General features: G+C 37.4%; 1 long non-coding RNA gene across 8 annotated transcripts; it reads left to right on the top strand.

The window, feature by feature from the left end:
- Window positions 1–61,060: 61,060 nt before the first annotated feature.
- On the top strand, window positions 61,061–287,611 carry LOC129621184 (uncharacterized). Of its 8 annotated transcripts, XR_008699078.1 has the most exons (9): window positions 61,284–61,422; window positions 94,166–94,293; window positions 96,590–96,709; window positions 102,801–102,911; window positions 210,968–211,070; window positions 237,135–237,260; window positions 272,389–272,497; window positions 283,176–283,253; window positions 284,831–287,611. It is a non-coding gene; the product is annotated as an uncharacterized LOC129621184 (long non-coding RNA). The 8 variants fall into 8 exon arrangements; XR_008699082.1 differs by lacking the exon at window positions 237,135–237,260; XR_008699079.1 differs by lacking the exon at window positions 272,389–272,497.
- The last annotated feature ends 747 nt before the right edge of the window (window positions 287,612–288,358 follow it).

The following is a 288,358-nucleotide window of genomic DNA, read 5'->3' as shown; positions in this document are numbered from 1 at the left end:
CACATTCAGGTGAAAAACAATTTAAATTCTTAAACTCTAAAGGCTATGTTACCATGTGTTTGGAGAATTCTTAAGAACCCCAAAGCAGAACTTTGGCAATGGAATAGGTATTATTTGCCAGCCTGAGCAAATCTAAAGGATCTTAGGCTCTTTAAAAATGCCCTCAAATGATATCAAGAATCTCTTGGTTTTTACTTATCTTTCCATTGTTTTCATTGACCCCTGTACTTTATGTTCTGTTAAAACAAACCTTTGCTGAGCTCTCAGTCTGGAAGGTTGCAGCTCTGTCCTTTCTGCATTTGCCCCTCGGTCTCATGCTCTGTGACACGTGTAGAATGAAAGGTCCTGCACTGTTCTGTGGATTTCAAATTCAAACCCTGTTTAATACTTTTCCAGCCTTGTTAACACTGGGGAAGCCAAAGTTAGAATGCTGTGTGGATCTGCTTAGAAAGGAGGTGTTGGAGCCACGTAGCAAACATCTAGGTTTCTTGACATTTGCCACCACTGACTACAGTAGCCTTTTGGAAACTCCCTCTTTCTTGTGCTTCCATGACATCCCCTTCTGGCTCTTGACTTCCCTGGGCTGACCTTTCTTTCTTAGGTTCCAATATTAACTCTCATTCCTCTTTCCTAGTTTTGTATGTAGGGGCTTTTAGGGCTTTGTCCCTGGTCATCTTCCATATCTTTATCATTTCACCTACACTACCATACTTTTATTCTGAGCTGTAGTAGGATATAATACAGCTGGGATGAGGTAGTTAGATAGCCTCACAACTCAATGGACATGAACTTGAGGGAACTCTGGGAGATAGTGGAGGACAGGGAAGCCTGGTGTGCTGCACTCCATGGGGTCATAAAGAGTTGGACACAACTTAGTGACTGAACATGAAGGGTATAATTTATACACAGAAAGTGTGTTGTGTGTGGTGAGAAGTCTTAAGATCTACCCGTAAGAAACTCAAAGTATACAATAAAATATTGACTATAATCACCATGCTATACATCAAATCTCCAGAGCTTATTCATCTTGTATAACTGAATCTTTGTACCTTTTAACCAGCATGTCCCCATTCCCCCTCCCCTCCTCCTGCATACTCGATAGCCCAAAGTAAATGACTGAACAGCGCGAAGGAGTGGTGTGGCAGGTACTACTGCATGCTCTACTGAAGACCCTTGCCGTATTTCTAAAGCAAACTGTATTATAGCATCATATCTTGAAGAAATAGTAGTATTCTCTCTATATAAACTCAGGAAGAACATCTATTCTGGACTCTTATTAGGCCTGTTTTTCAAACTTCAAGTTGGAGAGGTGTGTTTCTTTTTTACCTATGTATGTGTTTCTTAATATTGAACAATGATTAGCTTGATTTTTTCCCAAGAGAATTTAGCCATTACTGAGAAGATTCAGGTACATATGATATAAAACTCTCTAACCACTTCTCAGTAGATAAATTATCAGCCTTTACCTCCGCTAGTCCTTAGATATATGTAAGGGCTGAGGCCATTCATCTCTTAGCTCAGTCTCCCTCAATCCCTGGGCTCAAATCTTGAGAGTGGGGAATTTTGCCTTGCCAGGGAATGGGATCTAGAATTAGTCTTGCTTAGATAAACTCTCTAAGACATGCTGTTCTAAGATTAGTTCTGGTACTCATGTATCCCCTATGATAGAGGCTTCCCTTCATCTTTCTGTGGATTTTCAGGGAGTACAAATAAACATTTTCTTGGGTTTTCAATTAAGCGTCCCAAGACCCTGAAGAAGTTAGTTTTCTGCTCTGCATCCAGAAACACAGACTGAGACACCTTGCCTACCTTTTGCCAGCCCCCGTTTCCAGCAGTTAGACCTTGTCTGGCTCCTCAAGCTCCCAGATGGCATCCTGATCCTCAAATAGACTGAGACTCAAAAATGTGGCTCTGCCACACACTTTACAGATCACAAGGGTCTGGGCACTCCAGTGCTGATCCCGGTGGTCAGATGGTCTCCTGGGAACACAAATGCTGATCTGCGCTGTTGGCTATTTCTCTCAGCCCCCAGAGCTACCGCTGGGTCAGCTTCCCAGCTTCAGTATCAGCCTCCTTCCTCCCTTTTGCTCACCAACCTCTGAAGTCCTGATTTTCTTCATAGACCAGGCTACACAGATTTGACAATTTTCACTGGTTTCAACAGGTTGAATTAGACTTAATTAGACAAAATCATGAATTATTAAAAGGATGTCTATTGGAGAAGGAAGTGGCAACCCACTCCAGTATTCTTGCCTGGAGAATCCCATGGACAGAGGAGCCTGGCGGGCTACAGTCCATGGGGTCGCAAAGAGTCGGACACGACTGAAGTGACTTAGCACAGCACACACATGGGTTATATTATTATTCCCTCCAAAATAATGCTTATCGAACATCTGAAAGATACTGTCTCATTCAGTGTGAGGAGACAGAGAATTTTAAGACGGTACTTCTGTCCTTAAAATGCTTACATTCTAATTGGATAGACATTCATATTTTCATGTGCACAAATGCACACACACACACACACACACACTCAAACACTATAGCAATACAAATGCTATCAGAATAAAACCAACCAGCAGTATCAGAGGAGTTCAGATAAGAGAGAGATGACTCTGGTGTTGAGTGAATCAGGAAGACATTATGCAGGAGATGGGACTCAGCGTACTGAAGAAAGAAGCAGAGACAGATATGGAGGGAGAAAGGGAAAGGGTAGCAAAGGTTGGAGAGACAGCCAACGTGCCCTGCTACTGGCACTAATCGAACCCCAAAGGTGATGCCTGCAATTTAGTCTATGATTCTATAAAGGCAAAGACTGGCCCTTTCCCACTTCTATTCATACCTCCAGGCTTCTGTGGGGGACTTCTCTTCTCCCAACAGGCTATCCTTGTATACTGCAATTGCATTTTTATGTACTCTGTAGAAATGTGGGAGGAATGGGTAAAGGAGTTTGTCTTGGGTATGGTATCTGTTCTTTTTCCTCTAAGTAAGGTTAATCTTGATTCAGCTGGGTTTGCCTAGTACTATGAGAATTATGAAACTGGATTTTGGAAATAGCCAAGAGCAGGCGCTCTGGACCTATGGTGTCATGAGCATGCTTAGAGAACTAGATAACATGTGAAGAGGTAAAGATTTCTATACCCTCCCATCTCAGTTCTACACCCGTTTCCTACTTGTCTTCTGCTCATTATCCCTCCCTCAGCTACTCAAGACTCTGTGGTAATATCTCACACATGTCTGCACTTTCCAAAAGAGTTCTCTAAGTCAAATGTCCCCTTTTCATCTACCCTATCCACAACTTCTATCATTTCAAAATCTCTTCTAATATATGCCATTTGTTGTATGTATAATATGTACCCAGCACATGCATTGTTTCATTTAGTAATTACCCTGTCATAGGGATAATGAAAGTGAAAGTCGCTCAGTTGTGTCCAACTCTTTGTGACCCCATGAACTATACAGTCCATGGAATTCTGTAGGCCAGAATACTGGAGTGGTAGCCTTTCCCTTCTTCAGGGGATCTTCCCAACCCAAGGACTGAACCCAGATCTCCTCTCCCGCTTTTGCTGGTGGAATCTTTACCAACTGGGCTACCAGGGAAACCCTCTCACACGGAAGCATCAGTGATTAAAATATGAATGTGAAGTAATCAGTAATCGAACTTCTGTCACCGTTAGTTTAGTCACCTTTATAAAAAAGGTAAGCAGTGACCTTATATGTCAGTTTTGAGACTGATGAGGAAACTGAGGCTCAGAAACGTACACTTGGCAACATACAGTGAAAATATGCTAAACCAGGGTTCAAACACATGGGATCTGATAAAACTATGTGCGATCTCATGCCAGGGTGCTGCAGCATGAGAATTTCAGACTCCAGCTGAGAGGTGAGAGCTATGAGATTTTCTCAGTACCTAGGTTTGCCAGATAAAACGCAGGATGCCCATTAATTGGAATTGAAAATGAACAATACATCATTTTTCAGTATAAATACTGAAAGTGTATATACATACCAAATATTATATGGGACATGCTTATACTTTATAATTCACTGTTTATCTGAAATTAAAATTATACTGAAATTTAATGGAATATTCTGTACTTTTTCCCCTAAATCTGGGAATCCTGCTAATACTCCATAAATCACATCATATAGACAACTGCTGAAGGGTAAGGAATGTGTTCCTTGAGGCTAAAAGGAAGTAAACTTTTATTATTAAGCCCTCTATGGGGTCGCACAGAGTCGGTCACGACTGAAGTGACTTAGCAGCAGCAGCAGCAGCCTGTCAGAACTGGAAAGGAGCTTAAAGGTCAATGGTCCTCATTTTACCAATGAGCGAACTAGAGACCATGGTAGGGAAATGACTTGCACAAAATCATAGTGCTTACAAAGAGGTGAGATTTGAAGTCAGAGTTCCCTTGGCCTTGTTAAATGTTGAACCCACCACCCTTAGAGCGCTGAAAGTTTAGAATTAACCCCAGGTTTTCTAGTGAAAGAAACATGGCTATCTTACATTTTAGGGGCTTAATAAATATTTTGGCAAAAATAATGATCTGATGCTGATCTGGTTCTTGGGATAACACTTTATGTGGAATAGGTACACTCAAAGCTTGTTGATAATGATATGTATCACACACATATACACTAGTAGAACCATAAATATACACACATATATTTATTCTTAGGACCTGAGAGACTATGTTGATATCTCCCAAGTGGATTATTAGATGCCTTGGTAAATATGACAGTAACTCAGACAACCAATTTTTGATATTCTTGAAGTCTGCGGTAGTTAACAGAGAAACTAGGGCAGCATAACATCCAAATTAGGGGAAAGAATGAACCTCAGAGGTACGCGATTAAAAACAGTTCTCACTAGCTTCATGCGACTATTGGGCAGGTGCAAGGTGGCTAGTCTTAACTGAGATGTGCTGTCAGTATAAATTACACACTAGACTGCAAAGATTTAATATAAAACAGAGTATAAAATAGTATAAATATCACAATAATTTTTATTTTAGTTGCATTTTTAAACATTTTAATATATTGAGCTAAATAAAAGATATTAAAATAAATTTCACCCCTTTTTTCATTTTTTTGACTAAAGATACTAGAGTATTTAAAATTATATATCTGATTATATTTCTATTGGATAACACTGTTCCAGAGGAGTCACTATGTATTTAAATAGGAAAAGGAAAAATAGAGGTTAGGACCCAGATACATCTTGCCATCTTTTTATTATGGTGTTTAACTCCCTTATTAGCTTCATTGAAAATTTATGAAATTGCTTTGGAAAATGCAAATCATTATAGAAATATAAAATATCTTCATAATTGTTAAGAAAGAAAAGAACTGGTTATTGCAGTTTCTTTTCAGAATTCTGCACACATTTGCTGATCTCAGGCTGCTTACTTCTTTGGGGCAAGTCATTTAAGCTCAGGGCTTCCCTGGAGTCTGTAAAGAATCTGCCTGCAATGCAGGAGACACAGGCTTGACCCCTGGGTCTGGAAGATGCCCTGGAGGAGGAAATGGCGACCCACTTCTGTATTCTTACTGGAAAAATCCCATGGATAGAAGAGCCTGGCAGGCTACAGTCCACATGGTTGCAAAGAGTTGGAGCTGACTGAGCGTATACACACACACATTTATGCTTAGTTTACTTAAATGCCTCAGTCTCCTCATCTACAACAGAGATCTCAGAGATCTCTGAAGGAGAGGCCTGTTCCCAACGCCCACAGAGCACAGGACTTTCAGAACAATGAATAATGTGGTCCCACTGTTGTTGACAGATGGCAATCATTCACTTCTTAGTGCATGTTTTCTAAAATGCTTTTGAGTTCACGCCTCCTTTGCACTAATGCCATGGTTGTATGCTTTATGTTGCTAGCTAGCCTCCTGCCCCTTACTCTGTCTTCCCAGAAAAGAGAAAGCCTTGCTGCAAACTTCACAGTTGCAAAAATATTTTACTAGTCCATGCCTCTGTAGTCTTTTCTTGTATTTCCCATTAAACTTGGGTAATTCATAGATACAGATAACAAAAGCTATCAGATGTATAGGGGGTGGTCTAATCTGATTCCACTTCATTAGAAAGTACCCTAAGAAAGTCTCCTATGTTGAGAGCATCCTGAAATCCTCTCTTGTTCTGGCAATTGTAAGTTTTAAGATCTTGCTTTTGGCACGGAGGCTATTTTGCAGTTTTGGTTAGTGGCAAAAACCAAACTGACCCCTCCTTGTGTTGCCAACTTAATGACTAAAAGATGAAAAGGTAAATATTTTGCAGAATTTTTTTTTTTTTTGGCCATTTCAACCTCATCTTTGTTAGTGCATCTGCACTCCACCTGACCTTTCTTGGTTCTGTTTTTAATTCTCCTCGTATACCAGCTTTTAGTAGAGACTGTGTGCTTTAAGTAACGAAGGTCAAATTTCTGAGCCCTTGTATGCTCACCCAATGATTTCTAGCCGTCTTTAATCCTTCCCTACACCAACTGCTGCAGTAATGAGGGGCAAGGGCCGGCTGAGGATTGAGGTCATGAGCTTTCAGTTTGTAGTCATATATTTCTCTGGTGCTTACATGGAGCAGCTCCTCTTAGTTTCTCAGAGGTGAGTTAAAAAAAAAGGAAAGGAACCACTGAATCCTATTACTATGTACTGATATGACTTGTGTGGGTCTTTTTCTACCCATTGAGCCTCCTTATCAGGTAAGGGGAAACTCTTGAAGTCATATGAAAGAAGGCATCTGAGTGTACACAGTGAATGCTACCTCTCGGCCATCCAGAAGAAGCTGTGGTCTCTTGCCTAGAAATGTCAAATGCAGGGGAGTTTCCTACTCACTAAAGAATCACTGAGCTTCCTGTTTCCTTAAGGCATATCTTCTGCCTATCACCTCTCAAGACATTCATGTCGTTCACTAAAAGTACCCTATCTTGAAATCTTTGCAAGTATATATAAAGACAGAATTCTAAAGATCAGTTCAGTCACACAGTCGTGTCCGACTTTTTGTGACCCCATGGACTGCCACACGCCAGGCTTCCTTGTCCATCACCAACTCCCGGAGCTTGCTCAAACTCATGTCCGTGGAGTCGGTGATGCCATCCAACCATCTCATCCTCTGTTGTCCCTTCTGCCTTCAATCTTCTCAGGATGTTCACATTGTTCACTAAAAATACCCTATCTTTAAATATCAGCAAGTGTGTATAAAGACAGAATTCTAAAGATATTGAATTATTAATCCAGGGCTCATTAAACATATTTGCAGTTATTCTACAGCTTTTATTATAAAATGGAACACATTTTAACTGTAAGCTGTGTGCAAGTTAAGTTGCTTCAGTCATGTCAGACTCTCTGCGACTCTATGGACTATAGTCTGCCAGACTCCTCTGTCCATGGGGATTATCCAGGCAAGAATACTGGAGTGGGTTGTCATGCCCTCCTCCAGGGAATCTTCCCGACCCAGGGATCAAACTCAAGTCTCTTATTGTCTCCTGCATCAGCAGGTGGGTTCTTTACCACTAGCGCCACCTGGGAAACCCTTAAACTGTAAGAGTCAGTCCTAAAAATCTTAATGAAAACTAGATGTTGAAATACAGATGCTATATAATGCTGTTGTTATAGTTTTAGATTATGATAATGAAGACTGCTGTTTTTGATGAAATACCAAGGAGGGATAGTAACATTATTCATGAGATACTATAATAAACATTTTTAATCCTAGGGGACAAATGGGAGAAAGAGAGGAGAAAAAAATCACTTATTTGTTCTTATGCTTGTTTTTTTTCCCCCCTGTTGATTTATTCATATGCATTCAACAAGTATTTATTGAGAAATTACTATAGGCAGGTACTCTATTGCTCATTGAAGATGCTCTGCCTACTGACAACTACATATTAATATAAGGAGTTGAGCAGTTATTCAAATGCTTCAAGCACTATTTTCATTAGGTTAAAATTTTTTTAATTCCTTCTTGGTGTATGATAAGCAGTCTACTTGGTTTCATGGCAGATTGGTACCAATCTTTAAGGAGTTTATATTTTATTAAGGGGTTATGAGACATACATGGAGATCTATTTTACAAGAACACATGTGGCAAATGTCACAGAGGCACAAAGAAACTGAAATGGAGGTACAGTGATAGCAAAAATATAGAAAAGGCACCTCAAAGGATACCAGGGGAAAATCACCAGAGAAAACCACATTTAAGACAGAACTTCAGAGATCCTAATACATGGAGAGTAGCGGAGAGTGGCAAAGAGATTCTAAGAGGAGAGGCTATTAAAAAGATATTGCCAAGTCTGTTTGGGATATACGGTATATGACATCAGGGAGCAAGACACAAAATTCCGTAGCTGAAGAGCTTTGAACATAAGGTCCAAAGATTTCCATCACACTTTGTAGCATTGTCAGAGATAATGTGACAAAACAGTGGGTCTCTGCCTTCAAGTGTTGAAGAATTTTGCAATCTCTGGGGATTACATGGTGTTTGAGACGAGGTGAGGGGAAAAATAGGCTTGCATCAGAAAATACATATCCAAGGCTTTGCAGTCCTGCTTTGCTTCTCAGTTTGCTCATTTCTTTTTCTTTTTTGATGTCAAGCCCTTTTCCATACTATTATGATTTTGAGTTTTATAGCATAGTGCTAAAATCCTGTTGAAGTGTCAGTGATAATGACTGAATGATAGCAAAGCATCATTTTTAAATAAACTTACCTAAAGCAAACAGTTGTGCTTGCTTTACACCAAAGCCTGCACTGGTACATTTCAGACAGAGAATCTTCAAGCATGTGGGACATAGCTCTAAACTAAGAGGATTCTGTAGAGTAGGTGATACTGAAATCAGCTAGCGTTCCTACTGAGGGGTTCTGTGAGGACACCAGGTGCCTCCTGCAGCTCTGTTATGAGAACAAGACTTCTCCAAATTTCTGGCACAGATACTTAACAGGAGGAAATGAAAATAGTAAGGTAGGAGTAGAGGATGAGTGTGATGAGAAAAACTTCTAGATTGTAAAATCCCATCCTGGGAAAACTTCCAGATCATGTTCTGAAGAGCTATCAGATGAAGATATTTGGGAAATGTGTGTGTGTGTGTGTGTGTGTGTTGGGGATGGAGGTGTTTAATAACACATCATTGTTCTAAATATTTATCTTGCACCTATATTACTTTCAAAAGTTCTTTATAGGACATGAACACCTTTTTGTAAAAATTCGGTTAATGCCAGGTAACAAGTGGGAGTCCTCCTTCCTGCCCTGAGAGTCTCACCCTAAAACCTTTTCTACTCTTCTTAGAGTTCTTCATCACTGTCGGTTCTTAGATTCTTCCAGCTGTTTTTCCACACACACACACACACACACACACACCCATAAATAGTATTTTAACACACACTCCTACAGTACACATTACCTACAACTTGCTTTTTGAGAACATTCCACATAACACATATGAATTTACCTTTTTTTCTTTTTAATTGATTCATCAATTCAGTTCAGTTCAGTTGCTCGATCGTGTCCAACTCTTTGCGACCCCATGAACCGCAGCACGTCAGGCCTCCCTGTCCATCACCAACTCCCAGAGTTTACCCAAACTCATGTCCATTGAGTTGGTGATGCCATCCAACCATCTCATCCTCTGTCATCCCCTTCTCCTCCCTCCCTCAATCTTTCCCAGCATCAGGGTCTTTTCAAATGGGTCAGCTCTTTGCATCAGGTGGCCAAAGTATGGGAGTTTCAGCTTCAACATCAGTCTTTCCAATGAACACCCAAGACTGATCTCCTCTAGGATGGACTGGTTGGATCTCCTTGCAGTCCTAGGGACTCTAAAGAGTCTTCTCCAACACCACAGTTCAAAAGCGTCAATTCTTCGGCGCTCAGCTTTCTTCACAGTCCAACTCTCACATCCATACATGACTACTGGAAAAAACCATAGCCTTGACTAGATGGATCTTTGTTGGCAAACTAATGTCTCTGCTTTTTAATATGCTGTCTAGGTTGGTCATAACTTTCCTTCCAAGGAGTAAGCGTCTTTTAATTTCATGGCTGCAGTCACCATCTATAGTGATTTTGGAGCCCCCCAAAATAAAGTCAGCCACTGTTTCCACTGTTTCCCCATCTATTTGCCATGAAGTGATGGGACCAGATGCCGAGATCTTAGTTTTCTGAATGTTGAGTTTTAAGCCAACTTTTTCACTCTCCTCTTTCACTTTCATCAAGAGGCTCTTTAGTTCTTCATCACTTTCTGCCATAAAGGTGGTGTTCTCTGCATATTGCTTCATAGGACTATGGATTCCTTTGGTTCATTAACCATTTCTTTATTGAGCGTTTAGGATGTTTCTATTTCTTTAACTATTAAAGACTATGCTATAATAACCATCTTTCTGATTCCATTTCTGTGCAAGTGTGAGAGTATTTCTCACACTTAGAGTCATATACTTAGAAGTGGAATTGGTGGGTCAAAGAGCGGCTAGAGAGAAAAGACAATAATACACTAATTATCAATGCATTTATGAAATATTTAAAAAATATTCTCTAGCATAGATCTGAATCCAGTTGAAATCCTAAATCCAAGTGCCTATCAAAATCATTCCCAAGGTCTTGATCTGTTTCAGATAAAGTACAAAACCCACTCTAGAAGCAAAATGCTGTTTGTGATGAGACATGCCTATCACATGTATTTAGATTTACATGCTGCCACTCCTCTTGCCAGTGCTGTGCACTAAAGAAGGCTTTGCAAGGCTCAGTATACCTTCAGCAGATCAAATCACCGTGGACTTAATAAAGTAAAGCATAGACTTCAAAGGCCTATTAGACAATTAGTTAGGTAGACTTTTGTCTTTGGGTAACCAGATTATTCCAACAAATTTGGAAAACTCAACAGTGGCCACAGGACTGGAAAAGGTCAGTTTTCCAAAGAAAGGCAATGCCAAAGAATGCTCAAACTACCTCACAATTGCATTCATCTCACACACTAGCAAAGTAATGCTCAAAATTCTCCAAGCCAGGCTTCAACAGTAAGTGAACCATGAATTTCCAGATGTTCAAGCTGCATTTAGAAAAGGCAGAGGAACCAGAGATCAAATTGCCAACATCCGTTGGATCCACTGAAAAGGTGAGAAAGTTCCAGAAAAACATCTACTTCTGCTTTATTGACGTTGCCAAAGCCTTTGACTGTGTGGATCACAACAAACTGTGGAAAATTCATAGAGATGGCATACCAGACCACCTGACCTGCATCCTCCTGAGAAATCTGTATGCAGGTCAGGAAGCAACAGTTTGAACTGGACACAGAACAACAGACTGGTTCCAAATTGGGAAAGGGGTACGTCAAGGCTGTATATTGTCACCCTGCTTAGTTAACTTATATGCAGAGTACATCATGAGAAACACTGGTCTGGATGAAGCCCCAGCTGGAATCAAGATTGCCAGGAGAAATATCAATAACCTCAGATATGCAGATGACACCACACTTATGGCAGAAAATGAAGTAGAACTAAAGAGCCTCTTGATGAAAATGAAAGAGGAGAGTGAAAAAGTTGGCTTAAAGCTCAACATTCAGAAAACTAAGATTATGGCATCCGGTCCCATCACTTCATGGCAAATAGATGGGGAAACAATGGAAACAGTGAAAGACTATTTTTGGGGGCTCCAAAATCACTGCAGATGGTGACTGCAGCCATGAAATTAAAAGATGCTTACTCCTTGGAAGAAAAGCTATGACCAACTTAGACCGCATATTGAAAAGCAGAGACATTACTTTGCGAACAAAGGTTCATCTAGTCAAAGCTTTGGTTTTTCCAGTAGTCATGTATAGATGTGAGAATTGGACTATAAAGAAAGCTGAGCTCAGAAGAATTGATGCTTTTGAACTGTGGTGTTGGAGAAGACTCTTGAGAGTATTTTGGACGGCAAGGAGATCCAACCAGTCCATCCTAAAGGAAATCAGTCCTGAATATTCATTGAAAGGACTGATGCTGAGGCTGAAACTCCAATACTTTGACCACCTTTAGGTGAAAAGAACTGACTCATTTGAAAAGACCCTGATGCTGGGAAAGATTGAAGGCAGGAGGAAAAGGGGATGACAGGATGAGTTGGTGGGATGGCATCACTGACTCTATGGACATCAGTTTGAGTAAGCTCTGGGAGTTGGTGATGGACAGGGAGGCCTGGCGTGCTGTAAGCAAAGAGTTGGAGATGATGAGTAACTGAACTGAACTGAACTGAATCATGTTATTCAGAGATCCGGTAGAGTGACAGAAAAGCTTAAAATCAAAGTCCTTATTTTGAATTTCCATTACTGGTTTTTCATAGGCATAGTTGTTAACAATGATGTTTTATATTTTCTCTTTCTCAAATGATCCAAACACACTGCATTAAATAGATATGCAAATAATAGGAAAACCAGATATTTACAAATTCATTTTTTTTAGCTCTCACAGAATAAATTATTCAGAGTGCCTGGCATTCCTTAGAGTGCAAATTTTCATATAATAGGTTGTATGATCTTTAAATAAGCTACCTTGAGTGTTTGAGGAAAATAATCCACAAGCCCTGACCAAGTTCGGGGATTCAACCTGGTGGAAACATTCTTCCAAACTCAGCTTGAGTGAAGTGTCTCCCTGTTCTCTTGCTCAGCAGCCTTTATGATGTGGACATGGGAAAGAGTGAGTTGGGCATCTGGGCCTTGCAGGTGGAAACAATTAAGATTCAAAATGGATTTTGAAAACTGATTTGCTTTTCTCTTTATTCGCCACATGAAAAGTAGTTCTAGGTTCCTAAAATCTCTCAACCACTCATTAAGTAAATGTATTCTTAGAACATTTGGTGTTTTATTGCTTATGATTTTCAAATCTACCTTATTTAATGTATGGAATATGCATATATATGTCTATAACCACACATATATGGTCAAATCTGTGTTTCCCATCAAACATCTACTGTATGTTTCACGAGGGAGACAAGACCCATGTGTTTTGCAGAAGCTTTTAAAGCTGTTTCATTTATTTTATTAGCCTTTAATGAATGTAATTAGAACCCAAGTAATTAAATGCAATTGTGCTCAGTATGTTCCTGTTGTAAATTGCCCTAAACAATGTGCATCGTGTGAACAAATTTGTGGGATTAATCGAGGATAGATAATGTTTTTGGATAGTATTTCACACTAAACGGCCGCAGAGAGAAACAAAGAAGCTGGCGCAGTGTCATTAATCTTAGTCAACTGGCAGCTCTGTTGTAATTTGCATGACTTAGGCAGTGACACAGGATGAGGCTTGCTTGGGATGGGTGTTAGATCACTATGATACTTGTGCATTTATTCCCCTTTAGTCTCCTGATTTATAAGCAGAAAGAAGTTTGAATGTGGAAATGGATAAAAACAACAATGTTAATGGAAGGAGTTGTAGATACCCTGAATATTACTGGCAATATACATGTTCCTTTGTTTTCATATTGAGTATTTCTGTTTTACAGTTGTTAAAAAGACATCTGTGAATCCCTGTCAAGATTGAAAAAAAGGAGATGTATTGTGGCTGGATAGTGAGATATCGGTGGAAGAAGTTTGGCTTTTTTTTTTTTTTTACCTTCTCCTGTATCTAATGTATCTTGATTCATTGCTTCAGGAACCCACCCCTTTGGAAGAGGCTCTTTTGAATTGCATTACAGAAAACCTTCAAACTCCACTTATGAAAATATCATGTGAAAATCAGTGCTTGGAAACATGGATAGCAAATGTAAATGCTTTCTTTTTTCATCATAAGATACAGAATACAATTCTGAATTATAGAAACAATTAGATAAGACATTCTAAAGAAAGCATACAAATTGAGCTTCAAATGTCATAACAGATGACAAATAAAAGGTAAGTGAATTTGGGGAGTTTTGAACTGAAATGACCATGCCCTCATGACCTGAAAGACATGCTAATCTCAACTTGCACAAGTGTATCTGACATTTATGAGCACTTGGCCCAGGCCATTGTATCCTTTTTCTTCTGATTGAGGTGAAGTTGCTATCCAACTTACCTATAAAGCAGCCAAAAAATTTTGAGGGCAGCATATAAAACTATATTGTCTTTGCAAATGCAGTGATTACACACAAGCTATATTTAAATATTTGAGGGGAAACCTTATGTGCAAATAAAGAGATGTATCAGCTCAAAGTAAGAAAAGAATATTCATTGACCAAAGAACTGCATTTAACAATACATCTTAAGTTAAACTTTATACAGATTTTTTTCCTTCCATACACATCTGTTTTATTTTGATAGCAATTTCTTCTATTTTTTTTCAAAAATTATATATCTCATCCTTCTGAAGTTCAATTAAAACCAGAAAATTCAGTGAATTTTACCCTCACCAAAAAAGACTTTTCTTTCTTTGGTGAATATATAGATTTGAACAAACTTCCTGAATCATGGAAATTTGATCTCTCTCTCAGATCTTTCTAGGCATTGTGGAATGTGTGTCAGTGTGTGAAAATATCCCACTTTATGTTCTTATTTCAGAAACATTTAAAACAACAAAAATAATTAACAATTCATGAGCATAGCTGACTTCTATTAATATGCCATTGACCTGCACACCCTGTTCAACATTTAAAGACCTAGGACAGCAGGGTCTATTATGAGGTCAGCCCTATCGATATAGCATTAAAATGAGTCATATTTAATGCAGTGTCTAGAAATGATCAGTTAATGCAAAAAGTAGCATGGCAGTACAGCTATAGTGAAAATGATAGCAGACATTATGAAGTTAAAATATTATCCAGACCACTGAGAATGAGAAGAAACACAAAACAATTTAATGTTGAAGCTGTGCGTATTGCTCTAGATTGGTTAGACACTGGGATAATGGGGAAGAATGAGTTTTGTATGTAGTCAACTCTACTTTCTACTGATGTTATAGTCACTTGAGAACCGTTTGGTTCAGGAGATCAAAAGGCTGTCTTTCCAACTCTGGCAGAAGAATTATTCTAAAAAGGATGTAAACTAGTACTTCTTAGCCGGGCATCATAACTGATGATCACACGATTCAGTTGATGTGTTGCCTGAGTGATTACCACCATTTCCATGTATCTTCTTGTCCACATCAAAAATACGCGTGTGGCAGAAGAAATTTGTCCAGAGTGCTTAGTAGAATTTCTACTCAGTTGTGCCAAGTAAATGAAAGAAATTTACTGAATGTCTTTGCCTGGTATTACTTTGGTATGTAGTCCAACCATGATTGGAAGCACCTATATGTGTCAGGAATGCCATTAATTGCTATGTCAAGTTGTCAGTGGAATCATGAGTGATACTGTAAGTTTGCTGAATCTGACATCCCTTGGAGTAGTCAGTATTTTTCTGTATGTATTGCAATATTTAACTTATAGTTTTTACAGCATTGTATCTATTATTGACTTAGATATTACTCATGGATTATATCTTTACAACATCTGAGATGCTTCTTAAATTAAACCCCTAAAGGCTTACACATAGAATATAGACACTTGGAAGGAAAAAGTTATTTTTAAAAATCTGAGTTGTATCTATGTTAAGATTCTTATTATGGAGACTTAAAAATATAGACACTATTTAATCTATTGACATATAAGCACTATAAAGCTTCTGTTAAGATACTGACTGAAAGAGATAAGCCTCTAGGAGTTCATGCATTATAAATAAGTGGTTTTGTAAGAGAAATCACCTTTTTAGAAGAAATCTAGAAAATAATTCCTCTGAAATCTACCTTTTATTACTGGTGTTTTCTGTATAAGTAAGGGTTGGGTACACATGTTAACCTCATTAACTATTCAGTTCAGTTCAGTTCAGTCGCTCAGTTGTGTCTGACTCCTTGTGACCCCATGAACTGCAGCACGCCAGGCCTCCCTGTCCATCACCAACTCCAGGAGTTCACACAAACTCATGTCCATTGAGTTGGTGATGCCATCCAGCCATCTCATCCTCTGTCGTCCCCTTCTCCTCCTGCCCCTAATCCCTCCCAGTATCAGAGTCTTTTCCAATGAGTCAACTCTTCGCATGAGGTGGCCAAAGTATTGGAGTTTCAGCTTCAGCATCAGTCCTTCCAATGAACACCCAGGACTGATCTCCTTTAGGATGGACTGGTTGGATCTCCTTGCAGTAGTAACTGCAAAATATAAAACTTTAAGAAATTATTTGCAATAGTGTTCTTTTAATGACATGAGATTTCTAAAGTGCAATAAAGCTATATTCCATAATCTGTGGGGTGTATATATATGTGTGTGTGTGTTACAGTACAGAAAACTGTATAAAGTTAGTTCTCAATTTATACATGAGCTCTGTGCCAAGTCTGTTCTTGGCATAGCCAGAGGATGAGGGATAATAAAGACTGGCACACAGGACATGCTCACAAATAACAACTCTCTTTTATTGAGCAGTTATTGTACACAAATCATTTTAGGTATGCTCATTCATGTATGCCTCAAAGAAACCTGATGAAGTGGGTATAAGAAGTTCCATTTTACAGATGACAAAATGGGCTGTCATAGTCCGTGACTGCACATGGTGCTAGAGCTATGAAACAGCAGAGCTTATAACTGCTATGTGATGTGGGTTGTTGAATGAATATTGACACTTATGAGGCCAAGACTGGTGCCCAGAGAGGCAGACTGAGGCTGGCAGATGTTGTAGGGCTCCCTTGGTGAGTGATTAAGTCCAATGGAATAACCTAGGCCAGTGTGAATAACCTAGCCAAGCGGGCAATATGAAATAGGAGACAAGTCATTGGAGTGAAATCCAGGCATCAACACAGCAAAATAATTAACCTGTCTTGGGTCTCATGTCCTCCTTCATAAAATGGAGCTTATAAGACTTCCTTGGTGGTCAAGTGGTTAAGAATCCATCTGCCAATGAAGGGGACATGGGTTTGATCCCTGGTCTGGGAAAATTGCACATGTCATGGAGCAACTAAGCTGTGCACCACAATGACTGAGCCCACCGTCTAGAGCCTGTGAGCTTCAACTACTGAAGCCCATGCACCCTAGAGCCCATGTCTGCAACAAGAGAAGCCACCATAATGAGAAGCCTATGCACAGCAAGTAAGACCCAGCGTAGCCAAAAATAAATAAATTAAAAAATTTTTAAATGGGGCTTATAAAACTACCTCACTCTTAAGGATATTGTGGAAGTTAAATGAATTTTAAGATAGTACCTTGCACTTTGGAGAATAAGGATTAATATTTAGTAAATCATCTTTAAGTTGCCTTCAAATTCTATAATTTTTGAATGTAACACTCTGAAGAATTTACAGTGAAGTTTGAGTTTGAATGGGGAGTAGCAGGCAGGCATCATCAAAGCTACATCCTAGGATGATTCTGCTTCAGGTGGAACAAAGACAAGTTGGGTGGCAATGGGGTGGTGGTGGGCATGATGGTTGCCCAGTGCTGCTGACCAGAGACAGAAATAGTGAATTAGGGTCCCATTAAGTTGGATTCCTGGCAGAAGATTTGCACAGAGAAGTAGGAGCAAAGATCGGATCAAACAAACAAGACAGGGTCATGGAATTCTCTAGAACAGAATACTGGAGTGGGTAGCCTTTCCCTTCTCCAGGGGATCTTCGAGCCCAGGTCTCCTGCATTGTAGGCGGATTCTTTACCAGCTGAGCCATGAGGGAAGCCCTCTCTGGTTAGGTCCACCCTTAAAACACAAATTTTTAGTTGTTCAAGTGCCTAGGTCTGTTAAAGTTTCTGATCCAAGAAGAAGAAAACTGCATTTTCATTAACTTAGAAACACTTAAGACGTGTCTGAAATCAAGGCCACATTTACTCCATGGCCTTAAGCTTAGACGGCATTTGAATGTCCATCCTAAGACTCTGTGAGAAACAACTACTGTATTTTCTTTACTCCAGTATCTTCCCAAAGCATGAACAGGGGGTCCTTGCATCACAAACATAGACAAACAAACATTGCTTTCTCTCTTCATCATTTTATTTTCTTTGGAGCACATGGGCTGACCTGGGCTCAGAGATATTAATACTAAATGGAAAAAGGATCAGAGGCTTATGAGAGAATTTGCCCCAAGTGAAGGCAAATTTAGAACACATTTATTTTTAAGGGAGGAAAGGATTTAAATGGTGGTTTCAGTCCCAGCTGATCCAGATAAAACCTTTTTCACCTATAATCCAGTTTAATGATCCTTTCTTATAATGTTTCTGTCCTGAGTTCTAGAAAATAGCGCTGGTTGTGGGGAGGCATTTTTTTCTCGCCTCAATTTTTCTGACGTTAAAGAAGTTTCTTCTCCCACTCTCTCCCACCTGTAAAGGAGAGGCAGTAAAAGGGACAGCCCCTGACAATTCTGTTGCAGCCATTGCTCAGTAAGGGACCAGGAGTTCCTATTTGCAGGTCAACCTAAACTTTTCCACAATGTGATCGCAAAGAGTCGGACACGACTGAGCGACTGAACTGAACTGAACTGAGGCCTGCCCTTAGCATTGTTAGCGAAAGTGCTTCACTGTTCAAAAGTCAATAAAGAGGCCAGGTTGGTGGAAGGGAAAATTTGTTTTATTTGGGATGTTGGCAACTGGGGTGGAGGGCAGACACCTATCCAAAGGCCCACTACTCTCAACCAATAATCAGTGGGCAAGAACTTTTACAGGCTGAGGGAGGGGGCTACATGCAGAAACAGCACAGTCTGCTCTGACAGTCATCTTGAAACTGGTCATTGGTGGTCTGACCAGCACCATCTTGATTATTTTATGAACAGTTAGCTTTCAGTTCCAGGGTCAATTTGTTCCTATTTGCTTGATGGCAGTTCTCGGAACTTGGGCAGTTTATGTCATGACCACAGTCTGGTCATCATATAGTTCACTTCTTCCACCTGGTGGGGGTTTCAGTCTCTATAAGACACAGGTTGTGCTTCAGAATATTATCTATAGCCCGTGAGAAGGAACAAAAAGTCCTTGACTGTGCTTAATGACATTGTTATTATTTGTTCTCCTTTGACTGTTTTCCTCTGTTTCTGTATGTTCTCACTTCTCTGATTAAATTTTATTCTTCGGCTAAAGTTTTGCCACAGACAGAAGGCAGGCAGAGGACATGGAGGGCAAGGACTATAAGGTCTTGCTCCGTTTCCACATAAGACTAAGGCACTCCTGTTAATTTAAGGAAATATGTTAGTGCCATGAAGAAATAATTTTCTGTTGCTTGGGTAGGGGACGCATTTTGAAGGGTTGGTTCTTCTGAGTTTGCAGAAGCTTGTGGGTAAAGGAAGGTTACTTCATGTTCAGCACTCTTCTCTCTTACAACTTTCTTTTCACAGGACCTCCATAACCCACAATCCTAATTTTCCTCTTAACACATAGGACATTCTATCCTGGATTTTTTTCAAGCATATGCTCTTCTTACTGGCTATTAGATTTTTGAAGTTCCCCCATGCCGGCTCTAAAATTGCCCTTCTCTTTTCTATATTCTTTCTTGGTGATCTTGTCTACTCCCATGGCACCAAATGCTTTGCTATATAATCAAATGTCTTCCATGTTTATAGTTCCAGTTTAGGCCTCTCTACTGGGTTCAATATCTATATATCAAGCTGCCTACTCTGCTTTCTTAAGCGGAAGTATCAAAAGCACTACAGACACAAGACTTTCAAGGCAATTCAGACCCAAGCCTCCTCCTGGAGCTGCTATTTGTACAGGTTCCCATTTCAGTGAACCGCTAATCTGTGGACTCAAAAAACAAGAGTTTGCCCTTCACACCTCAATTTCCCTGGCCTTCTCATCCAATCCATTCCTGAGTTCTGTTAATGTGACCTCCTAATATTTCTCAGATCTCTCACATCTTTTCCTCTCTATTGTCAACCTCTTCTGATAGCACAGGTATAAACTCTGCCAGTTTGCTTTCTCAAATTTTACATGTAAAAATATTTATTTTTCCACATTATAGCCAGGGTGGCCTTTTTGGAGGACACACCTTCTTAAGACTCCACTCTGCTCAAAACTGGTCCATGGCTTTTTAATGCTCTTAAGATAAAGACTAAGGTCCTTAACAGAGTGGATAAGACCCTGTGTGATCTGGTGACAGCCCCTTCTTCCAGTCTATTCTTGTAGCACTTGTTTCCTTTCTTGTTACACACAACACCCACTGTCTTTTCTATATCTTAGACATTCTATTCTTCTACCTACCTTTTAGAATGTTCTTGAACATAGAATTTTCTTTGCTTCTGACTTACTCTTTGCTAAATATCTCCTACTCTGTCTTAGTACCCCTGTTTAAAGAATACTTTTCCATAGAAGTCTTTGTAAAGATACCCTGGTCTAGATACAGTTTCTTGACAGTGTACATTCTTTGATGACAAACACCATATCTATGTGGCTCATGTATTTCAAGTCTGGGAAGGATGGAGTCATACGACTGGCATATAATAGTTGCTTGATAAATACTCACTGAAAGAGTGAAAGAGCTTTGCCCAGGATCATCTTTGCTGGTCATAGTTGTTTCAATCTTACAAGTAAAATGGATGATTTTATCTTAAAAAGATTTACCTCTTCTACTTATTTTCTCCCCTGGAAGCATCTTTCTTATATATATTTTTCTATATCTTAGCAATTTTTTTTCTAAATGAGACTTAAGGGTTTAAACAGGAAATGTCAGAACTTTCTTTCTGTTGACATACGAATATGAATGTACCTTAGTGTCTTTATTCAGTTTTGTCTCTTAAATTTTAGCTGTCTCACCAAGGCTTTCCCCATCAGGTATTGTTTCACAGTTTTCTAAAACATCTTCCAACAGAAATTCTGTCTGAGACAAAATCACAAAACACAACTGCCATCGTCTTTCACCTGACAGTACACTTCTTAAATTCATTTAACTGCTGCTAACACATTTACTCCTACCACAAGCTGTGTAGGTTTATCAGAGATAGTCACTTGAGCAAATATATTTATGACTAGTCATTTTGTTCCCAACACCTTGAATAACTGGATGCCGCTTTTGTTGAAAGGCTGAGGCATGTGGTGTTTGGTGAGAGAATTTTCAGTTTTATGTTAGACCATACCAGGCAGCAGATGGCATGGGTCATCATCAAATTTATCTTTGATTCTGTTTTATTGTTTGCTAATATCACCATCATATTTGTGAAATGGTTCACCATTATGCTCATTTTTCTGTTGCTTTATTTTAAAACCTGTAAAGTCCTATGATGCTAATACAGAGCAACAATTCTTTCCCGTGTTTTCATTGGTACAATTAGTGCTCTATCTTTTTCTTTTTCCTCTCTTCCTATCAAGGTATTGGAGAGCAGAAATTCCAAGAAATTACCTTGTAATAGATGAATGACTGTCTACCTGTAGATTAATTGAGCTGTTTATTTACCTATGTATTGATTGATCTATCATTTGTTATCTCTTCGGCCTTCTTTTCCCTTGACATTCATTTAGGGTCACCCCATCTTCTTGTTTCTCATTTCATGTGGTTTGCCTGGGATTGGACCTGTGCTCATTTCTAAGAGTGGGTGCATGGGTCTAAAGGAATTAGTCAATGGGTTTCATACCATCGACCACAGGACTGGTTTAAGCCAGTTCAGTTCAGTTCAGTTCAGTCGCTCAGTCATGTCCGACCCTTTGCGACCCTATGAATCGCAGTACACCAGGCCTCCCTGTCCATCACCAACTCCCAGAATTTACCCAAACTCATGTCCATCGAGTCGGTGATGCCATCCAGCCATCTCATCCTCTGTCGTCCCCTTCTCCTCCTGCCCCCAATCCCTCCCAGCATCAGGGTCTTTTCCAATGAGTCAACTCTTCGCATCAGGTGGCCAAAGGATTGGAGTTTCAGCTTTAGCATTAGTCCTTCCAATGAACACCCAGGACTGATCTCCTTTAGGATGGACTGGTTGGATCTCCTTTAAGTCCAAGGGACTCTCAAGAGTCTTCTCCAACACCACAGTTCAAAAGCATCAATTCTTCTGTGTTCAGCTTTCTTCACAGTCCAACTCTCACATCCATACATGACTACTGGAAAAACCATAGCCTTGATTAGATGGACCTTTGTTGGCAAAGTAATATCTCTGCTTTTGAATATGCTATCTAGGTTGTTCATAACTTTCCTTCCAAGGAGTAAGCGTCTTTTAATTTGATGGCTGCGGTCACCATCTGCAGTGATTTTGGAGCCCAGAAAAATAAAGTCTGACACTGTTTCCTCATCTATTTTCCATAAAGTGATGGGACCAGATGCCATGATCTTAGTTTTCTGAATGTTGAGCTTTAAGCCAACTTTTTCACTCTCCACTTTCACTTTCATCAAGAGGCTTTTAGTTCCTCTTCACTTTCTGCCATAAGGGTAGCGTCATCTGCTATCTGAGGTGATTGATATTTCTTCTGGCAATCTTGATTCCAGCTTGGGCTTCTTCTAGCCCAGCATTTCTCATGATGTACTCTGCATATAAGTTAAATAAGCAGGGTGACAATATACAGCCTTGATGAACTCCTTTTCCTATTTGGAACCAGTCTGTTGTTCCATGTCCAGTTCTAACTGTTGCTTCCTGACCTGCATATAGGTTTCTCAAGAGGCAGGTCAGGTGGTCTGGTATTCCTATCTCTTTCAGAATTTTCCACAGTTTATTGTGATCCACACAGTCAACGGCTTTGGCATAGTCAATAAAGCAGAAATAGATGTTTTCACAAAGCTCAATTTAAGCAACAATGGTCAGGCCTAGATTTTTCATTGTTTAAAACTTTAGGGGAAAAACGCTGAGTATATGAGTATATGTGTGTTTGTGTGTGTATTTTCATAGGATTGAAAGAGGAGAGAATTGAGGCTTAGGACCTCCTAAGGCCATCTTGCCACCACAGTTGCAAAGCCAAAATGAAAGAGGAAGAAAGCGCCAAGTAATCCTGTGAACTCCAATCCTGACTTTATCTTTTATGGTCTTGGATCCAGTTGCACCTAAGCCAGCTTTATATCTTCTTTGTGTTTGCTTTTTCATTAAGCTGGATTGAATCCTGTCTGCCTCCCCACTCGCACTCCATCCCCACCATGATAACCCAGAGTCCTGGCTAATGTATTCCTTTTTTAATCAAGCTAAGGTAGTTGCTCCCCTAAGAATACTGAGAGAGAAAATACATTATAGCTGTCAACTTTGCCATAGAAGGTAGCAAATTTTCTAGAAGATTGTCTAGACTTGGCATTTGTTTGACAGTAATGCTGACCCTTGGAAGGCAAGCATCCGATCAACTGCCATACCAGATGGCCCTTTTAGCTTCTATCAATTCCTGAAAATCTATGATACCAGGGGTTAGACTGTCATGTTCTTATATATTAGAATGAAGCATCTAGATGACTGGTTTTTAATATTTTTACAGAGTAAATACCCAGAGTTTATGGTGTCTAACACGTCCCTGGAGTTATGAACTTGTCTCCCTCAGTTTCATGTCAACAGTAGTGAAGCTTGTCTTTTGGTATCCTTCTCCCTTTTTGTCTGGGGAACTCAAGGCATCACAGTCTTATCAAGTTGTGGACTCTTACTACTCTTGGGCTTTCTGGTATGGGTGGTAGAGCTGAATCCATGAAGAGCTCATGGATTTTGTAACACACTGCTTATACAGTCACATTTTCTCAAAAGGACTTTTAGATCTTGAAAAGTATTAGAACTTAGAATTAGAAAACATTAGAACATTATGGCACTCTTATTTGACATTCAAAAGGCATCTTTTTGTTCTGATTTTAAAAGTTGTATATACCCAGTGATAAGGCATTTTCTTCAAAAATTAAGACTAAATATTTATAATAATAGAGATACCCACTATTAATTTTTTGCAATTTAAATAGAAGCCTTGTTTTCTCTGAGTAGGAAAGCATATGTGTTTTACTGAACATGGAGCTTTTCCTGCTCTTTTCACTTAACATTTTATTATAAATATTTTCCCAAGTCACTACCAGCTATTCAGAATTTTAATGACTGTGCAGTTTTCCCTTCTTTGTGTGTTCCACATGTTTTTGGCCATTACCCTATTGTATTCCGTTAGCTCTCACAAGTTTTCTTTAGGAAGTGGTTGTCCACCTTAAGTTTATAATTACTGCTTTCAAGACATTAAATTTGTGCTCAGAATTTTTAAAAAGATATGAGTATTTTACAAGGATTGCTTTCCTAAGCATTCATTTGGTATTGATTTGTTTATTCATATTTTTTGAGTGTCCACTATAGCTACAGCATCATGTTCCTCGACATATTTCACAGACCAAGAAAATTGTGCTTTAGAACATTTGTATAATGATAGCTAAATTTCACACTTGCAAAATTACAAAAAGCTGTGTAAAGATTCAAGTTTCTTTGAAGGCATCTTTGGTTCCACTTACTTGTCATTATTTAATCAGAAAAGAGCCTTATTGGGACACATATGGTGTAAATAGTTCAAAAGATATTTGGATGTCTTCATAACAGGGTTTTCTTACATGTCAACCCTTAAAATGTATTTTATTTTCCACAACTATGCACTTTTTTTGGAAGGTGGAATGTCATTTTTTAAAAAAAAGAAATTAGCCATATTTTTTTCCTCTTTCCAAGGAAAATTTTTGTTTTATGTGGAATTCTTCTTGCAGTGATGTGCATGTTTGTAAAGGCAATATTCATGGTTTTAAAGGTTTCATCACATATAAGAGAACTTGTCTCTTCTACTGATTTGAATGGAATTAAACTTTTAAAGAACAGGTCCATACTACACAACCTGGGAATCTTAAAAAACAGAAGTCCTGTTTAATCTATGAATTGTTTGCTGAAGAGGTTCAACTGGGGAATGAAAGACAATGACAAGAAACATTTGAGTTCAGTTAAATACTACTGAGTTGTCCTGCATTTATGAGAGGTAAGTGAAACCCAGTTGATTTCATTCCATGCGGGATTTATTACCTCTTTACTTAGGAGCATAAATTACTCTGGATTTTAATTTCAACTCTGGGGTTTGATATTTTCTCGGACTAAAATCAATATTTTCTCTTTCCTAAAAAGTCTTTTTTGCATTCTATTTGGGTAATCATGCAATTACAGATGTAAAACTGAAAAATAAAAGGTGAGACAAAACTCCTCAATACCCCAAGAGACTTTTTGACTACTTTGAGATTTTACTGTAAAGAACTTGCTTCTTTTCATCTGGTACCACTGAAATAAAAACGTGCACAAAAAACCTAACTGCATTGCTGCTAAATTAACATTTGTTAGTAGTCTGGCAAGATATATTTTCTCACCTCCCTTCTTTCTTTCATCCTTTTAAACTTCTCCTCTTGGATCTATGATGATGGAACCTCTTACAATCTCATGTGGGGCCTTTATAAAATGCTGTTCTCAAATCCAAAGTCGTTTTTATTCCCAGCAGCACTCACCTGGCCTCTATTTGAAGATAATAAGACCTCTCTATATATTCATTTAGAAGCTGAATTTTGCCCTTGATGTTACATTTTATATTGATTATCAATTAACTTTTAAGTTGCAGTTAAGCTTAAGTACTTTTTACACATAGGGAATACAGCACACGCTGAATTTTTTAATAGAAGCTTCCCTGAGGGCAACATTTCTATTCCGTTGCAGTATATCACACTAGCCCTTTACTGCATCTTCAGTTTGTGGACAAGTATATTCAATATGATTTGCCCCGCTTTATTTATTATGCTGTAAAGTTTACTTTCCACATTTAAAATACTCTTCTTGATATTTAGGTATTTAATAATGATATCATACTATCACCAAAGAATCAAAACTATGGAACAAGAATTAGTTCTGGGGTCTATTTTGACATTTGTATACTTTCACCACTGGGCTGGCTTTATGACTTTGTTCAAATCAATTAATCACATTGTATCTAATATTATTTGAACATGAAACAAAATTGTTTTGTCTTTATAGAGACCTCAAATCTTTCCACAGGATCATAACTGCCTTTATAGATTCTCACTGATGCCTGCCCCAATTTCATGCCTACTGTAAGTTTTCAAAATTTTAGCTGATGGAGTACTCTCATTTCACAATCTAAAATTAGTGGCAATTCAATTTGAGAACATTTTTCATCTACTGACTGTGCTTCTTAACAGTGATATAAATATTAACTAATAAATAATGAAATATAGGTAACTTATCCAAGCCACACTGTTCTAAATCAGGAAGTCAGGATTCAGATACCAACTATTGGACTCCAGAGTCCAGGGTTTTTAAAAAATTTTTATAGGAGTATAATTGATTTACAATGCTGTGTTAGTTCTAGGTAAACAGCAAAGGGAATCAGTTATCCATATACATATATCCACTCTTTTTCAGATTGTTTTCCCATATAGGCCACTACAGAGCATTGAGTAGAGCTCCCTGTACTGCACATAGGTCCTTATGCTAAGTCACTTCAGTTGTGTCCGACTCTGTACGACCCCATAGACGGCAGCCCACCAGGCTCCCCCGTCCCTGGGATTCTCCAGACAAGAACACTGGAGTGGGCTGCCATTTCCTTCTCCAATGCATGCAAGTGAAAAGTGAAAGTGAAGTCACTCAGTCGTGTCCGACTCTTAAGCGACCCCATGGACTGCAGCCTACCAGGCTCCTCCGTCCATGGGATTTTCCAGGCAAGAGTACTGGAGTGGGGTGCCATTGCCTTCTCCGACATAGGTCCTTATTAGTTATCTGTTTTACATGTAGCAGTGTGTATATGTCAGTGCCAATCTCCCAACTTACCTCCCTCTTGTCTCCAAGTCCTATATCTATGGTCTGTAACTACTCATACGTCAAGTATAGCATACAACTTTTAAAGTAGTTTTACTTCACTGTTTCAAAAAAGGATTTGATGCAGCACAGATGTGATGCAGTTTAACATCAAACATTAAAACACAAGCCAGTTAAAAATTAGGATGAAACAAGGGGTCATAAACATAGAAAAGTGGAGGTGAAATTTCTATAATTAAAAAAAAAAAACCTAAACTTGTGCTCAACTGATTCCTGTAGCATAACAGTAAATTTAGGAATGGTCCCCACAGGCGAGGCAAAAAAGGAAAATGTGATGAGTTATCTGGCTGTCATGGAATAAAAAGAAATATTTACATATTCCTCAGTAGGAACAAACTAACAAACTTTATTTTGATCAACTAAATTCCAATAGTTTATGACAAGGCTCTTTCCTTCCCCTTTTAGTTACTCATTCAACAACTATTTATTGAATGTCTTATATGGCCTTTGTATCATGCTAGTCACTGGGGACTCAGTGGTGCTTCCAGTACAGTGGTGGAGAAATATCAATGAATGCTTATATTAGTTTGTAATCACAAAGTGATTACAAAGGAGATCATTGCTGTGTGTAAAGGAGCACCGTTCTATGACAGCACATAACAAAATCATATGAACTAGACTTGGAATTAAGAAGACTTTTCTAAAGAAGGGATGACAGAGCTGAAATCTTTTAATCAAAAAAAAATTGTATAGGGATATATTTGCTTTACAATGTTGTATTGGTTTCTGTTGTACAGCAAAATGAATCAGTTATACATATACAGATATCTCTTCTTTTTTGGATTTCCTTCCCGTTTAGGTGGTCACCACAGAGCACTGAGTCGAGTTGCCTGTGCTATTGAGTAGGTTCTCGTTAGATATCTGTTTTAGGAATTGGGTCATTTGTAGAGACATGGATGGACCTAGAGACTGTCATATGGAGTGAAGTCAGTCAGAAAGAGAAAAACAAATATCATATATTAACGCATATATGTGAAATCTGAAAAAATTGGTATAGATGATCTTATTTGCAATGCAGAAATAGAGACACAGATATAGACAATAAACATATGGATACCAAGGGGGATGGGAGTGGGATGGGATGAATTGGGAGATTGGGGTTGACATATAAACACTATTGATACTACGTATAAAAGCGAGCTGAAATCTTAAGGATAAGCAGAAGCTATTTAAGTCCTTGTTTTCAGAGTTCTGCCCATAGGCCAACAGCACCAGCACCAGCTAGGAGCTTCTTAGAGATGCATAATCTTAGGCTCCAGCTTGTACCTACTGAATGGGAGTCTGCTTCTGTTTTAACAAGGCACACAGGTAATTCTTATGAACGTTAAACTTCAAGAGGCAGGGATTATGGAGAAAGGGTGGGAGGGGACAAAGGAAACAGTGTGGTCAAAGGCTCTGTAGCACAAAGAAGCACGGAGGAATTCTATTTCAGGCAACGTGGCTGGTATTTTTGTCATAAGGGAAGGCAGAATTCTGCATGAGCAGGTAATGGAGATCTTCACACACTGGGTCACTGAAGCAGGCCTTTGAAGGCCTAAAAAACTCAGGGATCTTTGAAGATTTTTAAGCAGAGAAAGAGGATAATCAGATTTGTATTTGGAAAACATCACTCTGCAGTGCAGAGAGCAGAGAATATTCAGGGCGGAAGCTGCAGGCAATTTCAAGGGCCATTGTGGTAAAGGATGATAGTGTGAAAGATGATAGTGTGGAGATGGTGAGAAGAGAGGTTTGAGAGGTATTTAGGGGGTTAAATTAATTGGCTTTGGTAACAGATTAAATATGTGGGTGATGGAGAGTGAGAGGTCAAGGATTACTCTTAGGGTTTCAAACTTGCCCCTTTTGGATGGATGGAGGTGTTGAGACAGGGACTCCCTGAAAGGAAACCAGATTTGGGGGAGAAATGATCAGTTGAGAATTCTAAATATTGAATTTCAGGTGCCTTTGAGGCAGTGGAGACATCAGAGGTTGTTAGAAAAGTAGATTCTGACTGGTCTGGATTAGAGATATAAATTTGTGAGTGAAATGGGTAACATGTTGGATAATTTATTTAGGAAAGATGAACAAAATTTTTTCATTGTACTATCTTTCATATTGAATTTCAATAATACTTGCTAATTTAATAAAAAGTGTTTTTACAGAGTGCCAAATTAATACAGCTCAGGTCCATTGGCTTCTTTTTTTTTAAAGTAGATTCTGTAATAGATTTTAGAGAATCAGAGAGAAATTGTGAATATTTTTTAAACTTTGTCTAATACAGGTTGTCTTGACCATGCTTTGGCAGAAGTTGGATGGAACTCATTTAAAAGTTGAATTCTGTGCACCTTAAGCATGGATATTATAGGTTGTCAATTGCCTAGTCCATAATAAACCCACAGTAATATTTAAATAACTGATTATTGAAGTGAGAGCTGTATATTTTAGGTATCAGACTTCCAGGTGGTAAAGCTGGCATTCTATTATGAAAATTAATGAGCCTGATAAAACTTCTCATTCTAACACAGTGTCTTCTATGCAGAGAAGGACTGCAGAGGTGCTTCTGAGCTGTGCTAAAGCTGCTGCTGCTGCTGCTAAGTCGCTTCAGTCGTGTCCGACTCTGTGCGACCCCATAGACATCAGCCCATCTGGCTCCCCTGTCCCTGGGATTCTCCAGGCAAGAACACTGGAGTGGGTTGCCATTTCCTTCTCCAATGCATGAAAGTGAAAAGGGAAAGTGAAGTCGCTTAGTCGTGTCCGACTCTTAGAGACCCCATGGACTGCAGCCTACCAGGCTCCTCCATCCATGGGATTTTCTAGGCAAGAGTACTGGAGTGGGGTGCCGTTGCCTTCTCTGGTGCTAAAGCTAATCTTTAAAATATCTTTGATTCTACCTAGTTGCATGGACACATAAAAATAGTGTGGAAGATATAATTTGAGTAGAAAATGTAAGCATAGATTTTATCAATCAACTGACTTAGCTATGAAAATATAAATGTGGCTTTTATAGAATAAGTTTACCATCTGCAAAATACATGCTCAAGAGGGTTAACAAATTAATCCATTGGGTGAAAGAGAAGCTGGCATCAGGAGTTATTACAAAAATATTTAATAATTGATATGGTAATAGCACAAACCAATAAGACATCAGTCATTTTGCTGAGGGTGCTGGAGAACCTGTTGCTATAAAGGCATTACTTGAATTAGCTTGAGGTAGGTATTCTGGGGATGAGAAATCAGGCTGCTAAGAGCATGGTCAGTCTTTGGGAGATAAAAGCAGTTATTGGTTTGTGACTATGGATAATAATATTTCATTACTTAAGCAACCAACATGACCCCTTCTATTACCCACTGGCTAAATACTAGCCCCACCTACAATTATACATGTGAACAACAGGGAATGATGAAACCAGTAATCTTTGACTTGAAGATGGTTAATATTTTGTTATTATTTTTGGCAGTGATCTGCTTTTTAAGGCCATACACAATAAACCATGTCATTAATAACAGAAGAAATGACTCATCTTCATTGTCTGGTTGGAGGGTAATAATGTGACACATCCTGATGGAATTTCTTATTTACAAGTAAGGAAGGGGGGAAGGAGTGAAATACAGACCAGTCGTACTACATTACACTTGGAATATGGTATTTCAAACGACTCTTCCAACCTCCTTTGATTCTGAGAAGGGTTTTATGATACATGCTTTAAGAAAACATTGAATCAGGGCTCTGAGCTGAGATTATATGATTTGGAGGATGAAGCAATACAGCTTGAAACGATCCTGCCATTGATGGCTTACTTTCCTGACCACCCAACCCTCCTGGGGCTAAAAGAACCAGAGTCAAAAAAGCAAGAAAGAACCATCAGCTAAATCCAGGTACTTGAGGAAGCCCAGATTTCTCTTCACTGATGCTAATGTCCTGCTTAGAAGCAACCTTTCCCACCTTCTATGTCCATCTTTCTGTGTTCTGTATTTTTGACTGTGTTTCTTTCCTTATACTGTGAATTCACTTCAGTTTTTGAACTGCACTTTATCTTTAGTAACTAAAATAGTCTCTGATTATTTCCTCTATGTGGTGGTTAAAGCTTGGGTCCATTATTTATAAAACTTGCCTTGGCCTTGATCAATCTGAATATATCAAACAAGCCACTTTTCCTAGCCTCCATCTTCATTACGACTTAGCTACTTCTCCCACCTTTGGAGTAATATCTATTATAAATGATTCTGTGACATTTTGCACTACCCTTTATACATTAGTTTAATGCCAGACTTTAAAGATTATGTTTGTATGAATTGTGGTCTCTTCTCTAAAATGGCCAGATTCATTCACTCTGAAAATTTGACTTGACTGGCTTATAAACAAAATTACACTAAATCATGATTTCCAGAAGCATATTATTGGTGAATGGAATAGCATATGATTAGCACATCAATTACAGTTCAGCGTTTTTCTTTTGTTTGTTTGATGAGTGGTATGCATTCCATGAAGGAGAATAATCTCAGGATAGAGGTTTATGAAAAATAAGATGTTATTCTACTTGTTGCATTGACAAAGATTTATTATAAGGCTTTGGCTATATTTTTTCTTCAGTCCATCTTATTCTCAATAATAGATAATGATGGTCATACTTATTGAGTACTTATATGTACTTTTATCATAATTCCCAATTAATTAATGTTTCAATGTTAAAGTCATCAATATTGAAATAACCTTATAACTTCAATTTCAGATTTCAATGTTTTATATTTATTGTGATTAAGACTTTTGGTATCCCAAGATAATGAAATCTTAAGTGAAGAAACATTACTGTTTCTTGAGAACCAAGAGATAAAATGAGAATAATTTCATATGTACGTACATGTAAAAACTTAAGCTTAGACGGATTATTCCATTTGAATAGCTTATAGTGGGAAATTACGGCCTTCAGATAATTTCAAAATTGGCTTAAATTTCACCCTCATTCACAAAAGAATAGGAACAGTCCTAAAAATTCTCGTTTAATAAATACCTATGAGTCACGGGTCTCATGGAGATTTGGCTTTAAAAAAGCTAAATAGTTTGGTGTAGTTTTTGAGGAAAAAAAGATCTGATTGTGTCCAAGGTGTCATAGTGTTAAAAGTATAACTACCTTTATTAGGACATTATGCATTATTTCTCTTACTGTTGGAAACATTTGAGATATAGGCTAATTTATTGAATCCTTAACTCTTGTCAGCTTTATAAAATCCTGTTGTGTCACTTTCCATATAGTTTTTCCTTGTGAAACGTTCTGTCTTTTGTCTCCTAATAAATATGCCCTTTCTAAATCCTTTTTCTTTTAAAATGAAAAGATTAAAAGGACTACTTCTGTAATTAAAAGTCATTTTAAAATAACCTCAGAAGATTGTTTCTAGATATCAAAACATCTTTATGGTCCCATTTCTATGGCAAGAAAGACAACGACTGGGATCCTGTACATTTTACTGTAGTCTACATTAATTACCTTCCATTAAAAAATGACAAAGACCTTTTTGAAAGGGAATCTGGCATTCTCTCCAAGAAATGATGGCAGACACCCTACTTTGCTGATTTCTTGACACTTCTAATTACCTGTATTCATTTGAAATCATTTCCTTTGTAGAGAGTTATTGGCATGATTTTCTGAGAACAAGAGGAAAATGGAAAACATTTTAGCAAGTTAAGAGGAAAAAAAATCAACAGTGTCATTGTTTGCCGCTTTTGTTGAAACTACCTACACGAGTCATTTGAGGGACATGAAGGTAAATGAAAGGTTATACTTTGCCCTACACGTTGTTGCTGGTATTTGTAATGTCAATAACTGTAGAAGGTTGTCAGGAAACTGGAGAGATAAAGGTCAATAGCAATGACAAATATATCGTTGTATGTGTTTGAATATGCAATATCAGCCTAATCTGCCAGTGGAGGCTTTCACTCCCTGGAAATATCAATCAGGTGCTATGTGAAACCCACCGATTGTTCTCTACTCTCTTAGAGTGTGATAAGGGGATCCAAAGATGGAAAACTCATCAGAGCTTTTTGGGGGAGTGGGTGGGTTGGAATCATTGCTGAATATACATATAAATGCTCATTGTTTCTTTCAAAGGTGGGATTAAAAAAAAACACACCTAAAGTTACCCAGTTTCTCAGATTGCTTCATCTGTGGGAAGTTTAAATATTTTTGCTTTTCACCAAGAGGAAGACACAGTGTATTCTGCTTTGTATATCATGACAATGAGGTATATGCCAGAACCTTTCAGTGTTATAAACTAAATTAAATATTAACTATGCCTTGCATACAATCTGGACAAAAATGTAGTTGGCTAATAGTGAACCCTTATACCAAACCCTGCCTCCTGTTGATTTTGACACGTTGGAATGTGTGGCCATTTGTATTCAATAATAAATTATTTACAAATGAAATGCACAGTAGGTTACTTAAACTGTGTCTCTACTAAGAATAGACTTGTTAAGATACATTTTGTTGGAGCCAAACCAAAGTATTCAGATTCAGTAGACAAATGCATCTATCTTCCTTTTAGTAAACTGTGCTGAAGAAATCACTTAAAACCTTTTGGGAAATGAAAAGTAAAATAAAATAGCGAGAGATCTTTTAAATGAATGCGCTTCAACTTGGTCTTGAAGAACACCTGCAGGATATAAAGACAGTGTGTTTGAAACACAGAGGGATCATATTTTATGGATATTACTTTTAAAGTTTTGCATCTGCCAGTACTCTCCATTAAAATAAAATATTTTGAAAAATCTACTCTTTCTGAGACATTTTGCATTTCCTTGGGTATTATGATCCCCTTGCCTAACGCTGGCCTAAGGCATAAGTCGTCCTTCCCAAATGCATGTATAACTATATGGGAAGAGAGGTAAAAAAAGAGATCTGCTCTTGATGAGTGTCCAGAGTGACAGGAAAAAGAGCAGTGAATTCAGCTGCACCTTGAGGTTACAGAATAAGAGAAAATGTTGTGGGGCACAGGGAGACTCTAAGGAGAAAGAGACAGAAAGGAAGACAGAAATTATTTAGGAAGGGGGAAATAAAGATGGGACGTTACCCAGGTAAGATATCAATAGAATTTAACACAATAAATGTAACTGTTACACAGCAAAAGTGAGTTGCCAATCCTAAACGGAGACAAAAACGGTAGACTATATACAGAGGTTGAGCGAGAAAGAAATAATGTTCCCTTTCTAGGAAGAGAAAATCCTAGGCAGAAAGAAAGGAAACAGAAAGAGCAAAGATTTCCTGATGTTTACCAGGGAAGGCGTCTGTCCATTCAGGGGACAACAGATGAATCACAGGCTCCATGTGCCTCTCCTCTGCCCATGCCGCACCTAGACAAACCTGTTAGAAAGCTCTGTGCCCCATTCATGGCTGCAGATCTGCATGTGCTCATATATTTCCTTTGACTTTAAATATTCTGTAGAGTTCATTATGGAGATTTTTACATTACGATTTTTTTTTCTAAAGCTCTAATTATTTCAGATAAATAATAGTTGTATAAGCTCTCAAACAACAAACCATAAATGGTATAATTGGAGATGAATTCATTCTCCTTTCACTGGTTTCCCTTTGTATTTAGTTGGGTTTTGATTGCATTTCTGACCTTCAGATAAGACCCTTTTGTAAGTCAACAGTCTGGTTATATTCTCAGTGTGTCAGATGACAGCTATCGTACTGTCCCGAACGCTTTGCTAATTTTACTTTTAAGTAAAAATAAATAATTTTTCAATCGAAATTATATAAACAGAGGGGAAACTTTACTTTTGTCTTCTTATTTGAAGATAGTATTATCTTCACAAAGGTAGCTCAAGGGTTTAAGAAACAATAAAAGGGCTTGTATGCACTAGACATATGTTAAATGGAATTAACTTTTCTTTGCAATTTCAGCAACTTTAAAGCAGGTGCTGGAAACAATAGAGTCCTGGACTGTCTATGTTGGGGAACCTTCTTTTTATAGACTAACATCTGGGTGAGAATAAAATTTTGAAGGTTATATTTTTTCATTTTATTTATTTCCCTCCCTCTCCTCCTTTCTTGGGTAAAGGTTAGTTTGGAGATGAATGGGTAATACAAAGCAAGTCATTTTCTATTTCTTGTAATCTCTTTTATAAAAAGTTTGTGATTTAGCACAAATAAAAAAATGATTGTTTTGCAAAAATAACTTTGTTCTTTTATGTTAGAAGACTGAATTGAAAATTATCTTACAAAGTCATATTTCTATTAAACCTACAAAGTTTTGTAATTTTTTCTTTCTTTTCACAGCATAATAACAGAATTGCATAGTAATTTTTTACCTTTTCCTCTCATTTGTTCATTGTTATTACTGAACATTTTAATCATCAGTGGTCCACAATGGAAACTACGCAGAAATTGCAGAATTCTTCCTCAGCTTGTTCTCTCCAGACTAAAAACTGAATATAATTTCTAAGTGTTATAACCTACTCTGCAAGATGAACGTCCTAAAAGATAATTGTAATTCATAAGTGTTAGGGATGGGAGAGATTAGATATAATTTTATTCATATCTATCTTCTCTATCTCTCTTTGTAGACAGATAAAGTATTAGACATGACAGAGTGTGCACTTGTGAGGGAAATCACAAACCTCAGTGTCTTTTCTGAGGTAAGAAAGAAGTAAAGGGCAAATGCTTCCAGTGTTCTAGAAGTTAACTTATGCTTTTTCATACACACAAACACCCTCTCTTCTCTCTTTCTTTTACATTTGCTGCATTAACCAAGTCTTCCTGTTTGAAAGGAACAATTATCTAGCTTTTAGTGTAATGTTAATCTCTTCCAGATATTGTTCCTTCTACAAAACTCACTTATTTATTAAAAGTCAGCTTAAGGAAATCAAATACATAAAGAATTATTTCAATTAATTTTGCATTCTAAATAAACGGTTGAGAAACTGATAGCTATGCAAGATATTGTGATTTGAGTTTAAACAAGAGACAACAACCAAAGTAAGAAAGAATAGTTAAGAAGCAAAAAAACAGAGTGCGGGTCATTGGTAAAAAGTAAAGTTAGTCAGTGGAGAGAAAAAAAAAACCATAAGCTTCAAGTATAAAAAAGGAGAGTTTTGTTCAATCATAAGTAAGAAAAAAGGTACAGGAGGCCATAGTGGACCTCAAACCAATTACAGGTTAAAAACAGAGCCTTGTTTTTTATACACAGAATACTGATGGATAGTCACAAAACAATTCAGGGAATTTAGGGAACATCTACATCATATGCATTATTAATCAGTTCCTTGTTATCACACTGTGTCCTTTAGGTTCCTACCACTTAAGCTGAATGTGCAGAATTTGGAGAAGGTCCAGAGGAAGCAGCAAAATAACTAAAGGCTTGGGAAACAGTCCCAATGAAACAGGGTAAAGGAACTGGCCTTGTTTAGTCTGGAGAAGAAAAGACTTGGAGGGAATTAATAGCAGTCTTCAAGTTCATGAAGGAACACAGTCCCTTGCAGGTAGAGGTGAACAGCTGGTCTCGGTTTCCTCTGAGGATAGTACAAGACAGCAGGGTCTTAAATGCAGGAGACGGGATTTAGGCAAGATGTTAGGAAGATCTTCTCTACCTTGAGTGGCGCGCAGAGGTAGGCTCCTCTGGATTTAGAATATGTTGAGGGAATTATTATAACTACTTTTTGGAGTCAGTTCAAATTGCAGAATAAAAAGAGAGAATGTTCTCTATAACATAGGAACCCATGGGGAAAAGGAGACCTTAAAGAAGGAATACTTGTGATCTAGGGATAAAGGCCCTCTGGGATAAAAGAAATACTAAATTCTAGAAGTGCGTAAGAGTCAGGATACTTGACCAGAAGGGAAAGTACATTACGGAAAGAAGGAGGAGATTAAACAGGTAAACAGATTCATCTTTAAAACATTGTTTTAAAGATAAAACAATGAAAACTCATGGGTATGGCATGTATTTGGAAGAAAATGTATAATTTTAATCAAAATTTTGTTTTGGTGGTGGGAAAAAAGTTCTAAGTATTTGTGTGTACAATATATACCAGTTATTAGTAATAAAAAATTCCATGCTTGACATATCTGAATATTAAAGCTAGGACCAACAAACGTTTGCCATATTTAATGAACAATTTTTAAAGGAAAAAAAAAAAAACAAAAAATAACAGGGAAATGAATTAGATGACTTCTCAAATTGTTTTCAGCCTTTTGATCATATGACATATGAGAAAATTGTGATTGTGCGGTAAAAAATGGTATACATATACCACACAAAACAAGAATAAAGGATAGAATTCAAGAAGCAATACTAGAATCCAAAAAAATGATTGTAAAATTTATCAGCATCCTTATCACAGGATATGTTAACTGAGCATTCAGTGATCCAAGTTTTAAGCAAATCAAACAAAGGAATGTGATCCATGAATTTAAGATATTAGAGTCTAAGGTTGGTCATCATTTGCTTTACAGGTTAAGTCACCTGGGATTGTAGAACCTATTGCACTTAAAATGATGCTTAAGTATATAAATATAGAAGTATAAATTACCATTTCAGTGAGTTGAATTGTTAAAGAATGTGCATTAGCTTTTAAAATAATTGCAGAGGTTAAAATTTCCGGTCCCCTGGAACTGTGATTACAACTCAAACCAATAGTGAAAATTGTGCTTAAAGATTACAAATATATTGTGGGTGAGTGTAAATACCTTGATTTATAGGATATTTGGTTAGTTTGATCAATTTTCTAGTTAGTTTTATTTCTTCAGATAGTCACTCGTTGAAAACAGAATGGATTCAGTGTATGTTTAGCTTTGTTTAAAAAATTTTCAGTATTTCACAGCTGCATTTTGTCATTGATAGTTTCAGTCTAATGTGTTTTGCAACTCACATTTTTTTTCCTCTGATGTTTCAAACTTTCCCTTACTCTCAACTGCAGAAAACAGAATAGTCCATATTTGAATTTATTTAGCCAAGATGATAGTTATGTATATTTTATAACATTCTGGTACACAGATCTTAGCAATCTAAAAATAGATCTTTGCAAATATTTTTTACTGCTTTTTAAAAAATACAGTTACAAACACTTCACTTGTAAAAGATTTTGGTTTGGAAATGCATCTTAGTGTCTCTCTCTCTCTCTCCCACTCTCGACAAAGAAAAGCCTTTTGTTCTGGTCTCTCTGGCACTACCTCATTCTGTGACTTTCTGCTGTCCCCTAGTGGCATGTTAATCTTCTTGACTACTGTGTGATCGCCTCTGGACCCAGTTCTCTTCTCTTCTGAGCTTTTTTTGTGACTCTTATTAGCAGACATTTAAAATACTATTAAACAATCCATGAGCTGCCTTTTAGAAGCAATAACCGTGGTGTTTAGTCCAAACAGTTTTCCATTTATGAATTCTTACCAAAGTAAACATGGACAGGGAATGCATGCTATCTAGATTCATTGGGTTACCTCACCACAATAAACATTTCAGGTTTTCAGAATTTAACACAAAACTGATGAAAGCAAAATGTTATCAGTTTTGACGGGTCTATACATAACATACGGTAGCTGAAAGGTAATTTGTGACAGGTCAGACTATTTATGTCAATAGGTTTACAAACAAAAATTGTACTATTCCTTTTCCTTTGCTTTTAAGGTCCTGGTTGGTTACTATCATTTTAATATTTGCTAATTTCACAGTGACATTTTTTGATGAACTATTTAGAAAGGTACAATAAAACTATGTATTTGAAGCATTGGATGTATCACTTATGGAAAAGATTTTACATCAACATATACCATGATGATTAAAACATGTTCTTATAATTTTTCTGGATGTTAACTTTTACAGGAATCAGAATTATTTTGAAGATGTAAAGATGGTTGGGTTATTTTATCTTCCTTCTATGTTTTATGTGCTTGAGATATACTGTTCAGCTGTGATAAGGGGGCAGTAAATTTTTCAATGCAGCGTTTTGGTCTTCTGCATTAGCATGCCAAAATATATATAATGGGAGTGGAACGTAAAAATTTGTTAAAAACAGTATTTCAGGTTTTTAAATATTTAACTTTAACTCGTGCAGAATCACTATAAGCCTGGCTTACACAATTCTGGCTAAAAACAAACCAAGAAGAATTTACAAGGGAAAAAAAAAAAAAAAAACTGGTGAAATCTGGCCCATTAACTGAACATTACAGAAATCCGAGACGTACACTGAACTAATGATTTCTTGGCACTGCCTTCTTTGGCACTTATTATGGTTTTGACAATTATCACATGAATAGCAACACTTTTTTCTTTCTGAACTTGGGGTGGTGGGGGGAAGTATTCTTGGCGGTGGGGCAGAAGACCCAAAGCCCTGGAAACTCCAGTTTCTTAGTAATTCAGTGTACAGCTTGGCTGTGTGGAAGAAAAAGAACTGAAATGTAAGGCTCTGTTAAATGAAAATATTCTTGTTTCTTTAAAGAAAAGTTGGTGTAGTTTTTGAACTACCTCTCTTCTGAAAGGTCAGATTGATGCCCAATTTAGTCATTTTGTCTGTTTATACATGTCTCCATTGGGATAAGATATCCAACAACAAAGCCTTAGATTGCAATCAATCTTGGCTTAAGTGCAAAGCCATCCAACCAATCTAAGAAATCCTATTGACTATCATGTGGAAAGAGAAAGGAAGAGTTTAAACTCTGAAACTTTTTCTCAAGAGAAAAGATGAGCTGCATTTTTAAAACTTCCTTAATGTATAAGAGAACTCACGTTCCCTTCTTCAGTGTTACCCCACCACCCAACAGGGTCTCAAGTGTCGGGCGCAACTTAACGACTAAACCACCACCACCCAATACCTCAAATTCTAATTATATATTTTCTTAAAATACATCTTCCATCAAACACTGTAAATTACAATAGCTATTTTTCACAGAGAAATGTCTGATTTTCTTTTTATTTTTAGTTGTCTATTCAGCTTGTAAATGTTCTAAAAATGTTCTCCTGGAGTTATTTTTTAAAACTCATGGTATGTTAGGATAATAAATATTGTTACTCTGTCATTGGAAACACTGGAAACATCGTATTTAACAGGCTACTAGGAATGAGAATTCCATTAGAAATTTTAATTAATTTCATTTTACATGAATGTGATTCTTTCAAAATTTTAGTTCTGATGACTAAATGGGCAAATTTCTTTGCCACCTTAGCTTCCATTTAGTTACCTTGTAGAATATTTGGAAAATAAGGGTAGGGAAACATTTCCTTTTTGGAAAAAATTAAATCTAGAGACGGTCTTAAATCTTCTCTAATGTAATACAGCATTATCAGTGGCCTATTCTCTACAGAATTAGTTTTTCCAAAACAAATAATAAAGCCGAGCAGTCCTACTTTTTACAGCTCTGGAGACTATCTAAACAAAATGAACAGATTTATAGGGCTATTTTTAGTGTGTGTCACTTGCATTACAGTTTACATTTGCTTTCAAACCTTATTTGACATTCTTGGTAGAAACATACAAGCAGAACACTCATTAAGAGTCTTAATAAAGGACAGTCTCCATAGGGCAGTTACCGAAACCCCAAAGTTGAGGCATGTATAAGAATATTCTCTGGACTTGACTTTCTGTTGTGCTCCTTCATTTTCAGTTGTCTAAAAAAGGGAAGCCCTTAACCAAAATGAAGATTTAAGGTTCTGTTTATAAAAATCTTTAGGCGTTGGGATTGCCTACTAATAATAACTGTGGTAAAAGCACATTTTCAAGGGTAGGAATTTTCACACAGCAACAGGTAAGTGCTGCTCTGCCTAAATAACTATTATTTTTCCATAAATGGTATATTCAGCATTAAAGTGAAAATTAACTTGCCGGAGATGTATAGTACAATGTTGTGACTTTCTGCAAATGGTTCTTCCATGAATAAAAATGCATGGAAAACCTTGTGTAATGTTATGAAATATGTCATCACATATAGATTTATGGAAAATACCATGTTATATTTCAAAATATAGATTCGAGTATTAAATATTTGCATTTCGTCTACACCACGTTTCTCTAGCAGTTTGTTCCATGTGAGAAAGGCCAGTGCCTTCCACAGGGAAAGGAACACCATTTCACTTGCATATACAAATAAGGAATGAAGACTTCATCTCCTTTTGTTTACTCTGAAAAGATATTCTATCAAGAGGAAAATAATAGAAAGATAAAATCAGATACATAGTTAACCACTTTGTCACGTCTTTTCCTCCTATGTAAAGGGGAACGTTTTGATAAGGTTAGCCTGTACAGGAAACCTAAATTGACACCCTGCTCCATGCCTCGTGGTGCTTTCTCATTAATCGTGTTCATGTAAAACTCCCTAGTAAGGAAATTCCTTAGCTATAGACATCATTCAGCTGAGCCTTATAAATAGAGCTCAAATTCAAAGGTAAGAAAACAGACAAGAATTTTACACCAACCACCCTGATAAGATATGTTTTCAAAGTGAAATCACATCTACAAAGTCTCGTGGGTTGGAAATGTCTGATTAAACACTTAAGAAAACATGCTTTCCCACACAGCAGCCTCTTTCTTTGCATGAAATAATTTCTTAGAACAACAACAAAAAAGTAACTTGGCACAACTATTGGGGCTTATTTAAATGCAGTGTACCACATTTAAACCTGAAAAACAGATTTCTATAAAATTAGAGCTTGACAGATTGTTCCCTATGAACCTAAATAAAAATGAAAAGTGAAAATGATACATTTGTACTAATAGTAATACTTATTGTAACTGCATAAAAAAATACAAATGAAGGCACTTTGAGAGGTTTCAAACATTTTGTTTCAGAGGACTCATCTATGAAAGTATTTTTATAGCTTGATGAGTGTTTTTAACTAGTTAAAGATGTTACTGCAGCTACCTTAAAACCATGTTGTAAACAATGCCTCTGATTAAAAGATTGTCACCAATTTTTTTTTTTAATTTGAAGCTTTCAATCATCCCATGCCTTAGGCTTTGCAGTGTAAAGGAATTGTATTTCTATAATAAATTTATCAATTACTAATTAGTTTGGTGGTGAGTGCCTAATTTGGGTTTCTATATAATATAGGGCCAGTTTTTTCTAGCCCTGGTTTATCCCAACCTATTTAACATATGAATTAAGCCCAAATCTCTTTCAAAATTCAGTTCTGTACTTATTCCTGCCAAAATAATAAAAAATAATTTATTATTGTAATCTCGATTTACAGTTTAGTTAGGTTGACTAAAAATATGACTTCTATAGGAATCCCCATTGTCCCTTAAATTCCAGTTTGCTTTCCATTGGGTTTGTGTGCTGGTGAAAGTTGGTGCAACTAATACTTAACATGTCCATTTAAAAACAAGATGCTTTTGACTTTAAAATAATGTTTAAACAACAGAAAAAGAAAAATCTGAGGCTCTTCTGAAATATTATTTTGTAACTTTAAATAATCAAAAAAAGATAAACCAAGTCATATGATAAATATATTGCAAGCAGGGAAAGACAAGACATTTTTCAAAATTAAACTGCTATGACAAGCAGTTGTAAGGCAGTCTGCTTTCTTTCTTTTTTTTAGAGGGGGGTGGGGATTAGGAGCATTATAATTGAATATGTATACCCATAGAAACTAAAATTACCTTTTAAGATATTCAAATTCCTTTATTTTAAAAATGAAATACATACACAATTTTTAAAAATAATTTTTGTGATCTTTACTTTCTGATTTTGGTGGACTTATTTCAAATTTTACAACATCACTTTATGCATTATATACTTTTGTCATGAAGGCATTCTCCAAATGGCAGTTGTTTATGTGAAAAATCAAAAAAAGCCATGATAGTATGGCTTTTCTCCCTATTCCATTATTGAAATGAAATATAATCATTAGCCAGGGCTATGGTTTACTATATTTTGAAAAACAGACTAAATAGATAGATGTCAAACTAACCAAGAAAGAGCTATTATAATTATTTTCAGAAAACACTATACCATTAAATATTTTCAGCTATTAATAATTGTCACGAAGAAAATAGGTTGCATCTTTAAAAATTAGCATACTGTACCTCTTTAGAGTGTTAAAGAGATTCAGTACTCAACTTGGATTTGTGAAAAATCGTGATTAAGGAACTGTTCATGATCATAATAAAGTCATATGATTAACCCTGAATTTAGAAGTTGATGATGCAGCAATAGACAATACTGTGACTAAGTATAGTGTCTGTCTCTTTCATAATCTGAAAAAAGTGTTTCTAAATCAGCCTCCTCACCTGTGACAAAGGTGCCTCATTTTTGCAGCAAAGAAGTTTGCTTTATCCAAATTCCTTTCAGTGCTTTCACTTTGTTAACTCAAGTCAGAGACAAAGAACATTTTCTCAGGCATTAATTTTTTTTTTTTTTTACTTTCTTGTGGTTAGTAAGAATGTATCATTTAGAGGTCTTGCAGGTTGAAATGCATATAAAAACCAGTTTTGATTTTCAAAAACCATCTACAGTGAGAGCAGAAGGAATTTTAATCATTTTATCATGTGCTTCATATCATCTAGGTATACTTTTAATTAAACACTGCTCCATAAATAAGCAAATAATAGAAGTTAGCAGAGAAGCAGTGATCTAAATCATGACAGTTGCTCATTTATCTTTGTCCTAACTGGACAATAGGAAATGACACTACGCTGTTGTTTTCTATGCATTAAGATTTCCTTCTTAAACAAATGCAATTGAGGCGGTTTGTTTTCCGACAGCCCAGCATACACTGCCAGTGGCCACAGTTTTGTCTCGTCTTCATCCAGAGGAGGATTAATCTTGGTGATGGTGCAAACAAAATGTATGTCTGGGGTCAAAGTGCAGACTGCCTTTTGGGATCTGCATTATATTAATGTCATTTTTGGGTTCCTGACGTTAATCAAAACCAACACCATAAAGCGTCACTTAGCTAATTTGTGTATTATTGTCAATGTTACCATTAATTATGCGTTTGTGAGGAAAAAGAGGATTAATGAGATGTCACAGGTAATTTACAATGATCAGGCTCCCCAGGACATTAAGAAAACACTAGCTGGGTAAGATTACCATGCAATCATAATAGTATTCAAGAAGCAAAAGTCTTTGTGGAGGGACCACACTAATAGTCCATCATTATCAAAATCTCTCTTCACTAGAATAATACCCAGGATTTATAAATACCTTGCTTGAATTAAATGTTTAGTTAGACTCTAATATATTAACCGTGAGAATTACGTTGAGGTGTGTCTCTCTCCAAGTTCTGAGGATAGGCTAGTGTTTCTATTGAAAGGTAGGCAAGTCACAGAGGATTAATTCTTTAGTGTGCCCCATGAACTTGAATTCACATGTGATAGGAAACCATTTTAGGTGGTTTGTGTAACTGTATTTAATCAGGCTGAAAAAGAGACCTCTTAAATCACATCATTTTCTCTAGCCTAGTCCTCACTCACAGCTATGTAAATAAATGGCTTCAGCTTTCTGCCATTCCATTTCGGGAGTTCCCTCAGTGAGGAGAGACACAATAACTTAAGGGAAGAATTGTATCAGCACAATATACCTGGGGACAGGAGCACTGAAGTGCAGTCCCACATTGAAGTCTGAAAGGCCACAGAGTACCCTGGGTCTTGGGCCTCGGCTTCGCTCTGTTGCCCACTCTTAGTGTGGTGGGGTAACCTGTGTGGGGGGGGTTTCTGCTCAGAGAACAATCTGGAGCTCCCAGGGAGGCATAAGAGAATGGGTTTTACAGCCTGTGAGTGAAGGATCAAGCCTAATACAGGTGCTTACTAGGAGCCCGAGGGTCTAGTAGGCAGGCTCTGAGAGTTGAAGTTAAGGAAGGAGGCAGAGTTAGGAACCAGGATGTACCCTGAAGGAATCAGCAGACAGGAAGGTGGGACTTTTTTTGGGAAAAGTGAAGTGTTAGTTGATCGGTTGTGTCGGACATTTTGCAATCCCTTGGTCTGTAGCCTGCCAGGCTCCTCTGTCCATGGAATTCTCCAGGCAAAAATACTGGAGTGGGTAGCCATTCCCCCCAGGGATTGACCTAGGTGCCCTGCATTGCAGGCAGATTCTTTACTGTCTGAGCCACCAAGAGAGCCCTCTTTCTGGTGATGTTTATTTATTTAATAGATATGTGTTGATGCCTCATCATGCCCTAAGCACCATGACAGGGATGGGGAAAGACTGAGAAGCAAGATCCCAGGGAAGGCAGAGCGCAGGACCTGGGTAACTCAAGAAGCTCTTTTATTGAAATGATGTTTGCTGTAGGGTGGAGAGTAGATTGGGGAGGGTCAGAATAGTTTCTAGTAGACCCTGCAGAAGGAGACTGTTTGGGAGTTTATGTGCTATTTTAGTTATTTTAGTTTTGTCTTAGCCTTATTTTTATTTATTTGAAGAATTAGATAATAAAAATATACAATCACATATTTGCTTTCATACACATATATACAATTTAGGTTTAAATTCCAGTTCTGGGAGACCTTGAACAAGTTATTTAACCCCTTTATGTGTCAGTATCTTCTTCTGTGAAATGGAAATAATTAAACTTACCCAATGGAGTTATGAGGATTCAATGAGTTGAGGAATATAAATCACTTAGCTCAAGACTTAGCACACAGAAAGCATTTAATAAGGAGTTTTTAACCTTAAATTTGTGTCAGCAACAACTAAAACTAAAAAACAATAGTGTCCTGGGCCATCTTATATAGGTCCTGGGCCAATATATCAAATCTGAATATCTGAGTACTATCTTGGTATATAGCACAGATGAAAATTATTGCAATAAAATTCAATATTTATCACTGATTATTATCAGTTACTATTAACATTAATATATGCGGTGAAACAAAACACTTGTATCTGATTAGCCTTAGTCTAGAGGCTACGTATGTGGGATAATGCATTTTTTCAAGCATTTTTATGTGTAATTGTAATGTTTGGGGCTATATGATTTGAATTGTGGTGTATAAAAATCTATGAAATAATGTTGTATTGCAATGGCTATTTGTGTGCATACACGTGTATGTGTATATTTCCCTGGGGTGAATGCAGAAGTTTGAGATGGCTGGTGTTATATGAAAGCTGTATTTAAGAAAAATTGTTCATGTACTAGAATAAGGTCAAACCACAAGTGAGCTGAACTTCACCATCTATTAACAAACGAAAATAAAACATTTATTACATTGTCCACTCCTGCTTTTTTTATATTTATGGTATATTCCAAGGAGATTTCCCTGTTGGGATAAAATTTCAGAAGCAGAGAGGGGAAAGCAGGGTGAAGTTTAAATAAAAAATGTTTTATTATTGATTTGGTTGTTGCTGGAGATGACCATATAGATTGTGGAAATAATATAGTTTATTTTTTTCTTTTTTTATTGGCTCTACAAAGTAATAGCTTAGCATAGCTATTAGTTTATCCTGTAACTAACCTTTGAACTACTTTCTGAGTTGGTTGTTTTCCAGAAAGTACTATATTCGATAGAATAAACAATGAATGCTTTAAAAATAACGTTAAGTGCATTGAAGGAGAAGATCCTAAAGAAAAGAACTGCTTTTCCTCTGGTCTATGACATTTTATGGATTTGAAATTTTTTACTTTATTATTGTAGTCCTTGTAGTAACAAAATCCTCACTCTGACTAAAATTAGATATCTATCCATACATAGAGTTTATATTCTCAAATGGGTGGAGTGTTTTGTTTATTCATCATAATGGCAAAGAATGAAGAAAAAGCTTGATCAAAACAAAGTTTACAAAGGGATTAAATGTAATATGTAAAAGACTAGCCATTTTTCTTTTTGTTTCTAATGTGAATTATGACATGTGGGACTGTGGATAAGATCCATTGAAATTAATTAAGACCACAGAAATGTGTATATGTTCATAGTCATATATTTTATATAAATGCATTATCAGATCAGATCAGATCAGTTGCTCAGTTGTGTCCGACTCTTTGCGACCCCATGAATCACAGCACGCCAGGCCTCCCTGTCCATCACCAACTCCCGGAGTTCACTCAGACTCACGTCCATCGAGTCAGTGATGCCATCCAGCCATCTCATCCTCTGTCGTCCCCTTCTCCTCCTGCCCCCAATCCCTCCCAGCATCAGAGTCTTTTCCAATGAGTCAACTCTTCGTATCAGGTGGCTAAAGTACTGGAGTTTCAGCTTTAGCATCATTCCTTCCAAAGAAATCCCAGGGCTGATCTCCTTCAGAATGGACTGATTGGATCTCCTTGCAGTCCAAGGGACTCTCAAGAGTCTTCTCCAACACCACAGTTCAAAAGCATCAATTCTTTGGCATTATAGAGATAAGATAACTTGATAATAGGATTGCTAAGATATCCAACTAAGGACTAGAAAATGTTCCTCAAGTGACCACAGAAACTCTTCTTCAACTTAATTATGAACATACGTCTTAGGATTGAGAAGTTGCCTTTTTCAGGTCAAAGAAAGTTGATTAAGTAACTGTCACAGCATTTCTATCTTCCCTACTGCTGGTCAAAATATGGTAACCTTTTGGATCATTCAGTTCAGTTCAGTCGCTCAGTCGTGTCCGACTCTTTGTGACCCCATGAATCACAGCACGCCAGGCCTCCCTGTCCATCACCAACTCCTGGAGTTCACTCAGACTCACATCCATCGAGTCAGTGATGCCATCCAGCCATCTCATCCTCTGTCGTCCCCTTCTCCTCCTGTCCCCAATCCCTCCCAGCATCAGAGTCTTTTCCAATGAGTCAACTCTTCGTATGAGGTGGCCAAAGTACTGGAGTTTCAGCTTTAGCATCATTCCTTCCAAAGAAATCCCAGGGCTGATCTCCTTCAGAATGGACTGGTTGGATCTCCTTGCAGTCCAAGGGACTCTCAAGAGTCTTCTCCAACACCACAGTTCAAAAGCATCAATTCTTCGGCGCTCAGCCTTCTTCACAGTCCAACTCTCACATCCATACATGACCACAGGAAAAACCATAGCCTTGACTAGACGGACCTTTGTTGGCAAAGTGATGTCTCTGCTTTTGAATATACTATCTAGGTTGGTCATAACTTTCCTTCCAAGGAGTAAGCGTCTTTTAATTTGATGGCTGCAGTCACCATCCGCAGTGATTTTGGAGCCCAGAAAAATAAAGTCTGACACTGTTTCCACGGTTTCTCCATCTATTTCCCATGAAGTGATGGGACTGGATGCCATGATCTTTGTTTTCTGAATGTTGAGCTTTAAGCTAACTTTTTCACTCTCCACTTTCACTTTCATCAAGACGCTTTTGAGTTCCTCTTCACTTTCTGCCATAAGGGTGGTGTCATCTGCATATCTGAGGTGATTGATATTTCTCCCGGCAATCTTGATTCCAGCTTGTGCTTCTTCCAGTCCAGCGTTTCTCATGATGTACTCTGCATATAAGTTAAATAAGCAGGGTGACAATATACAGCCTTGATGTACTCCTTTTCCTATTTGGAACCAGTCTGTTGTTCCATGTCCAATTCTAACTGTTGCTTCCTGACATTAGCGACCAATATTGTCAATCAAGCATCATCAAACCCATAATGTGCTTATGGAGTATAAAGTCCCACATGATTAACATTTCCAAAACAAGTTTTCCTTTAATACCAGTCCAAAAAAGGGAAGATGCTCTTACATTCAATACCTTTGGAAAATAATGCATCTGTATTTTCCTCTTTGAGATTTACAATGTTTTTTGATTTATTAAAAGCTCTTCTTGTAAATAAAAATTAAAAAATTTGAAATTGTTGAAAATAATTTATTCCAAGTAAAATATTAACATCACTCAAAATTTCTGCTACATAGAACATATTCTGGTTCCTATGGAGCAAAATAATTACAGTGGCTCATGATATACACATAAGAAAAGGTATTTTATGGCTCCACCAGCTGGGCTAAGACGAGCTCACCAGGAGATGGGAATTTTTAGGAAGTGTGTGCAATCAAGTCATCTTGATATAGAAGAACCAGAGAAAACCCAGGGCTATAGCTGATTCATTGGTGCTGAGTGTCAGGCCTTCAGGGCTAGGTGAAGGTCACAATGGGACAGTCAAGAATGTGGGAAAACTTAGGAGTATTGAAGAGGTGGTGGTGGTGGCAGTTTAGTCACTAAGTTGTCTTCAACTCTCGCGACCCCATGGACTGTAGCCCACCAGGCTCCTCTGTGGATTTCCCAGGCAAGCATACTGGAGTGGACTGCCATTTCCTTCTCCAGGGGATCTTCCTGACCCAGGGATTGAACCTGTGTCTCCTGTATTGCAGGCAGTTTCTTTACCATTGAGCCACCAGGGAAGCCACAAGACTTAAATGTGGGAAACAGGAGTTGGTCAATTTTTAACAAGAAAAATCTCACTGCAAGAGTGCTAGAAGTCCTTTTTGATGTGATGTCTATTACAGAGTTTAGAAATGGCCTGGATAAAATCTTTAGGACTTAGCTGATAGACCCTTACTTCACAAAGATTGAAGAAAATCATAGGAAATAAGTGTTGCGATCTGTACACCCATGTCAACACCTCTAGTATTTCACATTTTCAGCAGACAGGGGCTATGGTAGCTGCCGTGTAAGTTAGATGACCCTAAGAAGTTCTCCAACACCTTTTGATGGCATGATTAGGAATCAAAATTGGTGGTGCTTCTGTTGGGATTTCCAAAGAATAAATAATATGACTGAAGTTAGTCAATAGGTCTACAGAGTTATACTAGGAGACAGATAGGGTTGTGGAAGACTTTTGCAAAGTATGCCAACCAGAAAACTTTCAATAGAGCAAGGAACAGCAATGAAAATAATCTAAATGGCAATCCATGAACTTCTATATAGTAGAAACAATGTTCTGAAGTATACATGCCAGGGTTACTGGAGATTTTCAACTGCTTTAACCAAGGGCAAAACTTCGTTGATGTTGGTATATGAAGAATGGCTCTGAAACAATAACTTGGTGATTATTTTCACTTTTGGGAAATGGTCTGGACTTAAGGATATGATCTAAGTTCAGTTTATCTTTGCAGTCTCAGAATGTAACACTCCTAGCACGTAATAGGCATAATCTAACGCCAGTATGTGTTTATGTGGATTAATGTTCAATTTATAAGGTTATCTGAAGTAATGCAATTATGAGCAGGAAAGGTAAAATATTGATGTGTGTTAGAATACCCTGACATGTGTTTTAAACCTTATAACAAGACTGTGATTACTAAACAGTTCAGTTTGATAGATTTGTTGTATGCTTGTCAAAAACTTGTAGAGTTTTTGGACAACTGGCCTTGTTTCTAAGATCCTATACATATATGTATCCTATATAAGATCCTATAAATAGTGACTATACAAAAATTGAAGAGCAACCATAATGAGTTCACAATGTAATAAGACCGTTTTTAACCTTTTGATCTTTTCTATATATATATATAAATTGGATAGTTCCTTCTTTGAAAATGTAATACAGCAATAAAGCAAATATATCCATAGCTTTCATGCATTAAGATGGCCTTTATGTAAATGGGGATGAAAAGTCAGACTTTCAAATGTATGCATTCCCTTTTTAACTGTATAGTCTCCTCCATTCAGAAATCTCTTTCTGTATCTTGGAACTCTATGAATAAACAGATGGCCTGGGTTGGAAGGATTTTACCTGTGAACCACACTCATATGGAGACACCACCATAAATATAAAAAGCTGATGCAGACAAGTATGTGTAAGGCCTTCAGGCATTCCCTGAACTTTGGTGGGGCTGGACTCCCTGGGCACTCATTGTCCTATGCAACTTTTCCTTTTATCACTTGTCTTTTTTTGTTTCCTTGTTCTTGATCCTGGCCAGTCTTCATGTTCATTTTGGTTTTTCTTGTTTTTAATGTCAATCAGGAGTTTTGATTTTGATTTCTAATAGATCTCTTATTGGATAGTTTGGTTTTATATTATTGACCATGAATTGGACTCAAATTTGATTGATAACTTTTTACCATGAAAATCTTTAATGCCTTTCGCTGAAAAGATTTCCTCACCCACCTGTAGAGTGTCTCTCAGGAGCAAATATGGAGGAATTCATCCTTTTATTTCTCTCTGTTGTCACTTCTTCCCATCATGGTGTTCTGTCTTTCCCCCTTTCTCTTTCTCTTCCTTCTTACCCCTTGCTTCTTCCTCTCATTCTTCAAATCACTGGGGCTCCAAACTCATTACATTTTCAGTTTTTTATACTGAAGTGAATAAATTTGTTCTAAAATTAGTAGCCTCAGTTAACAGATAAAGGAACAAAAGATGTATACAAGGAATAAAAAGTGGTAGCAGAGAAATAGATGGAGTTCTGAACATCATTCTATTTCTCTGCCTTTTTCTACATTAAACTCTTTCTTCCTGCATCTGGACCCTCACCCAGGCATAGCTAGCCACACTATTCTTCAAGTAATGCTTTAAAAGTCATTTCTTCAGAGACATTTCCCCTTACCTTCTAGACTTCGACTTTTATATGACTGAATTATACCCTATAGACTGAATGTCTCAAATTTAATTAATAGTCTAGATGTATTGATAGAGAAAACAGTGGGCTCAAATGCCATTCTTCCAGAAATTTTGGGCAGTTCCCAGGCAATCAGAAATGTGTGACAAGTTCCTTCAGTACAGAAGATGCTGTGGTAGGCAGCCTGTAAATTGGCTTCTAAGATCCCCGCCTTGTGGAATTTGTGCCCCCACAAGCCTTGTGTGTGGGCTAGACATCGTGACTCACTTCTAAAGAATAGGATTGGGAGGGGGGGATGATTTGGGAGGATGGCATTAAAACATGTATAATATCATAAAAAAAAGAGAAAGAAAAAAAAAAGAATAGGATTCAGCAAAAGTGATGAGGTGTCTCTTCTGAAATTAGGTTACACAAAGACTGTGACTTTCATCTTACTGGTTCTCTCATGGTCTTCCTCTCATTATCTCTCTCTCTGAGCCCTCGCCTTGAGGGAAGCCAGATGCCATGCTGTGAGTGCCCTGTGGAAAGGGTGCATGACAGGAATTGATGTTTGTAGCCAACAGCTAGCAGTATCTTGAGGCTTACTGCCAGTCAGGTGAGTGGGCTTGAGAGACCTTCCCTTGGTTCATCCTTGAGATGTAACTCTGAGAATCTTGAGCCATGGGACTCAGCTAAGCCAAGCCTGGATTTCTTAACCACAGAATCACTGAGATAATAAGTGTTTATTGTTTTAAGTCATGAAGTTTTGAGTTTGGGGATAAATTCTTACACAGCTGTAGATAAACAATATAGATTTTTCTGGAAGTGGGTTGAAGCTGGAAGGATATTGAGAAGCAGGTTAGAGAAAGCCTAAGTTCCTTGAACACCCAGGACAATTTCATCTGTATCCTACAAATTACATCTAACAAGAAAGCATTAACAATAACCTCTATTAAATGTAACAAAGGACATTTGATAGTGTTTTCACACACACAAAAATGCTGATATTAAGGTACCTTAAGTACTGTGGATATTCAAGCTAGTGAATATCTGTTATTTCACATAGTGGTAGCCTTTTATATATGTAATTTCATCCTTCTCAGACCATATAATGTACACCTCACATGACGGATGTGTATGGTGATTTGATGTAGGGCAGGATGCTCTTCTATAGCTTTTTATGAGGTTCTGAATCTTCCCATTAACTTTTTATGGATATATCTGGCTCAAATCTGTGCCTGTGAATAAATGATCATATTTTCTTTTCTCTCTAATGGAGGCAATGCAACTCACTTCAAATCTTGATTCTGTTTACTAAACAATTTCCATTATAAATAAACACATTAGGTTATGCATAATGTTCTTGACAGTTTGACTATCTGATCATAGTACAAAGGTATATACCTTTTGCAAAGTCTTGAACTAAATCCATTTAGTGTTTTTTCTTTACTTTAGTGGGGGAGAAAATTGTTACTTATCCTGAAGGAATTCTTACTCATGGGTAAGGGAGAAAAGGATATTCATTGTTTAAGTGACTAAAGACATTTGAGTGGAGATATAATGTGTTATTTTATAGATGGCATTCCTTTGGAAGTAAGCATAATTAAATCTTTTAATGTATCATCAGGTAATGTATATATGTGTATATGTACATTATCTCTCTTTTTCTCTGTTCCTCTCTCTCACATATATCGTAATATAATGCTGCTGCTGCTGCTAAGTCGCTCAGTCGTGTCCGACTCTGTGCGACCCCATAGACGGCAGCCCACTAGGCTCCTCTGACCCTGGGATTCTCCAGGCAAGAATACCGGAGTGGGTTGCCATTTCCTTCTCCAATGCACGAAAGTGAAAAGTGAAAGTGAAGTCTAGTGGGACAAAAAGGTAAATATGAGGAAATGCTCTTGGTTCTACTGGCATGTGATTATTTAGTAGAATGTCAGTAACTTGGTAGCAACATGGTTCAACTTTCCAGCATCAATCATTTCTGCTTCCATCACCACCAAGGACTTATATGTATACTTTAAAAATTACCTTTATAAAGGAAAATTACATACATAAACAATCTGAGCAGTAGGTAAGGTAGAGTGCTATTTAGGTGATGTACTTTGAATAAAAGTCTCTGATCAGAAATATCTTCCTCTATGAATGCCACTAGTCCTAAATTTAAAAATTTCACATAAACTTAAGTATCTTTCAAGAAGCTGTATGTTTCAACTAGGTTAAGCTATCACTCTAAAGGGAGTTATCCAACAATTAGCTTGTTGAAAGAGAACGTGAAAGTGAAGTCACTCAGTCGTGTCTGACTCTTTGTGACCCCATGGACTGTAGCCTACCAGGTTCTTCTGTCCATGGCATTTTCCAGGCAAGAGTACTGGAGTGGGTTGCCATTTCCTTCTCCAGGGGATCTTCCCGACCCAGGGATCGAACCTGGGTCTCCTGCATTGCAGGCAGATGCTTTACTGTCTGAGCCACCAGGGAAGCCCAGTTAGCTTGTTAGCAGGAATTAGCTAGTTTATGGGAATAATTGCTACTCATCGTTATTCTGTAGAAAAAGGACACAGACTGTCAAGTTTGATGGCAGTGGTTAGAACCAAGGAATTGTATTTAGGGTTACTGAGTCTTGTAACCCAGCTACCCCTGTTCTCCATTGCTCAGGGCCCTGGAAAGCTAGGAAGAGGACAAGAAAGAGCAAGGTGGTACTAAAAAAGTGGCATAGCATGTTTTAAAGACACATTATCTTTTTATCAATCTTGTTTAGAGCTGAAATTTGTTACATTTTTCCTTTGTGGTTAAATATAAACAACTTATAGATAAAGCCTGTATGAGGAAAGCCCCCGTAAGGAAAGACCCTATTGCCTTAATAACTTAATTATAATGAAGAACTCATTTTTCAGATTGATTCTGATCATTTTCAAGTGCATATTACATGGTTTCACTACTACTTTTAATGGTTTAGTAGACATCAGGTGCAAAAAGGGTTTCCCAGGTGGCTCAGTGGTAAAGAATCCACTTGCCAATGCAGGTGACAGAGGAGATGCAGTTTTGATCCCTGGGTCAAGATCACCTGGAGGAGGAAATGACAACCCACTCCAGTGTTCTTGCCTGGAGAATTCCATGGGCAGAGGAGCCTGGTGGGCTACAGTCCATGGGGTAGCAAAGAACTGGATATGACCAAGTGACCGAGCACACGCGTGCTCACACACATACACACAGGTGCATAAAACTGGATTATCCATAATCTTTGGTCACTGTTAGTCCATTCATGACTTCTTCCTTTCCTTCCTCTCTCCCTCCTTTCTTTTTTTCCTCCCTTTCTCCCTCCTCCCTGCCTTTCTCTCTCCCTCCTTCATTTATGTAATGAATTAGGCAACACAAAAATTGAGACCTTGACAACAACTTCTCTCTGGCTGTGCGGCCCTCTGCAGCATCCTCACTCTGTCTTTTCCTACCTAACATAATCACCATCCCAAGTCTTGTGTTTATTGTTCTCTTGCTTTGCTTTTTGTATCATTTTATCCCATTTAACTGTATTTCTAAAAAGAATATATCTATATTTTAATTATTTTAACTTTAAAGGGATCACGCTTTATGTAGTCATTTGTGGCTTTTAAAATCTAATATAAAATTAAGATTATCCATATTGTTGCACTGTAAACAGCTGTAGAGTATAATCATTCATTTTGATTTCTGCATAATAGTTTGCAGATTAAAGAAATATCCAGTTGAATAGTCTCCTTTCTCTACTCTTTACCTCTTCTCCTTACCTCTCCTCTCACTTTTCTTTCTCTTGTTCTCCCTGTATTCCTGTTCTCTCTCCAATTCACAACTTTTTAATTACAGCTGTTACATATTTCCATCTGCAAGTCCTGTAGACACCAACTACATTTCCAAAACAGATTTTCTCTTCACATTCCTTCTCTCCCCACAATTCCCCATCAGAGCCCTGAGACAAATGCCCAGCATTCCAAGAAAGAGAATTTGAAAATAACTGAATAAGGCAGTTACCAGATGCATGCATATATTAGAACTCTATTAGTTCACTTCAGTGGGTGTCAAACTTCATCAGAAACACCTGTGACTTGCTAAACCACAGGTTGCCGGACCCCACCCCAGGGTTTCTGATTCAGTGAATCTGGGGTGGAGTCTGATGATTTGCATGCCTAAGCTCCCAGGTGATGCTAATTTTGAGAAGTACTAGTATAGACTTCCCTGGTGGCTCAGACAGGAGACTCAGTTGGATCCCTGGGTTGGGAAGATCCCCTGGAGAAGGAAATGGCAACCCAGTCCAGTATTCTAGCCTGGAGACAGCCCAGGCAGCCAGTTACAACTAAAGTGCTAGCGTGCATGTGTGTGTGTGTATGCGTGCACCCTCACGCGTGCGTGCAGGCACACACTCACACTCTGTACATTTAAAACATTTTTTGAAGTACTCCATGACCCAAACCTTGTATTAGTCTCATAGAATGAAGCACCTTTCAGGATATGTTTGAAAGCTGACCTCCAGTTGATCTGGCTAACAATCCAATAATCTTTCAATTATGCAAGACAAAAATATATTGGTCCTTTCTTTGAACTTTATAAATTTAAATTTACACTTGCCTTTCTTGTATATTCATCAAGGAAATTTCATTTCCTGAAATTAAAAAAAGAACAAGTTTTAAAGTAGTGCCATTTATTTTCATACTTTTGTGGGACACATTCTGATTATCTTCTTTAACTTCTACCTACAGATATACCTCCCTAATTTACCTAACAGATATGATTCTGATTGACTGCATGTAGTACACAGTTCTACACACCTAAAAATATTTTAAATGCACTAAGCAAGCTACCTCTTTAGAAAACTTATGTTAAAAAGTCCTTCTGAACTGTGCATAATTATTCTCCAATTTTTATCTTCTGTAAATTTAGGATTTTGTGTATAATGTCTTCTTGAATGACAGCAAATATGCCCATGAGAAATACAACAATCTTATAGATGCATTAGGAAGGAATGTGGTAAGAGAAATAGTGACTTCCCTTGGATACCCATGTGCAATTTTAATGACCAAAGTTGTCCATTTTCATTGTATGTCATGTGCAACTACAGGCCTATCTTTCCCCAGCTCATAAATGCTACTGATTTGCATCTTCCTGGCTGCTACAATATACCCATAAACCTCTCTTTGAAGAAACACAGCTTCCATCAAAACAAGTCTTTAAAAATATTTACCAAGCTGTAATAAACAACACTCCTCCAATGTGCTACATATAAAAAAATAACCTCTTGATGGACAATGTCAGTTTTATTTTCACTAATTAGGCTCTGCACATTTGCCAACACTAGTAAATTATATGGTCAACCAAGCTTATGAAAATAAAGCTTTTTTTTTTAATTTGAAGAGATGATCTATATTCTCTTCTTGGTTATTCCGATAGATAAAATATCATCTCTTCAAAACTGTTCCCTTGGCACTATGAGGATATATAGTTTAGTAAATAGAAATGTACCAGATCAAATTATATTGCCTTTAGCAAATAATAGCAAGGTTAAGCTTCTTGGTACAGACTAGGTTGTTCAATACATTTATTAATTTGTGCTATTCAAAGTAAGAATTCAAATAGCACAGTAAACATTTTGGCTGGAGTGGGAAATGGATTGCTGCTATACCAGGACTGAAGACAACCTGGAAACCTGAGCAGTGTAGCCATGGGGCAGACATAGATTTGAGCCAGAATGAGTCTGCTAATAGCAATGGGTGCATTGACTGCATTTGGGAAATCTATCTGCTGATTGATCTATCTCATAAAAACAAAAGAAACAAACAACAGGAGTAATCTTAATACGAATTAAGCATAAATAATAGAAATAACCATAAGTGAACAATTTCTGATGATTTACCATACATGAGCTATTTCAATTATGGCTTTCTGAAAAATTCTTCATCTTTTCTGCGGCTGCCGCTGCTAAGTCGCTTCAGTCGTGTCCGACTCTGTGCGACCCCATAGACGGCAGCCCACCAGCCTCCCCCGTCCCTGGGATTCTCCAGGCAAGAACACTGGAGTGGGTTGCCATTTCCTTCTCCAAAGCATGAAGGTGAAAAGTGAAAGTGAAGTCACTCAGTTATCTTTTCTAATTACCCACAAAAATACTTGTTGCCCTGTGTATTTTTCCCCTGTATTTCTTTCTTGCTCACCTTTTCTTCTTTCATCTTTCTCACTTCTCTCTTTCTCCACTACATTTTCTCTTTCTTATCTTAAATTTCTTCTTTTCTTTCCCTTTTTACATCCCTCTCTGCACATCCCTCTTTTTTGTTCTTCCTTTCATGTCAAGCATTGACCAAGTATTGAACACAGGAAACAAAAGATGTGCTGGTTTCTGTCTTAGACTTCCTCAGTGAAGTATAAAAAGAAAACGTACAATAATGTTAAGGAAGAGAAACTATAAAAGAAATATACTGTTGTTTAGTTATTAAGTTGTGTCTGAATCTTTTGTGACCCCATAGACTGTAGCCTACTAGGCCCCTCTGTCTATGGGATTTCCCAGGCAAGAATACTGGAGTGGTTTGCCATTCTTCCTTCTTCAGGGGATGTCCCTGACCCAGGGATTGAATCTGCATCTCCAGCCTTGGCAGGCAGATTCTTTACCACTGAGCCACCAGGGAGGCCCATAAAGAACTAGAGGGACTTATATAATTCATCTTCAAGCGTGTGGTAGAGTAGTTGACATAATTTTGTAGCTGGATTCACTCTTTCACAAAACAGGCTTCATCATTTATTACCTGTGAAATAGTCTCCTAATGGTCTCTGCATAGTCCCTACCAGTCTGTGCTGTCCACGGCTGTTCGCACGTATCATATTTCTCACTAGGTTAATATCCTTAATTTCAAGCAAATCACTCATTCATACCCCCAATGATGAAAATATTGCTCTTTTCTGCCTGTGGGGGAAGTAAAAAACTCTTAATGTAGCAAATATATCTATCACACTGGTCCATGCTGGCTTTCATTTTTAATCCCTTCTGTGCGGTGGCTTCCTCCTTCCACCTATTCATCTCTTATTCATTCTTTGAATCACCTTAGATATTCTTTGTACTTTCCCTTTTAAGCCTTTTCTGATTTCTTGTTAATCTTGAGTTTGTTGCTTCTTGCTCCTGAAGGTGTTTGGTGTTTTTTTTTTTAATTTTAATGTAATTTAATTTTGCTTTTTAATGCTTCTTTTAAAGCACATTCTTGTCCTCAGTATAATGTAGTTATTTTATTTTTCATCATAAAGTTAATATATGCCTTTTATATCATTGTTCTTCTAGAATGTTTTCTATGCATAAATTTTATAATTTATTACATCACTTTTAAAATAAACAAGCCTCTTCTTGAGAGATTTAATAAATTTTAATTTATATATATATTTTAAGGTTCACATCTCTTTTTATTTTTTAACTTAAAATTTTTGTAATACATATATTTTTCATAATATTTAATCTTTTTTATAGAGCTGAAATTTATTTTAGATCCAAATTGATTATAGATTATAATTTCCAAAGAGATAAACAATTCTGCTAAAATATATGTTGATTTTTTTCTTCACTGTCTGGGTATTGCATTATATTTTTCAAGTGGATTGCTTGGGAATCCTTACAAAACCCTGCAAGACAGATGTGTTCAAGCTTATTTAACAGATGAGGAATCTCAAATTCTGAGAAGTTAACCATTTGTTCAAGGTCAAACAAGCTGTGGTGTTAATATGGGGTTCATGTTTTATTATAATGTCAATAGTTACAGTTTCTTGTTCACTAGGAAACCTAAATGTAAGATTAGTCTTCTTTCCTTATTTCTTTCCAAAACTCTATTTTTGATTTTTACCTGATCTTTATTTCTTATCAACATTAGAAATATTGCTAAGTTTTTTAAAAATCACAATATAATTCTGATTGGATTTTGTGTATTATGTGCATATGAATTAATTAGGGAAAGTAACTCGTTGCCTGCAAATGAGAAGATACAGACTTTTAAATATATTTTTGTATACATGCTGAAGTTTTAGGAATCAAGTATTACAATGTCTATAACTTTCTTCTAAATGCCTTAACAAAAAACAGAAAAAATATACAATATATAGATGTAAGGACAAAATGAGAGAGAAAAATTTGCGCCAAAATTTTAAAATTGAGAGATTTGATTTAAAAAAATGGAGATATTTATTGTATTATTCTGGTAACTTTTTTTGTAGGTATAAAAGTTTCCAAAATGAACAGCTAAAAAAACCTTAAACTTGGTCAATTTATTGAGTTATCTTATGAATTCTAAGCTTTTGTGTTGAGTTTCTTTTGTGGTAAGACTCTAGGTATATAACCATATCAATTGTAAATCATCAAAATTTTGTCTTGTATTTTCTAACAGTAAATCTCTTATTACTGCTTTATATCTTTTTGAAATTAGACAAAAATTTTAAGAATTCTGTTAAATGAAAACATCAGAGGTCATTTTAGTGCTATTCTTCCTAAGTTTAATTGACATACCTCTAAATTTAGTTACAGTAAGATCTATCTATTCAGATGTGTCTGTATCTTTCATTTTTAAAATTTTGTTAAGAAACCTATTTCCTATTCTTTGTTCCCACTGAGGTTTCCTTCCACATGGCTAATGAATTTTGTCAATCTATTAAATAATACAATCTTTTCTAAATCACTAAAATTTCATTTTCACTAGTTTCCCTTACCAGAGATTAGCACATGGTCACAGCAAAAATACCAGGGACAAATAAATGCACAATAAACATTTGTTAAACAAAAGGAAGAGGCAAAGAAAAGCAATACGTAGAGAAGGATTACAAAGAAGAAAAGGAGAGTCAAAAATAATCTGCATTTTTCACTTTAGATGCGGTCATAGTTCTGATTTAAGGGGGATTTTTGTTTGATTAGAATTTTAAATATTGCTTTCATTGAATCATATTATGTACATGCTGGCACATGATAGGAACTCAATATACTTCCTTACCTTAACTTTTCTTCTGTTTTTCGTATAGTTTCTTCTTCATAGGCAAATGCTCATTTAATCTGTCATGGATAACAAGGACATGGTTACTGTTGAAGAAAATGACAGCTAAAGAATCTGCCTTGGCTTTGCATAACTGTACCCAGGGACGAGGGAGCCTGCTGGGCTGCCTTCTACGGGGTCGCACAGAGTCCGGCACTACTGAAGCGACTTAGCAGCAGCAGCAGCACAGTCTTCTAGTCATCCATGTGGAGAAGGCAATGGCACCCCACTCCAGTACTCTTGCCTGGAAAATCCCATGGGTGAAGGAGCCTAGTGGGCTACAGTCCATGGGGTCGCTAAGAGTCAGACACGACTGAGCGACTTCACTTTCACTTTTCACTTTCAAGCATTGGAGAAGGAAATGGCAACCCACTCCAGCCTTCTTACCTGGAGAACCCCAGGGATGGGGGAGCCTGGTGGGCTGCCATCTATGGGATCAAACAGAGTCGGACACGACTGAAGCGACTTAACAATAGAGCCCATATAGAGCCTGTAAATAAAGCCTCAAGTGGTTGTCTAGTGGATTTCAACTACTTTGTCATTTCAATATACTTAAAAAAATGAGGTGGTACCTCTAACTGTAACTATCCAAAGACCCAAATTACATTTTTCCCCCCTTAAATACACTTTCCATGATACACACTGTTGGAGGCCATTTATGAGACCTTAACTTTTAGATAGCAAGTTAAAGTGAAATTAAAATGAGGACAAATAAAAATTAGATACAGGAATCTGAAAAACTGCATAGTTCCTGTAACATGCTGGATAAGGAGGCTCTGTTTCCAAACACTGGAAAAGTAAGGAAGATGCCCTTTAATTTCTTTTTCCTTCCTTCCTCCCCATTTCTCTTCCATCCTTCCTCCCTCCTTCCTTTTCTTCCTTCCTTTTTTTCCTTTTAAATAAGCTGTTTATTTTTCACAACCCCCTTCTCAGCAGCTCCTTCTCTCCATCTTTTACAGGCTCTCCCTAACAATAGGGAACAGGTATAGCCGCCTTCCACGGGTGTTGCACATGCGCAGAACTTCCCGACCCTGTAGCCGGCACGTCAGACCTGATGAACTGCGGCGTGGCGGCAGTGTTCACACAGTGCAGAGGTTATGCAGGTTAATGCGAGACGCCTCTGTGAGGCTGGTGGTCATCCAGGGATCAGTACCCCCTGGAAGTCGGGCTCTCAGAAGGCTGCGTGGATCCAGTTAGGGAAGGTTCTAGGCCTGGAACGCCCACCACAGGAGTGGTTCCAGTGGCAGTGGCAAACTTCAGACCAGTTTATGGGTCAGCATTCCTGGAGGATGTGGCGCTGACCTCAGCAGTTTTCAAAGGCAACAATGGCAGGAACCTCCTTCAGAAGTTTCTTCCAGCTTCTCTTCACAGTAATGAGGTAACGCTATCATTTTTCCCTTTGTAAATGAGTGTTGCTATTGGAAATGAAGGTTGGTGCCACCTGAGTGGGTTCCTCCTGCTGCTGCTAAGTCGCTTCAGTCGTGTCTGACTCTGTGCGACCCCACAGACGGCAGCCCACCAGGCTCCCTCGTCCCTGGGATTCTCCAGGCAAGAGCACTGGAGTGGGTTGCCATTTCCTTCTCCACTGCATGAAAGTAAAAAGTGAAAGGGAAGTCGCTCAGCGGTGTCTGACCCCATGGACTGCAGCCTACTAGGCTCCGCAGTCCATGGGATTTTCCAGGCAAGAGTACTGGAGTAGGGTGTCATTGCCTTCTCCGAGTGGTTCTTACTGCAAGGAATTTGAGGACATCCTCTTCTTTTATTTGTAGTACATCAAGCGGTCTGTGCATTATCAATCTGCCCTTTAAATTATGATGGGAACACAGAACAACACCTTCCTGGGTAGGGTGGAAAGTCCTCTTTTGTCAGGTTTATTTTATCTGTCAAAGGAAAAGAGTAATTCTTTTGAAATTCATTTTTTGGGGTAGTGATTTGAAAGGGAATAAACAATATTTTAGTGATAAGCTGGTATCTAAAAATCTAATTTCACTTGAAATTATTTAATATGTCAAGAATTATATTTGTAGAGAGTACAGCCTATTCTTGGAAACATTTATGTTATTAAACATTGGAAAAAGACAATGCTGCCATTAGATAGTATTCAGGACTAACTGATGAGTGCTGACTCTTTTAGCAAATATGTACTTTGATAAGACTTGCCAGGCAACTTGCAAGTAAATCTCAATGAATGCAGGTCAAAGTACTGTTGATCAAAAAAAACTTAATGATACTGTAAACCATTTTGGACATTATCTTTCATTCACCCCTCTATCCACTCCTCTATCTATCCATCCATGCAACCACTCATGCTTTCATAGTTCAAAAACAAATTATCAAATAATAATTTTCATGCCTTTATTTACAATAATAAATCTACTCTTTTAGGCAAAGTTACTACTTTTTTTTTCTGTTGAGAAATATACATGAGACACAGGACAAAGTCCCTAACAAGTGTTCTCTAAATATTGTGTGAATAAATATCTAGGCAGTAGAAATGAGATCAATTAGTTCATATTATCTACAAATAGCTACTTTAAAATGATTTTCATCTAAAATTTCCTTATATAGTTTCAGATTCCATATAATTGCTTACATCCATCTAAAAAATGAATCTACCTTGTGATAACATATTTTAGGAGGAATTTTACCATCTTGATGAAACAGAGACATGAGGACTAAATGATGGTATAGTTTGAGAATTTTCAGCTATTTCAACAGTGTTTTCAGAGTTTTGATTAATGGACCAATATCAGCCTGGAGGTTGTATTTCCAGTGACAAGCCATCACAATGTTGTAATTATCCTGCAATTAAATAAATAAAATTTAAAATGTCTATCATAGATTCTTCTTTCTCAAAGTTTATTTAAATAATCGGAATGAAGACTTAGATACATTGTATTCATAGAAGATACAGAATTGAGAGAGATATATGAAAACATGAAAGTGAAAGTGAAAGTGAAGTCGCTCAGTCATGTCCGACTCTTTGCGACCGGTGGACTGTAGCCCACCAAGCTCCTCCGTCCATGGGATTCTCCAGGCAAGAACACTGGAGTGGGTTGCCATTTCCTTCTCCAGGGGATCTTCCCAACCCAGGGATTGAACCCAGGTCTCCCACATTGCAGGCAGATGCTTTAACCTCTGCGCCATCAGGGAAGCCCCCTATGAAAACATTGGACCCATCAAATCACTATGGGATAAGACCAACACAATGAAGTTTAATAGTCACACACACACAATGCAAAGTAAGATATGTAAGTATGTAGTCTTGCATTTTGGTTGACAATATCAACTAGAAGAATACATCTCAAGATTATCTCTTTTTAAAAAAAAACTGAGCTCTGTACTAATAAAAATTGAAAACTAATATTTATTAATAAACATGTTTGTTATACAGTCATTTATAAAAGTAAATATTCAAAAGAGAAAAGTACTCTAATCATGATACAGTCACTTAATGAAATACCATGCATCATTAAAATGAAACTTACAAAGAGAGTTTCCAATAACATGGTAAGATGCTTATGTATATTAATAGTAGTAAAAACCCAGATTGCCAGTTGGATGGCTTAACCTAAAGAAGCAATTAAGATGCTGTGCAAATTAAAAATTTAACAAATATGCATCAAATACTATCTTTGTCTTTCTAATATGCACTGTCTCTTAGTTCTACTTTTTGCCTCAATTTTTATACTGGATATATATTATTATAATTATATGAAAATTTTAAAATCGGTTACAGTAGTAGTAGATTGAGGATACCTGGCTTGAAAGCAGTTAATTCTGATGGCTAATGACAATCATAGTTTGTTGAAAATCCTGTGCTTTTCGTGCTTTAGCTAACTTAATCCTTACAACAAATGTGAATCCACTTAAGCCTCACAACAACTATATGAAGTATATATCATCATCTTCATTTTAAAATTCAAGCTTAAAGGCCAAATTATTAGTATATGGTAAAAATCATACTCTGAAAGTTAAACGTGAGCCTACAGTGAAATTTATAATAACATCATAAATTGTGATAAGATAATATATGTAAAGAACTTGCCTCAGTACTAATAAGTATTAATAGAAAGGCTTATGATTACATTGGACGCACACACACAAAGGTTTTGGTGGTAGTGAGAAGTCTGACATACTCATTTTACAATATTTTAAAGAGTTGTATGGTAAATAAAGAATTTTTTTGTAGTTTCAAAGGATTGTACTGGGAGAAATTCTGGAAATTAAAATTTCCATTCAATATAAAAATCCTAAGATATTGGCTTACTTAGCTCTTTTTTTCCTAGAAATATTAAAGCACAGTCTAAATGATCATGTATCAGAATATTACATAAAGGAAATTTTATGTTGTATAAAGATTTTGTGACCATTTATTTAAAAAGCTAAAGTTTTTTAATCTCAACATCCTATAATTCAGTTATATTTTATCTTTCTTAATTCTTCATTATTTTCCACCTTCTTCATATGTCCTGTCAAGAAGTGCATCTATTCCTTTACTGCTTTATTTCAATGTAGGCACTTGTTATAGGAACTAAATGAATGTCCTCTTCACCTTCACGGCTAGAAAGTTTTAAACCTTATTGCAGATTCGGTTTCAAATACCCATTACAAGCAAATCTGAGTTTTGGATGAACCTGATAAGATGGATGTTGTCCAAAGAAATCAAATATGATCTCCTTTGCATGTGATGGGGCAGGTGGTGTCTCAGAGGCCTGCTCTTGGGCAATGATTTGGATTTGGAGCCAAAGCAGGCGGAGACAATTAGCAGAGGCAAATCTTAGGGGTTTCCAAGGTCAGTACACAATGTAAACAGTCTGGGAATAGCTGCCAAAGCCAAATGGAACAAAACAAGGAGGGTGAGCCATTCTCAAAGCCAAGAGGGAAGAAAGCAAGAGCAGATAATTTCTGAAACGGCTTACAGCAATGGAATAAAGACAAGCGTGGAGAACTTCTCCAATCTGGATTTCAGATTATATCATATCCACAACCTTAGGAACTGTGGTAATGGCTGGGAGAGGCAGACACCAGAGTGCACACTAAATTGATACCATCAGGCAACATTAATTTATTAAAAAATATTTAATGAATGTGTCTTATGAGTATGGCACTTTGCTAAATACAGTGAAAAAAAAAAGTATAGATTTTTGTCTCAAAGAGCTTAGTTTATAAAGGAGTGGAAAGTGTGAAAATAGATGTCATGCCTAAATTAATTGGTAAGAGAAAAAAGGATTTATTATTGCCTGATTGTGTAAATAGGCAAGTAGGCAAATATGCAGAAGGCAATGGCACCCCACTCTAGTACTCTTGCCTGGAAAATCCCACGGGTGGAGGAGCCTGCAGTAGTAGGCTGCAGTCCATGGGGTCGCTGGGAGTCGGACACGACTGAGCGACTTCACTTTCACTTTTCACTTTCATGCATTGGAGAAGGAAATGGCAACCCACTCCAGTGTTCTTGCCTGGAGAATCCCAGGGACGGGGGAGCCTGATGGGCTTCCGTCTATGGGGTCGCACAGAGTTGGACACGACTGAAGCAACTTAGCAGCAGCAGCAGCAGCAGGCAAATATGGGGGAAGAATGCAAATAATTTGGGGAAAAAATTTCCAAAAGATGTTGCATCATTTTTAAACTTTCTAGTTCAGTATAATTCTACTCTTAAAATGAATTTAATTTATGAAAGCAAATGTACTCAGTAATAATTCAAAAGCATTAGTGTGAGAAGAGCACTGGCAACCAAGCCATGCCCTCTGTGTGAAGTTTCTAAAGATCAGAGTGGTTGAAGGACTTGTCCAAATCACAGAGCAGTTCTATTTGTGGGAGTTCTATTTGTCTGATTAATAGTCATTCTCAGGAAATGATTGTTCATGTAAGTCTATATTAACTAGTGGTAAACCACTTTTTGTTAAGCATTTTTATATCCTCATTAAATTGCACATGACATAGTTTGATAAGTCTGTTGTTCAATGGCTGAAAGCACCATGACTGATAAACTTACTCAAACTGATGCATGAAAATTTATACAACCCCCAAACCATGTGTGGCTGAGTGATGTACATGCTAACGCTGTGTGAAAATGTATTTTGGATTCTATATTATTTCTTCTGGTTGTTCCCTCTGATGTAGTATTAGAACATGCTTTATTACAAATACTGTATCCTTCTAATCAAACACTGGTATGGATCATGATAGCCAACTCCTTTCTACTGCCTTTACATCATGTTGTTAAGGGTTCTGCTGTGACTCAGTACTAATGCCACACGATGATGCTGAAGCTTTCATTCATCTGTGATGCTCTTTACATATCTTTTTAAGAATCACTGGGGAACTAAAAATGAAAAATATGATCTACCTTTGGATATATCATAGTTTTTGTTTTACGATATCTAGTTTTATTTATAACTGTTTTAAAACTTGAACTTAGAGGGCAAATAGCGCCATTTTACCTGGGTTTGTAAGAGAAATCTCAGACACAGAAAAGTCAGAGTGAGTTAATAACAGAAACACCAAAAAATATAGCTTCCCCCCTCATAAGCTCCTCTTTCCCAATAAGTATGAAATTTATAAAGTTCAATAAAGACATAAATTCTTTGTAGCCTTCATTTTAGCTAGTATAAATAACTATTTGCAGAACCAGCAAGGTTAGTTAAAGGAAAGGGGTTATTAAAATATCCAAATCTGCCAATTCAAAATAATCTTGAGATTGAAGGTTTTTTTTTTTCCCAGAAATTTTCTTAGACAACACTTCAATACTCAAAAACATATGGTGTTTACAGTTTTACCCACAGGCCATTTTTCCAAAATGACTTCAATGATGGGCAATCAGAGGATTTTCAGAATAGGTTTCATTTCAGAATTTTATTTCCTCTATCCCTTTTCTCACTCTTAACTCTTTGCTACTATCATTGTATCATCTATCGCCAAGATAAGTTAATAAGTTTATTAGGTTGTAGGAGTAGTAAAATTGCATGTTTTCTTCAACAATCTATATGAAGCAGAAGTGAGCTACTTATTTTATTCATACATATAAATACACGAACATATATATGCATATCATTATATATGAAGAATGGTTCTCTCTCCATCTGTATCTATATTCCACATAAATCTATAAATGGATACTCATTCAAGGATGTAGGACCAATTATACTGTGTGTGAAAAATCTGGCACAACATTTTAGCTGTAACTACTCACAGCAATGGAGGGCAGTTTGCAGAAGTGCTTAGTTGCTTAGGGCTCCAGTATCAGTAAGTTATGGAGAAGAAAATGGCAACCCACTCCAGTATTCTTGCCTGGAAAATTCCATGGACAAAGAGCCCGGTAGGTCACAGTCCATGGGGTCCAAAAGAGTCAGACAAGACCAAGTGAGCATGCACGCATGCACACCCTAGTGAGTTAACATTCCAGGACAGACCCTCAATCAGTATGGTACAAGAATTGGTGGATAAATAGTCCACCTTTCTCATAGGCTCACTGCAGTGAAGAAATTTTAGGCTGTATTTCACAGTCTCTCAGAGGGTTCCCATCCAAGTGGATTCCTGTTTGTTTACAGAGATATCGTCCACACTGGCACACCTTTGTAAGTGTTCCTTCTCCCATTTTTTCTCCTTCCTCACAGTACTTCCTGGTTCATCTCTCAAATAAAATACTTGCATCCAGATCCTAGTTTTCTTCTGGAGGGATCTAAACTGAGACCCACTATAGTAAGCAAATGAAAATGGCACTGCTTTGGTACAAGCAGCCATACATGCTCTGTGTCCTTTTTCTGCCCAATGAGGCTCCTCTGAACCACTGCTGAGCTGATCATTCCGTTGTATGTGACGTGGAAATCCCTGGGACACACCTGACTCTAATGGTATCACTTAACGGGTTTTTAGTATTTATCTCAATTCTTAGAACTTGCCCTTGGTTACCAGAAGAAACTTGAAAGCTGTGGTGTGTGAGTAGAGGCCTTTGAAGTAGCACGTTTAGGCTTTCTTATGATAAGTGAATTGTATTTTCTTTTTTGGTTAAAAGTATAGGTGGAATCTTCAAACCATTTGCTTAGATAAATCAATTAAGGTCTCTGGGCTTCATCTGAAAAACACATTAACTTTTAATAAAAAACAACTAGGCCAGATGGGATTTCTTTTTTTTTTTTAGTTCCAAGATGCATGCTTTTTAAATTCTTCAGGATATCCAATTTTAAAAATTTTAACATACTTTTTTATATTTATTTTTTCTAATTTTAACATCAATCTGTGCTCATTGTAGAAAATTTCAGAATAACAGGCAATATTAAAGTAGAGAACAAAAATAATATTTTTTCTTTCACTCTAAGATTCTACTTGTATATATAGATATAAATCAGCATGTACATATAAACACACACATATATAAATATATACTTAAAACATTAAGACCAAGTTTGTAGCTTGTATTATTTGAAAAACTGAACTCTCTCTCACAATATTTTCCAATATTAATAAACATTCTTGAAACCATTTTATCCCATAATTGACATGATCCTTTTTTTCTCCTTTTGAACACTGACTCTGTTGCTTATGTCACCATTACATTCAAAAGTTGCAGAAATCTTTGTATCTCTAATTTGGAATAAATCCCTAGACATAGGTTTGCTGTTTACAAGGTTAGGAGCAACTTTATTTCTCAAAACATTTTGTCTTCCAGAAAATCAGCATATTCCAACTACTAATAGAAGCATATGAGTGGACTTTTAAAAAATCATTCTAATAGCTTTGAAGATAAAGATTAAAAAGTAAGCCCCATAATTAATTGAGTTTTAGAAACTATGCCCAGTGTTTTCAAGAACTACCTATTCTAAAACAGTCACTGGGAATGCTGCTCAGAGCTGACTTTGCTTTGCTTTTGCTGTTGATGGAGGCCACAATTTAAATTTAGTGTTCTTTCCTGGAGAGGACCCAATTAGACTACACATCATAAAAACATCCTGGGCTGATAAAGCTGTGGTGAAGGGTTTCTTGTTCACAGGATTTTGTTCATGTAGGAGGAGACTGAGTTGGCATGCATTCTCCTTGACATAGAGAAAGAGAAATGGAAGGGTGACCCTTTGCTTTTGGGCAAAAGAAAAAAGAAATCTTAGTGTTTCAATAGCAGGTGGCTTAACATAAACCACAAATATGGAGTTAGAAATATTTCCTTCACTCTGTAGAAAAAATACTGATATCTCATTTGGATGTTTTCTTTTTTTATTGCAGTATTATGCAAGGAAAGTGGTACTTGAAAAGCCATAATCCATTGCTAAAGGCATTAGTTCCCTCTTACAGATCAGGTGCAAATGCAGTATGCTGTGGAAGACATGCTACATTCTTTAATAAATAGGGTAGGATTGTGGTCCACATGAATTTCAAATCCTAGAAATTTTCAGCTGAGACCTGCAGTGAAGATAGAGATTTAAAACTATGCCAGGAACTCAAAACGCAGCAAACACAGTTCATTATTAGAGACACTTTCCTACATGAGAATAAACTTACTAAATGAGTCTCTCCTTTCAGTTAGGTATTAAGAAACAGCTTAAGTGCATGAAAAAATATTCTGTGGTATCAAAAAGCATTTGAATGTTTTGGCTGAGACATTTAATAGCCACCTTTTCACAGACACTCAGGGATTTTCAGCAATTGGGTTAGAACCTATAGGTGCATGTCATGTGGTTACACAGACTCTGCAGGCCTCAAGCACTACCCTCTAAACCTCAGTATTTTGTTTCTCTGCCCTCCTTCCCAGGGCTGCTCTGTTTATGTATGTGGGAGAGGCCTGTTGAGTGTGGCTGATCTCTCCCAGCTGTGGCCTCTCCACTCACCCTAATTTCTTTCTCCATAGCTCATTTGGACCCAAGCAGTGGTGAAATTGCTGACTGGTGAGTGTGTCCTGCCACAAAAGACATAGGCAAGACACAGCCACAACCAAAGGAGCATGAAGGATGGAAAACACCATCTGGACCGTACAATTTAAAGAGCATAAACCCTTCTGGTTTTTTTTTTTTTTTTAATTTAAGAAAAATCAGCCATGCAGCCTTTTGTTGCTTTCTGCTGTGGCCAGAAACCACTTAGGTTGCAATCCTCTGTCAGTGAAAGAAAAAGTCCGAAGGGACCACAGGATATGCATTGCCCTCTTTTCAAGTTTTATGCACAGCTTTTTTTGGCTCACATCTCTGTGGACCTTTCCTCTGCTCAGAGCATAGAAAGTGGCTCCCGACTGTACATCTGTCATCGATCATACTGAGAGTGCTCACTATGCTCCTTAGGGATTTGTTTTCCAGTTGTTGGTAGACAAGGAGAGTTTATTATTTTCTGTTTATATGCAGCCAATATCTCCAAAATGAGCAGACCACTCCAGAGAGTCTGTGTTCTTGTACATTTAGGGAAAAAAGTACAAAAATGCCTCTTTTGGATTCTTAACAAAATTTAGTCATTCTTTGGCTTTTACTCAGTAATGAAGATCCAGAGTTATGTTGTTACATTTGAATAATAGTATTTTATAACAGACAGTTATAAAATGCAACAGATCTGGTTGCATTTATTTTAATTGACTATCAAGACTTACTCTCTAGCCACGAGGGAAACTAGTGGTTTTCTGAGTGATGTAGGTTCATTACAAATAGTATTGGTCTCTGTTAAGGGAGGTCAATATAGTATGTACAATGCTATATCTGCTAAGGATAATGTGGGACTAGATCCAGCTCTGTCACAGATTAGCTGTGTGACTTTAGGCAAGCCACCTAGTCTCTCTAGCCTCAATGTCCTCATCTGTGAAAGGAGAATTGAGATCCTCTCTATGTCTGCAAATCCAAACTTCTTCCTGAATCTTTAGAATGCAAGTTGAGGAGGAAAACAGAATTAAAAAGCTGTCAGTTAATGATGCTTACTAAGTGCTAGCAACATGGAAGTATACATGAAATACTCTACATGTACTGTTCATTGCAATAATTTAAAGAAGTTCAGTTGCAAAGTTGTGTCCAACTCTTTGTGACCCCATGGACTGCAGCATGCCAGGCTCCATTATCCTCCACTATCTCCTGGAGTTTGCTCAAATTCATGTCCACTGAGTTGATGATGCTTTCTAACCATTTCATCCTCTGGCACCCCCTTCTCCTCCTCCTGCCCTCAATCTTTCCCAGCATCAGAATCTTTTCCAGTCAGTCAGCTCTTTGTATCAGGTGGCCAAAGTATTGGAGCTTCAGCTTCAGCATCAGCCCTTCTAATGACTATTCAGGACTGATTTCCTTTAGGATGGACTGGTTGGATCTCCTTGGAGTCCATGGGATGCTCAAGAGTCTCCTCCAGCACCACAATTCGAAAGCATCAGTTTTTTGGTGCTTAGCTTTCTTTATGGTCCAGCTTTCATGTCTGTACATGACTACTGGTAAAACCACATATTTTTTTAAAAATTTTATTTTATTTTTAAACTTTACAATATTGTATTGGTTTTGCCATATATCAAAATGAATCCGCCACAGGTATACATGTGTCCCCCATCCTGAACCCTCCTCCTTCCTCCCTCCCCATACCATCCCTCTGAGTCATCCCAGTGCACCAGCCCCAAGCATCCAGTATCGTGCATCGAACCTGGACTGGCAACTCGTTTCATACATGATATTTTACATGTTTCAATGCCATTCTCCCAAATCATCCCACCCTCTCCCTCTCCAACAGAGTCCATAAGACTGTTCTATACATCAGTGTCTCTTTTGCTGTCTTGTATACAGGGTTATTGTTACCATCTTTCTAAATTCCATATATATGCATTAGTATACTGTATTGGTGTTTTTCTTTCTGGCTTACTTCACTGTGTATAATAGACTCCAGTTTCATCCACCTCATTAGAACTGATTCAAATGTATTCTTTTTAATGGCTGAGTAATACTCCATTGTGTATATGTACCACAGCTTTCTTATCCATTCATCTGCTGATGGACATCTAGGTTGTTTCCATGTCCTGGCTATTATAAACAGTGCTGTGATGAACATTGGGGTACACGTGTCTCTTTCCCTTCTGGTTTCCTTAGTGTGTATGCCCAGTTTTGACTATACGTACCTTTGTTGGCAAAGAGATGTTTCTTTTTAATATGCAGTCTAGGTTTTTCATAGCTTTTCTTCCAAGGAGCAAGTGTCTTTTAATTTCATGGCTGTAGTCAAGTAGGTACTACTGTTATGTCCATGTTATAGGTGATGAAATTGAGACTTAGAATATTTATGGAATTTCCTAATGGTGCAAGAGATAGAGCTGGAATGAAAGCTCAAGTTTCCCTGATACCAAAGTCTGAGTCTTCATAATTGTTGAGCTCTTGTTAAGTACACAGCAATTTCTGTACGTTATCCCATTTAATCTTCAAAATAACACTATAAAGCTGCTCTCGTCATTCCCACTCTGCAGATAGAATTGTAGCTTAAAAATCTTTGAATCCTACCAAGAGTTACATGGGAGATGCTGAGCAGGAAAGCCAAGATACATTCCTTAATCAGCTTAATTCCAGAAACCAAGTCCTTTCTACCACACCAGCTGGATGCCTGGACATACCTCACTGTTGGATAATTAGGTAGCACTTTGTTTACTTCAAAATTTTGGATTTGACTCTAGATTGGCACATTCGAATTCATCTGGCCAAATGTTAGGTAATGATATGCAAAATGTTTATTTTCAAAATCTTTGGACAAGGCAATAGAACAAGTTTGGGTTAAGCTCCAGATCCCAAACAAAATCTTGGAGGACCTATAGGATTGATGGGGGAGAGTCACTAAGATCAGATCCATACTGCTAATTTTTATAAAGTAGCCTTTTAAAAGATAATTTTACAGTTCAAAATTCTCTTTGGAAAAGAAAAGTAGACACTATCTTGAAATCTGGAGAATATCATAAAACATCTGATTTCCCTTCTTTTTTTTAACAACATTTTTTGATAAAGTCATGAATATAAGTGGGTAGTGCATATTAGGATCTTTTCAATTGATTATTATTAAAGAGAGGTTGAAGATGAGGATATAGTCTGTTAGTATCAAGTTGAATGTGGCTAGTTTGTCAGTAAGTAGAGTGACACTTGACTAGTATTGTCCAGTGTTAAGTTACTTCAGTTGTGTCTGACTCTTTGTGACCATATGGACTGTAGCTCACCATGCTCCATGGGTGATTTCCAAACCTGGTTGATCAGAAGCATTTGGGAAGTGTTAGAAAAAATCCAGATTTCCCAGCCTCCCTCTAGTTATATTGAGTGAGAATTGCTAGGATGTGTGTCCAGGGCATCTACATTTTTCAAAAGCTTCCCAGATAGTACTGAGGTGCAGGCAGGTTTGGAGAACCACTGAGTTAGGTTAGAATCTGAGCTTTCAGCACTCTTTTGAAGAAAGTCTATGACTAGGAATAGTGATGCTGTTTCTGGCTGTGTTCCTAGAACTTCGATGTCCTACGAAGGTAAAAGGAGAAAATTCACCAGGAAATGTTAAGATGCCACTTTGTAAAATGGAGGCCTGGGTCACAGAAAATCTCAGAAAGTTACTTATGATTTTCGTTTTTGCTTTACTCTAAAGCATAATTCTTCTCCCATTATTTTTTCTTTTGAGGGAATAGACACTGTAACTGTTTAGTCACTGCTTTATATTTTCTGTGGTTAAAGGAGAACTGGAACAGAGCAAATGTCTTGCTTTTCAATCTGAAAGTTTGGAGGATGCCTTTTATGAAAAAACTTGGGTCAGAATGTACTGTAAGGAAAAGAAAACCTTAGTTTTCATGAATTCTCTTGAGCAATATGTTTTAGAAATGCATGCACCATATATCAGGATATTTTAGTTTCTTTAAAATCATACCACATATTTTGACATGCTCTTAATGTAACAAAGCACATTGGTTCTAAAGGGTAAACATTTTGGTATTATTAATTTGCTTTAGATTTATAATGTCTTTTCTATTATGAATATAAGTTGGGTTTTTTTCCGTATTCTTCTCTTAGTTGCAATTAAATAGTTTTGCAAGTGAATTTTTTTTTTTTCATTTTTGAAATGATGGGAAGGTCAAGAATTATACTTGGGTCATTGTGTGAAAAGAAAAAAATAAGAATTTCCTGTGGACTACAAAAGAATGAATAAGTTTTAACAAAATGGAAGGAGAGACCAATTGTGTAGATATTTAGGATAAAATCAATTTCTGGGAAAAACCTTAAAGATTGTAAATTCTATATGTTTTTTTTTTAAATAATAATGTATTTCATTTACAATAAAACTTTTTTTACTGTCTAGCTAGTTATTTCTAGGATTACTTCTTATCAATTAAATTAGTCAAGAAAGTACTAAAGGCAGCTCTAAGACTTTTTTCCCCACCACTTTTCTTGATGTTAAGAATTTGATTTAGTTGATATGTGGGTAGTTTTCTAATATTTATATATTCTAAGATTAGCATCTAATTTATGTGTGAGAAATGTATATTAGGCTTTTTTTTATTTGTTTGTTTTAAAGTAAAGAGAATATCAGAATATTGTGAGTCTATTCCATTGATTTCAGAAAAAGAAACATACCTGCAGCCCAAAATGCCACCAGAAGGACATGGGCTAATGACTGTGGGTCTGTTTGCTTTTGATCATTTAAGTTCCGTCATGAAAGAGTTCACTGGAAGGAGTATTAAAATCCAAACTGAAATTGTCATTTAAAATCAGGTTCTTGGGTAAGGTGGAAGGGTAGAGATTGAACTAAAAGTTGAGTATAATGTAACATTGATTTAAGGTTGAATTGTATTTTATGCTTTCCGTGAGGCCATTTGAATCAGCACATTTCTTTGGATGGACTGTACTTTGTTTCCAAGGCCTGTATCTGCTCACACTTGGTTTGTGTGGCGATCACAGCACCACTTTGGGCATTCTTCGGTATGTGTGTGTGAGAAATGTTGTCACTAGTCTGCTCCTGTCTTTCCAGTTCATTCACAAATGAGCTCACTACAGGGCCCTGAGTCAGGAAAGGAAGTTTTACTCTGTTGGAGCCATTCTTGTCTCTATTCCTGAGCAAAGCGACCCAAAGATAATGTTCTCCTTTGGCTCAACAAAATTATGTCCCTTTGCATTATAGAGTTTTCTTTCTCTAAACTTAAAAAAATTTTTGATATGAGTTCCCGTGCAATCCAACTGGCCTCACTTTGTCCTAGGGTCACATGCACAAATACCATTACTAGCATTTATGAAAATATTTACTAGTATTTAAAAAAATATTTACCAAGGGTCCATAGTGTGTTCGTCTAAAAGAAAATTCATCTTAGCCACCAGTAAAATAACTTACTAATTTACGTTCTATGACTGCAAATAATATTTTCATATTTGGAGGACAACCTGGAAAAAGAAATGATGCTACCTAATAAATTCTGATCAAACTTATAATAGTCTGATATAATATAATACAGTGAATTACTCACTGTAAGGAAGAACACTGAATGAAATGAATGTAAGGTTACTTCAACTTTTCAAGGACAGTCTTTCCTTTGTGTTGTCTGGATGACCAGGCACCTTCTAACCTGTATACAAATTTCAGCCACAAGTGAGCAATCAGCACTTTCTTAACTCACACCCTTTGGATATGTTCTAAGTCCCTATTGAGGACATGGTTATTAAGCTAATATCTCAGTGAAGTAAACAAGCCTATAGATTGTGGAAATGACAAAATTAACACGGGCACAATCCATCCAACTCTGAGTTGAGCTTGTTTTATTGAGTTGTTTTGCACATGAAGAGTCTGCTGGGCTGCGGTTATAGTAGTAGCATTTTTGGTTTTCTATGAATTAATATTCCAACAAAATAAATAAAATTTCACTTTTTCTGGAAATATCACACATGTATAAAGTCAAACCATTACCAGAAATATATACTGATAGAAGCTTACAGAGCTCTCTGGAGAGAGAAGTATTTGTCAGAAAAAAAAGATGAAAAAGGAACCTCAATGTTGTCTGTTACTTAGAACTCTGAGGAGGAGTTCAGGCAACAATTCAGGCATTGTTGAACATTTTATTTTATTACTTTATTCTTTATTTATTTTCCCTTCCAGTTTCATTCAGATATAACTGATATACAACACTGTATAAGTTTAAAGTATGCAGCATAATGATTTTGACTTACATGTGTTATGAAATGATGGTCACAATAAGTTTAGTGAACATCTATCTTACATAGATTCAAAGTAAAAGAAAAAGAAAAAAATTTCTTCCCCATGATTGGAATGCTTAGGATTTACTTTCTTCACAACTTTCATATATAACATACAGCAGTGTTAATTATATTCATCATGTCATACATTACATCCCTAGTGCTTATAAGTGGGGGTTTATACCTTTTGACTGTCTGCATCCAATTCCTTCTCCCCTGTCCCCACCTCTGGTTACCACAAATTTCATCTTTTTCTATGGGTTTGTTTATTTGTTTCTGAAGTATAATTGAGTGATTCGATATTTCTGTGCATTACAAAATGACCACCACCATAAATCTGTCCTTTTATAATTCTGGTCTTGGTACATTCTAAATTATGTGTCCCTTTTATTTATCTACAAGAATAGACTTAAAGGGAGTTACTGTGTACATATATATATGTGTGTGTGTGTGTGTGTGTGTGTGTGTGTGTGTGAGTCTGTGTGTGTGTTTATGGATCCCTGAGTTTGTGTGTTTAATTAGGTCTATTAAGAAGGGCGGAGAAGGCAATGGCACCCCACTCCAGTACTCTTGCCTGGAAAATCCCATGGATGGAGGAGCTGGTAGGCTGCAGTCCATGGGGTCGCTAAGAGTTGGACATGATTGAGTGACTTCACTTTCACTTTTCACTTTCATGCATTGGAGAAGGAAATGGCAACCCACTCCAGTGTTCTTGCCTGGAGAATCCCAAGGATGGGGGAGCCTGGTGGGCTTCCGTCTATGGGGTTGCACAGAGTTGGACATGACTGAAGTGACTTAGCAGCAGCAGCAGCATTAAGAAGGGAGTCATCCTATACTAACTATAGAGTTATTAGGCAGTGAATGAGTCTGGAAAGTGGCTTTTGGACTTAATGGTTAGAAAAAATTTTTTAAATTATATCCTATCACCACAGAAATAAAAGTAGAGCATTGAGATGATTTGAAGTTTGTGAAAAATGTAGAAATTAATAAGTGTTAGGGAGTCCTGCCTCTTTAATGGAAACAAAGCAGATGGATAATGTGGCCAAAGATTCAGAACTATATTTTTCACTTTCAGCATTTGATTTTCTTATTTTTGGTGTAGCAAATTGTTGTGGTTGATGCGGGAGTGTTGCTGTTAATGTTTAATGAAACATTTTTTCCCTTTAAGTATGTGATTTTAGAAGATTTGCTACATGCTTAGGTATTATTGTACTTCATTGAGAAGCCAAAATTTTTTCCAACAGAGTGCATCTGTGATTATTATATAATGGAAAAAAGGTAATTGGCAAAATTATGTTCTTCAATAGGCCTTTACTGAACAGAACTTGTTGCTTGTATAGCCTCTTCTCTGGTAGAAGTTTTAGTGGGAAATCAACCATACTTTACTTGGCCTACTTATTTTAGCAAAAATATATTTTTTGAGTGATTACTGCTAAGAGGAAAACTTCTATAAATAGTGACCCTACTTGAAATTTTATTCATAAAGGTCATATATATATTTGAAGGAAAGTATATGCTAAATACATTTCCAATCTGTTTCTGGAGGTGCTTGCCATGTATATTATGCCATATTCATATGATACAACCCACAATAATCATAACTTCCCTTGTACTCACAGCACCAATGGATTTTTTTGGAAATGGCAACCCACTTCATTATTCTTACCTGGAGAATCCCATGAACAGAGAAGCCTGGTGGGTTATAGTCCATAGGATCACAAAAAGTTGAACACTTTCTGAGCAACTAACACTTTCACACTTTCAAAGGAAAGTTACAAAAAATTAACTTTCTCTTTGGGGCCTTGTGCATTTGGAAATGTTCTTCAAGTCTGCTTTAGGTTTTGTGAAAGCATACCCTACTTGGCTTCTACATAATCACTTTCTCTTCTTGCTCCACAAAGCTCCACAAAACAAAGTTTTGTTTCCAAAACACTCTTGAAATTAAAAATCAGATTGAAAATGAAATAATTATGGTCACCTTGTACAGGGCATTGGTTCTGAGGTGAAATAGCATGTAATTCTTCTAGGGGATTTAAATAAAAAATTTATATCTCCTTTTGAGGAGCAAATAGGAACACCAGAATACATGCCTAAACCTTGAGAGCTATAGTAGGCAGAGTAACGGACCCTCGCGATGTCCGTGTCCTAATTTCTACAAACTGTGAATGAGTTACCTTACATTGTGAAGGCACATTCAGGTTGCAAATAAAAGTAAAATTATTAATCAGCTGGCCTTAAAAGAGGAAGAGTATCCTAGATTATTCATGTAGGTCCAATGTAATCAAAGCAATTCTTAAAAGTGGAAGAAGGAGGAAGAAGAGGTCAGAGTGATGTAATGCGGGAACTTGACCCACTCTTGCTGGCTTTGATGATATAGAGGGAAGGGTCATAAGCCAAGAAATGCGAGCAGCCTCTAGAAGCTGGAAAAGGCAAGGAAACAGACTCTCTTTTAAAGGAAATGAATTCTCTTAGAGCCTCAAGAGGAACAGAGTTCTGTTGACACAAAGTTTAGCCCAGTTGGACCCATTTTAAACTTCTGACCTACATACAGAACTGTAAGATAATAAATCTGTGTTTTTCTATGCATTGTTCTTGATAATTTCTTACAGCAACAATAGAGAAGACATGTGAAGTGTTAGATTCCAGATCTGACTTTGTTGATTCATTTCTCTCAGGTGTGATATGAGTGGATTATGGTTTAGCCAAGGCAAGGGTGCTAGAGTTCATCTTCACCCCTCCAATAAACAGCACATTCTTAGCAAGAGGCATTCAGAGCTGATGAATATGTCTTTGAGACTTACGTGAGTTTTTCCTTAGCTACATGCTCATAAGATTGGAGGAACTGCATGTTCAATTTCTTAATAACTTTTGGAACTGCATTTGGTAGTTTCACTTATACCAAATGGTAGGGACTAAATGAATTATCAAAAAATGTATTTTAATTTTAAGCAATTTTACCCCATTTTGTAAACTTATGGGTGGCTAATTGGAGGTTAAAAGCAACTCATTTACAAGACCAGCAAGCTCTCTTTTAGTTGTGAGCTGTGTAAACATAATGAGGGAGGGAGAGAGAAGGAAAGAGAAAGAAACACTTTTTATAAGATTTGTCATTTAATATCCTAACTCAGTCAATGTTAGTGGAAAAAGACTCAATCTTGCAGTATTGGTTGAAGAATAGTTTTGCTGTCAAAAACTTATATTTGTTCTCGCTGACTGATTTGGGTAAGCTCAGTGGGAAGGTAAAGTCAGATAAAGTTGAGATTTGACTGGTTTTGCATGACCAATAGTCTTTCCAATTTAATAAAATAAATAGTGCCTCTATGTGTGCTTAATATATTGACATTATCTATACCAGAATGAATTATTTTTGAAGGAAATGCAACATTATTCTGACATCATGGTAAGGAAGATTTGTGGGAAAAAAGCAGTGTGTTATCATCTGGATTCATTATATTAAATGCACAGTGTAAAAAGCTGCCAGGATTAGCCCAGGTTGGGATGATAGTCCTGTCTTGCTGTTCTTTTATGATAACGATATCTCACTGTAAGCTTATGAAAGGAATCTAATGTAAAACTGTAAGGTTGCAGAAAAGCATGGTCATTTAAAATTTTCTGAATTTTTAAGTCATTAGTTCATTATGTGCATCTAAATATATCTAAATAATTTTCTTATGGTGGTTTTGTAAATAAATAATATCAGACTTTTTAAAGTAGATTTACAGAAAATGAAATAATTTTCAAGTTTTTCAAAGTTATATTTAGGAAAGTGTGTCAAGACCATCAACAGTGGTGACTTGGCATATGTCAGTATTTTAAAGTATTTTTTTAAACATTTCAAACTACAAATTAAGAAAAAGAAAAAAATGTATATATTAATACTTGCCAAGTATTTTAGCTTTTCTAAATAGGCAAAGAAATACAGCTGGGGCACTGGCTATCTAGAGGGAATATGAGGATCAGACAATTTACTTTGATATTTTGTGGCTCACTGACTTCTTAGAAATTTTAATGAAACCTGGGGTACCTTTCTTGTAGCTTCCCAGTGGCTCAGCAGTAAAGAATCTGCCTGCCAGTGCAGGAGACATGAGTTTGATCCTTGAGTTGGGAAGATCTCCTGGAGAAGGAAATGTCAGCCCACACTAGTTTTCTTGCCTGGGAAATCCCAAGGACAAGGAAGCCTGTTCATGGTGGGCTATAGTCCATGAAGTCTCAGAGAGTCGGACATGACTTACCAACTAAACCTCAACAATGGTACATTTCTTGGAAAAATGTAAATACATGTCCTCCATTTGTATATAATATACTATCTCAGAGAGTTTATAGAATCCATGAAGTCCATTCATGAACCTTCCAAGGTTAAGAACCTATTCTTTAAAATATTGTGGCTTTCTTGCCTGGACTTAGACACTAATACAACCAACTTGAACTTTGATTTCTCAAGAGACTTCAAGAGGAGTGGCGGGGGTTGGGGGATGGATAAAAAGGGGAAAAAAAGGTAACTGTGAAGTAATGGATGCTAATTAGCTTGAATATGTTGATCATTTCACAGTGTATATTTATATGAAATCATCATTTCCCCAACCAGATTTATGAGTGAAATTCGAAGTAGGTATGAAAGAGCAAGAGGAGTACCCAGTAGTATTTATTGCTGTGTCATCCAGGCTGGTGGGGTTACATGTACAGAGAATCTGGCAGGAGATTCCAGAGGTACAGGAAGAGGTCTTGAGAACCTGAGTACTGAAGTTCTGGGCAATGGATCTAGAAGATGACTGGTCAAGTGGAGAAGGTGGGGAATAACTAAGTAATAAGCACTGTGGCTGACTTGATCTTGAACCTTGATCTTTGGAGGTAGGCAACTTTCATGCATTTTCACTAGTATTGGGACAAAAGGCAAGCTAGATTGAGCTCACAAGTGAGAACAAGCCTGCAATCTGGTACAGGTAGAAAAGCAGTGGTAATATAGGCCCCAAAGCATGGTAAATTTTTTTAGAAAATCACATGTGTTTCTCTATGTAGTCTATATGTATGTGCTGTGGTTAGTCACTCAGTCGTGTCAGTTCTTTGCAACCTCATGGAGTAGAGGTTGTCCTCCAGAGTAGCCCTCCAGGCTCCTCTGTCCATGGCATCCTCCAGGCAAAAATACTAGAATGGGTTGCCATGCCCTCCTCCAGGGGATCTTCCCAACCCAGGGATCAAACCCAGGTCTCCTGCATTGCAGATAGATTCTTTACCATCTGAGCCACCAGGGAAGCCCTGGTAGACAAGAGGTACCAAGAGATAGACAGGAGGAACCAAAGTACATCTATATTAGTGGGCAGATTCTAGCACGATCTAAAGTCACTCTGTGGAAGTCTTCCAGATCACTCCTCTCTCCCTAATCAAAATCTTCAGTAATGTGATTGAGAAAGATTAGTTTGAATCCTGGTAAAATTTCTGATGACCTTTAATGATCTTCATCTTTGCAGAAGATTTTCTGTGAATTCCTCAGAAGTTTCTTCAGGGATTCATGTTCTCAACTCCAAGACTTTGTGGCTGTCCTTTGATCTTGTTCTGGCATCAGCCCAAATGTGGAACTTCACCCATTTTTTATTTTAACTTCACATGGACATGCTCACACATGCACACTCAAATATTCATAAAAGTCCACATGTCAAACAAGGTTTTGTGGTATAGAGTTAACTTTACTGATGGTTTGGGGATATGAAGGTTTAATATATTTTAGCTATTCAGTTGAAAGCAAAATGTTCAAAAGTCTGTATGATAGACAAATGAGCACTGAATCTAGCCATTTTGCTCCATAAACCAAGCCATAGACTAGGAAATGGGCTTGTGCTTGCCCACAGGAAGGGTCACCTTTTAAAACTTGTACAAAGACAATGCACCATCTACTTACCAACACTGTTACTGAGCTTATCTAGAAGTAGTATCTTTCCTGACTTTATTAAGGCTTCACATAAGCTATAGGGCTTCTCAGGTGGTAAAGAGTCTGCCTGCCAATGCAGGAGATGCAAGAGACACAGGCTTGATCCCTAGGTCAAGAAGCTCTCCTAGAGAAGGAAATGGCAACCACTCCAATATTCTTGCCTGGAAAATTCCATGGACGGAGAAGCCTGGCGGGCAGGCAGGCTATAGTCCATGAGGTCAAAAAGTGTCAGACACAACTGAGCATGCATGCAAGCATATAGCAAGTAGCGGCTCTGCCTGTGTTAGAGTCTTTAGGCCACTCTGCCAAACTGCTCAGCCATTCTTGTGAAGAGTCCCAGAGGCAGACTGCCTAGATTTGAATCCTGTATCTGTCACATACAGGGCTTTCGTAGTGACTCAGGTAAAGAATCTGCCAGCCATGCAGGAGACCCAGGTGCTATCCTTGGGTCAAGAAGATCCCCTGGAGAAGGGAATGGCTACCCACTCCAGTATTCTTGCTTGGAGAATTCCATAGACAAAGGAGCCTGGTAGGCTACTCTGGAGGGCAACCTCTACTCCATGAGGTTGCAAAGAACTGACACGACATGGGGTTGCGAAGAGTCAGATACAACCATGTGTCTAACACTTTCTGCCACGTACTTGTTGTGTGATGATGGGCAAATTATTTAAACTATCTGTATCTTATTTTCCTCATTTGTAAAATAGGAATAATAAAGGTCCTACTTACTTTATAGGTTCATTATAAGGACTAAATGACACATAAGCATGTAAAGTGCTTGAAACATTGTCTAGCACATAGTGCTCAATAAATGCTCATCACTAATATTCTCCTAAATATGTCATTTTATGCAATGACTGATAATATTTTATTCACATAGTAAAATTTCTGGTAGTTTTCATGTTACTGACAGAATAAAGTTCCCACACCTCAACCTGACATTTAAAGTCCACTCACCACATCCATTTAGTGATGTACCCTCTTTGACATGTGATAAAGCCTTCACTTTAGCTACAGTGGTTTGCTCACAGACAGCCCTATCTTCCTATGTTCATTCACAACTCTAAGCCCCGTCTTGTGTTGCTGAACACACCCAATAGTACAATTCAAAGATTCATTCGTCTCAGAAGACACTTGATAGATGCATATGAAGGTCAAAGAAACTCACTCCTCAGTGGTGAGTGAAAAAATGAAGGAATAAAAGGGAAAGCCACAACTTCTTTAACTGGTAGTAAATGAGAATTTAAATAAAAGATTTTTACTGGGACATTTATCACCCTTGAATACAATACATAGTATGTCTGCTTGTAATTGAAACTACCTGGCAGATACCATATCCAGTTCCCTTTTCCAAACACTTTTCACCTAAAGTATCAATGTCTTTCCCAGAGATACATGATTAAAATGAAGATTAAATGAGGATTAAAGCATCTAAAATATAAGATGTTACAAAGAGTGACATTTTAGGCTGTAACGGAGGTAGAGTGTATAATTTTTTTCCAAGTTGCCTTCAAATATCACCCTTTGGGCTGTTGCTTAATTTGTCAGAATATGAGTATAGTTTGAATGTTAATTAATGAAAGAAGAAAATGTAAAAGATAAAAGGGGAAGGGCACCCTGACCCCTAGTGTTTATTTTTCTGCTCATCTTCACTGGTGGTGGTCACACTGCTACTTCCAACTATTTAATTGGTCTCTTTTCCATCCTTATGACCTAGTTCTTTCTGCTTTGTGACTATCACTTTGGTGTGAGAGAGAGGCTAAATGCCATTGATTTCTTTCTTTAATTTTGGTGATTATTTCCACACCCAGAGGAAAAAGATCATCAGAGAAGCAATCTTAAAAGCTGCTAACAGTCTGACAAGGTACTCGCATGGATATACAGCAATGGAGAAGTTTTTAGGTGCCCATGGGTAAATGAAATCGTTGGTTTAGCTGACCTTTTGCTTCTGAAGTTGGCATCCCAGCAAAGTGTCATAGAACTAAGCAGAAGGTCTTTTTGTTCTGATGGGAGAGATGCAAAGCTATGCCACTCCTTGAAAAACACTGAGCTGGAGGGAGGGGATCTACGTTCCACTCTGAGCTCTGTCATTAGGTCTCTACGGTGCTCTGCATCTTAGTTTATCATCTGTAAAATGAAGGGTCGGTCATTGAAGTACCTGCTGAGCATGAGGCATGGTTTTAAGTGCTGGGGATTTAGCAGTGAGCCAAACTGACAAGATTCCTTCTCTTGGGGTGCTGAAATAGGAAGCATGCAAGGAATGGAGGCAGTCAAAAGACTCATATATTGATGCAAAAGAAGATTCCAGCTACTGATAGTGGCCGTGAAGAGAACGAAACTGAGTGGAGTGTTAGAACGTGACTGAGGGTGGATTGAGGGGGGTCTCCATGGAGACTGGCATGTATGCTGTGATGGAATGATGAGGATGAGTTATGATATAGGGAAGCAGGGTTCAGAGAGAAGTCACAGTTGGTGCAAAGACAGACTTGAAGGCCAAAGTTAGGTTAGTGTTGCTGCTGCTGCTGCTAAGTTGCTTCACTCATGTCTGACTCTGTGCGACCCCATAGACTGCAGCCCACCAGGTTCCCCTGTCCCTGGGATTCTCCAGGCAAGAATACTGGAGTGGGTTGCCATTTCCTTCTCCAATGCATGAAAGTAAAAAGTGAAAGTGAAGTCGCTCAGTCGTGTCCGACTCTTAGCGACCCCACGGATTGCAGCCTACCAGGCTCCTCCGCCCATGGGATTTTCCAGGCAAGAGTACTGGAGTGGGGTGCCATTGCCTTCTCCATAGTGTCTTTGAGGGACTGGTAAAATACCAGAGTGAAGAGAGAGTGGCAGAGAGATGGGATTAAAGAGAAGTGCGTGGGCCAAGGAAGACCTTGTTGACACTGTAAGGTGTTTGAATTTATTCTTATCATATAAACCCATTGAATAAGTCTGTCCAATAGAAATATAATGCAAGACACATGTAATTTTAAATTGTCTAGTAACCACATTGAGTAAAAAGAAATAGATAAATTAGATTCAATAATGTATTATTTAGCTGAATATATTAAAAAGACTATCATTTAAACATCTAGCCACTTAAAATTATTAAAGAAATATTTTACACCCTCTTTTTGGATTAAGTCTTTGAAATTCAGCGTGTATGTTACATTTATAGTGCATCTCAGTTTGGATGCCAAATTTTCATTGCAGATAATTGATCTGCATTGAGACTTTACAAAATTTACAATTGAAATAGCAGATTCACATATCCAAGTTGTTCCAACCATACGTAAATGCTTTCCAATAATTGAATCAAGCACCAGTTTTTAAATTTAGAATAATTGAACTTAAATAAAAAATTCATTCTTCAGTTACACTAGACACTAGTGATTAATAGATGCGTGTGGCTAGTGGCTGCAATATTGTACAGCTCAGCATTGGAGAGTTTTACGCAGGGAGAGACAAGATGTGATTTGCTTTAAAAGGATCACTGGTTGCTGGGGGAAGAACTGACTGTGGCAGAGAAAGCATAGGTATAGGGAACCAATTACACAGAGGTCAGCAGACATTTTCTATGAAGGGCTCGATAGTAAAAACTGGCCAGATAGTATAAATATTTTAGACTTTGTGGGCCACAGAGTCTCTGTGAAAGGGTTGTATAAGTGCCATTGTGACGTCAAAGCAGTCATGTGCTATACATAAAAGAAGAGCATGACAGTGTTCCAATAAAACTTTATTGATGGGCACTGGCTTATGAATTTTATATAAGTTCATGTCATGAGGGGTTATCAGTCTTTTTATTTTTTATGATCATTTAAAGATGTGAAAACTATTCTTAGGTTGTAGGACATACAGAAAGAAGTATCAAGCAGAATGTGAGTTGCAGTTTGCTGACCCTCAGCTCAGGGTGTTTTGGCAGAACCCAGGTGAGAGGGGTTGGTGCTTGGAAGCTGAAGGGTGCAGCAGTGGGAGGAATATGGTTCCCATGGTACTGGGCTGGACTTTCTGATAGTTTGGATGTTGGGGAAAGGAAAGGGAAAAGTCTTAAGAATGAAGGCACCAGGCTTCATTTTGAGCCTGACCAGATGATTTCTAAAGTTCTCTTTAGCTCCAACAACTTGTGATCTATGATTTTTAGGTGGAATCCATTTTTGACCAGAGTTTGGAACAATATTCTTCCTCTTCCTTGAGTGGATGCATTCCAGTGTCTGGAAATTGTAAACCTGGGGATTTTCTGTGCTAAAGGAGTGTTATATATTTTAGCTCTTCACTGACAGCCCCATTAAGCCATTTTATAACTTTTAATTTTTGTGTTGTGGAATTTCATGCATCTTAAGACACACTTTTGTATGCATCAGCAGTATGTAGAGCTATGATCCTGTTTAAATACATTAAACTTGCTTGTTTTAAAATAGGTTCTATGGGGATTCTCGGAGAAGGCAATGGCAACCCACTCCAGTGTTCTTGCCTGGAGAGTCCCAGGGACGGGGGAGCCTGGTGAGCTGCCGTCTATGAGGTCGCACAGAGTCGGACACAACTGAAGCGACTTAGCAGCAGCAGCAGCAGCACGGGAATTCTAGATCACTTAGGTCCTTCCCTCTCCTCTTTTTGTTTCATCCTATTATAGTTATCTCCTGGTGAGGATAGGTTTCATGGATTAAAACAGCAATTGATTTTGTTTTTAACTTTTATTTGAATGTATCCTTTCTCCTCAAACACATTATGCATCTCCAAAGGAACTCATAAATTATAAACTAGGCAAAAGTTAAAATTAGATCTGAGTGTGGTATAATGCCCAAAGGAAACTATTTGAAAAGGTTACAAGCTGTCAAAAAACAATTTGTATGGTTAAAAGCCACACCGTTAGATGCTGTTAATGGAGTATCTGAAATGATTATTTAGGCATTGGTTGCTTATTATGTCTCTGTGGCAACTAATCAGTGTGTTTCTTTGGAAGCCTGAGAGACTCAAAATTCGGCACCTATAATACCAGGGAAGTGCGTAGTAGAATGTGTTTTTCCACATCAAACAAACCGCACCTCTTGTTTCTTCAGATTTTAATAATTCTCCACCCCTCCCAAATTGTCATTGGTGCTGATTGCAAGAATAAAGACTAGTTCCTTCAGTGAAAGGATCATAAAGTCAATCATGTGTATAAAATTACTGAGCCATCCAGCCAGCTGGTCTCTATTTGGCTCCACTTTGGTTCATTAGTTTATGGGGTGAATTCACTCCATATTTAAGGAAAGCAAAAACGGCATCAAAACTAGTTTGTAATTAATTGCAGCTTTTTAGAAAGGAATGCATTGGCAAATGGAGAATATGCACTGTCAGATCCTGATTTCTGATTATGTTATGAATCTGTTTGAAATGTAGCTTTCTTTTGTGTTTATGTTAACGCTGGGTACAGGTTAGGCACTTTTTCAGACCCTTACCACTATAATCTGTGTTTTAAGAGTTTCTCTGCACAACTTCAGAAACTTTAAAATAACACATTATTGGTTAGATGGAGCCTGTACATTTCCAAACAATGTTAAGAGTCATTTGGTTGCCAGGCTATATAATCTTGGCGCCTGTCTCATAGTATTGTCATTGAGGTGATTAGATCGGCTTGTGCAACTGTAAGCTGACATTGAAATGACTATACATCACAAAAACATCGTGGTTTGCATGCTTTGTTAGTGGCAAAATGGCTAATGTTAATTACTCAGGCATTTAATGGACCCAGAAATAACACATACATGATCCTCTTGATTTGGAAACCTTTTATAAAAGGACATAAAAGCAGTCAAGCAACTCTGGAGCTGTGCCTCTGTACTTCTAACTCCTTGAAATAATGGCCAAAGTAAGTGCAAAAGACACAGATGCTTTTAAACAAAGGGAACCCAGTAGGACGGAGCACTAATATTTAATGCTACCTCTCATAAACACAGAAAGGAAAAATCTGTTGGAATGAAGAAGCCAAATGTCATAAATATGCCTCCGCATGTCAAAGACTGGAATTAGTTCTCACAGAGCACAACAAGCAAAGGCAAAACAGAACTTCACTTGGCTACTTATGGTGGAAACAATCCACTCCAGACTAAGTTGAGCCACTGACAAGAGCATTGCTTTGGAAGTGATGGATATTCAGGATGTAAGCCTGATGTGCATCAAGAGCATGAGCTCAGAATGTGTTTGGGGAGATGTCCAACCATGCAAATCTCTACCAGATGTCATGAGATCCAAGGACTACAGAATTCACCAGGATCCTTGGACCTCCTTTGGAGCATCTCATCCCCTTTATCTCTCCAAATCCTACCCCATCTGAACTTGCAAAAAACAACCCATAAATTGAAAGTTAAAGAAAAAGTCAGTAACTTGGAAGCAAGCACTAGAAAAATGGATTTGTTATAAATGAGTTTCAATTCCTTTGTCTGAGATCAGGAGACTGAGGTCTAGAAAAATGAAAATGGAGCAGTAACTTGCTCAAATTATGTATTTACTTGGTTGGTTGGGGTCAACAGCAGAACATTTTACAAAATGCCTTTAATGAGTTTTAACTAACTCTCAAAAAAATTTTACCAAGTAACTAGGAAAGGTATTATCTTCAAAATATTACAGGTAAAAACTGAAATTCAAAATGTTACAGGTAAAAGGACTAAAATTCCAAGAGGTAAAATGATTTGCCCAAGACCATATAGCTAGGAAGTCATGATTCCTTAGAATTAGCTCTTTTTGACTCTGTGAACTTTCCATCATTCCAAATTGTCTCCAGATTTAAGTTCCTTTTTCTTCCCATGTAGAAACCAAATGTAATGGAAAGCTGAAATAAAGAAAAAAATGAAGAAAGAGGAATGAAATAAAAAAAGGAAAGCGTAGAATTAGCTTTGTGTCTAATTCCTCAGATGATAGTTTTCTCAATTAGAGTTAATATACTGAATCCCACCTGAACACACCGTTGGAGGAGAAAAGCCTAGGATTTTGGCAACAATACTTCATAGAGGGGCTACTGTTTATACTCTTAGAACTTATTTTTCTTCTCTTCCATTTCCTCAAAATTTCCCCTCAAAATTAATGGAGGCTCAAATAAAGTAAAAAATGAATTGTTGCTTTTAAAAAATGACATAGATCCCTAAGAAATGTATCATGTCAGAATGCAATTTTAATGGCCTAAGTTATATAAATGACACATAATAAAACATCATAATTACCTGTTATTTACATATGTGGTCTAAGAATTACTTTAATTGGGAGCAGGATTAACAATTTTAATCACTTTATGAAATATTCATGAGCATTCATAAATCCCGCAAGGTATTTCTTTAAAGAATTAATGATATTTAATGTCTTTCCACAGAATTTAAGGGCCGAAAAACCTGATTAGGTAGGTCAGTATAAGTTTTCTGAAGTTACTGTCATTCTCCCTAAAGAAATGGCTACTACACATGGCTTTTAACTGTCAGATCTGTCTGTTGTTACACATGTGATTCTTTTTCTGCTTTTAATAATGAACCAGATTCTCCCATCATAGTCTATTGGACATGACAACAACAGTAACAAGAATATCTTTACAGATGGACAGCACTTATCCTTTCAAAACATTCATTCTGATACCAAGGGCAGGAAATGCACTGGTTGTTTTTCCACAGCCACTGTGTAGGCCACTCTGAGCTCCAGGTGGAGGGAACATGTAGAATGTTAGGGCAAGATTTGAAACTACTCTCTGTAATGGAAGAATCAAGATGAAATAGTTGGAGGCAGAAACTTGCATGATGAGCATGCACCACACGTATGCAGTTGTGCTGAAGGATCTTCTTAAGTCTTGTTTGTGTGTTTCACACACCTGCCCAACCCCTACAACTTCTCTGGAACCCAGCAAGGAGATACTGATTGCAATGAGGACTAAAGTAAAATAAATGAGATAAATTAAATTTTAACATGTTGTCAACATGTTTTACTGACAAAATGGGGAGAGGTAATAGCAAGGGAATCTTAAGGATGGAGTAAAAAATGGTGAAGATGATCTAATGTATCCAATTAGGTACACAGGGTGCTCAACAAATATCAACTTTTATTATCCCTTTGAGCATATTTACAGACCTACTCAATGAAAGGTATTTGGTTCTGCTTTTGGAAACTTTGGCAGTTCTATTTTTGGAAGTACTGTTGCTTTGGATAATCTAGACTACTGTTGCTAGGCTAATAGGAATTGGTTACTTAGAATCCTGTTACTCCTGAGTGAGTTGGGAAATTGGATTCCCAAGTATATAAAGTAGAGGACAAGAACTTGGACTAGTAAGGGCAGATACTTAATGAAACACTAGAGTGGGAGAAGGCAATGGCACCCCACTCCAGTACTCTTGCCTGGAAAATCCCATGGATGGAGGAGCCTGGTAGGCTGCAGTCCATGGGGTCGCGAAGAGTCGGACACGACTGAGCGACTTCACTTTCACTTTTCACTTTCATGCATTGGAGAAGGAAATGGCAACCCACTCCAGTGTTCTTGCCTGGAGAATCCCAGGGACGGGGGAGCCTGGTGGGTTGCCGTCTATGGGGTCACACAGAGTCAGACACGACTGAAGTGACTTAGCAGCAGCAGCAGCAGAGTGGTTGTTATTCAGTTGCTCAGTCATGTCCAACTCTGCAACACACCAGGCTTCCCTGTCCTTCACCATCTCCCAGAGCTTGCTCTAACTCATGTCCATTGAGTTGGTGATGCCATCCAACCATTTTGTCCTCTGTCGTCCTCTTCTCCTCCTGCCTCTAATCTTTCCTAGCATCAGGGTCTTTTCCAATGAATCAGTTCTTTGAATCAGGTGGCCAAAGTATTGGAGTTTAAGCTTCAGCATCAGTCCTTCCAATGGATATTCAAGACTGATTTCCTTTAGGATTGACTGGTTTGATCTCTTTGCTGTGCAAGGGACTCTCAAGAGTCTTCTCCAACACCACAGTTCAAAGGTGTCAATTCTTTGGTGCTCAGCATTCTTTATGGTCCACCTCTCACATCCATACATGACTACTGGAAAAACCAAAGCTTTGACTAGATGGACTTTTGTTGGCAAAGTAATGTCTCTGCTTTTTAATACACTGTCTAGGTTTGTCATAGCTTTTCTTCCAAGGAGCAAGCGTCTTTTAATTTCATGGCTGCAGTTACCATCTGCAGTGATTTTGGAGCCCAAGAAAATAATTCTGTCATTCTTTCTATTGTTTCTCCATCTATTTGCCTTGAAGTGATGGGACCAGATGCCACGATATTAGTTTTTTGAATGTGAGTTTTAAGCCAGCTTTTCCACTTTCCTCTTTCACCTTTATCAGGAGATCAAGTAGGGACCACTAAAAGGAGATATTTAATGAAACACCTGAGTGGACAGGCCTATTATTGGCTATTAGTGGTAAAGAATCCACCTGCTAATGCAGGTGCTGCGGGAGATGCAGGTTTTATTCCTGTGTCAGGAAGATCCCCTGGAGGAGGAAATGGCAACCCATTCCAGTATTCTTGTCTGGAAAATTCAATGGACAGAGGAGGCTGGCATGCTGCAGTCCATGGGGTTGCAAAGAGCTGGATATGACTGAGCAAATGAACATGCATGTGCAATATTACCTTTATGGTGGACAGAGACACTTTCTCTTGCTACAGAATTGGGGAATATGTAAACAGATACATTCTTGGAGAAACTCGTATGATTTATCCCAATTTCTTGCTGTCATGACCTTCAAAGTGCAAGTAAAAGATACGTAAATCTATAAATCTTTGTATATATATATAAATGTATAAAATATTACTGATTTTTAATTTTTAAAACCATGCTAGATGGCTTTATCAAAGACTTAAAAATTAAAATTAGTGTATGCTTTCTGAAGAATATATAGGACATTTGGAAACTCAAAATATGAAAAAGTGATATGAAAAATTATCCAGAAATTCTCCCATTGATAAAAAGGTCACTATGAATTTTATTGTGTTTTTCTGTTATGCTTTTTATACACTAAAATATGTTAAATTTTATAAAAAGTTAATATCTAGACTGTTGACTGAAATCCAACCCAGTTAGGTTTAGAATGGGAAGGATGGATCTCCTTTCATATTGCAAGTTAAAAAAAAAAAACAAAAACCCATGGTGGATTCATGTTGATGTATGGCAATACCAATACAATATTGTAAAGTGATTAGCCTCCAATTAAAATAAATAAATTTATATTAAAAAACCCCAAAAACTTTGAACTGGTTCCATTTTTCGGTTATTTGGATAGTTACCATTATAAATGTTAAGTAATATATTTTGTCAATTTCTTTCCATCTTTATCAACTTTAAAAATGTCTGATGACTCATCAGTACATTTTACCTCTATGCTTGCTTTCTGGTAATTTGTGCTGTAATATTATATTTATAGCTTTATTTTGTGATTTACTAACTTCAGGCATTGTCTAAGGAGACAAGATTTTGTAGATTTTTTGACTATATTATTACTTTTACCTTTGTAAGGTTTATAACATTTATATTATATTGTATGAAATGAAAGTGAAGGTGTTAGTTGCCCAATTGTGTGCGACCCTTTGTGACCCCACAGGCTTTAGCCTCTGGGGTTAAATTCATGGAATTCTCCAGGCAAGAATACTGGAATGAGTTGCCATTCCTTTCTCAGGGGATCTTTCTGACCCAGGGATCACACCTGGGTCTCCCGCATTGCCGGCAGATTCTTTACCATCTGAGCTACCAGGGAAGCCCTTTCTATTTTACAATTAACTTTTACTGTGACTTCATGCTTTGTTTATAAGTTGAGACTAAAACTTTAATAAAACAGCCTTTATAGTATTATCATTATGTGAATATTACTCATTGTAAAATCAAATGATATAAATGGATGCATAGAAGAAGAAATGCAGTGAGTGTTAAGTCATCAAACTCCTGTGAAGGAGAATGTTCTTAGCATTATTCAAGAATGGGTAGCAGAATCTCTTACAACACTTTTGAATTTTCTTCACTTCCTCTCCATCATACTCAGTTGCATGTGTTTCTTTTTGTCTTGGGTCATCAGTTTGTATTCTTTTTCATTTTCCTGGGATATCCTTCTCAGTGTGTAGTTTTTATGGGAGTGGCTTGGGTAGTAGGTTTTCCTAGTCGTTGCCAGAGTTACAGCTTTTTTTGTTTGTTTGTTTTGCTTTTATACTTGAGAATAAAATTATGGGTTCATTTCTTCTCAGACCATTAGAAGAATTGCTCCATTGTCTTACAGCATTCAAAGAGAATTTGAACTATCATACTTTCATGGTAATCTTTTTTTTTTTTTTAAGTCTCTTTGGTTCATAGAATTTTCTCTCTCTCTAAAAAGCTACTTCCTTTACCCCTTTGCTCTTCTCTGCCTCTCCGTTTCCTGCTAGGTAGATGTCAGAAAGTCACATCTTTTAATATTTACCTTTTTTGGTTTTCCTCTTAGTTCTAGAAAATTCTCTCAACTCTGTATTCCTGATCACCAGTTTGGTTATTGCATCATTTTTTTTTCTCCTTTAGTTTATAGAACAAAGTTAGTTTTGTCATTCATATTTCTGATATCTTTTTACGGTCGAGAACAATTTAATTGCTCTTCTTGGGCTTCCCAGGTGGCACTAGTGGTAATGAACACATCTGCCAGTGCAGGAGACACAAAAGACATAAGTTCAATCCCTGGGTCAGGAAGATCCCCTGGAGGAGGAAATGGCAACTCATTCCAGTATTCTTGCCTGAAGAATTCCGTGGATAGAGGAGCCTGGCAGGTTACAGTCCATAGGGTTGCAAAGAGTTGGACATGACTGAAGTGCAGCACGTGCACTGTGGCCTATCCTAGTTTTATAGATATATTCACTTATTTAGTGTCTTTGAAGAAAGTAATTAGAATTTTTAAAAATTATTTCTCAGTTTGTACAGAGGTCACATTTTTTTGTTGTTTATTTTCATTCTTCCATTTCATGTCATTGTCTTTCCTCAAATGGCTACTGGTCCTGGATTGTCAATTCATATTTATGAATGATGACCAATTTAATTTATGTAAATGAATTCCATTTACTCTGTAGCTAGAGAGTGTAAGCATACCTTGATATTATGATTTTGCTGTGTTTTCTTTAGTGAAATCCAGGAGGATACAAAGAGAAGGCAGGAACAAGATTTTGAGTAGATACAGATTCCTATAACTGGAGCAGAGATGGAGCCATAGCCAGAACACTGCATCATACAAATGAGGAATAGGCAGACGGGTAAGAGATTTGTCAAAAACAATTCTGATTTTTCTTTCTCATCCATAGTTATATTTATAAAGGAGCATTTAAAATTTTTTCAAAACCACATTGATTTTGCCTTACATATGAATTTGTCTTTATGGAAGGTAGTACTGAGGTGGCAAAATACTCTGGGGTTGATGTGACTTTTCACTGGCCACTAACATTTCTCACATCGTTTCATTCACTTTCTCAGAATCTGCAGTCTTGGCTTTTATTCTAATGGTAATCTCTGCCATGTTCTCTACTGTTTTTGTAAGAATACATTTTCAAAATAAAATTTAAGAGATTTTAAATTTAATCAGTGTCTAAGGGAGAACACAGACATAGAGCCTGAGTGATGACCATTGATTTCCCAACTTCTAAAATATAAAAATAAATTGCTTATGGCGAGAGGCCAAGTTTTTTTTCAAACTTATGTTGCATACTATTGTGGGTTTTCAGTCTCACTCTTAGAGGTAGCAATTAGGCATTTTACTTACAAATTATGTGAATATTTCTCTTATCATTGGACAGCCACCCCCCCGCCCCTGCCCCCGCAAAAGAGTTTCAGAGGCTTTGCATGAGGGACAGAGACTATAGATTTGAGTCCTGGCTTAGTCATGCATCAACTGCTTTATTTTTCATACATTTTTAACTATTATGAACTTCAGTTTCCTTACTTGTGAAATGATTATTTAATGGCACTTATCTTACGTGCTGTGCTGTGTGCTTAGTTCACTCAGTCTTGTCCGACTCTTTGCGACACCATGGGTTATAGCCTGCCAGGCTCCTCTAACCATGGAATTCTCCAGGCAAGAATACTGAAATGGGTTGCCATGTCCTCTTCCAGGGGATCTTCCCAACCCAGGGATTGAACCCAGGTCTCCCGCATTGCAGGCAGATTCTTTGACCATCTGAGCCATCAGGGAAGCCCAAGAATACTGGAGTGGGTAGCCTATCTGTTCTCCAGGGGAACTTCCAGGCCCAGGGCTCCTGCACTGCAGGCAGATACTTGACTGTCAGAGCCACCAGGGAAGCCTTGAGTTTATTGTAAGACTAGCATTTAATTCTTCAATTGAAATACATAACCAATAGAGTTATGGAAACAGAATCACTGAAGAGGATACTGCAGCCTATAAAATATATGTACCATTCTGCAAAGTTTGGAAGTTTAATCATTATTCTGAAATTGGAGCATGAAGAAAAGTGAAATGCTATGAGTATTGTTTTAGATTTGTATTAATTTAACACATTGTTAAATGAGATTTTCTTTCTATCTTGGTGTCTTGGTTGTAATCTGAAAGCTGAGGAAATCACTGATAAATGTTTCACATTCTAAGGAAAGGTTTAAGGCTCAACCATCCAGGACTAACTTTTCTAGTCTCTAGAACAGAATTCTACAGACTTCTGAGAGACTGAGGATATGTTTATTAACATAGCTGTATGATTGAGATATAATTCACAAAAATACAATTCATCAGGGTAAAGTGGACCATCCAGTGGCTTTTCATATAGTCAAATAAGTTGAGAAACCATTACAAGAATCAATATTAAAACATTTTCCTTATCCACAAAAGAAACTCCTCACCCCTTAGCCATTACCTACTCCCTACCGCTCAATCCTAGGCAACCACTTATCTACTTTCTGCCGCTATGCTGCTAAGTCACTTCAGTCATGTCCAGCTCTGTGTGACCCCATAGACAGCAGCCCACCAGGCTTCCCCATCCCTGGGATTCTCCAGGCTAGAACACTGGAGTGGGTTGCCATTTCCTTCTCCAATGCATGAAAGTGAAAAGTGAAAGTGAAGTCGCTCAGTTGTGCCCTACTCTGTGCGACCCCATGGACTGTAGCCTACCAGGCTCCTCCGTCCATGGGATTTTCCAGGCAAGAGTACTGGAGTGGGTGCCATTGCCTTCTCCATTCTGCCGCTGTAGATTTGCCTATTTTGGATGTATCATACAAATGGAATCATACAATTTGTAATTTTTGACTACCTTCTTTCACTTCGCATAATGTTTTTAAGTTTTATCCACATTGTAGCATTTATCAGTACCTCTTTTTATTGTCTAATAATATTCCAGTGTATAGATATACTGTATTTTATTTATCTGTTCATTAACAGATGGACTTTTGTGTTGATTTTACTTTTGGCTATTATGAATAGTGCTGCTATAAATATTTGAATACAAATGTTTACATGCACATATATTTTTATTTTCTCTTGGTTGTATAACTCAAAGCAGAATTACTGATTAGTATGGTATTAATAACTCTATATTTAACCTTTTTTAGACTGTTTTCCAAGATGGCTGAACCATTTTACACTGCCACTAGGAGTATATGAGAATTCTAGTTCTTCCATATTCTTGCCAACACTTGTTATTAATTGCTATATTGATGATAAACATCCTAGTAAGTATGAAGTCATATTTCATTTCAGTTTTGATATATATTTCCAAGATAGCTAGTGATGTTGAATATTTTTTCATGTGCTTATGAGTCATTTATATATCTTCTTTGAAAAACTGTCTATTGAGATTTGTTGCCTATTTTTTAATCAGTTGTCATTTTGTAGTTAAAAAAAAAGTTTGTGTTGTTCCCAGTTTCCCCTAGCCATGTGAAATAGCTTCAAAAGAATGATACAACAGACATTGGAGATGTCTGTTGTATCATTCCCCAGCTTCTGAAACTTCCAGGTCCAGAGCCGATGACATTGAGTTGGAAAAGATCTTGGAGAGAGATCTGTGTTAGGACTGGCTTTTACTTGGAGAGTTTGAGGGGCACTGAGATTGAGTTTTCCTCAGGGTCCCTATTGATGGCTAGAGCCATTGAGAAAGTCCCCTGCACATGAGTGTTGCTTTGTAGTGAGTTATGGTCTGAATGTTTGTATTCCCCATCCTGCAAAATTCATATGTTGAAATCCTATTATAATCCCTGATGTAGAGTATTAGGAGGGCCTTTGGGAGCTGATTGGTCCTGAGGGTAGAGCCCTCATGAATGAGATTAGTGCCTTATAAGAGAGGTCAGGAGAGTTCCCTTGCTGTTTGTGTTGTGAAAGGTTAAAATGTAGAAATCTGCAATCCAGAAGAGGCCCTCACCCAATCGTGCTGGTACCCTGGTCTTGGACTCTTAGCTTCCAAGACTGTGAAAAATAAAGTTCTGTCATTTATAAGCCATGCATTCAAAGATGCTTTATTTCAGCAGCGTGAATGACTAAGACATAGGGGCAGGAGTCATAGGAATTAGAATCAAATTAAAAACTGAGGCAGAATCAGAAGCAGTTAGCCCAAGGATGTATTGCCTGTACAGCGGTGGGGCAATACTTACGTCCCTCTCTGGGGATATCCAAGGTCCCAAAAGCAGTCCATGAAATGGTGTGTAGAGAAAGGACCACATTATATAAGCACTGATCAAGAAAATCTTTGTCCTTTCCACTTATTCCCCTCTTCAGACTGCTTCCTACCCTCATTTTCCCACTTCGTGTATTCAAGTTGCAAGTCTCGCATGGGCTAGGGAGAGGAGAAAGCTTTGAAACGATTCAAGTTTTGAGTTAAATTGGATTGGATATTTTCACACCTGAAAATAATACTGTTCAGAAACCTAAAAGTGACCACAAAAGCCACAAGGGGACTGCCTGAGATATTTTCCAAGAAAGCAGAAAGATCTAACAGAGTATTTCTTAAAATAGTAGTAGAAAAGGAGAAAACTAATTTTTGATTATAGCCCATCATGTCTAGTCTGTTTAGTATAAACACACATGCACACACATACATGTATCTACATATTTTCTCAGTGATGTATTCTTCCTAGGTTGATGAAATATGTCTAAGCCCTTTGGTCTCCACATCATAGTAAATAGTGAAAGGAATGCAGTTGTATGGAAATTCCAATCATAGGACACAGAGCAGTGGTAGAGTTAGGGAATAGAAGCCAGGTTTCTGACTGGCAACTTATAACTGGATTATGCAACATATGATTTGGAACTCTTTCTAGGGCTGTCAATATTATCAATGACTCTAATAATTGATTCTTTGGTTCATCTGTGTGTGTGCTTATTTGCTATGTTGTGTCCAACTCTTTGTGTCCACAAACTGTAGCCTGCCAGGCTCCTCTGTTCATGGGACTTTCTAAGCAAGAATACTGGAGTGGGTTCCATGCCCTTCTCCAGAGGATCTTTCTGGCCCAGGGATCAGACCTATGCCTCCTGCATCTCCTGCGTTGGAAGACGGGTCTTTACCACTGAGTCACCTGGGAAGCCCTTGTTTGGTTTATATTATGTGATTAAAGATCTTCATTCTCCTGGGAGATCTCAGATCTTTTAGTAACAGTTAATTTGATAAGTAAAAACATTTAGTAAACAAAATGCTTCCTTGAAATAAGATATGCCGAAACTATTTTCAAATTCATGTTTTAAAATAAACAACATATTAATTGCAGGAAACCAATTGTTTGGGTAGCAGACTCTTAGATGACAGACTGGAGTGACAATAGGGGTCAGTCCCGGAGAACTTGAGCTCTGGGTTTTGGTCATGTCAGGCCCAAGATCAAGAGAAAGTAAAAGTGCTGAAAAGCTTGGCATAACATCTTAGCGAGGCAGAGCACGGAGGCCCTTCACACAAACAGAACAAATCCTTTTCAGTGCTTTTAGACCTTAACAAACATGGGGTGATGTGTAAAACTTCACCCCCACCCCACCACGGAGCTAGCCTCCACCCTGCGAGCCCCTGAACTCTTTTCAGCATTTCTTAAATCTGCTGCATTGAACAATCTGCATTCATTTTAACAAATACAATCTCATTGAATTAGATTCTGAAGAGACTTTACAGCAAGCAAAAAGAGGACTGATCCTGTATTTTCTTTAATTTAAACAAGGGACAGAGCCCAGCAAATGAGAAATTTTGGGCTAAGTTCACTAAATTGGGGGGGGAGGGACAAAGAAGGGGTGAAAATGGGATGGACTTGTACTGGGTAAGGAATCAATTTCTAGAGTGTTCTAGGAATAGAAAACCAATGTTAAGGTTGGTCCCTTAATTGTGTGACTGTTCGGTTTTACTGGATACATTTTCTTTTCCCTATTCATAATGTGATACATTTAATTGAAATTTCCTTGAATGTAAGGTAGGGCTCAGAGTCAAAATCATCAAAATTATCAAGTGGGAGAGGGAAAACAAGCCACTAGCTATTTGCAGATGTAATAACGATTTGACTAATCTGCATGTCTATAGTTTGTGTTAGCTTGCTGACCATCACAGTCTGATAAAACTTGCCCTATCACCCAGGCACACACGATTCATTGCCTAGTATCATTATGATTATCTTTGCTCCTCTCATTATTCACCTATTCCTTCGGTTGTATCAGGAGTAAAAATAATAAGCCATAAGCCTCCCTGCTGTTTAACATAAACAGCAAATCATTCCCAATTCCAAGTCCAGTGTCAATTATACAAAGCAAACCAGGATCACGCAGATACATTTCTTCTTCCTCCACTGGGCATCTGACCTCTCTCCCCTGAAACTGTTGACCCATCAAGTGTTAAATTTAGGAACTCATTCTTGGTTTTCAGGAGCTACAAATCCCTAAAAACTTAACAAGCAAAACATAGACTCAGCTTTGAAATGTGTCAGCACACAAATTAGCTAGACAAATAAAAAGGATAAAAAAAAATCTTGAAAATAGCACTTATCATCAGTCTCCCATTCAGAAATAATGAAGGAAGATGGTTTATACAGATTTAATAATAAGACATGACATAGATGTAAATATAACATGTTACGACCTTTCTTCTGGTAAACAATAAGCATTTTGTTCATTATTCAGAGCCTCTTTATTTACAATGAATGTGGTGATGAATCGAACTTATGACATCAATTAAGTCACAAGTTTATATTATTTTCAAACAGATAAAATACAGATATTCTAAGGCAGGTAGCAAGAATGATGAGTTACTATCTATCGTTGTTCCCTAAATGAGTTATACATATTCAAAAAAGGAACATTAAAGATGTTATACAAAGCCAGGATCATATATTAATTTTTCTCTGAACAAAGATAACATTTGTAGAATCCTATTAGCAATAAATCTTTTATATTTTTTTCCCTTAAAACCTTATGATCCCAAAGGGAAGAAGTGATAATCGGTAAATAGAACTCTGATATTTGTCAGGAATTTGCCTGAATTAGAGTTGAATTGACTTGACAGAGAGATCAAGAAAAAAAAAATTATCTTTGAATATATTTGAATTTTTCTTCAAAGATATTGCTAAAATGGAAACAAATATACTTACTTTGTCATATTTGAGGAACACAGGATATATAATATGTAATCATCAATAATAACAAGTAAATATCCTGGGGCAAAATGGTATTCACAGAGCATAGAATAGTTTCAAAGAATATTGAACTATAATATTTTTCTAGAAGTATTATATAAAAAGTACAAATAGTTTAGTATTATGTATTCTCCTTTTAGTGATTTCAACATCAGAAATTAGATAAGTGTTATATTATAGATTCTCTCTTTTTCTTACTCAACCAATGGTTGTACCAGGAAAGAAAAAGCAAAACAAAACAAGGTGAGAGAGAATTAAAAACATTCTGGAATATTGTACATGGTATATTCAGTAACACATGGTCATCACTGACTATTTGGAGCATTGCAGTGTCTGGCACTGAATGTGATTTGGTTATAAGGCCCCTATGGGTTAAATACCTATTTCCTAGTGCTGTAGAGTTAGGGTCTTTCTATCACTGTATTTCTCTGGAAGGAAGAGGTTCCCCAAAATGGGGACTACCCCATGAAATAGGACTTTTATTGAGAGTTGCCTCATTAGGATCTCTCTGCAGAACTCCACTTGCTTTTCCCTTTAAAGAGTGCATTGTCCATGAACTTGAATTGGAGAATGCCCCACATTCGCATCATAGGCTCCCCTGGAAGTTATCAGAAGATGGTGGGATGAAGAAGCAAGAGTACTGGTGGTTGCAACATCTAAGAACAATTCTGTCTCTCAAACCAGCATCTAGATGGTACCAGAAAAGACAACTTATTGTGAATTTACTTAAAATTGAGATGAACATTTTATAGACCATGATAGAAAAGGAAAAGCTTAGTTTGGACTTTATCTAGATATGTAAAATTAAAAATAATGAAGATATTTTAAGAACAAAATTTAGGTTATATAGAAACTATTCTGTAATCCTTTGAACAAATGAAGACGTAACCAAATCTTAGATTTTTGAGTAATCTTTTCTTATGAAAAGAATCAATTTTACAAAAATATTCTATGGCTTTATTAATTTTCAGATGGGTTTTCCTAAATCATTTGGTTTTCAAGTTTATTTTTCAATCACATCTACTTTATTTTCCTTTTTTCATTTGTTTGATCTTGATAGATCCACATCTTTGCCTGTGATGTGAGCTGTCTCCAAGATCACTTTAATAAACTATGAAATCCTGAATTTTTTAAAGATTTTCAGTTTAAAATTTTTATTTTATTTGCATAGGAAGTTGTAGACATCATTTTTGCAGCAGGATTATACCTGAATGGAGAAGGTGATGGCACCCTACTCCAGTACTCTTGCCTGGAAAATCCCATGGATGGAGGAACCTGGTAGGCTGCAGTCCATGGGGTTGCGAAGAGTTGGACAGGACTGAGCAACTTCACTTTCACTCTTCACTTTCATGCATTGGAGAAGAAAATGGCAACCCACTCCTGTATTCTTGCCTGGAGAATCCCAGGGACAGGGGAGCCTGGTGGGCTGCTGTCTATGGGGTCGCACAGAGTCGGACACGACTGAAGCGACTTAGCAGCAGCAGTAGCAGTATACCTGATCAATATAGTGATTCTATTGATTAAAATAGGTGGCATGCTAAATGCAATGAGAGTTTAACTCACAACTGATCTTAAAAACGGTCAGTTCACTGCTAATGATTTTCATGTTATGACAGCTTTTGATTTCCTTGGACAATTTTCTAACTGTTGAGACTCACAGAATAAACAGTCAGAAGAGGAATCAGATACCTGTGTCTATTTGACAATTTATTGAAGATTCAGAGAAAACTATGTAGGTGTTAATAATAGGTAGGCAGATAATACTTTTTAAAAACATGAACTATGTTGTAAACAGTTAGCAAGTATGGATTTGTGCATTAGAATTCCTACCATCCTCTGTAAGAAGGAGGGGCAATTTGACTTCTGTTTGCTTATTTTACTCTGAGACCCCTTAGATTCCTTTACTGCAGATTTGTTGCTCTGTTCATCTATCACACAAGCATATACAATGCTTGAGGCTTCCCTGGTTGCTCAGATGGTAAAGAATCTGCCTGCAATGCAGAAGACCCGGGTTCAATGCCTGGGTTGGGAAGACACCTTGGAGAAGGGAATGGCTACCCATCCCAGTATTCTTGCCTGGAGAATTCCATAGACAGAGGAGTCTGGTGGGCTACAGTCTATGGGGTAGCAAAGAATCAGACACAACTGAATGACTAACTTACTCTTTTTGCAGTGCTTGCTGTCTCTCAGACACTGTGTCAGGCTTTGGAGATACAAGGATGGACCACGTGTCTCTTTACACAATGAGCTCAGGATCTAAGAAGAGAAATACCCGGAGAAACAAGTATAGTACAGTATAATTTTAAAAAACTATCTATTTATTATGATACATTTATAGTATCAGGCACTGCACCAGATGCTTTTCCATTGTTTCATTTGGATCCTAACAACCTCGTTGGTGCCTGACTCTAGATCTTTCTCAGGCCAACACCATGTTGTGTACCACTGTATTCCACTGCTCCCTCACATAAGTGCAAGACGAAGTTTTATGCCCAGGTCCTTTGAGAACATCAGGGAGGCCTCTAAACTAGACTGGGGTGCCAGAGGAAGGCCCTCTGGGGGTGTTGTATGGGCTAGAATGCTAGAGGACAAGCTCACAGACCTTGGCAAGGAAAAGCCAAGTGGAGATGCGGTTGGAGGGATGGAGAAATTACCCTGTCTTTGTTTTCTTCAGTATTCTAAGCATAGTTACAGTGTAGACCATTTTACAGTACATTACCTGGAATATAACAACATAATTTCATTTACAATCATGCTTAGTGTTCCCAATACCAGAAAATTTCAAATAAAACCTTATGTTTAATCATTGTCCCCATTTTTGTGTAAAAGATTTCGAAAGCTGGCTGCCTCAGGTGGTGTACTTGAAAGACTGTTACTCAGCTGATGACTGCTGCTTCTGATTCCTTCTACTATGTATATTTACCCAGAAATGTCACATGGGATTTTACATTTATATAATGCTTTTTAGGGCAATGAAAACCCAATAAAATCGGCTGGCTTATTTAATGTTCAAAGTGTTTAATAAGCTTTTTTTTTTTTTGAATGAACCATTTAAATGAGTTTTTTTTTCCCATTAATTAACTCACCAGTGCACCAAATACGTATCAGATAAATGAGTTGATAGGGTTCCCAGTTTAGTTGAAGATGCAATACGGAAAGCACTAATTAGGCAGGCAAGAGCTCCAGATAATTAAATAGTGATTAATAGATTTTTGTGCTACCAAAATTAAAAGTAACTAATTGGTTGAAAAAATATTTAAAATTGTGTGCTTGGAACTTACATGTTGAATGTGATTCTGAGGGATACTAAGACTATGTTGGTTTTGTTAAGAGTGAAAGTTTTATTTTTTTTTTTTACTCAGTTTTCTCCCCCTTCTGACATCTTGTGTCAAAGTGTTCCCATGTTAATAGTAGAATATAATGGAAGTTTATGCAATTAAATACAGCAAGAGAGTTTATAGACCATTTGTCATTGGACATGGGTCATATACTGTGAATTTCAGAAAATAAAAGGGAATTCCATTTGTAGTTCACTCTTGCCTGAAGCTCACCTAATGAAATCTTTCTCACTCATAGAATTAACAGTGTATCCAGCTGAAAAGTATTTAACATTCTCTGTGCATACTAAGCATGCAAAAGTAGAATAAAACCTTGCATGCTTACAGGGGATTTTTGTTGCTTTTTCTTCAGCCCAAATTAGGCAGTTCTTGTTCATTTAGCACATTTGAAAGGAGCTGAACTTTTAAAATTCTGAACTGTCAGTCTCCATCGTTTCATCTGACAGCTGACACTTTGAGAGTAAAGAATACACAAATCATGGGAGTGGAGTGAAATACTGCTAATAAATGCTATTGTTTTTCCTGATGGAAAAGGAGCACGTTATACAACTGTTTGCAGATCCAATGGGTTTGTTATGATGCAAAATGCATGTTTGGCTGTCACCATTTTTGTTTACTACCTGCAGAGCATAAAATTGCTGATAAAAAAAATTGAAGAAACATAAGGCAAGATTCATTAAGAATAGAAGCATGCTTTTCTCCTCCCCGCCTACCTTTATCACCCCACCCTCTCATCATAATATGATAAACAGTGAGTCTTCCTTCATTAAGGCATGAAACTAAATAAATAACTTATGGTTCTTGAGATAATTACAAGATTTCTGTATTTATGGAAAACTGGAACTCTGAAACATTTGCTTGTCTGCTTGCTAAGTGAGGGGACTTGTGAATATTCATTTTGCTATTTTGGAATTTCGTTTAAGAGGGTCCATGATAGTTTTGGGCTTCCCTGGTGGCTCAGCAGGTAAAGAATCTGCCTGCAGTGCAGGAGACACAGGATATGGGGGTTCAATCCCTGGGTCAGAAAAATCCACTGGAGAAGGGAAAGGCAACCACTGCAGTATTCTTGCCTGGAGAATTGCACGGACAGAGGAACCTGGTAAGCTACAGTCCATGGCGTCTCAAAGAGTTGACATGACTGAGCAACTAACACTTTGACTTTCATGATAGATTTAGAGACTGTATAGTTTTGTTTTCCACCACCAAACTTCTGAGGTCAAAGTGTTTGTGGGTAAGTTGGAAGGAACCACCTTCCTGATGCAGAAAATCTCAGACCTATTGACCTGACCACACTACACAGAATAACATATCATATTTTATTGAAATCTTCCTTTGTTAACATTAAGATATATTCAGCAGGAAGATCATTCCTATTTTGTTTTATATGTATCTACTGTAGAGGAGCTTCCCCGGTGGCTCAGACAGTAAAGAATCTGCCTGCAGTGCAGTAGACCTGGGTTTGATCCCTGGGTTGGGAAGATCCCCGGGAGAAGGGAATGGCAACCCACTCCAGTATTCTTGCCTAGAGAATTTCATGGACAGAGGAGCCTGGCAGTCTACAGCCCATCGGGTCACAAAGAGTCAGACATGACTGAGTGACTAACACACACACACACCATTAGTTCAGTTCAGTTCAGTCAATCAGTTGTTTCCAGCTGTTTGGACTGCAGCACATCAGGCCTCCCTGTCCATCACCAACTCCCAGAGCTTACTCAAACTCATGTCTGTAGAGTCAGTGATGCCATCCGATCATCTCATCCTTTTCTCCTCCCGCCTTCAATCTTGCCCAGCATCAGGGTCTTTTCCGGTGAGTCAGTTCTTCACATCAAGTGGCCAAAGTATTGGAGTTTCAGCTTCAGCATCAGTCAGTCCAATGAATATTCAGGATTGACTTCCTTTCAGATGGACTGGTTGGATCTTCTTGCTGTCCAAGGGACTCTCAAGAGTCTTCTCCAACACCACAGTTCAAAAGCATCAATTCTTCGGCACTTAGCTTTCTTTATAGTCCAACACTTGCATCCATACATGATTACTGGAAAAGCCATAGCTTTGACTAGACAGACCCTTGTTGGCAAAATAGTGTCTCTGCTTTTTAATATGCTGTCTAGGTTGGTCATAACTTTTCTTCCAAGGAGCAAGCATCTTTTAATTTCCTGGCTGCCATCACCATCTGCAGTGATTTTGGAGCCCCCCAAAATAAAGTTTCTCACTGTTTCGTTTCCCCTTATCTATTTGTCATGAAGTGATAGGACCAGATGCTATGATTTTGGTTTTCTGAATGTTGAGGTTAAGCCACCTTTTTCACTCTCCTCTTTCAGTTTCATCAAGAGGCTCTTTAGTTCTTCTTCACCTTCTGCCTTATATAAGGGTAGTGTCATCTGCATATCTGAGGTTATTGATAAGTCTCCTGGCAATCTTGATTCTAGCTTGTGCTTCATCCAGCCTGCATTTCACATGATATACTCTGCATATAAGTTAACTAAGTAGGGTGACAATATACAGCCTTGACATACCCCTTTCCCAATTTGGAACCAGTCTGTTGTTCCATATCCAGTTCTAACTGTTGCTTCTTGACCTGCATACAGAATTATCAGGAGGCAGGTCAGGTGGTCTGGTGTTTCCATCTTTAAGAATTTTCTACAGTTTGTTGTAATTCACACAGTCAAGGCTTTGGCGTAATCAATAAAGCAAAAGTAGATGTTTTTCTGGAAATCTCTTGTTTTTTTGATGATCCAACAGATATTGGCAATTTGATCTCTAGCCTTTTCTAAATACAGCTTGAAAATGGTTCACATACTGTTGAAGCCTGGCTTGGAGAATTTTGGGCATTACTTTGCTAGTGTGTGAGATGAGTGCAATTGTGCAATAGTTTGAACATTCTTTGGCATTGCCTTTCTTTGGGATTGGAATGAAAACAGACCTTTTCCAGTCCTGTGGCCACTTCTGAGGTTTCCAAATTTTATGGTATATTGAGTGCAGCACATTCACAGCATCGTATTTTAGGATTTGAAATAGCTCAACTGGAATTCCATCACACACAGTATAGAGAAAGATAAATTAATGGCTTGGGATATAATGTATTTTGCCTCCCTCATGGTATATTAACTCTCAAAGCACTTTTACGTCCTAAATATTTCATAAATATTGCTATTAAACTTAGCAAATATCTTCAACTATCTTAGTAAACCTCTGAAAGATTTCAAATAGAATAAAATCAGGTCGGATCCAAATAGAGAACTTGAAAAGTTATAGAATGAGATGTGACAGTTAATTTTAAGTGTCAACTTGATGGGGCCATGCGGTGCCCAGATTTTCAATTATTATTCTGGGTGTGTAAGGTTGTTTTTGGATGAGATTAATATTTGAATGTGTAGACTGAATAAAGCAGAATGCTCTCCCTAATGTGGATGGGCCTCATCTAATCAGTTGAAGGCATGACTTGAACAAGAAGTCTGACCCTCCCTTAAGTAAGAGAGAACTCCTCCTGCCTCACTGCTTGATATGGGACTTTGGTCTTTTCCTGACTTCAGACTCAAGCTGAAACATCGATTCTTATACTGTCACCACTCTTGGTTTTCAGGCCTTTGAACTGAGACTGAAATAATACCACTGGCTATTCTGGCTATTCAATTTTCAAATGCAGACCCTGGATCTTCTCAGCCTCCATAATCACTTGAGCCAATTTGTTATAGTAAACCCAATTCTCCTTTCTATATATGTATATCCTGTTGGTTCTGTCTCTGTGGAGGACTCTCATTAATTCATGGGGTTTTAATTGTGAAAAGAAAAAGTGGAGTTTAATGTGAAAAGTTCAGGAGTGACTGGTATTTCTTTTTTTTTTCTATACAATGACTTTTAGTTTTCAATGCAAATAATAGGAAAAGGAAATATGCTCTATATTGTTTCTTGCTGATGAACTGACAGAGATAACTCACTTAACTGTCTAGACAGGAAACATACATGCATACCTATGAAAACATTAAAAAGCTCATTACCACATGGCCTTGAACAATGTTAACATCTTATGCACACATTTATACATGTATATACAAAGTGTAATTGATTGAGAAAGGGGAGAGTCCAGTAAATTATTTCTACTGATATTCTACACATAATTCTTTTAGTGCCTCAGTGTATCTTGAAACAAGAAAATGCTTTGGACTTTGATGGAAAAGTGCCCTTTAAATTCAAGCAAATGTGCACACAAATATCAAGCATGTAATTCGCGTGGTTTCATGGGAGATTGGGGAAGTCTATTTGTCCCACTGGAAAACTGAAAGTTCCTTCTGGAGAAGCCATTGCTCTGCTTTCTAGTACCAGTGCTCTGACCTCTCCTCCAGGTTTTCTCTGAAATATGCTTAACTTTGAGTCATCATCTCTACTGTTTGCTTACTCACCTTCTCAAAATCAACAGGTCAGAAGTCAATGGGTACTTTTTAAAATTCATGACTGTCTTAGGATGTATGATTCCCAAGACAGCTGTGGCAAATCACCAGTCCTACAGATTGGTAATGTCCAGAATGTTATTCTGTCTCTAAGCTTTAACTGGAGCCGCCCCTCATGCCCACAAACAGGCAGTTTGCTTGGGTTGTCATTCCTTTCTGAAGGTACTTAGGAGGGGCAGAAGCCTAGAGTGGGCAGTTACGTTCTTCCATGTGAGAACACAAGTGAATTAAAGTTCCAGTGCCTCAAGTCTCTGAGGCAATTACATAGGTTTTCAGTAGTTAAACCAAGGTAACTTGCAAAGAGCCCAATTCCATTGCTGACTCGGTCTTTAAATCAAATGTTTCCACAGACGTTATATATGATAGCATATGTGGGCTGGGAAACAAGGAATTGAGACCCTGGAACAGATTTAAAGGGGAAAAAGCGACTCTTTATATGAGGCTGGATTTTCAAGTATTATCTAGGGTAAAAGTTTTTTAAAATCTTAAATTACCTGTCACTGTGTAGCAGAGAACTGTTCCAGAGATTTGACTTTGCTCTTACATAGTCACTCCACATAATGTCAGAGACCCCTGAAAGGGTACTTGGAAAGATATATTGCAAATTGTTATGCAATTCCCTATTCCTCTGGCCAGGAGAATTAGGAATTGGGCAGGATTTTTATGTTGGGTAGGGGAAAGAGGGGCTAAAAATTGACATGGAAATTTATTTTTAAGAGTACTAAAACCTGGGCAGTTTTTACTGCATAGCCCACAGGATACTGGCTACAATAATTTGAAGGAAGGCAGCAGAGAGACTGAACTGATGGCTACAGAACAGGTTCTGGAAAGTCCCTTTTGCTGCAGTTTTCATGGAGGAAGACATCCCTGATCTCACATTCTTTCAAATTTCACTGGAAGGTTTGAGGAGTGAAGGTCTGACATGGCACCGGCCAGTGTAGTTGGTGTGACTATTACATGGAGTATGCACAACAGAAAACTAGTTTTCAGAGGTTCAGAAAAGCCTCTGAATCCTGACCGGGACAGAATGCTCATCTGCTAGACTGAGTCATCATCTTTGTAAGTAGTTGATGTGATTACAAGCTTGGGCTTGGAGGCAGACACATCTCGGTTCAAATCCCAGCTCCACAGTCACCAGATGGGTGCCCTGAAAAATTTCCTAAACCTCTTTAGGTTCAATTTCGTCTCCTGTAAAATGAGTTCAGTAATAGTATCCATCTCCTACAAATGAGATTCTATGTGGAACCTGCTTAACAGAGAGGTCCTGGCCTTTAGCATGTGCACAGAACAGTTTAGATAATTAGTTACAAGAGAAGCTAATAATGGAAGCTGATATGATCCTGGTAAACATAATACAAAGTATTTAGAGTGAGGCAGTCCAGAAAACCAGACTTGGCTCTGTATAACTGAAACACCTTATTGGTAGCACATTGGATTAAAAAAAAAACTGGATTCATTCTTATTTTCATCATCTGTGAAAACAGTGCAGAGGGGAGACATTTTAAACAGTCTTTCTAACTTTGGAAGCTTTCTAACAGTGGAAGCTGAAACCTATTATTTATTATGTACCAACCTGGCTAGGAAGGGAGTCTGGGGGAGAATGGATACATTTGTATGTATGGCTGAGTTCCTTCACTGTTCACCTGAAACTACCACAACATTGTTAATGGCTATACACCAATACAAAATAAAAAGTTGAAAGTTAAAAAAATGGACATATATGAAAAATTGAATATTCTGGGATAGAAGTGATTCACTGAGTATTCCTCTTATGTGAGCATGCATTTCAATCTTAACAAATTTGACAGCATTGATAACAATAACTTGAAGATAAGACATCATGAAGAGTCATTGTCAAATGACTTTAGTTTATGTGAATAAACCCTTTGTCAGTGAAAGAACAAGAAGGATGTCACATCACCCTGCCACTCACAAAGCCTAAGGGGGATAAACCTCAAATATCAGAAACATATGGTTTTAAAGTTCTGCATCTGAGCTTGCAACACTGATGGGGTTTTATGTAAAGAGATAAAAATCTGTGCATGGACTGTCACAAGCTGTTTGGGAGAACAGAGTCCCTGTTGCTAAACCCCTGTTGATGTTCTTAAATAGGTTGCAATGAGAACCACCTGTAAGGCAGACAGGTTTGGGAGTGGTGAAAATCATCAAGGGATCCAGGTCAAAATAACGTAAATAAGATGGGTAAAATGTCAGTGAGTCACATGGCGATGAAAACCTGAAGAACAAAGAATGCAGAAACAGGTGTGACTTCATCAGAAGCATGGCAGAAGTGTGTACCTGAGGGATGAGAATATGATGCACACTGCATGGTAGTCTGGAAAACTAGGATTTCTGGATTCATTCACCTTTCATATAAATTTACCCCGATTATATTAGGCATCAGGTGGTCAGGGGACCTCACAGGTTCAGAAAACATATACAGTATTAAGAAAGAGAGTACCTACATTTCATGGGGAAGAGGGTCTTGGAACAGATGTTGCTGTTGTTCAGTCACTAAGTTGTGTCTGACTCTTTGTGACCCCATGGACTGTAGCATACCAGGCTTCCCTGTACCTTACTATCTCCTGGAGTTTGCTCAGACTCATTTCCATTGAGTTGGTGATGCCATCCAACCATCTCATCCTCTGCCATCCCCTTCTCCTCCTGCCCTCAATCTTTCCCAACATCAGGGTCTTTTCTAATGAGTCAGATCTTTTCATCTGGTGGCCAAAGTATTGGAGCTTCAGCTTCAGCATCAGTCCTTCCAGTGAATATTCAGGGTTGATTTCCTTTAGGATTGACTGGTTTGATCTTACTGTCCAAGGGACACTAAGGAGTCTTCTTGAGCGCCACAGTTCAAAAGCAACAGTTCTTTGGTGCTTAGCCTTCGTTATGGTCAAACTCTTATTTGACTCTTGTTGGAATGTGATATGTTGAGTGAGCTGCACACGTTTGTCAGCTGTTTCATATTTGCCTAGGTGAATTCCCATAACTTGCCTCATTTGACCATCACATGGTAGGCAGGGTGAAAGAATATTTGACCAGCAAAAAAATTTCATGAAGTGTTTTGTTCTAGATGAATTGATGAGTCACCATGAACATTAAGGTAAATCAATATCAAAGGAAATTAGATTGGATCTAAGCATCTGGTTCTCAAAGATTCTGGTCTCATCCTTGGCAGACTCACATTAACAATTTTTCCAGATATTTATCAAATTACCGTGGATGTTTATGTAGTGATGGTGGTTGGTTGTAATCTGAGATGGTTTCTAAACCCAATGATTCTGAGAGTACAGAGGAGACATGCATGTTGATAATTAGCCTTAAAGCAAGTAAAACAAAATAATGGCCACGTAGAGAAGGAGGATTGCATAAGGGTTGAGCACATGAATTTTGTAATCAATGGCCTGGTTCTGCCACATATTAGCTGGATAAGCTGGAGAAAGTTTTTTCAACTCTCTACACCAGTCTCCTCCTTGGTAAAGCAGCGCCTTTGATACTATGCTGTAATATATCTGCAGCCCTTATTATAATGCCTGGCATACATTGAATATTCAAAAATGGAGGCTATCATTATTAATCATTATAAGTGCTATGGTTAGGGATAGTACAGAAGATTTGATGGTATGTCATTGGATATGTTTTCTGAAAAATTAAGATTTCAATGGTGGGAAGCAGTGTGGTATAAGCGATTAGAACAAAATGAAACAAAAAATCCTGGACTTTGATGTGAAGATGCTTGGGTCAGTTTCCTGTTTTCAGTCAATTTTTATTGACTTTCTCCTACATGTGAGGCTTCCCCTGTGGCTCAGCTGGTAAAGAATCTGCCTGCAATGCGGGAAACCTGGGTTGGAAAGATCCCCTGGAGAAGGGAAAGGCTACCCACTCCAGTATTCTGGCCTGGAGAATTCCTTGGGGTCGCAAAGAGTCGGACATGACTGAGCGACTTTCACTTTTGCTTTCACATGTGAGGCACGTGTCACCTTAACCTCTGTGAGCCTCAGTCTCTGGGTCAGAAGTTGAGATGAAACATCTATTTTTCATGATTCCTGCTGTGAGGAAGATGTAACAATGTTTGAGAAAAGCATAATGTGATCTGAAAATCGTTATTGCTTTTACAATGATTACTTCATTTAGGCTGAGAGACAAGCATGAATTAAAGGCATGGAACTATAATGACACAGAATGTTCAGGAAATGACCAGAAGGTGGGTGTGACTGGAATAGAAGGTGTGGAATGAAGTGCTTGGAGTCCTTCAGGCAGGTTTGGGCTTTATTCTTTGCAAAGTAGGGAGTCCGTAAAGGTTTTGAAAGAGTTTCATGAGTTCTGGAAAGATTATCCTGCACACTATTACAATGGGTTGGAAAAATGTCCATTGGTACGATTAGTGATGCGATCACCATCTTACTTTTGTTCTCTCCCTTTTCCTGGTCCTGGCCTATGCCATTCTTTCATTATCCTTCAATATCTCTCTCCTATGAAACTTTAGAAATATATCAAAGACCAAATTTTGCTCCAGACTTTTAAGTTAGAGTCTGGATGATAGGGCCCAGGCCATACATTAAAAAAAAAAAATCAGTCCAGGTGATTCCATTGTCCAAGAAGGATTGAAAGTTTTCTTTTCAATTTTCTCTATACACAACAACTCCTTATTATTTAGAGGAGTCTATTTAAGTTGCAATAAATTTCCATACATTACAGTGGCTTAATGTTATGATATACCTGGAAATAAGAAAGACAGGAATCTTGCCACTTGGTTATGGCTTAGGGAAATCAACAACAGCAGGGCCCTGAGCAGTATGGGACAGAGAGCATGCTCAGATGCTTGGTGACTGGATCACAGTTCAGAGACAGGAAGGTGACTCTGGCTTAGCTGTGGAGCTGAGTGTTCAGCAGGGGTCCAGGAATCCCTTCTCATGTTGCGCTGTGACTATGACTCGGCTACTTTCCCAATTGGGGCTTCCCTGGTGGCTCAGTGGTAAAGAATCCGTCTGCAATGCAGGAGATGTGGGTTTGATCCCTGGGTTGGGAAGATCCCCTGGAGGAGGACATGGCAACCCACTCCAGTATTCTTGCCTGGAAAATCCTCGTGGACAGAGGAGCCTGGCGGGATACAGTCCGTGGAGTCACTAAGAGTCAGATATGACTGAGTGACTAAATGATAACAACTATGAGGTTTCTATAACAACTATGTTATAGTAATACCAATATCAACTATGAAGTCACTAGTTACTATTATCATCTCATTTTATGGACAAAGAGAGTCATGGAGAGTCATGGAGGTCATATGGCTAACAACTGCAAAACTGAGATTTGAACTCAGTTCAAAGCATGTACTCTGGGTACATGCTTACCTGTTGTCATTTATGGACTCTGTTTCTTTACATGGTTAGATAGCCCAAGGTAATAAACCTATATTTGATCTCATTATGCATGCCAGGCTGATCTACAGAGTGGTGTGAGGATGGGCAGGCAGCTTGGTATCTGCTTCTCAGTGAACTCTTGTCTTCCAAGTCTAGATTCAGTGCCCCCCCACCCCCCTTTTTCCTTTGAAGTTCTGAGTCTGGCCCCAGGGACCCAGTACATATCTATCAAGTAACTGTGGAATGAATAAATGAATTCATGAATACATAAGGAAGTGAGATTTCAGAAATAAACTCAAGAATAATCAAATTGGAGTTTGAAAGAAGATGGGAAGAATCTTTGTTGGAGTGGAAAAATAACACATGATCATTTGAGAATTTCAATATTAAGAAAGAATGGTACCACTTGACTTTGCCTGCTACCCCATGCTGAGACCTGATGAAGTGTTTTAAAGATGTTGTTCTTAATCTTCTTAGTTTGTAAAATGTGAGCAATCTGAGTGCAATTTGCTGCACTTGTTGCTGCTTTTCCAGAGAGACCATTATGAGAATCAGTTATCATTTAGTATTTTGTTATGAGTCCTGAGCCATAGCAAAAAAAGAAGAACTAAAGGAGAAAAAGTTAAGTGTGAGCTACAACTACTGAAGCCCATGCATTCTAGAGCCCCCACACCACAACTACTGAGCCCGTGCGGCTAGAAATCTGCAACAAGAGAAGTCACTGCAATGAGAAGCCTGCACCCTGCAACAATGAGTACCCCCCGCTCTATGCACGTAGAGAAAGCCTGTGTGCAGCAATGAAGACCCAGCACAGCCAAAAATAAATAAATATAAATAAAAATTTTAAAAAGGCATCCTTAAATTTTGCTTAAGAAAATCTCATCAACTTTGCAACAAGAGGCATATTGGCATTTTATTTGGTTTTTCTTTTACTCATTAAAAAGTAACGATTGAAAGGAAATCTCAGGGACTCTTTTTGGAACATCTTATTCAAAAATATGTTAAGAAGAAAATTTTTTTTTAGTTACTCAGCAGAGTAAGGATAAGTTCATCAGTGAAAATGGGGCACACACACTGAAGGGGAAAATCAAGAGCAGTGAAAGCCAGCAGGTTGTGGAGGAAGCAGCAGGCAGAGCAAAGAAAGTAACAGCTGCAGATGAGCAATAAACAAGCACAGGGGACCAAGTGGGAGCTCGATGCCAAATTTAACCTGTGCAGGAACCTTATTTGTTTCCTTGCAGTTAAGGGGAGACACCACCATTCAAATAGACAATATACAGAAGGAATACAAACTGGAATCAGCGTTTCCTATCAGTAAACCTGATTGTTTTCTTATTGTGTCTTTTCCAGTTAAGAACTTGGTAGATAGCTCTGTTCCATTACAGACATTGGCTCTAGTCACTTAGGAAGGGAGAGCCTAAGAAATGGTCACACAGAATATTTTGACAATGTTACAGGGTGCCTGCAGCTTATGCCCTCGTCTTAAATCAGAGAAAGAAGGTACTTCCTCACTTAGGAACTGCTTCTGATGATCCCATGGTATGTGCAATCTTATGAATACAATATATAGGGTAATAAGATACTCATGCAACAGACATGTTATATAATACCCTGTGTTGTCTCTATTCTCATTCTTTTTCAGTAAATCAAGTTTTACTTTTAATTCTGTGAAATGGTGTCAATTTATTTATACACATTCCCTGTAAGGAAATAAACCCATCCTTTAATATCCTATAAAACTTATCCCCATTATTTTCCTTCTCTCAATTTCCCTTTTTTCCCCAACCTAGTTCCCAGCTGTGGCCAAAACATAGAATATGACAAAATAAAAGTATGCAGTAAATCTGATTTGTAATTGAGACTCTAAAGAGATAAACGTATTCAAAACTCTTAGCAAGATCATAACAAAATGCATATTATGTACTATAGGAAAAGACTAGAGGAAGAGATATCTTCAATTAGAATTAGTCAAAACTTATCTTTAGAAATGAATACAAATAGAAAGTTACTTAGCTTGACTGATTTACTGTTACATTTTATAAAGATATTATGCTTATTATCTAATGATTTTTATAGTCTTCGGTAGCATGGTAAAGAACACTAGCTTTTCTAACCACTTTATAATATGGGGGATGGAGACAGAAATACATTAAATGATAAGTTTAATTTGTGAGGCAGAATAAATAGATGATTTTGGCTAATTCAGTATTTCAGTGGTTCCTGTAAGCCGGTATCTTATGAATCAGTATCCAGTCTCCTTTCTCTGATAAATTTGTTGATTGAAAACCATTATCTGTCTGTAAATCCAGAGCAAGAATGATTTTCTTGGTGATTTTTGAACAGCTTTGTAAGATAAAGCCAGTTTAAATTTTCAGGAGTCATCTTTAGATTATTGTTGAGGTGGTTGGATGTAGTATTGGCAGCTGAATCCCCGAATCTGGAAGTGACACTGATAAAACATGAAGTGAGGAAGACGTTTGGAAGTTTCAGTTATAGCGGGAGCTCTGGTTCTCTTCCTTTTGGAAACTTGGGAAACTTCAGAGAGGAAGATCTGTTAGTAGCACTCAGCAAATGGAACATCAGCTCAGCAGGCTTGCTTCCTACTGGCAGATCCCAATCTGCTTTGGTTTAGTAGTGTGTTCTTTACCACATTTCCAGGTATTTTGATACTTGATTTAAACAGAAAATATCCTTATGGCATAACCAAATAGCCCAGTCAGGTTAATAAAGCAGAATACAATAGTAGAAAAGAAATCATATTGGTGAATTTTGCTTTACATTCTCAATGAAGAGTCCTTAATGGTAAAAATCAAACTAAACTAAGCAAACAGTAACAATAGCCGCAACAACATACTCAGGAAAAAAAAAAAGAGAGGCTTTTGGCTGTCACTAAAAACAAACTTATATGCAGAGTATATCATGAGAAACGCTGGACTGGAAGAAACACAAGCTGGAATCAAGATTGCCGGGAGAAATATCAATAACCTCAGATATGCAGATGACACCACCCTTATGGCAGAAAGTGAAGAGGAACTCAAAAGCCTCTTGATGAAAGTGAAAGAAGAGAGTGAAAAAGTGGGCTTAAGGCTCAACATTCAGAAAATGAAGATCATGGCATCTGGTCCCATCACTTCATGGGAAATAGATGGAGAAACAGTGGAAACAGTGTCAGACTTTATTTTTTTGGGCTCCAAAATCACTGCAGATGGTGACTGCAGCCATTAAATTAAAAGACGCTTTCTCCTTGGAAGGAAAGTTATGACCAACCTAGATAGCATATTCAAAAGCAGAGACATTACTTTGCCAACAAAGGTCTGTCGAGTCAAGGCTATGGTTTTTCCTGTGGTCATGTATGGATGTGAGAGTTGGACTGTGAAGAAAGCTGAGCGCCGAAGAGTTGATGCTTTTGAACTGTGGTGTTGGAGAAGACTCTTGAGAGTCCCCTGGACTGCAAGGAGATCAGCCCTGGGATTTCTTTGGAAGGAATGATGCTAAAGCTGAAACTCCAGTACTTCGGCCACCTCATGCGAAAAGTTGACTCATTGGAAAAGACTCTGATGCTGGGAGGGATTGGGGGCAGGAGGAGAAGGGGACGACAGAGGATGAGATGGCTGGATGGCATCACTGACTCGATGGACGTGAGTCTCAGTGAACTCCGGGAGTTGGTGATGGACAGGGAGGCCTGGCGTGCTGCGATTCATGGGGTCGGAAAGATCAGACACGACTGAGCGACTGATCTGATATGAAAAACAAACTGAAAATTTCAAGGTTTTGAGCTTTAGGATAATTTTACAAAGCCAGAAAAACTACTAGTGTTTGTCATTGGCATCTGTTTGTTTCTTTGTTCATTTTAAAAGCTTGTTTGTGTGTGTGTGTTTAGAAATGGTGGTGGTAAACAATTTTTGAGCTCTGGGTTGTGAAAAACCTTCATTATTGATAGGGTCAAAGGAAAATATAAGAAAACTTTTCTGCCCATGTGGCAGCTTCAGTTCAGCAGAAATGAGATAAGAAAGCTAAACACAGCTGTGAAGACAGAAGGCCAAGGAGCAACGTCCTCGTAGTGACTTGGACTGGCTCTCAGCCGCTGTTCCCAATGACAGTGTGGCAATGTAATTCTTCAGTTCTTTAGCGTGGAAACAGTATCACCAGCCCTCAAGGATATCTGAGTTTTAAATGAACAAACAAAACAATTGGTCAGGTTTGGCAAAATAAAGGGGAAAATGTTAACCTTCTATGAGGTGGGGGGAGTTGAGAAAGACAGAGACAGAAAAGTGGTAACCACCAGAGGGAGATTTCTAAAGGTATAGCCACCTTAATCCTCATGTGGCTTTTTCTTTTTTCCCTTCCAATAACTGTATTTAGCAAGATTCTCTGTTTCTTCCCCTTTACTAAATATGGCATTTAAAATGACTAGCCCTTTTGATGTTCCTGAATTAAAACTTGTAGGTTGTGGTGAGATTTTTTTTCTCTCTTATTTAACATGACGGAAAATGATTTTTTGAAGGTACGAGAAAAAAATTATGTTACAAAAATGTGGTCCCTGTACTTCACCCCTAGTTTGCCTGATTTTTTCCTTCTGTTCCTCCGTCCCTCCCTGTCTTTTTTCTTTCCTTTTTTCCTTTACACTCTTCTTTCTTTCTGTCTTTTTATTACAAAATGTTTATATTAAGTGTACAAAGCTTGCAAGGCATAAATCAATGCTTTACTAACAAATAACATTTCAATAGCTGATAAATAAATCTTGTTAGTTATTTGCCTTTAATTTCTTCATTTTTTTCAATGGGGAATTGTTTCTTAATGTATAATTTTAATCATGTTTTAGTTTTGAAATATATTCAATGCTCTGCTGTCCAACCTTTTACCAATATGCATACTTTAGCTGGGATTCTTCTGTAGCTTCAGTATAATTCATGATCATATGATATGGCAAGATTCTACGTAAAGTTTGGAATTGTGAAAAAATAGCTTCTATCCAGTGTGGGTAAAGAATCCGCATGCAGTGTGGGAGACCTGGGTTCGATCCCTGGGTTGGGAAGATTCCTTGGAGAAGGGAACGGCTAACCACTCCAGTATTCCTGTTTGGAAAATTCCATGGACAGAGGAACCTGGTGGGCTACAGTCTATGGGATTGCAAAGAATTGGACACAACTAAGCGACTTTCACTTCACTTTCAGTGTGGGTTATGTGTGTGTATGTGTTCAGTTGTATCTGATTCTTTTCAACCCCATGAACTGCAGCCCCCCGGGCACCCCTGTCCATGGGATTCTCCAGGCAAGAACACCGGAGTAAGTTTCCATTTCCTCCCCGAGGGCATCTTCCCAACCCACAGATTGAACCCAGGTCTCTTGCGTTACAGGCAAATTCTTTACCACTGAGCCACCAGAGAAGCCACCAGGGAAGTGGGGGTTACAGTATTATAATTTTTTTCATTACATTCTAATCATCTGAGAGTTGGAAATCCAGGTGTGGTGTATATAATGACTGCATGCAGGTTGACTAAAATGCTTCATTTTCCATGCATCCCAGATAGTATTATATTTTGAAGCATGTTGCATTGTCTTGTTGTTGATGGATCAACCAAAATACCAGGTCAGATGCCTAAACTAGGTGACATTTTGAGAATAGAGAAGTTTTTCCCCCTTTCACTCCTAACACCTTAGCTTTGATTATATACATAATTTTTCTCCTATGATGTCTACTCTCAATAACAAGTTGCTTTGAATGATATTATCTTGTCAGATGTTTTACCTTGGTGGAATAAAGGGGTTTTCAAACATAAGAAATAATGCATCTCATGTGTAGTAGTTTAGTTTGGGATCTTACTAACAGAATAATTGTAGTCACTATATTTGGAAAGTAGCCTGATAATGTAGGGAGAAAATATTAAAAATTGTATCTTTAAGGCTATTAATGATAAATTAAATGTATTTCTTTGACAAAATAATTTAAAAATCACTTTATTACTGTGGGCTACACATTTTTTGTTATTGCAATAATTCTGAGTTTCGCACGTGTGTGTTGCTTAGTAGCCCTGCATATTTCCTTGTTTTATGCCTGAAACTAAATTAATTACTTTGTTTAATTTCATGAACATGCCAAGCTGCAGTTATGAATAGCTACTAATATCAGGTGTTTACAGGGAGAGTATGAGATGTTACAATAAATATCTACCGAATTACCCAATGACTGAGGGCAATATTGTTTCTAGGTAAGTTGAACAAATTATAAATTCCATATATTCAACAGGAAATGAAACAATTGCAAAGTCAGCAGTGAACTTTTATTAAAATCTGATGATGCCCACAATGTCCAGTTAAACCTCATTAAGAAACCAATTTTAAAATACAGTCTTACCTAAGACAAAGGTTTCTGAAGCTGAAAGATATCAGTGAAAACAGCAATGCACCTTGAATGTCCATTCTACGGGTGCCTTCAAAATATTTTGACAGACCTTCAGCAGGTGAAGGGAAATCAGTGTGGGAGGGCAGTTTAGCACTGAACTGTGGCTTGATAGGACATAGCCTAGAAAAAAGATGTAAACATATTTGTCAAATACAAAATAATGACAACAGATTTTTGTACCAATGGTGTAGACTTTGCAGAGTTCACATATTTATGTAAATTATTTTATTTAATCCTTAAGCAATTTCATGGAAGAAGTTGGTGGAATTAATGTTTCCCCAAATGATTCTTATTTTACAAGTGAGAGAATTAATGCTGAATTAGAAAGAGCATGCACTCATGCACATAGAATTAGAACTAGGGTGAGGCTGAAGGTCAGGTTGCAGGTTAGAGTATGTCCAAACTTAAATTAGGCTGGGCCTCTCCTGTTAAATGACCAGTAGCAGGATTTGCTCCACTTAGTGGAGGTGTATCTCTTTCTATCAGGGTGAGGAAGGGGAGATAAGATTTGATAGGGTTTGAGATTGTTCTTTTGATGGGGCATTGAGCTCTGAGCCTATATTTAATCCTCAATTATAGCTATCTCTGTTTACCTGGATTGCTAATATTATGCCAGGTCAGAAAAAGGAAAATGCATGAATACCTACAAGTTTGGGTCCTGTGTTTAACTTCATAGTTGGGGAGATTTCCACTAAACCTTGTACCTGGCTCCATACCTTCCTCTCCTCTCATAGGATCTTGTCTTATTTATCTCCTGTTTTGAGTTTGGTTAAATTTTGTCTAACTGCTAAGGATAAATAGCTTTGGCTCTTTGCAGTCATTTTCCTGTCCTGTTCTGCTACTCTGATTCCTGCCTAGAAAGAAGAAAATAGAGACCAAAAATACAAAGACCCTGGTAATTACTTCTCTTGTGATCTTAGAGTCTTAGGAGGGGTCTCCAATTCTTGAGACTTTTCTGAGTTGCCTACTTATTCTTTTGCTATATATATTCTTCTAAAATTTGGGGCTGTTAATGAAGTTGTGTTGGGAGAAGGCAATGGCAACCCACTCCAGTACTCTTGCCTGGAAAATCCCATGGATGGAGGACCCTGGTGGGCTGCAGTCCATGGGGTCACGAAGAGTCAGACACGACTGATCAACTTCACTTTCCCTTTTCACTTTCATGCATTGGAGAAGGAAATGGCAACCCACTCCAGTGTTCTTGCCTGGAGAATCCCAGGGACGGTGGAACCTGGTGGGCTGCCGTCTCTGGGGTCGCACAGAGTCGGACACAACTGACGTGACTTAGTAGTAGTAGCAGTAGTAGTAGTAGTGAAGTTGTGTTGACTCACTTTGTTTTTCTGGCATTACCTCCAGGATGTGCATGTGGGTTAGGAGTGGCAGCAAACTCACTGGAATATTTTTGTTTTTGTTCTGCCGTCTCTTTTTCAGATTTTTGGTGATTTTTCTAACCCCTCTGAATTTTAGTTGCTGCTGCTGATCCCACCCAACTTTAAGCTATAATTTGCAAGTTTTTTGGATATTTTAGAAAAGAGATTCTGAGTTCTGATTTCACACTTTCACTTGAAAATCACCTCAAACCTTTTCAGCTAAAGTATCTAAAATGCTAAATGTGCAATTATACAGTATATTTGTGGTGTTAATATTAGAAAGTAGTTTTCTATGAATAATATCCTTGTCTAAATGGCTTTCTTAATTTTTATTTTTTGAATTATGAAAATATGATAACACATTTATAGGAGACTTGGAAATTGATCTAAATGGCTTTTGATGACTGAATGTCTCTGTTTTGGACAAGTGGCTGATCGTTTTAGGACATTATAAGCCTGTATTTCATTGACTCACTATGTTGGTGGTATTTTGTGATATTGACCATTTTCTCTACAAACTTTATTCTTTTGCTTTTACTAAACTTTTCTGAGTTGATTTCAGTCCTTCTTGTTTTTGCTTGGTTTCTTCATGAGAACTTCTTCCTCTGTCTGCTTTTAAAAGACTGCTTTCCTTGACCCGTTGGCCTTTTTGGAGAATATGCATTCCTGTCATATTCTTATATATTATGTACAGGAATGGAAAGAGAGCAGGGGATGGGGGGAAATTTAATGTTTAGATGGGTCATTTGAGTTTAAGGTAGCTATGAAATTTCTAGAAAGTGACTTACTTTAGACATTTAGATATATGAGGCAGGATTAAGAGAGAAATCCATGCTAGAAATTTAGATAAATAGCCTTAGTTCAGTTCAGTTCAGTCACTCAATCATGCCTGACTCTTTGTGACCCTATGGACTGCAGCACGCCAGGCCTCCCTGTCCATTGCCAGCTCCCGGAGTTTACTCAAACTCATGTCCATTGAGTCGGTGATGCCATCCAACCATCTCATCCTCTGTCATCCCCTTCTCCTCCTGCCCTCAATCTCTCCCAGGATCAGGGTCTTTTCAAGTGAGTCAGCTCTTTGCATCAGGTGGCCAAAGTATTGGAGTTTCAGCTTCAACACCAGTCCTTCCAATGAACACCCAGGACTGATCTCCTTTAGGATGGACTGGTTGGATCTCCTTGCCATTCAAGGGACTCTCAAGAGTCTTCTCCAACACCACAGTTCAAAAGCATTAATTCTTCGGTGCTCAGCTTTCTTTATAGCCCATCTCTCACATCCATACATGACCACTGGAAAAACCATAGCTTTGACTAGATGGACCTTTGTTGGCAAAGTAATGTCTCTGCTTTTTAACATGCTGTCTAGTTTGGTCATAGCTTTTCTTCTAAGGAGCAAATGTCTTTTAATTTCATGGTTGCAGTCACCATCTACAGTTATTTTGAAGCCCCCCAAAATAAAGTCTGTCACTGTTTCCACTGTTTCCCCATCTATTTGCCATGGGACCAGATGCCATGATCTTAGTTTTCTGAATGTTGAGTTTTAAGCCAACTTTTTCACTCTCTTCTTTCACTTTCAACAAGAGGCTCTTTAGTTCTTCTTCCCTTTCTGCCATAAGGGTGGTGTCATCTGCATATCTGAGGTTATTGATATTTCTCCCGGCAATCTTGATTCCAGCTTGTGTTTCTTCCAGTCCAGCGTTTCTCATGATGTACTCTGCATATAAGTTAAATAAGCAGGGTGACAATATACAGCCTTGACGTACTCCTTTTCCTGTTTGGAACCAGTCTGTTGTTCCATGTCCAGTTCTAACTGTTGCTTCCTGACCTGCATACAGGTTTCTCAAGAGGCAGGTGAGGTGGTCTGGTATTCCCATCTCTTTCAGAATTTTCCAGAGTTTGTTGTGGTCCACACAGTCAAAAGTTTTGGCATAGTCAATAAAGCAGAAGTAGATGTTTTTCTGGAAATCTCTTGCTCTTTTGATGATCCAGTGGATGTTGATAAAATAGCCTAGAGCCCACCAAATACCAAATCTTATCTACTCTATATCTTCCAATTGTTTAATGTTTGAGCTCTGGGACTGCAACCTACCACCTGTTTATCTGAATGTCCCAGGTAAACACAAATAATAACATGTCCCAACATGTCCCGAATTTCCTTAATTGCTCCCCACTCTTCTGCCATCTTTACTTTTCCTGTATTTACATTTTTTAATTTCATAGATCATGTCACCCTGAGCCCTTCAACCTAGGTTTCCTGGGAGTCAATCTACAACTTCTGTCTTTTCCTCATCATCTATAATGTCATTGATTGAGTACTGTAGATCCCACCTACTGAATATCATGCTTAATCCGTACACTCTTCTGTGTTTATAATAACAACAATATGACTAAATGTTATTTAAACATCAAGGACTTTGGAATTTCACACAACAGAGATACTGGAGTGAAGCTATTTCCAGCTCTCATTTAGCAGTCTAGATAGTCTGGAGCTGTGTGAGCTCTAGCATGGCTTTTCTGCAGTGTCCTTGGTCTTCTTTGCTGGGTTGCATACAGCAGTAAGCATCACCCTTCACATAACCGTATCCAGAGTCCAAGGGATACAGTTATTTCTTGAAATTCTCCATATCTTTCTCAGGGTGGAAAAACCTTCCCTTAAGAATTCCTCCCTGTTCTCCACTCAATACATACACACACACACACCCATCATTAGCTCTCCCTCAGGTCCTTTGGTCAGGGCTGGGTCACAGCGCTGCTGCCCTTTGCCTATCTGGCCTCTAAGCCTCTGTAATTAGAGGTGGGCTCTGCCAAGAAGGAAGGAAGGTAAGGAAGTGGCTGTTGGTGTCTGTCACGGTCTCCGTCCCCTGCTCCTCCCCCTAGTTTCTCAGCTCTTGCTGGAGTTAAGGTTTTTATCATGTCTGGCACTCGCTGTTTCAATAGACTTCTGAATTATCTCCCTGTTGTCCTTGTTAGTAACATCAAGTCTACTGGAGTGAGCTTTCTAAAATGCATTGCAAGTATTAAGAAAAAAATGCTATTTATTTTAATTCACCATTTTATAATAACATTTCCCACATTTTCTTAAAAAGTTTAAATCTGTTAAAAGTACATGTATTCATTAGGAAAGAGATATTTAGAAACTGGATCCACAGTTAAAGTTGATATTTAAAACTTCTGATAAGAAACTACAACTCCTGAGCTCTGAGGGGAGATGGAGGAGGCATTGCCTGGAATGGCATTCCTTTTCCTTGGTCAGTAGAGACAGTACAGGTTGGCTGCTACTCTTTGGGCATTGGGGAAATGACCTTCTCCCAAATTATGGGACATAAGCCTAGTCATTATATTTTAGAAGCAAATAATGTGGACACCTAATATAATTTATATTAAAGGAACATCTGATGAGTTAAATAAATCATTTTAATAAAATCATAAATTCACAGAGAATTCGTGCTTTTAAAGAACATTGCTCTTTTTTTTTAATTAAAAAGAAGAATCTCTTGTAATGGAAATAAGTTCAGATTTAAGAAAAAATTGCTTTCTGAAATCAAGGAACATCTGGATTATATATATTTTAAATAGAAGTTCAGTAAAATGTAGAAATGTGACACAGCATGCTTTTATGCAAATAAAGAAGCTTTCAAGATACCATGGACATTTTGGTCCTGTAGTTGTTTGGAAAAAGTTATGATCGTCTTGATTTCGTTCCTTTTATGTCATGGAAAGATCATTTCAATATCATATTTTGTTTAAAGAATTCATGGTATTATTGAATTAGTATTAAAAATGATGTTAATGGTATAGTTGTAATGTGTATGCCTGGCTGATAATATTTTGGTCTGAATATACATGACTACATCTGTATACAGTATTAATAGAAAATAATATTTTTTGCAGAAACAGGATCATCATAATGTTCATATTGTTTTATATCTTGCTTTTTTCATTTATAATGTATCATAAATATTAGAATTATTTTCTACTATGTCATAGTTTATATTAATTTTTATAAGAAATTAATTTTTAGTTGTGTTTATAAGTTACTTTTTAAATTAGTATTTCTTCCTCAAGTATCCACACTAATGTCTGTGCAAGACTTAATAGCCAGGGTAACCACTGGGCTTTTATAATTTATAAAAGTATAAAACCATTGGGCTTTTTTACTTTATAGTACCATTAATATATAATGTATATAATTTATGTTTATAAATCCATCCAATATGGAAAAGGGGCTTGTGTGGCAGTTTGGGAAAGAAAATCAAGGAAGAGTCTAGTTTTTCATTTGATGAACAGTCTCTTCCTCTCTTTTTCCATGCCCACATTTAAGCTTTTCATCCACAAACTATAAGAGCTAGGAAAGCTCCACATAGGAGGCTAGACTCCCAGGCCCACATATCACATGTGGGTTGTGGGTTTTACTTTCTTCTCTTGGAGCTCCTGGCTCCTAGCTTTAAAGGAACAAAGTCCTCAGAACTCCTTATAAAAGAGCACATCACCAGCTTAATCTTGATGGGGCTCATTCACCGAAGAAGGTCACATTTCTGACTACTTATAGAACTATGTTATGTGCATCACCCCTCTTCCTGTGTGTAAGGTAAATCATTAAGGAAGAGCTTGACACATAATAAGCACTCAAAAAATAACTATTATCACTCTTACTATTTTAAAGAATGTTCTGGCTTTAGAGTCCTACCAAATACAAAATCTTGGGCCTCACACCCAAAACTCTAATTTCATTGGTCTAGGTAGGGAACCAGGCATCTCTGTTTTTAAACAGCTCCCTTGCTACTTTGAATGTGCATCCAGCATTGAGACCCAGTGATCTCTATAACAGGCCATTGCATTAGCTAACTTCAGTTGTATACATATTTTGTTGACAGGTGGGATTCTTCATGATTTGCACACTCATTTAAACCTCACAACAATTTAAACAGGGATTATCTCTGCTATGAAGATGAGAAAACTGAAGCTCAGAGAGGTATTAAGTAACTTGACCAATGCGACACAGCTGAGGCAAATTGCAGAGCTGGGATTTGAACCCAGAATTGGAGCATGCAGTAAAATAGAATGTCTAGTCATAGGACCGGCTTCCCAGGTGGCGCTAGTGGTAAAGAACCTGCTTGGCAATGCAAGAGACATAAGAAACGTGGGTTTGATCCCTGGCTCAGGAAGATCCCCTGGAGGAGAGCATGACAATCCTGTCCAGTATTCTTGCCTGGAGAATCTCATGGACAGAGTAGCCTGGCAAGCTACAGTCCATAGGGTTGCAAAGAGTCGGACATAACTAAAGAACTTAACACACACACACACATAGTTGTAGGAGAGGAATGCTGAAAGCTTCATCCCATTTCCCCCTATAGGAATATGATATGTTAGCAATACCAGAACTTGGATTTTATTACTGAAGGGCTAGTTAATATGTCAGTATAGAAATTGGGGATCAAAGATGAATAGATGCTCCTGGATATCACAACCTCTTTAGCTTATGAGCAAAGTAGTTATGCCTATATTACTGGGTTGGAAGTTAAAGTGAATTCTAATTAATTTCTAAAATAAATAATAAATGGATAAGAAATAATAGCAAATCTCTGGTAAACTTACAGTTTAGGATTTTGTAGTCTGCTAAACATCTGAGTAAAAAGAGAGTGTTTACCAATTTGTTTAGAAGTGAGGATTTGTTCAAAGTTATTATTGTAAATTTGCCCATGTAAATCTTTCTGCAGTTGACTATAGCTTACAATTTTTATTTTTCTCACAGTTCTTAATAAATATTTTTGTTAAATAGGAAGTACTTAAAATTTTAGTTCATGACTAAGATAAGTCTTGTCAATGATATAAAATAATACATGTAGCTGCCTAAAATTGCAGGTCTTGTCTATAAAATGCATCACATTAATCAAAGATATTTTAATTTTCACATTCAGTGACTCAGAATCACATATAAATTTTGACATTACCCCAACATGTTTACAAAGACAACAAATGTGGGTTTTGGGGACAGAAGGATGGCAAACTTTTGAGAGAAAGTTAGAAGGATCAAGTTTTAGGAATTAATGTCCTTTTCAGGAGAAGTAAAGCTGAGAAAGAACTTTGCAGAAGGAGAAGGAAAGAGATCGCCATAGCTTGAAAATATCACCAAGTGTTTGCTGGCAAAAGAAGGCTGAGATAGGGGTATATGATGACCAAGATCCTCTCCTTAAATAGTCTGTATTGTTAATCTGCACACGTGGTCATGGGTTTCTGGTGATATGCAGTGAGTAAAAGCTTGTAGATGATTGAGCTGTGTGAATACTCACTGCTCAAAACTTACTGAATAATTAATGCACACCTCTACTTTTCTTATTCGTGAGCTACTATGAATTTGGAAAACTCAATTTTGAAAACAAAATTAAAGCCAACTGGCTCTGGTTATTTTATTTTTCTTTATTGATGGTTTAAGGCCATAATGATGTGATGCACATTGTTCAGTCTTCTCAAATTTAGGAATTCTCTGGTCTAGTATGAACTAGTCAAACATTCCAAGTATTAGGAGTACATTTGTAGCCACCACTGGACATAGATTTCATTATAAAAATCTTAAATACATTATTAATAAATGCCTTCATAAGTCTGTGCAAATGAAGATTGGACATTCTGAATATTTAAGGAAATCTTTATTAACACTTCAAATGTGTTTGAATGTTGAAAATCTTTCATTCATATCTCTTAATTAGAAATATTTTGAAAGCCAAATTTCTCAATTTACATTATTTTCCTAGGCATTATTTTGTTTTTGAAGATGAAATGTCCATTTGAGAAAATAGATATCCTAAATAATTTTAAGAATAATGCTCATGGACAAAAATGAGGTTTAGTCTTATTTTTAAGAGAACGCCATTGTGAAGAAATTGGTCTGACATCCCTTGGCTCCTTATTCCATTATGTTGGTGGTACCTAAGTTAATAGGTTGGGTAATGTCAAAATTCAAATGTGACTCTGAGTTACTGAGTGTGAAAATTAAAATATCTATGCCTAAAACTCTTAAAAGAGACTGAGCAGACAGAGCCTTCATCTCCATGGCACGTATGTGTGCTCAGTCATGTCATACTCTTTGCAACCCCATAGACTGTAGCCTGCCAGGCTTCTCTGTCTATGGAGCTTTCCAGGCAAGAATACTGGAGTGTGTTGCCATTTCCTACTCCAGAGGATCTGCCCGACTCAGGGATTGCACCCGTATTTCTGGCATCTCCAGCACTGGCAGGTGGGTTCTTTAATACTGAGCTACCTGGGAAGCCCTCTGTCCATGGCAGCATTATCCAGTTAAAAAATAAAGTGAGTCATGTTACAAGTCATACACATAATTTAAAATTTTCTAGTAGCCACATTAAAAAGAAGTAAAAAGGAGAAAGAGAAATTAATTTTAATAATTTAACTCTGATCTGAAATGTTATTGTTTCAGCATGTAACCAATATAAAAATATTAATAAGATATTTTATCTTTTTTTGTACTAACCTTTCAAAACTTGCTCATGTTTTACATTTATGTTTTACACTTACTCAGTCCAGCCATATTTCAAGTGCTTAATAGTCACCTGTTGTCAGTGGCTACCAGATTGGTTAGTAGGGATTTGTGGTATTATTGAGCAAACACTATTGAGGTGTTCCTCAGAAAGATGCACACCTATTGGCTCCCTGCACTTGGTCAGGAAGGGCTGCTAGATCTGCTAACTTGGGAGCCCTGAAGGACAACAGCAGTGTGCCAAAGCACCTCTGGGTCTTGCACCTGGATGATGACTGCTGAAGGGACTTGGGAGAGGTGGGGACTCTGCCAAGTATCAGCAGAAATTAAAAATCCCCCAATTTATGCTGCTCTGCTGCTAGGTCATAAAAACAGAAACTTCTGAGCCTTCTACCGCTAGTCTGACTGCCATTCCCTGAGAGAGACAAACAGCCTGACCTGTAGTAACATTGAGAAAAACACAATCCTGTAGAGAGGAAGAAAGAGCCCAGCTAATTCGGGGAGACTGAGTCACTTGAGGAAAGAAGCACAGCTAGGATAGAAAGAGTTCTGTCAAATTAGAACTCATGAAAAGATGGAAGAGAAATCAAGCAGAAAGGTAGTGACTCTCAAAGAGATACCTTTAGAGTATAAAAGGGATTTTTTTAGAAATGGGTTCTAAATCAGCTTGGGTTCCTAAAATGAAAATACTACAGACTGGGTGACTTAAACAGAAAACTTTTAGTTCTCATGGTTCTGGAGTCTAGGAAGTCTAAGATCAAGCTGTCTGCAGATTCAGTTCTTGGTCAGGGCCCTCTTCCTGTCTGGCAGACAGCTTTCTTCTCTTGCTGTACCTCACATGGTAAAGAGAAAAACCTCTGGTGTTTCTTCTGATAGGGGCACTAATTCCCATCCTGGGGCCTCCACCCTATAGACTTCATTTAAACCTAAGTACCTCTCAAAGGCCTCTCTTGCTAGTAACATCACACTGGAGTTTTGGCTTCAGCATGTGAATCTGGGGGAACATAAACATTCAGTCTATAACTGATTTCTGAATGAAAAAAAATTTCATGGTTGAACTGAAAAAGAACATAATGTTTGCTAAGAATAGAATTAGTGTTTGAAGAGATCAAGGGAGAGAAATAACTTATACATCAGCAAAACCAAAAAGAAACATGACTGTTGGGATCAGGCAATGTTCAGGAAATCTAACATGTGAAAAGCAGGGCTTCTAGAAACAGAGAATAGAATATATGAAAAAGCAATAGGTGGAAGATTACACTGTTGTTCAAAAATAGTCCTCACTTCACCTCTTCATGGCAGAATATATTTCTGCTGCACTGACTCTGACCTCAGCCCTATGGACAATGTACCAGTTTCTGAGCTGAGACCCGCAGAAGTCAGCCAAATTTCTGCCAGCTCTCTGAAATGTCTACTTTTCTCCACCAAGAGAAGTACATGCACTAGAGCTATGGTTCCTTAAGATACTGTTCTGGGCAAAGGCCTGTGGAGTTAATCTGAACCCTACCCAAGGTTGAGGGTCTGGACTACCCACCCCAGCTGAGTCTAGTTAAGACCAACTGGACTACAGCCAAACGACAGACCTGGGCGCAAGTTGGTTGTGACTCAGAAGGATTTGGGGTCGTAGGTGAGGGAGCATAATTACAATACAAATATGACTAATTCAAAAAAATTCAACAGATAATTGAAGAAAATGTTCTTGAATTGAAAAGGACTTGAATGTTTAAGTTGAAAAGGCTCATTCAGTCCCAAAGAAAATTAAGGAAAGCAAATGAATTTACAAATAAATATTTACAAATTTATAAATAATTCACCAGAATGGTGAATTTTTAAGGATAAATTATAAAGGATAAAGAATGAGAATCATTCTAGTATCAACATTCTTATCATTCTTTATAAAGAAAACACAATTTTTGTTTTGTTTTAAAGAAAACAGAAAAAAGAACTGCTAACCAGAGATTATTTTCTTATCCAAGAAACCTATCCAAGATCATTTATCTGGCATGGCAAGACAAAGTTAAAGCATTTGAGAATATACCACTCAGGCATGATTTTGAAGAAAATCCTCCAGGAAGACTTCCAACCTTTTGTCAAATGATTCCAATCATTTATCTCAAGACAATAGAAGATAAGGAGGGGAGGAAAGAGTGATAAGAACTCTGGAATAATTAAGCCTTAGTAGGTGATTAAACAGAGAAGGCAATGGCACCGCACTCCACTACTCTTGCCTGGAAAATCCCATGGACGGAGGGGCCTGGTAGGCTGTAGTCCATGGGGTCACGAAGAGTCGGACACGACTGAGCGACTTCACTTTCACTTTTCACTTTCATGCATTGGAGAAGGAAATGGCAACCCACTCCAGTGTTCTTGCCTGGAGAATCCCAGGGATGGGGGAGCCTGGTAGGCTGCCGTCTATGGGGTCGCACAGAGTCGGACACGACTGAAGCGACTTAGCAGCAGCAGCAGGTGATTAAATAAAAAAAGCAAAATGGCTGTCTGAGGAGGCCTTACAAATAGCTGTGAAAGGAAGAGAAGCAAAAAGCAAAGGAGAAAAGGAAAGATATATCCATTTGAATACAGAGTTCCAAAGAATAGCAAGGAGAGATAAGAAAACCTTCCTCGGTGATCAGTGTGAATAGCAAGGAGAGATAAGAAAACCTTCCTCGGTGATCAGTGCAAAGAAAGAGGAAAACAATAGAATGGGAAAGACTAGAGATCTTTTCAAGAAAATTAGAGATACCAAGGGAACATTTCATGCAAAGATGGGCTCAATAAACAACAGAAATGGTATGGACCTAACAGAAGCAGAAGATATTAAGAAGAGGTGGCAAGAATATACAGAAGAACTGTTCAAAAAAGATCTTCACAACCCAGATAATCATCTAGAGCCAGACATCCTGAAATGTGAAGTCAAGTGGGCCTTAGGAAGCATTACTATGAACAAAGCTAGTGGAAATGATAGAATTCCAGTTGAGCTATTTCAAATCCTAAAATATGATGCTGTGAAAGTGCTGCACAAAATATGCCAACAAATTTGGAAAACTCAGCAGTGGCCACAGGACTGGAAAAGGTCAGTTTTCATTCTAATCCCAAAGAAAGGCAATGCCAAAGAATGCTTGAACTACCACACAGTTGCGCTCATCTCACATGCTAGTAAAGTAATGCTCAAAATTCTCCAAGCAGGGCTTCAGCAATATGTGAACTGTGAACTTCCAGATGTTCAGGCTGATTTTAGAAAAGGCAGAGGAACCAGAGATCAAATTGCCAGCATCCGCTGGATCATGGAAAAAGCAAGAGAGTTCCAGAAAAACATCAATTTCTGTTTTATTGACTATGCCAAAGCCTTTGACTGTGTGGATCACTATAAACTGTGGAAAATTCTGAAAGAGATGGGAATACCAGACCACTTGACCTGCCTCTTGAGAAACCTATATGCAGATCAGGAAGCAGCAGTTAGAACTGGACATGGAACAACAGACTGGTTCCAAATAGGAAAAGGAGTACTTCAAGCCTCTATATTGTCACCCTGCTTATTTAACTTATATGCAGAGTACATCATGAGAAACACTGGTCTGGATGAAGCCCCAGCTGGAATCAAGGTTGCTAGCAGAAATATCAATAACCTCAGATATGCAGATGACACCACCCTTATGGCAGAAAGCGAAGAAGAACTACAGAGTCTCTTGATGAAAGTGAAAGAGGTGAAAAAGTTGGCTTAAAGCTCAACATTCAGAAAACTAAGATCATGGCATCTCGTCCTGTCACTTCATGGGAAATAGATGGGGAAACAGTGGCAGACTTTATTTCTGGGGGCTCCAAAATCACTGCAGATGATGACTGCAGCCATGAAATTAAAAGACGCTTACTCCTTGGAAGGAAAGTTATGACCAACCTAGAAAGCATATTAAAAAGCAGAGACATTATTGCCAACAAAGGTCTGTCTAGTCAAGGCTATGGTTTTTCCAGTAGTCATATATGGATGTGAGAGTTAGATTATAAAGAAAGCTGAGCACAGAAGAATTGATGCTTTTTAACTGTGGTGTTGGAGAAGACTCTTGAGAGTCCCCTGGACTGCAACGAGATCCAACCAGTCCATCCTAAAGGAGATCACTCCTGGGTGTCCATTGGAAGGACTGATGTTGAAGCTGAAACTCCAATACTTTGGCCACCTGATGCGAAGAACTGACTCATTGGAAAAGACCCTGATGCTAGGAAAGATTGAGGGCAGAAGGAGAAGGGGACAACAGAGGATGAGATGGTTAGATGCCATCACCGACTCAATGGACATGAAATTGGGTAAACTCGGGAGTTGGTGATGGACAGGGAGGCCTGGCGTGCTGTGGTTCATGGGTCACAAGGAGTCGGACACGACTGAATGACTGAACTGAAGTGACTAAAAATTGTGAGAATTTATTATATAAAGTGAAGATTACACAAAAAGAGAAACACTTAAAGAGGTAACACAATTATAGCTTGAAGTTAAAAATTATAGACTTGTTCAGTTGCTAATGTGTCTGACTTTTTGTGACCCTTTTTTTGCAATAAACTTTTTTTAACATTGACATATTAATAGAAGGTATATTATATATTATCTTTATTTGGGATGGGACTATAATCAAAAAAGTAGGAGTGATGACAGATTTTCTTTTCTTGGGCTCCTAAATCACTGTGGATGGTGACTGCAGCCATGAAATTAGAAGATGCTTACTCCTTGGAAGGAAAGTTATGACCAACCCAGACAGCATTTGAAAAAGCAAGCACATCTGTTTATTTTTGCTTTTATTTCCAATATTCTGGGAGGTGGGTCATAGAGGATCCTGCTGTGATGTATGTCAGAGAATGTTTTGCCTATGTTCTCCTCTAGGAGTTTTATAGTTTCTGGTCTTACGTTTAGATCTTTAATCCATTTTGAGTTTATTTTTGTGTATGGTGTTAGAAAGTGTTCTAGTTTCATTCTTTTACAAGTGGTTGACCAGATTTCCCAGCACCACTTGTTAAAGAGATTGTCTTTAATCCATTGTATATTCTTGCCTCCTTTGTCAAAGATAAGGTGTCCATATGTGTGTGGATTTATCTCTGGGCTTTCTATTTTGTTTAGCAGGATCCTCTATGACCCACCTCCCAGAATATTGGAAATAAAAGCAAAAATAAACAAATGGAACCTAATTAACCTTAAAGCTTCTGCACATCAAAGGAAACTATTAGCAAGGTGAAAAGACAGCCTTCAGAATGCAGAAAATAATAGCAAATGAAGCAACTGACAAACAACTAATCTCAAAAATATACAAGCAACTCCTACAGCTCAACTCCAGAAAAATAAATGACCCAATCAAAAAATGGGCCAAAGAACTAAATAGACATTTCTCCAAAGAAGACATACAGATGGCTAACAAACACATGAAAAGATGCTCAACATCACTCATTATCAGAGAAATGCAAATCAAAACCACTATGAGGTACCATTTCACACCAGTCAGAATGGCTGCGATCCAAAAGTCTACAAGTAATAAATGCTGGAGAGGGTGTGCAGAAAAGGGAACCCTCTTCCACTGTTGGTGGGAATGCAAACTAGTACAGCCACTATGGAGAACAGTGTGGAGATTCCTTAAAAAACTGGAAATAGAACCGCCTTATGATCCAGCAATCCCACTGCTGGGCATACATACTGAGGAAACCAGAAGGGAAAGAGACACGTGTACCCCAATGTTCATCGCAGCACTGTTTATAATAGCCAGGACATGGAAGCAACCTAGATGTCCCTCAGCAGATGAATGGATAAGAAAGCGGTGGTACATATACACAATGGAGTATTATTCAGCCATTAAAAAGAATACATTTGAATCAGTTCTAATGAGGTGGATGAAACTGGAGCCTATTATACAGAGTGAAGTAAGCCAGAAAGAAAAACACCAATACAGTATACTAACGCATATATATGGAATTTAGAAAGATGGTAACAATAACTCTGTGTACGAGACAGCAAAAGAGACACTGATGTATAGAACAGTCTTATGGACTCTGTGGGAGAGGGAGAGGGTGGGAAGATTTGGGAGAATGGCATTGAAACATGTAAAATATCATGTATGAAACGAGTAAAAAAAAAAAGGCAAACACATCACTTTGTTGACAAAAGTCTATATAATCAAAGCTATGATTTTTCCAGTAGTCATGAATGGATGTGAGTTAGACCATAAAAAGGCTGAATGCCATAGAATTGATGCTTTCAAATTTTGGTGCTGGAGAAGGCTCTTGAAAGTCCCTTGGACAGTAAGGAGATCAAACCAGTCAATCCTAAAGAAAATCAACCCTGAATATTCATCAGAAGGACTGATGCTAAAGCTGAAGCTCCAATACTTTGGACACCTGATACATAGAGCCGATTCATTGGAAAAGATCCTGATGCTGGGAAAGATTGAAGGCAAAAGGAGAAGAGGCCAGCAGAGGATGAAATGGTTAGACAGCACCATTGACTCAATGGACATGAATTTGAGCAAACCTTGGGAGATAGAGAAAGACAGGAAATCCTGGCATGCTGCAGTCCATGGGGTCGCAAGGTCAAACACGACCTTGTGGCTGAACAACAGCAAAGGAATAAAGTCAGCCATCTCAGTAAATCAAATGAGCTGAGTAATTCGTCATGTGCTAGGTGCTGGTAGAGAATACTGTGTTTTCTACTCTCTTTTGTTTAATACTTTTAGTTTTCTGGCACAGAATACAATTTAGAACTTTAAAACAAAGTTGATTTTTATGCTTTTAGTTATGAAAATAGCATTTATATTTTATATTCTGTTCTTATTACATTCTTTCTGTGAAAGTCAGATATAGTTTTATTTTTTTTTAATTTTATTTTATTTTTAAACTTTACAATATTGTATTGGTTTTGCCAAATATCAAAATGAATCTGCCACAGGTATACATGTGTTCCCCATCCTGAACCCTCCTCCCTCCTCCCTCCCCATACCATCCCTCTGGGTCGTCCCAGTGCACCAGCCCCAAGCATCCAGTATCGTGCATCGAACCTGGACTGGCGACTCGTTCCGTATGTGATATTATACGTATTTCAATGCCAATTCTGGATTTCAATTCTCCCAAATCATCCCACCCTTGCCCTCTCCCACAGAGTCCAAAAGACTGTTCTATACATCAGTGTCTCTTTTGCTGTCTCATATACAGGGTTATTGTTACCATCTTTCTAAATTCCATATATATGCGTTAGTATACTGTATTGGTGTTTTTCTTTCTGGCTTACTTCACTCTAATAATAGGCTCCAGTTTCATCCACCTCATTAGAACTGATTCAAATGTATTCTTTTTAATGGCTGAGTAATACTCCATTGTGTATATGTACCACCGCTTTCTTATCCATTCATCTGCTGAGGGACATCTAGGTTGCTTCCATGTCCTGGCTATTATAAACAGTGCTGCGATGAACATTGGGGTACACGTGTCTCTTTCCCTTCTGGTTTCCTCAGTATGTATGCCCAGCAGTGGGATTGCTGGATCATAAGGCGGTTCTATTTCCAGTTTTTTAAGGAATCTCCACACTGTTCTCCATAGTGGCTGTACTAGTTTGCATTCCCACCAACAGTGGAAGAGGGTTCCCTTTTCTGCACACCCTCTCCAGCATTTATTACTTGTAGACTTTTGGATCGCAGCCATTCTGACTGGTGTGAAATGGTACCTCATAGTGGTTTTGATTTGCATTTCTCTGATAATGAGTGATGTTGAGCATCTTTTCATGTGTTTGTTAGCCATCTGTATGTCTTCTTTGGAGAAATGTCTATTTAGTTCTTTGGCCCATTTTTTGATTGGGTCATTTATTTTTCTGGAGTTGAGCTGTAGGAGTTGCTTGTATATTTTTGAGATTAGTTGTTTGTCAGTTGCTTCATTTGCTATTATTTTCTGCATTCTGAAGGCTGTCTTTTCACCTTGCTAATAGTTTCCTTTGTTGTGCAGAAGCTTTTAAGTTTAATTAGGTCCCATTTGTTTATTTTTGCTTTTATTTCCAATATTCTGGGAGGTGGGTCATAGAGGATCCTGCTGTGATGTATGTCAGAGAGTGTTTTGCCTATGTTCTCCTCTAGGAGTTTTATAGTTTCTGGTCTTACGTTTAGATCTTTAATCCATTTTTAGTTTATTTTTGTGTATGGTGTTAGAAAGTTCTCTAAATGTTGAATTATTATGTTGGACTTTAGGGATATTGAGCAAACTGATAATTTAAATTCTGTTTTGCTCAAATATTAAAAATATGAGGTTATATTTCTGAAATTCTACTAAAATCTGGCTTTTTACTCAATATTTATAATGACTGATGACTAAGTTACACCTTTCTATTCTTATGCAGAGTTGTTATCATGTGGTATTTAGAATAACGCCTTTATTTATGTTGTTAACATGTACATAACTTGTTAGATACACTGCTAGAAAATTATTTATCATTGCATTATTTGAAGAGGAATATGTTTTTCAAAGGGACAGTGGACTATAAGGAAGGATATTTTCTGAGAGTCTATCAATGAGATATAATACATGATGAAATTCTGCAGGCATAAGTATTTAAAGTCCAGGTGAAGTTTCTGATTTCTTCCTCATTATTTAAACTTACAGTGAAATTTTAATGGGAAAGGAGAGAACAGGTAACCATTAAGCCGTGATAGTGACCAAGTTTATATGAGTATTTACATTTCAGCTCACCTATTACAGGTCTGAGCCTAAATCAGTCTTATCTTTTCATTGTATTTGACATACAGTTCCAGTATTAAAATCAATCTTTTCTTTCTCTTCCTTCTTTTTTTTCCTTAAAGAAATGTGTCTGACAATTTTCAAAGCTGATGCCCAGGTTTATAAATTGCTTATGATGAAGCACTGTCAAAGACAGAATCCAGACCAAGCTAATGTCTTTCCAATAGCTCAAAACCATTGTTTCCTGGGTCTCCAAAATCTATTTTTGTAATATTATCAAAAAAAGGTCAAAATCTATTTTCACATTCCCACTTCTCTCTGTTTTCCAGAACACAACACCCAAGTCTTTGATTTTTTTCCCTTGCTGTTTGCCATACAAAGAATTATACAGCTCAATAAAACAAAAGACTCAGCACAGAGTGGTTCATCCAAGTGGCTAAAGGGATTTTGAGATAGGTTAATGGTTCTGATTGTTTCTCATATTGATTTTTAAGGCAAGTATATTTTATTTATGTGGGGGAAACTTGGAATTGCATGTGAACTGTCTTGAGGGTAAACTAGGTCTCTTAAAGTTGAAAAGTCTTATGTGAATCTGTAATGACTTTAAATAAAGAGAGAAAAACATGCTGATAAATACTCCTCTCATTTTAAGAAACGGTTATGACTTTAGAGAACCTAACTGGACAAAGTGGTTGAATTAGATTAATTGAATAGATCATATTTAGTAGCCACCAAAAGCAGAAACAAAAGGTGATCCTTTCTGACTTTAGTCCAAAGATAGGCCAAAAGCGTGGAGTATCTAAGGTGAGGTGCTGTGGGGGCGGAGAGAGCACTCTATCTTGGGTAGTCAGGCAGCTGGTTGATGCCTTGCTACTCAGCTTTTGAGATTACTTACAGCTTTTCAAAAGGTTGCTTCAGATGCCCCTCACATCTAGTTCTAGAATCCTGAGATAAATGCATTTCTTTTTGCAGTGCTGGCTTGAAGTTTTTGGATCTATTTCAAGTGGAGCAGATGACTAATCACCCCCTTCTGCTAGTTGATAATAGGTTGTCTATAAAACCTTGTTTTTGTATGGTTACCTTATTGTGAAGTTCACGTCTTTTGAGAAACGTTCACAACTGAAAGGCAAAGAAAATGTCCACTCCAGGGTGTAGTAAAGCTGACAGGGGGAAAAAAAACAAAAACAAAAAAACAACCACTAAATGACTTGGCTCTGTTGTTTTTTAGTTTCCTGAGAGAAAGTGGCCTTGACCCCCATGCATTACTGCTTTTGAGACTGTAACAGCAGATGGTATGAAATGACAGTTGGTGAAGACAACTAAAGGTGTTTATAACATTGCAGGGTTGTGCAGGTGACTTTAAAAACAAAGGATTTGGAAGTGATAAAAAGTGGAGACTGGCAGTAGAGATGTAATAAAGCCACTAGGTACTTGAGGCAATGTCCTTATTTTATTTTTTCTTTTATTGCATCTGATTGCAAATTAAAGTGGAAAAAAATTAACTCCAGGCAAAAAAGAATATTCAGCTCCTGCCTCAGTGGTTTCCAGAACAAAAAAATGTAGTCTTTGATTTTTAGATATGATTTTTTTTTTTTGTTTTGCCTGCTGGTTGCCATACAAAGAGATATAGCTCAATAAAATGAAAGATCCACGGCACTGTGTTTCATAGCAAGGGCCTGGAGGGATTCTGAGCCAGGTTAATAGATATGATGGTTTTCCCTTCATTGATTTTTAAGATGATTATATTTTATTTATAGGCAAGAAAATAATAGTTAAACTTAGATTTATTGAAAACTTATTTCAAGGCTGCATGAATTGATAACAATAACAATACATTTAGGGCAACAAAACTAGAATTGTCTTTAATCCCTTAAGTGTTGATGTGCAGGGAATCTATTGACTTGAAATTAAATGTGCTCTAACCCACAACTGAATCCAGGTGGGAAAGTTATATTTCTCAGGCTGCTCTGAAAGATTTCATTACACAAAGCTTTGATACACCTGAGGTGTTTTTTTTGTAAAAACTATGTGAAAAATCCAGGAGCTGGAAGCTCAGGGATATGAGTGTGTTGCTCTCTGGAGGCTTTAAGAACTGATTTCCAAGTCAACTAGTCATTTGTCAGCTAAAAAGCCTACTGGTCAACCATAATTGTGTCCAGAGGTCTGAATCTTAAACCAGGATGTGTGCATTCTAAGATGTAGAAAAAAACTTGAAGCATTACTTTATCCTAATTCAGAATTCCACTGCCTTAAAACTATTATAATGTGTTTTTATGTCCTGAGTGAGTTCACAGACCTTCTTGGATTTGGGACAAATGAATTCCCATTAGCTAGATATGGACAGTAATTTTGCCCATTAAGGATAAGACACTAAGTCTTTGTTTCTTTCAAAGGATTGAATAATTGTCAATACGGCCATTTCATATCTGTGGTTCAGAAATGCCAGCTCCAGATTTCTGATACGCAGTGCTTATCAGAGACGAAGGGGCAAAAACGGACTCCCCAGCAATTTTGTTATTCAAAGTTTTCCATAATTGAATGTAGAGAAAGAAGAAATACGCAAAATTTACTCTAGAGAAAGGGAGCTTTAACCACAGAGTCACTCAAATAATGTAGCATTGTTTTAAAGTATTTCAAACTTCACTTCTTTTAAAAGTGCCATATTGAACTTGTTTCAGCAACCCATATACTAAATTTGGATTGATATGCAAAAGCTAAAATGGCTTAACATCATGCTATACTTTATACTAAAAATGTATTACTGTGAGTGACCTTAAATTAGCCCAACAAAACACCTGGGGTATCTTTCTCCATATCAATGCACAGATATAGTTGCTTAATTATAGTTTTTTTTAAAACTATTGGACACATTTGAATGACATTTATACAGTTATAAAAATAAAGATTTGATTGTGTTCATTCTTTCAAAAAATACTATATTAATTCAGGTTATAGCTAATATGAAAGTTTGAAGTTGGACTTTCACCTGTGTTAAATGATAAATTGAAGCATATTCAAAAATACCAAGAATTTATATAAGCAAAATTAATTCCAAGGGCAAGCATCAAACTGAAGTGGTTAGGAGTGTGCCATGGGTGGAAAATTGGAGAAGGAAATGGCAACCCACTCCAGTGTTCTTGCCTGGAGAATCCTAGTGAGATTCAGCCTGGTGGGCTGCCGTCTATGGGGTCGTCTATGGACACAACTGAAGCAACTTAGCAGCAGCAGCAGCAGCATGGGTGGAAGCAAAGCATGGAAATTTTTTGATTGGCTGTAACTTAAGCATTTGCCTTATTTGAAAAAGCTGAGTTGGCTGTTTGTGATTGGTTGTCCTTAGGTTTTGCTATCTTAACCTTGAGGCATTTAGGTTTAGGTTTTGGTTTGCTTAAGCAGACTGCTAAGGTTTTAGAACCACCTCACTCTAATAGCTTCCTTATTTAATTAACTTAACACCTGTAAGGCTAATGTTTATTTTCAAATTACACTATGGTCTTGTTTTCCACAAGACTTGAGTTCAGTGCTCAGTCCTTTTCAGTTAAATGAAGCGACTGTATATGAATATAACTTACACCACAATTGCACATACAAATATCCCCAGCACAAACAAACCGATATTCTAAAATAGATGCCAGAAGGCATTGACTTTCTATGTTTGAATCCAGGATGTAACCAAAATAAGGGGACAGGGAAACAAAACAGCTACGGAATTAATCTTTTATTTGATTATTCCTCTTTTGTTTGATCAACCCATATGACTTTAAGTTCTATATTTTTTAAAAAAGAGAGGTTATAAAGAGAATGTTCCAGAAGTTGTATCCCAGGTTCATGAAATGCTGGATAAAGAAGGAAAAGTTATTTTTAAAAGATACTTGGATAACTGACTATCAATAAGTAAAGTTTTATATTTACATTAAAGTCACGTACTACTTTCCTGCTAGGAAATGAAATTCAGTTCAGTTCAGTTGCTCAGTTGTGTCCAACTCTTTGTGACCCCACGGACTGCAGCACACCAGGCCTCCCTGTCCATCATCAACTCCCAGAGGCTGCTCAAACTCATGTCCCTTGAGTCAGTGATGCCATCCAACCATCTCATCCTCTGTTGTCCCCTTCTCCTCCTGCCTTCAATCTTTCCCAGCATCAGTGTCTTTTCAAATGAGTCAGTTCTTCGCATGAGGTGGCCAAAGTATTGGAGTTTCAGCTTCAACATCAGTCCTTCCAGTGAATATTCAGGACTGATTTCCTTTAGGATGGACTGGTTGGATCTTCTTGCTGTTCAAGGGACTTTCAAGAGTCTTATCTCACACCACAGTTCAAGAGCATCAGTTCTTCAGGACTCAGCTTTCTTTATAGTCCAACTCTCACATCCATACATGACTACTGGAAAAACCATAGCGTTGACTAGATGGACCTTTGTTGGCAAAGTAATGTCTCTGCTTTTTAACATTCTCTCTAGTTTGGTCGTAGCTTTTCTTCCAAAGAGCAAGTGTCTTTTACTTTCATGGCTGTAGTCACCATCTGCAATGATTTTGGAGCCCCCCAAAATAGTCTCTCACTGTTTCCATTGTTTCTCCATCTATTTGCTATAAAGTGATGGGATCAGATGCCATGATCTTAGTTTTCTGAATCTTTAAACTGTATACAAAAGTAAAAACTCAGAGATAGAATATTGGATAAATATTTAAAAAAAACCCCAAAAGGGAATTTAATTTAGAGAAACAAATTTGAAATGAAGCAACAGATGCCCCACACCATGAACACCACACACACACACACAAGATTTTTTTTATTCTCCTCATTTAACTCCATTTTTTCTTGGCCACATCTTGAACTGTCAATAAATTGTCCTGAAAAGCAACGCTGGTGAACAATTTGTCTGAGCCAAGGCAATAAAGGATATGAAGAGTCTCTCATGAGGAATCCCAATTATCTCAAGATTTTTGACTCATTTTAAACAATATATGCAATTTTAATTATGTTAATGTTTTGCCAAAATGCATGGGCCTTTTCTGAAAAGAAATTCTGACCTACATGGCCTAACTTACCTTTATTTTAAGTCTATCCAAAATTCTTTCTGTAATATTGACTTATAGAAACTGAAATGGGACATTATGGTTGGTTTTCTTTTGTTAAAAGGGAAATAGCATCACTTGTGCTAAAAGCCCATGATAACAAACCTAGATTTAACACCTAACCTAACTGCAGTTTTAACCTGTCCCAGAAATGTAGTCTCAGTTGAACAGTCTGCAATTTTCTGGTGAAGTATGAAAAAGGTAATCTGTCCCATGGGTCCTCTCAATCCCCCAGAGGAAGAAGAGGCAATCTGTGTAACAAAACTCTTGTATTCCCTTCCCTCCTTAAAGATGTCCTGTTTTGCTAAGAGCTCCCTTCCCCAGCCTTCTTCCTGTAAGACCTTCCATTTTGTACAACCCTCAGAGAGCCCTCGTAGTTGCTAGATACTGCCGAATTCATGAATTGCCTGCCCAATAAAACCAATAAGATCTTCAAATTTGTTTCAGAAAGGGGAACCCCTTCCAGGGCCCCAAGGCGGGCTCTCGTCTAACACTCAGAAGCAAATTGTGGGAGGCGGCACACGTGCTGACAAAGCAAGAGACTTTATTGGGAAGGGGTGCCCAGGTGGAGAGCGAGGGTAAGGGGAGCCAGGAGGACTGCTCTTTCATATGGCTCACAGTCTCTTGTTTTATGGTGATAGAGTTAGTTTCTGGGTTATCTTTGGCCAATTAATCTGACTAAGGGTCCTCTCTAGTGGCACGTGCATTGCTCAGCCAAGAAGGATGCCAGCGAGAAGGATTCTGGGAGGTAGTAGGACACATGGAGTCTCCTTTTAACCTTTCCCAGATTTTTCCGGTTGGTGGTGGCTTGTGAGTGCCGTAGTCCTTACCAGGACTTCTTGTTGTAAAATAACTCACACAAATGGTTGCTAAGGTGCCCGGCTAGGGTGGGCAGTTTCAGTCAGTGTGTTTCCCCTAACAGATTTACTCTGTTGAATTTTGTTTTTTTTTTTTTAACACTTTCAGTCTAATTTTTTTTCTCATGTAGAAGGTTTTAGATATTTATTGTCAAAAATTTGAAAAATCTGAATGAACAAAAAGGAAACAAAGCCCATTACCTGTGAATTTCTAGAGATAATCTCTTTTAACATGTAAACATATGCTTAGAATTGCACCTATTGCTTAGTTTTCTTTTTTTCCTTATTTAAGAAAAGTCATTTTAAACAACAACAACAAAATGAATATAGACTGTTCTTTCAAATAATTTAAGTATTTTTAATCACAGTGTGTCAAACTCTACATATTCTTGTTTTTTTTTTTTTGGCCAAATCATATTTTTGCTAAATTTTGCTATTTTTCAGTTTTTATTTCCCTATGTTTCTGAAGGTGAAAATTCAGTTGAGTCAGAACAATGCTTATTGCTTAAGGCTCAACTTATCTTTGCGTTTCATTACTGTGATATTGTAATATGATAAGAAATATATATTTTGGCCTTTACCCCAGGCTCTCAGCCCAAGCTTCTAAAATCTTTGTGATTTCCTAAGTGATAAGAGCAATAGGAGCATCTCTCCTTACATTTAGTTTTTGTCCCTGGCTCCTGAAACAGCCTTTGAAGCCTAAAACTGAAAGGAGCCTCTTCTGTTACTCTTATCAAGCCCTTTTCAACCACACCTGTGTTTATGTTAATGATGTGACTTTTGGAATACTCCTAAGGATGATGCTAGTTGTGATGGGGAGCCAACCACATGGTTAGAGGGCTGAAACTTTCAACCCCTCCTCCAGAGAAGGCAGAAGGGCTGGAGGTTGGCTTAATAACTAGCATTGCGTTTTTCCATTAATTATGTCTATATAATGCAGAGGCCATAAACACCCTTACTGAAGAGGTTCAGAGAGATTCTGGGGTTGTGAACACATTGAGATGCCAGAAGATGCTGTGCCCAGAGAAGGCATGGCAATCCATTCCCTTCCACATACCTTGTCCTATGCCTCTCTTCCATTTGGCTGTTCTGGAATTATATTCTTTGTAATAAAAGAGTAACAGTAAATAAGTCAAATGCTTTCCTGAGTTCTATGAGCCATTCTAGCAAATTGTCAAACCCAAGGAAGAGCTCAGAAGAATACCAGCTTCAGTCAGAAAAGCACATGTGATAACCTGGGATTTTGTTTGAAATATGAAGTGCAGGAAATCTTGTGATCTGAGCCCTTAACTTTTGGAGTCTGTGTTAACTCTATTTGGTTAGTGTCAGAATTATTTAATATAAGGGAGGGGGGTAACCCTTATACATTTTGTACCAGAAATATTGTTAGTAGGGAAAAGTAGTTATTCCTTTAATTCCTGCTTTTGGTATCTTACTTTGGTCTCACCAAACAGGTTTTTTAATCTGACTATATTTTACTCTTTTAAAAAAGTTGAACTATTGTTGATTTACAATGTGTTAGTTTCAGGTGTACAGCAAAGTGATCCAGTTATATATCCATATATAGGTATATTCTTGTTCATGTTCTTTTCTATTACAGTTTATTACAAAATATTGAATACAGTTTCCTGTGCTATATAGTAGGTCCTTGTTGTTTATCTATTTTATGTATAGTGGCTTGTATCTGCTAATCCCAAATTCTTAATTTATCCCTCCCCCATTTCCTCTTTGGTAACCACAACTTTCTATGTCTGTGAGTCTATTTCTGTTTTGTAAATAAAGCCATTTGTATCATCATTTTTTAAATTCTTCATATAAGTGATATCATATGATATTTGTATTTCTCTGACTTACTTCACTTAGTATGATAATCTCTAGGTCCATCCATTTTGCTGCTAATGGCATTATTTCATTCTTTTTTATGAATGAGTAATATTCATTGTCTGTATCTATCACATCTTTTTTGTCCATTCATCTGTCAGTGGACATTTAGGTTGCTTCTGTGTCTTGGCTACTGAAAAATAGTGCTGCAATGAACATTAGGGTGCATGTATATTTTCGAATTATTATTTTCTCCAGATACATTCCTAGGAGTGGGATTGCTGAAGCATATGATAGCTCTATTTTCAGTTTTTTAAGGAACCTCCAAATTGTCTTCTATAGCAACTGCACCAATTTACATTCCCACTAACAGAGTAGGATAGTTCCTTTTTCTCTACATCCTCTCCAGCTTTATTATGTGTACATTTTTTCTGAAGATAGCAATTCTGACTAGTGTGAAGTAGTACCTCATTGTATTTTTGACCCAGTCTTCCTGTTTTTTGATTTTTGTTTGTTTGTTACTGAGTTGTGTGAGCTGTTGGTATATATTGGCAATTAAGCCCATTGGGTTGTATCCAGTGCATAGGTTCTCTTTTCATTTTGTTTATGGTTTCCTTTGATATGCAAAGCATATAAGTTTGGTTAGATCCTATTTATTTATTTTTGCTTTTATTTCTATTGCCTTGGAGACTGACCTAAGAAAACATTGCTATGAATGTCAGAGAATGTTTTGCCTATGTTCTCTTCTAGGAGTTTTATGGTGTCATGTCTTACATTTAAGTCTTTAAGCCATTTTGAGTTTACTTTTGTGTATGTCATGAGGATGTGTTCTAACTTCATTGTTTTACATGCAGTCGTCTAGCTTTCCCAACACCATTTTTTGAAAACTTTTCCCCCACTGTAGTCTTGCCTGCTCTGTCAAAGATTAATTGAGCATAGGTGTGGATTTATTTCTGGGCTCTCTATTCTGTTCTGTTGATCCATATGTCTGTTTCTGTGCCAATATTGTCTTGATTATTGTAGCTTTGTAATATTGTCTGAAGCCTGAAAAGTTTTGCTTCCTGCTTTGTTCTTTATCCTCAGGATTGCTTTGGCAATTCTGGATCTTTTCTGGTTCCATATAAATTTTAGAATTATTTGTTCTAGTTTTGTGAAAATTGTTATGAGTAATTTGATAGGGATTGTATTAAATCTGTAGGTTGCTTTGGGTAGTATGACCATTTTAACAGTATTAATTCTTCCAATTCAAGGGCATGGGATATCTTTCCAATTCTTTGAATTATCTTCAGTTTCCTTTACCAATGTTTTATAGTTCTCAGTATGTAAGTCTTTCACTTCCTTGATCAACTTTAGTCCTAAGTATTTTATTTTTGATGTTATTTTGTTAAGGTTGTTTTTTACTTTCCCTTTCTGATATTTCACTACTAGTGTAAAGAAATACAACAAGTTTCTGTATGTTTTCTCATATCTTGATACCTTGCTAAATTCATTTATCAGTTCTAGTAGTTTTTGTGTGGAGTCTTACTAGAGTTTTCCATATACTGTATCATGTCATCTGCATATAATGACAGTTTGACCTCTTCCTTTTCAATTTGGATACCTTTTATTTCTTTTTCTTGTATGATTACTGTGGATAGGACTTTCAATACATGTTGAATAAAGGTGTCAAAAGTGGTGGGTTGCTGCTGCTGCTGCTAAGTTGCTTCAGTCGTGTCCGACTCTGTGCGACCCCATAGATGGCAGCCCACCAGGCTCCCCCGTCCCTGGGATTCTCCAGGCAAGAACACTGGAGTGGTCATCTCGTCTTATTCCAGATTTTAGCAGGAAGGCTTTCAGCTTTTCACCATTGAGTGTTATGTTGACATGGGTTTATTATAAACACCTTTTATTATTGTGAGATATGTTCCCCATGGTATCCCACTCCAGTGCTCTTGCCTGGAAAATCCCATGGGTGGAGGAGCCTGGTAGGCTGCAGTCCATCGGGTTGCTAGGAGTTGGACAAAACTGAGCGACTTCACTTTCACTTTTCATTTTCATGCATTGGAGAAGGAAATGGCAACCCACTCCAGTGTTCTTGCTTGGAGAATCCCAGGGATGGGAGAGCCTGGTGGGCTGCCATCTATGGGGTCGCACAGAGTCGGACACGACTGAAGTGACTTAACAGCATACCTATATTGGTATTAAAGTTTATCATAAGTGGATGTTGAATTTTTACCAAATGCTTTTTATGCTTCTATTGAGGTGATCACGTGGTTTTTGTCTTTTCTTTTGTTGATGTGGTGTATCACATTGATTGATCTGTGTATGTTCGTTGAAACATCCTTATTATCCTGGGGTGTATCCAACTTCATCAAGGTGTATGTCTTTTTTGTGTGTTGCTGAATTTGGTTACTAATATTTTGTTGAGGATTTTTACATCTATATTTATCAAATACATTGGACTGTAATTCTCTTTTTTGGCAATGTCTTTGTCTGCTTTTGATATCAGGGTAATGGTGACTTCATAGAATGAACTTGAGAGTGCTCTCTCTCCAATTTTTTAAATACTTTGAGAAGGATCAGTATATGTTCTCCTTTGTGTGTTTGATAAAATTCCCCACTGAAGTCATCTGGTCCTGAACTTTTGTTTGCAGGGAGTTTTTTTCAATTTACATAACCTGAATATATTTCATTTACTTACTAGATTTAATAAAATTTAGGGGTAAATGTTATGAAGATATGTGACCAGAATAATACTTGCAGCTCTCCAAAGCCTCATTTAAGCTCTAAGTTGACATAAGACATTAATATTTCAAGGAGAATAAGGGAATTATATGTCTGGTATAATAATTTATGAATTTCTTAATAAGTACTATTCTTTCCTTGATCCTTATATATCTAAACAATATTCCTCTCATTGATTTAGTATAATCAAGAATTATATTCACTAAAATCATCATTATCATTCAAGACAATCAACTGGAAAACTCAGGATTTCTAAGAATTCATTAAAATTATATAAAACTGCCTTTCTGCATGCCAGAAACAACCTCTGAGAAGTCATCATAATGGAAAAATATTTCAATTCATAATGACATCAATTTTATGAAATGCATGAGAATAACCTTAATAAGGGTAACCTATGGTTGGTTTACCCCTTAAACAAATTCTGATTTTACTCCTCATTGACTTCAAGGCAGGACTCAGTGATTGTTCATATTCTCTCCAAAGGAAATTGCTCTTCAAAATATTTTGGGACTTGGTAGAATTTGGTAAAAATGTCATTGGCTCTTGGGAGGAGGGTTTATATGACTTTTTCCAAAAAAAGCACATCTCCCTCAAAATGTCTCCACTCTTCTGCCTCATTTTTGGTTCGTTAATTATATCAGCAGAGGTGCTCCTTTGACCCTGCCCCAGTGTAGCCGTAAATCTTGGAAACAAATAGGATATGCAAATGGTTAAAAACATTTATATATACAGAGGTCATAGAAACTGTAGGAAGGCCATTGTTTTTAATATATAGGTGGGAAAAGATATAAACAGATAAATACTTAGGAAATACAGTGCTAATATTTTTATGGAAAATGTTCATTCTTAAAAAATTTTCAAGTCAAAAACATAACAAAACAGACCATTTTGCTTAATAAATTGGTAAAAATTTTTAAAGGAAAAGATGAATGTGTTTGTTAAGTTTCTGTGACATATACGTCATACCTTAGTACTAGTCGAAATTACTAGTATTCTAATAAGCAACTCAGCAATATCACGAGTCTAAAATATAGCCGGTCTCCTTGACTTTACTTCAGAATGTCATCTCATTTGAAATGTCCTCTTAACCTTCCTGATAACAATTTCAATTTCATCACACCAGGCAATATTTTATTTCTAAGAAACAAATCGGATTATACCAGGACTTTGGGTGGGTCAAAATCCCTAGTTAATGGGTTGTCATTCCATGCAAAGACAAGGACAGCCATTCACAGTCTATTAGAAATAAATCTTATTTAATGAACAATTACCATATTTTAGTATGTTTTCTTTCTTTGGGGTTGGAATAAAAACTGACATTTTCCAATCCTGTGGCCACTGCTGAGTTTTCCAAATTTGCTGGCATATTGAGTGCAACACTTCAACAGCATCATCTTTTAGGATTTGAAACAGCCCACCTGGAATTCCATCACCACCACTAGCCAAAGAATGTTTAAACTACTGAAAAGCTGCACTCATTTCACATGCTAGCAAAGTAATGCTCGAAATTCTCCAAGCTAGGCTTCAACAGTACATGAGCTGAGAAGTTGCAGATATTCAAGCTGGATTTAGAAAAGGCAAGGAACCAGAGATCAAATTGACAACATCTGTTGGATCATAGAAAAAACAAGAGAATTCCAGAAGTACAACTACTTCTGCTTCATTGACTGTGCTAAAGCCTTTGACTGTGTGGATCACAACAAACTGTGAAACATTCTTAAAGAGATGGGAATACCGGACCACCTTATCTGTTTCCTGATAAAACTGTATGCAGGTCAAGAAACAACAGTTAGAACCGGGCATGAAACAATGGACTGGTTCCAGATTGGGAAAGGAGTATGTCAAGGCTGTATATTGTCACCCTGCTTATTTAATTTATATGTAGAGTACATCACGAGAAATGCCAGGCTGGAGGAAGCACAAGCTGGAATCAAGATTGCCTGGAGAAATATCAATAACCTCAGATATGCAGATGACACCACCCTTACGGCAGAAAGTGAAGAAGAATTAAAGAGCCTCTTGATGAAAGTGAAAGGAGAGTGAAAAAGTTGGCTTAAAGCTCAACATCAGAAAACAAAGATCATGGCCATGTTTCTAAGTTTTCTCCAATGAGATATAAACTGCAGTTACTGTATGAGACAGAGAGGAAACTTCCTTAAATGGAAAGTTGGGTGGCCTTTTCACCCATTTCTTATTGCTAGAGCTCTATCAGCTAGATTGTGACATTGAGGATAAAAGACAGTGAAGGGGAAAGATCCAAGAAGCCTGAGAACCTAATTACTTTAGAAGCCACCATATAATCCTTGGGGTGCTCACCCACTTTAGGTACACCTCTGTCATGAGGAGCTGTATGCAACTTCTCACTAATACATTTGTCAAGGATGAAAACTATATTTTATCTTTTTTTTTTTGTAATATCAAATGTCCAGATTTCAGGCCTTAGCATAAAGGCACCCCTCAAATGATTGTTCCACATGTGAAATTTTGTACTAGGAAAACTGAAATAATAATACCATAAAATGCAACATAAGCAAATATTGGGGATTTATGACAATTTTCTCTATAACTGCATCCTGTAATCACATTCAAGCAACACTTTTTACATCCTAAAATGTATGCATGTACTTTTATTCACTTTTCCGTTTCACTTTTTATCACGTTTCTGGTGTTTGGATAAAATGGAAAATTGGGACGATATTGTACCTGATTTAGGTTAAGAATGTCTTTATGTCTGAGAATAATGTTGACACTTGGGTGAAAGTAAAATTTATCCTGAATCATCTTAATAATTGCCTTAGCAGTCTATTCTAATATAACTTATTTTAAAATTGGATATGCTCCTGCTTTTAGAATATATGCTACCTCTAGGGCAGGACTGTGTGAGATAATGTATATAGTAGTGAGAAGAACTCTACTTTAAAATATTCAGTTAATATTTAGTTGATGGTGCCAAATTGTTTCCTTTGTTATACTGATTACAGAATCCAAGAAGAAAACAGGATTATATATTGCCCAAGTCAAGTGCACAAATAACTGATTTGAAGGGCAATAAGAGATTAGGCAAATAAAATAAGAATGCTATTTTAAAATGTAATATCCTGAAACATACCTGATTACATACTTATGATCCTGGATAGATTGAACCAATAAAATCCAAGAAGCATTTTATTTCCACAGTGTATGTGTGCAGCAAACCCTAAGCGATCATTTTAAGAGGCTTATGGTATCCAACCAGTTTCACTTTATCTCTGGCATTCTCCCATAGAGATATCGCAATAAAAATAGACACTCCTACACATATTTTTATTTGTAATTCTGTGATGTTTGTGCATTTGAAGGTATTGCTAACTTCTGGAAACCCATCTGATTTAACTTCTCAATAAGAAATGATTACAGGAACGTTTAGCTGAGATGCTCACCACCTCTTCTATTGTGACAGGCCATTTCTTCCTTTTTTCTAGGCTCACCCTTTCCCCACCCATCAGTAAATCTATCAAGGGGCTTCCATTATAGATTATCCATTATGTTTTCTCTAGTCTCTTTACCTTAATAAGAAACAATAAGAAGACATTCAGGCCAGCAGCTTAACTATTGTTTCATTTCTCTCCTCTTTAGTGTCTTTTTTTTTTTTAAATTTTATTTTATTTTTAAACTTTACATAACTGTGTCTTTTATACTTTACCTTTAACTATAAGCTTTCAAAGTCATGATTTTTGAGGTATAAAAACACTCTATGTCTTGATATTAATGGTTAACCTCAGAAAGTATGGATATGTTGCCTTATTTTTCTAGTGTAAAATGTCTAATACAAGACACCCAGAACTCCTTCTATGAACTGTGATTGGAGACCTGTTCTGAATTTGGAGTTGTATAAAGTAGGCAGTTTTGCCCTTCTTCATGAACTTAAGATCTCTCCCAGTCCAGAAGTAAAATGATAGGTAACTGAATTTTACTTTATTTCTGTGAAATGCCTGGCTGTATTACAGAATTTTGAGATCTCTTGGTTTTCAATTTTTGGGTGGTAAGAAGCTCTGAGGCTCTGTTCAAGTGGCAGCATCCCTGTCCTCTGGAGAGTCCTTGCTGTGAGCACTACAGGTGGTCTTCTTTCTTCATTCAATTTCTTCTCATTTCAGTGAATCCTGGTTTCTTCTGGAAACTTTGCCAGAAGTTGCCTTACAGAGATGCCTTTCAGAGATGCCTTACAATTCCAAGTACATGTTGACTTATTTCTCTAACACATTTAATTTCTTTATGCTACCACTATCTATGACTATTCTATATGCATGTCATTGTGCTCGTGCTAAGTCACTTAAGTTGCATACGACTCTTTGCGACCCTATGGACTGTAGCCAGCCAGGCTCCTCTGTCCATGGGATTCTCCAGGCAAGAATACTGGAGTGGGTTGCCATGCCCTCCTTCAGGGGATCTTACTGACCCAGGGATTGAACCTGCATTTCTTATGGGCTACTGCATTGGCAGGAGGGTTCTTTACCACTAGCGCCCCCTGGGAAGCCCATCTATATACACACCTAACAATTATTTATGTTTCGTCTAGTCAAGGCTATGGTTTTTCCTATGGTCATGTATGGATGTGAGAGTTGGACTGTGAAGAAGGCTGAGCGCCAAAGAATTGATGCTTTTGAACTGTGGTGTTGGAGAAGACTCTTGAGAGTCCCTTGGACTGCAAGGAGATCCAATCAGTCCATTCTGAAGGAGATCAGCCCTGGGATTTCTTTGAAAGGAATGATGCTAAAGCTGAAACTCCAGTCCTTTGGCCACCTCATGCAAAGAGTTGACTCATTGGAAAAGACTCTGATGCTGGGAGGGATTGGGGGCAGGAGGAGAAGGGGACGACAGAGGATGAGATGGCTGGATGGCATCACTGACTTGATGGACGTGACTCTGAGTGAACTCCGGGAGTTGGTGATGGACAGGGAGGCCTGGCGTGCTGCGATTCATGGGGTCGCAAAGAGTTGGACACGACTGAGCGACTGATCTGATCTGATCTGATCTGTGAAACATGATAATTCTGATACCTGTGAAATTCCAAATAGTAATATATACTTTATGCACATTTTCTGATTTAACTTAATCCTCAGTAGAACCTTATAATCCCATATGTATTATGGCATTCTACACAAGAAACTTCATTTTTACTCATCTACTTACAACAACAACAACAATTTATTCAATGCCTACTGTTTAGTAGGCATTGTACTAGGAGCTTTACATGTTTTTATGTGATTATTTATTGCCTCATTTGAAATGAGATTTAAAGCAGCTTAATTTAACTATTCTTTAATTTTCATAGCAACTCTGAAAATGGAAATCTCATTTTAAGAATGATGAAAAGATCTAATTTATTCATAAAGCTCTATTTATTCATTTTATATTTACATAAACAATCCATTAAAGGGTACTTTGGGGGAGCCTTTCTTGATTGCCTGCCCTTACCTTGTTTTATTTACCATAGGGCCTTATAGGAGACAGAAATTTTATTTATAGCACTTGTTCCACTTTATGTATTTACTTGCTTTGTAAATGTTACTCTGTATACAAAATTAGAAAATATAGCTAAATTAAAACAGAAAAAATTCTGTTCCCTCTTATAGAATGCTTTATTGTGTGGCATCCTTGAGCTAAAGGGTCACTTGGGGAGATTTGTGGTCCCTAGATTAGGTCTCCCTTTAAAATGTTTCTTTAGCTCTGTGTAATTCTCCTTCAAAGACTTTAGTAGGATTTTGATTAAGTAATCCCCTTTTAAAATCAAGACTTTACATTTTTTAGAGCAGTTTTGGGTTCAAAACAAAACTGAGGAGAAGGTGCAGACAGTGCTTATATACCCCTGTCCACACACATTCATAACCTACCTACCATGAACATCCAGTGCCACAGTGGTACAGTGATGCATCCTTATCCTCCAAAGTTTGTAGTTTATCTTGTGGTTGACTCTTGGTGTCCTAAATTTGATGGGGAGGTATATATGAGATGTATCCACCAGTATAGTGTCATATAGAGTGTTCACATTGCCCTGAAAGTCCTCTGTGCTGTGCCTGTTCATCCTTCCACCCTCCTGCAATCACAAATCTTTTTACTGTCTCCTTGGTTTTGTCATTTCCAGGATGTCATATAGTTGGAATTATGCACTCTGTAGGCTTTTCAGATTGACTTTTCACTTAACAACGTGCATTTAAATTTCCTTGATGTTTTTGCATGGCTTGATACCTCATTTCTGTTTCAGTTCAGTCAGTTCAGTTGCTCAGTCACGTCCAACTCTTTGCAATCCCATGAACTGCAGCATGCCAGGCCTCCCTGTCCATCACCAACTCCCAGAGTCCACCCACACCCATGTCCCTTGAGTCTGTGATGCCATCCAACCATCTCATCCTCTGTCGTCCCCTTCTCCTTCTGCCCTCAATCTTTCCCAGCATCAGGGTCTTTTCCAATGAGTCAGTTCTTCGCATGAGGTGGCCAAAGTATTGGAGTTTCAGCTTCAACATCAGTCCTTCCAGTGAATATTCAGGACTGATTTCCTTTAGGATGGACTGGTTGGATCTTCTTGCTGTTCAAGGGACTTGCAAGAGTCTTATCTCACACCACAGTTCAAGAGCATCAGTTCTTCAGGACTCAGCTTTCTTTATAGTCCAACTCTCACATCCATACATGACTACTAGAAAAACCATAGCGTTGACTAGATGGACCTTTGTTGGCAAAGTAATGTCTCTGCTTTTTAATATGCTGTCTAGGTTGGTCATAAGTTTCCTTCCAAGGAGAAAGCGTCTTTTAATTTCATGGCTACAATCACCATCTGCAGTGATTTTGGAGCCCAAGAAAATCAAGTCAGCCACTGTTTCTACTGTTTCCCCATCTATTTGCCATGAAGTGATGGGACTGGATGCCATGATCTTAGTTTTCTGAATATTGAGCTTTAAGCCAACTTTTCCACTCTCCTCTTTCACTTTCATCAAGAGGCTTTTTAGTTCCTCTTCACTTTCTGCCATAAGGGTGGTGTCATCTGCATATCTGAGGTTATTGCTATTTCTCCTGGAAATCTTGATTCCAGCTTGTGCTTCCTCCAGCCCAGAGTTTCTCATGATGTACTCTGTATATAAGTTAAATAAGTAGGGTGACAATATACATCCTTGACGTACTCCTTTTTATATTTGGAACCAGTCTGTTGTTTCATGTCCACTTTTAACTGTTGCTTCCTGACATGCATACAGATTTCTTAAGAGGCATTTCTGTTTAATGCTGAATAATATTCTATTGTCTGAGCCTACCACAGTTTATTTACCTACTAACCTTCTGAAGGATATCTTGGTTGCTTCCAAGGTTTGGCAGTTATGAATAAAGTTGCCATAAATATCCACGTGCAGGTTTTTGTGTGGACAAACATTTCAATTCCTTAGTAGTTATTTTGTTTTTTAAAATAAGTTCATTTGATCAATATGTATTTATTTTGTCTTCTTATGTGCAGGCACTGTGCTAGTTTCTGGATGTGAGGTACCTGCCTTCATGTCTGCTGTGCCTGGGGAACATTGGGTCAATGAAGGCAGGCGTGTGTTTAGTGTGTTCATCACTGTATTCATGGACTCCATGTTTCCTGATATATTAGATGTATAAAAGACGTATCTGTATCAAAGTGACTGAGAAAGGCTGAAAGGAAAAGGATAAACAAAGATGTAAGAGGTGAATGCAAGACAAAAATCAGGAAGTAGTATAATAATATCAGACCACATTGAATCAAATGCATAGCATCTTATAATGACAAAAGTATGGTATTCATTGAAAATCTGGTATCAACATTTATGTACCAAAGCATCAAAATTCATATTAACTAGGTAATGAACTTATGGAGAAACCTCCTCAATTTTTGTATGTACATTTTTTCAGTTTCTTGCCACAAAATCCCTAGGTATAATAAGTCATGTGAAACACCTGGATCTGACCATCAGCTCCTGCAATTCAAGTGGATCTTGAATACAACTCATGAATATAGTGAGGAAGTTCATGGATTATCATAACATATTGAAAACCTGGGGGATTTATTTCTCTTGAGTTAATAAACCCTGTTCACTGCCCCAGTTTGTAGATTTTTTTATTCTCTCCAGATAATGCTCTGTCATGTTGAAATCAAATCCATGTCTCTGTAACTCTGAAGTCTGTATTCCTTTCACCCCATGTGCTCTCATGAGCCACCAGGGAAGCCCTCCCCATCCCTTCCCCATTTTTTATTTCCTCCTGTGTTTCTATGGGTTCATTAGGCCTTCAGTGGCAACAAATAGAAAAAAAAGATGAATAAAGGGATATAAAGGCAAAGAAGCCCTTATTTTAAAATACTGAAGTCAAATAACTTGAAAACTGGATTTTAAAAAGTATACAAACTCTCATTTAAATGTAAAGATATAATATTCTCATGCATACAGGAATTAGACAATGTATCGCACAAAGACATCTTTGTGAATGTACTAGAGAGGGTGTACTCCTAATAATAATGAGAAATAAATACAGGAGGTAGCAATAAGTGAAAAGTAAGAGTGTCAGTGAATATCTTGCCGAGTACCAATTGTATCTTTTTCTTTTTTTAAGCATGACAAATGAAACACACACAAATAAAACCTAAACAATGCAGAATTAAAAACATAGACATACCATTTTAGAATGGGGATGAAGGAGGAGACTGAAAATTTATCTGTTTTAAGGGGGGAGGTAAGATATAGATGCATTTAAAAAATTATTAGAGTCAGGTAAACATAATACCAATGATGTCTAATGGAGAAGGAAATGACAACCCAATCCAGTATTCTTGCCTGGGGAATCCCATGGACAGAGGAGCCTGGTGGGCTACAGTCCATGGGGTCACAAGAGTCAGACACGACTTAGCATCTAAAGCAGAAACCAGCAATGAGGTATGAACAGAGGACTAGTATGTGCATGCTTGATTTTAAGGCTGGAAGAAATTTTGTACTTGCTAATAGAATGAAGAAATCAAAATTAAAAACATATAGAACGATTGAAACTATGAAATGTGGGAAAACATTCTAATGTAACAGTTGTTGTTTAGTCACTAAGTCATGTCTGACTCTTGCAACCCCCTCAACTGTAGCTCACCAGGCTCCTCTGTCCATAGAATTTTCCAGGCAAGAATAGTAAAGAGGGGTTGCCATTTCATTCTCCAGAATGTAACAGTAAATGAATAAAATTTACTAATGAAAACATGGAAGCAGTGATTGGATTAAAATATATGATGTATGATAAATAAGGCACCACAAGGAAAGGACAGACAGCAGGTGTTCTAAAAATTAACTTATTAAAAGCAAAAAACTAAAGCTGGATTCCTACCTTATACTATACCCATAGGTGGACACCAAATAAATTAAAGATTTAAATGTGAAGGTCAAGCCATAAAACAAAGAATAAAATGTTGGGGTCTATCTCTGTGACCTACGGATCAACAAAAATAATTTTTCAAATAAAATTGAAAAATAAGCAGAAAGTTAAAAAAGAAAAATAATAAGGAGAGAGAAATGTGACAATAGCAAAATGAAGGAGTCCTGCTGAATAAAGGATGCGATAAACAAAGTTCACATATTGGGCAAAGATGTCTGAAACAACTAAAACCCCCAAGGAATTAATGCCTGGAATGGAAAACAGGAAATCTGAAAGAAAAAGACAAAATCTGTAGTAAAATGCGCAAAAGGTGTACACAAATTCACAGGCAAGAAAACTCAAAAAATTAACATACATTTGAAGAAATGCTTGACATCAATAGTTATCAGAAAAATGTTAATTAGAACAATAATGAGATGACACCTAACACTCAACAGCATATGATATATTAGAAAAGGAAAGCAACAAGTTTAAAAAAAATTGTTTATTTACTTTAACTGGACAATAATTACTTTACAATATTGTGATGGTTTTGCCATGCTTCAGTATGAATTGGCCATAGGCATACATGTATCCCCTCCATCCTGAACCCTCCTCCCACCTCCCTCCCCACCTCATCCCTCCAGGTTGTCACAGAGCACTGGCTTTGGGTGCCCTGCATCATACTTCAAACTCCCACTGGTCATCTATTTTACATATGGTAAAGTATATGTCTCAGTGCTATTCTCTCAAATCATCCCACCCTCTCCTTCTCCCACTGAGTCCAAAAGTCTGTTCTTTACATCTGTGTCTCCTTTTGCTGCCCTACATGTAGGATTGTTGACACCAGCTTTCTAAATTCCATATATATGCAGTAATATATGATATTTGTCTTTCTGACTTACTTCACTCTGTATAATAGGCTCTAAGTTCATCCACCTCATTAGCACTGACTCAAATGTATTCCTTTTTATAGCTGACTAGACTGTGTGGATCACAATAAACTGTGGAAAATTCTGAAAGAGATGGGAATACCAGACCACCTGACCTGCCTCTTGAGAAACCTGTTTGCAGGTCAGGAAACAACAGTTAGAACTGGACACGGAACAACAGACTGGTTCCAAAAAGGAAAAAGAGTACGTCGAGGCTGTATATTGTCACCCTGCTTATTTAACTTATATGCAGAGTACATCATGAGAAACGCTGGGCTGGAAGAAGCACAAGCTGGAATCAAGATTGCTGGGAGAAATATCAATCACCTGAGATATGCAGATGACACCACCCTTATGGCAGAAAGTGAAGAGGAACTAAAAAGCCTCTTGATGAAAGTGAAAGAGGAGAGTGAAAAAGTTGGCTTAAATCTCAACATTCAGAAAACTAAGATCATGGCATCCGGTCCCATCACCTCATGGGAAATAGATGGGGAACAGTGGAAACAGTGTCAGACTTTATTTTTCTGGGCTCCAAAATCACTGCAGATGGTGACTGCAGCCAGGAAATTAAAAGACGCTTACTCCTTGGAAGGAAAGTTATGACCAACCTAGATAGCATATTGAAAAGCAGAGACATTACTTTGCCAACAAAGGTCTGTCTAGTCAAGGCTATGGTTTTTCCTGTGGTCATGTATGGATGTGAGAGTTGGACTGTGAAGAAAGCTGAGCGCCAAAGAATTGATGCTTTTGAACTGTGGTGTTGGAGAAGACTCTTGAGAGTCCCTTGGACTGCAAGGAGATCCAACCAGTCCATTCTAAAGGAGATCATCCCTGGGTGTTCTTTGGAAGGAATGATGCTAAAGCTGAAACTCCAGTCCTTTGGCCACCTCATGCGAAGAGTTGACTCATTGGAAAAGACTCTGATGCTGGGAGGGATTGGGGGCAGGAGGAGAAGGGGATGACAGAGGATGAGATGGCTGGATGGCATCACTGACTCGATGGACCTGAGTTAGTGAACTCCGGGATTTGGTGATGGACAGGGAGGCCTGGCGTGCTGTGGTTCATGGGGTCGCGAAGAGTTGGACACAACTGAGCGACTGAACTGAGTATTCCATTATGTATATATACCACAACTTCCTTATCCATTCATCTGCTGATGGACATCTAAGTTGCTTCCACATCGTAGCTATTGCAAATAGTACTGAAAGTGGCAAGTTTTAATGTATGGAGAGGAGCTATTGTCATCTGTGGTGGGAGGTCCATTTTGCAGGGCAGTTTGGTAGCCCTGCAATTTGGTAAGATTGGGTCTGTATATCCAACAACTAAGTGACTATCCCAGAGAAACTGTCCCCCTTGACCCCAAGGTGATATGTCAAAAACATCTTCTGTTTTCTCTGATGGATATTAGGTTCATCAATAGAAGAATAGACAAGTAAAATATGACATATTAATATATATGATAGAACCACATGTGCACAAAAGTAAGCTAGACATAGAGATAAAAATCTGAGTAGAACAATGTTAAAGGACAAAAGTAAAAAGGCGAGCATGGTTTGTGTGATGCATAGCATTATACCATTTGTGTCGTTTAAACACATACGCACAGAAAACAAGATCTACTACCCAAAGAAATCTATAGATTCAATGCAATCCCTATCAAGCTACCAACGGTATTCTTCACAGAGTTAGAACAAATAATTTCACAATTTGTATGGAAATACCAAAAACCTCGAATAGCCAAAGCTATTTTGAGAAAGAAGAATGGAACTGGAGGAATCAACCTGCCTGACTTCAGGCTCTACTACAAAGCCACAGTCATCAAGACAGTATGGTACTGGCACAAAGACAGAAATATAGATCAATGGAACAAAATAGAAAGCCCAGAGATAAACCCACGCACCTATGGACACTTTATCTTTGACAAAGGAGGCAAGAATATACAATGGATTAAAGACAATCTCTTTAACAAGTGGTGCTGGGAAAACTGGTCAACCACTTGTAAAAGAATGAAACTAGAAAACTTTCTAACACCATACACAAAAATAAACTCAAAATGGATTAAATTCTAAACATAAGATCAGAAACTATAAAACTCCTAGAGGGGAACATAGGCAAAACACTCTCCAACATACATCACAGCAGGATCCTCTATGACCCACCTCCCAGAATGTTGGAAATAAAAGCAAAAATAAACAAATGGGATCTAATTAAAATTAAAAGCTTCTGCACAACAAAAGAAACTATAAGCAACGTGAGAAGACTGCCTTCAGAATGGGAGAAAATAATAGCAAATGAAGCAACTGACAAACAACTAATCTCAAAAATAGACAAGCAACTCCTGCAGCTCAATACCAGAAAAATAAACAACCCAATCAAAAAATGGGCCAAAGAACTAAATAGACATTTCTCCAAAGAAGACATACAGATGGCTAACAAACACATGAAAAGATGCTCAACATCACTCATTATCAGAGAAATGCAAATCAAAACCACTATGAGGTACCATTTCACGCCAGTCAGAATGGCTGTGATCCAAAAGTCTACAAGCAATAAATGCTGGAGAGGGTGTGGAGAAAAGGGAACCCTCTTACACTGTTGGTGGGAATGCAAACTAGTACAGCCACTGTGGAGAACAGTGTGGAGATTCCTTAAAAAACTGGAAATAGAACTGCCATACGACCCAGCAATCCCACTGCTGGGTATACACACCGAGGAAACCAGAATTGAAAGAGACATGTGTACCCCAATGTTCATCACAGCACTGTTTATAATAGCCAGGACATGGAAGCAACCTAGATGTCCCTCAACAGATGAATGGATAAGAAAGTGGTGGTACATATACACAATGGAGTATTACTCAGCCATTAAAAAGAATACATTTGAATCAGTTCTAATGAGGTGGATGAAACTGGAGCCTATTATACACAGTGAAGTAAGCCAGAAAGAAAAACACCAATACAGTATACTAATGCATATATATGAAATTTAGAAAATGGTAACGATAACCCTGTATACTACTACCACTACTATTAAGTCGCTTCAGTCGTGTCTGACTCTGTGTGACCCCACAGACGGCAGCCCACCAGGCTCCGCCGTCCCTGGGATTCTCCAGGCAAGAACACTGGAGTGGGTTGCCATTGCCTTCTCCAATGCATGAAAGTGAAAAGTGAAAGGGAAGTCGCTCAGTCGTGTCCGACTCTTTGCGACCCCATGGACTGAAGCCTACCAGGCTCCTCCATCCATGGGATTTTCCAGGCAAGAGTACTGGAGTGGGTTGCCATTGCCTTCACCCTGTATGTGAGACAGCAAAAGAGACACAGATGTATAGAACAGTCTTTTGGACTCTATGGGGGAGAGGTGATTTGGGAGAATGGCATTAAAACATGTATAATATCATATAAGAAACAAATCACCAGTCCAAATTCGATGCAGGATACAGGAAGCTTGGGGCTGGTGCACTGGCATGACCCAGAGGGATGGTATGGGGAGGGAGGTGGGAGGGGGGTTCAGGATGGGAAGCATGTGTACACCCGTGGCAGATGCATGTTGATATATGGCAAAACCAATACAATATTGTAAAGTAAAAAAAAAAAAGAAACATAGAAAAAAAAACACTGAAAAAAAATAAATTAAAAGGTCGTTGTGGTAACCAAGTATTTTCATTCATTCAATCATATATTTCCAAATAAAAAGTCATGTAAAATACAAAAAAAAAAAAAAACCCAGAAGATCTGCTTTACAAGAATACATGCATTTGAAGAAGTACAGTTAGCATATTTAAGTAGAAGCCTAAAAGAGGCAGAGTAATGGAAGCAGGATATTGGTGTAAAGGGGGAAAATAAAAAAGAGAAGGTCTTGGAGAGACTGGTGTCCCACTGGAGAGAGGGTGCGGGATGGGGAGGGCCAAGGGAGAGAACTGGCTGAAGGGAAGCAAAATGGGTGGGAATCTAGAGCTCCAGCTCTCTCTGCCCTGCAACAGTTCTTTTTCTTGTGCTCTCTTATTAGATTCCAATGTAGGATTTCACTTTAAAAAGTTTCTAGTGTTAAAAAACTATCTCAAAGACAGGGAGCTAGGAGGATAAAGTACTGTTCTTAGAAGCAGGTGCGTTAAATTCCACAACGTGCTCCAACACAGCCTATGTGCCTTAGGGTAAGACCCTGAAACCTGTCTTTGTTTCCCCACCTGTAAACTGAGAATAAAACACCTCTGTTTTTCTTAACCTCTCAAGATTGCTATGATAAGGAAAAATAACCTGATGACCCTTGAAATTATATCTCAAATCAATGAGTCATGCAAGAGAATACCTGTTGCTGTGCCATATTAATGGATAGGATTGTTCTTGCCCAGAGGTGTCTCTGTAGCACCTGTGCACAGTAAAAAATAATTGTATGGGATTAGGCTTAGAAATATGCCTGTGAAAATCTCTGTGCTCAGTCCTGACTCCCCTTCTAACCCCACCCAAATGAGAAATGAGATGAGGTCCTCAGCTATTCTGCCAGTTAGATACTCCCTTATTTGAAGCAGGTCCCCTAGCACCGAATGAATGGTCTGGTTTATAATATGTTTTGTATCTGTTGTTTCTCTTCTCTTGTTCTGATTTATCTCTTTAATTAACCTAGTGGTTCTCAAACTTTTTCGTCCCAGAAACATTTTATACTCTTAAAAATTACTGAAAAATCTACAGAACTTTGACTTTTGTGAGTTATATCTATTGATATTTACTCCATTAGATCTTAAAACTGAGAAGTTAAAATATTCATTAATTCATTTAAAAATAATTACATACCCATGGCAGTTAGCATAAAAGCATATTTTCCAAAGCAAATATCATATTGTTGTTGTTTAGCTGCTAAATCATGTCTGACTGTTTCGTGATCCCATAGATTGCAGTCCACCAGGCTCCTCTGTCCTTGGGATTCTCCAGGCAAAGACACTGGAGTGAGTTTCCATTTCCTTCTCCAGGGGATCTTCCCTACCCAGGGATTGAACCCACATCTCCTGCATCTCCTGCATTGTAGGTGAATTCTTTACCGCTGAGTCACCAGGGAAGCCGCTACTACCTATATATTCCATAGTAAATAATGCTTTCCAAAAGCAAAAATAAGTTAAAATAGTGGTATTGTTTTTAGTTTTGCAAATCTCCTTAGATTTTTATAACTGGTTCCAGAAAAATATGTTCAGTGAAATGTTGAGCTTGGATATCAAGAATTGTCTCAGAAAATTTTACAGCATGGAATATACAATTTCTACAGTTGGAAAATAGCCTATCAGTAGCACTTTCTATTTTAAATCTAATGAAGGGATGCAGGAAAATTAGACTTCAGTGGATTTGTTTTACAAATAACTTTTATGAGGAGCACTGAGCCTGTCTAGGAAACATTAGGTTGAACTATATGAAATTGCTAATATTTGACCATTTTTTAAACCTATAAAACAGAAATTTCATATGGGTTTTTCTAAGATGGATAGGAGAGTGAAGTCTATTTGTGTAATTAAAAAAGTTTTTATTAAGGAAAATATTTACCTTCTCTAAGGAGGGATTTAGGTCATACTTTAACAAGAAGAGTCATATTGGAGCAGGTTCCTGAGAAAGTTTGAAGGCATGGTTAATGGGATGAATCTTGACTAATGATGGAAGACTCAGAATGGTCCAGAAATTTATGATGAATTCATCAGTTATCACCTGTTGAATTTTTATCTTCATTTTTAACTACAGTACATAATATTTTGTTTGAGATGAAAACATTTTAATTTAAAAATGTCAAAGTAGTAGCTGGGGCAGAGTGGGTAATATAAATCTTAAAATTGTTCATTTTTATTGTTACTGATCAATCTTGTTAGAACTCACCATGATAGTAACATTATAGCAACAATGCTTTTCTTTGAATAGATAGCAAGAATATATTTATGGTTGTCCATTCAAAAAACTTATTGTGATAAATGTTTTCAACATTTAATCATATAAATATACATCCATGTAGTGATATTTTCTACTTACAATGTACTTCTTCTTAGACCAAAGCCCATGCTATTAAATTCAAGAGTTATGTAAAGATATTGCTTTGCACTGACGCTTCATATTTTAAAATACAAATAGTTACTGTGTTCTGATATTCTAATGTGCTCTAACCAAAGGAATCACTTTTTAATTTATGATGAATCTAAATTTTAATCATTATTTTTTTTTCCTTGAACTGTGTACTAGTTATAAATTATTTGAAAGACAGTGTGAAATGTCAACAAATCTTACATGACAGTATAGCTCATTTTGGGTCTTAAATCAATTGTTTTGCACTGGGAGCTAGGGAACCAAGATTTTTAGCCAAAATAAGGCATAGGAAAATGCAGGAAGGCTTTCACTTTCTCTGACATCATTGTACAGAAAATTCAAAGTGTTTTCTTTTCCCAAGTTTTTAGGACCTTAATTTATTTTTTTAACTTTTATTTTGTATTGGAATATATAACTGATTAACAATGTTATGATAGTTTCAGGTAGACAGCAAAGGCACTCAGCCATCCATATGCATGTATCCATTGTCCTCCAAACTCCCTTCCCATCTAGGTTGCCATGTAACTGTGAGCAAAGTTCCCTGTGCTATCCTGTAGGACCTTGTTGGTTATCCATTTTGAATATAGAAGTGTGTACATGTTGATCCCCAAATCCCTGACTATTCTTTCCTCCCATCCTTCCTCCTAGTAACTGTAAGTTCTTTCTCTAAGCCTCTGAGTCTGTTTCTGTTTTGTAGAGTTCATTTGTATAATTTCTTTTTAGATTTTGCATATAAGGGATGTTAAAATATTTCTCTTTCTCTGTCTGATTTACTTCATTCAGTATGACTATCTCTAGGTCCATCCATATGGCTGCAAATGGCATTATTTCATCCTTTTTAATGGCTGAATAACATTATATTGTATACTTGTACCGCATCTTCTTTATCCATTCCTCCATCAAGGGACATTTAGGTTGCTTCTGTGTCTTGGCTATTGAAAACAGTGCTGCGGTGAATACTGGGGTGCATGGATCCTTTTGGACTATTTTTCTCTGGATATATGCCCGAGAGCGGGATTGCAGGGTCATCTCATAGCTATATTTTTAGTTTTTTAAGGAATCTCCATACTGTTCCAGGAGTTGGTGATGGACAGGGAGGCCCGGCATGCTGCGATTCATGGGGTCGCAAAGAGTCGGACACGACTGAGCGACTGATTTGATCTGATCTGATCTGATACTGTTCCAAAGCACTTTTTACCATCATCACTCAGTTTTGTATGATCCAGGTCCATGGCTTGTTAAGATAGCTGCATTTATTGAGTACCTTCACAAAGATTGCCCAAAGCATTCTACCACATTCTACCAGTCCTTAAAATAGAGGGATGCCTAAATAAATATAGGACAGTAAGAATGGAAGTAGTATAATACAGACTATAATTTTCAGTGGAAAGTCAGGTTCAGGAAGAATACGCACCATTTAGTTACTGGCACTAAGGAAGCAGTACACAAAGTCCAAACACGAGGGTGCAGAACTGTGTCCTTGTCTGCTACAGTCTGCTGTTCCTGAACCCATGTCACCCTCACTGGCCTTTCTAGTGTGCATCCTATTCATCAGGCCACTTCTCTGATACATCTGGAGGAGAGGAGACCAAGACATTGATTCTGATGGCAGGATGGGCTCTGGGAATTTGTCAAAGAATAAATCAACCAAAGAGAAGTCAATCTCTTCTCTAATCATGTATCTTTTCCTTCAGAAAGTAAAGCAAAGGTTTAAATGTACTCAAGGAAAAGAGCATAAGTCAAGTAATTGCTAGGTTTTCTTTTAGCTTATTCTTTCGGGGGAAGAACTAACCCTAATTCTTCTAGCTTCTTCCCTTAGGCCATGTTTTTGTACAAACCATTTTTGAATTTCTGTTTTCTGAGCCCTGGGTTTTCTGTACTGTGCCTATGGCATCCAGAAGCCAAACACAGTGTTTGGAAGAGGATTAACTAGCACTGAGTCAGACAATGGAGGGTGGGAAAACCATCTGAATTGTTTAGGGTGTGCATATGATAGGAAATTAGACAGGATGCTAAAATGTATGTTGGGAAAGGATAGCACACTTCTTTTGCCTGTTAAATCAGTGTGGCATAATATCTTTGTTTGTTTTTCAAGGGATATGCTAACCTGTAATCTTGTGCCCAGATATCAGGGGGAGGCATAGCGGTGTAATATTTTACAAATACTGCCATTTATCAAGGTGTAAGTACTAGTTTCCCCTAAAAGCCTCTGCTAAGAGATCTCTCTCTCTCTAAATACTATAAAAGGGGAAATAATTGGGATACTTTGATTAAAATTGTATATATTATCTGTGATTCTGGCCCATCTTTCTTCCACCTGTCCCCTAAACCAAGCCTGATGGTGCAGGTAGACTGGGTCACGTAGGACTGCCCAAGTTAAGTACTTATTCTCATAATGAAGCTAATATGGCCTCGTGTATAGAGGCATGAAACTATTCATTTGAAGTTTGTGACAAAGCTTTGCTAAACATTTTAAATAGGAGTCTGGTTTACCATTTTGGTGATGTCACTGATTGTGTGAAATGGTTATTTAAGTCAGAAACTCAGAAATGTTATGGCAAGTGGGTATATTTCCCTTAAAAAGAATCTTGACTTAGAGTAACTGTTACCAAGACCAGCAATACTATACAGATTTCCATTCTTCAGAGAGCAGTTATTCTCAGAAATTCCCTTCAAAAACAAGTTAGGTCTCACCATCTTGGCATGCTCGTGAGCATTGCCTGACTATCTCAATAATGGGGTGGCTGTATTCTATAAATAGCTTCAGAAAATAACTTCATGAGCACAGTGCAATTATACAAACAAGATTTCAAACTACTTTGAAAAAGATAGTTTTGAACTAATTTGATTAAAGCCATAAATTATTATCTATTTCCTTGTACCATTCATGGTTTGACCCTTGTGGAGTGCACTGGTGTTAACATTATGCTTTGGGAAGAATTCCCCTCCTGAGGGCCAGTGTAGCATAGCAAAGTGATATTTAATGTTTTCTATGATATTTATTTAACTAAAATGGGTGATTAGATGTTAAACAGAATAGAGGTTAATGATCTTTGTTATTGGTATTATAAAAAATTAAAAAAATAAAATAGGGTTAATGATGTATGCCATTATTGTTATTATGGAGATTAAAAACATGCAGTTGTTGGCTGCCATGAAAAAACAGGCACCAAGCTGTGAGTAATTAGCAAAAGTATATTATCTTCTAACCTTATAATTAATTACTTGGTAGGGCTATAGTACTTTTTTTGGGGTAGTACTTTTTAATGTTGGTCTTCATTGACTTCGTGTAAATCTATAAATCTGTACATAATTTTAAATCTAAGTGATGAGGGCAAAGTTGATGAATTTTACATCTGAGGAAGAATCAATGCAGTCTATAACCAATCCTAAAGAAAATGCCTGGGAAGAGATGAAAGAGCCAATAACTTCTAGACATGGTGGAGCCTATTGGAGGGAGACCTGTTGGAGGAAGCTTTGGAGATCTTCAACTTTGGGAATAATCAAAACTTCTCACTGTCTGAGATCTCCACCAACCCAGGAATATTTCTTCATCCCTTAGATTGTTCAGTGAAAAGACTTGTTTTCCTTTTCCATGTGCATTATTTTTAAGATTGCTGGCTTCAGGAAATAAAAGTTACTAGGTGCACAGCTATATTTAAAGTTTAGATAAAATATGAATACTATTTCCATGTAAGTGCTCCCTGAGCGACTTCACTTTCACTTTTCACTTTCATGCACTGGGGAAGGAAATGGCAACCCACTCCAGTGTTCCTGCCTGGAGAATCCCAGGGACGGGGGAGCTTGGTGGGTTGCCATCTATGGGGTCGCACAGAGTCGGACACGATTGAAGCGACTTAGCAGCAGCAGCAGCATGCAATATTTGAGACCTACTTATTCTAAAAAATTATTTGTTATTTACCTGAAATTGAAATTTAACTGGGATCCTGTGTTTTACGTGGCAAACCTAATTATTTTAAGCTTTCTGGATTTTATTGCACTAACACCTACTAATAAATTCAGGCATTAGATTTGAAATGAAATATTCTCAAAGGCATAAAAATGCAGATATTCTTTGCTTGAAATTTAATTCAAACTTGTAATGCTTTTCTAAACTATAGTATTTGTGTATACATAATTCACAATAACATCTATATCTGTTTATAGAGCTTGTTTCTATATTCTTGGGGCTTCCCTGGTGGCTCAGTGGTAAAGAATTCACCTGACAATGCAGGAGAAATGGGTTTGATCCCTGGGTTGGGAAGATCTGCTGGAGAAGGAAATGACAATCCACTACAGTATTCTTTCCTGGGAAATTCCGTGGGCAAAGGAGTCTGGCAGGCTACAGTCCATAGGGTTGCAAAAGAGTCAGAATCAACTTAACAACTAAACAATAACTATATTGTTGGCCTACATGCATTTCTAAATAAGGGTGCTTTTTCCTATGTTCTCTATGTCTCTATTATCATAGTTAGAAATTCTATGCTAGAAGAGCATAATAGATTAATGATATAAGCAAGGGGGAACCATACAATAGTGTTCAGTTCAGTTCAGTTGCTCAGTTGTCTCCGACTCTGCGACCCCATGGACTGCAGCATGCCAGGCTTCCCTGTCCATCACCAAGCTTGCTCAAACTCATGCCCATTGCGTCGGTGATGCCATCCAACCATCTCATCCTCTGTTGTCCCCTTCTCCTCCCACCACCATCTTTCCCAGCATCAGGGCCTTTTCCAGTGAGTCAGTTCTTTGCATCAGGTGGCCAAAGTATTGGGGTTTCAGCTTTAGCATCAGTCCTTCCAATGAATATTCAGGATTGATTTCTTTTAGGATGGACTGGTTGGATCTCCTTGAAGTCCAAGGGACTCTCAAGAATCTTCTCCAACACCACAGTTCAAAAGCATCAATTCTTCAGTGCTCAGCTTTTTTTGTAGTCCAGCTCTCACATCCATACATGACTACTGGAAAAACCATAGCTTTGACTAGATGGACCTTTGTTGGCAAAGTAATGCTCTGCTTTTTAATATGCTATCTAGGTTGATCATTGCTTTTCTTCCAAGAAAATTATATTTTCTTTTAATTTCATGGCTGCAGTCACCATCTGCAATGATTTTGGAGCCCCTCAAAATAAAGTTTCTGTTTCCTTTGATTCCCCATCCATTTGCCATGAAGTGATGGGACTGGATGCTATGATCTTACTTTTCTGAATATTGAGTCTAAAGCCAACTTTTTCACTCTCCTCTTTCACCTTCATCAAGAGACTCTTTAGTTCTTCGCTTTCTGCCATAAGGATGGTGTCATCTGCATATCTGAGGTTATTGATATTTCTCCTGGCAATCTTGATTCCAGCTTGTGCTTCTTCCCGCCCAGCATTTTGCATGATCTACTCTGCATATAAGTTAAATAAGCAGGGTGACAACATACAGCTCAACACTTAACACAATTTTGTTTATTGTGTTAATACACTTAACACAATAGTGAAAAGTGTGTTGAAAGCTATTTACTTGTTGCTGACTCTGGTAATCCTTCAACATTCCTTCTGGCCTGCATTCCTATTCCTGGTAACAAACAAGTAATGTCCAGAGAATTTTAGATTTCTAATTGCTTATTAGAAATTACTAATACATAGTCTTGCTATTTTCTCAGAGAACTAATGAGAGATCTGCTAGGCTGGGATGTTGGGTTGTGATGACATTTACAAAGCTAATTTTTAAAATTAATTTTTACTGGATATAAGTAATCTACAAGTTGTGTTAGTTTCTGCTGTACAGCAAAGTGAATCAGTTACACATATACATATATTCTGGGGTTCCCTGGTAGCTCAGCTGGTAAAGAATCTGCCTGCAATGCAGGATACCCTGGTTCAATTCCTGAGTTGGGAAGATACACTGGAAAAGGGATAGGCTACCCACGCCAGTATTTTGGGGCTTCCTGGTGGCTAAGACAGTAAGGAATCTGCCTGCAATGCAGGACACCTGGGTTTCATCCCTGGGTTAGGAAGAGCCCCTGGAGAAGGGAACAGCTACCCACTCCAGTATTCTGGCCTGGAAAATTCCATGGACAGAGGAACCTGGGGTTGCAAAGAGTCAGACATGACTGAGGAACTTTCACTTCATATACATATATTCACTCTTTTTTAAAGATTCTTTTCCCATATAGGTCATTACAGAGTATTGAGTAGAGTTCTTTGTCTATACAGTGAAAGTGAAATTTGCTCAGTTGTGTCCAACTCTTTGCAACCCATGGACTGCATAGTCCATGGAATTCTCCAGGCCAAAATACTGGAGTGGGTAGCCTTTCTTTCTCCAGGGGATCTTCCCAACCCAGAGATTGAACCCAGGTCTCCCTCATTGCAGGCGGATTCTTTACCAGTTGAGCTACAAAGGAAGCCCAAGAATACTGGAGTGGGTAGCCTATCCCTTCTCCAGTGGATCTTCCCCACCCAGGAGTTGAACCGGGGTCTCCTGCATCTCAGGCTAATTCTTTACCAACTGAGCTATGAGGGAAGCAGTAGGTTCTTATTAGTTATCTATCTTATAGTAGTGTGTATATGTCAGTCCCAATCTTCCAATTTATCCCTCCCCTCCCTTCCCTGCTTTGATGACCATAAGTTTGTTTTCTACATCTGTGATTCTTTTTCTGTTTTGTAAATAAGTCTAATTGTACCATTTTTTAAGACTCCACATACAAGTAATATCATATGATATTTGTTACAAAGCTAATTTTTGAAGTTAATTTACCATAGTAAATACTTTACCTCATTACATTATTATGTGCCCAATGTGTAGAGAGGAAAATTTGGGGGGTAAATATGCTTGATTTAGTCCTCTTAAATTGTTTATTGGTTTTCGAATGTTTGCTTCTATATTTTCTAGTGAGAAAGACATAAAGGCTCTCTGGGTTTGTGGGGTTTTTTTCCCTTTAATTTGTTAGATTCCACATCTTCAGAGAAAATGGAGAAATTAATTTATCCTTGATATGGATCGAATTTGGATGTAGACCAACAAAGATATGAGTTCTTAGGAGGGATAAGTGTTTACTTTTGTGTTGCTATCAGGGATGAGCATTGAAAAGGAACCCATGCAACTCTAATATTTACAAATGAGTTAAACATGTTGACTTCTATCTTTATATTTTTGTTGGCATTTGTTTACAGGCAAATTTCCTTAAACTTGTTGATATATTTTGTATTCATATTAATATATGAAAAACTCAAAGTTGTTGTGTTAAATATAGTCATTCTATCAAATTTAATTTTTACTTAATACTTTTTCGTCATTGAATGCTGTGTGGTGGAAGAGCTATACTAAGGTCCAACCATATAAAATTGCTTATATTAGTCTATTTTTAGTGAACAAGAACAGAGACTAATTTATATGGTATGTTCAAATATAAGTTCTTCTGTCATCTCTGGAGAAATTTGAGACTATCAGGATTATAATATATGGAAAATTATAGTTGTGTAGGCCAATGCTTTGAACATTTTTGTCATCTGTGTAAGTACCATTTGTTTACTTAGTTTTTTTCAATAGCTCACTTTTTAAGACTTAAGCTTAACTCTTTTATGAAGTATTACTCATTAAAGCATGCTAGTTTAAGATGCTAGCGTGAGTTTTCTAGTAGTGCTTATATTTACCGGTGTACCACAGAATTCTCCTTACCTGAGTGAATCTTGCATTGCACCTTGGAAAACCACTAGTATTGACAGAAAATGTTGTAGACGTTCTGCTACATTGGTCATTTTTTAACATTTCTGGAAATTCAGGCTGCGATGTAGGCCTCCAGAGAGAAATTCCTATTTTCATAATATAAATCTGAAAGAAAAATAGAGATGAAAAATTTGCCTAAATTCTATATTATATTTTAGGAGATATTGTATTGTACCATAAGAAATTAGCATTTTTATGGACTGAAATGTTTGCATGTTGGCAGTTTTATATAGTTTAATCTAGTATGTAGTGGAAAATATTCCTTTTCTTGAGCAAAAGTAAACCAACATTATAGTTCAAATATCTATAAAGACATGCAATATATTTCTCAGAAGGGGTTTCCTGTTGTCCATTGCCATAGGTAACTTGTTGAAGAAACTCATTCCTTGGGCCATTTCACAATGGAATTTGCAGTGACCTTTTTTGTATAAGGCAAATGAAAGCAATGCAGGTTGTAGTGGGATTAGATATAGTAGCAGACCTGCTTATGCTTACCAAAATCCTACTCTGATTAGGTGAGACATGTACAAAGAAGATCACCTCTTAACAGATAGATCTTTTGCCTCCTATCCACAGCCAGTCGAGTGGATAGAAGTATATCAACATAGCTGGGAGCAATCATCATCTTGCTAAGTATATGGAAGGCAGACAGGCATGAAATATGTGCACAGGAATTGTCCTCTCTCAAAGGTCAAATCGCTGCTTTGCTAGTGTATGCTTGGATGCAGAATGCAAAAATGTCCTGAGTTTAATTTTTCTGATGTACAACTTGGACCCTATAATATGTGGTGACACTGGAAGATAGTAAGAAAATAAGAGATTTCAGTAGTATGAAAAAGATTTTGCCACCTAGAGTTGAGCCAAAATTGCTATGAAAACATGCCTAATTATTTTTAGGCAATTTTTTCTCATCAACAGGTGTTTATTATTATTTCTTTTTTTAAAGAGAGGAAATTTTCTTGAAATTGAGCTTCCAGTTATGAATACAAATTGCTAAATGCAATGCTTTATACAGAGAAAATTCACATCATGTTAGCTATATAAAGTACTTAATTCACATTTGGAAAAGATAATATTTCATTATATTCTATAATTCTCATTTGAGGAATGTTATTCAGGATATTTTTCCAGTGGGGAGATACAATTTTGGTTGCAGAAGAGGTAAAGTAAGATGTACTTAAACAATTATAGAATTTAAATTGCTGAACACATAGAAAGTGTCCAATAAATAATTGCTTTATTTAAATGCATATTCCAAAATTTTTTGAAAGTGATAAAGTCAACTTTAATAATTTACCTATTTTTATTAGTATTAAATGCCTCTCACAATTTTCTAAAAGTTTCTTTTTTAAAATTTAGGTACAGTTCAATCTCAGAGATAACCTTCAGAACAATTTTAATCCATTTGTGTATAATGAATACAAATAACTTTTATTAGATATTTTCTACAGGTTCTATTCTGGATTAATATGCACACAAAAATTTTAGCATAAAATAACTGAGTAGGGGGTTCTTAACTATGGTACCTAATAATTCTTGAATATAATATTTTTAGTTATTACCTCAACTTACAGTCTTTGAAATGTTACTATTTTAGCCCATATAATTCTTGAATATTTCATAACACAAAATATCAGTGAGGAATTCTTCTTTCATAAATATATATAAAGCATGGCATTTATACATTCAATTGTTAAATGAAATATTGTGAGAAAATATTGATAGATATACTAAGCCTATTTTACTGGATATATTCTATTAGAAGTCTATGTGAATGAATAGACAAACATCTATTTTGAATGGAACATCTACCATTATCAGAATATTTAAGCAAAATGAGCTGAGGTATCTTTATTAATTATTCTAAGATTTTTACAGAGTATCAGCTTTCTTGGAAATGTTACAGTGCTGTTTTCCATGTCTTGTTGGATGAATGTACAGGTGCTTATGGCATTATTATTCATCTATGTATTTTATTTCAATATATATTAATATTGTAGAATTGTATATTCATAACATCGTGATCATTTAGTAGATTAAAAAAGATCTGCATTTTTACATACTGATGAATTTTCATTCTGATTTATTTATTTACTAGAATGCATTAAAATTCTGTTATAATGGTATGGGAATGCGATAAAAACAAACATATATTTTGGTAGAAATGTATTTATTGATCTAGTCTAATGAAAAATTGTAATTGATAACACATGAAGGGATGATGGAAGGAGAACATTAGCAAGTAATTTTTTTCAGTCATTTTTACAAATGATTTTGAGAACATTAGGTTAAATGTAAAATTTAGCAGGAAGAATGTGCACTGCCTCCACCCACATTAGCCATGATGAGTTCATTTGGATAAGGTCTCAATGTTTCTTGTTTTTATCCCTGTGTTAGGTAATAATTACATAATTTCCAAATAACCAAGCACAAATATGTCTAAAAGTTTTTGAGAAGGTTGTACTTTCTTTATAAGATGGAAATGGGTTCGCAAATCACTCTTTCAAATCAGATTTATTTTCATATCTTGTATTTAAAAGCTGTAAATACAGCTTGTTTTACTTTCTTCCATTATCAGCAATAACCTTAAAAATCTTTAACCTTTCATTATACAGGTTCAGTATTAGCTGACAGATAGCATGTTTCAAAGGTTTATTTTTCTATTGAATTTTTGCCGTTTTATCAGCAGTCATGACATAATAACTCTTTAATTTCTTCAGTGAAGCACAGTGTCAGGAGGAAATTATTTTTTGTCTGGATTTGCGTTTTGTAGCACCATGCCCAATATAGTAAATTCTCATATGTGGTACTGGGATCATACTTTGTATATAACAGCTATTGACTGTGTCTAAGTTAGAATACTCAAATCTTAGTATGTGTTTGTCATATTTGTCCGTTTCTATTTACTTATTAAGTAGAAAACAATATTGATAGCAAATAGTATGTAAAATAGTATAATTTAAATTTAAGACATTTTAGGGATAGTTGAGTAGTTAATATACTTTTTCAGCACAATTAAATTTGTAAACCTGATTCTATGTGTATATGTAAATATATAGTACTTTGATATAATAATCACATTGGAAGTATTGTCTTGAAGGTAAAAGCTTCATCTCTATCATGTGTATTGATAAATAAAGTATTAATCTTTATAAATACTAAAATGTAGAATTACTAGTTATTTTACTATGAAAATAATATAGAAATGAGTTTAGGTTTGGATGTCAGCAGCACAATATTTTTCAGAGAAGAGGTAATTTCTAAGGTTAACTTCAGAATGTAAATAATTCCCTGGTAGCTTACATGGTAAAGAATCTGCCTGCAATGCAGGAGACCCAGGTTTGTTCGCTGGGAGGGAAAGATCCCCTGGAGAAAGGAATGGCTACCGACTCCATTATTCTTCCCTGGAGAATTCCAGGGACAGAGGAGCCTGGCTGATGGGCTCCAGGCCATGGAGTCTCAACGAGTTGGACATGAATTAGGTGACTAACACGTCCCCTCTCTCTTCATATAAGTTAATCCTTCAAGAATAGAGAAAGAAATGTGGAACTTCCATTTTTGGCCTTGTGAGGCACAAGGAACTTGAAAATTTCATTGTGTAGAATATTTTTGAAAGATATTTTATGTTTAAAAACTTATATAATTTTACATTGCTTCAATATTTTAAATGTATTTTACTAGATGATTGATTTTTGAAGGATTGGAAATTAAAGAACAAAACCAAAAAACTTGGTTCTTCATCTCAGGTAATTTGAGAAACATTGGCTTATAATATTTCTAAGTTATAATTATAATTAATGATGGGTTTATAAAAATTGGGAGATATTATCTGATATTTTTGCAAAGGTGGATGTTCAGTGGGTAAGCTACATTAACAATAAGGAAAAGCAAATAATGAAAAATAAATCTTGTCAATGTAGACCTGCTCTGTAGAGGGACATTATAAGGATACTTTAGCTCTGGGTGAATGGAGAAAGTCTCCTGTGAGAATCCATAACAATTCTTTCCCATCCTTGAAAAGCTGTATTACCTATGTGGCTCCACAAAAAAGCAAAAATTAAGTATAAAATATTGAAAGTGAAAGTTGCTCAGGCCAGAATACTGGGTAGCCATTCCTTTCTCCAGGGTATCTTCCCAACCTAGGGGTCAAACCTATGTCTCCCACATTGCAGGCAGATTCTTTATCAGCTGAGCCATAAGGGAAGCCCAAGAATACTGGAGTGGGTAGCCTCTCTCTTTTCCAGTGGATATTCCCAACCCAGGAATGGAACCAGGGTCTCCTGCATTGCAGGCAGATTCTTTACCAACTGAGCTATCAGGGAAGCTGTGATAAAATATTGAGTTGGCCAAAAAGTTTGTTTGGGTTTTTTTGTACCATTCTGTGCAAGAACCTAAGCAAACCCAGTATTTCTGGTTTTCTAGACATAACTTTCTCTTCAAGTAGTACGCTTGCTTTATTCTAATCAGTCCCCTTCCAATTTATATGCTGCTATTATTCAAGTGGAGAATGAAATGGCAACCCACTCCAGTATTCTTGCCTGGAGAATCCCATGGACAGAGGAGCCTGGCAGGCTTCAGTCCATGGGGTTGCAAGAGTCGGACATGACTTAGTGCACAGTCTCACATTATTCAAGTCAGTGATACTATTAAACTTAGAACCAGGACTTCCCTGGTGGCTCAGATGGTAAAGTGTCTGCCTACAATGTGGGAGACCAGGGTTCAATCCCTGGGTTGGGAAGATCTCCTGGAGAAGGAAATGGCAACCCACTCCAGTATTCTTGCCTAGAAAATCCCATGAATGGAGGAGCCTGTTAGGCTACAGTCCATGGGGTCGCAAAGAATCAGACACGACTGAGCGACTTCACTTCACTTCATTATTCAAGTCAATGATACTATTAAACTTAGAACCTTTTAAGTAACATAAATATCTAAGATAACCACTAAATGAATAGGAGTTAAAGACTGGGTTATGAAACTAGTAGAGGAAAAAGTAATAAGAAACATAGAGAAAAGTTGATAGAAATAATTCCAAGTATTTTATGTGAAATTTACATTTCATCACAACAAATGTAAATAGACTGAATTCGTCAATAAAATAAAATATTCTCAAGATGGAAATACAAAGAAAATCTGGCTATATATGTGTTCTAAATAAGAGACACAAGTAAAATATGAAAATAAAGGTTCAAAGCAAAAGATACAAAGAAAGATATATTAGTCACATTCAATACAGAACAAAGTGTATTGAAAAGAGGATGAAGTAAATTATAAGTTACAAATATCTCTAGAGATAAAGAGGGTAACAACATTTTGCCTTCTATCTCTGAGCAATGTATCTGGTTTGTTAAACCTAAGCTCTAGGACATACTAAGACAAAATGAACCTGCAGTAAGATAGTTTGGCATTTGTGTAGAGATAAAAAACTAGATTGATGAATCAGTGCCCAGAAATAAACTCTTGTATATATTAACATTTATTATGGCAAGAGTTGGCATTGGGAAAAAATGGCTCATTACATTCAGGGACCTTCATTTAAAATAAGGGAAGCTCATAGCATCCATAGGAGTTAATTCTAGATGGACAGAGACTTTGAAAAACAGCTCTTCAAACCTTTAGCATCAATCATAGAGAATATGCTTATGCCCTTGGAGTAGAGAATACTATTTAATATTAAAAAAAACCCTCAAAAGCATAATGTTGAAAAGTTGATAGTTTTGTTCACATTAAAATTAAGAACTCATTAAAAAATATAAAAAAATAAAAATGGATTAGCATACATATATATCTATATATGGGAGAGGGCAATGGCACCCCACTCCAGTACTCTTGCCTGGAAAATCCCATGGATGGAGGAGCCTGGTAGGCTGCAGTCCATGGGGTCGCTAAGAGTCGGACGCGACTGAGTGACTTCCCTTTCACTTTCATGCATTGGAGAAGGAAATGGCAACCCACTCCAATGTTCTTGCCTGGAGAATCCCAGGGACGGTGGGGCCTGGTGGGCTGCAGTCTATGGGGTCGCACAGAGTCGGACATGACTGAAGCGACTTAGCAGCAGCAGCAGCATATCTATATCTATATCTATATATATATATAATATATATTCCCATGAGTCAAAAGGATCGGACATGACTGAAGCGACTTAGCAGCAGCAGCAGCATATCTATATCTATATCTATATCTATATCTATATATATAATATATATTCCCATGAGTCAAAAGGAAATAGAAACCAACAATCCCATGAAAAAAATGTGAAAAGTTATGAACAGCTATTTCTTAGAAGGGGAACACAAATTTTAATAAATGTATGGAAAGATGCTTAAGATCATTAGTTCTCGGGGAAATATTAAAGGTCCAATGATATAGCTACCAGATATAAATTTAAAGGTATGATAAGATGGCATATTTTCAGACATGAGGAACAATGAGAAATCTAACACACTGCTGTGAGAAGTATAAATTCATGTATTAAAGAAAACAATTTGCCTTTTCAAAGTAAGTTTCAAAATGTGCCCTATGACCCAGCAGTAGATCAGCTAACATTTCTCTTGTATAGTAGTAAGAGGCTCAGACTAGAACTTAACCCTCAACACATTTGTCAGCAGTACATAAATAAAATTTGATATATTTCGACAATGGAGTCATATTAAGCTGAAATGATGCACAATGATAGGCATGAACATATCTCAAAACTTAATGTTGAGTGTCAAATCATGTCATAGAAGTTTCTTCCATATAATTTCATTTATGCTAAGTTCAAATTTGGGCCAAAAGAACAGATTGTAGAAGTATATAGATACATGTGGCAAATCCATAGTGAAAAGAGAAAATGATTAATATGAAATACGTTGGCTATCTCTGATGGGGAAAACTGCAAGCAAAGATAACAAAAATAAGAAGCTTTAGAAAATACCAGGCCCCAGTGACATAAATTGATTAATGGAAACAGGGGTATACATTTTATTACTACTCTTTAAACTAGCCATGGTGCTTGCTTTGGCAGCAGATATCTAAACTAGCCATGTATGTTAAATATGTGTTTCTTTACAAATGTTTGATAATAAAATTCAGTTAACATAAAAGAAATATGTAAATCATGATCTACTTTATATTTTGAAACCTATATGCAATGTCTTATTGGAGCATTGGGGTACATGAATGAACTAATGAATCAAACAGGAACTGAAAAAGCAAAACAGATTCTGTCTGGGCTTAGTTGGGCCCTACTTGTCCTAGAAAATATACCTTAATTAATAAATGATCAAGATTCTATTTTCTGTTGATAGGACAATACCCTAAATTATCAGTGCTACACAGAGAATCAGAGATCTTAAAAAGTCTTTTTACTATCTGTTATTTTGTCTAGTAGATGGTGAAGTTACTTCATCAAGATATTTACAAAAGATTTGGCTATAAATATTTGTAAAATGAAATAAACATATAAAATTATAATGTTTAGATAATAAATAGCTTAGGTCCACAATGTAAGAGACATTACAAAAATAGGTCAATGATATTTAATTTCACACCAGGCAGAAGTGGCCAGATGACAAGTTCACATGTGTGACATGCACATTGCCATGAGCTCTCTGTGATTATTTCTAAATACATACCCAGTTTGATGATATTGACTGACCTTTTTTAGGACTGCAAGGGTATTAACAACCATTTGAACCAAAATGACTGGAAAAGTTTATGTGAAGAAAGAATAAGAATCATGATTGGGAATTTAGACATAAATTGACAAAATTTGCCATCCAAACTTGAGCAAAAGGAAAAGCTCCCACTCACACTTTATATGTGATAATAAGTGGAAATGGTCCCATATATTTTTACTTCTAAGTCTTATTTATCCTTAAATGACTGCAGGGAAAAATGTTTATAGTGTCAGAAATTTTTCTCAAATTAAAAGAAACTGAAAAATCGCTGTTGAAAATATGAATTAGCTAGATTTCTTCATCTCACATAATCATTATTTTTAGGGATATTTTTTGTGCTTTTAATATTCAAATGTTCTCCACTTTTTGTTAGTCGTAAGTTGTTAACAATGTCATGGGATAAAGCATGACACAAAAGACGGTTGCACCCATAGCTCATGATTTCCGTGTATTATTCTGTTTCAGACAATAAACCAAATTCATAGCTTAATTCTTTATTGAAATTCTTTTCCTTTTTTAATACTAAGAATTTAATTTTATCCCATAACTGCATGTGAGATTAATTGGGACTTTACATTTTAGAAATAATGTTTTGGATCATCTAAAATATTTGGATGGGTTTATTTATCATCCAATTATCTTGTTAAATTTACAGTAGATATTTCTATAACAACAAAGGCTTATATGCTAGGTATAGTGCCAAAAGTGTAATTTTAAATCTTCGTGTCAGACTTATAAGATAGGCATAGTTTTATATTTTTTCACTGATGGAAAAAAATGGGCTTAGAGAGGTTAAATGTCCTGCCTAAGATCACACATCTAGCAAGTGTCTGATACTCATTACACAACATCAAAACTGTATTCTTTAAGCATTACACTGCAGTATCTCCTTTGCAGGAAATTTTCTATATATTCATCTTTAATTTCCTCTTTTCTTGTACATCTGTTTCCATCATTTGTTACCTATGTTATGTGTTCTTCTTAGTAAACCAATTTTTACCATTCCATAATAGTAATAGTTCTCTTTTTCTTAACCAGTACTGAAGGTCTCTGGAGCAATAATTGTAGGCTTGAGACTACTGAATTTATATTTATACTTAAACTTTACACAGAAATTGCTCATTTCAGTTTTCTAGTATATGTAATAAGTTATATTGTCAGTTGTTGCTTTATCTGCATTTGTCTGTTTTCCAAAATTTTAATATGAATATACACCATGGTTTATTAAGATATATCTATGTAAATACATCTATATCTATCTATCTGTATTGGAAATCATTTAATTAAAAATTAGTATAAAAATTTTTGCCCCAGGAAGAAATAGTGCAATGGGACATTTGGCTCTGAAAAAGTACTGGAGTCAAAAAGTTACTAGATTTTTTTCCCTTAAACTCTACAATTAAAGATAAACAAAAGTAGATATACATAAATATATTAAAAAGTTGTACATTTCTAGTTGTTTGAGATAATTATATATTTTTAAACGCATCCCATTCCAAAGTCTGTCTGCTGAAATGCAGCACTATAATCTACTTTCTGAATCCAATAAGGCGTAGTTTTAAAATTAGGGTCACAAGAAGGTGAAGACAGGCAGTAATATACTTGTTGACCCTTCACAGGAATTCCAGATAAAACCCCAGAAGTTGAGTCAGAGATAATCACAAGATCTGGAATTTACAATAACAAACTCTCCATATATCTACCTGTCAGACTTCTTCCTCTTAGGGAGGGACAAAAGGTCACTAAAATAGCTTTTTTCCCTGAAAATGTTTTTACCCTTCTTTGGAGGGTAATGAGAAGTTACAGTGTAAATTAAATACGAACATTAGATTTGTTTTTCATAAAAACTGTTTATTCTTAAAGACCCAAATATTAGGAATTTTTTTCAGGATTATTATAGTAAAAGTTGGAAAAGAGTCATAACAAGAACAACACAAAAAGAAAACGAAAGATCAATTACTGAAGTGAAGATTAAATGTTAGTAAATTTAATTAGATCGAACACATGAGAAAATTCTAATTTAAGTGAAATTCCAATCAAAATCTGCAATTTTTTTCAATACTTATGAAGCCATATGCTAAGGTGAGGTAGTGTGATATTAAATAAAGGCATTGCACGCTTCATCCTTTTTCTACTTTGTCCTAGTAAGTAGAAGAAACCATGAAAATACTGTCAGTTATTATTATAATTTTTCTACCAATAATTCTGTTGAATTATTTTCTTAGGATTTCATGGACAATAGAAAACAATGTAGAGTTATATTCTTTTAAGTGTGTTATCAGTTCTACAACATTAACATCATAATTTTACTTTCCTTTACAAATATAAGAGCAGCCATAGCTAAGTATCAAAGAAGTAAATCTATGCTCTTATTTCCCATCTCTCTCCACCCTGGGTTTTGGTTTAAAAAGCAAATATCATAGAACGTTTGATTTATTTTCATGAACAGCATTCATATAGGTCTTAAAATGAACATACGCAATATACTTGAATTTTATGGTACACTTTAGTAATGTTTAGTGTTTCTATAGCATTTCTAAAAAAAAAAAACAATAGTTTTTCTCCACCTTTTAACTTACCATAAGTCTCAAAGCTTTTAACCAATAGTTGAGTTGTTTAGTAGAAAGAGTCTGACTTGTTTCAGATAAGTATGAGTTGAAATCATGTTGAAGTCTTTTGATTAGAAATTTTATATAATTTTTTTGTGGTTAAAACAATGGCTAAAATCACCACAATAAGTTAACTTTATCATCTAAGAACATGACACTTCTATCTTAAAAATTCAATGACTGCTTTTCAAAAGAGAAAAATACAATAGGATGTTATTTTCATTTCTTATTATATGACAGACAATGTTGTTGTTAGAGGCAATCAACATTTTCCAAAAGCCAACCAGCAGACACATGATGTCACTTATCTAAAGGATCTTATCTATCTGGTGTATATTCTGTCTGGTCTGTGACTTTCCATTAATGTGAGATGGAGATGGAATGGGGAAGGGAATAACATTTATTGAGGTGCCATTTTAATGGTACTTTTCCTTTTACAGATGAAGTTAAAGGTGTGGGCCATGCTTGCTTCTCTTACTTTTTAACAGAATGAATATTTTTAAATCAAGGAGGCAAGCTTTTCAAATCCTCTGAATAATCAGTTTATATAAAGTGATTAGAAATTCCAACTGGAACCTCCATGATATTGTTTGATCTGCCCATTTAAAAAAAATTTTGCTTGTCTTAGGCGTTTTCTCTAGTCTCTATTTTTTTAAAAATATGGAAGCGTGATTGATATTTGTCACTTCCTGACTTATAACTTGTACATATATTCTTGGTTGGTTTATGAATTGTCAGGTTACATACAAAAAATAATCAGTAAGATGACTTTCTCCATTTCCTTAGTTTTCACTTATAAATTATGTACATCCTCTCTCCAAAGGTAAATAAAATTTCTTATCCAACTTCCCATTTGTTTTAGGAAGTCTGAATGAACAAGAAATAAATATCACGTATCTCAAGCTTTCTATCTGGAATCAAGTTTGTTTTTGAATCATTCTTGTGGTCTCTTCTCAGTTTGTGTGGCATCGTTAACTCTTTGTTGCATCTGATAAAAGGCATCTCTGCTTTTTTCCCTTTTTAAAATTAATTTTATGTGGAATTTAGATGAGAAAGAATGCAGTGTTGCTTTGACTGCCTGCCATAATATAAAATGTAGTAAAATGTACAGCTGGTGATAGTCTATTTAGAATTTTTTAATGAAATATAAAGGAAAAGACCAGGTGCTTAATTTTTACATGCTGCATTTCATTTTAAAAATTCATGGTATCTTTTTGAATAATTTTTACTCATGCAGATGTTCTGAATGTTGGAGACAGACGTTTATTTTATTTCCTTGGTTCCCATTTCACACTAAGCTTTTGCATAAAAAAGGTGGGTTGAATGGCTAAATTATTTGTGAGTCAGGATTCCAAGGATAATTATTCCCAGATAATTGCCAAATGACTCATGGCAAGACTTTCAATAATGTATCTTGGTTTGTCTAGTTCAGATTCGGAGGATAATAGTTGTTTAACATAATAGGAAAGAACTTTAGGCTATTTAAGAAGACATGCCTGCCAGTAGAATATGTTAACTTTTAAAATTATAGACAACCCTATTTATACTATTTCTTAAAGGATGAATCATTGCTGTAAGAACTGTATTTCACAAACTTCAGAATTTTGAACTTTATAAATAACCAAAAGTACTTTTTATTTTTTAAGCATAACACACATTATGAGAAACTCTGAGTCATTTAGAATTAAGTACTTAGAAGTTATAATGATGATTTCAGTTTTGCCCCCCAAATTATCAGTATATAAAAATTTCAACCAATGTCCTACTCTTTAGATAAAATATGGATCCATAGCTGGATAACTTACAGAGCCATGTGTCTGATAATCATGGATAACTCATGTGTTAAAGTGATGATTTGCCAGCTTGGTTAATGAATGAATATGCAAAGAACATCAGGATATGTTTTGTGAGTGATTATCATTATCCGTAATGATGAGAATGAATTCATTGTGAGTTAGGTTACTTCCCGTATTTAATAATCTTCATTTTTCAAAGTTATACCATTCTGGAAAGAAAAATTACTAAAGGACTTCTATTTGACAAATCATCTTTTAGTATTAAATTATAATGCATATGATCCTTTAAAAAAGAATTATTTTCTCACTGCTATTTTTTCTCTTCACATTGACCCTGCTAACAGGAAGAATATATCTGCCTGGGAAAGAGGAATCCCCAAATCTAGGCTTTGTTCTGCCTCTGTTTCCCATTAATTGATTCAAATGGATGTTAAAAATTTCTCAAAAAAGAAAGTCCATTGTCTTGAATGACTACGTATTCTTGCTATTCATAAATTTCATTCTGTTTTCCTGATTTACCCAAAATAAGGCAGTTTTCCTGTTGAGGTTAATTTGGGATATGTAAAATAACCCCATCCTCTAAAAAACAAGGTTGAAATATTTTATCCTGGATATCAGTGACAGTCATTTGTTTTTCACTATATTTAGATTCTCTCAGTATTCTTCTTAAGTCACAAGCTGACCAAGATTGTGATCTCATTTTGGTATAATGTAAGGCTGTTGAGATGGAAAAGATTAAAACCAAAGCCAAAACAAAACAATTAAAAAATAGCTTTTCCAATATTTCAGGTCCCAGTTACCATATTGTGGTTAAAAGCAACTTCCATGTGATCTATCATTCTGATTAGTTTTCTCCTTGATTGTAAATGATACCCCAGACATTCTTGGGCATACAACAAAATAGTTCATGCTAATAAAAACAGTCTGTTCAAGTGTGTGGGAAGTACAGAATTAATTCTGTGCCTTTGGAAAAATTTGACATCTGTACCAACTGCAACACATTTTCATCATTTTTAATATGGCCCCAGGAAGGATAATAGTCCAGCAGGTTTCTCAGTCTTATGATAAAGAGAAAAACTTTTAAAAATGTTCTATCATTAATTGCATCTTTCATCTCTCAGTGGTAGTTGTTGTTCAGTAGCTGTTTTGTCTGATTATTTGCCACCCCATGGACTGCAGATCACCAAGCTCCTCTGTTCTGCACTATTTCCCGGAGTTTGCTCAAATTCATGTCCATTGAGTCAGTGATGCTATCTAACCATCTCATCCTCTGCTGTCCCCTTCTCCTTTTGCCTTCAATCTTTCCCAGTGTCAGGATATTTTCCAATGAGTTGGCTGTTCGCATCAGGTGGCCAAATTATTAGAGCTTCATCTTTAGCATCAGTCCTTCCAATGATTATTCAGGGTTAGTTTCCTTTAGGATTGACTGGCTTGATCTCCTTGCAGTCCAAGGGACTCTCAAGAATCTTCTCAATGGTAATGCTTTGTTGCAAAGTGAAAAGGAAAGTGGTCAAAGTTGACTAGCAGAGCAGGGTATCGTGCTGTCATTTCACTCTGTGTAGAACCAAGTGAGAAAGGCTAGAAGAGATGAGGAAATAGGGTAGGTTATATAACCATACACACTCACAGGTCCATTCAGGAACTAAATAAAGGGCCATAAGCAGTAAAAAGTAAAAACAATAAATTCTGCCATTGAAATTCTCAAATTTCACATATTTTCTTGATAAAGAATGGGCATATGAGAGGACATATTAAAATGATAAGTGTTCAGAATTTCAACGATGGAAACACAACTCACTGCCAAAGTTGTGAAATATTTAGTTTATTACATCAGTACTTTAGCAGGAAATAAATATTGCTAATGCTTCTGTGCTGGGGGGAGCAGGAGTGGAATAGAAAGAAATGTGAAAGAAACTGCGGCCTGTGCAAAGTTTAGGTATTTGACTTCTTGAAATATTTCTCTCCAGGAATCAATGAACAGTGTGTTTTTAACCCATTCTTAATGTGACCAAATTACTTTTTTCTTTATAACAAAATTTAGGGTAGAATTTCATCTTAATGAAATTACACAAGTGTGTGTGTGTGCATGCACATGCATAGCTGAGTAAATGCAGTGATCACTTTTGAGTTTAATGGGCTTCCAAACTCGATAACCAAGCGCTATGTTTTCTAAGGATAGGAAACTGAGATCCAGTAAAGCTGGCTTAGCTGACATCGTTGATTCCTGATATGTTCTCCACACTGTGCCTCTCCTTGGTGACTGAGTGAATGAGGCCAAAGTGTGATTCAATTGGCAGATTTTTATTTTCCCACTTTTCTGCAAGTGATGATCTCCCTGTCCCTTCATTTCTAACATTGGGACTAAGCTATTGCATCCTCCATCAACTCCTTTTTTTAGCATGAATCAGTTAACACCTGTAAATCACTTTATGTCATTCAGGGAAATGTGCGATGTAAATACAAGGTTAGTTGTGAAAAAAAATACCACAAAACCAGAAGCTAATTTCCTTCAAAAAGCATTGATATCTAAGGAACATAATGCTAGCTTTGTCTAGCTGAGCTGCCAATATTTTGCAAACAAAAGTTTTATTGTGCCAGAGGCAGTAAGAGCAGGTGAGCGCTTTCCTAATGAAACAGAGTGCAAAAGAAACATTGAGGCCTCTGCAGCACTGCAAGAGCAGGAGAGAGAAGGCAAAGACAGCCAGAATCACTCTGATGGTATTTAAGTTCGAATGTGGTCTCTTAAAATTATAAATACAAGCAGAAATCAACTTGTGCGTTTTAGGCTTTCCCATTGGTTCTCTGACATTAGAATTTATAGGAATGGGTCATTGTATCCTTTTATGCCTTTAGAAGTCGACAGGTTGTATGTTAATGTTATAGAATAGAGAAATCTTAGTTATTAACTTTTTAAGAACCTCCTTAGTTACTCCTTAGTTTCTGTCTTGGAAACGCCTTGTATATTAAAAATAACAACTCATGAAATACCTTTAAAAAAGACAGAAAATGTACGTACCTGCTAAATAATGAATTGGGAAATCTGCTTCATGATGAGCAAAGAATTTAAAATATTTGCTAGCCGTGCCCCAGATCCTTTTTGTAAGGCTGATTCATACTGGAAAATACCAATATGCTGCCTTAATGAAAACACTATCTTGTGTAAAAAGAAAAATAATTAGCTTGAGAAAAAAATAAAGAAAGAGGGAGACAGAGAAAAAAGGGAAGGAAAGAAAGAAGGTAGGGAGAAAGGAAAGGACAGAGGAAAAGAGAGAGGAAGAGGAAAGAGAAATAACAAATACCTGCCTTGCTTCAACATTATTGGGAGGAGGAGGGCAGCATTCACCTCAAAGGATTTTCACAGTTTTAAGAAAGCTTTTAAAAAGAAATCGTTAATACAGTGAAGTAAGAGGACAAAATTCTATATATAATTAATGATAAAAATATGAAAAAATAATTATATTAATTGGATATATATATATATATATAGAGAGAGAGAGAGAGAGAGAGAGATACAGGTTCTTTATTTTTTATTCACTGATCTATTTTGCCTCTCCTTTCTTAGCTAGGTAAACAGTGGAATGGATGGTGGAGCAGAAGCCTAAATTTAGTCTCATCTGGTAATTTCAATCTCATTTGGGTAAATGTGGAATCTTTCACTTCCTTCTTCTCCTCTTTCCAAAAATGGGATCTGAGTATATGAGGTAGCCTGACTCATTCTCAAGGAATAGAGGTCCTTGGACCCATGATGCCCTCCACTTCTGGTTTCTGTGAAAATGTCCTTTGGTGCTTGCCCAGCTGGTTGTCTTGATTAATGTGATGGTCCATGGGTGTGCAGGTCTCAGGGTCTGTTGTTTAAGGCCTAGTGATAGAATCTGCTACTGTGCCGTATTACTCCATGCTGTACTTCTTCATTCTGTGCAAGCCTTTAACAACATTTTAGCTATAGCTGTAGGTAAAAACAGGCTTCCCTGATAGCTCAGACAGTAAAGCGTCTGCCTACAATGCAGGACACCTGGGTTCGATCCCTGGGTCAGGAAGATCCCTTGGAGAAGGAAAAGGCAACCCACTCCAGTATTCTTGCCTGGAAAATCCCATGGACCGAGGAGCCTGGTGGGCTACAATCCATGGGGTCTCAAAGAGTCGGACACGACTGCGCGACTTCACTTCATAGCTAAAAACACATCAATAGCTGTGATGAAGAGGAACTCCATGCTTTGCATAGAGTAGGACAGGAAGGAGAACAACTCCAGGAAGCAAATGACAGCAAAGTTCTAGAGAATAAAACTGAGGACGTGAGCTCAGAGTGAGATCACTGAGGAGAATTAAAGCTATTTGCAGAGAATTAAAGTTATTTGATGGCACCCCACTCCATTACTCTTGCCTGGGAAATCCCATGTATGGAGGAGCCTGATAGGCTGCAGTCCATGGGGTCACTAAGAGTCGGACATGACTGAGCGACTTCCCTTTCACTTTTCACTTTCCTGCATTGGAGAAGGAAATGGCAACCCACTCCAGTGTTCTTGCCTGGAGAATCCCAGGGACGGGGGAGCCTGGTGGGCTGCTGTCTATGGGGTCGCACAGAGTCGGACACGACTGAAGTGACTTAGCAGCAGCAGCAGCAAAGTTATTTGCCTTTCCTCCTCCACTACACTGGCATCTTCAGTGAAATTCCCAAAAGTGAAAACGTAAACAAGAAATCCCTTAGTGGTGACTTTACTGTTTTGCTGTTCAAGTTACCTCTGCTATCAAACCATGCAACTCAAAGTGCATTTAATTACATAGAGTTTCCTTGAGAGCAGAATTTGATTTAGGACATACATATCTTTTACATTAACTGAAAAGTGTCTATTTGCTTTATCTCAATGTATTTATGAATTGTTATAATGGGGTAGTAGAATAGTACTTTAAAGGCCAACCTCAACCTTAAATGGGCTTCCCAGGTGGCTCAGTGGTAAAGAATCCGCCTACCAGTGCAGAAGATGTGGGTTTGATCCCTGGGTCAGGAAAATCCTCTGGAGAAGACAGTGGTAACCCACTCCAGTATTCATGCCTAGGAAATCCCATGGACAGAGGAGCCTGACAGGCTACAGTCCATGGGGTCAAAAAAAAAAGAGTCGGACATGACTTAGCAACTAAACAGTAAAAATCAACCTTTGATACCCTTACAAAAATGTAATACCAGCAGATCATTTGATGTAAAGGAAAATTACTTTTAGTTCTCTTGATATTCCACCTGTATCTTAAAGTAAGATTTTAAGAGCTTGCAAATTTTACTGAACATATTTTGATAGTACCAGAAAGACACTTAGCTGGTGTTCATCTGTATCATTTATTATCCTACTTATTTTTCATTCTCTGCCTCCACTCTAGACTCTGTAAGAAGAATTTTTTTTTTTTGCTATAAAGTCATTTCCAAGTTGTGCTTTCTTTACTGTATTTTTTCAGAGATAATTAATTCCAGAATTTTCATCTATTCTTTTACAAAAACTAGTACCATTTTCATTAATCATTTTTGTTCTTGCTCATCTCTGGACTTTCCCTATGCCTTCTGAAAACTTGCATTTTCAAGGGAAACAGTCAATTATTAATTTCTCATTTTTTTGCAAAGCAAAAAGCATTCTCATGTTTTCCTGTCTTTTAATTTAGTGTAATAACTCATTTGCCTGCTTGACCACTGCATTCTACGCAATAAAATAGTCTGGTGCAAAATGACATTTTAGATGTGAGTTGAAAAGATCTGTATTTCATTAGGACCCCATAATGTGAGTGACTCTTTGGATACTGTAGCATGGCAGGGAGCCTGTTTTATAATGGTATATTTGAAAGATATATTTATTGTTCCCCCACAAGAAAAAGCCAAGAAGAGAAGGAAAAATAAAGTTAAACTTCAGTCTTGGGGCAGAATCCCTGGGGTACATTTGGGGCCATCAAAAATCTGACCCCTCTTCCCAAATGAAAGCAAAACTTCCAGGAGTTCTTAGTCAGCTTATAAACAAAGAGGAGAGCGTACAGAAGTAATGAAATTTCCAACTGTGGAGAAAAGCACTCAATTATTTTTTTTAAATCAGGGAATGATTGATGTGGTTGCAATTTGATGTTTGCTTTTAAAGAAATTCTTTATTTCACCATTACTCCCTTCCTATCCCCCACCCCTTCCCTTAGATATTTTATAGCGAAGCAATACTCACCTTATTCAGACTTCCAGGGTTGGATTAAAAGAAAGTTGGTTTGTGTTTTCTGTACTTCCTATTCTCTGCTCCCTAGTAACTCCACATTGTTTCGGTAGTGTAAATTGTGACAAAGTCTTGTCTTTTACCCATAAACTTTCTATTGCTTTTGAGGTACTTGGTTAATTCTTTGAGTATATTCTTTTAGGAAAAACACCTAAGACATGGTTGGTTCTATGTTAGCCAAACTTTCTAAATTTTAATTATTTTGTGTGTATGATGAGACTGAATTTATTAAAAGTATGATTAAAGAATTTATTTTCTGGTGACCACACTTCTTTAGACCTCACACTGCCTTTTTTTTTTTTATTAAATTTTTTAAATTTGGTTTCTCAAGGCAGGTTTGGGAGGGCTTCACACAGAAGACAAGAAGGGCTGAGCAGTTTATAATTTCCTTCTAGAATGTCCAATGTTCGGATCTTTCTAAAGTACGCCTTGACACACACCATAGAGATAGAAGCTCCTTTTCACACCCCATATTTTTCATGTCTTTAGAAAGATCCTGTAAGTCAGAGTGTCAGTTTTATCAGAACTGAGGGAGAAAAGCATCCTTTTTTTTTTCTTGCTTCTTCTAGAAAAGTCCCCTTAGGAATTATAATAAGAAGGGTCTTCAATGAGATTAATGGGCAACAAATAATATAAAGCACTTAAGACATGAATTTCAGGCGTTCAGAATGGCACACAGAGATCCTTAGTATTACGTGGTTCTTCGTAATAGGAACCACATTCAAAATGCTAGAATGTCAGCCACCAAGCAGGTTCAAAAGTTTGCTCTAATATATGCTGATACCATTTGTTTTGGTTACCTGGGAACTTTCAGTAAGGGGTGGTTTCGTTCCTTTATGCTTCTACGTGGACCCCCTTGTCGCTTGTGTCTACCTAAAACCATTTATGACTCTACCAGATGTTTCTGATTTGGAGAGAGTACTTTTTGAACCGTTTCTTTCTAACTTCCTTCCCCCTCCCCACCTCCCCTCCCTGCTCTTCTCGGGAGCTAATTCCAGTCAGGTTGGAAATTACAAGCATGTTGTTTAGTGCCGGGGATGATGTGCTGACCGGCAAGCAGAGGGAGGGCTTGAACTGAGGTCCTGAGGAACAGACTTCAGTAGATTAGCATATCAGTCTACTGAGAAATGTGCCATGCAGAAGCTTGATTTCCCTTCAGTCCAACTTAATTTTTCAGATTTCGTAACTGAGACTGGCAGTTCTGAGCCCCTTGTTCCTTCAGCACAATTTATCAGCACAAGGTCAGAGAATTCTTTTGGGCCTGTTTCTCATGAGTGGTGATAATTATGCATATAGACAGCCCTACTCACATTATGTAATGTACTGAATGAAGCAAGAGAATGGTTTTGATTTAAAATCAGAAGCACCGTCACCAGACCCAAATATGTCCAACATCCAACTAACCCGGGAATCACCTCTCATGTTCTGGATCAGATCCATCAACACACCCCCAATGAAGACACATCCTTCTCTTTATGACTATTGATGGCTTTCAGCCTGACAATTCAGAAATGTGCCATTGACGCAGGCCACATTCAGAGGAGAACGCCTTCTGGGATTTCTCAGTCAGCGGCCTAAGTGGGGCTGATTTGGTGGCAGGAAATGTCTCCAGATAATGCATTCTTCTAATTTCTTTTGCAAATACTCTGCATCTTAGCTATTAATCAGGGAAGCTCCCACTTTTCCCTGTCAGAGCCATTCGCCCATTTGGCCCAGGTTTTGGTTGTGGGAATGGATGAACCATGTTCAGTTCACTGCAAGGTTAAGCAGATCAATGCTCCTGTCACTGTCTGGTTAGATGATATTTAACATCACTCTAAACAAAAGCACTTCCAAACAAAGAGGAAGAGAGCGTGTGAGTAGATGCTCTGTGCTAGCTTCCTTACACAAAATCCAGAGGATTTTGTTAACATTTAAAGCTTCTTTTGACCTTTAGGGAATTTGCATATTTCACAAGCTGGGTAGCAGAACTAATAACAAAAGCTACTAGATGGAATCATTGCAGCCCCTACTCCTAGAAAATAAATACAGAAAGCTGTTAGGGTTTGCTGTGACTCATCAGATAGTTAAATGCTGGTAAACCAGATACTTTAACGTTTATATCACAGAGGAAAAGTATAAATAAGGCACACAAGTAATGAATGGCCCAGGTCACACTTCAAGGCCACCCGGAAATATTTCTCACACCTTCATTGCACTGGACAAAGCAATTCACACCAGCCGTAGTCATTTTCCTACTTTTATTCTAGGAGACATTGCTATTGCAATATCATGACTAGCATGTCTTGAGAATCTGTGCCTATCTGCTGTATGCTGTGATGCTGGATTTGTAAAAACAAGTGTCTTAACCATTTGTTATTTGTACCTTGTTTGGTAGCTTTTCTTTAACAATTTTCCAAGGTTGTTTATTTTTTGTGTGGCTAAACATAAATATGTTTCATTTCAAAACTTTTCTTCAGTAACAGCGAGGATAAGAAAAACCCAGTTGTATTTTTGGGTGAATTTCACTGGTTTGTATATTTTGCCTTTCTCTTTACATCATTTCGATCCAATCAGATGTCTCAAGGAAGTGGATGCCAGGAATGATGAATCACTAAAGCCTGTCCGGGATCAAAATTCAATGTAGGTGGAGTATGCTGGAACATTAAAGTATACCATGGCTTTCCAATAGAAATAATACTTTATGCTTGGCAAATTGAGAACTGACATCTAATAACTTGGTGCATTGGAAACCAGATTATAAATAAATGTATGGTTGAGACAAGTTTTAAATATTATTTTGAGTACCAGAAAGAAATCTGCCCTCAGTGGCTCACAGAGATGTAGCTTAGAGAATCTTTCTTTTGCAACACAATACAGAATCTTGATGGTTATTTTTTTATTTAAGATTTTAAATAATCCATATGATAAAAAAGTCGAAACTTATTCTCTGAATGCCATTTCACTGCTTTTCTATTTGTCTTTATTTGCATGTGTTTTGGAATTATAGAGTCTATATTTGTCATTACCTTCTATCTTAAACTTTACCACAAATTCTGTTATCTTATGGATTATTAAGATTGTTATTGGGAATGATTTTTAATATTCATGTAATAAGAATATGTTTTTATATATATACATATATATTTAAAATGCTTTTTTACTTTTTCTTTAGCTGGAAATAATAATATCTTTAGGTCAAGCATTAAAAATTTTTATTCCATTTCATACAACAGTCTTCAGAAAAGCAATGTGGGCTCAAGACAGTATTGTATCGAGAAAACTATAGTGGAAATACAGTTTTGAATATTTTGTGAAAAATTATGAAGCATTAACATGGAAGCCACAATATGACTACTTACCTTATTTCTTGAGAACACATTGTGTCATTCTTTTCATGTCTCAGCAGTCCAGTTTTTACTATCCCTAATTTCTCCTGTGAGCAGCCAGGTTGGAAGACAGCTTTAGTTTCCATATCAAAATCTTAGAGGTGAGGAGGGAAAGTAAATTTGCAATCCTTCACTAGCTCTTGATTTGAGATCAGCACAGTTTTGTTCTTGCATAGCAAATATATTTTAGAAAAAGTATGTTTCCTTATGCATAACTCAAATCAGTTCATCTCTGTCTCGCCACCTCTGTAGCAGACCATAACTAGGGTCTATAACATGGTGTAGAGAGAAATTCTTCATGTTCTAGCCACTCAAATCAAGGAGAAATGTGTACACTTAAACAAGCTAATAATTAGGAAAAGGATAGGCAGTTATCTCAGACTTTCTCAGAAGTTCGGTTCAGTTCAGTCGCCCATTTGTGTCCGACTCTTTGCAACCCCATGGACTGCAGCACGCCAGGCCTCCCTGTCTGTCACCAACTCCCGGATTTCACCCGAACTCATGTCCATTGAGTCGGTGATGCCATCCAATCATCTTGTCCTCTGTCATCCCCTTCTCCTCCTGCCTTCAATCTTTCGCAGCATCAGGATCTTTTCAAATGGGTCAGTTCTTCGCATCAAGTGGCCAAAGTATTGGAGTTTCAGCTTCAGCATCAGTCCTTCCAGTGAATATTCTTAGAGGTAGAAATTCTCAAAGGTAGAAAAAACAAAAAGAAGGATCTAGGTGCAAAGGGCACTGAATTTTAATCCAGTAAGAAATAGTTTTAAAAAATGTTTTTTTGAGCTGGTACAGTTTGAGTTGCAAAAAATTTGCAAGAGGTTCTGCCTCAGCCAGTCATGATGATGAAGTAATATTTCCTAAACAAATAAATGATTGCCAACTGGAGAAGATGCCTAATGCTAATTATTCTAGGTTCTGAAATCAGATGCCTTCTAGAAGTTTTATGCATTGTTATTAGGTATATGTCCTTAATACCTTTTTATTATTTCCTGATTCTTGGTCTTGCCAAATGTAGCTTTGCCAACCTCAGTAGTTTCCAAGAATGTAACCCCCAAAGTTAACGAGGGATTCCTGTGTAGTTGATGCAGAACGGCCAAATGGTACAGGAGCAGTTTAGCACTAAATCAAAATGATCTGTTTCAATAAAGCAGTTGCAGGATTTTGGATGGAGATGAGTATGAACTCGATAGGCCCCTGAGGATTCATTTATATTTATTTAACATTTATTTATATTTATTCATTTATATTTATTTAACATCAGGAGATGATGTCGTGCTGGATTCAGGTCTAGTTTTGACAGATAGGATGGGTGGACACCAGTCACCTTGGGACCTCAGAGAGTCACTGAAGTTCTCTAAAAACTTCCGCACTTGTGCCTCTGTCTATGAACTGGACCCAAGCCCATTGATAGCATGAGTAAGCAGAGTGATGGTGGTCTGCAAGCTGATGACTGGTTTCAGTTAATCAGGGAAGAGTTTCCAAGCACTCAGTTCTTTATCTAACTTTCTGGCCTCTCGTGCTATCACAGAGACAATTTTTGCTGCTGATGAAATGGGTTAGGTTCAGATGCACTCCAAATGATGCATAAACCATGTAGCCCTGCCTACTGGCAACTAACATGTGTGCCTTTGCTGGGCTCAAGCCAGCTCTGCCCAGCACAGCTGATTTTGTTCATGGTGAAATGGGGCAGAGGAATCATGGTGCCAAAAGAAGCTGGGCCTCATCCTCAGCTACAAAGTTGTCCAGAAGGAACATTTGAGCAGAATTCCTGAGTTTGCCGATCTTAATAGTTAACTCTTACTCTACATCACTCCCAGCCTAATGAAGGGAAATTTCTGAGACAATATCACATTTTATTTGAGTAACATCTCCAGACTTCTCTTCACCCCTCTATGTTCCAGTGGTGGTGGTGTGTGTTTTCTAAACATCTTAAGTGCTTTGCTTTTAAAGCTTTGGTTTCCCAGATAAAATTCAGATTCTAAATCAGTATTATGGAGCAGAACTACTAGTATATCTCTGAAGGCTTTCACTCTTATTGCCCAGAGTTTGCTTGTGCTCCTTAGCTATTTTAATAATAATTTTACTCCTCAAATAGTGTCTCAGGCACTTGAATGTAGTCTGAAATCTTTATGAGACACCCAGCTAGTATTTATTACATACGTACATATATGCACTTTTAAAAATACAACAGTAAGTACAAATAGTCATTGCTATGAACTTCTTTTTTGGGGTGGAGTTGGCCTTTATCTGGTAAAATTCCAGTGGGCAGAGAGCTTGAGCCTGGTGGTTAATTTTATATCAGATTTCAGCCAGCCGGCAGTTACCCTCGTCTGCCGGTAGACTACTTTTTCTGTCATTTGGTATTAGATGTATTACACACCAAGCAGTAATTATCTTTGACACATAATTATTATGGTTTTGATGACAAGAAAGTCTTTTCTTTCCCTGCTTTCATAACATATATTCCTGAAAGTCCAGGCTTGCAAAGTGAAGCTAAAAATTAAAAGCACTTGGCTTCAGATCGAACTTGAGGAGAGGGGATGAAACAAAAGAATTGTGTGTGCATGAGGGAGAACAGTTTGGGGAGGGTAAAATTTAAAAAAGAAAAAGGTACAGACTATTGAAAATTTCTTAGATGATCTCACATAAGTAAATGGATGAATAGGAAAGAAACTTCAAGGGCATTAATGCCCTGGAGAAAAGCTGCTGGGACATGGCCAGACCAAGTTCCCAGCAGAAAAAGGGTGCCTCTAAAGTAATAAACTGATCAAGGCTCAGACTAAAAGAGAGAGGAGAGGAAAAGAGGAGGCTCCTGGCAAGGCCACACAAACCACACAAATGAGTTTCTAATCTTGCCACCCGGGCATTTTCCAGCTCTGCACTCTGAGTCAACCCCAGCTGCAGGCCTGGATGAGCAGTTTAACAATCCTTGCCTCTAAACAAAGATTTTTTTTAAAATTTTTTTTTACATGATCAGAATGGAACATCCTGAGTTTCTTGAGCCTGGGGGCTCTGTAGTATTTAAACAGGCAAGTGCTTGGCACTCCTCCAGTTCTACCTGCAGCTGTGTCTCTAGTAAAGATGGGTCACCAAGTTTTGGCTGCAGAGGCTGGTCTTGGCTCTCTTGAACAATTCCCTGGAACTTCTGCTTAGGAGTATCTGGGGACAATGGGAGGTGCTGAGGAGGGTAGGTGGGTGGAGACAAGGGAAGAAAAAAAGGGTGTATTGGAGGGCTTGCTAGAGGCTGGCGTTATAATACATGGATGTAATAATTTAACTCTAGGAAGCTGATGTTATCTAGGATCTGATTAGCGCAAGAGGAAATCTATTGGGTTGGCTGATGGTGACTGGACTGAGATGGAAGATGTTTTCCTTTTCCTCATATGAAAGTAAAAAATGTGGGCATCGGGGAGTCACTCAGTTTCCCAAGGGTGCTTCCTCTCCTTATAGCCTTCTCAGCTGTAACTCAGATAATAATAATCAAGTGACTGAACCTGAAAGCAGCTCTAATTTTAGTTCATTTTATTATTTAGAAATGGGGAGTGGAGGGGGGAGGAGGGGGTGGCTGCCATCTATGACTAATGCTGTCTTGCAAGCTCTTAAGCCATATTTAGTAACATGGGGTATAAAAATAAGCTTTTGGTTCAATTTTTTTTTAAGCAGACTTCTGTTTCCTTTCTTCTATTCCCTCTCCCAAAGACGGATTTAACTAATTACACTTTCAGCTGAATGCTGATAGACATGTATTTATTATCGGTGCTATAAGCCCTGGAATTCTTTCTTCCTCTGTGAGGCCACAGACATATACATTAAACTCCAGTCCCTGTGAGCTGTCAGAGTTATGGTCCAGCCCGGAGCGGTGCAACATGATAAAGTTTTCAGGCCCTGTTTAGTTAAGACTGAAGAGCTGGGACCCAGCCAATCTCCACCACGCAGGGCTCTTTTCACAGTCCAAAATGATTTGGCTTAAACGTTTCCAACTGTGATGAGGTCCCATTTCAGTGATTATGCAGTCATTCACTTTTCCACATCAACATCAAAGTCATTAACAGCCGAGTATTATTGCATTGGCTGGAATTCAGTTAAGGACTAGAGGGAAGTTGCTCTTTATTAAGATAAATCATTGCCTTGGTTATGTCACCCATGAAATAATCAATTTACTGTGTTGGTTAATTTCCTCCCTCTTTGATCTGTGAATTAAATTCAACAGATCATTGTTTCACACAACTACCACTCAAAAGATGTTTTAAGGGGAAAATGCATACACATGTTCTGATGGCTGTGGTCTTATAAACATCATAGCACACTGAGGGCTCAGTTCATTCCATCATTCATTTCTGCAGTTATCTTATCTCCCCTATGCTCCAGGGGCAGGGCAACACCCTGATCTAGCTGGGTGATCCTCTCTCTGAATTCCTGAAGTGTTCTGCTAAGAAATAAAATGTTAAGCAGAGCTAGCCTTAATACTTTGGGGATCAGGAGCTTGTACTGAATCCAATGTGGGATATCCTTGTCTGGAATTCAGAATGAAAAAGCAGTGATCTTTACATGGATACTCACTTATAAATGTGAGGTATCCTTTAGAAAGATCCCTCTCATAAATACAAAGCATTCTTGGCTCCATAATTCATGGCTTCTTATAGGGGAAGGAAGTTGAGAGGGATGTTTCATTTTTCCTTGCTTTGGTGATTCCTCTGAGAAATGTTCTTGTGCTTGGGTGATTTAAAAATATATATTTTATAATGAAATATTTCAAACATGCAGACAAGTATAGAGAATAATATAATAAAAATCCATGGACCCATGATACAACTTTATCAAATCTTAACATTGCACTTCAGATGTACTGTGTGTGTGTGTATGTGTGTTTTAAAGAAATAAATCTTATGAATGCGGTTGAGGATGCCTATGTATCCCTTTCCATTCTCTATCCTCAAAGGGATGACTATTGTAAATTTATAGATGTAAATACTTTATTTTTCAAACTTTTGCTGACTATTTTTGCTACTACAACCAATACATATATTACTTTAAAAGTTTTTAAACCTTTTGAAGATGATTTTATCTCTTATACATCCTTTTGCAGCTTGCTTGTTTTATCTACATAATTTGATTTACCAATGTTGATACATGTAGATTTGTTACTCATTTGAACTGTGGCATAATATTTCATAGTATGAATACATTTAACTCTTAGACACATGTCTTTGTTCACAAGTATGAGATTTTTCTGTAGGACCTGTACCAAAAAGACAAGATTTCTGGGTCATAAGATGAGATCGTTGGATGCCATCACCAACTCAGTGGCTCATAGGATGAGATGGTCTGATGGCATCACCAATTCAATGGACATAAATTTGAACAAGCTCTGAAGGACAGGGAAGCCTGGTGTGCTGCAGTCCATGGGGTCACAAAGAGTTGAACATGGCTGAACGACTGAACAACAACAATAAAAGAATACTCACATAATCAACTTTATTCAGTTTAGTAGGTTCAGTTCAGTTGCTCAGTCATGTCCAACTCTTTGCGACCCCATGAATTGCAGCATGCCTCCCTGTCTGTCTCCAACTCCCGGAGTTCTCTCAAACTCATGTTCATGCAGTTGGTGATGCCATTCAGCCATCTCATCCTCTGTCGTCCCCTTCTCCTCCTGGCTCCAATCCCTCCCAGCATCAGAGTCTTTTCCAATGAATCAGCTCTTCGCATGAGGTGGCCAAAGTATTGGAGTTTCAGCTTTAGCATCAGTCCTTCCAATGAACATCCAGGACTGGTCTCCTTTAGAATGGACTGGTTGGATCTCCTTGCAGTCCATGGGACTCTCAAGAGTCTTTTCCAACACCACAGTTCAAAAGCATCAATTCTTTGGCGCTCAGCTTTCTTCACAGTCCAACTCTCACATCCATACATGACCACAGGAAAAACCATAGCCTTGACTAGATGGACCTTTCTTGGCAAAGTAATGTCTCTGCTTTTTAATATGCTGTCTAGGTTGGTCATGGAGAACACAATGGCACCCCACTCCAGTACTCTTGCCTGGAAAATCCCATGGACAGAAGAGCCTGGTAGGTTACAGTCCACGGGGTCACTAAGAGTCAGACATGACTGAGCGACTTCACTTTCACTTTTCACTTTCACTCATTGGAAAAGGAAATGGCAACCCAATCCAGTGTTCTTGCCTGGAGAATCCCAGGGATGGGGTAGCCTGCTGGGCTGCCGTCTCTGGGGTCGCACAGAGTCGGACACGACTGAAGCGACTTAGCAGCAGCAGCAGCAGGTTGGTCATAACTTTCTTTCCAAGGAGTAAGCGTCTTTTAATTTCATGGCTGCAATCACCATCTACAGTGATTTTGGAGCCCAAAAAATAAAAGTTTGACAGTGTTTCCACTGTTTCCCCATCTATTTCCCATGAAGTGATGGGACCAGATGCCATGATCTTAGTTTTCTGAATGTTGAGCTTTAAGACAACTTTTTCACTCTCCTCTTTCACTTTCATCAAGAGGCTTTTTAGTTCCTCTTCACTTTCTGCCATAAGGGTGGTGTCATCTGCATATCTGAGGTTCTTGATATTTCTGCTGGCAATCTTGATTCCAGCTTGTGCTTCTTCCAGCCCAGCGTTTCTCATGATGTTCTCTGCATATAAGTTAAATAAGCAGAGTAACAATATACAGCCTTGACGAACTCCTTTTTCTATTTGGAACCAGTCTGTTGTTCATGTCCAGTTCTAACTCTTGCTTCCTGACCTGCATATAGGTTTCTCAAGAGGCCAAATTACCAGTTTATATTTCCAGTACTAGTATATCAGAATCTCTACTTTTCCAAACTTTCTGTGTTCAAATGACTAAAAACAATTTTCTTTTTAAAAATCAGACTGAGGCCACAGTTCTCTGCCTTCTATGCACTCAGTCTACGCATTGAAAGTAAAGTAGAAATGTACAGTCAACAAAAGTTCAATGAAGGTAGGAACTGCCCAGTATTATTTCTTACTTCTGTTTCAATCTTGACTTTCAATATCTGACTTAAGAGATAAGTGCCGTCAAGATAACATGGAGGGCTGAAGGCTGGCAAACAATATTTTTTAAAAAACATGGCTAGCTCTTCATAGTCAGCTGAAATGGAGGTATATGATAATTTCTCACATACTTCAGACTCAAAACAACACTTTGACCTAATGGTTACAATGAACATAAGGCTGCAATCTCAATCCCTTCAATCTCAAATTTTCATAAAGATGAACTAAGCACTTCTAGAAAACAATATATATATATTTTACCTTTCAGGCTGCATTAAAATAAAATACCATTTATTGGACACTGAAGAGAATATAGAGCATGATGACAGGTATACTCTTTTCTTATACTGTTAGACTTGGAACCTGGGCTTCCCCAGTGACTCAGTGGCAAAGAATCCGCCTGCAATGCAGGAGCCACAGGAGACACAGGTACTCAGTGAGAGGTTATCTTTGCCAATTTCTTTGTAAACACCTGTGGACAGGAAAAATATTTCTGAATTTTTTTTTACCTCTTATATGGGCTTCCCCAGAGGCTCAGTGGCAAAGAATCTGCCTGCCAAGGTAGGAGACATGGATTCAATCTTTGTACTGAGAAGATGCTGTGGAGGAGGAAATGGCAACCCACTCTAGTGTTCTTGCCTGGGAAATCCCATGGACAGAGGAGCCTGGTGGGCTACAGTCCAGGGGGCTGCAGAGTCAGACACGACTGAGCACACATTTCCTAATTGAGACCCTGGAACCAAATAATCTTGGTTTGACTTCTGGTTCCTTTTCCTGCTAATAGCATGACCTTAAACTAAACTCTAGTTTTCTCATCTGTAACTTCATAGAGGTATAGTGAGAAATCATCAGGAAACAGATGTAAATTAATTAACTCAGCACTAAATGGATGTGAGCTCTAATAATACATTGTGGTTTTTATTGTCATGTTTAGTTGCTCCTCAGGTGGCAAAGAGAGAATAAAGACAACAAAAGAACAAACTGTGGGGTTCTGCTGAGTGAGCCTGCTCCTTCCTGGATAGCCATATGCATCCAAGGGGAACCCTACACCAATGTTTGTTACTGCCCTCGTGTGCTTGTTCACCCTTGGTAACATTTAGCTCTCTACCAGACGTGTTTTGTTCTGTTTAGGCTTTGCTAGCTTTTAAAGACCTTTCCAAGATGTATTATTTTGCAGTGTTCCTTTAAGATGAGGTGATGGCAGGATTTAAAAGATAAACCAAGGCACAGTGATTTCAGATACTCTGAGTTGCATAGCATGTAACAACCAGGTGTTAGTTTCCCAGTAAATCGAGTTTTAAGTAGAGTAAATTTCAGAGAAGGGAAGAACATGACAAGAATCCTAGAAAGCTTTTCAGCTAATACTTTTTGACCTTGTGGTTCATTTATGACTGGAGGCAATGTTAAGGGGAGGGACAGGTCAGAGATGGTGCTACGGGTGGAATCATCCTGTGAAATGCATGGAACACTTACCTGCTTAGGGAATCTGTAGGAGCAGTGAACACTGCACAAATCCCTTATCCCCAGTTTTTTCACCATGGAAACAAAAGTTTCTGGTTCTTTGAGACTACGTGTCACTATAACTGGCATCAGGATATTCTGTGGGCTCACTTCTAAAAAAGCTAACGATTGGGGAAAAAAATCACAAGTATTATTCTTTAGTCTGAGACCTTTGTCAGAAATGTTTGACACCTCAAACACAGAGAATTTTAAAATTTATAGGTTAATATAAATTATATTTAAACAGCTCAAAAATTTTATGTGTTCTAGGCCCAAATACTCAGGCTTTATCAAACTTATTTAGTAAATTAGGAAGATACGTATTTCCTGGGGAAATATATGTTGAGAAAATAAGACTGTAGATTTTCTCTGACAATAGTGGTTTCTAAAAAAAGGGAAAAAGAGTAGGTGAAAATGTATGTATGCATGTGGATGTATGTAGATGATTTCTTTTATAATTTATACTACCAAGATAATATCAGTTAGACAACAGTACAGGGGAAAATATGAGTTAGAATTGGATTCTGAAAAACTGCAGTAATTTCAATGAGTGCTTATTTTAAAGACAGTCATTTCTGATAAGAATTTCTCATCCTTACCTATTATTATATTTAGTGTTTAAATATGTGGAATTTAATGGTAAATAAAGTTTAAAACTAATTACATTTGCTTTTAAATGACTTCATCAATCAGTATCTAAAATTTACCAGAATTGGGCATTAATCCATCAAGTGGTTGGAAATTGCCAGGGTATTCCAGCTACTTCAGCAGTTCATATTTTATAATATTTCTGTCTCCACATTACTAACATTAAGCATAATTTCATGGCAGAAGACAATTAGATTAATGAATGACTCTTGTGTTGTCAAATCCCATGAAAGCCATTTCTGCAAAACGAACTGGAAAATCTGTTCTGTATTTTAGAAGAGGTGGCAGTTTCTACACTAGACAAAGAAGGCCAACTTCTGTATTCACTTACTAATGTATAATTCTGGCCTGGAAGTCTACCCTCAGAAAATAGTCCAATAAATTCATGTCCAAAACAAGTTCAAGACCAGTGAAGCAGTTCATTATTCATTGGGTAGGATATGAAAAGGAAGCTTAATATTTTACTGATGATTCCAAGCCCAATAAAATTTGTTATTTCTAATTCAGGTAAAAAGTCAACTCTCTATTACTTGTGATATTTCCGAATTAGAAGTAATTTCCTGTTTGAATTGATGACCATGTAAAGAAATTTCAAGTCTTGATCATTTCTCTTCACTGATGAATAACATTTTTTGAGAAGCTGATTTTTCCTGTATTATCATACAATAAATGACCTGAAGAAGCAGAAGGTTAGATCATTGAGCCTCATTCAAAATTATTTATGCCTAGAATTCTCATTATGCAGGTAATATAATTGTCAGTAGTACTTTGGAATATGTTTCTTACAAAGCCAGATGAAAAGGAAGACTCATATCTTAGTGTTCAGTGAGAAATGTTGGCCTTTGAATACAAGGCATCTGATGGTCATTATGTCAATACTTTTGTCTTATAAGAAATAGTGGGTCCAAACAACTTAAGTGTAAGAAGTATGTCATTAATAACAGAACCAGAATTAGCACTCAGGGATCTGAATTCTAATTTAGTGCTCTTTCCCCTCTACTTAAGACCTGTCTCTATTTTTATTCCTTCCTTAAAAATCTGTCAGATAGTTCTCAAAAATGCAGTAATTTAAGGTGAATGTATGAGATCAATGCTCTGAAAGATGATGGAAGGGAACTCATGCTCAGTTGTGTCCAACTCTTTGCAACCCCATGAACTGCAGTCCACCACTCCTCTGTCCATGGAATTATCCAGGCAAGAATACTGGAGTGGCTTGTCATTTCCTACTTGAGAAAACAAAGATCATGGCATCTGGTCCCATCACGTCATGGGAAATAGATGGGGAAACAGTGGAAACAGTGTCAGACTTTATTTTTGGGGGCTTCAAAATCACTGCAGATCGTGACTGCAGCCATGAAATTAAAAGATGCTTACTCCTTGGAAGGAAAGTTATGACCAACCTAGATAGCATATTGAAAAGCAGAGACATTACTTTGCCAACAAAGGTCTGTCTAGTCAAGGCTATGGTTTTTCCAGTGGTCATGTATGGCTGTGAGAGTTGGACTGTGAAGAAAGCTGAGCGCCAAAGAATTGATGCTTTTGAACTGTGGTGTTGGAGAAAATTTTTGAGAGTCCCTTGGACTGCAAGGAGATCCAACCAGTCCATTCTAAAGGAGATCAGTCCTGGGTGTTCTTTGGAAGGAATGATGCTAAAGCTGAAACTCCAGTACTTTGGCCATCTCATGTGAAGAGTTGACTCATTAGAAAAGACTCTGATGCTGGGAGGGACTGGGGGCAAGAGGAGAAGGGGACGACAGAGGATGAGATGGCTGGATGGCATCACCAACTCGATGGACGTGAGTTTGAATGAACTCCGGGAGATGGTGATGGACAGGGAGGCCTGGCGTGCTGCAGTTCATGGGGTTGCAAAGAGTTGGACACAACTGAGTGACTGAACTGAACTGAACTCCAAGGGATCTTACCAACCCAGGGATCAAACCCACATCTCCTGTGTCTCCTGCAGGGACAGACAGATTCTTTCCCACTGAGCCACCTGGGAAGCCTAAGATTGTGAAAGCTAGATCCTAAAGGGACATGGGCATGGGCTGCCCTGGCACAAAGTTTCCATGAGCTTGCTGGGCAGCTAAGGGAGGACTGAAGAAAGGGCAAATGGGAACACTTGCAGATAAACCATTCTTAAGTGATATGTTGGGGTAGACAATATCCCAGACAATGGCCTCCTTAGGCTGCTCAGTCAGGGTAGTTGGGAAGAGGAGAATGGAGAAGCATTTCCAAAATTTGGGGGGAAGAATTTTTAAGACATGACAACAAAAGTAGCAGTTGTAAAGAAAAAAAATAATAAAAGAACAGAAGTAAAACAGAATGAAAAGACAAAGGGGAAAGCAGACATTTGCATCATAAAAAAATAAGCAGAGAGTTAATATCCCTAGTCAAGCATGTGCTTATTGGCAGTGAAAAGAGATAAACATGTAAATGAAAAAATAATAGTAGACCCAAGGAGGCAAAATAGGGAGAAATAAAATTTTGACAAACATGAAAAATACTTATCCTTACAAATAATTAACATCATCGAGAAGCTATCTTTCTCATATTGAACGACTAAAAACCTAACAAAAAGTAAAAAACACAATTAAAAAACAGGAGAGAGATGAGCAATAGGCTATTGCTTATGCTGGCTAAACTTTAATTTGTATAACTTTTTTGGAAAGTAATTTAATAGTTTATCCCTAATACCTAAAAGTGTCCCTAGTTTTTGACCCAGCAATTCTACCGCTAAGAAAGAATCCTAAGGCAATATTCATTAAGCATGAAAGTTTAAAAATGAAAAAAAAAAAGCTGAGTAGAGCTTGGTTAAATAAATAATCATGGATCACATCTAAGTCTATGCCCCAACCACTGATGCAAAAGAAACCGAAGTTGGTTTTATGAAGACCTACAACACCTTCTAGAATTAACCTTCCCTCCAAAGATGTCATTTTCCTCATAAGGGGTTGGAATGAAAAAGTAGGAAATCAAGAGATTACCAAAATAGCACGCAAGTTTGGCCTTGGAGTGAAAAATGAAGCAAAGACTACAGTTTTGTTAAGAGAATATGCTGGTCATAGCAAACACCATTTTTCCAACAACCCAAGAAATGATTCTACACATGGACATCAGTAGATGTCAATACTGAAATCAAACGGGTTATGTTCTTTGCAGCCAAAGATGGAGAGACTCTATACAGTCAGCAAAAACAAGACTTGGAGCTGACTGGCTCAGATCATGAGGCTTAAATAGAGGAAAGTAGGGAAAACCACTAGGCCATTCAGGTATCACCTAAATCAAATCCCTTATGATTATATAGTGGAGGTGATTAATAGATTCAAGGGATTATATCTAGTAGACAGAATTTCTGAAAAGTTATGGATGGAGGTTCATAATTGTTCAAGAGGGAGTGATCAAAACCATCCCAAAGAAAAAGAAATACAAGAAGAAAAAATGGTTGTCTGAGGAGGGTTTACAAATAGCTGAAGAAAGAAGAGAAGCAAAAGGCAAGGGAGAAAGGGAATGATATATCCAACTGAATGCAGAGTTTCAGAGACTAGTAAGGAGAGATAAGAAGGCCTTTAGTGAACAATGCAAAGAAATAGAGGAAGGACTAGAGATCTCTTCTAGAAAACTGGAGATATCAAGGGAACATTTCATGCAAGGATGGGCATGATAAAGGAAAGAAATGGTAAGAGCCTAACAGAAGCAAAAAAGATTAATAAAAGGTGGCAAAAATACACAGAAGAACTGTACAAAAAAGGTCTTAATGATCCAGATAAACATGATGGTGTGATCACTCACCTAGAACCAAACAGCCTAGAGTGTGAAGCCAAGTGGGCCTTAGGAAGCATTAGGGAACATTTCATGTGAAGATGGGTAAATAAAGGACAGAAATGATATTAGCTTAATAGAAGCAGAAGATATTAAGAGGAAGTGGTAAGAATACACAGAAGAACTATACAAAAAAAAAATCTCAATGACCTGGATAACCACAATGGTGTGATCACTCACCTAGAGCCAGACATCCTGGAGTGTGAAGTCAAGTGGGTCTTAGGAAGCATCACACAAACAGAGCTAGTGGAGGTGATGGAATTACAGCTGAGCTTTTTCAAATCCTGAAAGATGATGCTGTTAAAGTGCTGCATTTAATATGCCAGAAAATTAGGAAAACTCAGCAGTGGCCATAGGACTGGAAAAGATCAGTTTTCATTCCAATCCCAAAGAAAGGCAATGCCAAAGAATGTTCAGACTGTCACACAATTGCCCTCATCTCACATGCTAGCAAAGTAATGCTTGAAATTCTTTAAGCCAGGCTTCAACAGTATATGAGCTGAGAACATGCCTATGTTCAAGCTGGATTTAGAAAAAGCAGAGGAACCAGAGATCAAATTGCCAACATCTGCTGGATCATCGAAAATACAAGAGAATTCCAGAAAAACATCTACTTCTGCTTTATTGACTATGCCAAAGCCAAAGATCACAACAAACGGTGGAAAATTCTTCAAGAGATGGGAATACCAGACCACCTGACCTGCCTCCTGAGAAATCTGTATGCAGGTCAAAAAGCAACAGTTAGAACTGGACATTGGAGAAGACAATGGCAACCCACTCCAGTACTCTTGCCTGGAAAATCCCATGGATGGAGAAGCTTGGTAGGCTGCAGTCCATGGGGTCGCTAGGAGTCGGACACGACTGAGCAACTTCACTTTGACTTTTCACTTTCATGCATTGGAGAAGGAAATGGCAACCCACTCCAGTATTCTTGCCTGGAAAATCCCAAGGACAGAGGAGCCTGGTGGGCTGCCGTCTATGGGGTCGCACAGAGTCGGACACGACTGAAGTGACTTAGCAGTAGCAGAACCGGACATGGAACAACGGACTGTTTACAAATTGGGAAAGGAGTATGTCAAGGATGTATATTGTCACCCTGGTTAGTTAACTTATATGCAGAGTACGAATGATGTACTGGATGAAGCACAAGCTGGAATCAAGATTTCAGGGAGAAATATCAGATACGGAGGTAACACCATCCTTATGGCAGAAAGCGAGGAGGAACTAAAGAGCCCCTTGATGAAAGTGAAAGAGCAGAGTGAAAAAGTTGGCATAAAACTCAACATTCAAAAAACAAAGATCATGGCATCTAGTCCCATCACCTCATGGCAAATAGATGGGGAAACAGTGACAGACTTTATTTTCTGGGACTTCAAAATCATTGCAGATGGTGATTGCAGCCATGAAATTAAAAGACGCTTGCTCCTTGAAAGAAAAGCTATGGCCAACCTGCTGCTAAGCTGCTGCTAAGTCGCTCAGTCGTGTCTGACTCTGTACGACCCCATAGACAGCAGCCCACCAGGCTCCCCTGTCCCTGGGATTCTCCAGGCAAGAACACTGGAGTGGGTTGCCATTTCCTTCTCCAATGCATGAAAGTGAAAAGTGAAAGTGAACTCGCTCAGTCGTGTCCGACTCTTAGCGACCCCATGGACTGCAGCCCACCAGGCTCCTCCATCCATAGGATTTTCCAGGCAAGAGTACTGGAGTGGGGTGCCATGGCCTTCTCCGATGGTTAACCTAGACAGCATATTAAAACCACTACAATATTGTAAAGTAATTAGCCTCCAATTAAAATAAATAAATTAAAAAAATGTGAGAATAAATAAAGGTATGATGTTAAAGTGATTTAGCACAGACATAATATTAATAAAAATAAATAAAAAGCAGAGACATTACTTTGCCTGTAAATGGCGTGCTGCAGTCCATAGGGTCACAAAGAGTTGGACATGACTTAGTGGCTGAATAACAACTAGCTGTATATGCTCAATAAGTGTAAAGTACAGTTTCCTTATGTATAAAATGTGTATTTTATTGGCAGTTTATTGAGAAAGTGTATGTAATGTATATAGTAAGCACTCACTCAATAGATGTTTAATATTATATATTAATAGTTTGTTCTTTAAATTTTTCAAATGTCTTGGGAAAGAATGTTCCAGGTGAATGGAAATATCCTGAGGTGGTGTGCGCTTGGCAGGCTTATTCACAGGCAGAAGGGTGGGTACTAGACCTGCAGTCCAGTACTAGACTGCAGGGGAACAGTGGGAGATGGTGATGATGATGAGTTTGGAGAGGTGACTGGGGCAGATCACATATGGCCTTTTAGACCATGTTAACAACCTGACATTTCCTATTTATTTGTTTACTGTCTATTCTCCCCACAAGGGTTAATCTCTACAAAGCCAAGTATTTTTTTTGTTCACTGCTATACCCATAAGCGTTTAGAACTGCTCTTCTCAATATGGTAGCATAGCCACATGTGACTCTGAGCACCTGAAATGTGGCTGGTACGAACTGTGATGTAAACAACCTCTTTAATAAATATTTGTATGGGCTGCCTATAAATGACATGATAAATCGTGACAAATGATTGATTTATCCATGATAAATCATGGATATATTGAATTAAATAAAATATATTATTAGAATTAGTTTTACTCCTTTCTTTTTGCTTTTAGAAATGTGGTTATTAGAAAATTTAAAATTTTATATGTGACTCACATTATACTGTTAAAAGCACAGACATAAATGGTACACAGCTGCCATTCAGCAACTAATTGTTGAATGAATGAATGAGCACATGTTGTATTGTAGCTTGATTCTGTTTGACATGACCTCTGAATTTTAAATTTGACTCAAAAACTATGGGATTTGTGGTTAGATGAGAACTTGTCTCTGATTAATATTTGTCATAACAGCCACTTTTAGATTCAAGCTTCCTCCCAGCTCTCTCTTACTTGGTTGCTCTGAGAGTTACCTGGCTATGCATGTCTTTGGCCGTAGAATAGATAGCTTAGTAAAGGCAGAAAATTCTGCTGTTGTTGATGTAGACAAAGACTCAGACCTGACAGGAGCAAATGTCAGCTCTACTAGTTTGTGAATTTTAGGTCTAATATAATCTTGGTGGGTTGTCATAAGGATTTAGCCAGCTACTATATTGATACATATTTAATTTATTGAAAAAGTAACAATCCAACATATATGTAAAGGTAATTATGACATATACCTTTCATATTGAAAAACATGTTTGTACAGGATAAAACTCTAAAGTAAAGAGGCTGTGGGGGTTTTTTGCTTGTTTGTTTTGGTTCAAGAAAACTGCACCTTTCTATGTATTTGTTACTGCGGAGGATTATGTTTATATCTGGGCCTTTACCTGTAGGGGGTTCATGGACACCTGTTTTGGCTTGGTACATGTTTATAGAAATCACTTTTTCCTATCTATAGAAATATAGATAAGTAAATTTTTAAAATTTATGGGCGGCCATAGAAAGTGTTTTCTAAGTAGATGACAGACACTGGGGCTGAATCCTACTTCAGGCAGTAGCAAGCAAGTTAAACCATCACTGATTGACTTTTATTAACTCTGATTTGTAAGGCTGATAGGCTCAGACTTGTAGCTGATGGACAGGTTTTTGTCACCCAGCCAAGATAGGAATCCCAGAGAAATGCCAAAGAGAAAAGACAGTGTTGTTCCCCCAAAACCATTGTGCTTTGAACGTTTGCTACTTTGTTTTTTCTATTTTACATACCGGAGCTGAAATGTTTTTACCAATTATTTTGTCATTCTTTATAAAACTTAGTTTAATCAGATGCTGAGTCTGATCTTTGTGCTTTAGGCTATGGCTGTAAATAGCAATGAAGTGGAAATACTATTTGTTTAAGAAGCTAGAATGCATTGGTTTAGTTAAGAGACAGAGTGGAAGAATATGAACACATACCCTATTTCCTCAACTCCTAGTTCCCCCAAAGAGATATCTTAAAAAAATTATTTTTAAAGAATTCTCTTATGGGCTAGTTAGGTATGACTCGAAATCTGCAGATGTAGCTAAAATACGATTTCTTTCTTTCTCTTGCTAGGTTGAATTCTAGGCAGATATATGGATATTGTGCTTGATTGCTCCAATCTACTTTTTCATTCAACCAACATTTGTTGAGCATCTGAAGGATGAACCTTGGCATGGTAGGTGCTTTTGCAAGCCCTGCATTTAAACTTCGCAAAGATGTCACATTCAAGTATTATTATTCCTATTTTCAAATGAACATGCATTCTCTAAGAGGTTCTAAGAAGTTCCACAGCCAGTAAGTAACAGTATTCTATGTTCAGTGATCTTCTTCTTCTTTAGGTGCAGCTAAGTTTTTCTTTTCGTTCCACTCATTATAACCTCTCTGAAATGATCTGATAATCTCATTCCTGTGGAAAACTAAAGATGAGTTAGGCTTAGTAGGTTTCTAATTTCACTTGAGATTTCTTCTTTGATCCATGGGTTATTCAGAAGTCTGTTGTCTAATTTTGAAATATTTGGAGATTTTAGCTATCTTATTGTTACTGAGTTCTAATCAAATACTGTTCTGATCACAGAACACACTCTATCATTTTGATCCTTTACAATTCACTAAGATTTGCTTACTGGATCAGCTACGAACTATCTTGGTGAATGGTCCATTGCACTTGGGAAGAATGTGTGTTCCTCTGTTGTGGGTTATAGTGGTCTATAAAACCATATCAGGCCAAGTTGTTGATATCGTTGTTCAAATTTTCCATATGCTTTCTAATTTTTCTGCTTGTTTTGTTGATTGCCAAGAGAGAGGTATTATATCTACAACAGTGGAGGATCTGTTTCTTTATTTACTCCATTTTTGATTCACATATTTGGGAGGCTTAGTTATTGGGTTCCCAGATATTTAAGATTGTTATGATATCTTGATGAATTGATGTTTCTACCATCATTAAATTTCCTTCTTTATCTGGTAGTAATTTTCTTCTCAAAGTCTTCTTTAGCTGACAAAAATGTACCACGTTAGTTTTTTTAGGCTTAGTGTTTGTATACTATAGATTTTTCATCCTTTCACTTTCAATCTGTCTGTGCCTTAATCTTTTAAGTATATTCTAGTAAACAGCATGTTAGTTAAGCTTTGTTTTTGTTTTTCAGTCTGATAATCTTTGCCTTTTAATTTTAGTAATTAGTCCATTTATATTCAACATAATTATTGACATGTGTGAATTTTGATTTACTCTCTTGATGTTTGCTCTCTTTTTGTCTTATCTGATTTTGTTAATCTATTTCTCCTTTCCTGCTTGCTTTTGGGTGAAATGAGTATATTTTATATTTAGATGTTAGTAGTAGATATTCTCTACTTTTAGGTTATGTCTCTTGGTATTATTTTTTAGTGATTATCGTAGAGATTAAAATATTCATCTTTAACTTTCATAGTCTACATTAAAAAATATTCTATCTCTTTATAATCAGTGCAAGAACCTTAAACTTATATACTTCCAAATACTGGCCATGTCTGCTCATTGTGCTCTTGTTATCATTATATTTTATTTTGACATAGGCTATAAACCCCATAGTGCATTGCTATGATTTTGGCTTTAAAGAGATAATGGGCTTTTTAAAAGTTTTATCTCTCCTGTTTCTCATAAAGACATAGAATTTAAAAATATATTTACTATAAAATATATAATTTTAATATATATTTATATATTATTTAATTATATAAATATACTATATTATATAAATTATTATATAAATAATCATATAAATATATTAAATATGTTAATATTTAATATAATTTTATAAGATTATATATTTTTATATGTAAACTATTTTACATTATATATATGTATATATACACCAGAATAAGTTAAAAATATTTTATATTTATCTATATATGTGACTTTCTAGGTGTTCTTTGTTTCTTCATGCAGAGTGAGTTTTTCCTTTAACATTTCTTGTAGTGCAGGTCAGCTAGGGATGAATTCTTACAGACTGTCTGTCTGAAAATTTCTTTTTTTTCCCTTCATAAAGGATATTTTCACTGGATATAGAATCAAGGCTGACAGTTTTTTCTTTCTGAACTTAAAAATGTCATTCCATTTTCTCCTGTTCTCCATTGTTTCTGATGAACAGTCATACTTCATTCTGATTGTTGTCCGCCGGTGCATAAAGTGTGACTTTTTTCCCCTTCGGGCTGCTTTTGAGATTATATTTAGCTTTCAGCACTTTGACTATGATGCGTAAAAGTGCAGTTTTCTTTGCATTCATCCTGTTTTGGATAAATACAAGAAATGTACTTCTTGGAACTGTGGGTGATAGTTTATCAATTATGCAATATTCTCAATTGTATTATCTCTTCACAAAGTTTTTGCACCATTTTCCCTGTCTTCTTTATATGAAATTCCAATTATGCATACACAGATCATTTGATATTGTTCCACACATTTCAGATACTATATCTTTTAAAAATTTTGTTTCTCTTTATTCTGCAGTTTGAATCATTTCTATGAGTGTGTCTTTTAATTCACTTATATTTTCCTGCTCTGTGTCTTGTCTGTTGATAAGAATGAATGAAAATAATTCTGATAGCCTCTATTGATATTCTTTTTAGTTCTAGAATTTCCACTTGGATCTTTTGTATATGGAAAACTATACAAAATTTTCTGTTTGCTCATCTGTGCCTTTCATGAATAAATATTTTAACATATTTATTATATTTAAAGTCTCTCTCTGGTCATTCCAACATCTGGGCTGTATCTGAGTCTGATTCTTTTGACTGTTTCTTTTCTTAATGATGGGTCCCATTTTCTTATTTCTTTGCATGGCTCAGTTTTTGATTGAATGCTATATATCTGTATAAGATAAATGTAAAGATTGAATAAATATTTGTGCCAAGAGAAGGTTTAGCCCCTTCTGTCATGGAAGTACTGTCAGTATATATTTTTAGTTGAGTAGAGTTGCAGCCATATGTTGTTTAGTTAGATTTAGTTTAGTGAAGTCTTCAAATGATTTGAAGGCCAGTTCAATACACTTCTTTTATCAGAGCTTTGGATTTGAGTTCCTGGAGGATGATCCTTTGTTTTCCTGCATTGCCTGCATTTTTTAGCAGGTCCCACACGTGTACACATGAGATGAGGAAACTGTTTGAGCTCTCTTATTGCTCTTTCTGCCGTAGGAGGCCATTGCTTGCATTCATCATAAGACTCAGAGTTGTTGGAGGCTTTCTCTCATTTCTCCTGTCCTGACTTTATACTTCCCCAGGTTTTGCATGCCTGTGCCTGGCTCTGTTTGTGTGTGTGTGTGTACATGCTTTGCGTGTGTGTATCTGTGTGTGTATCAGAAGGTTAGTCTATACATTGTTGAGAGAAGAGTGGGGAAGTTTCTAGGGTAACTATAGATTTGTCTATTTTTTCCTTTCAGTTCTGTACGTTGTGCTTCACATATTTTGGCAGTGTTATCTGATTCCTATATTTTAGAATTGCTGTATCTTCTTGGTGAATTGACTCATTATTATGCAATATATTTGTATACTTTATCTGATATTAATATAGCCACACTGGCTTTCTTTTGATTAATATTTGTATGACATATCTTTTTTCATCCCTAGACTTTCAGCCTGCCTATATAGGCAGACTTTCAGCCTGCCCTTCAACTATATTGTAGTCGAAGTGCATCTCTTGTACACAGTATATAGTTGAGTAATTTTTATAACACATTATGCTAGTCTCTGTCTTTTAATTATCATGCTGCTGCTGCTAAGTCACGTCAGTCATGTGTGACTCTTTATGACCCAATGGACTGTAGCCTACCAGGCTCCTCTGTTCATGGGATTCTCCAGGCAAGAATACTGGAGTGGGTTATCATTTGGTTCACATGTATTTAATTTAATTTTTGATATGCTAGATCTTAAGTCAAACTTTTTTTTTTCTGGCTTTAGTTTGTTACTTTTTTTTTTCCCTTGCCTTTCTGTGGGTCACGTAAATATTTTTTAGAATTTCTTTTTGATTTATCTGGAGTACTTTAAGAATGTCTCTTTGTATAGCTCTTTTAGCGGTTGTTCTAGGTATTATATTGTATATACATCACTCATCATAGTCTACTTGTGTCAACATTTTACCATTTGAGTAACATGTAGAAACTTACGTCCCTTTTTGCTCTTTATTCTCTTTTATTAGTAATATATTTACCATAAATATTTTCTATAATACATACATTTAGAACTATGTCAGATATGATAATAATTTTTTACTTCAATCATCAAGCATAATTTAGACTTTACCTCAGGAGAAGGATAGTACATTGTATTTATCTCTATATTTACTCTTCCCATTGTTCTTTCTTCCTTTTTTTGATGTTTCATGATTCCCTCTTTTATCATGTCCTTTCTCTTTAGAAACTTTTCTTTAGCCATTCTTTTAAGGTAATGTACCGATGACAAATTCTCTTAGTTTTCTTTTGTCTGAGAATGTTTTTATTCCTCTTTAATCTTGAAAGATAAATTTTTATCCAAATGGAATTATGGACTGAGACTTTATCTAAAAGATAATTTTTAATCCAAATAGAATTATTGATTGACAATTCTTTTTTTTTTTTTTTCCATAAATGTCATGCTAATTCCTTACAGCTTCCATAGCTTCCGATGAGAAATCTGCTACTGTTAAAATCATTTTGCCCTATAGGTAAAATGTTGTTTTTCTCTTGATGCTCTCAAGACATTTTTTTGTTTTTAGTTTTGAAATGTTTAACCACAATGCGTCTTGACATGTGTTGCTTTGGTTATCTCCTGTTTGGAGTTTGCTCACCTTTGTGAATCTGTAGGTTTATGTCTCTTGCAAAATTTGGGAAGCTTTCAGCCATTATTTCTTTAAATATTTTCCAGCCTGCTCTCTTTATGCTCTTTCTTACATTCTAATGGCAAAACTGTTAGATCTTTTATGACAATCCCACAGATCACTGAGTCTCAGTTAACTTTCTTTAGTCTCTTTTCTCTCTATTGTTCAGATTGGGTAGTATCTACTATTCTACCTTAAAGTTTACTGATTGTTTCCTCTGTCCCTTCTGTTATTCTGGTAAGCCCATCCACTGAGTTTTTAATTTTAGTTTTTCTGTTTTTTAGTTTTAACTTTTTCATTTGGCTCATATTATATTTTACATTCTTTGCTGAAAGTGTCTATTTCTTTGCTGAGACTTTCTCCTTTTCAGTTGTTTCACATGTGTTTATGGTTGTTTACTGAAGCATTTATATGATCGCTGATTTAAATGTCTTTGTCAGATAATTTTAGTATTTCTGTTATCTCTATACTTGCAACTATTGATTATCTTTTTTATTCAAGTTGATTTTTTTCTGGTGCTTAGTAACTGATTTTTAAACCTTTTTAAAACCTGGATATTTTGGATATTATGTTATAGCACTGTGAAATTGACTTACACCTTCTGGTTTAGCTGGCTTCTTCAATTACCACTATGACATAGGAGATGGAAGCTATTGCCCCACTACTGGCAAATGGGAATAGAAGTCCATGTTCCTCACTCAGCCTCTGTTGACACACATGTTGGGAAGGGGCTCCTCATTATTGCTGGCTAGGAGAGAGGTTTCCAGCTCCTCACTAGCCCTCCACTGATACTGCTGGGAAATGGTCTTGTTACAACTGTTCCGTGGTAACAGTTCTTATTCTTCATTAGACTTCCTCTGGCTCTACTTCAGAAGGATGGCAATAAGCACTTCTTTACTGCTGAATGGAAGTGATTGTAGGTTCTGGGTGTCCAAATGGTATCCATTTGAAGGATCTCATATGGAGGAGAAGGGGGCGACTGAGGATGAGATGTTGGATAACATCACCAACTCACTGGACATGAGTTTGCACAAACTCTGGAAGATAGTGAAGGACAGGGAAGCCTGGCATGCTGCAGTCCATGGGATCACAAAGAGCTGGACATGACTTAGTGACTGAACAACAACAACATGTTTGTTCAGTGGAGATAAAAGACTGACTCTCTGCATGATCTTCTCAGATACCATCCTGGCAGGTGTTGGTAGCCTGGCAGAGTAGAAATCTAGGTTGCCCACTCAGTCTTTGCCAGTGTGGTTAGGAGTGAGGCCATAGTTTTTTCCAGTAGTGTTTGGCAAGAGTAAAACATTTGTCAAACTTTTCTATCTTACTAGACTGCCCCATTCCTGGTCTTCTTGCTGGAGAGAGCAGGCTTTGTTAGAAATTTTTTGTTTGTTAGCTTGGACCAGTTGACATTTTCAGCTTTCCAGTTTTTTAGCTCCTAGAATGAGACATATAAGGCGAAAGAACTCAGGTAATTAATTAATGTGCTGTTTTTTGGGTCTTACATCCCATGCCAGTTTGTTGTCATTGTTGTCTTCTTCTTCTTCAATATGTCGTCTAAAGGTTTTAGTTGAAGGCAACCGGAAAAATAGGGGAAATGATCTCTATTCCATCCTTTTGTAAATAGAAATCTCTCTGATGACTTTAAAGATATTTTTTAAAAATGTTGTGATAAGTTTGTACCTGGCTTGTCCTTGCCTTAATATCCTCCTGTTTCTAAAAATATTTGTATTTTTGTAGTGAATGAGAACTTATACCAAAAGCAAAAGAAGTTGGTTATGCTATCATTTTATTTGCAAGTCCTTTCTGAGACTTAACAAATGTCACAAAGATTGTGTTGAAATCTCATATACATTGATTTATTTATTTTTAAGGCAGACAGTATTTTGGAAATGAATGAGTGACAGCAACACACTTGTGTCAATCTTTCTAACCCCTGCTAAAATACAGAAATTTTATATATTAGAAACTGAGAAAGGTTTATAATAGTTTTTACACTTTCCCTGTACTGTGTCTTTTGTGTAGCATAAAGTTTCAGGTAGTGATAAGATTGGAGCAGAAAAAAATTCTCCTCTGTTTCATAAAACATAGGCATGTGAGGCCATATGAAGCCAGAGGACAGGCCTGGAGGACTGAGGGGAAACTCCAGGAAATCTCTGCAGTTTGTTTATACCAACCGTGTGCTGTGCTGTGCTTAGTGACTGCTCAGTCATGTCAGACTCTTTGTGACCCCATAGACTGCAGCCCACCAAGCTCCTCTGTCCATGGAATTCTCCAGGGAAGAATACTGGAGTGGGTTGCCATTCCCTTCTCTTCCCAACCCAGGGTTTGAACCTAGATTTCCTGCAATGCAGGTAGATTCTTTACCATCTGAGACACCAGGGAAGCAAGTGACACTGGAAATTAAAAACCCAATACCATTTACATTAGATATAATGTAATTAAAATAAATTTAAGAAAACACGTGTAAGATCTATATGAGAGAAACTATAAAACTCTGATGAAAGCAACCAAAGAACTAAGAAATAGACATTTCATGTTCATGGACAGAAAAACTCAATATTGTCCAAAAATCGGTTCTTCCAAACTCGATGTGTAGATTCAATGCAATTCCAATCAAAATCAGCAAGTTATTTTGTGGATATCAACAAACTGATTCTAAAGTTTATACTGAGAGTCAAAAGACCCAGAATAGCCAAAAATATTGAAGATGAACAAAGTCAGAAAACTGACACTACTTAACTTCAATACTTGCTATAATCCTACAGTAATCAAGAGAATATGGCGGTAATGAAGAAAAACTAGACAAATCAGTAGAACAGAATAGAAAACCCAGAAATAGACTCACATAATATAGTCAACTAATCTTTGACAAGAGTGAAGGCAATACAATGGAGCAAAGACAGTCTTTTCAACAAATGGTTCTGGAACAACTATATGTACACATGCAAAAAAAGAATCTAAATACAGATTTTACACCCTTCAGAAAATTAACTCAAAATTGTTTATAGACCTAAAAGTAAAATGCAAAACTATAAAGCTCCTAGAAGACAACAGAGGGAAAAACTTTTATGACATTGGGCATTGTACAAATTCATATGAGCTATCAGTGCTTCCATCACAGGTCAGTTGGTAAAGAATCTGCCTGCAACACCAGTTCGATTCCTGGGTTGAGAAGATCCACTGGAGACGGAATAGGTTACTCACTCCAATATTCTTGGGCTTCCCTTGGTAAAGAATCTGCCTGCAATGCGGGAGACCTGGGTTTGATCCCTGGGTTGGGAAGATCCCATGGAGAAGGGAAAGGCTACCCAGTTCAGTATTCTGGCCTGGAGAATCCCATGGACTGTAGAGTCCATGGGGTCGCGAAGAGTCGGACACGATTGAGTGACTTGCACTTTCATTTTTGTGTATATGTGTATATATATATATATATATATATATATATATATATATATACACACACACACACACATACACACCAAAGACACAATTCATGAAAGAAATAATTGATAAGCTAGACTTCATTAAAAATTAAAAATTTCTGTGCTGAAAAAGATGCTGTCAAATGAATAAGGCACAGGCTGGGGAAAAATATTTGAAAAAACATAGCTGTTAAAGGTGGAGAAGGCAATGGCACCCCACTCCAGCACTCTTGCCTGGAAAATCCCATGGACGGAGAAGCCTGGTGGGCTGCAGTCCATAGGGTCGCGAAGAGTCGGACATGACTGAGCAACTTCCCTTTCACTTTTCACTTTCCTGCATTGGAGAAGGAAATGGCAACCCACTCCAGTGTTCTTGCCTGGAGAATCCCAGGGACGGGGGAGCCTGGTGGGCTGCCGTCTATGGGGTCTATGACGTCTGTACGTCGTGTCGCACAGAGTCGGACACGACTGAAGCGACTTAGCAGCAGCAGCAGCAGCTGTTAAAGGACTGTTATCTACAAATATATAAAGACCACTAAAACTCAACAATAAGACAATGAACAACCTGATTTTAAAAAGGGAAAAATATCTGAAAAGACACTTCATCAAAGAAGATATGCACGTTAAGAAGAAGCCTATTAAAATGATGTTCAACATCATATGTCTTTAGGGAATTACAAATTACAACAGTAATAAGATACTTTTATACACCTATTAAAATGGCCAAAATACAAAACACTGATAACACTAGATACTGGTGAGGATGTGGAACCACAGGACTTTCATGTTGTTGGTGGAAATACAAAATGGTAAGCCACTTTAGAAGATAATTTGGTTAAGTTCTTACAAAAATTGAATATACTCTTATTGTATGATTCATCGCTTTGGCTCCTTGGTATTTGTTCACGGGAGGTGAACACTTAACATCTTCACAAAAACCTGCACAAAAATGTTTATAGCAACTTTATTACCAAAGTTGGAAGCAACCAAGATGGTTTTTAGTAGGTAGCTAGTACAAACTATCTTTAGTAGATAAAGACACTGTGGTGCATCCAGACAATGGAATATTATTCAGTGATGAGATCATCTCTTAAGCTATGGAAAGGCATGGAGGAAACTTAAAGGCATACTATTAAGTTAAAGGGAATGGCAACCCACTCCAGTATTCTTGCCTGGAGAATCCCATGGACAGAGGAGTCGGGTGGGCTACAGTCCATGGGGTTGCAGAGTCAGACACAATTGAGTGACTAACACAGTGAAAATGACTGAGTTAAAGAGAGTAATCTACAAATGCTAGAAACCATATGATCCCAATTATATGGCATTTGGAAAATGATAAAACTATGGAGATAGGAAAGGGATCTGGGGAAAGCATCAGGGGTTGTGGGGAAAAAAGGATGAGTAGGCAGAGCACAGAGGGTTTTTAGTACAGTGCCACTGCTCTGTATTTGCATTTTACTTACTTGTTACTTATGGCATTGGCGTCATTAAAAAGTACAGTGCCTAGAACATAGTAGTTATGCAATAAATGTTCAACAAAAAGAATACTTAAATGAATGATTAAATGTTCAGCTCTAAGCAAAATGATGAAATAGGGCCAAGTTTCCTGAAAGATTAAACTACATTTGTAGTTCACGAAGAGTTTCCTTTATGAACTACAAAATACTTAGTTGGAGAAGCTCTTCTTTCCTCCTAATTGAGCAGCATTTGTGACCTGGAGAAAGCCTCTGATGAATGTGACACAGGCTCGTTAGACTGATCACAGAACTACTCATGTTGGGGGGGGGGTGTCCCCTAGTTAAGATAGATTATAAACATTTGTACAGCAAGGGACTGTTTGTTCTTACTCATTTTATATCCAGCGTAGAACCTGATGGCATGCCTTTTGAATAGTAGATGCTCAATAAACATTTGCTGAATGAATGTTTAAAATGCATCCATTTAGTATCCTGGGTAACTACAAAAAAGGATCTTAATTTAAAGCTGAAATTTATATTTTGTCCTAAACATTTCAATTATGCATTGAACTGTGTCTCCTTCCCACCCACCCCTATCCCCCACAAAATTCAGTTTTGAAATCTCAAATCCAGCACCTCAATGTGTAACCCTATTTGAAGGTAAAGACTTTAAAGATGTGACTAAGTTAAAATGAAGCAGTTAGGGTAGGGCTTTAATGCGCTGTAATTGGTGTTCTTACGAGAAGAGGGAGAGACCCCAGGGGCTTGCACACAGGGAAAAGGCCGTGTAAGGCCACAGTGGGAAGGCAGCCATCTATTAACCAAGGAGCGAGGCCTGAGGAGAAACCAAATCTGCCAAAGCCTTGATCTTGGGCTTTTAGCCTCCAGAACTGTGAGAAATAAATTTCTGTAGTTTAAGCCACCCATTCTGTGGCCTTTTATTATGGCAGCCCTAGCAGATTTACATAATTTCTTCGAATTAAAAGCAGGGAAGCCCCATAATTTAATATTGTGAATGTTTTATTGAACAGATATGTTGCTGTTTTTCCACATGTGAGAAACATGTGCACATTGGCAAATATGTGTCGCTTGCATTTTAAATCATAATTCTGGTAAATATCATGGGATATTTTTTCCCCTCTCTCTTCTTTGCCATTAAAATTATACCTGAGAATTTTTACACATTCTCTTCCTTTACCGCTAAGAAACTACTATCTCTGTCTTACACTCTGCTTTGGTCTGACGGGTGCTAACTTGACACCCTTTATCCCAACTGATTGAGATCTGGGGACCTCAAAGAGTGCTAATCCACACTGCCACACACCATGTCATTTGATATCCAGTTCAGTATTTCTCTGCAGGGTCTGGAATCTACTTTTTCCAACAACTTTCCGTCCATACGTTATTTCCACCCCCCGCCACCCCCCAGAAACTTCTTAGATGACACCGTCCCAGGTTAGAATGAAGGAGGAAGCAAACTGATGATATTTTATCAGTGGGCTGCGATTCAAGTATAACTACAACCCCAATTTGGGGAGTCCACTTTTTTAACACTCCTACCGGAGGTAGGGTGATAATGAAGTCAGACACAGACATTTCCTTCAACTTTTGCCAGACAATGTGGCTCCTTGAAGTAGATTACAATGAAGTCTGTACAAAGTAAGAGGCATGTTGGAACGTCCCTCCCCAGAGGAAAACCAGTTTCTAGTCTGAGACTGACCCCATAAGTGGAGTCAAAATCCAATTGTTACATCACTCTTAAAGCATGCTATTTAACACAAAGGCAGCCTATAAAGTAGCAGTTACAGCAAAAACCTCTGGCTTTAAGTATCATTAAATATTTTTTAAGAGGAGATACGAGGTTTTCAAAGGGTAGCAACATAAAGTTTTAAAAGGTTTTTATCTATGTCATCTAATTTTTCCTTTTCAGACAACATCTTTATGTAGGTAAGCCTTGAACTTTGTGAGTTTTAATATGACAGGCAAGACAATTTTGAAACCATAATTACTAAATATTTGTTGTAGTATTCACAGCTATCTGATAAAAGTATGCTAATCTAGTCATAAAATGAAGAGATCTAGAAGCAGTTTCCAAAGACATTGTATTTCAACTTTTGTTCTTTCTTACAATCCTATTTATCACCAATTAGTGCTGTTTCTGGTCTGGCAGTTGGTTCTTGGAGATAGAAAGGAGTAGAAGTCTCAGTTGAAGAGGTATTTTGTGACACAATGTACTAAAGCAGTGTCTGGAACACAGCATATACCATTAAACCCCTTTGTTAAGTGGAATTTTCTGTTCACTAACTGATCAGAATACTTTTTCTTTTTTTATGTATTACTGCTGGATCTTCAGTGGTTCCATGATATTTTGTGAGTTTCTTAAGTTGGAGGATCACTGTAGGCAGGAGGGACAGACATGATTAAGATTTTTCAGAAATGTCCTCTGTGAGTTGAACAGTGAGTGGTCTGAGATTCATGGGTCATGGGTGTCATGGGTGGTCTTTAGTGTTGTGAAGAAAGTCCTCCAGATTTCTTCCTGACTTAAATTACTCATGTGTGAAATGAGATGGTGAAATTGATTTACCCCCAATTAACATTTTATTTGGTAATGGGGAGGTTATTTGTAGAGAACTGGTGGCTGTGGTAAAGTGATATCCGGGGATATCACAGCTGCCTTGGAGGGCAGCTACCTCAGAAGCAACTTGCACCTTTCAAAGCTGATTCTTGTGCATGGCTTATATGCAAAATTATGGACTTTTTCATATGACCTGTCCTACATGGGTCTCCCTTTCCAGAAATCCTGGGCTGCATGATAGACAGAAGGAGGTTTTAGATTCTAAAGGGAATTTTGTGAATGATGACGATGTTGGAGATGAAGTATATCATTAGTGAATTAACTGCTAAGCTGATTTGGCCAGGAGATGTGAGGAACTGAAACAATATTTAGATAAATCAAGGCTAATACTAGTTTAGTTTTCTGCCATATTTTAACCATGAGATCTAGGCATTTGGGTATATAATAGTGAAAAAAATTAAAAGCAGACATAGTCCTTCAGCTTACGCAATGTGCAATCTGGAGGGTGTGACAATAAAAACAAATACTTACATAGTTAAAAATAGTTGGACAAACATAAAAATAAAAGAAGCTAACATATGTGGATTATAATCAATGTATTTTCTTTTAAGAAGTAAGAAGTACCCAGAGTTCCTGTCTCCCCATGTGGACTTAATTAACTTGGTTGATATTCAGAAGTTTGGGGCTTTTTCAGGGGTCAGGGGGCAATTTTGGTGCCATGGAACATTCGCTACTTTGGTTTCAAGAAAGAAAAGTGATAATGATCCATCTTCCATTGTGTGCCTTTTATATAATGCAAACTTACCAAATGTGAAAACTTTAATTGGACTATTCTAAGCAGTACCATTGTTATGGACATCCAAGTCAAGATGAATCTTACATTAAAAGATTTCTTCCAAGGTACCACAAAACCCAGAATCATTAAAAATCTGAGAATTGCTAAAATACAAAGGACATGCATCTCCTTACATTGTTTATGTTTTGCATTTCACTCAGCTTGAGTAATGAAACTAAATTGGTTGGTTTCTTTTATACTTTGCCTGTTTCTAATCAGTTTCACTTTTGATTTTCCATGAGCTCACTGAATGATGTTGTTTTGGGGGTTTACATATTCCTGGCATTATCCATATTCAAGCTTTTGGTCATTGAAAGAAAACATTTCAGTGTATTTTAGGGTTTTTGAAGCCTGGAATACTCTGTTAAAGGAAATTTAAATTTCAGGTTAAGAATACTTTAACAGGGGGTAGGAATGGAATTGTGTGGAACTTGGGTTTATTTTGAAGAAAACTCAAATTTTATCAGTACATCTGTATTTTTTCAGTTGCTTAATAAATTTCATAATTATGCTGAATTTTGTTGAAGCACTATAATATGAATGGATATGTTACAGTCTTTAATTTTTATCTCTTGATGTCTGCTATAAATCCTGATAATGCAGGCACCATATATATATAATAAACACAGCTTGGATGCAGCATATCCTCCAAATAAGCATAAAGCAAGCTCAGTAGGATATTAAATCTATGCTAGCTCAGACAGTTTCAACAGGAACAAAATGTCTTTGGTTAGCAGATCATTCTATTGCACTATTAATTGGTAATGTAAGTGAACAATTGATACCTACCTTGCTATACATTCTGCTAGAAGACAAATTAAATAAAACCTTTTAAGGCAAGTGATAATAATTAAATACAAAATAGCCAAACCCCATCATTTATGCCAAGTCTTTCTAATTATTTAGTATTTATGAGTAGAAAGATAGGGTTGCTGCCTCTGGATAGATGACAGAAGCTGGTATTATCAGTGGCTTATCATTTAGCTGGAGGATTTCCTGACTCTTCTGCCTCTTCTCTCCTTTGGGTAAGCTGCCTTGTGGCCATACCGCTGTCATTAGCACCTCTACCAGAAGTGTGCAGGACAAGAAGTCCTAGTCAGCCCCGCTTCACTCCTTGTCAGCAATTTTGGTCAAAGAAGGAGCCGGGGACAAGATTGAAACTAATGGCTGAAATGAGGTTTGAGGATTATCTGTGGTTTTCATTGGTCCTCTTCACTTTTTAACAAGCTGAATCCACAGCTGAATGCAGTATTTTTTCTTTATTCCTCTGAATTTTGCAGTCGATATAGTGCCTGATAACGATTCTGGCTTGCCATTTTGCCCTACCAATTAAGGACCTTAGAAAAGCTGAATATACTAAAGAACTGTAAATTAGTTTAGAAAAACTGATGATATTACTACCCCTATATACACACAGACAAGGATGAGATGTTTTATACACATGAAAACAGGGAGGAAGGGAGAGAGAGGGAGAGGAGGGAAAGAGAGAGACTTTATAATCAAGTTCTTTCATCTTTTGTGGTGTTTTCTTAGTTCTTGCACTTTGGACATAAGCGATTATTTGTGGAAGACACATGTTAGCCTGAAACTCCTTCAATCAATAGTCCCAAAAGAGGACAAAGAAATTTAACACAGATTTGGTGATAATTTCATGAAACATTAAAAATGCAAGTGTTGGATGTTGTTAAATAAACATAGCAATTTAGCATAAAAATCAAGAATATACACTCACAGGGGAAATAATCAGTCTCAGTGTGAATAGATGCTTTGGATAAAGCAGCGAACATCAGTATTTTATATGCATTGAAATAGGCCTGTATCTCACAGACCCAGACAGAAGTAAATGGAGAGAGTACACTGGAGAGCTGGGTCAGAGGACTCATGCCATGGCCCTGAAAGTGAAAATGAAAGTGAAGTAGCTCAGTCGTGTCCGACTCTTTGCGACCCCTGTAGACTGTAGCCTACCAGGCTCCTCCCTCCATGGGATTCTCCAGGCAAGGATACTGGAGTGGGTTGCCATTTCCTTCTCCAGGGATCTGCCCGACCCAGGGATCGAACCCGGGTCTCCCGCATTGTGGGCAGATGTTTTACTGTCCGAGCCACCAGGGAAGTCCTGGTGTTAACCAATAAACTGATGTTAATTAAAGACACATGTGAAAACTTTAAATAAACTTACTTTGTAAGGTATGTGATATTTTGCATGAATGAATGAAGTAACTGTCCCATTAGTGTATTTCATATAGGCAAGTTAAATATGAAAGTATATCTAAATTATAAGTGAAATAAGTAAACATTTGACAATTTCATTTATATCCCTAAAAGTTTCATATAATATATATATAGGTATAAAATGAAAGTCACTCAGTTATGTCCAACTCTTTGCTACCCATGGACTATACTGTGTATGAAATTCTTTAGGCCAGAATACTGGAGTGGGTAACCTTTCCCTTCTCCAAGGGTTATTCCCAACACAGGGATCGAACCCAGGTCTCCCACATTGCAGGCAGATTCTTTACTAGCTGAGCCACAAGGGAAGCCCATATATGTATAAAACTTGGTTCCAAATGATTTTGGTATACAGTAAAGAATCTGCCAGAAGTGCAAGAGACCCGGGTTTGATCCTTGAGTTGGGAAGATCCCTTGGAGAAGGGAGTGGCAACCCACTCCAGTATTCTTGCCTGGAGAATCCCCTGAACAGAGGAACCTGGTGGGCTATAGTCCATAGGGTTACAAAGAGGCAGACATGACTGAGTGAGTACACACACACACACGTTAGAAATATAAAGGATGATCTTACATTCAGGGTTGGTCTTATATGAGAATATAGAGTTGTTTTCCAAAACATGATTAAATTTTATTATGCTAACAATTGGCCAACTATTATTGTAGAGGGCAATACTGGAATCCAACTTGTGCTTCTTCCAGCCCAGTGTTTCTCATGATGTGCTCTGTATATAAGTTAAATAAGCAGGGTGACAATATACAGCCTTGACGTACTTCTTTTCCTATTTGGAACCAGTCTGTTGTCATGTCAAGTTCTAACTGTTGCTTCCTGACCTGCATATAGGTTTCTCAAGAGGCAGGTCAGGTGGTCTGGTATTCCCATCTCTTTCAGAATTTTCCACAGTTTATTGTGATCCACACAGTCAAAGGCTTTGGCATAGTCAAGAGTGCTGGAAGAAATATAAATAACCTCAGATATGTAGATGACACCACTCTTACAGCAGAAAGTGAAGAACTAAAGAGCCTCTTGATGAAAGTGAAAGAGGAGAGTGAAAAAGTTGGCTTAAAGCTCAACATTCAGAAAACTAAGATCATGGCATCTGGTCCCATCACTTCATGGGAAATATATGGGGAAACAGTGGAAATAGTGTCAGACTTTATTTTTGGGGGCTCCAAAACCACTGTAGATGGTGATTGCAGCCATGAAATTAAAAGATGCTTACTCCTTGGAAGGAAAGTTATGACTAACCTAGATAGCATATTCAAAAGCAGAGACATTACTTTGCCAACAAAGGTCTGTCTAGTCAAGGCTATGGTTTTTCCAGTGGTCATGTATGGATGTGAGAGTTGGACTGTGAAGAAAGCTGAGTACCGAAGAATTGATGCTTTTGAACTGTGGTGTTGGAGAAGACTCTTGAGAGTCCTTTGGACTGCAAGGAGATCCAACCAGTCCATTCTAAAGGAAATCAGTCCTGGGTGTTCATTGGGAGGACTGATGTTGAAGCTGAAACTCCAATCCTTTGGCCACCTCATGCAAAGAGCCGACTCATTGGAAAAGACTCTGATGCTGGGAGGGATTGGGGGCAGGAGGAGAAGGGGACAACAGAGGATGAGATAGTTGGATGGCATCACCGACTCGATGGACATGAGTTTGGGTAAATTCCAGGAGTTGGTGATGGACAGGGAGGCCTGGTTGCTGCAATTAATGGGGTCACAAAGAGTCGGACACGACTGAGTGACTGATCTGAATTGAATATTGGATTTAACAATTGCAAAAAGATTTAACAATTGCAAAAAACAATTATGCAAACATAATCCAAATTATGTTTTATAAATTCAACATAAATATAATACATCTTAATCATAAATGTCTCCTAAATAGTATGGCCATTCTATGAAATTCTATACATTTTAAACCTGAATTTTTATTATTAGGAAACCTCAGGTAGGAAAGCTCATTGAACTGTCAAACCAGGTCTTTGAGATACAAACCTACAGGGTCTTTTTCCTCTGCCCTGTGAGTGAATCAAAATCTCTGCCCTTTTATTTGCATTTGTTAACAATTATGAAGGGATAGGAATACATTTTGTAGCAAATAGCTGATGTTACTGCTCATTCCATCACTTCCACTAGCTTTGTTCGTAGTGATGCTTCCTAAGGCCCACTTGACTTCACATTCTAGGATGTCTGGCTCTAGGTGAGTGATCACACCATTGTGGTTATCTGGATCATGAGGATCTTTTTTGTACAGTTCTTCTGTGTATTCTTGCCACCTCTTTTTAATATCTTCTGCTTTTGTTAGGTCCATACCATTTCTGTCCTTTATTGTGCCCATCTTTGCATGAAATGTTCCCTTAGTATCTCTAATTTTCTTGAAGAGATCTCTAGTTTTTCCCATTCTATTGTTTTCCTCTATTTCTTTGCACTGATCACTGAGGAAGGTTTTCTTATCTCTCCTTGTTATTCTTTGGAACTCTGCATTCAAATGAGTATATCTTTCCTTTTCTCCTTTGCTTTTCACTTCTCTTCTTTTCTCAGCTATTTGTAGGTCCTCCTCAGACAGCCATTTTGCTTTTTTGCATTTCTTTTTCTTGGGGATGGTCTTGATCCCTGTCTCCTGTAATATCTCACGAACCTCCGTCCATAGGTCATCAGGCACTCTGTCTATCAGATCTAGTCCCTTAAATCTATTTCACACTTCCACTGTATAATCATAAGGGGATTTGATTTAGGTCATTCCTGAATGGTCTAGTGGTTTCCCCCACTTTCTTCAATTTCAGTCTGAATTTGGCAATAAGGAGTTCATGATCTGAGCTACAGTCAGCTACATGAACCTTGAACTTCCAGATGTTCAAGCTGGTTTTAGAAAAGGCAGAGGAACTAGAGATCAAATTGCCAGCATCCACTGGATCATCAAAAAAGCAAGAGAATTCTAGAAAAACATCTATTTATGCTTTATTGACTATGCCAAAGCCTTTGACTGTGTGGATCACAATAAACTGTGGAAAATTCTGAGAGAGATGGGAATACCAGACCATCTGACCTGCCTCTTGAGAAATCTCTATGCAGGTCAGGAAGTAACAGAACTAGACATGGAACAACAAACTGGTTCCAAATCAGGACAGGAGTATGTCAAGGCTGTATATTGTCACCCTGCTTATTTAACTTATATGCAGAGCACATCATGAGAACGCTGGTCTGGATGAAGCACAAGCTGGAATCAAGATTGCCAGGAGAAAAATCAATAACCTCACATATGCAGATGACACCACCCTTATGGCAGAAAGTGAAGAAGACTAAAAAGCCTTTTGATGAAAGTGAAAGTGGAGAGTGAAAAAGTTGGCTTAAAGCTCGACATTCAGAAAACTAAGATCATGACATCTGGTCCCATCACTTCATGGGAAATAGATGGGGAAACAGTGGAAATAGTGTCAGACTTTATTTTTCTGGGCTCCAAAATCACTGCAGATGGTGACTGCAGCCATGAAAGTAAAAGACGCTTACTCCTTGGAAGGAAGGTTATGACCAACCTAGAGAGCATATTCAAAAGCAGAGACATTACTTTGCCAACAAAGGTCCGTCTAGTCAAGGCTATGGTTTTTCCAGTGGTCATGTATGAATATGAGAGTTGGATTATAAAGAAAGCTGAGCACCAAAGAATTGATGCTTTTGAATTGTGGCATTAGAGAAGACTCTTGAGAGTCCCTTGGACTGCAAGGAGATACAACCAGTCCATCCTAAAGGAGATCAGTCCTAAGCATTCATCGGAAGGACTGATGTTGAAGCTGAAACTCCAATACTTTGGCTACCTGATGTGAAGAGCTGACTCATTTGAAAAGACCCTGATGCTGGGAGGGATTGGGGGCAGGAGAAGAAGGGGACAACAGAGGATGACATGGTTGGATGGCATCACCAACTCAATGGACATGAGTTTGGGTAAACTCTGGGAGTTGGTCATGGACAAGGAGGCCTGGTGTGCTGCGATCCATGGGGTCTCAAAGAGTTGGACATGACTGAATGACTGAACTGAACTGAACTGCTCATTATTTTTGTTTATTTATATTTTCAAATTAGGCCTTAGGTAGTGAAGCATTATATAAATGGTAAGAGTGAGAATTTTCTGCATTAATACAATAGATTGTCTGTATGCTTTTGTGTTTTATGGAACAATTTATTTTTTTTTAGTGCATCAGAAAAGCTATTGGAGTCACAAAAGTTGAATATTATAGCAATTTGTCAGATCCAGGCAAATAAGTAGCATATAGTTTATTACTAACCCTTTTTCTTTAATTCAATATAAACACTAATAAGGTCTGAACCTCCCTCTTATTTCTGGAATAGGGCTATGCAATCTGTGAGAAAAAAAAGAAAAATCCCCCTTTTCATTTAGGTGACCCTGATGTTAGCTTCTGGGGCTTTCCCTGACCAATTTATTAGAATCTGCAAACTAGAGGAATTGTACCAGACCAAATTCTAGAATCCATTGTCTAAGCCTCCTAAGACCTCTAATCTGAAACCAAAGCTTATCTTAGAAAACTAATAAATGCTGAATATCATCTTTCCTGGGAAAGCTAGGAACTTGTACTCTTCCTTAACATGACTTTTAGAAATCTTTGACTAGTGTCAGATTGCTGTTTTTACATCTTGGGGAGCAGTCTGAAAACTGGCACTGAAACTGGTAAGTAAAGTCTGAGGATGTTCTGGAAGCTGGAGTATTACTGATTAATAATTGGTAACATTATGAGCCTACAGTTTATCTATTATTAGGCAAACTCTTAGGAAAAGGGTGCAGTTTAATTGTTAATTTAGAGGATGTTCAGTGTAGCAGTGAAAGTTGGCTATAGGCCCTCTTACGGATCACAAACATGGGCTTGATATGTGTTACAAACAGCGACAACAACAAACAGGATTGGTGTTTTTTTTTTTTTGGCTGCAAGGCAGTTTATAGCAAAATAACTTGCTGGAAGAGTAGAAGAGTTGAACCAGCAACATCAAAGTCAGGTTATTTGGGAATGCCACTGCTTTGGAGAAGCAGGGTCTTCTGCTGAAGCTAACGATCTATCTTTCGTGCACAGTATTCCTTGAAATCAACTTCAAGTAATGGGAGGTGACCTGGGGGCAATGCTCAAAAGGTACAAAAATTCATGTAGCCGTGACATGGCCTGGATGATCAGAAGCATGAATGCCATCATGGCATCCTTCAGTATGTTCAGAAGTACCATCTTGGTCCATCTTGACTGCTCAGAGTACAGAGGCATGAAAGTGGAGGATGGGGAGCCAGTGGCTCTTGAGTAGGTCACTCTGACCTGAAAAAGCCCTTGGAGGGAGTGAAGAATTTGGCATTATGTGTCGGTTTGCTCAACAGAGAGAACAGTATGAAAGAAGCAACACGACACAATGTTGTAGACCAACTTCAATCAATCATATCTTTAAAAAGAAGTGACACGAGTTCTACATGGTTTTATAGGTTTATTATTATTAGTTGACTTTGGCCTGGCAATTTCTGTTTGTGGAATACTTTTATCAGTTAAAATATGTATGTACCTTTGAGAAATGGAGAGAACTAAATGAAACCTATTAGCGTCACCTGTATCCATGGGATCTCAAAAAGTCAGACACGAATGACTGAACAACAATATAATTTTACACAAGTGAGTAAAGCACAGTTGCTGCTGCTGCTGCTGCTAAGTCATTAAAGTCGTGTCCGACTCTGTGCGACCCCATAGACGGCAGCCCACCAGGCTCCCCCGTCCCTGGGATTCTCCAGGCAAGAACACTGGAGTAGGTTGCCATTTCCTTCTCCAATGCATGAAAGTGAAAAGTGAAAGTGAAGTTGCTCAGTCGTGTCCGACCCTTAGCGACCCCATGGACTGCAGCCTACCAGGGTCCTCCATCCATGGGATTTTCCAGGCAAGAGTACTGGAGTGGGGTGCCATTGCCTTCTCCAAAAGCACAGTTAGGAGGCTACATATGAAGGCTGCTATAATGCTTCTACAAGTATCAGATCCACTGATACCGAAACCTGTTCTATCCCCAGTAGCACAGATGAGATCCATGCTGGCCAATTACACTGGATCAGGATGACCCTTCTCTCTTGGTCACTTTATAGTGGCTCTGTGGGAATCACACCTGGCTTATCTAGTCTGTAACAATGAAACCATCATCTTGTTTGGATTTTTTAAAAATGCTTATAGCTGATATTATTAGAGGACAATATTTTTTAACTGTAGAACTAGAGTATCTATATGAAAGAGGGTAGTATTGGTTCACAAGCTAGGGAGTTCACCAAATTAAATCTGAATCTGGCCCCTGTACACTTCCCTGGTGGCTCAGTGGTAAAGAATTTGCTTGTGATGCAGGAGAATTGGGTTAGATCCCTGGGTCAGGAGGATCCCATGGAGGAGGAAATGGCAATCCACTCCAAGGATTTTTGCCTGGGAAATACCATGGATACAGGAGCCTGGTGGGCTACAGTCCATGGGGTCACAAGAGTTGGGCATGACTTAGTGACTGAATCACCACCACCACCTGGCCTCTAGACATGGAGGGACAGAAGAGACCAAAGAAAGGGGCAGGACACTGGATATGCAGGTGACAGCTTTAACCAACTAGGGAACTTACATATTAAACTTGGCTTGGGTGGCTGCAAGATGAGTAGATCTTTGCACTTGCCTAGCAGAATCTTAAAAATTTATACGGTGACCTTAATAAGCTTCAAGCACATAAATCATCCAGGTGATATCAATAACAAGTTGCTCTTTCAAGGGTGCGTCCTTGAAAACAGCTGCTGCTTTGGAAACAGTGGGCAGAATGAACATTTGAAGGATGGGAGGAATAAGGAGCCTCTGATTGCTTCGGTTCAACTTGAGGGTCTACAGATAGTCACGTACTATCTGTGACTTCCTCCAACAGGTAGGGTACAAAGTTGTAGAAAAATACAGAAGGAATAATGGAAGTAGAAATGGCAGATCTCCAAGAAAATGCTTAGACTTAGAGATATTGTACAGTTAATTAGTTGTATTAGTTTCCATTATTGCTATAACAAATTACCACAAACTTGATGGCTTAAAACAAATTTTTCTCCTACAGTTCTGTGGGTCAGAGATCCCAGAGATCCTGTTGGGCGAAAATTGAAGTGTTGGCAGAGTGGTGTTCCTTTTTGGAGTCTGTAGGGGAGAATCCTTTTCCTTGCCTTTTCCAGATTCTAGAGGCAGCTCACATTCCTGGACTCATGGCCCGCTTTCTTCTCCTTTAAATCCAGCAGCATCCTGCCTCTTTGACCCTTCTTCCATCAGTATATCTTGTTCTGTAGCTGAGAGATTATCTGCTTAAGAACTCATGTGTTTAGAATAGGCCCACCTGAATCATCCAGGATTATCTTCCCAGCTCAAAGTCCTGTAACCTTAGTCACTTCTGCAAAGTCCCTTTTGCCAAGTAAGGGAACACATTTACAGGTTTTGGAGATTAGGACATAGGCATATTCGGAGACTATTACTCTGCCAAATTTGTTAATATATTTTGCTTTTCCTTCCCTTTGAATTTCTTCCTTTTGCTTAATCACACAACTTTACCTTAAGACTTTTATCAGTTCAATCTCTGCTCAATTTTTTGTTCATTCATCCGTGTCTTTTTATCTATTTATCTATTACTTGCACAAGGATCAAGTATTAGTAATATGGTGTATTTACTTCAACTGTATCATAACAATATTAGTGGAAATGGACTAAATAATCTTATGAAAATGGAGAGATTTTGTGATGACAAAAACAGGATTTAACTATATTTAAAGAGGCATGGCATAGTATAAAGCCATTAGATATTGAAAATAAATGTAGAGGAAATATATCATGTGAAGAGTAAGTATTGTTCAAGGAAGGTGGTGTGGCTATGTCAATATGAGCTAAGTAGATATTTAAGGAATGAGAATTGCCCGAGATAAGGAGAGACATTTCATAATGAGAAAGGAAGCAATTTACCAGAAATATATAGCAATCAGAAATGTATATGTATCAAATAATAAATACTTAAAATACATAGAGCAAAAATTGATAGAACCAAAAGGAGAAATAGACAAACTGACAATCCTTTTCAGTAAAGGACAGAAAAACTAGGTCAAAAAAATGATTGAGAATGTAGATATGAATAACACTAGCGACCAACTTGACCTAACAGATACTTGTAGAATGCTAAATTTGACAATTACAGACTACACATATTTTTCAAGTAAACATGATATTTGCAGATAGACCATATATTGGGCTAAAAAATTAACTTTAACTCATTTTAAAAGATTGAATTTTTATAGATAATGGAGTCAATAACTAGAAATAAATAGCAGTAACATATTTAGAAATGCTCCATGTATTTGGACATTAAACAGAATTTCTAAAATGACCAATGGGTTATAGAAGAAATTGTAATAGAGATTAGAAAGTATTTGAACTCAGCAATAATTCAACATCTCAAAACTTATGTGATGCAATGCTCAGAGCAAAATTTATAGTTTCATATTAGAAAATATAAAAAAGATTGAAATAAATTATCTAAGCTGCCACCTTAAAAAACTATATAAAGAAGAGAAAATCAAATGCAAAGTAAGGAGAAGAAAAAGAATAACAAAGAAAAGGAGAAATCAGAGAAATATAAAACAGATGAACAATAAAGAAATAAGAAGAGCTCAATGTGACTGCTTTGAAAATAGTAATAATAGATTAATAGACTCCTAAGACAACTGTTTAAGAAAAAAAGAAGGAGAAGTATACATCATGATTTAAAGAAGGACTCACTACATATACTCCAGGTGGTAAAAGGATAGTGAGAAAATATTATGAATAATGTCATTTCAATAAAATCAATAATTTAGATAAAATAGAAAAATCTCTAAAAAATGTAATATACCAAAACTATATAGAATATATATATATAGAATATCAGAAGGAAGGAAATGGAATAGAATATCAAGGAAACAGAATATCAGAATAGATCTAAATGTATTAAACAAACACATAAGAAATATATTAAATAAATAAAGTTCATAGTAAAAGTCTTTTCCACAAAGAAAATTCCAGATTCAGATGATTTCTCTTGTGAAATTTATTAATTATTTTTAAAACACCTTAAGCAACTATTAAAGAGAAAGTGTAATACGTTCAGGAAATAGAGGAGGGAACCCTTTTCACTTCATTTTGTAATGCTGACATAACCCTGAGACCAAAAGCTGACAAAGATGTTGCCCTTCTTTCCCTGGGGGAAGAAAAAAAGCCTAAGAAAATAGTTGTAGAAGGGAATCCCTTCAATCTTCTAACAGCATTTATGTAAAATCTATAGTTAACACTATCCTTAATGCTACATGACTAAATATTTTCCTCCTAAAATTGGAGAAAGGCAAGGAGGCCTGCTTCTACCACTTTGTATTTAATATTGTAGTTGCCAGAGCAGTTAATAAATAAAGACTAAAAAAGCAAAAGCCAAACTATTTTTATTGCACACTACGTAACAGTGTGCATATATGAGGATCTACATGTAAAATCCTAGGGAATTTACAAAGCAACTACTAAAAATAGGTGTGAAGTTGATAAGTCAGAGTTTAAAGATACAAGGGCCAGTATAAAAATATCAGTAGTAGTTTTACATATTTGTAGCAAATAGTTCAAAGTATTTAAAATAACAAAAATAAGACAAAATCAGTTCAGTTCAGTTGCTCAGTGGTGTCCTACTCTTTGCAACCCCATGAACTGCGGCACGCCAGGCCTCCCTGTCCATAACCAACTCCCAGAGTTCACCCAAACCCATGTCCATTGAGCCAGTGATACCATCCAACCATCTCATCCTCTGTTGTTCCCTTCTCCTCTGGCCCTCCATCTTTCCCAGCATCAGGGTCTTTTCCAATGAGTCAGCTCTTCACATTAGGTGGCCAAAATATTGGAGTTTCAGTTTCAACATCAGTCCTTCCAATGAACACCCATCTCTTTTGGGATGGACTGGTTGGATCTCCTTGCAGTCCAAGGGACTCTCAAGAGTCTTCTCCAACACCACAGTCCAAAAGCATCGATTCTTCGGTGTTCAGCTTTCTTCACAGTCCAACTCTCACATCCATACGTGACTACTGGAAAAAACCATAGCCTTGACTAGATGGACCTTTGTTGGCAAAGTAATGTCTCTGCTTTTCAATATGCTATCTAGGTTAGTCATAACTTTCCTTCCAAGGTGTAAGCATCTTTTAATTTCATGGCTGCAATCTCCATCTGCAGTGATTTTGGAGCCCCCCAAAAGACAAAATACATATGCATAAATATAACAGAAGATGTACAAGGACTCTGCACACCAAATTATAAGACATTGTAGAAAGAACTCACAGAAGACTAAATATATGGAGAGAAGCTCATGAATAGGAAGACTCAACAGTGCTAAAATGTTAGATATCCCCAAACTGATCTATAGATTCAAGGCAATGAAAAAAAAAAAAAATCCCTGTCTTGAAGAAAGAACTTGTGCTACATGCTAAGTCACATCACTTGTGTCTGACTCTGTGCGACCCCATGGACTACAGCCCACCAGGCTCCTCTGTCCATAAGATTCTCCAGATAAGAATACTGGAGTGGGTTGCCGTGACCTCCTCCAGGGGATCTTCCCCAAGCTCTAAGAAAGAGCTTAGATGATTTTAAAGTATGTATGGAGCCAAGTAAGAATAGCTAATACAATCCTGAAAAAAGAAAAATGCATTTGGAAGACTTACACTGCATTACATGAAGATTTACTCTAAAGCTACAGTAATCAGAACATATTATTACTCTTGACTTCATATTACCAAAATTTCAACACATACAAAAGAAATGAATAGTGTAATCTGTAATTTTTACACACTACCTCCCAATTTTAACAATTATCCACTTTTGGCAGCTACAGTTTTGTCTACATACTCTCTACTTAACCTTGATTGCTGCTAAGTCGGTTCAGTCGTGTCCGACTCTGTGCGACCCCATGGATGGCAGCCCACCAGGCTCCCCCGCTCCCGGGATTCTCCAGGTAAGAACGTTGGAGTGGGTTGCCATTTCCTTCTCCAAAGTGAAAAGTGAAAGGGAAGTTGCTCAGTCGTGTCCAACACTTTGCGATCCCATGGACTGCAGCTCACCAGGCTCCTCCATCCATGGGATTTTCCAGGCAAGAGTACTGGAGTGCGGTGCCATCGCCTTCTCCGACTTAACCTTGATTATTTCTTCTTAATTTGTTATCTTGTTGTTGTTGTTCAGTTGCTAAGTTGTGTCTGACTCTTTGTGACCACATGGACTGTTACACTCCAGGCTTTCCTATCCTTCATTATCTCCTGGAGTTTGCTCAGAATCATGTCCTTTGAGTTGATGATTCTATCCAACAGTCTCATCCTCTGTTTCCCTCTTCTCCTCAGTCTTTCCCAGCATCAGGGTCTTTTCCAATGAGTTGGCTTCTTCACATCAGGTGGCCAAAGTATTGGAGCTTCAGCTTCAGCCTCAGTCCTTAGAATGAATATTCAGGGTTGATTTCCTTTCAGATTGACTGGTTGGATCTCCTTGCTGTCTAAGGGACTCTCAAGAGTCCTCTCCAGCACCACAGTTCAAAAGCATCAGTTCTTCAGTGCTCAACATTTTTTATGGTCCAACTCTCACATCCATACATGACCACTTGAAAAGCCATATCTTTGACTAAATGGACCTTTGTTGGCAAAGTAATGCGTCTGCATTTTAATACATTTAGTTTTGTCACAACTTTTCTTCCAAGGAGCAAGCATCTTTCAATTTCATGGCTGCAGCTACCATTTCTAGTGATTTTGGAGCCCAAGAAAATAAAATCTGTCATTGTTTCCATTGTTTCCCTATCTATTTGCTGTGAAGTGATGGGACCAGATGCCACATGAAATTCTGGGGTGGATGAATCACAAACTGGAATCAGGATTGCTGGGAGAAATATCAATAACCTCAGATATGCAGATGATACCATCCTAATTTATTATCTTAACACATATAAAAATAAATTTCCACTGGTCACAGATTTGGTTACTCTAAAGTACAGCTCACATAGGAAAGACAAATTTAATTATTTTTCCCTCTATTTAACAGTTTTTAAAATAATGAGTTGATAGCCTAGCAAGCACCATAGAAGATCAGTTTTTGTTTAAATATTATCAAGAATACCTGGATTTAAACATACTGAATGACTTTCAGTGTACTGTAGATATGATATATATTGATGCTCAATTGTTCTATCTTTGGCAAAAAAGCTTGTTTAAATGCATTCCTGAGCATCTTTGATAGCTTTCTTGCTTGTGCCAGGATAATCCTGTATATTTCCTGTTCCAGATCTGGAGCTGGCAATTTCTTAAAGGATTTCTTTTTCTGTTTTGTAACAAATGGTATTAAAAGAGCAATACTAGGTGTCCTCATTGCCACTGGGTTGGTATAAGTTTTTGTAGTGGATAAAACATGTGTGTGTGCACACATGTGTGTGTGTAAATAAAAACATTGTTGCTTTATACCGATTTAAGTACATCATTACTTTATACCAATTTAAATTCATGGTACCAATTTTTTTTAACCTAACCTCACTGATCCCATTTTGTCCTTAAGATTTGTTTACTTGTCGCTTTCCCCACTAGAGTATAAGGCCAGACTTTATGGCTTTTCCTCCCTTGTGCCTAGTATGATTTTATGATTTGCTATAAAATTTTGTTGAATGAGGAAACAGGCAAATAATTACAAAGTAATGTTTCCTAAAGAGGTTTACACTTTCTGGGAAATGGCAATGGAATTTTGGTATGTGTTTGTGTGTGTGTAAATGTGTATATGTATTAGTATTACTGGATGTGTGATGGACTCTATTCAAAGGGTTAAATAGGCTCTTATAAAGGTAAAACAGGATGCTTCAGATTGAGACATAAGAATTTTTCTATGGATTGAAATACTTGAAACTTGAAATTAATAATAAAGACATTGCCATTTTTATATACTTTCTAGGTAGAATGTCTTGGGTAAAATGAACATATCTGAATACATTTAATGGACCAAACCCCAATCAATTTATTCATTTTAGGTTTCCATTATTGTCTTATACTGAGCATTGGATTACATTACCCTATAGATGTTCTTATTTGGTTGTGCTGAAAATTCTGGGTTGAGTAACTGAGAATTTATTACAACATTGTTTCCTTCTGCTACTTGGAGATACCTACATGACCCACAGTACTGAGGGATGTTAGCCCTGTCTGTAGCCTTTGCCAATAGTTTTCTATGGGAAATAAATGTTTCTTGATCTTATTGAAACCACTGGGCAAACATTGCTTCAAGAAAAATCCCACAACTCTTCTTCCTACTGCATTTCTCCCAGCTCCTACAAAGATATTCTATAGCTGCCACTGTGAGGTGATAATGTGTGTTAGCCATTCAGTCATGTCTGACTCTTTGCGACCCTGTGGACTGTAGCCCACCAGGCTCCTCTATCCATGGAATTCTCCAGGTAAGTATACAGGAGTGGGTAGCCATTCCCTTCTCCAGGGGCTCTTCCCGACCCAGGGATCGAACTTGAGTCTCCTGCATTGCAGGCATATTCTTTACCATCTGAGCCACTAGGGAAACCCATAATAATTAAATGGAAGAACAAGGTGTTAATGACAACTTAGAGAGAGAGAGAGAGAGATCAGTCGCTCAGTCGTGTCCGACTCTTTGCGACTCCATGAGTCGCAGCACGCCAGGCCTCCCTGTCCATCACCAACTCCCGGACTTCACTCAGACTCACGTCCATCGAGTCAGTGATGCCATCCAGCCATCTTGTCCTCTGCTGTCCCCTTCTCCTTCTGCCCTCAATCCCTCCCAGCATCAGAGTCTTTTCCAATGGGTCAACTCTTTGCATGAGGTGGCCAAAGGACTGGAGTTTCAGCTTTAGCATCATTCCTTCCAAAGAAATCCCAGGGCTGATCTCCTTCAGAATGGACTGGCTGGATCTCCTTGCAGTCCAAGGGACTCTCAAGAGTCTTCTCCAACACCACAGTTCAAAAGCATCAATTCTTTGGCGCTCAGCCTTCTTCACAGTCCAACTCTCACATCCATACATGACCACAGGAAAAACCATAGCCTTGACTAGATGGACCTTTGTTGGCAATGTCTCTGCTTTTGAATATGCTGTCTAGGTTGGTCATAACTTTTCTTCCAAGGAGTAAGCGTCTTTTAATTCCATGGCTGCAGTCACCATCTGTAGTGATTTTGGAGCCCCCCAAAAATACAGTCTGATACTGTTTCCACTGTTTCCCCATCTATTTCCCATAAAGTGATGGGACCGGATGCCATGATCTTCGTTTTCTGAATGTTGAGCTTTAGGCAAACTTTTTCACTCTCCACTTTCAATTTCATCAAGAGGCGTTTTAGTTCCTCTTCACTTTCTGCCATAAGGGTGGTGTCATCTGCATATCTGAGGTTATTGCTATTTCAGGATAGCAAAACTTCTGTGTTGCATAGTCATAGTTGCATGCTAAGTATTTTCACATGAAGCAGTAGTGGTAATACTGATTCTTGAGTCAACTTACTGGAATCCAACATTATTTTAAGTACCTTCCATATATTAATACCTCACCTCATTACTACTCTTATCCCCCCTACCCAGATAAAGAAACTGAGAAACAAAGACGTGAAGGAAGTAGCTTGGCTCAGTTCCTATACTCTTCCCCCCCGCCCCCCTTCCCCAGTTCCTATACTCTTAACTGGTGTCATGGATTGCCTCTCAGAATGTTATCTAACCTTATTAGCCACTCAAGATAATTTTTTCTGATGTGGATATTACTATTCCCTTTTTGCAGATACTTAAACTGAGGTCAGACAGACTAAATGAGTTACATTCTACAACTTGTAAATTGTATCTAAGGGTGTTCTGAGTCAAAAGCTGGTACTCTTTTATATACATGTAAACAGAACAATTATTTATATACACTATCTCATCAACAGTATATTTTCAGTCTACCTAGTTTATATTTTATGTATAAGAGGATATTAAAATGTTATAAATTAGAGAACTATAAAACATAGAGTTGTGTATTAAACTGCATTTAGCAAGTTGATTTGTTAAAGAAATAAGTATAGGCAAGAATTTGGATTACAGTAGTTTGTTTTCAGGCAGGTCAGTTTAACCAGTATGGGATGTTATTACTATGCCTGCCTGTCTTTTCTGATAAAAATAAATTAATAAAATGATATACTTTTTGGTATCATGTCTAGCTTTTTACTGGCAAATTAATTAAAAAATTTGATACTTAAGAAATGGAAGTAGTGAAATAGTTTATATGAAGATAAATCAAAATTCATCCTAGAATAATGACTGCTGTATGGATGTGAAAGTTGGACTGTGAAGAAAGCTAAGCACTGAAGAATTGATGCTTTTGAACTGTGGTGTTGGAGAAGACACTTGAGAGTCCCTTGAACTGCAAGGAAATCCAATCAGTCCATTCTAAAGGAGATCAGTCCTGGGTGTTCTTTGGCAGGACTGATGCTAAAGCTGAAACTCCAATATTTTGGCCACCTCACACGAAGAGTTGACTCATTGGAAAAGACTCTGATGCTGGGAGGGATTGAGGGCAGGAGGAGAAGGGGATGACAGAGGATGAGATGGCTGCATGGCATCACCGACTCGATGGATGTGAGTCTGAGTGAACTCCGGGAGTTGGTGATGGACAGGGAGGCCTGGCGTGCAGCAATTCATGGGGTCACAAAGAGTAGGACACAACTGAGCGACTGAACTGAACTGAGAGAGAAATATCCTACAATTCAGTTCAGTTGCTCAGTCATGTCTGACTCTTTGCAATGCTATGGAGTGCAACACCCCAGGTTTCCCTGTACATCACTACCTCCCAGAGCTTGCTCAAACTCAAGCCCATTTAGTCGGTGATGTTATCCAACCATCTCATCCTCTGTCATCCCCTTCTCCTCCTGACTTCAGTTTTTTCCAGCATCAGGGTCTTTTCCAATGAGTCAGTTCTTCACATCAGGTGGCCAAAGTATTGGAGTTTCAGCTTGAGCATCAGTCCTTTCAATGAATATTCAGTGTTATCTCCTTTAGGATTGACTGGTTTGATCTTCTTGCAGTCCAAGGGACTCTCAAGAGTCTTTTCCAACACCACAGTTTAAAAGCATCAATTCTTTGGCACCCAGCTTTGTTTATGGTCCAACTCTCACATCCATACATGACTACTGAAAAAACCATAGCTTTGACTAGATGGAACTTTGAAGGCAAAGTAATGTCTCTGCTTTTTAATATGCTGTCTAGGTTGGCATAGCTTTTCTTTCAAGGAGCAAGCATCTTTTAATTTCATGGCTGCAGTCACCATCTGCAATGATTTTGGAGCCTAGGAAAACAAAGTCTGTCACTGTTTCCATTGTTTCCCCATCTATTCACCATGAAGGATGAGACCAGATGTCGAGATCTTAGTTTTTTTAATGTTGAGCTTTAGGTCAGCTTTTTCACTCTATTCTTTCACTTTCATCAAGAGGCTCTTTTGTTCCTCTTCACTTTCTCCCATGGGGGTGGTGCCATCTGCATATCTGAGGTTATTGATATTTCTCCTGGCAATCTTGATTCCAGCTTGTGCTTCAGCCAGCCTGACATTTTGCATGATGTATTCTGCATATAAGATAAATAAGCAGAGTGACAATATACAGCCTTGACATTCTCCTTTCTCAATTGGAACCAGTCCGTTGTTGCATGTCCGGTTCTAACTGTTGCTTCTTGACCTACATACAGATTTCTCAAGAGACAAGTAAGGTGGTCTGATATTTCCATCTCTTGAACAATTTTCCATAGTTTGTTGTGATCCACACAGTGAAAGGCTTTGGCATAGCCAATAAAGCAGAAGTAGATATTTTTTTTGGAACTCTCTTGCTTTTTCAATGATCCAGTGGATGTTGGCAATTTTATCTCTGGTTCCTCTGCCTTTTCTAAATCCAGCTTGAACATCTGGAAGTTCTCAGTTCATGTACTGTTGAAGCCTTACTTGGAGAAATTTTGAGCATATTTTTGCTAGCGTATGAGATGAGTGTAATCATGCGATAGTTTGAACATTCTTTGACATTGCCTTTCTTAGGGATTGGAATGAAAACTGACCCCAAAGCTAGTGGAGGTGATGGAATTCTAGTTGAGATATTTCAAATCCTAAAAGATGATGCTGTGAAAGTGCTGCACTCAATATGCCAGCAAATTTGGAAAACTCAACAATGGCCAGAGAACTGGAAAAGGTCAGTTTTCATCCATCCTACAATTACCCCAGTGGAAACATTGCCTTTGGAAATAAACTTAAAAAGGAAAAGTTTAGAAGTAGTTGGTGTTGTGTAACCATAACAGATACAATAGAAGTCAAATTTAAAAGCCCGTTGACAGGCATTAACAGTTTGTGACCAAGTATATCTACAATCCAGAGATTTAGTCCCCCCAAACATTCATGACATGATAATTATTATATGGATCACTTATTGGTATCTATGGACATGATTTGTTTTGTTCTATGAATTCCATGTTTGATATTTTTGTATTTAAATTCTGTAACTTTCTGTTTTTCTAGACTTGTAGTCTTCAATAACAATTAGGAGGGAAAAGTAGAGAACCAACTTTCTCTTCCAGCTATAATAAACACAACAGAGCTGTACTTAAAGACCTATAATGTAGAAATGTCTTTTGGATTGCATTTTAAGAGATGCTCGCTAATTCAGAAATGAATTTATATATATATAAACTATATATATATATATATAGTATAATATATACAATCTGTAAAATGTGAAAGAATTTAGAAATTTTAACTATAGTTATCCAGTCTCCAATCTTTGAGAGCAAGAGGGTGAATCAAACCAAAGGACAAATGGAACAGAGCGTTGGAGAGTGAAGGTGAAGAGAATTGCAGATGACTGGAGGTCTGCTCCCTGACCTTCTACCCTCACTTCTGCAGCCACTGGTTGGGGGAAGTAAGACTGACGCTAGCTGTTTATCATGCTTTAAGACCAGAATGTAAAATGAAAACCATTACTACCTCTCAGGATGCAAGGAATGTATAAGAAAGGATTAAATCAATTGAAGATGTTATCTCAATGGGAGAAGGAATTCTAATTAAATTGAAGTCTTTAAAAAAAAAAAAAAAGCCTGCCTGTTTCAAAAGACTGATAGAGACATATATCTGATGAGTCAACTTGGTCTTTTCAAGGCCTTACCCAGGCCCCTCTTCTATTTATGCTTGTGATTAGAGGGATAAAGAGCTCATGAGAGTTGCTATCTACCAAATCCAACCATGCTGCCTTCGAAGTCACTTTCTGAGTCCACAGATAATTCTTGCATCAAATAAGTTGATACAAGACACCAAGAGTTAGTAGGATCAGACTGGAGTTAAATCCACTGCATTCACTAAAACTTCACCAGACTGTCTCTGGCATGTGTTGGGGTTTAAGGGATACTTAGAAATATATGGGAAAAATCAATTCCTCATGGGACTGGTGGCGTGGTGTGCTGGCAAAAGACAAATACAACAAAAGAGGACAGAATGTAATTAATTGAAAGGCAGTGTGGTATAGTGGAGTCAATCTGCAGGCAGACAGGCTTAGTTTGCCTCCGTATGACTGTGGGCTAGCTATTTAACCGGAACTTTAGTTTTCATATCTGTAAAGTGGAAATAAGACAGTCAACTTTATGTTTGAAATGATAGACTGTTTCCTAGGAAACATTCAATTCAAAACACTAAGCATTCAATTCATAAGGGCTGTGAAACAAATGCTACTGAAGATAAAATAAGGTTCCCAGGTGAGAGGCAAAAAATAACTAGATTAATAGGAATACCTATACAGGCTGGAATATTTGAAGATTGTACTTCAGAGTTCAGAGCCAAGTTGGCCCTAATGTATGAACAAAGGTGAGTGAAGCAAAAATGTGGCACATTTAAGAGTCACTAAGAGAACAATCTTCAGACCTTCAGAGTTGCAGGCTGTTTTACTTTGGCCTTGAGGACAAGTGATGACACTTAAATGAATACATTTGTCCATATTCCCCAAATGACTTAGCCATGAGCCTCAGTGGTTATGGTTACTGTGGAACCGGTGCAGCTTTGCCTCATCAAGAATGCCAGATGTAATGTAATTTTAATGACTTCCATTGTGTTTGAGGCTTCCTTCCTAAGATCCAGCATCTCATTGCACATTTAAACTGACCTGAATATACTAATGAAGATTAATTGTTCATTGATTAAGAAAAGATGAATCACCCTATTACTGATGTGAACTTTCTGTCCTAACATAAAAGTGTATTGAACTTCAAAAATACTGGCCCAGATATGGTAGAAAGCTCCATTCAATTGTCCCATTTTACTTTGATAGTAATGGTAACAAAATATTTGTTCCTTTTGGAAAAAAATTATCTAATAGAAGCTTTTAGAGTTTTTTTTTTAGAAAAAATTTACACATAGTGATTGAGTACAGTAGAGGTTTTTCGTTTTTTGTTTAAATCAGTACCTTTAAAATTATTATTACTATTTTTTTTGTCAAAAGTGGAGTAAATGTGTTCCGATGAATCAAACTCAGTAAGTTTTATTGTTTAGGATTGCATTAAGCTTCAGGTAAATAGAAACCTGAACACAGTGGCTTAACCCAATAAGGGATTAATTTTTCTCATCTAATAGGGATCCGAGGGAACTCAGAAACAAGCTTCTCCCCCCCCACCCCCCATTTTGTGGATCTGAGTGTGATATTTGACTTCATGGTTGCAGGATGGCTGCTGTACCAATGTGAATCATGTCTGCATTCCAGGCAAGAAGAAGATGGACAAAGGCCAAAAATTCCTGTGCTATTTGAATCAGTCTATTTTTAAAAGGAAGGCAATAGCTTTTTCTAGGAGTCACATGTGTACCTATATCTCCAATATACTTCTGCTTAAATCTCTGTGGTTGAACCTATACTTCTGGAAACAGCTGTTCATTGTTTCCAGGAAACCTGGGAAACTTTTTAATTAGTTTTTAGCTGGACACATTGCTGTTTCAAACAAACTCAGAGTTGATTTGTTGATTAGCATAGTTAATGGGGTTGGATTTCCCTACGAGGCTTCTCCTTCAGCAGAGATTCTATGCAAGTGGGTGTGACACATCAAGACTCCATGCAGAGTTCCAGACAAAGAATTGGCAAGGAAGGTGGGGTTGTGCTATGCATGATTACCAGGCATAGAATGCTTGACTGGGATGGGAGAACTTCTGAACTTCAAGTTCAGCTCTGTTTCTCCCTTAGGTAAAATAGTCTCTCCATCGTCCCCAGGCAGATTTCCTGCTTACAGAGAATAGCCTTCTTTATTTTAGCAGTATGTTTCCTTGGCATACGTGACATAGACATGGAATCTACATAGTAAAGCGCCATGCAAAAACTATCACCTCTAGAGGTGGAAAAATCTAGGTCTAAAATGCAATGTTGCCACTAGTTAGCTGTTTTATACCCAGGGCAAATTTTTACATCTTACTATATCTCTATTTTCTGATCTATCAAATGATAGCAGCATCCTTTCTGATAGTTTAAATGAGTTAATACATGTAGAGTGTTTAGTAAAGCATGTTTCACATAGTAAGCATATAGCATTAACTATTATTTGCTGCTGCTGCTAAGTCACTTCAGTTGTGTCCGACTCTGTGCGACCCTATAGACGGCAGCCCACCAGGCTCCCCTGTCCCTGGGATTCTCCAGGGAAGAACACTGGAGTGGGTTGCCATTTTCTTCTCCAATGCATGAAAGGGAAAATTTAAAGTGAAGTCGCTCAGTTGTGTCCAACTCCTAGCGACCCCATGGACTGCAGCCCTCCAGGCTCCTCCGTCCATGGGATTTTCCAGGCAAGAGTACTGGAGTGGGGTGCCGTTGCCTTCTCCAAGCTATTATTTAATTCAATACATTTTCTTTTACCGTAAAACAAAAATATGTGATTTCTAACATTTGAGAATTCATCTATTGGGAAGAAAGATTATATAAAAGTTCTTGAAACCAATTCTAAGATTTAAGTAACTGCATAGTTGGGTAGTTACCTCTGAGAACACTTTTTGTCACTTTGCATTGTTGTTTCTCTTTCTAGATGAGCATAAATAAAGCTCTCTAAGTTTGAGCACTGGATCTTCTGCCTCTTTGTATATGCAGGGTCTATGTTAGGTCTCCTTAATGTGATAGACACTCAGTACATATCTATTGATAATTATTGACTATTATGGGAAATTGAACTAATTAAAAGATCATTGTAAATTGATTGGGATAATCAAAATATTCTTTATGAATTATGAGAGCTATGATCTGGAAGAAATTCCAAGAATCACTTAGCAGAAAAAGAAAGAACGCATCATTCGGCAGGGATGGATAGGGCAAGGTGTGATGGGATACTGCACGAACAGGACACTGGCAGAAAGTGTTCAGTGTGTATCGTGCATGACACTGGTTTGTTTGACCTTGGATGTGATGGGGAAGTGGAGAAGCTGGTTTTACCACTTGGTTGAAGACTTTAAATATCTTCTAAATAATTTGGAGTCAGATTTGATCCAAGAGGCAGTAAAAACAGTTTCAGATACTTTCATAGGAACACATGAAGAATATTGTATTTTAAGAAGATTAAGTAGTAGAATTCATAATTAACAAAATTTGAAAAGGAAATAAAAAGACCTACTAGGAGGTGATCAAAGTCCAGAGAGAATGTCTTACAGAGTGCAACTTTTCTTCAAAGGTCTGAGATGAGAAGTAGTCTCAATTTCTTTTTGAGGGCGTAATGGTGGCTTCAAAAGGCACCCTAGTCTCTCCTAAATTCCCTGAGGAATTCTAAGCATTTTTCTAAACACTCAAAATCACTTAGGAAAGAATTACTCCTCTTAAATACAGAAAAATAGATCTCAAAGTAGGAAAAAATCATTTGCTAGTATTTATACATTTTTAAAAACCTAACATTTTTAAAAGTATTTATTTGCCTGTTTTTTTAGTGGTATGAATACTTTTTGAATTTTATTTTACAGAGCTGAATTATTTGTTATATGAAAATTCTTGAAAGGATTTTGTATCCTTCTTTATGCATTCCATCTTCCCCACTAACCTATTGTCCCTTGAAGTAAGATAATTGCTGTGTACTTTTTCACCTTCTATATTGTTAATAGTGATGGGTTTAATTACTACTACAGAAATACAGTGGAACCTATCAGCACAAAATCTTTCAAAATTCTTTCTTAAGGTGCTGCCAAATCAATAAATATTTCTTTGGCTTATATTTGCTAAGCACTTTGATGTTTACTGGTTATGTAGCAATGAATGAAATAGATATAATTCATGCCCTTTTAGAATTTACTATCTAGATTATTATACTGGCAATACAAAGTAAACAGGTAAGCAGTAAGGAATTCTGATAAGTTATGAAGAAATTGAACAAAATTCTGTGATGGAGAAGTGTAAGAATGTAGATAAGCATGAGAGGTGTTGGATCTACCTTAATGGAGAGGTTGGTCACTGCTAAAGAAGTGATATTTAAATTGGTGTTAAATGTCCATCAACAGAGAAGTGGATAAAGAAGATGCAATACATATATACAATGGAATATTACTCAGCCATTAAATAGAACAAACTAATCCATTTGCAGCAACATGGGTAGACCTAGAGATTGTTATACTGAGTGTAGTAAGTCATACCTAGACAAATGTCATATGAAATCACTTATATGTGGAATCTTAAAAAAAGGATTCAGTGAATGAATTTACAAAACCAAAGAGTCATGGTTGTAGAAACAAGCTTATGGTTACCAGGGGATAAGGACAGGTGAAGGGAAAAATTAGGAGATTTGGACTGACATATATATATATATATGTGTGTGTGTGTGTGTATATATATATATACACACACACACACACACACACACTATTATCTATAAAATAGATAACTAAGGAGAACTTGCTGTATGGCACAGGGAAGATTACTCAATACTTTGTGAAGGCCTCTATGGGGAATAATTCTAAAAAAAAAAAAGTCTGGATATATGTATATCTATAACTGATTCACTTTGTTGTATACCTGAAACTAACACAAGATTATAAATCAACTATTGGTTGTTCAGTCACCCAGTCATATCTGACTCTTTTGTGACCCCATGGGCTGCAGTATGCCAGGCCTTCCTGTCTCTTACTGTCTCCTGGAGTTTTTCCAAGTTCATCTCCATTGTATCAGTGATGCCATTCAGTTATCTCATCCTCTGATGCCCTCTTCTCCTTCTGCCCTCAGTCTTTCCCAGGATCAGGAACTTTTCCAATGAGTTGACTGTTCATATCAGGAGACCAAAATACTGGAGTTCAGCTTCAGCATCAGTCCTTCCAATGAATACTCAGGGTTGATTTCCTTTAAGATTGACTGGTTTGATCTTGTTGCTGTCAATGGACTCTCAAGTGTCTTCTCCAGCACCACAGTTCAAAGGCATCATTTTCAGTGCTCTGCCTTCTTTACGGTCCAGCTCTTACAACTGTACATCACCACTGGGAAGACCATAGTTTTGACTATACAGACCTTTGTCGGCAGAGTGATGTCTCTGCTTTTCAACTGTTTATCATAGCTTTTCTGCCAAGAAGCTGTTGTCTTCTGGTTTTATGGCTGTTCCCACCATCCGCAGTGATTTTAGAGCCCAAGAAGAAGAAATCTGTCATGCTTGCAACTTTTCCCATTCTTTTTGCCATAAAGTAATGGGGCCAAGTGCTATGATCTTAGTTTTTTTTAATATATTAGTTTTAAGACAGCCTTTTCAATCTCCTCCTTCACTCTCATCAAGAGGTTCTTTAGTTTGCCTTCACTTTCTGCCATTAGAGTGGTATCATCTGCATATCTGAGGTTGTTAATATGTCTCCTGCCTATCTTGATTCCAGCTTATAACTCATCCTGCCCAGCATTACTCACAATGTGCTAAGCATATAAATTAAATAAAAAGGGTGACGACAGACAGCCCTGTTGTGCTCCTTTCTCAGTCTTGAACCAAATCAATCATTTGTTCCATACAGGGTTTTAACTGTTGCTTCTTGACCCACAAACAGGTTTCTCAGGAGACAGGTAAGATGGTCTGGTATTTCCATCTCCTTAAGAGCTTTCCACAGTTTGTTATGATCCACACAGTTAAAGACCTTAGTGTAGTTGATGAAACAGAGGTAAATGTTTTTTCTGAAATTCCCTTGCTTTCTCTGTGATCCAGTGGATGTTGGCAATTTGATCTCTGGTTCCTCTGCCTTTTCTAAACATAGCTTGAAGGTCTGGAAGTTCTTGGTTTGTGTAATGCTGAAGTCTAGCATTCAAAATTTTAAGCATGGGAGATGAGAGCAACTCTCGGACAGTTTGAATGTTCTTTAGTACTGCCCTCCTTGGGAATTGGAATGAGGGCCTTTTCCAGTCATATGGCCACTGCTGAGTCTTCCAGATTTGCTGACATATTGAGTGCAACACTGTGATATCATCATCTTTTAGGGTTTTGAATATCTATACTGGAATTCCATCACATCCACTAACTTTATTAACAGCACTGCTTCCTAAGACCCACTTGACTTCACACTCCAGAATGTCTGGCTCTGAGTAACTGACCACACCACCATGATTATTTGGTTCATTAAGATCTTTTCTGTACCATTCTTTGTGTATTCTTTCCATCTCTTCTTGATCATTTCTGCTTCTACTAGGTCTCTACCATTTCTGTCTTTTATTGTGCCCATCTTTGAGCATTATGATCCCTTACTTCCAATTTTCCTGAAGATATTTCTAGTCTTTCCCTTCTGTTGTTTTCCTCTGGTTTTATATATTGTTCATTGAAGAAGGTCTTTTTGTCTCTCCTTGCAATTCGTTGGAACTCAACCTTTAGTAGGGTGTCAGTTCAGTTCAGTTCAGTTGCTCAGTCGTGTCCGACTCTTTGCGACCCCGTACTTTTCCCTTTCTCCCTTGATTTTCACTTCTCTTCTCTCTTCGACTATTTGGAAAGCCTCCTCAGACAACCACTTGCCTTCTTGCTTTTTTTAATCCTTTGAGATGGTTTCGTTCATGGCTTCCTGTACAATATTATGGACATAGTTCTTCAGGCATACCATTTCAGTTTAGTTCAGATGTTCAGTCATGTCTGACTCTTTGTGACCCCATGCATGCCAGGTTTCCCTGTCCATCACCAACTCCTGAAGCTTGCTCAAACTCATCCTCATTCAGTTGGTGATGCCATACAACCATCTCATCCTCTGTCATCCCCTTCGCCTCCTGACTTCAATATTTCCCAGCATCAGGGTCTTTTAAAATGAGTCCATTCTTTGCAACAGGTGGCCAAAGTATTGTAGTTTCAGCTTCAGCATCAGTCCTTCCAATGAATATTCAGGATTGATCTCCTTCAGGATGGACTGGTTGGATCTCCTTGCAGTCCAAGGGACTCTCAAGAGTCTTCTCCAAAACCACAGTTCAAAAGCATCAATTCTTTGGCGATAAGCTTTCTTTATAGACCAACTCTCATATCCATACATGACCACTGGAAAAACCATAGCTTTGACTAGATGGACCTTTGTTGGCAAAATAATGTCTCTGCTTTTGAATATGCTGTCTAGGTTGGTCATAACTTTTCTTCTAAGGAGCAAGCATCTTTTAATTTCATGGCTGCAGTCACTATCTGCAGTGATTTTGGAGCCCAAGAAAATAAAGTCTGTCGCTGTTTCTACTGTTTCCCCATCTATTTGCCATGGAGTGATGGGACCAGATGCCATGATCTTAGTTTTCTGAATGTTGAGCTTTATGCCAACTTTTTCACTCTCTTCTTTCACTTTCATCAAGACGCTCCATAGTTCTTCTTCGCTTTCAGCCATAAGGGTGGTGTCCTCTGCATATCTGAGGTTATTGCTATTTCTCCCTGCATTCTTAATTCCAGCTTGTGTTTCATCCAGCCCAGCATGTCACATGAGGTACTCTGCATATAAATTAAATAAGCAGTATAACAATATACAGCCTTGATGTACTCCTTTCCCAATTTGGAAATAGTATGTTCCATGTCTGGTTCTAACTGTTGGTTCTTGGCCTGCATGCAGATTTCTCAGGAGGCAGGTCAGGTGGTCTGGTATTCTCATCTCTTGAAGAATTTCCCACTGTTTGTTGTGATCCACACAAAGTCTTTGGCGTAGTCAATAAAGCAGAAGTAGATGTTTTCCTGGAACTCTCTTGCTTTTTTGATGATCCAGCGGATATTGGCACTTTGATCTCTGGTTCCTTTGCCTTTTCTAAACCCAGCTTGAAGATCTGGAATTTTTCAGTTCACATACAGTTGAAGTCTCGCTTGGAGAATTTTGAGCATTACTTTGCTAGTGTGTGAGATAAGTGCAATTGTGTGGTAGTTTGAACACTATTTGGCATTGCCTTTCTTTGGGATTGGAATGAAAACTGACCTTTGCCAGTCCTGTGGCCCCTGCTGAGTTTTCCAAATTTGCTGGCATATTGAGTGCAGCACTTTCACAGCATCATCTTTTAGGATTTGAAATAGCTGAACTGGAATTCCGTCACCTCCACTAGCTTTGTTTGTAGTGATGCTTTCTAAGGCCCACTTGACTTCACATTCCAGGATTTCTGGTCTAGGTGAGTCTGGCTCTAGGTGAATGATCACACCATCATGCTTATCTGGGTCATGAAGATCTTTTTTGTTTAGCTTTTTGTGTATTCTTGCAACCTCTTCTTCAGCTTCTGTCAGGTCCATACCATTTCTGTCCATTTTTGTGCCCATCTTAGAATGAAATGTTCCCTTTGTATCTCTGATTTTCTTGAAGAAATCTAATCCCTTGAATTTATTCATAACCTCCCCTGCATATTCAGAGGGGATTTGATTTAAGTGTATGTGGCTGGCCTAGTGGTTTTCCCCACTTTATTTAATTTAAGCCTGAATTTTGCAATGAGAAGCTGATGATCTGAGCCACAGTCAGCTCCAGGTCTTGTTTTTGCTGACTATATACAGCTTCTCTATCTTTGGCTACAAAGAATGTAAATGATTTGATTTCAGTACTGATTATTTGGTGATATCCATGTATAAGGTCATCTCTTGTGTTGTGGAAAAAGCATGTTTGCTATGACTAGTGCATTCTCTAGGCAGAATTCAGTTAGCCTTTGCCCTGCTTCATTTTGTACTCCAAGACTAAACTTGGCTGTTACTGCAGGTATCTCTTAGCGTCCTACTTTTACATTCCAATCCCTAATGATGAATATAACTTTTTTTTGATGTTTAGTTTTCAGAAGTCTTCTAGATCTTCATAGAATGTAGATCAATGTCAGCTTCTTCAGCATCAATAGTAGGGGCATAGACTTCAATTACTGTAATGTTGAATGGCTTGCCTTGGAAACTAACCAAGATCATTCTTTCATTTTGTGGATGCACCCAAGTACTGCATTTTGGACTCTTTCATTGATTATGAGGGCTATTCCATTTCTTCTACTAGATTCTTGCCCACAATAGTAGATATAATGGTCATCTGAATTAAATTTACCCATTTTTGTTTAGTTCACTGATTCTTAAGATGTTGATGTTTATTCTTACCATCTCCTGCTTGACTATGTCCAATTTACCTTGATTCATGGATCTAACATTCCAGGTTCCTATGCAATACTGTTCTTTGCAGCATCAAATTTTACTTTCATCACCAGACACATCCACAACTGAAAGTCGTTTCTGCTTTGGCCCAGCTGCTTTATTCTTTCTGGAGCTATTAGCAATTGTCCTCCACTCTTTTCCATTAGACCCCTTCCAACCTGGGAGACTCAACTTTTGGCGTCATATCTTTTTTCTTTTTATGCAGTTCGTGAAGTTCTCATGGCAATTATACTGGGGTGGTTTGCCATTCCCTCCTCCAGTAGTTTTTTCAACTATACTCCAGTAAAGACAATTTTTTTTAATGAAAAAATAAATAAAAAGATAAAGGAGCTAGCCTTGTAAAGATTTGGCATACTTAAACACAGTGGTTAAAGAAGATCTGTATTGAACATTTAGTGACAGGACAATTTACAGAAGTATGAACAGAATTAAGAATAATCAACAAGAGAAGGCAAAAATCAACAGCAATGAATTGTTACCACTCATTGGCCTGAAGGAGTAAGAGCTGGAGGACATAATCCAGGGTGAATGTATCTGTAGCTATAAGAAAAAGGAGCTATGGCTTTGAGAAGAGAACAGCATCACTGTCAAACTGCAGTCCAGCAAACGGTAGCCAAGACAGAAAACCCTGCAATCTCTATCTCTTCTAAAGTGTACGGAAACTCAATTTAAAGGACAGTTTAGATTGAATTTGCAAAACATTTTTAAAAACAACAAAGTTGGAATATTTATTTTTATTTTAAGACTCTTTATAAAGTGATATTAATCAAGACAGTGTGGTACCAGTGAAAAGGTACACATGTGGATCAATGGGACAAAATAGAAAAATACAGAAAAAAAGAACAAATCCTCACATATATATGGTTAATGGTCATCTGATTTTTAACAAAGGGGTAAGACTATATGTAGGAAAACCATATTATTTTCAGCAAATGACTCTGAACAATGATATATAGTTGTTTCAGGATTATCTGTCTGTGTATGTATGTGTGTATTTATGTATCTCTCTTGGAGAAGGGAATGAAAACCCCCTCCAGTTTCTTGTCTGGAGAATGCCATGGACAGGGGAGCCTGGTGTGCCTAAAGTCCATGGGGGTCACAAAGAGTCGGACACGACCAAGCAACTAACACTTTCACTTCATGCATGTGTGTATCTTTCATCTGTCTATTCTTTCATCTACATATTGACAGAGAATGACACAGAGACAAAAAGACACAGTGAGAGACCAAACTCTATCTTTATCTCTCACCACACATAATAGTAAATTATTTGAGGGGAATTGTAGACTTACACATAAAAGTTAAAATCATGAACTTCCAAAAGAAAACATTAAATGAAAACATTTTGTCTTGCTGATAGCGAATCTCTTCAAGCACAAAAAACAATGATCTTTTTAAAAAATATTAGACTTCATCAAAATTAAAACTTCTGTTCATCAAAAATCATCATTAGGAAAACAAACAGGCAAGTCAAAGAATGGGAGAAAGTATGTGCAAAAATTATGACTAGCTCCTATCAGGAATGTATATAGAAACCCCTCAAGAATAAAAATGCAACCAACCCAGTTAAAAACAGGCAAAATACTTGAATAGATGCTCCCTAAAGGAAGGTATATACCTGATAAATACATGAAAAAGTACTCATATTATTTGTCATCAGGAAAGTACAAATAAAACCACGGTGAGATCCCATTATCTCCCCACCAGATTGTCTGAAAATAAAGAGGAGAAACTAGTGCTCTCATACATTTGGTGGAGTATAAAGTGGTATAACTACTCTGGAAAAATCTCTAGTAACTTAATATAAAACTAAACATATGCCTACCCTGTGACCCTGAAATTCCATTCCTAGATATTCTCCCTAGATAAATGAAAGCCTAGATCAACAAAATTCTTGTACAGAAATGCTCACTATAGCTCGATTCAGAGTCGTACAAAACTAGACAAGAGGATGGAAAGCTGAACCATTGTATATTCATACAAGGGAAAGATTTCAGCAATAAAAAGAATGAACAACTGATTCAGGCAACAACATGGATAAATTCTTCTTAACATTATGCTGTGTAAAAGGAAGCTTTATACAAACAGTTCATATCATATAATTTGCTTATATGAATTTTTAGAACAGGCAAAACAAATACATGGTGAAAATAATCATGGTAGTGACTGCCTCTGGAGCTGTTTGCAGTGGAGATTGACTGAGAAGGGACATGAGAGAAATTTTCTAGATTTACATTTTCTTTATTTTGATAGGGATTTTGGTTATCCAAGTATAAGAAATTTCAAAACTCAAAGAATGGCACACTTCAGATTTATGCAATTCATGATACATACATTTTACCTAAAATAAAACAGTCAATCAGATATTAAACTCTGGTTAATGACCTACATGCTGAAATGTTTAGAGGTGACATGTACTGATATCTGCAACTAACTTTGAATTACAACAAAACATGAATTGATAGATAAATAGAAGGCTAGTTTGATGGATAGATATGTAATATGTCAAAATAGAAAAATATTAATTGTAGAATATTAGTGTTAGCTATATGGGTGGTTACAATTCTTTCAACTTTCCTATACGCTTGGAAATTTTTATAATTAAATTTTGGGACAAATTACAGGGAATGGTTGGAAGATTCTAAATAAATTTTTCCCTTCAGTTTCAACCATTTTACAATGATATATCAGAGTTGGAATTATGGGAAAAGCAACCTCTTATAAGAATATTCAATAACCATTTTAGTGAAGCATGTAAATGACCCTTCCATTCCAAGATTGACCTGCCCTGTGTACTATTTTTAACCTATGAAATTGGTAATGGCAAAGTGGCTTAACTGTATTTGAGCTCAATATGAGGTCAAGTCGAAAGTGGATTAAAACTGTTGTATTTAGATCTGGAAGGGACTTAAATTCCTAAAGATTAACTATATAAATTCCACCAAATTAGCAGCATTGAGGCAGAAGAACCATTCAGGTATGGAAGTATAGTTAATAGGCCATTATTGTGCCTGTATTCACTCTTTTAGGTTATATATTTCTCCCTGTCTGTTGGAGGTATTGTTTTAAAGACTGGACTGTTGAAAGTCTACAGTTAATTTATATTGAATCTAGTATCACTTGATATAGTTGCATAGAAAACCAGAAGTTTCTAGAAAATATATTTTCAATGATAAAGTTTTATGGGATACCACATGTGTTTTGACATTTGGTTTCAGGTTTGCTGAGAGCTGGTTTCCTAGCCTACCTGTGACACTATCTGCAGGAATAATAGACTATTTCTCAGTTATTGCTTTCTAGGAATATGCCTTTTCTTCCAAAGAAGTGGGCTTTGAAATGGAGCACATAATTCTACTGAAAAGATCATACTTGAGAGGTTATTACACTACATGCTTTCATCCTCTCACACCATTTTTATTAAAGCCACTCTTTTCTTGGAGAATGGGACTAGGGAAGTCAGAGAGGGACAGGAACCTAGAAAACAACCCAGGAAACAGACTACTATCACCACTTCTGTTACACACAGAGTTTTCTGGAACTTTGTCAAATGCTCTATCCCTCTGTTATGCAGGTGGTTAGAGTCATAATTTGAGCCTAAAAAATCTTGTGGCTGGAAATCAAAAGTTAAAAACACCATTAATTATTTACAGGCCTGTATTCTGACAAGAGCATTCTTTGGATCAGAGATGAGTTAAGAATCACTTAACAAATAAGCAACCTAGCAGTTTCTTTTTACAGTTCTTGATGGGGCTAAAGAAATAAAAAAGAGACAAGACTTTATTATCTAAATGTGCAGATCTTTTATTTAAAAATATTACTATATCACATAAAGCATTATCTCATGACCAAACATTTAAAGTAAAAAAAAAAATTTGATGACCACATAACAATAGAGGTAATCATTTGAACTAAGTGTGACATCCACATAATAAGGAAAACTTATGTATTTTTGTTCATCTCAATCTAAATTCCTTTTGGCTATCATACTTAGAGAAATAATTTTTGTTCTTTTCAACCTTTCTTCCTTTTGGCCATTGTAGACAAATATGAATTCCTCCTAAGTAGGTCACAAACAAGCTATGATGCTGCTCATTTCTGTTTTAACAGCAGCACAGGAACAGACAAGCCATGTTTTAGAGAGAGGCTTCTGGGTACCAGTTAGAGCAAATGTAAGAATCCAGGCATGATGAGTTTCTACTTTATTCTTTACCCCCCACATGAAAAGTTCTTTGCCCCTAGCCTTGCCTCAGGCCAAAGCCATGAGGCCATAGCCTAAAGCTCCTGATGAATCCTTGTAGACATCTGTGGTCAGAGTTTCTTCAGCAAATTCAGCACAGAACAAATGCTTTACACTTGATGTCTGCCTTTTGAAAGCTTAGGGCAAAGATATCTCTGCAAAGATAGAAAAAAATAAATTTGGAATTATGCGTATATGGTCATTTTTCACTTCTTCCCATTTGTGTAAGGAGCATACACTAAATATTGTATCGCCTAGCAGGAAGTCAAACACAAGAGCCCAATGTGTCTTAAATAAAATAAGAGGCATGTTCACTTAGAGATCGTGAGTGATAATTCAACATGAAAATCTGGGGGCAAGGAAATGATCTTGGGAGCCCGTGGGCAATCCTGGAGAACTGGCACATGGGCAGTCAGCAACCTGGCTTGCCTTCATTACCAATGGGACACACATTGCCTTTTTCCTCCTGTCTTTATTCATTTTTCAACAGCCTGCCACATGCAATATGCCAAATCTCATATAAAAAAAGCCCTGTACACACACGCACACACAGACACATACACACACTGGAACTGAAGAACCTTCAGCAGATACAGGCATAGACAGTAAAAACAGCCATCTGCACTGAAGCTCAGGATTTATTCAATTACACTTGCCCGAGTTATTTGTTTGGCTTTGCAATGTAAAGAGTTCTGTTTTATTGTTGGAACTTTTCATGCTGTCGAGTTGTTTTCAAAACTCTTTCCCCAGATGCATTTGGCATTTACCAACAGCAAGCAAAGCACTAGCAGTGAAGCTCAAAAATGCGTGTGCCCCACGTGGGCACCAAAATCTTACCCAGGTCACTTGCCAGGGTCAGACGAAGATTCCTGGTATTTAATGCAGAGGTTAAAAAAAGTTTACAGGTTTAACGCCTGTGGTACACTGATCATCTTTCAAGGTTCTGAGGATTAAAGTATATGAGATTCTTTTGAGCAAGTTTGAACAGGGTATGGGGAAGCGCGAATGGCAGGTGGCTGATCTATGAAATGTCAAGCTTCTGAACGTGATATTATCAACAGCCAACTCACATTTCATGTTTGATGCTGCGGATTTTTGTGTTGCTAGAATCAAGTCCAGAAGTGCAGTCAACTCTTCACTTTTATTTGAAGTAAGCCTTTTTAGTAGTATGTATGCTTTCTACTAAACTACATCATTGCTCTCATACAGTACTATTTGTGAATGTAGCTATGTCCTCCAATGATCATTATCATTTGTGACAAAAAGGTAAAATATAATAATTATTGAAATTCTTTGTTGTAAAGCCTCTATTCTTATTTGCAGCCATAATGCTGATAGACTTTAAATCAAAATGGAAAGATTTTGTGTTCTATCTCAGAATATAGTATCATATCAAAAGAAGTCTGTCACATGGCCTCTTAAATTTAAAGTACAAAGTACATAAAAAGTGCACAAATTTTGGAAATTCCATGATCAGTGATGAATTCAGTACTTTGGGTGCAAGCTTTGTTTGATATAAGCCTTCTGTAAATGTTTCATACATAAACACAGATTGATATGTATGTATGTATGAGTGTTTCTAATCTCTATCTCTGAATATTGATCACCTTAGTAGTAGCTGGGCATATTTTATCCTGGATCTAACTTATAATAATTATGGAAACTCTAGTTTTTTCTCCAGAAATCTATCTGCATTTGAATATTTTAAACAACCTTTAATTTGTCCCAGTCAGAAATAAGTTACTATGTAAAAGAATCAAGCAGAGGACTACTTACCTAGAGCTTATCCAAAAATTTACACATTTAAAAAGGCTTTTTTTCCCCTTCCCTCTTCCTCCCTCCCTTCCTTCCTTCTATCCAGGTGCCAGTACTTGGCTAGTATTTGAACATAAACTACCTTTTCACTTTTCCAGAAAAGAATACAAAAGGAAATTTTTAAAAAATATCACATAAAATTATATATAAGTAAAGTCATTGGAGAAGGCAATGGCACCCCACTGCAGTACTCTTGCCTGGAAAATCTCATGGGCAGAGGAGCCTGGTGGGCTGCAGTCCATGGGGTTGCGAAGAGTCAGACATGACTGAGCGACTTCCCTTTCACTTTTCACTTTCATGCATTAGAGAAGGAAATGGTAACCCACTCCAGTGTTCTTGCCTGGAGAATCCCAGGGATGGCGGAACCTGGTGGGGTGCTGTCTATGGGGTCGCACAGAGTCAGACACAACTGAAGTGACTTAGCAGCAGCAGCAGCAAAGTCCTATATGGGCTTCTCTGGTGGCTCAGTCAGTAAAGAATTTGCCCACAATGCAGGAGACCTGGATTTGGTTCCTGGTTGGGCAGATCCCCTGGAGAAGGGAATGGCTACCCACTCTAGTATTCTCGCCTAGAGAATCCATGGACAGAGGAGCCTGGCAGGCTACAGATCATGGGGTCACAAAGAGTTGGACATGACTGAGTGACTAACACTTTCATTTTCAAAGTCCTATATGACAAGCATGCATATTAAAACTAACCAAAATGCTCCTAACTGTAAAATTAGGCAAAATGCCATGCTGATGTGCATAATCATACAGTCAACTAACTAGCATTTACCCTCTTGGTATTTTTTCCTTCTTTCCTTTCCTTTCCATTGAATGATTCAGTGTCTCAGATTCAGACTGAAAAAAACATAGGTACCCATCGGTAACACAGCACAGATGATCCTATTATATTCTTGTTTCCCCAAATGCTTGACAGAGGACAACTGCCTTTGTTGAGATCACTGACAGGTTTTTGTTTTTCCTGGAAAAATCCTGAGAGACTTGGTCAGTCCTGGTGCTTGGTTAGAAAGTGCACTATGGCCTAAGAAAGACGCTTTTCTTTTTCAAGACAGTAGAAATCCAGGAATTTCTCTTGGTTTGGGAGAAGGAAATGGAGAAACAACCATCAGGAGCAAGTCTTGGTTTGGTATAGGGCCCCTGATTTCCTCTGTTTCCCATTTCCTCTATTTCTTTTCCAGTGTGAATTTGAAACATGGTGGGCTATATCTTGCCTTGCAGGAGATTCTTAAGTGACTCTTTGGTATCAATAGGTTCATGGAGCTGAGTAGCCAGAACTATCCTAGCTGTGCTGTTGACATCCCAGCAAACTGCTGCAGATGTTCAGTTCTAAGACCTAGACTGAAGTAAGAATGGGATGCATACCACAGCCATCTATGAATGCATTGTTTTACATCTGTACAGCTTTGCTTTCCTATGAGTAAAACAATGACCACTGCTAATTTATATGCTTTCTGAAATTATTGCTTTTTTTTAGATAAAAAATGTGACTTCTTTGTGTCATAAAACTGCTGCTGGATAGATGCATAATATGCATATATCATTGTAACATTTAAACCAAGAAAGACAGTGAATTAATTGTATTTTAGTTAGATTAATTGAATGAAACTGAAGTTGATGAGATGGCTGTTTGGAATGTGAAACAAACAAACATGAAAGTATTGTTCTTTGATTGGTTTGCTGTTTAATGTATACTCGGGCATCTATAGTGTCCCAGTCCCTGACATTTGTTTGCTCAAAAACAATTACTCAATGCCTGCTGTGGACTAGGCACTGTGTTAGCTGTTTGGGTTATAATGATAAATATACATAGCAAGAGAAATGTGGAAATATCAAGAAGAGTTCAGGGAAAAATGAAAACTAAAACAAGAAGTTTAGGAATTTGACCCTTCACTGTGCTAAAAAATACTAGGAGACTTTGAGTTGTCTGACAAATGGAGAAAACTAAGGGTTGGCTTTGTAAATTCCTCCAAATGTTTGAAGTATGTATAAAACTTCGTGTTTACAGACAATAGTGTGAGTAGGTCATATTGGTTGCAAATAAAAATTGTGTTTTACTTGACAAACTTCTTGACTTTGTACCTAGCATGGGCTTTTAAGGAAGGATATGAATTATCCTCCTTCATTTGAAGAAGTGAGCTGTGGGCTTCCTTCCCACTCTGTCTTAGAATATTTAGAATTTGTCTGCAGAGAGACAGAAGGACTGGACCAGATGGTCCTTTCCAGCTTCACTGATTCTTTGATACACATGTTGGAAAACAGATTTTGTCCCAAAAGTAAGATGCCATTGCTTTATTCTTTATGACCTTTCTTTTCTTCTTGGTACAGAATGAAGCGAGGCTTAGTCAGAAAGACAGGAATGGAAGATGACAATTTCATAGAATACATACCAGATTCTTTTACCAATGAGGACTTGAGTCATTCATTGCACCACCCTCCTCTTGAGTGGTTAGGCCAGATTTCACTCAGAGATGAAGCAACTCATCTCAGAGACAGTTCCCTTCTATTGTAGTATTGCCCTTTGCAATGCCATAATTAAGGTTCTGTCACCATTTGTGTTATAAACTTCTATTTCCTGAAATTTATAATCTAAAGCTGAAAATTCCTACTAGGCTGGATATTGGAAACTACAATCTGATCTTATTACCTGTTGCTTTTTTTCCCCTTTCTTTTTTAAAAATAACTACAGCTGAGCTTAATGAGGGCCAGAAATGGAGAAAATTAGTGGAGGATTTCCCATTAAATTTCAACTCAGTTTTGCTTAATGAAGTTCCAGCTTGTAAATTCTGAGCCTTTGCATCTCAGATATATGCTTTAGAAGACAATTTAGAAATAAATCAAGTCTTGGAGGTTGTATCTCCAAGGAAGAGAGTGAAATAGTTGGCTTAAAACTCAACATTCAGAAAACTAAAATCATGGCATCTGGTCCCATCACTTCATGGTAAATAGATGGGGAAACAATGGAAACAGTGACAGAATTTATTTTGGGGGGTCTCCAAAATCACTGCAGATGGTGACTGCAGCTATGAAATTAAAAGATGCTTGCTCCTTGGAAGAAAAGCTAAGACCAACCTAGATAGCATATTAAAAAGCAGAGACATTACTTTGCCAACAAAAGTCCATCTAGTCAAGGCTGTGGTTTTTCCAGTAGTCATGTATGGATGTGAGAGCTGGACTATAGAGAAAGCTGAGTGCCCAAGAACTGATGCTTTTGAACTGTGGTGTTGGAGAAGACTCTTGAGAGTCTCTTGGACTGCAAGGAGATCCAACCAGGCCATCCTAAAGGAAATCAGTCCTGAGTATTCATTGGAAGGACTGATGTTGAAGCTGAAACCCCAATACTTTGGCCACTTGATGCAAAGAACTGACTCCTTGGAAAAGAGCCTGATGCTGGGAAATATTGAAGGCAGGAGGAGAAGGGGACAACAGAGGGTGAAATGGTTGGATGACATCACTGACTCAATGGACATGAGTTTGAGCAAGCTTCGGGAGTTGGTGATGGACAGGGAAGCCTGGCGTGCTGCAATCCATGGTGTCGCAAAGAGTCGGACACGACTGAGCGAGTGAACTGGATTGAACTGGAGTTGTAGCTCATCTTTACCATAATGTTTCACCAAATACATTCTGAGGAAAGGCTATGAATTAAATAACTAAATAGTCCTTTCCTGAAATTTGCGAGTTTTTGTAACTAATTTCTTAGCCATTTCTGAGCTGTCATACTCATTCAGCTTTATGACACACCTCTGAAAGTATGGTCCAAAGAGCATCTGCTCATGATAGTAAACAAATAGACCTAAAAAGTAAAGAAAATTTGTTGATGAGAACCAATTTATGCCTGTGTTGTTTAGTTTTGATAGAAGATTTAATTCACTGAATATTGCATTGCAAAAGCAGAGAACAAGCTATGTACAAATGCTACCCTAGTACTATTGATCTTTGAATCTAAAAAGGAAAATTGCAATCAATTGACTTCAACTTGGTTTAAAATAAATGATTAGGTGAATCTTTAAAAGAAGTTGGTACTTTTTCTTTGGAACATAAGTCTAGGTGTAAGAGAGGTAAGTAAAAATCACAAGGCTATAAAAAACGTGAAAAGGATAAACATTCATTAATTCTTATCTCTTATATTCATGTCTGGATGTATCTGACCCCCAGACCTAAAAAACCTCTACAAATATCACTGTTCTTATACTTTTCCCTTTTTCTCCCCAGGTGGGCATCCCCAGCATTAAATGTGGATCTCTTTGCTTCTGAAGCTTTCAATTCTTTATTTTTTACATAAAACCTAGTATTATTTAAAAGTAGATTTTATTTTTTTAAAAAATACATCAATGCATTTTTTTATGCCAGAAGAGCGATATTTTATGTTTTTTTTATGTTCTCTTCTTTTCACTCCACATGAATAGGCTTACCAGTTTTATTTTTTATGCTCAGACCAACACAATTTCATGTTAAGCCGGACAAATTTATTCAACTCCAGTTCAAGCACTGATTTAAAAATAAATAAATAAAGCAAGATCAGGCTAGCTTTGGTTTTTTATATTTTCTTTTATAATAAATTCTCTCTTAAATGATGCCTATGTGTATATTCTGACATAATCATGGGTACAAATGTGCAATGCCTGAAATCTAAAATGACACTGGAATATCTTTTCTTGCATTAGCATTATTTTAGCATTCCTACAACAGGGAATGGTTTGGAGAAATACAGAGGCTTTCAGTTTATATATACACCTCTGATTATTATTCCAGTACCTCGAGTTACAGATCCAATCGCATATCATGATGGATGTATCTCTCAGAGCTCAAAAGAAGTGTTGGCAAAGAGAAGGACTCTAAATAAGGCAGCCATGAGAGCCCAAGATGTGAAATTGAAAATTGAATGCCATAGTGTTAAATGATGATCTAGTTTTCCTTTTGATTTCTACTGCAGTAATGGAGTCTATATGGCGTCTTCAAGTGTAGCATCATATATGAAAACCATACCAGGAATGCAGAACCATAATGGCTGTAACAGTCATGTTCTGTCTTAATTCCATTTTAATCAGTGGCTTCAAGAGCCATTTCCTAGGAGGGCAAAGGTGTCATTTATTAAGAAGAAATATATAAATCAGCATGTGTTAAAGGGGCAGAAAAATTAGGCAAAATGCTGGGAAAAGATGAAAGTGGGCCTATTGTTCTCATTTTATTTGAGGTATTGCGACACTGAGGCACAGTCAGACAGTTGCTGACACAATCCTGGGGATTTCAGGGCAGATATTGGCAGTTGATCTATAGAACATTCTTAGAAATGTATTTTCATCGGAGTAAACAGAGGCACGGTCAACAGCTGAAAACTATTCTACATTGAACTTAAGAAGCAAACACTGACCTGGTTTTCTTGCATACAGATGGGCTTATAATGGAAATGTTTGGTATACAACAGAAATTAGTAGACTCTTTTGGCTTCATACCTGGTTGAAAGTAAAAAGGAAAGAATGACAAAAAGGAGATGAAAAAGAGTCATTCACTTGAGATATGGTACTATGTTTTCAGGAGTCTAAATTTAAAAAGAGAGAACTCTTCACTAAGGTAAAATGTATTTGATATTAACAATATCATGCAAGTTAATGTATTAAAAATGAAGAGGTAGGGAGGGAGAAAGGAGGTACTGGTGGATGTAGGTGTGGCATGAGAGTGCTGTGGGTTGACATAAGAGGTTCTCATTAAATGAGGGATCATACAGATAGAGGGCCCTACAGGCTTCCCTGGTGGTTCAGATGGTAAAGAATCTACCTGCAATGCAGGAACGTGGGTTTGATCCCTGGGCAGGGAAGATCCCCTGGAGAGGTGAAAGGCTCCCAACTCCAGTATTCTTGCCTGAAGAATTCCATGGACAGAGGAATCTGGCAGGCTACAATCCATCGGGGTGCAAACAGAGTCAGACACAATTGAACGACTAACACTTTCACTTTCAGGGTGCCCCATAGGGGGAGAAAACAAAAGTCAATTTTTGTTTTGTTCTCAGATTTGCCTAAAGTTTGTCTTGAACACGGTTCTGGTAAGTTCTAACAAATTGCCCTTAAAACATCAAAACTTTGTTGATTTCTTTTTCAGATAAATATACTAGTTAGTGGGCCAATGATGGATCCAGAGCTTGGCTGTCGGTTATGAACTGTCAGCATCTTTGCATGTATTTTCTTAAATGAGGGAATTTAATGGTGTCTGACATTTCTCTACCTTATAAAATGCACTGTATCACAGGATAAAAACTATCTGTCCACTTCTAAGAACTCCAAGTTAAATTGGACAATATCACGTTTATATCTCCTATAGCCCACATGAAAAACTGATAATCATTTTTAATACTAATTTGTGGAATTTTTGGTTAGAATAGTGAGTCAGGTCAAAACCAGTTTGTGAAAGTTGTTATTACCTGCTGCTTCCTTAGAATCGGTTGCTAAGTCTCTTCAGTGATTTCCTTTACAATGTGATAGTTCTAGTGTTCAGGGAGTAATCTGGCAAGAGAAGTGAAGGAGAATCTTTCCCTTGAAAATAAATATTTTCATTTATAACGTGCCTGAGTAATTCTCAGAGGAAAATCCTGGAATAAAAATCCAAGGCCTTAGTAGTCTATATCTCTATATCTATATGTATATCTGCTGCTGCTGCTGCTAAGTCGCTTCAGTCGTGTCCGACTCTGTGTGACCCCCTAGGACGGCAGCCCACCAGGCTCCCCCGTCCCTGGGATTTTCCAGGCAAGAACACTGGAGTGGGTTGCCATTTCCTTCTCCAATGCATGAAAGTGAAAAGTGAAAGTGAAGTCGCTCAGTCGTTTCTGACTCTTAGCGACCCCATGGACTGCAGCCCACCAGGCTCCTCCATCTATGGCATTTTCCCGGCAAGAGTACTGGAGTGGGGTGCCATTGCCTTCTCCGATATGTATATCTGCCTGTTTCTATCTCTATCTATCTAACTAGCATCCATTTTCTCCCTTTGCAGCTTTTGTCATATACTGAAAAAATATTGTGATCTAAAATTTTCTTCCTTTTGCATTCTCCTTTCTGTAACTTATAGAATTCTCAACATGAGAACTTATTTTTCTCTTTCAAAATGTTCATTAAAGCACAAATGACTTTCTCCCTTTTGATGTTGCGAGAGAAACTTGAGCACTATGTAATTAAGCTTCTGTTTTAAAGTGTTTCTCTCAACAAACACTGGCTTCTAGGGCTAAGACTGCATAATAGACGTTATTAACTGTACATATAAATAGGAAATGTGTCTTGCAGAGCATTATATTTGCTGAATGAGTTTACTTTATTCCAAAGTCATCTCTTTTACTAATGACTCCTGGATTTTCTTTCCATTATTTAAAAATAATGTAATCATAGTCTATTCTGTAATAATTTGACATATCTTATATTCATATCCAAGCCTATTAATTAGAGACAACATACGTATTTATAATGTGCCTGTATTATTGAAGGTAATCCCTTTAATCCTATTTGAATGGCCAGATAAGAATTAAGCCCTTCAAACATCTTAATAAACAAACATTTAAATTCACCTATTTCCATCTTTGTCCTTGGCACCTATATGGAAAGCTTTTATGATGAGAATTGATAGAAGCAGTAAATAATCAATCTGGGAAGAATAAAATGTGAATTATTTTTCTTTGCAAAGAAGCTATAGATATTTACAAGAGTTCTCCCAGTCTACAGAGGTAGAAAGTCAGATCATAATTTTAAAGAGTTTAGCCACGTCATTAGAAATTAATGATGCAATTATTCTGAGGGCTTAGGATAGTTGTAGGGCTCCTAGTATGAACCTGTGTTTCTTACAGAATAAGCAAATGCCTCTTTGAAGCCTTTTTAGCCCAAGTCAACCAGGGCAGTACAAGGCCTTCAGGTTTCTCGGAGGGTCTTCCAGCCTCGGCATTTACTAGCACAAAAATAACAGAGAAGCCGTGTTGAAGGCAATTTTAGATTCTTTTCCTGACACTGTGATCTGCACACATGCTAGGTCACTGAAAACAGGAGAGGAAGCAGTTGTTTTTCCCTGCTGTGAGCAATGGATTTGAACATACTTCACACTGTTCGCATGCTGCGTTTTTCTTTCCCTCTTCATTTCCCTATAACACAAATGTAAACTGAGCTCAGGAAAATCCTCTGGGCCCTAGAAATAACACAGTCTATCCACATATGGACGGACTATCTTATTTCATTTCTTTTCCTCGAATTATGCAGAGTGAGACAATTAACTAAAGATGAATGTTTTAGACCAGAAAGAACTGAACAATGGTTGGTATTCATTTATTTTTATTTTGAAAATATTTAGGTTATAACATATAGAAAATTTGAGATATATAAGTAAAGTAAAAAAAAGAAAACCATCAATAATTCTCAAACTAAAAGGTAACCACTTTTAATTAGTTTTATTTTCTTCCAGGCTTTCATATGGCTTCATCGCTAGGATCATGCCGTCACAATATCATTATGTCTTTTTTCACATTATTAAATAGCCTTGAAACCATAGTTTTAATTAACTATTGATAGTAATTAATAATTTCAACATAACCTGAACCTCTTATTTTAGATTATATTGGCAACATAATATTGGAGAAGTAGGAGAAAACAAGCCACAGTCACCATCTTAAGTAAGTAAAATTGTCTAGTATCACTTGCTTCACAATTTAAAAATTTTTTCATTCTTAAAATTATAAAGGAGGAAACAAGTTGACCTTCAATGTCACCTCATAAAATATATATATATTAACATTTTAAAATAATAAATACAAAAAGATTTACATTTTCAGGCAATATAGACAAAACATAAGATAGCAAGTAAACCTTATTACCTGTTTGAGACACACACATACCACTTATGCTAAAGGGATATAAAGGGATAATATATTAAATATGTTATCTATATGGGTACGTCAGATTTTACTGTTCAAACGTTGTTTCTGCTTACTCAGCATCCTTTGCGCCTTCTGGTAACACATCTACTACATTTACTTTTCCCAGTGGAGCACCAGGTCTGTGTTGCCTTATGGGGGATGGGAAAGCTGACCTTGCCTCCTTCCATGCCACAGGAATGAACATAAAACACACGCACAAAACTAACTTTCCTCCATGAAATTTAAGACTACTGAAAGAGAATCTTTCTTCACCTGGAATTGTGAGCAGTTAAGACCTGAAGAAATCTGGAGGTGCTGGTCATCTTGTCTGCCGCTTATCAAGACCTTTCCCCTGTTATTTCGTTAGCTAACTGCAAATATATAGGTCAAAAAAACCAATAATGGCCCAAACACAATAGAAGTTTGTTTGTTGCTCACATACAATTGAAAGATGGCTTCAGGGTGGAAACGAGTAGTGGGAAGAAATCTGATCCAAATATCAATTTGGGGACCCAGGTTGTCTAAGGTTTTGCTGCCTTCAGCAACAGGTTTTCAGGAATACCTGGGCATGGAGGATGGTGTGTGGAAGGTTTGGGGGATGCATCCCTAGCAGTGGCTCCCATCACTTCTGCCCACATTCTACTGATGACGACTCAGTCATATGGCCACATTGAGCTGCAAGGAAGGCTGCAAAACACGGTCCAGCTGTATGAACAGGTTTTTTTGAGAAGCCAGAGGTCTTTTGCCATGGTCTTCCATTTGGCAGATATTGCACCATTCAGCTAAAGTCCAGGATTCCTCCATGTTGCACACACCTTTCCATCAAGTCCACATGTGATTCCTAAGCTTAGGTAACCCTTCACTCCAACCCAGTATTTAATAGTAAAGCAAGAACAAGATGACAGTGATGTAAGAGCGTAGCTGGGATTGTCTACGTACTTGATTGACAAACCATGGCTTTGGTTTAACTTCTCCAAATTTGTTAAATGTCCTCTATCTCCTTAGTTAGGATACGTTCTCTCTTGGTCACTCCTGAGAGGTTATTCTTGAGTTTTTAATAATCTCTCCAGTTCAATTCAAAGTCCTGGAGCCAAGAAGACAGTATTTCAAGAATTTTTAAATGAACACTAATAAACAGTTAAATATGTTGGCCCATATACTAGGGACTTATGGCAAGAAACTCCTGGAGCTTCTTAATGCAGCTCTTCCTACAATTTCTCTCCTTTTTCCCCCAAGATCTTTGTATGATTGGTTTTTAGCTCTTGACTACAAGTAATGTTGCTTCTCCTTTTGGGGGAGGAGAATGAATTCTAAGATTATGAATATTTCACATCAGTGCTCCATTTTCTGCTGTTCCAAATAAATCAATGTAGGGAAATTCTAAATTTTTCCTTCTTCTTCCTGTGATCTTTTGCTCATAGGTAATAGTTTTCTCAGGGAGGAAAAATAGTTTTTCCTCTACTCTTCTGAGTTCTTGCTTCCCAGATAGCTTCGTGGTAAAGAATCTGACTGCTATTGCAGAAGACTTGGGAGATGCAGGTTCCATCCCTGGGTTGAGAAGATCCCCTGGAGGAGGAAATAGCAACCAGCTCCAGTATTCTTAGACCATGGGGTCTCAAAGAGTTGGACACGATTGAGTATGCATGCATACACACGCAAGTCTGAGTTCTTGGCTGAGATCCCCTGTAATAAAAGATAGATTAACAAGAGAATGAATAGAAGTTTATTAACATATATACCTCATATGTATATGGGAGATATCAGGAAAACTGAGTAAAATTCCCTGAAATGGCCTGAATCACCATCTTAAATATTGTCTTCAGTTCAGTTCAGTTCAGTTGCTCAGTCGTGTCCAACTCTTTGTGACCCCATGAACCACAGCACGCCAGGCCTCCTTGTCCATCACCAACTCCTGGTTTTTACCCAAACTCATGTCCATTGAGTCAGTGATGCCATCTAACCATCTCATCCTCTGCCGTCCCCTTCTCCTCCTGCCTTCAATCTTTCCCAATGTCAGGGTCTTTTCAAATGAGTCAGCTCTTCACATCAGGTGGCTAAAATTCTGGCATTTAAGCTTTAACAGCAGTCCTTCCAATGAACATGCAGGACCAATTTGCCTTAGGATGGACTGGTTGGGTCTCCTTGCAGTCCAAGAGACTCTCAAGAGTCTTCTCCAACACCACATTTCAAAAGCATCAATTCTTCTGTGCTCAGCTTTCTTTATAGTCCAACTATCACATCCATACAAGACCACCGAAAAAACCATAGCCTTGATTAGATGGACCTCTGTTGACAAAGTAATGTCTCTACTTTTCAATACGCTATCTAGGTTGGTCATAACTTTCCTTCCAAGGAGTAAGCGTCCTTTAATTTCATGGCTGCAATCAGCATCTGCAGTGATTTTGGAGCCCAGAAAAATAAAGTCTGACACTGTTTCCACTGTTTCCCCATCGATTTGCCATGAAGTGATGGGACCAGACGCCATGATCTTCGTTTTCTGAATGTTGAGCTTTAAGCTAGCTTTTTCACTTTCCTCTTTCACTTTCATCAAGAGGCTCTTTAGTTCTTCACTTTCTGCCATAAGGGTGGTATTATTTGCATATCTGAGGTTATTGCTATTTCTGCCGGCAATCTTGATTCCAGCTTGTGCTTCCTCCATGCCAGCATTTCTCATGATGTACTCTGCATATAAGTTAAATAAGCAGTGTGACAATATACAGCCTTGACGTACTCCTTTTCCTATTTGGAACCAGTCTGCTGTTCCATGTCCAGTTGTTAACTGTTGCTTCCTGACCTGCATACAGGTTTCTCAAGAGGCAAGTTAGATGGTCTGGTATTCCCATCTCTTTCAGAATTTTCCACAGTTTATTGTGATCCACACAGTCAAAGGCTTTGGCATAGTTAATAAAGCAGAAATAGATGTTTTTCTGCAACTCTCTTGCTTTTCGATGATCCAGTGGATGTTGGCAATTTGATCTCTGGTTCCTCTACCTTTTCTAAAACCAGCTTGAACATCTGGAAGTTCACGGTTCACATATTGCTGAAGCCTGGCTTGGAGAATTTTGATCATTACTTTGCTAGCGTGTGAGATGAGTGCAATTGTGCAGTAGTTTGAGCATTCTTTGGCATTGCCTGCCTTTGGGATTGGAATGAAAATTGACCTTTTCCAGTCCTGTGGCCACTGCTGAGTTTTCCAAATTTGCTGACATATTGAGTATAGCACTTTCACAGCATCATCTTTTAGGATTTGAAATAGCTCAGCTAAAGACAAAAAAAGATATTGGAGTAAGAAACAAGCAGTCCCCAAAAAGTGCAAAGAGGAAATGTTTGCAATAAGATGTCATGTAAATATGTAAGTATTTCTGGCATTATATATGGAATCTTTCAGAATTACTTATTTTACATTTAATTTTTGTTAATGCATTTGTAAATCCAGTTCTGATTTAATGAAATTAACAATCACTTTAGTCTTTTATACTCTGACTTGTATTTCTTCTTTGATTTACTGTGTGATCATCAGGAGCATGATTTTGAGTAAGTTTTTCTGAAACATAGTAAGGTATTTTTAGAGTCTTCTGTTTGAGAATATATTTATTTTCATTTTCTTTGTCCAAGAAGAAATATGTTGGCAGATGATGGAATTCTTGGATCTCATCCTTTCTCTACTCAAAACTCTTCAAGATAAATCCATTGTCTTCTGGCACATGATACTGAGAGAAAAGCTAAGGTTGGTCTAATTTGTATTTCTTTGTAATTTTTTTTTTTTCCTCATGGAGACAATTGGTATTTACCCTTAACATTCAAAAGTACTGCCAAGATATTTCTAGGTATTGGGTATTTACAATACTTTGACAATTATAAGATGTACTTTTTAAAACAGTTTCAACATCTCAGAAATTAGGATACACATTGCAATCAATGACTAGAAAGGATTATGTCATAGTATAACTGGCAATGTTTTGTTTTCTTTTGTAGTACAGTTGAATGATACGTTTTAGACTCAAATGGAATCTCCAATTTGATGAAATAATAAATTACAGTTTATACCATTATATTATGTTTATATTTATCCCCCCCACCACTGCCCTAAGGGACAATATGTAATTGAGTGTACCTCTGCTACTGTCCTTTATCCTATTCATCTCTTTGACCTATTCCTCTCTTTTTCCTGTCTCATATATGAATGCTAATATTTTCTGTCTCATATGTGAATGCTAATTGGATTTTTTCCCCCCTGGATATGTTTATATGTAACCCTGCTGCTGCTGCTGCTAAGTCGCTTCAGTCGTGTCCGACTCTGTGCGACCCTATAGACAGCGGCCCACCAGGCTCCCCCGTCCCTGGGATTCTCCAGGCAAGAACACTGGAGTGGGTTGCCATTTCCTTCTCCAATGCATGAAAGGGAAAAGTGAAAGTGAAGTTGCTCAGTTGTGTCCGACTCTTCATGACCCCATGGTCTGCAGCCTACCAGGCTCCTCTGTCCATGGGATTTTCCAGGCAAGAGTACTGGAGTGGGGTGCCATTGCCTTCTCCATATGTAACCCAGTTATTTTTATTTATGTATTTTAGTTGATATTTTTAAAAAATAAAATAAAATATAATACTTTCATATGGTAAAACTTTCAAATAGCATTGAGTATAATATTAGCATAATATAATCTTCATATACATAAATCTGCCACATTCTTTTTTACTGCTGTATATTACTATTTTTAGCCTTTTATATTATAGAAATTTACTTAGTCATTCCCTAGAATGAATGAACATTTGGATTGTGCCTAGTCTTTTGCTTTTGTAAACGATGCCACAGTGAACATCCTTGACATAAGTTTTCCATTTCCACAAATTATAACTATAAAATAATTTCTAGAAGTGAATTGATGGGTCAAAAGTTTATGTTTAGTTTAAATTTATATAGATAGTGTCAGTGGCCTGCCAGCAAGTTTATGACAGTTTTAATTTCTGGCTATGGCCTTTGAACAAAACTTTTATCCCTGCTGTTTGCCAGCATTGTATGTTATTAAGCTTATTCCCTTTTCCTGAATTAAATTGGAAAGCACTATCCAGTTTTAATTGTTTCCTTAATTTTAAGGAAGAGAGTTTGAGCAATTTTCATAAATTTCTAATTCATTGATTTTTGTTCATGTCCATTATATTCACAGTTTTCTTATGTGTAAGAACTTATTAATTTTTTTCATCAAAGTACAGTAATTTTTATATGTTTTTTAAGCTTTGTGACTTGCTTAAAGCAATATTACCCCAAGATTATTTTTTAAAATAATGTTCTAGTACTGTGATATTTTTATTTTTTGCTTACGTTACTTGATTCCATCTGAAATTTATTTTAGTATATATAGTACAGATTATACTTTTTGTAATGATAAACTGAACTTCCAACACTATTTGTTATATAACTAATTACTCTTTTTCCCACTGTCCTGATTTAAAATGTAATATTAATTACAAGGACTGCCCTGTAGCTTAAATGGTAAAGAATCTGTCTGCAGTGCAGGAGACCTGGGTTCAATCCCTGGGTTGGGAAGATCCCTGGAGAAGAGAATGGCAGTCCACTCCAGATTCTTGCCTGGAGAGTCCCATGGACAGAGAAGCCTGGCAGACTACAATCTGTGGGGTTGCAGAGTCGGACACGACTGAACATTATGTGCCAGATTAACCACAAACTAATACTGAATAATATATTTCTACTTCTAAACTCTCTATTCTCTTCAGTTTATTGCTGTTGTTTTCATTCAGTTGCTAAGTCATGTCAATTCTTTGTGACCCCATGGACTGTAGCAGGCCAGGCTTCCCTGTCTTTCACTATCTCCCTGAGTTTGCTCAAACTCATGTCCATTGAGTTGGTGATGCCACCCAACCATCTCATCTTCTGTCACATCCTTCTCCTCCTGTCCTCAATCTTTCCCAGCATGAGGGTCTTTTCCATTGATTCAGCTCTGCACATCAGGTGGCCAAAGTATTGAAACTTCAGCTTCAACGTCAGTCCTTCCAATGAATATTCAGGGTTGATTTCCTATTGGATTGACTGGTTTGATCTCCTTGCTGTCTAAAGGACTCTCAAGAGCTTGCTCTAGCACCACAATTAAAAAGCATCAGTTCTTCAGCACTCAACCTTCTTTATGGTTCAGCTCTTACATTCATACATGACTACCGGAAAAACCATAACTTTGACTAGACAGACCTTTGTTGGCAAAGTGATGTCTGCTTTTTAATACTCCATCTAGATGTGTCATAGCTTTTCTTCCAAGGAGCAAATATTTTTTAATTTCACGGCTGCAGTCACCATCTGCAGTGATTTTGGAGCCCCCCAAATTAAAGTCTGTCACTGTTTCCATTGTTTCCCCATCTATTTGCCATGAAGTGATGGGATTAGATGCCATGATCTTAGTTTTTAGAATGTTGAGTTTTTAAGCCAGCTTTTTCACTCTCCTCTTTCACCCTCTTCCAGAGGCTCTTTTGTTCCTCTTCACTTTCTGCCGTTAGATTAGTATCATCTGCATATCTGAGGTTGTTGGTATTTCTCCTGACAATCTTGATTTCAGCTTATGATTCAGCCAGTCCAGCATTTCACTTGATGTACTCTGCATATAAGTTAAATAAGCAGGGTGACAATATACTGCCTTGACATACTCCTTTCCCTAATTTGAACCAGTCCATTGTTCCATGTCTGGTTCTAGCTGTTGCTTCTTGTCCTGCATACGGGTTTCTCAGGAGACAGGTAAGGTGGTCTGGTATTCCCATCTCTTTAAGAATTTTCCACAGTTTGTTGTGATCCACACACAGTCAAAATTTTAGCATAGTCAATGAAGCAGAAGTACATTCTTTTTGGAATCCCCTTGCTTTTTCTATGAATCAACAGATGTTGGCAATTTGATTTCTTCAGTAGATCTACTATATATTTTGGATAGATTCGAGTTATACAAGTAAAAAAATGGAGCAGTAATGTGCTAAAATATTTAAACAAGTAATCTTGGGGTAAGGCTGGGTAAGCATCTGTTGTAATTTCTGTAGCTTTGATATGTTTTATTGTCTTAGATGCATCCTCTACTTAGATGCTACCCTGATCCCCCCAAAACTTGCATGACTGCTATTAGGTACCCATCTTCTTTCCAATAATCTTGATGCTATTTATATGAAAATCACTTTTGGTTTATATACTGATTTATAGAGAATTTCATCCATCTAGTATTAATTTATTTAAAAACGGCCCTTATCTTTCCAGTCTCTCACCTCTTTAAAGTCCTTTAATAACTTAAATGACTTTCCCCAAATAAGTCAGCCGTATTTCTTGTCATATTTATCTCTAATTTGGCTTTTTTTCTCTTGCTACTTCATAAAATATGATATTTCCTTTCCTAATTGTTTCTAACTCACTTGTGTATGGGAAACTATTGATTTTTGTTTCTAACACCTTGCTAAATTATTATCAAGACTTAGTTGATTTTTCAATTGATTCTCTTGGAGTTTCCCTATATTTAATCATATCATTGGCAAATAGGAACAGTTTTCCCCTCTTTTCTCATATGTGTATCTTAAGTATTTCTTTGATTCAGAGTGGCCAGGATTTGTTCTGGTTGGTTGGTATAAAATATTTTTTTTTAATTTTATTTTATTTTTAAACTACATAATTGTATTAGTTTTGCCAAATATCAAAATGAATCCGCCACAGGTATACATGTGTTCCCCACCCTGAACCCTCCTCCCTCCTCCCTCCCCATTCCATCCCTCTGGGTCGTCCCAGTGCACCAGCCCCAAGCATCCAGTATCGTGCATCAAACCTGGATTGGCAACTCGTTTCATATATGATATTTTACATGTTTCAATGCCATTCTCCCAAATCTTCCCACTCTCTCCCTCTCTCACAGAGTCCATAAGACTGTTCTATACATCAGTGTCTCTTTTGCTGTCTCGTACACAGGGTTATTGTTACCATCTTTCTAAATTCCATATATATGCGTTAGTATACTGTATTGGTGTTTTTCTTTCTGGCTTACTTCATTCTGTATAATAGACTCCAGTTTCATCCACCTCATTAGAACTGATTCAAATGTATTCTTTTTAATGGCCAAGTAATACTCCATTGTGTATATGTACCACTGCTTTCTTATCCATTCATCTGCTGATGGACATCTAGGTTGCTTCCATGTCCTGGCTATTATAAACAGTGCTGCGATGAACATTGGGGTACACGTGTCTCTTTCCCTTCTGGTTTCCTCAGTGTGTATGCCCAGCAGTGGGATTGCTGGATCATAAGGCACTTCTATTCCCAGTTTTTTAAGGAATCTCCACACTGTTCTCCATAGTGGCTGTACTAGTTTGCATTCCCACCAACAGTGTAAGAGGGTTCCCTTTTCTCCACACCCTCTCCAGCATTTATTACTTGTAGACTTTTGGATCACAGCCATTCTGACTGGCGTGAAATGGTACCTCATTGTGGTTTTGATTTGCATTTCTCTGATAATGAGTGATGTTGAGCATCTTTTCATGTGTTTGTTAGCCATCTGTATGTCTTCTTTGGAGAAATGTCTATTTAGTTCTTTGGCCCATTTTTTGATTGGGTCATTTATTTTTCTGGAGTTGAGCTGTAGTACTGGCACAAAGACAGAAATATATATCAGTGGAACAAAATAGAAAGCCCAGAGATAAATCCACGCACATATGGACACCTTATCTTTGACAAAGGAGGCAAGAATATACAATGGATTAAAGACAATCTCTTTAACAAGTGGTGCTGCGAAATCTGGTCAACCACTTGTAAAAGAATGAAACTAGAACACTTTCTAACACCATACACAAAAATAAACTCAAAATGGATTAAAGATCTAAACGTAAGACCAGAAACTGGTATAAAATATTTTTAAAAATATTTTATTTTATTTTTCTTTCTTAAAAAAATTTTTTTTTCATTTAAGTCTGTATTTTATTTTATTTTATTTATTTATTTACAATTTTCCCCACTCTATTCCTTTCTTCAAAATATATTTTGGATACAATATATGTTCAGAAAATTAAGCCATCACATTCTCTATGCCATGAAAACATGAGAGATACTGTTACCAGACCAAATCAATTGGATGAATAACAACATTGCAGGAAAATAATTATATACATTTCTTTTTTTTTTCTCTCTGAGCTATTTGTACCTTTTTTTTTTTTTTTACTTTACAATATTGTATTGGTTTTGCCATACATCAACATGCATCCTCCATGGGTGTACATGTGCTCCCCATCCTGAACCCCCCCTCCCACCTCCCTCCCCATACCATCCCTCTGGATCAGAAGAATCAATATAGTGAAAATGAGTATACTACCCAAAGCAATCTATAGATTCAATGCAATCCCTATCAAGCTACCAACGGTATTTTTCACAGAGCTAGAGCAAATAATTTCACAATTTGTATGGAAATACAAAAAACCTCGAATAGCCAAAGCAATCTTGAGAAAGAAGAATGGAGCTGGAAGAATCAACCTGCCTGACTTCAGGCTCTACTACAAAGCCACAGTCATCAAGACAGTATGGTACCGGCACAAAGACAGAAATATAGATCAATGGAACAGAATAGAAAGCCCAGAGATAAACCCACGCAGCTATGGACACCTTATCTTTGACAAAGGAGACAAGGATATACAGTGGAGAAAAGACCATCTCTTTAACAAGTGGTGCTGGGAAAACTGGTCAACCACTTGTAAAAGAATGAAACTAGAAAACTTTCTAACACCATACACAAAAATAAACTCAAAATGGATTAAAGATCTAAACATAAGACCAGAAACTATAAAAATCTTAGAGGAGAACATAGACAAAACACTCTCCAACATAAATCACAGCAGGATCCTCTATGACCCACCTCCCAGAATATTGGAAATAAAAGCAAAAATAAACAAATGGGATCTAATTAAAATTAAAAGCTTCTGCACAACAAAAGAAACTATAAGCAAGGTGAAAAGACAGCCTTCAGAATGGGAGAAAATAATAGCAAATGAAGCAACTGACAAACAACTAATCTCAAAAATAGACAAGCAACTCCTGCAGCTCAATACCAGAAAAATAAACAACCCAATCAAAAAATGGGCCAAAGAACTAAATAGACATTTCTCCAAAGAAGACATCCAGATGGCTAACAAACACATGAAAAGATGCTCAACATCACTCATTATCAGAGAAATGCAAATCAAAACCACAATGAGGTACCATTTCACGCCAGTCAGAATGGCTGTGATCCAAAAGTCTACAAGCAATAAATGCTGGAGAAGGTGTGGAGAAAAGGGAACCCTCTTACACTGTTGGTGGGAATGCAAACTAGTACAGCCACTATGGAGAACAGTGTGGAGATTCCTTAAAAAGCTGGAAATAGAACTGCCATACGACCCAGAAAGCCCACTGCTGGGCATACACACCGAGGAAACCAGAATTGAAAGAGACACGTGTACCCCAATGTTCATCGCAGCACTGTTTATAATAGCCAGGACATGGAAGCAACCTAGATGTCCATCAGCAGATGAATGGATAAGAAAGTGGTGGTACATATACACAATGGAGTATTACTCAGCCATTAAAAAGAATATATTTTAATCAGTTCTAATGAGGTGGATGAACTGGAGCCTATTATACAGAATGAAGTAAGCCAGAAAGAAAAACACCAATATAGTATACTAACGCATATATATGGAATTTAGAAAGATGGTAATGACAACCCTGAATGTGAGACAGCAAAAGAGGCACAGATGTATAGAACAGTCTTTTGGACTCTGTGGGAGAGGGGTGGGGGGATGATTTGGGAGAATGGCATTAAAACATGTTTAATATCATATAAGAAACGAATCGCCAGTCCAGGTTCCATGCAGGATACATAAAAAATATTTTAAAAAGTATTTTGCATATCACTTCTGTCTTACAGGACACATTTCTATCGCTCACCAGAGTAGAAGGTATATGTGGTTCATGGTGAAATTTATAATTTTAATTGATTTTGTTCCATGATTCAGCATGTATTTCTCTGATTTTCACTAGCTGCCTTCAACTCGATCCTACTTTATCTGGCATTACCTCTACCTGTTTCCTCCATAGATGGCTTACTGGAATTATTTCCTTTGGCTCTGCCTTCACTTTGTGCATCATGGTGTGTAAAGGCATTGTTTGGAAAAATTTGTTTTGCTCAACCATCAGATCTATTCTAACTGAAGGATCTCTGATTGGGCTTTGGGACTTTCATTGATTTGGCAACCAGAATCTTCAAGAAATACTGCATCCTGTAAGAGAACTGTAGAATTTTGTGCATGCTCCCAAGCTGCTTCTTCAATTCCATCCTAAATTCAATACATTTGGCAGATTTGTTTTTATATAACCTGAGGCCTGGGATGGTGACTCTGTCCTCATTTCATAAGGATGGATTATTGTTTCTATGTTTTTATTATTTTAGTAAATGATAGAAGTGAAGGGAAAATGAAATGATGGCACAGTCTTCATTTCTAATGCAGTTGGTTTGCTGTCTACTTTATCTTTTAATAATACTTCCTTTCATCTTATCTGCTTTGATAAAATTTATATTTTCTTCTATTTTATTGAGAGCACAAACTAATACATTCAAAAATGGATATATTCTTAATTTTTCTTACATTATGTTAAAAATATTTTTTGTAGGTTTTATTCCCTCTGTCTCTTTGGATCAGTTTTTTCCTTTCTTTTGTATTCTAGATTTTAAGATATATATTCCTTAGCTAGTTTTTTTGTTTGCTTTTCTTATGCTTAAAAATGGAGAGAATTTGATAGGTTCTGCCAAACAGCAGACTGTGTATAATCTCTTCGATATGTTTTATGGTTAATGTGTGGATGGGGTGGAATGTTAGAATATACTGTGGGTTTTTTGCTGGAGAACAACATGATGTTCATAGCCCCCAGCAAAATATGTTGTCTAGCAGGCCTTTATTTAATGCAGCTTGGCTGGTTTGAGGTGAGATTAGCTTTGCTGTTGAATGGTATTTGCTTTTCTCTTTATTGGCTGGTGCTGTAGCTGTTTACATACCAAAGGTCTATAGCAATATATAATTTTTAATTTTCTGAGGCAGAAATTTGACTATCCCTTACATTGTCTCAGACAGTGGTTTGGCCCCACGTGAGCCAACTCACCATTTTAACATCCACATCATAAAAGATCTCTTTGGTTCTCTGTACATTCCAGTCCAAACAAAGTAAGGTCACTGAAGTGCAAAGCAACAGCAATAACTTTTTGTGGTTGTTGTTGGTATAAATGGCCATCCTTGAAATGGATTCCTACTGCTTTCTAAATTATTTTAACCCTGCATTTATAGGATTATTAAAAGTTTTGAAAGGCTTATTGTGCTTTACTGAATTTCAGTAGAGAAATATACACTAGTATGGAGTTAAAAAAAAAAAAAGACTATTTAAGGTTTGGGTATTATTTTCTCCTGTGTAACCATGATTTTTCCTAAAAAAAATTCTTGAAAATTTTCTATTTATTCAGAAATGAATTATCTAATTTATTTCTTGGCTCAGTTTTGTGCCTCTTGACTTTGTTAATATCCCTTTAACTCTTTTACAGTTCTATCATTTGAATTTACATCTGGGTTGAGCAAAGGAAGCAAGAAGAGAGGAATTTGTAGTCATTGCTTTCGTATGTTGATGTATGGTCTTGCGTCGGTCTCACCAACACTTTGAAATGTTTGGACCTATTTCTCTACTACTAGGAATAATAAAAAGGACCCTCTTATGTTTGCAGATGATATTTCTATTTCTCAGTGATTATAAGACTTTCATCTTGGCTTTGAGATGTTAAAATCATTTACAGAAGTGTCAGAGCTGGTGCACAAATATATTCAACACAACTCTCCTTTTAAATGGAAATTTTCATAACAGTTGAGTTGGTGCCTAATTTGATTCTCTGTCAAATGTCTATGGTTTAGAGTAATCCATGCCAGGGTTTTACCTCTGTTTTCCTAAGTAATCAAACATTGTTTGAATGTGCAAGTTAGTTTAATTCTCTTTTCAATCATTGAGCTATAATGTCATTCTGTGATACTCTAACATAAATGATGCCCTCTCAATGCTGCTACCCTACCTCTGGGAAGTGAATCAGAATGACAAGTTCAACCTCTGTCCACACAGGCAAAATGAAGTGCAGAACTGAATTAATTAGCCAGATATTTCAGATAAAAGGAATCTACTATTGAAGAGAAAGTAGGAGTTTGAGGCTAGAAAAAAGTTTTTTCCTCCAGTTGGCTAAATTCAGCAGATAACTGCTCAACTCACCAGATAATTGGCAGCCAGTCTTTGTGGGTGTAGGTGTCTAGTGTTAGTCTTTTATGTATTCAAATTCTTGGAATAAAATCCTATTAGAACTAGAGTTACTCTTTCCAAAAACTCTACTCTATTCTCCCTGAATTTAACTTTTTCCTCCTGACAGGTCAGTCCTCTTTCCTTTCAGTATTACCTAATTCATCAAGAAGGGCTGTTGATATTTAAAGATACTCTTCCTGAAATGCCTCTCATAATTTTTTTTTTAAAGAGAGAAAAAGAGACGTTCTTTTTTATTTTGAAGTCTACCTCTCTCTTTTTTCTAGGTAGGTAATAACAACATCTCTGAACTTCATCATTGGTAAGGTTTTTGGAAGAAACCGTTCTTTTTTCCTAAGTAAACCAGATAAGTTAAATTCTTCTTGAAATTAAAATCATCATTTGGACATTTTAAAACATGCCTGGATTTAATCAGTGAAAGCATAAATAAAATATAATGGTGGTTGATAATGAGTAGATGTCCCGTATTTTCGAGTATTTACCATTTAACTGGGGTTCAAGCCCAAATGGAATAAACCCTGAGAATATTCTCATGAATATCATATTTTCCAGACTAATTTGAGGGAGAACACTTAGAAAATGGGTAAAATTAATCAGGTCTTGTGGACCAGAGCAAGAAAGCCTTGGGAATCATTATTTAAAAGGGCAAGTTTGTCGCTTATCTGACAGAAGAAAAGAAGCAATTTTTTGTAACCAAGAGTATCAAATAGGAAAACTTAGGAAAGGAAGAGCAGCCAGGCTATATGAAGTCACAGAAAACAGAGTTAGTCTGAAATAGTAGATTTTACATCTAGGAGAATAAAGGAATTGGACAAAGTGTTCAGGAGCAGATGCTGTTCTGGCTCTTTCATTGACATGGGTTTTCTGTGGATTTAAGGCACGCGTTTCCAAGGTGGCCACTGAGCCACATGGCTTTGCCGCTTCCAAGATGCTGACATAAAGAGAAAAGCAGGTGCTAAAGTAAAACTTACACAGATCTGGTCATAAATGCCTAAATGACAATTCCTTAGGGTTCATGTTTTCTTCTTCTCTTGGGTCAACTTGAAACTAAGACACTCTATTTTAATTTCTTTAGGTGTAAAGCTATCCAGAAATGAGTACCTTGGGACCCTTTTAAAGCCAATAGCCAACCAAGCAGCGAATCTGTTCAAAGGTACATTTCCTATGAGATGCATACTTAGCATGATATACCGAGAAGGACCATGAAAATCACTGTGGCTGTTGAGAGGAAATGGTCTTCTAACATATTTGTATAGCAGGTATTAAAAAGGGAGAAGTTTTGTTTTCTGCAATAGAAACTGCAAAACAGCTAACAAGAGTACATTTTTATGTATTTTAATATATGAATACAAACCAAAATGACATGGAATATTTGAACAGTAGCAAAGTTAATTTTCTTTTTTTTTTTTTACAAAATAAAAACGTTCAGCTCTAGCCATAGATGACCCAAAACTTAGTGATGAGGACTTTTTGAATCATCATATTTTTAGGTTTGCAACTCCAGAAATACTGAAGAAAATTTGTTCTATTCATTTCTTCCATGTGCAACTACTGTGTTTAAAACGCTGGGAGGAAACCAAGATGAATCTTATACAAATCCTGCTCTCAGGAGACTTACACAGTACTAGAAATGTGAAGGCAAAAATAACCAGATGGTAATTAAGTGCTATAAGAAATTAAGTGGGATTGAGGAATGGAATAAGAATTGGAATACATATGTAACAAGCAATGAATTTTTTTCACCTGGGTGGATCCCTGGCAATATAATGAAGGAAGTGAAATTTGAGCTATACATTGACTACTAAGTAGCGTTTAAGCAAACAAATAGAAAAGGAATCAATCACCTTCTAGGCTGAAAGAACAAGCATGGTCTATAGGTTCCTCTGCTATATACCATCATAAGTTCAGTGCTTGGCACATAGTAAGTGTTTAATACATATTTACAGACTGATTTACTATCTAAATCAGGTAAACTATTTACTTAGCAAAACAATAAAGTAAGCAGAAAGGAGATGAAGAAAATAAGATGGGAATACAGGCCTCCCATAATATCCCAATATCGGTATTTGGATTTTATTCTCTAGGCAATAGGGAGTCATTAAATATGTTTATTTTTTAATTATGTCATTTAAGCAAGAGGAGATGAGCAATTGTGATTTTAAAACTGTCTGCTTTCACAGTGGGAGTATGTGTGTAGATAAAGGTGGAAAAATTGACAGGGAAAGAAGATTCTTCTCTGTCATGTAAACTATAATCATACAAAGAATCAGATCCAATCAATCATTTTTTATAGAAGAGGGAATTTGGGGCAGCAGATTTTAAATATTCCTCTTCCACAAACTTACATTTTCCTACTATAGTGTCTGACTTGATGTCATGTCTTTAAACATTCACAGTATGGACTTTCAGATATAGCCCTATTATTATTAAATTTGTGTTTGTATGCCTATGTCTACCTGGTAGACTACACATTTTTTAAAGTCAAGGAATATATCTTATTGACTTGGTATCTTGGGTATCTTTACATCCTTGATGTTCAAAGTCTGTGGAACAACTAAATGAATAATAGATTTTCTGATGCCCTGTGTACATTAGAATAGAGAGATGCTGTTAGCTAGAGCATTAGTCATACCACCAAGAAGTCAGTTCTGTGTGTTAATCTCAGGGAACTTTGTTGATTACATCTGCCTGTGACCAGTAATTCTATTCTCCCCTTGCTGTCAAAATCAGGTTCCTGAGCTTCTGCAAGTCAGACGATCAGTGAATCATAGTGATTCTTCAAAGCAAATGCCATCTTCTATGAGAGTAGGCCTTCTCCAATCACATCCTGACCTCATCACACCTGGTCTTCCAAATGGTTCAAATTAGAAAGTAATTTTTTTTTAATGTTAAAAGAGAACAGGATAATAAACAAAGGTACCTGAGTTCCAAAAGGAGCAACTTGGACTAAATGAAAAGAGCTTTCTAATAACTGCCATGCACTTTCACCATATTCTGAATTTCACTCTTTGAGATGTCAAGAAGCTATCTGTTGGCTTATAAAGATTTGAATAACCTCAATGAACTGGGGGAGTCTTGGTCCATACTTACTCTTTAATTCCATGACACAGTAATTTTTTTTATCATTTAATTTGCTTTCATGCTTTACTCACTAATAAAGGCAAGCTTTATAAATGCATTCATGGGCAAAATAGATAACAACTTCAGTATGGGCCCTATTAGCCATGTCAGTACAAACTCATATAGTGAGAAAAGAGAGCATTTTATTAAATATCACCTGAAGACAGCAGAAGAGAAAACAGCAGAAGAGAAAAACAGTCACTGAAAAATTTAGTGCTGAGGAACACACACTATATTTTTCACCATTTGCCATATTTACTGAAAAATCAATGGCAGATCTCCCATACTGTGACTATGATGTGACAAACTCTTATTGTAGGTTCACATCCCATTACACCAGTTCATTTGTGTAAAGCTTTCTGCTGGATTGGCAAATATTAGTAGCATTGTCAGATAGGAAACAAAAGCTGGAGTCTTCCAAGGGTGAGAGGGAAAGGGGGATCTCTGAGAATGGTGATATTTAATTATTGGCTGTATTTTTGTATAAATATTATATTCAACACAAGATCTAAGATTCTTTAACAAGATACACATGATCCAACAAAAGAGAATCAACACTTAAAATAGATGAAGGAATTAGAATAAAGGAGAAGACTATTAGAAAGATTTAAAAAAATTGGGATTGCAAGTAGTATATACATCAAATGTTGCAGGTTTTTTATTCTTGAGTGAATTGGGCCATGGATGTGACTCTGAAGTTTTGAGCAGCCAACTTAAAGGAGACTCAGTCAGCTTTATGATTCACAGTATTTAATGAGATAAAAACAAATCAGGTCATTGCCCATGAATATTCTAATTTTTTCCTCCATTCTATGCCCAGAGATAAATTTCTCTTATGGATTCCCAAGGAGAGCCCTGAAACATGGGAGACAGTATTCTTACAGTATTTTCACAATGAGCTTACTTATAATTTTTTACTACACAGCCTGATAGAATTATACCCCAAAGCAACAAAGTAACAAATCTTTGGGGAACTAACAGAATGTGCTTGAGGGGTGATACTTGCTGCTGGAATGGCATAATGAAATATAGAATTTAAACTATACTAGGAACTGGATGGGCTCTGTATCCTCTTGAAGTGATTTCCAACCTCTCTCTTTCTCTTCTTCTCCCTCTCACTGTATCTGTGCTGCTCTCTCTCTCATTTTTACTTTTTATTTTTCATTAAGCTTGAGATTTTTAAGTACTTGGTCTAGGTAACTGGTTAGCTTGGCTGAGCCATATACTTCAACTGTTAGTCCCGCTGGGAACGGGATTAACGTACTTTTATGAAATTGAGGAGCAGCAAATACATATACCTGAATAGGCCACTCTGCTTCCCCACAGATGTGAACCCAGCATATGCTAGCATTTTTCTCAAGAGGAACAATCTCTTAAAGGATACGGAAAAACATCTTGGCCATGATGTTGAGAGGGAACCAAATTAATTTGGCAGCATCATGTCAGCAAATAAATAAAAACTGACTCAGTGGGATGAAAAGATAAAGGAAAAAAATATATTCAAGTCTTCATCACCAGCTACTTGTTCAACCTTTGTGTAGCTAGAACACATACATGTAATCCTCAGATTTGACTGCCTTATCATGCCTACCACTGAACTAGAGCCCCATGATGGAATTATTCCTCTCAATTTATGTCTTCACAGAAATTAATATCAATTTTACTTCTGTATTACATTGGTTGAATGAATTAATATTGCAGGTTTTTTTAGCTCCACTTACATAAGTATTATAAAACCACCTTTCTAGTTTGGAGATAACAAACATTTTATTCATAAATTGATTAACTCATGAAATATATTTGCATTATAAATTTAAGATCTAAGATAAGGAAGGAAGATAAATTGGGGGAATACTTGACTTGAGTAGAAATTGACAGAAAAAAACCCTAACAACATATTTTCTATCTTTGCTCATCATTTTTTCCATATACTTAAAAAAAGAAAAGAACAACAACTAAAATCTCTTAGTAGGCTTTTTTATAATATTCGTTCAATATATGCCTTCCAGAATTTAACTCTTGTCCAAGTGAAGATAAGAACTTTGAATTTTTTATATTGGTTCAGGGTTGTCAGCACTGACTTGGTTTCCAAGCTGAGAAACCAAGGCTGCAGAGAGTGGAGTAGAGTTTTAGGCTCAGTGGGTGACGTCTGGGTCTGGGGCACAGATACACTGGGAATTAGGTGCATTTGCCCTGATTCTCAGCCGGTAAATGGGTATCCTCCTGACAGTTTCAAAGTGGTTCTGGCCGTGTTTAACTTCTCTCCCTGTGGGGGGCTAATCTCATAAAGATTTCAGCCACACAAGCAACAGTGTCTGGGGTGTAATGATTGCTTTGAAGTTTGTTTGCTCGCCAGTGCATTTAAAGCGTTTAAATGTTCCAGGAATAGGATTAGATGCCCCAGTGAATTCATTTCATTTACCCCCAGCAGTGGTTTCCCGATGCTAGGAGAGGTTTACATGGTATCAATTTAGAGGCATGCTGCTTTTGAAGATTTTCCTCTTCACCCTCTCAATTTTCTACCTCTCTCAAGGCCTTGCCTAGAAAAATATTAGGGGTCAGGGCTCAGTAGAAAAGGGCATTAATGTTATGCCTTTAGGGCATGCAAAAGATAATTTTCTGAGCCATCTTCTAAAGTGTTTTTAGCTGAAAAAGAAGAAAGAAGAAAATGAGGATGGAATTAAGGCTACTTGAAACCTGTGCAAAGATTAAACATGAATGTTGAACCACTGCACGGTCTCAGCCTCTGGATCAATCATGCCTGTTAGAAGTGGAGAATTTTGAACCTGGGTTGTAGTACTAGCTATGCAGCCAGTTCCTTTCAGATCATCTTTTGAGGCTTTTCTCTTGAAAAATATGGTGAACGTATATCTCCTTCAAACATAACCCAAACATTGTATTTAAAAATAAATAGTTGACTTGTCATGGACCCTCAATACCTAGTATTTCTTTAATACTGAATGATAGCTCATGAGGCTTTCCTTGTGGCTCAGTTGGTAAAGAATCTACCTGCAATGCCAGGAGACCTGGGTTCGATCCATGGGTCAGGAAGATACCCTGGAGAAGGGAATGGCAACTCAAATCCACTCCCATATTCTTGCCTGGAAAATCCCTTGGACAGAGGAACTTGATGGGTTA

This window comes from Bubalus kerabau, chromosome 10 (genome assembly GCF_029407905.1).
Source record: "Bubalus kerabau isolate K-KA32 ecotype Philippines breed swamp buffalo chromosome 10, PCC_UOA_SB_1v2, whole genome shotgun sequence".
NCBI lineage: Eukaryota > Metazoa > Chordata > Mammalia > Artiodactyla > Bovidae > Bubalus > Bubalus kerabau.
The sequence above is the reverse complement of the archived record's forward strand: the minus strand, read 5'-3'. Positions and strand labels throughout refer to the sequence as shown.